General features: G+C 46.3%; 2 protein-coding genes across 5 annotated transcripts; one reads left to right on the plus strand and one right to left on the minus strand.

Moving 5' to 3' along the window:
* Nucleotides 1-81,772: 81,772 nt before the first annotated feature.
* Nucleotides 81,773-215,373, minus strand: LOC134983406 (oocyte zinc finger protein XlCOF7.1-like). Its single transcript, XM_063949097.1, has 3 exons — nt 215,342-215,373; nt 209,716-210,680; nt 81,773-83,744 (listed from the first exon to the last, which is right to left on the minus strand). The coding sequence occupies exons 1-3, from the start codon at nt 215,371-215,373 to the stop codon at nt 82,849-82,851; spliced, it is 1,893 nt and encodes a 630-aa protein (XP_063805167.1). The 3' UTR covers nt 81,773-82,848.
* On the plus strand, nt 130,582-185,699 carry LOC134983383 (oocyte zinc finger protein XlCOF6-like). Of its 4 annotated transcripts, none has more exons than XM_063949081.1 (6): nt 130,582-130,983; nt 152,133-152,160; nt 152,581-152,657; nt 152,776-152,873; nt 153,031-153,526; nt 183,325-185,699. In XM_063949081.1, exons 3-6 carry the CDS (start codon nt 152,621-152,623, stop codon nt 185,067-185,069), a joined length of 2,376 nt encoding a protein of 791 aa, XP_063805151.1. In that variant the 5' UTR covers nt 130,582-130,983; nt 152,133-152,160; nt 152,581-152,620; the 3' UTR covers nt 185,070-185,699. The 4 variants fall into 4 exon arrangements, with proteins under 4 accessions (XP_063805151.1, XP_063805149.1, XP_063805150.1 ...); XM_063949079.1 differs by having other exon boundaries at nt 130,583-130,983; nt 152,133-152,324; nt 183,322-185,699; XM_063949078.1 differs by having other exon boundaries at nt 130,584-130,983; nt 183,322-185,699.
* Nucleotides 215,374-235,461: the final 20,088 nt, after the last annotated feature.

Consider the following 235,461-nt stretch of genomic DNA (forward strand, 5'->3'; position numbering starts at 1 on the left):
TCAATGTATAAATTAAAAGCTTATAATTAATTGTGGGGGAGACTGGGGAGCACTGCAGGTTGTTAGCAGGAGCCAGGAGTACAATTATATTAATTAACAGTGCACACTTTTGCTGCAGGAGTGGTGACCAGTGCCTGACCACCAGTATAGTATTGTTGTATACTACTAATATCTCTTTAAATATCAACCAGTCTATATTAGCAGCAGACACAGTACAGTGCGGTAGTTCACGGCTGTGGCTACCTCTGTGTCGGCACACGGCAGGCAGTCCGTCCGACCAGAATTGTATTATTTATTATTATATACCTACCACCTAACCGTGGTTTTTTTTTCATTCTTTATACCGTCATAGTGTCATCCTAATTGTTACGAGTATACTACTATATCTTTATCAACCAGTGTACAGTGCGGTAGTTCACGGCTGTGGCTACCTCTGTGTCGGCACACGGCAGGCAGTCCGTCCGACCAGAATTGTATTATTTATTATTATATACCTACCACCTAACCGTGGTTTTTTTTTCATTCTTTATACCGTCATAGTGTCATCCTAATTGTTACGAGTATACTACTATCTCTTTATCAACCAGTGTACAGTGCGGTAGTTCACGGCTGTGGCTACCTCTGTGTCGGCACACGGCAGGCAGTCCGTCCGACCAGAATTGTATTATTTATTATTATATACCTACCACCTAACCGTGGTTTTTTTTTCATTCTTTATACCGTCATAGTGTCATCCTAATTGTTACGAGTATACTACTATCTCTTTATCAACCAGTGTACAGTGCGGTAGTTCACGGCTGTGGCTACCTCTGTGTCGGCACACGGCAGGCAGTCCGTCCGACCAGAATTGTATTATTTATTATTATATACCTACCACCTAACCGTGGTTTTTTTTTCATTCTTTATACCGTCATAGTGTCATCCTAATTGTTACGAGTATACTACTATCTCTTTATCAACCAGTGTACAGTGCGGTAGTTCACGGCTGTGGCTACCTCTGTGTCGGCACACGGCAGGCAGTCCGTCCGACCAGAATTGTATTATTTATTATTATATACCTACCACCTAACCGTGGTTTTTTTTTCATTCTTTATACCGTCATAGTGTCATCCTAATTGTTACGAGTATACTACTATCTCTTTATCAACCAGTGTACAGTGCGGTAGTTCACGGCTGTGGCTACCTCTGTGTCGGCACACGGCAGGCAGTCCGTCCGACCAGAATTGTATTATTTATTATTATATACCTACCACCTAACCGTGGTTTTTTTTTTCATTCTTTATACCGTCATAGTGTCATCCTAATTGTTACGAGTATACTACTATCTCTTTATCAACCAGTGTACAGTGCGGTAGTTCACGGCTGTGGCTACCTCTGTGTCGGCAGTCGGCAGGCAGTCCGTCCATCCATAATTGTATTATTATTATAATATATACCACCTAACCGTGGTTTTTTTTTCATTCTTTATACCGTCATAGTGTCAACCTAATTGTTACGAGTATACTACTATCTCTTTATCAACCAGTGTACAGTGCGGTAGTTCACGGCTGTGGCTACCTCTGTGTCGGCAGTCGGCAGGCAGTCCGTCCATCCATAATTGTATTATTATTATAATATATACCACCTAACCGTGGTTTTTTTTTCATTCTTTATACCGTCATAGTGTCATACTAGTTGTTACGAGTATACTACTATCTCTTTATCAACCAGTGTACAGTGCGGTAGTTCACGGCTGTGGCTACCTCTGTGTCGGCAGTCGGCAGGCAGTCCGTCCATCCATAATTGTATTATTATTATAATATATACCACCTAACTGTGGTTTTTTTTTCATTCTTTATACCGTCGTCATAGTGTCATACTAGTTGTTACGAGTATACTACTATCTCTTTATCAACCAGTGTACAGTGCGGTAGTTCACGGCTGTGGCTACCTCTGTGTCGGCAGTCGGCAGGCAGTCCGTCCATCCATAATTGTATTATTATTATAATATATACCACCTAACCGTGTTTTTTTTTTCATTCTTTATACCGTCGTCATAGTGTCATACTAGTTGTTACGAGTATACTACTATCTCTTTATCAACCAGTGTACAGTGCGGTAGTTCACGGCTGTGGCTACCTCTGTGTCGGCAGTCGGCAGGCAGTCCGTCCATCCATAATTGTATTATTATTATAATATATACCACCTAACCGTGGTTTTTTTTTCATTCTTTATACCGTCGTCATAGTGTCATACTAGTTGTTACGAGTATACTACTATCTCTTTATCAACCAGTGTACAGTGCGGTAGTTCACGGCTGTGGCTACCTCTGTGTCGGCAGTCGGCAGGCAGTCCGTCCATCCATAATTGTATTATTATTATAATATATACCACCTAACCGTGGTTTTTTTTTCATTCTTTATACCGTCGTCATAGTGTCATACTAGTTGTTACGAGTATACTACTATCTCTTTATCAACCAGTGTACAGTGCGGTAGTTCACGGCTGTGGCTACCTCTGTGTCGGCAGTCGGCAGGCAGTCCGTCCATCCATAATTGTATTATTATTATAATATATACCACCTAACCGTGGTTTTTTTTTCATTCTTTATACCGTCGTCATAGTGTCATACTAGTTGTTACGAGTATACTACTATCTCTTTATCAACCAGTGTACAGTGCGGTAGTTCACGGCTGTGGCTACCTCTGTGTCGGCAGTCGGCAGGCAGTCCGTCCATCCATAATTGTATTATTATTATAATATATACCACCTAACCGTGGTTTTTTTTTCATTCTTTATACCGTCGTCATAGTGTCATACTAGTTGTTACGAGTATACTACTATCTCTTTATCAACCAGTGTACAGTGCGGTAGTTCACGGCTGTGGCTACCTCTGTGTCGGCACTCGGCAGCCCGTCCATAATTGTATATACCACCTAACCGTGGTTTTTTTTTCTTTCTTTATACATACATACTAGTTACGAGTATACTATCTCTTTATCAACCAGTCTATATATTAGCAGCAGACACAGTACAGTGCGGTAGTTCACGGCTGTGGCTACCTCTGTGTCGGCACTCGGCAGCCCGTCCATAATTGTATACTAGTATCCAATCCATCCATCTCCATTGTTTACCTGAGGTGCCTTTTAGTTGTGCCTATTAAAATATGGAGAACAAAAATGTTGAGGTTCCAAAATTAGGGAAAGATCAAGATCCACTTCCACCTCGTGCTGAAGCTGCTGCCACTAGTCATGGCCGAGACGATGAAATGCCAGCAACGTCGTCTGCCAAGGCCGATGCCCAATGTCATAGTACAGAGCATGTCAAATCCAAAACACCAAATATCAGTAAAAAGCCTCTTTTTTTCTTTGCGTCATGTGCTGTTTGGGGAGGGTTTTTTGGAAGGGACATCCTGCGTGACACTGCAGTGCCACTCCTAGATGGGCCCGGTGTTTGTGTCGGCCACTAGGGTCGCTAATCTTACTCACACAGCTACCTCATTGCGCCTCTTTTTTTCTTTGCGTCATGTGCTGTTTGGGGAGGGTTTTTTGGAAGGGCCATCCTGCGTGACACTGCAGTGCCACTCCTAGATGGGCCCGGTGTTTGTGTCGGCCACTAGGGTCGCTAATCTTACTCACACAGCTACCTCATTGCGCCTCTTTTTTTCTTTGCGTCATGTGCTGTTTGGGGAGGGTTTTTTGGAAGGGACATCCTGCGTGACACTGCAGTGCCACTCCTAGATGGGCCCGGTGTTTGTGTCGGCCACTAGGGTCGCTAATCTTACTCACACAGCTACCTCATTGCGCCTCTTTTTTTCTTTGCGTCATGTGCTGTTTGGGGAGGGTTTTTTGGAAGGGCCATCCTGCGTGACACTGCAGTGCCACTCCTAGATGGGCCCGGTGTTTGTGTCGGCCACTAGGGTCGCTAATCTTACTCACACAGCTACCTCATTGCGCCTCTTTTTTTCTTTGCGTCATGTGCTGTTTGGGGAGGGTTTTTTGGAAGGGACATCCTGCGTGACACTGCAGTGCCACTCCTAGATGGGCCCGGTGTTTGTGTCGGCCACTAGGGTCGCTTATCTTACTCACACAGCGACCTCGGTGCAAATTTTAGGACTAAAAATAATATTGTGAGGTGTGAGGTATTCAGAATAGACTGAAAATGAGTGTAAATTATGGTTTTTGAGGTTAATAATACTTTGGGATCAAAATGACCCCCAAATTCTATGATTTAAGCTGTTTTTTAGTGTTTTTGGAAAAAAACACCCGAATCCAAAACACACCCGAATCCGACAAAAAAAATTCGGTGAGGTTTTGCCAAAACGCGTTCGAACCCAAAACACGGCCGCGGAACCGAACCCAAAACCAAAACACAAAACCCGAAAAATTTCAGGCGCTCATCTCTAGTGATTATTCTGCCGCTTACTATTCCGGGCTGTCGACATTTCCTCAGTTTCTGTCGGCCGTAAAGTCCCTGGTAGATCCACATGGGGGGCATGTCAGTACATGGTCATACACATTACTGTCACTAGGGACCTGACGGGTCTGGACAATCCACTTGCGTATAGGTTATGTCTATATGTATTTATGTGTAGATATGACTTTATATATGCATGATTACGATATATGTGTTATATTGTGTATTACATGATGTATATACATGAACGCTGAAATAATGGTATTCTTCTCATGGGCTGGTCGCTCTGTTGATTAAGCTCTAGATTGGCCGGGACGAGTTGGTTTCGATGCTCTCAAGGAGTCCGAATATTAATCTCTTCACAACGCGGATAGAAATCTATGACCGTCAACTCCTGGTCGACGCAGAGCCCGGTCGCAAAGGATCATACACAGGCAGCTAAGTGAAATTTTATTTCTTGTCAAAGTCAGAAAAATATCTCTATGCACACTGCCATATTTGCACCTCATACTGGTCCGCGCTGCGCATGCGTGCGCTCTCCCGTGAATGCGCATACCCGCTGTTGCGTGCACCCGCTGGTGCTCGGTATGCGTATTTACGGTAAAGTTTGTGTAGTCGTAGCATGCGACTCAATCGTTACATATTTTCAGTAATAATGTATTTTGTAGATCATGGTCCCTTTGATAGATTCTGAAAGTCTGGTTAACATAGCATGTTCCTGAACAGAGAGATTCCTCTTTGTATTGTACGAAGGGTCTAACAGGGGTCATGCAGTGGTGTTTGGTACCCATCGGAAGAGTATTTAAATAGCAATATTCCGGTGTTGGTTTGGAGCGGATTAATCGCTCGTGCGAATAGTTATGGACATAAGAAGTTTATGTCCATTACTATTATTTACTCTCACTTAGCCATGCGGCGGGAAACCCAGTATCCCACCCACCTGAGCTGTTGGAAATCGTCACAGCCCACCTGTATGAATCAACCTATGACCTTTTGTTATAATGCGAAGCCGAATTCCTGTGTCCAATGGACAATGAGATTGTAGGGACCATTGAATTGTATTATGTGTGAGGCATAAATAGGCAGGCCGACCATATCCAACTTCACTCTCATCAACGGTTCTCATTGCTGATAATCGGGAGCTGGATATCGAGGCGCATGCGATCGTTTCCCCTTGTGCGTAAGTTCTCTCCGTAATCATATTGTCTTACTGTGAGCCATCTCTCTCTCTCTCTCTCTCTCTCTCTCTCCCTCTCTTTCTCTCGTATTTTCCCTCGATTAGATAGTATTGTATTGTATTGTATTTCTTGTGTAGTTATCTGGTTAGGTAGTCTCTGTTATATTGTAGTGTATCATTTGTACTGTGATTCCTTTTTGCAAGTATAATAGTCATAATACATATAATAGGTTTTGGACCCTAAGCCCAGTTATCTGTGTATTCTTTATAGTGTTAAATATTCCCTGAGCGTCGGAGACGCTCAAGCAGCTTTGTAGTTGATCAGGTTACACAAGGTTGCACTTACACCCTGTCTCTACACTAAGGTATACTGTGTATCTCATTGTTAAGGGTATAGATATAAAGGTTTAACGTTGTGAGCGTCTGCATCGCTGGTGATCTCCTCGTGGTCCCGAGCGTTGCTACGCTATAGCGAATCAGTGCATTAGTCAACAGCCAATAGCGTGCCTGCCTGTGATCACTTGGTCGTGAGTGAACGTGACGCCTGAGCGTCTCGATCACGGCTAAGCGATCGATACGCAACTAGCGTACCCTTACGGTACCTCTTACGTAGTCAGCGTACAGTGTTCTTAGACCTCATAAAGGGTGATATATAAGATAAAATATTTTAGCTTTATCAATTGGGGACTCGTCCTGTCCTTCACATATCTGCACTAGGTAGATCAGCAGACATTATCCCTCAGCAAAGGGCGGGAGGTTGTCTCGTAGTGCTGACGGGATAAGCGTCTGCTTCGCTTAGATAAAGAGTGCTGAAGGAATCCGGGAACCGGAGGTAAGAACAAAACGCTAGTGTCTTTTAAAACTGTTTATTTTTCTGTCTTGCGTACACACGCACGCACACATATATATCTGCATTTCTTTTTCAATTGTGTAACACTCTCCTGTCTGCCAGTTATAGTTGAAAAGCGTGCTAAAAGAGATTTGCTGTTATTTCATAAGTTTAAGAATAGAGGTAATATAGTTAAAGTGTAGACAATCACACAGGTTTGCCTGGGAGATAAGGCAAAGTTAGTGTGGTGTGTGGTAGATGATCAGGGATCATCTACATTGATAAAAGTATAAATTGTGTTACGGTGGATCTTTGTTTTGCGTACACGTGTCCCTAACAAAGACTTTGCGTACGCGATCCAAAGGCCGACGCACGCAGCGTATATTACGCAACGGAGCGTCCGGTTACGCCCACGTAGCTCAAGTCACGATAAGTTGATTTTTAACGCAAAAGCGATAAGTAACGCAAAGGCGATAATTAACACAAAGCGGTAAATAGCGCAACAGGCGATAAATAACGCAAATCTATTTTTGGATATCCGAAATTTAAATTAACAGATCCTGCTCCTAATTGGTAACACAACTGGTCTAAAGAAAAATTTCTGCGCAGAAATAGAAATAGAAGCAAAAGTGTACATGTGATGAGTGAGTGTTTTTGTATTACACAAGTTTATATAACTTAGAGGTTGAACCAAAAGAAATCATCGAGTACTCGTGAGGGACATACGTGTAAGTGACATGCACGGTGGCCAGGGAGGCATCCTTGGTTAAACATAATATTTGAGCATTAGAGTATAGCGGACCAGTATAGAACAAGACCAGGAGGTCAGACCAGGAGGTCGTATAGAACAAGACCAGGAGGTCATAGTAGACCAGCAGGTCCAGGTACAGTAAACCAGGAAGTCCGCTATACAGTTCAGAGGCACAACACCAAAAGAAGGGTTGGTGCAAGACCCATATAGGCCGTACAAGCTCTTGCTGAAGGAATTCGCAGCCGAAATTTTCGATTCCATTGGTCTTTCCGTACATAAGTTTAGTTGCTTGTGTGCTGAACGACTGTACCGCACGTAATTGTGTACAGTAGTTAGTAATCTGACCTAGTACCATTAGAGTAAAGGGGTCACAAACGCTATTTGTACATTCTGACGTGATTTGTGTAATTTTTTATTTTTCAAGAAGGGAAGTTCGCTGGTCACTCAGGAACGGTCTGACAACCTCACCTTTAGTGGAAAGAGTAAGTGTTCTGCGGATAACCCTCGCATGTTCCAGTAAACAAAGGTTTTTATAGGTGCCCTGTGTCGAGTGCGCCAGCACCATATCGGTGTGATCAGGTCGCATTGGTCGGCGTGGGTGAGTGAGTGGGGTACTCGGTAAACCGCCACCGTCAGCCTATTTTGAATAATCTGGTTTTCTGTAAGGGTTCGCTGAAGACCTTGATATAGAGATCAGAGGAAGAGTAAGCAACACCTGCAGATTATGGGGGCCAGTTGTTCAGGTAGGGGGCGATCAACCTCGGTTCGGGTTGATCCTGTAAACCGTCCAGTAGGATCGGCCAGGTACATAATGTGTGAGAAATACGGAAGTCACACAGAAGTTTTATGTGATAAATGGGAGAGAATGACGGTACAAGACGGAGAAATTCCCAAGAATAGGTAGCTTCAGCCCAGAGGTGTTACAAAATTTAAGGAGGAGGATATGTCTCATAAAATCAACAAAGAGACGAATTCAGCATCATGATTATTTACAGTTGTGGCAACAGGAAGGTGAGATACAGAGAGGTTTGGCTCAGGCGGCGGGATCTGGCTCTAACAGAAAACTGATTGCCACGGCCCCGCCGCCACCATATATAGCAGGAGAGAAGTTGATTGCGGAGAAAGACGCACTGGGGTGTAAAACACAATCACTTAGTAACCATGTAAATGTTAATGATAATGTTAACCCATTAACCCATGCAAGTATTAACCCGTGCAAGTTGTACCCTGTTTTGAACTTTCCTCAGGAGTGTGATCAAGAGGACGAAGCGGCAACGATTTCAGCGCTCTCTCTAGCAGCCACCATAGCAGAGACCACAGTAGGCACAGCTCCACCCACGAGATTAGTAAAGGCCCCTAGCGGAGGGATAGGTGAGGTCGTATCGACTGGTAAGTACGGCACCATGCATTACGCTGGAACTATTTCAACACAGCCTGTAGAATCTACACAGAATGAGGTTGTTAGAATTACTCCTGTTAGGGTAATAGCAGTTCCCAATGGGAAAACAGATGTATCAGGAGCCACTCCCATAAGGAACATTGCCATGTACAGCCCATTTTCCCGAATGGAATTAAGGACCATAGTGTCTGAATTCCCTGACCCTAGAAAAGAGTTAGTTGCCAGCCAAAAATACATCACAGACCTAGGAAACACTTTAGAGCCCAATAATAAAGATTGGCAGATATTGCTAAGAGCTTGTTTACCCTCTAATGTCGACTCAGCTCAATTCTTAGCTGATTGTGGACTAGATCTGGATGTACCTCTTACAGATGTGTACAACAAAGATAACGTAAAAAGGATAAATTTACAGCTAAAGGAGTATTTCCCAGCAGTTGTTAAAAGGAACAAAATATTCTCCATTAGACAAAAAGAGTCAGAAACAGCTGCAGAATATTTTCACCGGGCACTATTAGAAATGGCAAAGTACACTGGTATAGAGGACATTAGGACAAATCCAAACCATCGAGAAGTAGCAGTATCTGTACTAATGGATGGTTTAAAGGAAACATTAAAGGCAAGGGTACAGACCACGCAACCATGTTGGCGAGGTCTGTCGGTGTCCACTTTGAGAGAGGCTGCTATTGATCACGACCGAAACATCACCAGACACAGGGAGTCGCAGAGTGATAAGCTAATGTCAGTAAGTATACAGGCTCTGACCACAAAGCAGCCTGCGTATGTACCACCAAACCCTGTGGGTAAGTCAACTGTGGTAACATGTTATTATTGTCACAAACAGGGACACTATGCACGAGACTGTAGAGCGAAAAATTCGCAAAGATCATACCAACCCCCTAGACAACGACACAACACACGACATTGGGATCAGGGTCCACAGAGACGGAGTTATGAGCCACATACAGGGGAAACAAAAAGATACCCCCCGAACAGAGACTGGCATGCCTCTGGTAGTTCCCAGCTAACCCCCTCACAAGTAGTCGCTGCCAACGGGATTCAGGCAGGTCACAATACCCAATAGGGGTGTGGCCATACCTGTAATCTGCAGCCAGTAAAATTGATTGCCAACCTTGGAAGTGAACCCGAGGTCGCAATTAATGTAGCTGGTAAAACTTGAAACTTTCTTGTAGACACAGGGGCGGCCAAGTCAGTGATAAATTCGACAGTGGGCATGAGAACCACTGGTAGGACAGTTCCAGCCATGGGAGTAACAGGAGTAGTCCAGCACTACCCTGTTAGCAAACCAGCCGAGATTACAATAGGGCCTTTGCATACCAAGCATTCCTTTTTGCTGGCTGCATCGGCACCAACCAATCTCCTGGGAAGAGACTTACTGTGTAAAATGGGGTGCGTCATTTATTGTACTCCTGAAGGTGTATTCTTGGACATACCTGAGAATCACGCTCAGGAAGTGCGAGACATGTTAGACTCCCCATCAAAATTAATGTCACATACCATTATGACAAATAGGAATCCATCCCAAGTAGAAGAGATGACATCTCAGATACCAGAGTCACTTTGGACAAAAGACGGACAGGACACTGGATTAATGGCAAACGTAGCTCCAGTAGTTGTACAAGTAAAAGATGGTAGGATAGCTCCAAAAATCCCACAGTATCCTCTGAAGCCAGAGGTGGAGTTAGGAGTTTTCCCAGTGATAGAGAGCTTGCTACAACAGGGCATTCTGGTAAGAACGTCCAGTACAGCCAATAGTCCCATCTTCCCTGTTAAAAAGAGTGGGGGGAGGGGTTACAGGCTAGTGCAGGATCTAAGGGGGATTAACAAAATAGTTGAGAGTCAGTTCCCCGTAGTGCCAAATCCAGCTGTCATCCTAATGCAAATCCCTCCCACTGCCAAATTTTTCACTGTTATTGACCTCTGCTCCGCTTTCTTTTCGGTACCTCTGCACCCTGACAGCCAATATTTGTTTGCATTCACATACAGAGGAGTCCAATACACATGGACTCGATTACCCCAAGGTTTCATAGATAGTCCAAGTATATTTTCTCAGGCTTTGCATGATTGTTTACAGTCTTTCCAACCAGAGAGTGGATCAGTATTGATACAGTATGTGGACGATTTACTGCTGTGTTCAGATTCACTGGAAGCATCCCTGAAGGATACGAAACAGCTCCTGTTTCATCTTTCAGACACAGGACACAAGGTTTCCAAAGACAAGTTGCAATTATGCCAAACTAAGGTAAAATATTTGGGACACTGTCTAACACAAGGACTGAGACACCTGACCGCTGATAGAATCCAAGCAATTAGAGACATGACACTGCCACAAACCCAGCAACAGATTATAACGTTTTTAGGAATGTGTGGGTATTGCCGTAATAGGATCCCAGGGTTTTCCATTTTAGCGTTACCTTTGCAGGAAATGGTCTCCTCAAACAAGCCTGATAGGATTTCGCATACAGGCGAGTCCGAAACAGCATTTGAGAGACTTAAACAGTGCCTAACGCAGGCACCAGCACTAGGTATGCCAGACTATGGGAAACCCTTTGAACTATACGGAACAGAAAGTGCTGGTTGCGCGGCAGGTGTACTAACCCAAAAGCACGGTGATGCCAGCAGGCCAGTTGCATACTACAGCGCTCAGCTAGACACGGTAGCACGATCCCTCCCCACATGCTTGCGAAGCGTTGCGGCAATAGCTTTGCTAGTGACAAAAAGCGAAGATGTCGTGCTAGGCCACAACCTCACAATCCATACGCCACATGCAGTGTCAGCCTTATTGAATTCTGCCCAAACCAGACACGTCTCATCAGCGAGGTTTACAAGATGGGAATTGGCACTAATGGCCCCCGTAAACATCACCATAAGGAGATGCAGTGCATTAAATCCTGCAACGTATCTCCCAGGTGTGCCTGGTCAGGCACAAAGGGTGGAAGGTGAGAGTGAGGGGGAAGGAGGATTTAATACAAAGGAAGACACACATGATTGTATGGAATATTTGACCCAAAATGTTACCGCAAGGCCTGACATCAGTGACAACCCACTGGAAGATGCAGAACTCACGTTCTACACGGACGGTAGTTGTCACAGACAGTCAGACTCGGGAGACTTGTGTACTGGATACGCAGTCGTAGATGACCAAGACACCATAGAAGCGGAACCGCTAGGCCCACCTCACTCAGCCCAGGTTGCTGAACTGGTCGCCCTAACCAGAGCATGTGAATTGGCTAAGGGTAAGTCAGCCAATATCTACACCGATTCTAGATACGCATTCGGGGTAGTCCATGATTTCGGAGCCCTATGGCGCCTCAGAAATTTCATGACGGCAGCTGGTACACCGATAGCGCATGCAGCTCACATAAAAAGGCTTCTAACAGCGATACAGGAACCCGACAGAGTGGCTGTTATCAAATGTAAAGCACATACATATAGCCAAGACCCAGTATCACTTGGTAACAGCCGAGCAGACGAAGCTGCTAAGTTAGCAGCTGCTACCCCCATACAGACAGACACCACACAACTGATGGTATTTAATACCATCAACACACAGAAGTTGTGTGAAATGCAAAATTTGTGTTCCACACAGGAAAGAGCGGTCTGGAAGGCAAAGGGATATGGCCAGGAGTCCTCAGGGCTCTGGACGGATGGACATGGTAAACCAGTGGCCCCCAGAGCATATCTTCCATGTCTGGCTGAAGCAGCTCACGGGCTGACTCATCTAAGCAAGGAGGGGATGTGCAAATTGGTAAGAGCATATTGGTGCGCCCCAGGATTCTCCTCTCATGCGAGTAAAAGAGCAATGTCATGCCTTACCTGTCTGAGAAAGAATATTGGAAAGGCAATACCTACAGAACCATCCCATATCCCACCTGCCGGCGGCCCTTTTCAAGTAATACAAATTGACTTCATTCAATTACCCCCTTGTCGGAATTTGAAATATGTACATGTTTGTATAGATGTTTTCTCGAATTGGGTCGAAGCATTTCCTGCGGCTACAAATACCGCTATGTTTACAGCTAAGAAAATTGTGCAGGAATTTGTATGTAGATATGGTATCCCTAGAATAATCGAAAGTGATAGGGGTACCCATTTTACAGGTGATGTCTTTCAAGGAATGTGTAAGTTGTTGGGAATTGATAGCAAGCTGCACACTCCGTACCGTCCACAGGCGAGTGCGAAGGTCGAAAGAGTGAACAGCACTATTAAAAATAAATTGAGTAAAGTAATGGCAGAGACAGGATTGACATGGCCAGAAGCTTTACCCATTGTTTTGTATAGCATCAGAACCACTCCCAGGTCCCCTCTTAATCTGTCCCCCTTTGAAATCTTGTTTGGTCGACAACCGCATGTCATGATTAACCCTCAGGATGATTTGAAATGTAACAATGAAGTAACTGTAAAGTACTTGATTAACATGAGTAAACAGTTGAGGAATCAAAATGATAATCTGAAGTTGGTGATTCCTGATCTACCTGATAGTAATTGTCATGACATTGAACCTGGGGATTATGTAATGATACGAAATTTTCTACGCTCAGGTTGCCTTATTGACAGATGGGAAGGACCATACCAGGTCTTACTGACTAGCACCACAGCATTGAAGGTTGCTGAGAGAGAGACTTGGGTTCACTCATCCCACTGCAAGAAGGTTGCTGATCCAGAGAAGTCCCGTGATAAGGAACAGACGGTAGAGGTTGTATCACTGGAGTGTCTGTTCCAGGAGGACTGAGGCGGCACCTGAGCCTTGAAGACCAAAAGCAGTTGTCGACTCCCCACTCCCTTTTATTGTTTTTCTCCACTTCCCATCCCCTCTCCCTTGAAATTTCTTTTCCCCCTTCTCATTCTTCTCCATTTCCTCCTCAAAGATGGACTTGCCCCAAGAGACTGTGATCCGGATTTTCCTGTTAACCATGATGTTGACCAGAGCAGTCTGTTCCGGCGAGAGTACCATGGAGGTCGAGAGAGGTTCTGGAATGGGTTCCGATTATGATGATGGAGGCGTAGTTTTCCAAGATCAACCTAACCAACAAGCAAAGGCGAGTATCAGAAAACGATCCGATAGCATTAACCATAGAAGAAATTGTGACGGATTGTTAGCTGAAGAAAACTGTATCTGTAGGCTCTGTGACAATCTGGTTGAGGATGGATGCATAAAGAAATGCCAATCCAGTTTTAATATCCATATGGACCGGCATCCATTGAGTGACTATCACTCCTTAGTGGGTAATGTGTTAAACAAAACAGATTGTTGGGTATGCTCTCAAGTACCTCAAGGCCATAGCAAATCAGGGCTAGTACCATTTCCTTTAACGTTAGGGGAGGTACTTGAGTTAAGTGGTGGGAGACCGGTGGACAGGAGGTTTAACATCTCCAGCCCTCCTAGTTTGAAGCTCCACCAATACCATGTGGATAGGTCCCTACTATGTTTCAACATCTCCAATCCCCGAAAGCCGGGAAATTGGGAAGTGTCATGGAGCAACCTAACCATGACCTTCTCGCATAGAGCAGATAGAATGCCTACAGATACAGAGCTTGTACGCCACATAGCCAGTAGAGGAAAATCTTTCCGGTATAGGTACACCTTAGGAAATAGGATTACGAGAGTTGGAGAAGTATCACCAGGATACTGTGCACATATCGTACAACCTGATACGTGTACTAAACAGATGGAAGAATTAGGGTCAGGAGATTTTACATGGAAGGTGTGTAATATGGTAATGTCCTACTCCGTCCCATATGTTCTCCCCGATGATGCATATTTCATATGCGGGAGAAAGGCGTACAAGTGGCTTGCCCCAAACTCTGAAGGATTGTGTTATATTGGAAAAGTACTGCCTGAAGTAATGACTGTAACACATGACAAAATGAAAGACATACACCGTGGTGCCCAAGCTCCTTATACTCACACTCATTACGAGCATCTTGTTAAAAGACAACTGTCAGAAAGGTTAGAGCATCCGGCCTCTGATCTGATCCATGAATCCACCGGGATTCAGGTTCTGGTGGCGTTAGATTTCACTCGCACCGCTCAAGGAGTGATGAATTATAGATACATTTCCGCACTCGCCAATTTGTTAGATAATATCACTGAAATGTATGATGACACGTTTAGATACACTGGAAGAGAACTCCAAGCTTATAAAACAGAACTGGTACAGCATAGAATGGTTCTTAATTACCTCACAGCAGTGACAGGCGGATATTGTGTTACATTGGCAACACAGTACGGCGTGAAGTGTTGCACGTATATCACGAATAGCACCGAGGATCCGGTAGAGGTCATAGACCAAAAGATGGACGATATTCTCCAATTAAAGTGGGAATTTCGCCGAAAACACAATCTCACTCTCGCTGCTGTAGGTAATGAGCTGACTGGTTGGGTGTCATGGTTGAACCCGCGAAATTGGTTCTCCGGTTTGAGAGACTGGGCTCAAGGAGTCATAATGGATGTTGGGAAGTTTCTACTATGTATCTTAGGTGTCATTATATCGATTGGATTGATATTTAGATGCGGGCAGGCTTTAATGAGGTGCAAACAAAGTACAAGAGTGATGAGTTTGAGGAGTGAGGAGACTGTAATTAACCTGGATTTGATTTACGACCCAACAATAGAAACAATGATGTGATGAAAATGCGATTATACGGTCCGTTTCTTTCACCTGTTTTTCTGCTTTTCTCCAAGATAAAAAGACCCCCTTGGACGAGGAAGTTGACGAGACGCTATACAGACAACAGATGGACCAAAGAAGGAGTTTTGATCACTTAAGATACGTACATTTGATGAACTTTGCCATGGATCCCCAGTTTCCCTAGTATTCTTAAACTTACGCTAGCCCAACATTTTTTTGTAAATCTAATGGCATTGACAAAGCTTTTTGCTCACGCCTAACGAGCAAAACAGCGCAAAGAAGACGACTTTCAACTGATACCGAACAAAACTTCGACCGACAGATGTACATTAACCTGACATAGAATACCACTGCATTATCCATAAGTGTTCTTTATCTTCATCTCTACAACCCTCAGGTAATGACACACATAGTCGATAGGGAATACAGGCACAGATATCAGCAACCACATACCTCCCCTACTCATGTATCATCAACTAAAATGTGCTTCCCCATTTTGTTACAACTGAAAGCCGAAATGAGCTCGGTAGAGTTTGATAGCCCATCCACAGACCCTTAATACGGGATAAGAAGGAATTCAAATGTATACTTCGCAATACCTCGAAGCTTGATTTACAACACGTACGGCACGATGATACATGACCCCCCAAACATGGACTCATACACACATGCTTCTGCTATCTCACTAGGTCATACCCTCTTCACACCTTCTCCTCTCTTCTTCCTTACCCAACCATGGAAATGAATTAACCCCTGACATATATTTTTCTCCTTTTGAAATGTTTTAGAAGGTGGCAGTTATTATTGACTGCCAAAGGGTGGACTGTCAAAGTCAGAAAAATATCTCTATGCACACTGCCATATTTGCACCTCATACTGGTCCGCGTGCGCTCTCCCGTGAATGCGCATACCCGCTGTTGCGTGCACCCGCTGGTGCTCGGTATGCGTATTTACGGTAAAGTTTGTGTAGTCGTAGCATGCGACTCAATCGTTACATATTTTCAGTAATAATGTATTTTGTAGATCATGGTCCCTTTGATAGATTCTGAAAGTCTGGTTAACATAGCATGTTCCTGAACAGAGAGATTCCTCTTTGTATTGTACGAAGGGTCTAACAGGGGTCATGCAGTGGTGTTTGGTACCCATCGGAAGAGTATTTAAATAGCAATATTCCGGTGTTGGTTTGGAGCGGATTAATCGCTCGTGCGAATAGTTATGGACATAAGAAGTTTATGTCCATTACTATTATTTACTCTCACTTAGCCATGCGGCGGGAAACCCAGTATCCCACCCACCTGAGCTGTTGGAAATCGTCACAGCCCACCTGTATGAATCAACCTATGACCTTTTGTTATAATGCGAAGCCGAATTCCTGTGTCCAATGGACAATGAGATTGTAGGGACCATTGAATTGTATTGTGTGTGAGGCATAAATAGGCAGGCCGACCATATCCAACTTCACTCTCATCAACGGTTCTCATTGCTGATAATCGGGAGCTGGATATCGAGGCGCATGCGATCGTTTCCCCTTGTGCGTAAGTTCTCTCCGTAATCATATTGTCTTACTGTGAGCCATCTCTCTCTCTCTCTCTCTCTCTCTCTCTCTCTCTCTCTCCCTCTCTTTCTCTCGTATTTTCCCTCGATTAGATAGTATTGTATTGTATTGTATTTCTTGTGTAGTTATCTGGTTAGGTAGTCTCTGTTATATTGTAGTGTATCATTTGTACTGTGATTCCTTTTTGCAAGTATAATAGTCATAATACATATAATAGGTTTTGGACCCTAAGCCCAGTTATCTGTGTATTCTTTATAGTGTTAAATATTCCCTGAGCGTCGGAGACGCTCAAGCAGCTTTGTAGTTGATCAGGTTACACAAGGTTGCACTTACACCCTGTCTCTACACTAAGGTATACTGTGTATCTCATTGTTAAGGGTATAGATATAAAGGTTTAACGTTGTGAGCGTCTGCATCGCTGGTGATCTCCTCGTGGTCCCGAGCGTTGCTACGCTATAGCGAATCAGTGCATTAGTCAACAGCCAATAGCGTGCCTGCCTGTGATCACTTGGTCGTGAGTGAACGTGACGCCTGAGCGTCTCGATCACGGCTAAGCGATCGATACGCAACTAGCGTACCCTTACGGTACCTCTTACGTAGTCAGCGTACAGTGTTCTTAGACCTCATAAAGGGTGATATATAAGATAAAATATTTTAGCTTTATCATTCTATACTTTGACCTTATTTGCAATGTATGCACTTGAGGGAGTGTGGTAGTCGGGTAAGCATCCGATAGAATTATCCTGCCCAGAGTGGGTAGGGCTTGCCTATGTTTATTTTTCCTTATAACATGGCAGCAGGCTGCCACGTGACAGTAGGTGGTGTGACCGGAAAAATGCGGAGGTCGTCTCCAGGAGATGCTGGTGGGAGGTATACAGCTGTTTGGTGTGGCCTCTCTTCAGTTAATCTCGGCGGTATCCGCTGATAAGGCTAAATTCGTGAGTTAACCTCCTTCACAACGGTGGATGACGCATTCTTTTGTGGGATGCAGTCTATAACCGGTTCGAGACCGTTCTTTTTCCTTTTCTGTGTAGACAGTGGAAGGTGAAAAGGTAAGTGTTCTGCAGCCTTGTTAGGTTCGCAGAAGTGGACGTAGTTTCTGTTTCCACTACATACACCACTTGTCGCTGAGTCTATCTGGCTGGTCCCCACTTCGGTGACCACTTGTCCACTAATTTTCAGTTAGTCTAGGAATAGACTACGACATGTGAGTTATTTATAGAAGCCAAAGGGGAACATTCTGAGTTACGGTTGTTTCCCCTTACTGTTTTTTCTAATAGATTTTGCCACTCCCCTATGGAAGGGGAGGTAACACGCAACGCCTTACAGAGGTGCGTCACGTTCAGGACATTGTCTGGTTGTCCCTGTAAAAAGGTGCATATCCTTGTTTATCTCTGACGGTTCTTCGACGCAGAAATTGGCCTGTTGTTCCCAACGACGCAGATGTCAGAAGTGGTTTTCAGAGTAGATACTGACCGGTTATGGTTTGGTGTTTTCCTGTGGAAAGAGGTCTGAGGTTCCAGAGTTGGATCGACTTTGAGGTGACACCTCATCAATAGGTTCCATTAAGAAGATGCTGCATGAGAGTTTTTTTTTCGGAGAGCAGGTCTAATACCAGAGTGATTTTCATGGGACCAGTTGGAAATGTGGTCCGGGTCTCACCTGCGCATCCACCGGAATATAATCAAAACGGCCAGGACATCGCTCCTGTGGTGTCTGCTCGATTTTTTCCTTCTAGAGGAATAAAGGTTAGGGATCCAGGTTTAGATCTTGGTGTCCGTGCATATAAATCTCCGAAGCTGGGGAGCAGTCCTTTGCAAGGGACGTATTTCCAGAGGATGAGGTCAGGTTGGGAAACTTGTCTGCTGTAAGTTTTGGAATTAAGAGCTATTTTAGACGAACGTATTCTTCATGCTCTGCCGTGTTAATTCTGCCAGAAGCCTTGTCAGAAATGGCGTAAGTAATCCGCTAGGGCGGAACAAAAAAAAAACGAAAATGGCAGAAGATGCACTGTTTGCAGTTGAGGGGGAAGTCTGGTAAACGCTATGTTAGCAGTCTTCATTCCGGAGGTAAACGACGGAGACATAGATTTCCTTTGCGGACATGATATTCAGCCGGGAAAAATACTGTCATTATTGAGAAGCTTTCCCAGACGTGCCAAGTCTTTGTGGAGTGTCGCAATTGGACATGTTGGCGTTTCGCCTCAACGTGAGACCTCGAGGAGAGGGTTCCAGGTTAAGAGACACTCGGGATATAGCAGCGGACATCCCTGTGACACCGTGGGTGTTTTTAGTCGGTCGAGGTGGCCTCTTCGCTTTCACATTTCTGGCAGTGGTAAGCGTAAGATGATCGATGATCCTCTGAACTCCGGTCTAACCAGAGAGGGTTGGCTATCCAGTTTTCATGGTTTACTCATAGAAAATTACAGCCCTCTTCCTTTTACGTGAGGTAATGTTACAACAGGATCAGGGAGTGTATCAGGACTTACCGCGGCTGCGTCTAATGGCGGGGCGGTTGAAGGTCGTATCCTAAGCTGAAAGGGTGTTCCCAGTGAAGTCGTTTCTTCAATTCTTACGGCTTGGAAAGAACTCACGGCACAGCGTTACAACCGTTGTTGGAGTAATTATGTGTCTCGGTGTGTATCCAGGAAGGCTCCTATGGAGGACTTTCAGCTAGGTCGTGCTTATCCATACGTTACAAGCCGATGTGAAGGCAAGACTATTACGTTTTTTTGCGGAAATTTTTCTCGTTTGGAAAGTGGTCAGGTTTTTTACTTCGACGTCCGCAAGGCGGGTGTCGGAAGTGGTGGTCTTGTCCCACAAGAGCCTTGTTTGATCTTTCAGGTGGATAGAAACATAGAAACATAGAATTTGTCGGCAGATAAGAACCACTTGGCCCATCTAGTCTGCCCCTTTTTTTTTTTATATATTATTTTTTTTTTATCACTAACCTTATTTGATCCTTATTTCTTTGTAAGGATATCCTTATGTCTATCCCATGCATGTTTAAATTGCTCTACTGTCTTAGCCTCTACCACCTCTGATGGGAGGCTATTCCACTTGTCCACTACCCTTTCTGTGAAATAATTTTTCCGCAAATTTCCCCTGAACCTCCCCCCCTCCAGTCTCAGTGCATGTCCTCGTGTCCTATTGCTTCTCTTCATTTGGAGAATGTTTCCCTCCTGGACTTTGTTAAAACCCTTCATATATTTGAAAGTTTCTATCATGTCCCCCCTTTCTCTTCTCTGCTCCAAACTATACATATTGAGATTTCTTAGTCTTTCTGGGTATGTTTTGTGATGTAGGCCATGCACCATTTTAGTTGCCCTCCTTTGTACAGTTTCTAATGTATTAATATCCTTTTGAAGATATGGCCTCCAGAACTGAATACAGTATTCTAGATGAGGCCGTACCAATGACCTATACAGTGGCATTATTACTTCTTTCTTTCTGCTGCTGATTCCTCTCCCAATGCAGCCAAGCATCTGACTAGCCTTCCTCATTGCCTTGTTACATTGCTTACCTGCCTTTAAGTCATCTGAAATAGTGACTCCTAGATCCCTTTCCTCCTCAGTAGTTTCCAGTATAGTGCCATTAATACTGTATTTAGCTTTAGGATTTTTGAGACCCAAGTGCATGATTTTGCATTTTTTGGCATTAAACTGTAATTGCCAGACTCTTGACCATTCCTCTAGTCTACCTAGATCCTCAATCATTTGTTTTACCCCACCTGGTGTGTCTACCCTGTTGCATACCTTTGTGTCATCTGCAAAAAGGCATACTTTCCCTTTAATCCCATTTGCAATGTCACCAATAAAGATATTAAAAAGCACTGGTCCAAGTACAGATCCCTGGGGTACTCCACTGGTAACATTTCCCTCCTGTGAATGCACTCCATTTACCACAACTCTCTGTTTTCTATCCTTCAACCAAGATCTTATCCATTCAATAATCCTAATATCCAATCCCAAACTTTCAAGTTTATTTAGCAGTCTGCGATGTGGAACTGTGTCAAAAGCCTTACTAAAGTCAAGATAAGCTATATCCATGGCTCCACCTTTATCCATCACTTTAGTCACACAATCAAAAAAGTCAATAAGATTTGTTTGACATGATCTTCCCCCAGTGAATCCATGCTGTTTGGGATCCAGTAAATTGCCGGATTTGAGATGATCTACAACTCTTTCTTTTAAGAGTGTTTCCATCAATTTCCCTACTACTGATGTAAGACTCACTGGTCTGTAGTTTTTTGCCTCTTCCTGGCTTCCACTTTTGTGCAGTGGGACTACGTTTGCTCTTTTCCAGTCCCCTGGAATTTCTCCTGTAGCTAATGACTGGTTGAATAATTCTGTCAATGGTGCTACCAGCACCTCTTTAAGTTCTTTTAGTATCCTTGGATGTATCCCATCTGGCCCCATAGATTTGTCCACTTTCAGCTTTGAGAGTTCTGTTAGGACCTTCTCCTCTGTAAATGTACTTGTTTCATTTTCCTGAATATCCCTGCAACTTAACTGTGGCCCCTTCCCCTCTCTTTCAGTAGTAAATACTGAGCAAAAATAATCATTAAGATGATCTGCTATTAAATTGTCTCCTTCAACAAGACTCCCAGTGTCCGTCTTTAGTTTTATAATTCCGCCTTTTGTTTTTCTCTTTTCGCTTATATACCTAAAAAAAGTTTTGCCTCCTTTACCCACTGACTGGGCCATTTTCTCCTCAGCTTGTGCCTTTGCACATCTGATTACCTTCTTTGTCTCCTTCTGTCTAACAAGATATATCTTTTTGTCTTCATTATTTTGTGTCTGCTTATATTTCCTAAAAGCCATCTTTTTTGCTCTCACAATATTTGCTACTTCTTTTGCAAACCACACTGGCTTCCTTTTCCTTGTGTTTTTCCTAACAGTTTTGATACAAAGGTCTGTTGCCTTCAATATTGCACATTTGAATGTTTTCCACCTCTCCTGCACTGTTTCCAAGTTCCTCCACTCTGCCAAAGAATCGCTTACACATTTTCCCATCCCTACAAAATCAGCCTTCCTAAAATCCAACACCTTTGTTTTTGTATGGGACGAGTCAGTCTCTGTCTTAATGCTGAACCATACTGCTTGATGATCACTGGATCCGAGGTTTTCACCCACTTTTACGTCTGATAATCTGTCTCCATTTGTAAGTATTAAGTCTAATATTGCGTCTTTCCGAGTGGGCTCCCTCACCAATTGGTGGAGGGATGCTCCCTGAAGGGAATTTAAAATGTTCCTACTTCTAGTGGAACTAGCAACAGACACCTCCCAGTTTACATCAGGAAGATTAAAGTCTCCCATGATTATTACCTCTCCTTTTAATGCCATTTTAGTTATGTCCTGCAATAGGTTCTTGTCAAGTTCCTCTTCCTGACCTGGTGGCCTGTATATCACGCCAATACGAATAATCAACTTTTCCCCTGTTTCTATGGTCACCCAAAGGGCCTCAGTTTTTTCTTCAATACTTTGTATTAATGTAGTATTTATGGCATTTTTTACATACATTGCTACCCCTCCCCCGATTTTTCCAATTCTGTCCTTCCTAAACAAAGTATATCCCGGTATAGCTATATCCCAGTCATGATTTTCATTGTACCATGACTCTGTAATTGCCACAATGTCTAGATCATCCCTTGTCATTATTGCAGTTAGTTCTGGGATTTTATTTCCTAAGCTCCTAGCATTTGCACACATAGCTTTTAGAGTTTTGTTTGTGCTTTTTCTGTTCCTAGCTATGTTCTTCTCTCTGCCTATTTTTATTTGGTTTTGATCTGAATTATCTTCTGTTGCTGTGGATATGCTTCCTATTCCCTTTGCCTGCAGAAACAATACCTCTGTGTTGGGGGAGCAGATTTCTTTATTCCTATTTGGTTCACTGCCCCCCTTTGTTAGTTTAAATAGCTCTTGATGAAGCATCCAAACTGTTCAGTTAGTATTTTCGTTCCCCTTGAAGATGGGTGCAGGCCGTCACTTTTGTATAAGCTCCTATCTTGCCAGATGGTGTGACTATGGCCTATAAATCCAAATCTCTCCTCATTGCACCATGTCCTTAGCCAAACATTGAAGTTTCTGATGCAATGAGTTATGTCTTCCCCTCTGTGTACTGGCAATACTTCTGAAAAAGATACAGTGGTTGCCACCTGCTTCAGAGCAGTCCCTAACTTCCTAAATTCATCTTTTACAGCCATGAGTTCTGCATTTGCCAGGTCATTTGTCCCTAGGTGGACAATGACATCCACCTCCCCATCTTTTCTTGCTGCCTTCACAATTCTTAGCATGCGCTCTTTATCCCTTGGAGCTGTGGCTCCAGGTAAGCACCTTACTTGTTTCTCTACTTCATTTGCATTTCCCAGATGTATTCCTCTAATAATGGAATCTCCCAAAAGAAGTGCAGTCCTTTTTGGAGATTCAATTTTCCTGTTCCATTTCCTGTTCCTATGGTTGGTAGATGTCCCCATATCCTCCTGTTCTGTAGTGCCTCTATTAGTTGTATCTTCCAGCCCTGCAAGAGTAGCATACGAGTTTTGCAGTGTCACCGCTTGCGGGAGGTGTCTGTGTCCCTCTGGAAACCTCTGCCCTTGAGAGCCCACAGTAGTCCAGGCAGAATGTCTTCTGGTGGCTCTCTGAGGCAGTGGAGGCTTCAAAGACACAGACATCTTACAAATCTCAGCATGCAGTTTTGCTATCTCCTCCTTCAGCAGAGAAAATTGCTCACAGATTAGAGAGGAATTGAGTACTCGGTTGATAGTTCTACCAAGAGGGGTTTCGCAGAAATCAGGCTTTTGTTGATGCCGGGGGTTACTTAGGCATTAGCTGGTTCAAACCTCCTTGCTCTAGCCAGGGTTTTAAGTATGCAAGTCATCTATTTGGCTTAGTTTGGAGTAACAGAGGCCCTGTTTATGTGGTATGTTCCCAGCTTACTTTGGGAGACTGCGTTATGCAGTTTGTTACATGCTGAATCTGTGATGCGGTCTGGCATGTTTCTTCTACGGCTGCTATGCCGTCACCGAAGTCGGTGGAGGTTCCTTCTTTTGGGAAGATGGGATTTTCTTGGGCGAATGCCCGAGGAGTCTCGGCGGTTCAACTTTGCCGAGCGGATTCTTGGTCGGGGTCAAAAGTTTTTGCCATGCTTTACAAGTTTGATACCCGGATTGTTGAGGACCTTATGTTTGCTCATTCGGTGCTGCAGAGTCGTCCGCACTCTCCCGCCAGTTTTGGAGCTTTGGTATAAACCCCATGGTCCTTTTGAAATCCCCAGCATCCTCTAGGACGTATGAGAAAATAGGATTTTGGTACCTACTGGTAAATCCTTTTCTCTTGGTCCGTAGAGGATGCTGGGCGCCCGTCCCAGTGCGTACGGTGTCTGCAGTTATTGCTTTTTGGTTACACCCTGGTGGTGTGTCTTCTCTGTCTGGTGGTTGCTACCGTTGTTCATGACATAGCATGCAGGGTCATATTTTTGTTTCTGTGTACACATGGGTTGTGTTACATATTCTCTCAGGGTTTTGTTCATGCCGTTGACTGGTATTCTACTGAATGCCACGTTCTACGGTGTGTTTGAGGTGTGAGCTGGTATGACACTCACCGTGTTTATAACAATAAATTCTTTCCTCGAAAATGTCCATCTCTCCTGGGCACAGTTTTCTAACTGAGGTCTGGAGGAGGGTCATAGAGGGAGGAGCCAGTTCACACCCAGTTTAAGTCTTTACAGTGTGCCCAAGCTCCTGCGGATCCGTCTATACCCCATGGTCCTTTTGGAATCACCAGCATCCTCTAGGACGTATGAGAAATAGAGGTACATTAATGAAAAGCGTGAGCAACAGTCATCAGTCTGCTTGTGTAGGTCTCTAGAGTGGTGGTCTCTTGGACTGTGCAAGGCAGTGAGTTCCATAGTCAGGGCTACAAAGCTAAACATTCAACCCATAAATGAATGACAGGAGATTCTTGGTCCATTGGAACGTGTTTTCACTTCTAGTTTGCCTAACTTGTTGCAGACACTCATCTTGATAAGGAGTGTCGAGTGTTTTCTGATACAAGATCCTGTCCATATATACCCTGTACATTATCATGTGCATTAGAGTCACCGGGGTTTCATCTGCGGTGGTTTGTTGTATGTTACATCTATATGGTGCGGATACTCCTCTGTATGATTTCATAATAAAAGCTTTTGTTTGCATCTAATTATTGCATTAAAGCTTTTATTTTTTATTCTGTTTTATATTCCCGTCTGAGTAATTACGCCATAATGTCTAATCTCGGAGTGAACCCCAGAAGATGTAAAGAAACCGTGTAAGTGTTCCATCATTCTGTTACGTGTAAGCATACAGGTAAGTGATGGCACGGTGGTCACTGACCGTCACATTCAGGTGGTATAATGGAAGTGGGACTGTCTGGGCTTATTCTAGTCTACTGCAGAAATAAAAAACTCAGCCTTTATCCTGCTTATAAAAATGACAAAGCCCATAAATGAAGCTTGGTCGGACAAGACAGAAGCCACATTAATGGTGGCACATCATATAGGCTGAGGACCCATGCTTCTGGTATATATGGCATAACTCCCTCTTCACCCACAAAACCTTCCCTTCACCATTCACAATGTCCACCATTGCTCCTTCAGAAGGGACACAACTTTCCTTTGCTTTTTCCACCTCCTCCTTCACAGAGTCCAGGACCATCTCCATGACCATTTCATGTTTATCTGAAGGCCAGGCATCTGGGAGGTTTGTGGCCTGAGATGTCCACAGAACCACCAGGTAGTGGGCAAGAAGAATCCACAGACTCCCCAGGAACTGGAGAGTCCAAGGATCCACCCCACATGAGGTAAAGAAGGGATAACCACAGGGTCTGGCTCACCAATTTCCTTCCTAAAAGCTGCTCTTTACCCAGTTTGGTACCTGTGGGCTCCCACTCCAATTTCCCTTGAGAGTCCTTACCCTCACTAATCTTTTCTACACCTACCAGTGCCTTCCCCTTCCAACCACTCCTCCTTTTTAAGCTTTTCACCACCTGCTGTGTGAGTCCCATCCAACCACTCCTCCTCTCCTTGTCTCATTGGTGTAGCAACCCCCTTCTCCCCACCCCCACCACACTGCTATACTGCAGTCAAGCTGTGAGACTTGCTGCTAACAGTACTCACTAATCAGCACACACACTCACATCATGATTACACAGCTGTGCCAGAGACACTGTCTCACTGACAACCAGGACGAGACACTCCCAGAAAGGCATGTATGTATGAGTACGGAGAGAGTGGGCGCAGTGGGGCTGCATGACTGACCAGGACGAGACACTCCCAGAAAGGCATGTATGTATGAGTACGGAGAGAGTGGGCGCAGTGGGGCTGCATCACTGACAACCAGGACGAGACACTCCCAGAAAGACATGTATGTATGAGTACGGAGAGAGTGGGCGCAGTGGGGCTGCATCACTGACACCCAGGACGAGACACTCCCAGAAAGACATGTATGTATGAGTACGGAGAGAGTGGGCGCAGTGGGGCTGCATCACTGACCAGGACGAGACACTCCCAGAAAGGCATGTATGTATGAGTACGGAGAGACTGGGAGCAGTGGGGCTGCATCACTGACAACCAGGATGAGACACTCCCAGAAAGACATGTATGTATGAGTACGGAGAGAGTGGGAGCAGTGGGGCTGCATCACTGACCAGGACGAGACACTCCCAGAAAGACATGTATGTATGAGTACGGAGAGAGTGGGCGCAGTGGGGCTGCATCACTGACAGCCAGGACGAGACACTCCCAGAAAGACATGTATGTATGAGTACGGAGAGAGTGGGCGCAGTGGGGCTGCATCACTGACCAGGACGAGACACTCCCAGAAAGGCATGTATGTATGAGTACGGAGAGAGTGAGAGCAGTGGGGCTGCATCACTGACAACCAGGACGAGACACTCCCAGAAAGACATGTATGTATGAGTACGGAGAGAGTGGGCGCAGTGGGGCTGCATCACTGACACCCAGGACGAGACACTCCCAGAAAGACATGTATGTATGAGTACGGAGAGAGTGGGCGCAGTGGGGCTGCATCACTGACCAGGACGAGACACTCCCAGAAAGGCATGTATGTATGAGTACAGAGAGAGTGGGAGCAGTGGGGCTGCATCACTGACAACCAGGACGAGACACTCCCAGAAAGGCATGTATGTATGAGTACGGAGAGAGTGGGCGCAGTGGGGCTGCATGACTGACACCCAGGATGAGACACTCCCAGAAAGGCATGTATGTATGAGTACGGAGAGAGTGGGAGCAGTGGGGCTGCATCAATGACCAGGACGAGACACTCCCAGAAAGGCATGTATGTATGAGTACGGAGAGACTGGGAGCAGTGGGGCTGCATCACTGACAACCAGGATGAGACACTCCCAGAAAGACATGTATGTATGAGTACGGAGAGAGTGGGCGCAGTGGGGCTGCATCACTGACAACCAGGACGAGACACTCCCAGAAAGGCATGTATGTATGAGTACGGAGAGAGTGGGTGCAGTGGGGCTGCATCACTGACAGCCAGGACGAGACACTCCCAGAAAGACATGTATGTATGAGTACAGAGAGAGTGGGTGCAGTGGGGCTGCATCACTGACAACCAGGACGAGACACTCCCAGAAAGGCATGTATGTATGAGTACGGAGAGAGTGGGCGCAGTGGGGCTGCATCACTGACCAGGACGAGACACTCCCAGAAAGGCATGTACGTATGAGTACGGAGAGAGTGAGAGCAGTGGGGCTGCATCACTGACAACCAGGACGAGACACTCCCAGAAAGACATGTATGTATGAGTACGGAGAGAGTGGGTGCAGTGGGGCTGCATGACTGACACCCAGGACGAGACACTCCCAGAAGGAGAGAGAATTGACAGCATAGGAAAGGAATGAGTTAAACATCTTGTGAGGGGTGGACCTAGCTGGAAGGAAAGTACAGCCCTTTGGGAAAAGGGGAGGGTTAGTATATATAGGGAAGGACAGACATATTGTCTCTCTCTTGTTGGTGAAATTGCCTTTATTGGTGTGGGTGAGTGCTGCATAGCAGGCTTCCCACATGTGATTGCGTTTTTACATTTAATTGAAACTGCGAGCTCTCCCCTGCATGTCTATGTGATTCTCCTATAGATCACCTCAGCCTTTCTCTTTACCATGACAGCCCGCCCTCGTCGTTCCGCCGGGATCCCAGCCCGGCACCGCGCACCTGGCGGTGGGGCTGGGCCCGGGGAAGGGGTGGATGGCCTGGGGGACGGGGCCCCGTCCTCCGGGGCCTCCACAGGCTCGGGTGGTAGGCCGTAGGTTCGGGCAGGCCGCCCGGAGGTGGGAGGGCACAGCCCTCACCTCCGAGCGCGGCATATGAGGGTGGGTGTCGCCCGTCGTTGGAGCCGCTCTCGGCTCCCTTTATGTCCTTTTCGCAGGCGCGAGGTATGGAGGGGCCAGGCGGGAGACGGCTGAGAGCCGCGCGAGGTCTGTCACTGGGCCTCGCGCGGCGGTTCAACAAGTGCAGGCAGCCGGGAGCTCGCGGGCGGTGAAGCGGTGGGGCGCGCGCACGAGGGGCGCGGGCACCCACGCTCGCTTCCGGCGGCACCGCTCGCGCACGAGTGCGCGCAGCGGCGCCGCCAGCCTCCCTGTCTCCCCAACTCGCTTCCCTGCAGCCGGAGTCCGGCGGGGGGCGGGGGAGGGTGGGGAGGCAGCGCCCCTCATGTTTGGTGGAATAAGTTAAAGGCAGCAGATATAAGTGGGGGGGGCAGAGTATTTCAAGGTGCATTTAGCGGGGTGAAGACTCGGGGCGCGCGCATGATGTGCGCGCGAGCCCGTGCTCACGTCGGTTGGCGCCGTTCGCGCTCGTGCGCGCGCAGCGGCGCCGTATGTCTCTCTGTCTCCACAGGTCACTCCCCTAGAGCAGGAATCCAGCGGCTTGTGGGGGAGGTGCGGGGACAAGGAATGGGTAAGTGGCTGCAGGGCTGCTGCGACCGCTAACCGGTCTCGCCGCAGCTCCCTCCCAGCGGGCGGAGTGGCTCCGGTTTGCGGGGGGAGGGGGCGAGTGTAGCTTCAGGAAGCTAGGGCACCTACTTCCAGCCCTCCGATAGAGGCAAAGTTTGGGGGGGGGGATGGGTTCGCCGTCGGTCAGTGACGCACCCTTTTTCCCCGCCAAGGCAGACGGGACGGCAGGCGTCGGGGCCCCAGATTCCGTTTGTCGGGCGTCCTGCGGGTAGGCGCACGCGGACCCCGGCTGGGGTTCCCTCGGTGTCCGGCGCCGGGTTTTTGGGGCGGTCAGGTCCCTCCGGAACGCTGGCGTCGGCATTGGCCACGGTGGCGGCGGCCTTGTGGCCGCTGGCCGCGGCTGCCTCCCCGGGGGTAGCTGCAAGCTCTAGCACGCCGGCAGTGGCAGGTGCGTCCGGTGTGCGGGCGGCGCAGCGGGTTGCCCGCGCCTGCAGGGAGCTCTGGGCGGGCGACGCGGACCTGGATCATTGTCCCGGACAGGTCGGGCAGGGATGCGCGGCAGAAACGCCCTCCTCACGAGTTGCTCGGCATACGCCGCGAGTGCCTTCTGGGTCCTTCGCTCCTTTCTCTGCTGCAGGGGATCGCGGTGAAGCGGAGATGGCGGAGTCCGAAGAAGACGACGTCGGTTTTGCCACGCCGAAGGATACCGTGTCGGGGCAGTCGGCGATTTCAGGTGAGGTGGTACGGTCGGTATCGGACTCCTCCATGAGCTCTAGTCCTCGTAGTTCTGCCTCTTCCTCCTTTTCGGCTTCTCTGTCGTCGCCGGCGGCTGACGTTAGTAGTACGACTGGGGCGAAGAAGCGGGCGACGAAATTCGCCAAGAGGGTGGCGGGATGGCAGAAGAGGCGGAGTATGCGCAGGCGGCTGAGCAAGGAAGCTCGCAGGGCTAAGAAACGCCGTGATTTCCCCGGGGTTGTTCGCTGCGACTACACGGCAGTTATGCGTGGGCTGAGGGATAGCTGCCGTAGGACGATTTCCAAGGGGGATTTTGTTGTTGTGTTTGTTTTTGGCAAAGAATGCGAAGAGGGAGTATAGGGCGGCGGCAGCAAAGAAGGGCAGCGGGGCCGAGGCCTTCCGTACCTTTCAATAACTGGCTCGCCTGTTTTTTGTTTGTTTTTTTTGGGTCTTCGCGGTTTGTTACCTGGAGGATAGAACGGACGAGTGCATGAACATAGTTCGGTACCTGCCTCTCATACACGGCATACAGCGCACATCTTCGGGCTCCGAGTGGCGTCGATATGTCCAGGAATTCAGGGAGAAGCAGGACGGGTTGCAAGTCATGGACTTTGGGTGTAAGGACGTGGAAGTCTGGCTCAAGGTCACTCGGGCTTCGCAACAGGCTAAGGAGCCACGGAACGCGTAGGCGGACGGGCACCGCGCAGGGTCGCCTGCCCCGGGGTCCGGCGCAGACGGCGGATCGGCCAAGCCAGGTAGATCGGCCGCCGTGCAGGGGGGCAAGCCGCCGCATCAGGGAAATGTTTCGCGTTTAACAACGCGGCCTATTCCTTCAGCAAGCAGAGTCGTTTTCGCCACTCGTGCTTGCAATGTGGCGGATCCCACCCAGCCTCCTCTTGTTTCAAGGGCAGTCGTCAGGGGGCCCGGGGTAAGCAAACTTACCCGAGACAGGCCTAGGGCGGGAGCGCTCCGCAGAGCTCCAACGCAAGTTAATTTGGAGACGATGGGCCGGTGGTTGGATTGTTATCCAAATAGGGCGGATGCAAGATTTTTATTTCCGGTGTTCGTTTTGGTTTCGCTTGTCTGGTGCGAGCGAGGTGCGGTGCGGGCCCAGTGGAACCTCCGTTTTATGGGTTGCCGGATTGGGGCGGAGTATTTCATTGATGGAGATGACACAGTGGCAGGATTGTGTCGGCGGCCTCGGAACAAGGGGCGAAGCTCCGCGACGCTAGTTGCCGGTTTGAGGGGTCGCGTAAGGTCACACTGCGGCAGGCGCAGCCCTGCTGGGCATGGTGAACTTTGCTTGTCGCGTAATCCCGATGTGCGAGGGTTTTCTGCCGGAAGCTAGAAAAGGCTACTGCGGGGTGTGCCAGACCACACCGTTTCGTGCAATTGTCCTCAGAGATTAAGAGGGATTTGGCCGTATGGGCCTCGTTCCTGGAGGACTTCAACGGGGCGTGTATATGGCAGGCCACTATAGTAGGCAGCGCTAGGTTGCAGCTGTTCACCAATGAAGCGGGTGCCTCTGGATTCGCTTGCTATCTCGAGGGATCTTGGCGCGCGGCCTCCGTGGCCGGCGGAATGGCATCGAGAAGGTTTAACGAAGGGCCTTTTGCTTCTGGAGCTTTTCCCCATTATGGTGGCGCTGGAGGTATGGGGCGATTGGCTGGCTCATCACAGCATCTTGGTTAGATGTGACAATCCGGCAGTGGCGCATGCGATAAATAATCAGAGGCGAAGTCGCTGGTAGTTTCTGTGGGTGCTGGGGCATTTGCCGTTTGCAGGCCTACATCGGAACGTGTGGTTCCGCGCGCAGCATGTGCCTGGGCTGGATAATGGAATTTCCAACGCTCTGTCACGAGGGCAGTGGGAAAGTATTTGTTTGTTGGCACCGGAGGCCGACGAACATGGTGTTCAGTTTCCCGGTTATGTTGGGAGGGTATCGGGACGGATTGTAGGGTCTTGCGTTGCGGTCAGTCGCGCCAGCCACGCTTAAGCCGCAAGCTTGGAGCGAGTAGGAGGAGTTTGTTTAAGGACGAATTCAGCAAGGTAAGAGCGGGCATCGGAGGATGTTTTCTTTTATTTGGCAGCTGTATGCTTCGGTTAGGTCCAGAGCGGTGGTATCCCGGTACTTAGCCAGGATTTCGTTTTCAGCAGAATAAAGGGCGTCCCCGACGTGGCTAAGAGCGGGATTCTGTTGAAGGCGATGAAAGGATGGGCGCGAGTCGCGCAGACGCCGGCTGACAGGAGGATGCCCATTGAGGCGGCTTTGTTGCTGGATGTCATCAGGGCGGTTACAGGTGTCGCGTCGTCCATGTTTCGAATTGCGGTTGTTCTTCATTTTGGCGTGCTCAATGGCTTACCACGGGGCTTTTAGGGTTTCAGAACTGGTAGCGCCTTCTAAGCGAGCGGATTTGCGCATGCTGGTCGGGGACGTGGTGGTGGGTGAGAAGTCCTTGCTTTGCAGATTGCGGCGCTCTGAGACGGACCAAGTGGGGAGAGGTCAATGGGTCACCTTGGTTCCGGCTCTTGAGGAGAGCATTTGCCCAGTGAGGTTGGCAGTGCAATATGAGGCAGTACGACCCGACGGTCGGGGGTCATAGCCGCTGCACTATGACGGGCTGCCGGTGACGAAGTATCTATTTCATGGGATGCTGGGTCGCTGTCTTGCGAGCTTGGGCCTTCCACCCGCTGCGTTCGGGACGCATTCCTTCCGCATAGGGGCTGCGACGTCGGCTGCGGCGACGGGATTTTACATGGCTGAGATCCAGGCGATGGGGCGATGGAAGTCGTCAAGTTACAGACAGTATATGCGCCCCGTTGCATGAGATGTTAGCTCGCGCGTACTTGTGTGTCAATTCCAGTCGTTTAATCATGTTATTACAGTTCAGTACGTTATGGTGTTGTGCGTTTGTTTGTCTTCCCCTTTTTATCCTACTCAGGGATTAGCTACTCGCCGTTGCTGGCATGAGCCGGCAGCGGGGGTCTGGAGTTATTTTGCAATTTTTTGCCTGACTTGACGGACTGAATTCTAATCCACAATTCGGCTAATCTGTTCTAATCAGAGTCCCTCAGCAGGTCTTTATGCTTTCACCTCCAGCTGAGTTATTACATGTTTTACCCCCCCCCCCCATTTTGTTTATTTTCATCTTTCCCATTTGTGTGTTCATGTTAGGCTTCAACTTGGCTGATTGCTCGTGCAGATCGGCTAGGCCGAGACTGCTGCAATTTACGACAGCAAAATTTTTCTTTTTGGCAGATCCTTCAGGTTAATACAGTAAATTAAACAATGGTATAGATGATTAGAAACCACTTTTACCCCCTTTTCCTCCTCTTCAGGTTGGTTGGAAGATGACTTGCCTATTTTGGTGGTTGGCCACTCTTATGTGTATTGGGCCGCCCAGTTTTGGCCTCGCAGGGGGCACAGATGTTTCCTAGGGCTCGAGAAGTTAGTTGGCTTGGTTGGCAAGGGATGATGTGGACGGAGTGGAGAAGTAGACTAGTGAGTCAGGCCAGCAAGCATGTTAGCCCTAGGGTGTTGGTTGTCCATTTAGGTGGCAACGACCTGGGGAAGAGGACTTCTTTGGAGATGCGGTGGGCCATGATACAGGATCTGGCAATTTTGGCCGCAGCAGTGGACCAGTTGTATATTGGTGTTCTCCTTGATGGTGCCAAGGTTGAGTTGGCAAGGTGTGGCGGACGGTCGCGAAATTGAGGAGGCCACGCAGAAGGGGAATGGACCACTTGTATATATCGGTGTTCTTCTTGATGGTGCCAAGGTTGAGTTGGCAAGGTGTGACGGACGGTCGCGAAATTGAGGAGGCCAGGCAGAAGGTGAATGGGGCGGTGGCGAAGTGGGTTGTCCCACGGAGGCCAAGTGGTTTGCCACCCTAGGATGCGGTTCGGAGACAAAGTCACCTTTTTCGGCCTGATGGTGTGCATCTATCCAATGAGGGGATGATGTTTTTTCCTGGAGGATCTGTTCCTAGTGTTGATGGAGTTAGGGTGAGGTTATGGTGGCGGTGCGAAGACTCTGGGAAGGAGTCTTTCGCTGTTGGCGGAAAAGAACGGCAGTTGGTGGTTGTATGGTAAGCTGTAGTGATTTACAGTTTGATTTGGTTTAGGTGCACTCACCTCCATCGACTTATTGGCCGCTTGACCACCCGTCCGGGAAGGCAGCGGCAGGGCACCCAGGAGCGGTGGGTAGTCACTGTGGGGGTGGAGTTGTCACCTATTACCGGTTTTTGATAGTTGTAGTAAAATTAGGATGGTTTCGAATTTTTAGTATTTTACGGTTAATTTAGGTTAGTAGAGCCGTTCTTTTTGCTGCCACCATATGCCGGCTGTATCGGCATCTTAACAAAGTTTTCATTTACAGGTTTGCTATGGTTAGGGTCAAATAAATAGCTAGCAATTTTTCTGCCAAATTCAAGTCTCCGTGTCTTTATTTATTGGGTTTAGAGGTAACGAATGCTTTACTTGGAATGAACGGGTCCACCAAATGTCACTAGGATGTTTAGGAGAGAGAATTGACAGCATAGGAAAGGAATGAGTTAAACATCTTGTGAGGGGTGGACCTAGCTGGAAGGAAAGTACAGCCCTTTGGGAAAAGGGGAGGGTTAGTATATATAGGGAAGGACAGACATATTGTCTCTCTCTTGTTGGTGAAATTGCCTTCCCGCCCTCCCGCCCTGTTGGTAAAGGTTTCTGGCACGTGGTGCCTTGGCATTAAATTGTTGGCTGGTTTTATCGTTGGCTATTTATTGGCGGAAAAGAACGGCAGTTGGTGGTTGTATGGTAAGCTGTAGTGATTTACAGTTTGATTTGGTTTAGGTGCACTCACCTCCATCGGCTTATTGGCCGCTTGACCACCCGTCCGGGAAGGCAGCGGCAGGGCACCCAGGAGCGGTGGGTAGTCACTGTGGGGGTGGAGTTGTCACCTATTACCGGTTTTTGATAGTTGTAGTAAAATTAGGATGGTTTCGAATTTTTAGTATTTTACGGTTAATTTAGGTTAGTAGAGCCGTTCTTTTTGCTGCCACCATATGCCGGCTGTATCGGCATCTTAACAAAGTTTTCATTTACAGGTTTGCTATGGTTAGGGTCAAATAAATAGCTAGCAATTTTTCTGCCAAATTCAAGTCTCCGTGTCTTTATTTATTGGGTTTAGAGGTAACGAATGCTTTACTTGGAATGAACGGGTCCACCAAATGTCACTAGGATGTTTAAGGCATGTATGTATGAGTACGGAGAGACTGGGAGCAGTGGGGCTGCATCACTGACAACCAGGATGAGACACTCCCAGAAAGACATGTATGTATGAGTACGGAGAGAGTGGGAGCAGTGGGGCTGCATCACTGACCAGGACGAGACACTCCCAGAAAGACATGTATGTATGAGTACGGAGAGAGTGGGCGCAGTGGGGCTGCATCACTGACCAGGACGAGACACTCCCAGAAAGGCATGTATGTATGAGTACGGAGAGAGTGGGCGCAGTGGGGCTGCATCACTGACAGCCAGGACGAGACACTCCCAGAAAGACATGTATGTATGAGTACGGAGAGAGTGGGCGCAGTGGGGCTGCATCACTGACCAGGACGAGACACTCCCAGAAAGGCATGTATGTATGAGTACGGAGAGAGTGAGAGCAGTGGGGCTGCATCACTGACAACCAGGACGAGACACTCCCAGAAAGACATGTATGTATGAGTACGGAGAGAGTGGGCGCAGTGGGGCTGCATGACTGACACCCAGGATGAGACACTCCCAGAAAGGCATGTATGTATGAGTACGGAGAGAGTGGGAGCAGTGGGGCTGCATCAATGACCAGGACGAGACACTCCCAGAAAGGCATGTATGTATGAGTACGGAGAGACTGGGAGCAGTGGGGCTGCATCACTGACAACCAGGATGAGACACTCCCAGAAAGACATGTATGTATGAGTACGGAGAGAGTGGGCGCAGTGGGGCTGCATCACTGACAACCAGGACGAGACACTCCCAGAAAGGCATGTATGTATGAGTACGGAGAGAGTGGGTGCAGTGGGGCTGCATCACTGACAGCCAGGACGAGACACTCCCAGAAAGACATGTATGTATGAGTACGGAGAGAGTGGGCGCAGTGGGGCTGCATCACTGACCAGGACGAGACACTCCCAGAAAGGCATGTACGTATGAGTACGGAGAGAGTGAGAGCAGTGGGGCTGCATCACTGACAACCAGGACGAGACACTCCCAGAAAGACATGTATGTATGAGTACGGAGAGAGTGGGTGCAGTGGGGCTGCATGACTGACACCCAGGACGAGACACTCCCAGAAAGGCATGTATGTATGAGTACGGAGAGACTGGGAGCAGTGGGGCTGCATCACTGACAACCAGGATGAGACACTCCCAGAAAGACATGTATGTATGAGTACGGAGAGAGTGGGAGCAGTGGGGCTGCATCACTGACCAGGACGAGACACTCCCAGAAAGACATGTATGTATGAGTACGGAGAGAGTGGGCGCAGTGGGGCTGCATCACTGACCAGGACGAGACACTCCCAGAAAGGCATGTATGTATGAGTACGGAGAGAGTGGGCGCAGTGGGGCTGCATCACTGACAGCCAGGACGAGACACTCCCAGAAAGACATGTATGTATGAGTACGGAGAGAGTGGGCGCAGTGGGGCTGCATCACTGACCAGGACGAGACACTCCCAGAAAGGCATGTATGTATGAGTACGGAGAGAGTGAGAGCAGTGGGGCTGCATCACTGACAACCAGGACGAGACACTCCCAGAAAGACATGTATGTATGAGTACGGAGAGAGTGGGCGCAGTGGGGCTGCATGACTGACACCCAGGATGAGACACTCCCAGAAAGGCATGTATGTATGAGTACGGAGAGAGTGGGAGCAGTGGGGCTGCATCAATGACCAGGACGAGACACTCCCAGAAAGGCATGTATGTATGAGTACGGAGAGACTGGGAGCAGTGGGGCTGCATCACTGACAACCAGGATGAGACACTCCCAGAAAGACATGTATGTATGAGTACGGAGAGAGTGGGCGCAGTGGGGCTGCATCACTGACAACCAGGACGAGACACTCCCAGAAAGGCATGTATGTATGAGTACGGAGAGAGTGGGTGCAGTGGGGCTGCATCACTGACAGCCAGGACGAGACACTCCCAGAAAGACATGTATGTATGAGTACGGAGAGAGTGGGCGCAGTGGGGCTGCATCACTGACCAGGACGAGACACTCCCAGAAAGGCATGTACGTATGAGTACGGAGAGAGTGAGAGCAGTGGGGCTGCATCACTGACAACCAGGACGAGACACTCCCAGAAAGACATGTATGTATGAGTACGGAGAGAGTGGGTGCAGTGGGGCTGCATGACTGACACCCAGGATGAGACACTCCCAGAAAGGCATGTATGTATGAGTACAGAGAGAGTGGGCGCAGTGGGGCTGCATGACTGACAACCAGGATGAGACACTCCCAGAAAGGCATGTATGTATGAGTACGGAGAGAGTGAGAGCAGTGGGGCTGCATGACTGACACCCAGGACGAGACACTCCCAGAAAGACATGTATGTATGAGTACGGAGAGAGTGGGCGCAGTGGGGCTGCATCACTGACCAGGACGAGACACTCCCAGAAAGGCATGTATGTATGAGTACGGAGAGAGTGGGCGCAGTGGGGCTGCATCACTGACAACCAGGACGAGACACTCCCAGAAAGACATGTATGTATGAGTACGGAGAGAGTGGGCGCAGTGGGGCTGCATCACTGACACCCAGGACGAGACACTCCCAGAAAGACATGTATGTATGAGTACGGAGAGAGTGGGCGCAGTGGGGCTGCATCACTGACCAGGACGAGACACTCCCAGAAAGGCATGTATGTATGAGTACGGAGAGACTGGGAGCAGTGGGGCTGCATCACTGACAACCAGGACGAGACACTCCCAGAAAGGCATGTATGTATGAGTACGAAGAGAGTGGGCGCAGTGGGGCTGCATCACTGACAGCCAGGACGAGACACTCCCAGAAAGACATGTATGTATGAGTACGGAGAGAGTGGGCGCAGTGGGGCTGCATCACTGACCAGGACGAGACACTCCCAGAAAGGCATGTATGTATGAGTACGGAGAGAGTGAGAGCAGTGGGGCTGCATCACTGACAACCAGGACGAGACACTCCCAGAAAGACATGTATGTATGAGTACGGAGAGAGTGGGCGCAGTGGGGCTGCATGACTGACACCCAGGATGAGACACTCCCAGAAAGGCATGTATGTATGAGTACGGAGAGAGTGGGAGCAGTGGGGCTGCATCACTGACCAGGACGAGACACTCCCAGAAAGGCATGTATGTATGAGTACGGAGAGACTGGGAGCAGTGGGGCTGCATCACTGACAACCAGGATGAGACACTCCCAGAAAGACATGTATGTATGAGTACGGAGAGAGTGGGCGCAGTGGGGCTGCATCACTGACAACCAGGACGAGACACTCCCAGAAAGGCATGTATGTATGAGTACGGAGAGAGTGGGCGCAGTGGGGCTGCATCACTGACAGCCAGGACGAGACACTCCCAGAAAGACATGTATGTATGAGTACGGAGAGAGTGGGCGCAGTGGGGCTGCATCACTGACCAGGACGAGACACTCCCAGAAAGGCATGTATGTATGAGTACGGAGAGAGTGAGAGCAGTGGGGCTGCATCACTGACAACCAGGACGAGACACTCCCAGAAAGACATGTATGTATGAGTACGGAGAGAGTGGGCGCAGTGGGGCTGCATGACTGACAACCAGGATGAGACACTCCCAGAAAGGCATGTATGTATGAGTACGGAGAGAGTGAGAGCAGTGGGGCTGCATCACTGACAGCCAGGACGAGACACTCCCAGAAAGACATGTATGTATGAGTACGGAGAGAGTGGAAGCAGTGGGGCTGCATGACTGACACCCAGGACGAGACACTCCCAGAAAGACATGTATGTATGAGTACGGAGAGAGTGGGCGCAGTGGGGCTGCATGACTGACACCCAGGACGAGACACTCCCAGAAAGGCATGTATGTATGAGTACGGAGAGATTGGGAGCAGTGGGGCTGCATCACTGACAACCAGGATGAGACACTCCCAGAAAGACATGTATGTATGAGTACGGAGAGAGTGGGAGCAGTGGGGCTGCATCACTGACCAGGACGAGACACTCCCAGAAAGACATGTATGTATGAGTACGGAGAGAGTGGGCGCAGTGGGGCTGCATCACTGACCAGGACGAGACACTCCCAGAAAGGCATGTATGTATGAGTACGGAGAGAGTGGGCGCAGTGGGGCTGCATCACTGACAGCCAGGACGAGACACTCCCAGAAAGACATGTATGTATGAGTACGGAGAGAGTGGGCGCAGTGGGGCTGCATCACTGACCAGGACGAGACACTCCCAGAAAGGCATGTATGTATGAGTACGGAGAGAGTGAGAGCAGTGGGGCTGCATCACTGACAACCAGGACGAGACACTCCCAGAAAGACATGTATGTATGAGTACGGAGAGAGTGGGCGCAGTGGGGCTGCATGACTGACACCCAGGATGAGACACTCCCAGAAAGGCATGTATGTATGAGTACGGAGAGAGTGGGAGCAGTGGGGCTGCATCAATGACCAGGACGAGACACTCCCAGAAAGGCATGTATGTATGAGTACGGAGAGACTGGGAGCAGTGGGGCTGCATCACTGACAACCAGGATGAGACACTCCCAGAAAGACATGTATGTATGAGTACGGAGAGAGTGGGCGCAGTGGGGCTGCATCACTGACAACCAGGACGAGACACTCCCAGAAAGGCATGTATGTATGAGTACGGAGAGAGTGGGTGCAGTGGGGCTGCATCACTGACAGCCAGGACGAGACACTCCCAGAAAGACATGTATGTATGAGTACGGAGAGAGTGGGCGCAGTGGGGCTGCATCACTGACCAGGACGAGACACTCCCAGAAAGGCATGTACGTATGAGTACGGAGAGAGTGAGAGCAGTGGGGCTGCATCACTGACAACCAGGACGAGACACTCCCAGAAAGACATGTATGTATGAGTACGGAGAGAGTGGGTGCAGTGGGGCTGCATGACTGACACCCAGGACGAGACACTCCCAGAAAGGCATGTATGTATGAGTACGGAGAGACTGGGAGCAGTGGGGCTGCATCACTGACAACCAGGATGAGACACTCCCAGAAAGACATGTATGTATGAGTACGGAGAGAGTGGGAGCAGTGGGGCTGCATCACTGACCAGGACGAGACACTCCCAGAAAGACATGTATGTATGAGTACGGAGAGAGTGGGCGCAGTGGGGCTGCATCACTGACCAGGACGAGACACTCCCAGAAAGGCATGTATGTATGAGTACGGAGAGAGTGGGCGCAGTGGGGCTGCATCACTGACAGCCAGGACGAGACACTCCCAGAAAGACATGTATGTATGAGTACGGAGAGAGTGGGCGCAGTGGGGCTGCATCACTGACCAGGACGAGACACTCCCAGAAAGGCATGTATGTATGAGTACGGAGAGAGTGAGAGCAGTGGGGCTGCATCACTGACAACCAGGACGAGACACTCCCAGAAAGACATGTATGTATGAGTACGGAGAGAGTGGGCGCAGTGGGGCTGCATGACTGACACCCAGGATGAGACACTCCCAGAAAGGCATGTATGTATGAGTACGGAGAGAGTGGGAGCAGTGGGGCTGCATCAATGACCAGGACGAGACACTCCCAGAAAGGCATGTATGTATGAGTACGGAGAGACTGGGAGCAGTGGGGCTGCATCACTGACAACCAGGATGAGACACTCCCAGAAAGACATGTATGTATGAGTACGGAGAGAGTGGGCGCAGTGGGGCTGCATCACTGACAACCAGGACGAGACACTCCCAGAAAGGCATGTATGTATGAGTACGGAGAGAGTGGGTGCAGTGGGGCTGCATCACTGACAGCCAGGACGAGACACTCCCAGAAAGACATGTATGTATGAGTACGGAGAGAGTGGGCGCAGTGGGGCTGCATCACTGACCAGGACGAGACACTCCCAGAAAGGCATGTACGTATGAGTACGGAGAGAGTGAGAGCAGTGGGGCTGCATCACTGACAACCAGGACGAGACACTCCCAGAAAGACATGTATGTATGAGTACGGAGAGAGTGGGTGCAGTGGGGCTGCATGACTGACACCCAGGATGAGACACTCCCAGAAAGGCATGTATGTATGAGTACAGAGAGAGTGGGCGCAGTGGGGCTGCATGACTGACAACCAGGATGAGACACTCCCAGAAAGGCATGTATGTATGAGTACGGAGAGAGTGAGAGCAGTGGGGCTGCATGACTGACACCCAGGACGAGACACTCCCAGAAAGACATGTATGTATGAGTACGGAGAGAGTGGGCGCAGTGGGGCTGCATCACTGACCAGGACGAGACACTCCCAGAAAGGCATGTATGTATGAGTACGGAGAGAGTGGGCGCAGTGGGGCTGCATCACTGACACCCAGGACGAGACACTCCCAGAAAGACATGTATGTATGAGTACGGAGAGAGTGGGCGCAGTGGGGCTGCATCACTGACCAGGACGAGACACTCCCAGAAAGGCATGTATGTATGAGTACGGAGAGACTGGGAGCAGTGGGGCTGCATCACTGACAACCAGGACGAGACACTCCCAGAAAGGCATGTATGTATGAGTACGAAGAGAGTGGGCGCAGTGGGGCTGCATCACTGACAGCCAGGACGAGACACTCCCAGAAAGACATGTATGTATGAGTACGGAGAGAGTGGGCGCAGTGGGGCTGCATCACTGACCAGGACGAGACACTCCCAGAAAGGCATGTATGTATGAGTACGGAGAGAGTGAGAGCAGTGGGGCTGCATCACTGACAACCAGGACGAGACACTCCCAGAAAGACATGTATGTATGAGTACGGAGAGAGTGGGCGCAGTGGGGCTGCATGACTGACACCCAGGATGAGACACTCCCAGAAAGGCATGTATGTATGAGTACGGAGAGAGTGGGAGCAGTGGGGCTGCATCACTGACCAGGACGAGACACTCCCAGAAAGGCATGTATGTATGAGTACGGAGAGACTGGGAGCAGTGGGGCTGCATCACTGACAACCAGGATGAGACACTCCCAGAAAGACATGTATGTATGAGTACGGAGAGAGTGGGCGCAGTGGGGCTGCATCACTGACAACCAGGACGAGACACTCCCAGAAAGGCATGTATGTATGAGTACGGAGAGAGTGGGCGCAGTGGGGCTGCATCACTGACAGCCAGGACGAGACACTCCCAGAAAGACATGTATGTATGAGTACGGAGAGAGTGGGCGCAGTGGGGCTGCATCACTGACCAGGACGAGACACTCCCAGAAAGGCATGTATGTATGAGTACGGAGAGAGTGAGAGCAGTGGGGCTGCATCACTGACAACCAGGACGAGACACTCCCAGAAAGACATGTATGTATGAGTACGGAGAGAGTGGGCGCAGTGGGGCTGCATGACTGACAACCAGGACGAGACACTCCCAGAAAGGCATGTATGTATGAGTACGGAAAGAGTGGGAGCAGTGGGGCTGCATCACTGACAGCCAGGACGAGACACTCCCAGAAAGGCATTGTATGTATGAGTACGGAAAGAGTGGGCGCAGTGGGGCTGCATGACTGACAACCAGGATGAGACACTCCCAGAAAGGCATGTATGTATGAGTACGGAGAGAGTGAGAGCAGTGGGGCTGCATCACTGACAGCCAGGACGAGACACTCCCAGAAAGACATGTATGTATGAGTACGGAGAGAGTGGAAGCAGTGGGGCTGCATGACTGACACCCAGGACGAGACACTCCCAGAAAGACATGTATGTATGAGTACGGAGAGAGTGGGCGCAGTGGGGCTGCATGACTGACACCCAGGACGAGACACTCCCAGAAAGGCATGTATGTATGAGTACGGAGAGAGTGGGAGCAGTGGGGCTGCATCACTGACAGCCAGGACGAGACACTCCCAGAAAGACATGTATGTATGAGTACGGAGAGAGTGGGAGCAGTGGGGCTGCATCACTGACACCCAGGACGAGACACTCCCAGAAAGACATGTATGTATGAGTACGGAGAGAGTGGGCGCAGTGGGGCTGCATGACTGACAGCTGAGCCTGTCACATCAGTGAGGTGACTAAATGCAAGATATAGGGGGAAATGTACTAAGCCTGAAAAGTGATAAATTTCACAGTGATAAACTTTCAGCCAATCAGCTCCTAACTACCATGTCACTGGCTGTGTTTGAAAAATGACAGTTAGGAGTCGATTGGCTGGTACTTTATCACCGTGATATTTATCACTTTTCAAGGCTTAGTACATCTGGCCCATAATCACCTAGCTAAATCAGGCACTAATGCAATGTTACATGTATTAAATGAGCAGCAAATATATTGATTATTAGATAGCGGCTCCTATGCGGCAACTGGATGCCTTAGATGATATAAATGGTTTAAGTTTCAATAGAGACATAAAAGAGCGCTGATGGTATATAAATAAAAATATTTCTAATATTTATTAAAGTTCAACACAATAAAAACAGTTATGCCAATAATAAAAGCCAGCCTGTGACATGACAGCTAGGATCTGATTGGCTGGTTCTTTATCACCTTCCACTTTATCACTTCACCGAGCTTAATAAATCTGCCCCTAAGTTTCTTAACAGAAGGATAAGAAAACAGCCAGGGAAAAAAAGGGGGGAGGAAAGAAGAAAAAAAAGGAGCTATAGGATAAAATAGAATAACATACAGATATTGATTCATATGTTATTCAGCTCAATGTTTTCGTTGAGACCTAGAGGGAACAAAGTATCTATCATACAAATCCAGTATGCTTCCCTCTTACAGAGGAGGTTATATCTATCCCCACCTGGGAATGTCTGTTTTATATGTTCAACTCCCTGTATGGGCAGAACCCATTTGTTGACTTTTTAAGAATTAATCTTCTATGTTCTAAAAACCTAGAGAGCGTATTGTTCTACCGACATATTGGCAACCGCAAATGCAGGAGATTACATAAACCACAAATGTTGTCTGGCAGTTTATATTGCCCACTATATCGAAGTATTCTTTAGTTCTATATGATAAGAATTATGATCGTCAGTGAGGTGGATGGGGCATCCCATTCCCAGCCGGTACAGCACACTATATGTAAGAGCCGGAGCGGTGCAGCCTAGCATCTCGGTGCAGCGGCAGAAGTCTGTAAATGATGGGAAATAACATCTGGCCCATGGCTACAGTGAGGAAATGAGAGGTCTGTGACAATATAGCTATGCCTCATTTCTCATGTCAGATATGTACTTTTTATCCCCATATCCCTATACATTCATCTGTTTCCCCATTCTCCATAACATGTCCATTACTGCTCACCCAATATTGTGTTTAAATCAACCTTAATATTGTTAATATATGCAATTGTGTTATGTAATCTGTTACCCTTTAGATAATGTATTCATGTTAGACCTGGTTTTCTATTGTTTACTACCACCACAGTGGACACTCAAAGGGTGAGTCATATAAGGTACCATTGTCCCTTTTTGTTTACTCCCTATTGTCCGACAGTGAGCTGACCAGACATGGTTGCTCTCTGGCTGATGTAATCACCTTGATTAGAATATGTATTGTATTCCAATGCTGTAAGATCCTTAGACAAAGAAGTCACACACACTCCATGTAATATGAAGCTTCTGGGGGTATAAGTAGAGCTAACAAGTGAGCTGAAAGAGATTCTATGCACCTTGACTAAGAAGTGATGTTCTGTCAGGAGTTTGTGGTGGGAATTGTCATGTGGAATTGGATTACAGAGGTGTGCTGAGCTGTTTATAGCCCATACTGTTCAATAAACCACTGTTGGTTTTTCATTTACCACTGTGCCTGAGTGATTTGGAACCCAGTATCTTCATAGCTACTATCGATAGCGGGTAACTACCTGGCTCTCTGTCTTTGATGGTAAATCTAGTTATCATCAGGTATAGACCATCAAAGATTCCTGATCATCAATGGTTGATGGCCTATCCTAGACCAGACCCTGAGATGCCACAGCCACCACCAGATCCACAATGTGTACCTAGAAGCTTCCACATCTGGCACTTTGTCACCCACTATCAGATCTACCTTCTAGAGAGCCACCTCCACAGCTTTCCACACCTAAGCTGGAACTCTGCAGGTTTCCTTCACCACCAGCTTGGATCTCCTTTGCATCAGCATCCCGGCCAGCCTCAGACAGGTCCATGGAATCAGCATTATGATAACTTTTGACTCTTTATTTGCTGCAGCTGCTGTATAGTTCCTGTGATTTCCTCCAGCTTATTAACCAGCTGCAACTTCTCCTCATTTCATGAAACTCTCTCCCAGCTGCTGCAACAGTTTTTTCTCCTGCAGGGTCCACAGGTTATCCACAGGATAACATTGGGATATGAGGACGCGACAGCAGATTTGCACCAAACGGTCAAAGCTTTTGGCCTCCCAGCATGCAGTGGGCCCGTCCATGTATCCCCACCTCCTGGCTCAGGCAAATCAGTTTTTTGTTTGGTGTGACAGGAGCCAGACCATGGTCAAGAGGGCTGCTGGTGTTTAGCAGCCAAAGGCTTTCCTATTTTATTTTTATAGTCTATTTTTCCTGAGTGATCTTTCTAAAAAGCATCTTATACGTACCTTAGAAAGAGTCGCTCCAACAATTCCCCGTCGGGTCGTGACAACGTTTACCCACGTGTACAGTGCTGTTTTGGTGAAGTTACAGCTGAAGTTACCCGGCTGTGACCGGAGCATGGGGAGAAGGTAAGGCATCGGTTCTGCTTAGAGGGGGAACACAGACACAGCTGCACTGTTTTGGAGGAGACTACCAAACAGTCGCTGCCGCCTAGGGTGCATCAGTGCTAGGCCTTCGGGATAATAGGCTCCAGAGGTAGTATGAGGCCACGATCCCTGGGATTGATGTCAGCAGTGGGGAATCAGACGCTCCCCTGGTACCCCTCCCCCTGATACATGAACAGCTTCCTCTGAGTCTCCCGCCACAAACCGTTTTCTGGCTTCCGTCTGAGACACTGTGTATCTAAAAGGACCCAGTCGCAGCATAGGCAGCTGTGTGACTGGTGCGTCAGTGTTCACTTGGGCGTCTGTGTTCACTGTAGGTCACTGGGGGGAGTGTGTACACTATTAGTGTCTGGATCCACTCAGCGTTTGCTAACGTATTGATTGGTCCTGGAAGCAGGGTGAGTCTCCCTGTATCCCACTCTACTGAGCACGGGTAATACAGCACTAAGTCTCTATCTACATTTTGAGTACTAATAGTTGGATAAGTGCCGGATGCATATGAGTCTAATAATTATTACTGTTGTTTCTTTTGCTATGCGTCTGAATACGGTTAAACTCCTATATAAGGTAATAGTTACATAGTTACATAATTAGTGAGGTTAAAAAGAGGCAAAATGCCCGTCGGGTTCAACCTGTATTCTGTGATCAGCTGATCATATTATAATGTACCTGCTGATGTAATGTCTTAGTGCCAACTGACAACAATGATTCTTACCACTCCCAGATTAATGTCACTGTGATAAATGCTATAACCCTGGATACCCTTTATAGTTAGACATTTGTCTAATCGGTTTTTAAATACATTTACAGAGTCTGCCATTACTATCTTCTCTGGCAGGAAGTTCCAAATTTGTATTGCTCTTACCATGAAGAACCCTTTCCTACATTGTATACGGAATTTTCTCTCCAGCAAGTGCCCACGTGTCCCATACAGGGTTATTTTACTACACAAATCTGCTGCTAGCTCCTTGTGCTGACCCTTTACATATTTGAAGATATTAATAATGTCACCTCTTAGTTGCCGCTTTTCTAGTGTATACATATGTATTTAGCAAGCCTTTCCTCGTACTCCAGTGTCTCTAACCCTTTAATCAATTTAGTAGCCCGCCTTTGAACCCTTTCTAGTTCTCCTATATCTGTTTTATAATATGGTGCCCAGAACTGAACACAATATTCCAGGTGCAGACGTACCAATGATTTGTACAGTGGCAGGATTACATCCTCGTCCCTTGTCTCAATGCCCCGTTTTATGCATGCGAGCACTTTACTTGCCTTTTTGCAGTATTTTGACATTGTGTACTGATAAGCCAATTATCCATGAGCACCCCCAAATCTTTTTCCACCACAGTTACCCCTATAATTTCCCCATTTAGAGTGTACGATGCTTATGTGTTTTTTTTCCAAAATGCATAATTTAGCATTTTTCTATATTGAACCTCATTCCCCATTTAGACGCCCAGGCTTCAAGTTTAAATAAGTCATTTTGTAGAGACTCCACATCGCTATCTAAATTACCTTACACAGCTTAGTATCATCCACAAAGATTGACACTGTGCTTTCCAGGACTATTCCTAGATTGTTGATAAATATATTGAACAGTTGTGCGCCAAGTATGGACCCTTGTGGTATTCCACTAACTACTGGTGCTCAGCTGGAGAACATCCTGTTGACCATTTCTCGTTGTACTCTGTTATCCAGCCAATTACCTAACCATGTACAAATAGTATATCCTAGACCAAGTTCCCTTAATTTGATGATCAGTCTCCTATGTGGCACTGTATCGAAGGCTTTTGCAAACTCTAAATACACCACATCCACTGCTTTTCCCTGATCAAGATTCTCGCTCACTTCCTCGTAGAAGCTAATTAAGTTAGTTTGACATGATCTGTTCCTTACGCTCCCCCCTTCTCCACCCCCAAATAGTTCACTACCCCCATCCTTACTGCTCTCCCTAATTAACCCATAGCTTCTAGCTAAATATTCCCCCCAGGCTCCTAGTTTAAAAGTTCCTCCAATCTTCTAACCATCCTGCCCCCCAGCACCGCAGCCCCCTCTTCATTCAGGTGCAATCCATCGCAAGAAGAAAAAAAGTATGAGTGCGCTGTCAGCGGCAGCCAGTATGGGGGAGGTCAGCCCCCAAATGAATAGACAATAGATGATGCCTGACTGAGAAGTCCACCCAGTGTTCCAGGAACATAAACCCCTCCTTCCTACACCAGTCTCTAAGCCACACATTTACCTCCGTGATCTCCCTCTGCCTCCCTGGGCTAGCACATGGCAATGGTAATTTCTCTGACGTCCTAGTGGATGCTGGGAACTCCGTAAGGACCATGGGGAATAGCGGGCTCCGAAGGAGGCTGGGCACTCTAGAAAGATCTTAGACTACCTGGTGTGCACTGGCTCCTCCCACTATGACCCTCCTCCAAGCCTCAGTTAGATTTCGTGCCCGGCCGAGGTTGGATGCACACTAGGGGCTCTCCTGAGCTCTTAGAAAGTAATAGTCTTAGATTTTTTTATTTTCAGTGAGACCTGCTGGCAACAGGCTCACTGCAACGAGGGACTAAGGGGAGAAGAAGCGAACTCGCCTGCTTGCAGCTGGATTGGGCTTCTTAGGCTACTGGACACCATTAGCTCCAGAGGGATCGACCGCAGGCCCAGCCTTGATGTTCGGTCCCGGAGCCACGCCGCCATCCCCCTTACAGAGCCAGAAGCAAGAAGATGGTCCGGAAAATCGGCGGCATGAAGACTCTGTCTTCACCAAGGTAGCGCACAGCACTGCAGCTGTGCGCCATTGCTCCTCTCACACACTTCACACTCCGGTCACTGAGGGTGCAGGGCGCTGGGGGGGGGTGGGCGCCCTGAGGCAGCAATAAAAACACCTTGGCTGGCTAAAATACCTCAATATATAGCCCCAGGGGCTATATATGAGGTAAATACCCCTGCCAAAATTCCATAAAAAGCGGGAGAATAGCGATAAAGGGGCGGAGCCTATCTCCTCAGCACACTGGCGCCATTTTTCTGTCAAAGTCAGAAAAATATCTCTATGCACACTGCCATATTTGCACCTCACACATGTCCGCGCTGCGCATGCGTGCGCTCTCCCGTGCGTGCGCATACCCGCTGTTGCGTGCACCCGCGGGTGCTCGGCATGCGTATTTACGGTAGAGTGTATGTGTTCGTAGCGTGCGACTCATTAGTTACATATTTTCAATATATCATGCATTTTGTAGATCATGGTCCCTTTGATAGATTCTGAAAGTTTAGTTAATGTAGTATGTTCCTGGACAAAGGGATCCCTCTTTATTTGTTGCAGGGGGTCCGACTTGAGTTATACAGTGGTGTTTAGTACCCATCGGAAGAGTATTTAATTAGCAATATTCCGGTGTTGGTTTGGAGCGGATTAATCGCTCGTGCGAATAGTTATGGACATAACAAGTTTATGTCCATTTACTATTATTTGCTCTTACTTAGCCATGCGGCGGGAAACCTAGTATCCCACCCACCTGAGCTGTTGGAAATCGTCACAGCCCACATGTATGAATCAACCTATGACCTTTTGTTATGATGCGAAGACAGATTCCTGTGTCCAATGAACAATGAGATTGTAGGGACCATTGAATTGTATTGTGTGTGGAGCATAAATAGACAAGTCGATGGCATCCAGCTCACTCACTTCTCTTCAACGATTCTCATTGCTGATAATCGGGAGCTGGATGTCCAGAGGCGCTTGCGATCATTTCCCCTTGTGCGTAAGTCTTCTCCGCAATCATATTGTCTTGATGTTATTGTGAGCCATTTCTCTCTCTCTCTCTCTTCTCCTCTTTCTCTCTTATTTTCCCTTAAACGTGATTATATTGTATTGTATTTCCTGTGTAGTTATCTGGTTAGTTAGTCTATGTTATATTGTAGTGTATGACTTGTATTGTGTTAATTCCTTTTCAAGTATAATACTCATAATATATATATATTAGGCTTTGGACCCTAAGCCCAGGTATCTGTGTATTTCTTATAGTGTTAAGTTAATAAGGTTACACAAGGTTGCATCTACACGTTAACACTACACTAAGGTTTACTGCATATTGCGTTGTGTATGGTTTAGATATAAAGGTTTAGTATTGTAAGCGTCTGCACCGTTGGTGATCTCCTCGTGGTCCCGAGCGTTTGCTACGCTATAGCGAATCATTACGTTAGTCGGCAGCCAATAGCGTGCCTGCCTGTGATCTCTTGGCCGTAAGCGAACGTGACGCTTGAGCGTCTCGACTACGGCTAAGTGATTGTTACGCAACGTGCGTACCCTTACGATACTTCATACGTAAATAGCGTACAGTGTTCTTAGACCTCTTAAAGGGTTTTATATACGATAAATATTTAGCTTTGTCAATTGGCGGCTCGTCCAGTCCTTCACATATCTGCACTAGGTAGATTCAGCAGACATTATCCAGCAGCAAAGGGCGGGAGGTTATATTCCTCGTAGTGCTGTCGGGATAAGCGTCTGCTTCACTTGGTAAAGGGTGCTGAAGGAATCCGGGAACCGGAGGTAAGAACAACACGCTAGTGTCTTTTAAAACTGTTTATTTTTCTGTCTTGCGTACACACGCACGCACATATATATATCTGCATTTCCTTTTCATTTGTGTATTTTCGTATATCACTCCCCTGTTTGCCAGTTTTATAGTTGATAAAAGTGTTGAAAAAGATTTGCCGCTATTTCATAGTTTGAGTAAAGGTAATATAGTTAAAGTATAGACAAACACACAGTTTTGCCTGAGACTCAAGGCGAAGTCAGTGTGGTGCGCGGTAGATGATCAAGGATCATCTGCATTGATAAACGTATAAATTGTGTTACGGTGGATCTTTGCTTTGCGTACACGTGTCTCTAACAAAGAACTGAGACTTGCGTACGCAACCCAAAGGCCGACGCACGCAGCGTATATTACGCTACGGAACGTCCGTGTACGCCCACGTAACTCAAATCACAAGTGTTAGTTTTACAGGCGATAAATAGCGCAACGCGATAAATAGCGCGAGGCGATAAAAAACGCAAATCCATTTCAGTGTCCGAAATTTAAATTAACAGGTCCTTCTCCTAATTGGTAACACATCTGGTCTAAAGAAAATTTATGCGCAGAAATAGAAATAGAAACAAAAGAGTACATGTGGTGAGTGAGTGTTTTTGTATTACATAAGTTTATATAACTTTGAGGTTGAACCACAAGAAAAGTCGAGTTCTCGTGAGGTACATGCGTGTAAGTGACGTACATGGTGGCTAAGGAGGCATCCTTGGTTAAACATAAATAGGAGCATTAGAGTATAGCGGACCAGGATGTCATACTGTAGAACAGACCAGGAGGTCCAGGTACAGCAGACAAGGAAGTCCGCTATAGAGGTAAGAGGCACAACACCAAGAAAGGGTTGGTGCAACACCCATATAGGCCATACAAGCTCTTGCTGAAGGAATTCGCAGCCGTAATTTTCGATTCCGTTGGTCGCTCTGTACATAAGATTAGTTGCTTATGTACTGAACGATTGTACCGCACGTAATTGTGTACATTAGTTAGTAATCTGACCTAGTACCATTAGAGTAAAGGGGTCACAAACGCTATTTGTACATTCTAACGTGATTTGTGTAATTTTTTTTATTTTAAGGGAGGTTCGTGGCTCACTCAGGAACTATCCAACAACCAATAGTTACTGGAAAGAGTAAGTGTTCTTCGGATAACCCTCGCATGTTCCAGTAAATAGAGGTTCAGGTCGCAGGGGCCCTGGGTCGAGTACGCCAGCACTAGGGCAGTGTGTAGGTCGTATTGGTTGGCGTGGGCGAGTGAGTGGGGTACTCGGTAAACCGCCACCGTCAGCCTATTTTGAACATTTTGGTTTGCGTAAGGGTTGGCTGAATAAAGCAACACCTTCGAACTATGGGGGCCACTTGTTCAGGTAGGGGGCGATCAACCTCGGTTCGGGTTGATTCAGTGAACTGACCAGTCGGGTCGGCACGATATGTGATGTGTGAAAAATATGGGTCACACACAGAAATGTTATGTGATGAATGGGAGAGAATGACGGTACATGACGGGGATAAATTCCCAAGAGTAGGTAGCTTCAGCCCAGAAGTGTTACAAAATTTAAGGAGGAGGATATGTCTCATTAAATCAGCAAAGAGACGAATCAAGCATTACAATTATTTGCAGTTGTGGCAACAGGAAGGTGAAATACAGAGAGGTTTGGCTCAGGCGGCGGGATCTGGCTCGGTCAGGAAACTGATAGCCACGGCCCCACCGCCACCATATATAGCGGGAGAGAAGTTGGTTGCGGAGAATGACGCACTAAGGTGTAACACACAAACACTTAGTAACTGTGTAAATGTTGATAAGTTAACCCATGCAAGTATTAACCCGTGCAAGTTGTACCCTGTTTTGAACTTTCCCCAGGAGTGTGATCAAGAGGACGATTCGGCAACAATATCAGCGCTCTCTCTAGCAGCCACCATATCAGAGACAACAGTAGGCACTGCACCACCACCGAGATTAGTAGCAAAGGCCCCTAGTGGAGGGACAGGTGAGGTCGTATCAACGGGTAAGTACGGCACCATACACCATGCTGAAACTGTTTCACCACAGGCTGTAGAATCTACACAGAATGAGGTTGTTAGAGTTAATCCTGTAAAGGTAATAGTAGTTCCAAATGGGAAAACAGACACATCAGGAGTCACTCCCGTTAGGAACATTGCCATGTATACTCCATTCTCCCGAATGGAATTAAGAACCATAGTGTCTGAATTCCCTGACCCCAGAAAAGATTTGGTTGCTAGTCAAAAATACATCAGAGACCTAGGAAACACTGTAGAGCCCAACAATAAAGATTGGCAGATACTGCTAAGAGCTTGTTTACCCTCCAATGTCGACTCAGCTCAATTCTTAGCTGACTGTGGATTAGATCAGGATGTACCTCTTACAGATGTGTACAACAAAGATAACGTAAAAAGAATAAGTTTACAGTTAAAGGAGTATTTCCCAGCCGTAGTTAAATGGAACAAAATATTCTCCATTAAACAAAAGGAGTCAGAAACGGCTGCAGAATATTTTCACAGAGCATTATTAGACATGGCAAGGTACACAGGCATAGAGGACATTAAAACCAACACAAACCATCGAGAAGTAGCAGTATCGGTACTAATGGATGGTTTAAAAGAAACATTAAAGGCAAGGGTCCAGACCACACAACCATGTTGGCGAGGGCTGTCGGTGGCTACTTTGAGAGAGGCTGCTATTGATCACGATAGGAACATCACCAGACACAGGGAACAACAAGGTGATAAATTAATGTCAGTAAGTATACAGGCCCTGACCACAAGGCAGCCTTTGTTTGTATCACCAAACCCTGTGGGTAAGTCAAATATGGTTACTTGTTATTCATGTCATAAACAGGGACACATGGCACGAGACTGTAAAGTAAGGAATCCACGAAACTCATACCAACCCCCTAGACAACGACACGACACACGACATTGGGATCAGGGTCCGCAGAAACGGAGTTATGAGCCACATGCAGGGGAAACAAAAAGATACCCCCCGAACAGAGACTGGCAAGCCTCTGGTAGCTCCCAATTAACTCCGTCACAAGTAGTTGCTGCCAGCGTGATTCAGGGAGGTCACCATACCCAATAGGGGTGTGGCCATACCTGTAATCTGCAACCAGTAAAATTGATTGCAAGCCTTGGAAGTGAACCCGAAATTGCAATCAATGTAGCTGGTAAAACTTTAAACTTTCTTGTAGATACGGGGGCGGCCAAGTCAGTGATAAATTCGACAGTGGGCATGAGAACCACTGGTAGGACAATTCCAGCCATGGGAGTAACAGGAGTAGTCCAGCATTACCCTGTTAGCAAACCAGCCGAGATTACAATAGGGCCTTTGCATACCAAGCATTCCTTTTTGCTGGCTGCATCGGCACCGACCAATCTCCTGGGTAGAGACTTATTGTGTAAAATGGGGTGCGTCATTTATTGTACTCCTGAAGGTGTATTCTTGGACATACCTGAGAATCACGCTCAGGAAGTACGAGACATGTTAGACTCTCCATCAAAATTAATGTCACATACCATTATGACAAATAGGACTCCATCCCAAGTAGAAGAGATGACTTCCCAGATACCAGAGTCACTTTGGACTAAAGATGGACAGGACACTGGATTAATGGCAAACGTAGCTCCGGTAGTTGTACAAGTAAAAGATGGTAGGATAGCTCAAAAAATCCCACAGTACCCTCTGAAGCCAGAGGTGGAGTTAGGAGTTTACCCAGTAATAGAGCGCTTGCTACAACAGGGCATTCTGGTAAGAACGTCCAGCACTGCCAATAGTCCCATCTTCCCTGTTAAAAAGAGTGGGGGGAGGGGTTACAGGCTAGTGCAGGATCTAAGGGGGATTAACAAAATAGTTGAGAGTCAGTTCCCCGTAGTGCCAAATCCAGCTGTCATCCTAATGCAAATCCCTCCCACTGCGAAATGTTTCACTGTTATTGACCTCTGCTCCGCTTTCTTTTCGGTACCTCTGCACCCTGACAGCCAATATTTGTTCGCATTTACATACAGAGGAGTCCAATACACATGGACTCGATTACCCCAAGGTTTCATAGATAGTCCAAGTATATTTTCTCAGGCTTTGCATGATTGTTTACAGTCTTTCCAACCAGTGAGTGGATCAGTATTGATACAGTATGTCGATGATTTACTGCTGTGTTCAGATTCACTGGAAGCATCCCTGAAGAATACGAAACAGCTCCTGTTTCATCTTTCAGACACAGGACACAAGGTTTCCAAAGACAAGTTGCAATTATGCCAAACTAAGGTAAAATATTTGGGACACTGTCTAACACAAGGACTGAGACACCTGACCGCTGATAGAATCCAAGCAATTAGAGACATGACTCTGCCACAAACCCAGCAACAGATCAGCACATTTTTAGGAATGTGTGGGTATTGCCGTAATTGGATCCCAGGGTTTTCCATTCTAGCGTTACCTTTGCAGGAGATGGTCTCCTCAAACAAACCTGATCGGAATTTCGCATACAGACGAGTCTGAGACAGCATTTGAGAGACTTAAACAGTGCCTAACGCAGGCACCAGCATTAGGTATGCCAGACTATGGGAAACCCTTTGAGCTGTACGGAACAGAAAGTGCTGGTTGCGCGGCAGGCGTCCTAACCCAAAAGCACGGTGATGCCAGCAGGCCGGTAGCATACTACAGCGCTCAGCTAGACACGGTAGCGCGATCCCTCCCCACATGCTTGCGAAGCGTTGCTGCGATAGCATTGCTAGTGACGAAAAGCGAAGATGTCGTGCTAGGTCACAACCTCACAATTCATACACCACATGCAGTGTCAGCCTTGTTAAATTCTGCCCAAACCAGGCACGTCTCATCAGCGCGGTTTACAAGATGGGAATTGGCACTAATGGCCCCCGTAAACATCACCATAAAGAGATGCAGTGCATTAAATCCTGCAACATATCTCCCAGGTGTGCCTGTACAGGCACAAAGGGTGGAGGATGAGAGTGGTGGGGAAGGAGGATTTAATACAAAGGAAGACACACATGATTGTATGGAATATTTGACCCAAAATTTTACCGCAAGGCCTGACATCAGTGACAACCCACTGGAAGATGCAGAACTCACGTTCTACACGGACGGTAGTTGTCACAGACAGTCAGACTCGGGAGACTTGTGTACTGGATACGCAGTCGTAGATGACCAAGACACCATAGAAGCAGAACCGCTAGGCCCACCTCACTCAGCCCAGGTTGCTGAACTGGTCGCCCTAACCAGAGCATGTGAATTGGCTAAGGGTAAGTCAGCCAATATCTACACCGATTCTAAATACGCCTTCGGGGTAGTTCATGATTTCGGAGCCCTATGGCGCCTCAGAAATTTCATGACGGCAGCTGGTACACCGGTAGCGCATGCAGCTCACATAAAAAGGCTTCTAACAGCGATACAGGAACCCGACAGAGTGGCTGTTATCAAGTGTAAAGCACACACATATAGCCAGGACCCAGTATCACTTGGTAACAGCCGAGCAGACGAAGCTGCTAAGTTAGCAGCTGCTACCCCCATACAGACAGACACCACACAACTGATGGTATTTAATACCATCAACACACAGAAGTTGTGTGAAATGCAAAATTTGTGTTCCACACAGGAAAAGGCAGTCTGGAAGGCAAAAGGATATGGCCAGGAGTCCTCAGGACTCTGGACGGATGGACACGGTAAACCAGTGGCCCCCAGAGCATATCTTCCATGCTTAGCTGAGGCAGCTCACGGGTTGACTCATCTGGGCAAGGAAGGAATGTGCAAGTTGGTAAGAGCATATTGGTGCGCCCCAGGATTTCCATCTCATGCGAGTAAGAGAGCAATGTCATGCCTTACCTGTCTGAGAAAGAACATCGGAAAGGCAATACCTACAGAACCATCTCATATCCCACCTGCCGGCGGCCCTTTCCAGGTTATACAGATTGACTTTATACAATTACCCCCTTGTCGGAATTTGAAATATGTACTTGTTTGTATAGATGTTTTCTCAAATTGGGTCGAAGCATTTCCTGCGGCTACAAATACCGCCATGTTTACTGCTAAGAAAATTGTGCAGGAATTTGTATGTAGATATGGTATCCCTAGAATAATTGAAAGTGATAGGGGTACCCATTTTACAGGTGATGTCTTTCAAGGAATGTGTAAATTGATGGGAATTGATAGTAAGTTGCACACTCCGTACCGTCCACAGGCGAGTGCGAAGGTGGAAAGAGTGAACAGCACTATTAAAAATAAATTGAGTAAAGTTATGGCAGAGACGGGATTGACATGGCCAGAAGCTTTACCCATTGTACTGTACAGCATCAGAACCACTCCCAGGTCCCCTCTTAATCTGTCCCCCTTTGAAATCTTGTTTGGTCGACAACCGCATGTCATGATTAACCCTCAGGATGATTTGAAATGTAACAATGAAGTGACTGTAAAATACTTGATTAACATGAGTAAACAGTTAAGGAATCAAAATGATAATCTGAAGTTGGTGATTCCTGATTTACCTGATAGTAATTGTCATGACATTGAACCTGGGGATTATGTAATGATACGGAATTTTCTACGCTCAGGTTGCCTTATTGACAGATGGGAAGGACCATACCAGGTCTTATTGACTAGCACTACAGCATTGAAGGTTGCTGAGAGAGAGACTTGGGTTCATTCGTCCCACTGTAAGAAGGTCGCTGATCTAGAGAAGTCCCGTGATAAGGAACAGACGGTAGAGGTTGTATCACTGGAGTGTCTGTTCCAGGAGGACTGAGGCGGCACCTAAGCCGTGAAAATCACAAGACCAAGAGCTGTTGTCGATCCCCTGTTCCCTTTTATTGTTTTCCTCCAACTTCCCATCCCATCTCCCTCAAATTATTTTTTCCCCCTTCTCATTCTTCTTCATTTCCTCCTATAAGATGGACTTGCCCCAAGAGACTGTTATCCGGATTTTCCTGTTGACCATGATGTTGACCAGAGCAGTCTGTTCCGGCGAGAGTACCATGGAGGTCGAAAGAGGTTCTGGAATGGGTTCTGATGATAAAGATGGAGGCGTAGTTTTCCAAAAACAACTTAACCAACAAGTAAAGGCGAGTATCAGAAAACGATCCGATAGCATTGACAATAGAAGAAATTGTGAAGGATTGTTAGCTGAAGAAAACTGTATCTGTAGGCTCTGTGACAACGTAGTTGAGGATGGGTGTATTAAGAAATGCCAATCCAGTTTTAATATCCACATGGACCAGCATCCTTTGAGTGACTATCACTCCTTAGTGGGTAGTGTGTTAAATCAAACAGATTGTTGGGTATGCTCTCAAGTACCTCAAGGCCATAGCAAATCAGGGCTAGTACCATTTCCTTTAACGGTAGGGGAGGTACTTGAGCTAAAGGGGGGGGAGACCAGTGGACAGGAGGTTTAATATCTCCAGCCCTCCTAGTTTGAAGCTCCACCAATATCATGTGGATAGATCCCTAATATGTTTTAACATTACCAATCCCCGAAAGCCGGGAAATTGGGAAGTGTCATGGAGTAATCAAACCATGACCTTTTCATATAGGGCCGATAGAATGCCGACAGATACAGAGCTTATACGCCACATAGCCAGTAGAGAAAAATCTTTCCGATATAGGTATACCCTAGGAAGTAGGATTACGAGGGTTGGAGAAGTATCCCCAGGATACTGTGCACATATCGTACAAGCTGATACGTGTACTAGCCAGTTGGGAGAATTAGGCTTAGGAGATTTCACATGGAAAATGTGTAATATGATTATGTCCTACTCTGTCCCATATGTTCTCCCCGATGATGCATATTTCATATGCGGGAGGAAGGCGTATAAGTGGCTTGCCCCAAACTCTGAAGGATTGTGTTATAATGGAAAAGTACTGCCTGAAGTAATGACTGTATCACATGACAAAATGAAAGACATACACCGTGGTGCCCAAGCTCCTTATACTCATACTCATTACGAGCACATTGTTAAAAGGCAAATGACAGAAAGGTCAGAGCATCCGGCCTCTGACATGATCCATGAATCCACCGGGATTCAGGTTCTACTTGCGATAGATATCACTCATACCACCAGAGGAGTGATGAACTATAGATACATCTCTGCGCTTGCAAATTTGTTAGATAATATCACTGAAATGTATGATGACACGTTTAGATATACTGGAAGGGAACTTCAAGCTTATAAAACAGAACTGGTACAGCATAGAATGGTTCTCAATTACCTCACAGCAGTGACAGGCGGATATTGTGTCACCCTGGTAACACAGTACGGCGTGAAATGTTGCACATACATTACGAATAGCACCGAGGATCCGGTCGAGGTCATAGACCAAAAGATGGACGATATTCTCCAATTGAAGTGGGAATTTCGCAGAAGACACAATCTCACTCTTGCTGCTGTAGGTAATGAGCTGACTGGTTGGGTGTCATGGTTGAACCCGCGAAATTGGTTCTCTGGTTTAGGAGAATGGGCTCAAGGAGTCATAATGGATGTTGGGAAGTTTCTCCTATGTATCTTAGGTGTTGTCATATCGATTGGTTTGATATTTAGATGCGGTCAGGCTTTAATGAAGTGCAAACATCGTACCAGGGTAATGATTCTAAGGAGTGAGGAAACTATAATTCCAATGGACTTGATTTATGACCCAACGGTAGAAACAATGATGTGATGAAAATGCGATTATACGGTCCGTTTCTTTCACCTGTTTTTCAGTTTTTCTCCAAGATAAAAAGACCCACTTGGACGAGGAAGTTGACGAGCCGATATACAGACAACGGATAGATCAAAGAAGAAGTTTTGACAACCTTATACACGGATATTTTGATGAACTTTGCCATAGATCCCCAGTTTCCCTAGAAATTTTAAACTCACGCTAGCCCAACATTTTTTGTAAATCTATGGACAATGACAAAGCTTTTTGCTCGCACCCTATGGGCAAAACAGCGCAAAGAAGACGGCTTTCAACTGACACCGAACAAAACTTCAACCGACAAATGTTCATTAACCTGACATAGAATACCATTGCATTTACCATAAGTGTTCTTTATCTTCATCTCTACAACCCTCAGGTAATGACACACATAGTCGATAGGGAATACAGGCACAGATATCAGCAACCACATACCTCCCCCATTCATGTATCATCAACTAAAATGTGCTTCCCCATTTTGTTACAACCACAGCCGAAATTAGCTCGGTAGAGTTTGACAGCCCATCCACAGACCCTTAATACGGGATAAGAAGGAATTCAAATGTATACTTCGCAATACCTTGAAGCTTGATTTACGACACGTACGGCACGATGATACATGACCCCCCAAACATGGACTCATACACACACGCTTCTGCTATCTCACTAGGTCATACCCTCTTCACACCTTCTCCTCTCTCCTCCCTTACCCAACCATGGAAATGTATTAACCCCTGACATATATTTTTCTCCTTTTGAAATGTTTTAGAAGGTGGCAGTTATTATTGACTGCCAAAGGGTGGACTGTCAAAGTCAGAAAAATATCTCTATGCACACTGCCATATTTGCACCTCACACATGTCCGCGCTGCGCATGCGTGCGCTCTCCCGTGCGTGCGCATACCCGCTGTTGCGTGCACCCGCGGGTGCTCGGTATGCGTATTTACGGTAGAGTGTATGTGTTCGTAGCGTGCGACTCATTAGTTACATATTTTCAATATATCATGCATTTTGTAGATCATGGTCCCTTTGATAGATTCTGAAAGTTTAGTTAATGTAGTATGTTCCTGGACAAAGGGATCCCTCTTTATTTGTTGCAGGGGGTCCGACTTGAGTTATACAGTGGTGTTTAGTACCCATCGGAAGAGTATTTAATTAGCAATATTCCGGTGTTGGTTTGGAGCGGATTAATCGCTCGTGCGAATAGTTATGGGCATAAGAAGTTTATGTCCATTTACTATTATTTGCTCTTACTTAGCCATGCGGCGGGAAACCTAGTATCCCACCCACCTGAGCTGTTGGAAATCGTCACAGCCCACCTGTATGAATCAACCTATGACCTTTTGTTATGATGCGAAGACAGATTCCTGTGTCCAATGAACAATGAGATTGTAGGGACCATTGAATTGTATTGTGTGTGGAGCATAAATAGACAAGTCGATGGCATCCAGCTCACTCACTTCTCTTCAACGATTCTCATTGCTGATAATCGGGAGCTGGATGTCCAGAGGCGCTTGAGATCGTTTCCCCTTGTGCGTAAGTCTTCTCCGCAATCATATTGTCTTGATGTTATTGTGAGCCATTTCTCTCTCTCTCTCTCTTCTCCTCTTTCTCTCTTATTTTCCCTTAAACGTGATTATATTGTATTGTATTTCCTGTGTAGTTATCTGGTTAGTTAGTCTATGTTATATTGTAGTGTATGACTTGTATTGTGTTAATTCCTTTTCAAGTATAATACTCATAATATATATATATATATATTAGGCTTTGGACCCTAAGCCCAGGTATCTGTGTATTTCTTATAGTGTTAAGTTAATAAGGTTACACAAGGTTGCATCTACACGTTAACACTACACTAAGGTTTACTGCATATTGCGTTGTGTATGGTTTAGATATAAAGGTTTAGTATTGTAAGCGTCTGCACCGTTGGTGATCTCCTCGTGGTCCCGAGCGTTTGCTACGCTATAGCGAATCATTACGTTAGTCGGCAGCCAATAGCGTGCCTGCCTGTGATCTCTTGGCCGTAAGCGAACGTGACACTTGAGCGTCTCGACTACGGCTAAGCGATTGTTACGCAACGTGCGTACCCTTACGGTACTTCATACGTAAATAGCGTACAGTGTTCTTAGACCTCTTAAAGGGTTTTATATACGATAAATATTTAGCTTTGTCATTTCCCTCACAGCTCCGCTGGAAGGAAGCTCCCTGGCTCTTCCCTGCAATCTACAGTACCAGTAAGAGGGAAAAGAGAGGGGGGGCATTAAATTTGGCAGTATATACATTATATTTTATTGAAAAGCAGCTATTAGGGACATAACTCAGTTAGTCCCTGTATATATATAGCGCTCTGGTGTGTGCTGGCATACTCTTACTCTGTCCCCGTAAAGGGCTTTTTGTGGGTCCTGTCCTCTGTTTGAGCATTCCCTGTGTGTGTGCGGTGTGTCGGTACGGCTGTGTCGACATGTTTGAGGAGGATAATGATGTGGAGGGGGAGCAGATGCCTTTAGCAGGGATGTCATCCCCTGGGGGGCAGACACCTGAGTGGATGAGTTTATGGCAGGAAATGAGTGCACGTATAGACTCCTTACATAAAAAATTTGACGACATGCCGACTGTGGGACAGCCGAGTCTTCAGCTCGTGCCTGTCCAGGTGTCTCAAAAGTCATCAGGGGCTCTGAAACGCCCGCTATCTCAGATGGCACAAGTAGATGTCGACACGGATACTGACACCAGTGTCGACGACGATGAGTCAAATTTAATGCCCGTTAAGGCCATTCACTGCATGATTGAGGCAATGAAAGAGGTGTTAAATATTTCTGATTTACATCCAGGTACCACAAAGAAGGGTATTATGTTTGGGGAGAAAAAACTACCTGTAGTTTTTCCCCCGTCAGATGAATTAAATGAAGTGTGTGAAGAAGCGTGGGCTTCCCCTGATAAGAAATTAGTAATTCCTAAGAAGATACTAATGGCGTTCCCTTTCCCGCCAGAGGATAGGTTACGTTGGGAAACACCCCCTAGGGTGGATAAAGCGCTCACACGTTTGTCTAAAAAGGTGGCACTACCGTCCCAGGATACGGCCGCCCTTAAGGAACCTGCTGATAGAAAGCAGGAGGCGATCCTGAAGTCTGTTTACACACACTCAGGCATTATACTTAGACCAGCTATTGCGTCAGCATGGATGTGCAGTGCTGCCGCTGCATGGTCAGATAAACTGTCAGAAAATATTGACACGTTAGACAGAGACACAATCCTGCTAACCATAGACCATATCAAAGACTCGGTCTTATACATGAGAGATGCACAGAGGGAAATCTGCCGGCTGGCATCTAAAGTAAGTGCATTATCCATCTCTGCTAGGAGATGCTTATGGACTCGCCAGTGGACTGGAGATGCAGATTCCAAAAGGCACATGGAAGTTTTGCCTTATAAAGGGGAGGAATTATTTGGGGATGGTCTCTCCGACCTAGTTTCCACAGCAACGTCTGGGAAGTCAGCATTTTTACCCCATGTCCCCTCACAGCATAAGAAGGCGCCATTTTATCAGGTTCAGTCCTTTCGGACAAATGGGTTTAGTATCTGCACACTCAATACAATATCCAAGTTTTATGGATGTGTGAGATTCATCACTACACATCCATTAGGAAAGAGCCCCTCTTTTCAAATAGTAAATAATATCTTATATTTGCAGGGGGTGCTGTCAACTACAGTGTACATTCATTAGGGTTTGTAGGGAAAAGAGACAGAGGAATCTGTAATATTGACGCACTAGCTAGAAGTGTTATTAAAATATAACCTTTATTAGATATACATTAAATTGTATTATGAATCATTGATCCAGACTACAGCATACTTACCTACTTTCTGGCTGCTCTCTGCGGGAGAGAGCAGCCAGGTCGTCTCAGGGGGTGGGCAGGGAGGCTGTGACGTCGTGGAGGGGGTGGACCGGAGGCGGGACGGGGGCGGAGAAGGGGCGGGGCGGAGAAGGGGTGGGGGCGGAGCTAGGGCGTGGCCACAATGAGGCCTCTTCTAAGCCACGCCCCCGCTCTGTAATGCCGCGATCGCGGCATTACACTGCAGGGGGAGTGGCTATGATGACGCGATTCATCAAGAATCGCGTCATCAACTGCCCGGACCGCCCACTTTAAACACTAAGTGGGCGGACAGGCAGGGGGGGACCCCACGAATCGGGAGACTTGCCTGCTCTTCTGGGGGGCCGGGAGGGTCACCCGATTTTCGGGAGCCTCCCGGCCATTCCGGGAGAGTAGGCAAGTATGGACTACAGTGAAACATAAAGTTTAAAAATTGACAATACTAACATGTATCTGAGTTAAAGAGATGAAAGAATGTGAATAAAGATTTTTTTTTAAATGTGTCCACGTGTGTTTTCGTATGGGATCTTATTTAGTAACCGTATGGGCATACTGGTGCCAAAATCTATGATCTTTATTGTCCCAAATGAAGTATCAGCACTATATATTGCTTTCCTTAGAGGTATGCCAACCCCAATTATATTGGAAAGCCAACTATCCGTCAGTACAGAACATCACTTGCATAGCCCGCACTGTTAAAGGGAGTGACCCTTATTTTTTACAGTGTAATTGGGCTACCCCGTAGGAATATAGTGATCCAAGTATATATGTGTATATATGGTGATATTGATCTTGGTTCAGTGGTTAATAGTGTGGATAGAATCATTCATTAAATGGCAACATATGCCCTCCCACTTATGTAAATGAGGAGGATTTAATTTATAATACCAGGTAATTCGGATCTATACACATTGGATATAATAGTATGTAGAAAATAGATCTAATCTATCAAAAAGGATTTGTTAATATGGATGGAGACAAAACACAACACAGACCTTTCGGACCCAGAAAAACAAGCGGGGAAAAGGAGGGTCTTTTCTGTCTAGAGGCAGAGGTAGGGGAAAAAGGCTGCAACAAACAGCAGGTTCCCAGGAGCAAAAGTCCTCCCCCGCTTCCTCTTCCAAGTCCGCCGCATGACGGTGGGGCTCCACAGGCGGAGCCTGGTACGGTGGGAGCCCGCCTCATGAATTTCAGCGATCAGTGGGCTCGCTCACAGGTGGATCCCTGGATCCTTCAAATAGTATCTCAGGGATACAAGCTGGAATTCGAGGCGGCTCCACCCCACCGGTTCCTAAAATCCGCCTTGGAGGCGGTGCTAGCAGCGATTCACAAGCTGTATTCCCAGCAGGTGATAATCAGGGTACCCCTACTTCAACAAGGCCGGGGTTACTATTCCACACTATTTGTGGTGCCGAAACCGGACGGTTCGGTGAGACCCATTTTAAATTTGAAATCCTTGAACACATACATAAAAAAATTCAAGTTCAAGATGGAATCGCTCAGGGCGGTTATTGCAAGCCTGGACGAGGGGGATTACATGGTATCCCTGGACATCAAGGATGCTTACCTGCATGTCCCCATTTACAATCCTCACCAGGAGTACCTCAGATTTGTGGTACAGGATTGCCATTACCAATTCCAGACGCTGCCGTTTGGACTCTCCACGGCACCGAGGGTATTTACCAAGGTAATGGCCGAAATGATGATACTCCTTCGAAAAAAGGGAGTTTTAATTATCCCATACTTGGACGATCTCCTAATAAAGGCACGATCCAAGGAACAGTTGTTAGTGGGAGTAGCACTTTCTCAGGAAGTGCTGCGCCAGCACAGCTGGATTCTGAATATCCCAAAGTCACAGCTGGTCCCCACGACACGTCTAATGTTCCTGGGAATGATTCTGGACACAGTCCAGAAAAAAGTGTTTCTCCCGGAGGAGAAAGCCAGGGAGTTGTCTTCTCTAGTCAGAGACCTCCTAAAACCAAAACAGGTATCGGTGCATCACTGCACGCGGGTCCTGGGAAAGATAGTAGCTTCTTACGAAGCAATTCCATTCGGCAGGTTTCATGCCAGAATTTTTCAGTGGGACCTGTTGGACAAGTGGTCCGGATCGCATCTTCAGATGCATCGCTTGATAACCCTGTCCCCAAGAACCAGGGTGTCTCTTCTGTGGTGGCTGCAGAGTGCTCATCTTCTGGAGGGCCGCAGATTCGGCATACAGGACTGGGTCCTGGTGACCACGGATGGCAGCCTACGAGGCTGGGGGGCAGTCACAAAGGGAAGAAACTTCCAAGGACTATGGTCAAGTCAGGAGACTGCCCTTCACATAAATATTCTGGAACTAAGGGCCATTTACAATGCCCTAAGTCAAGCAAAATCCCTGCTCCTACACCAGCCGGTGCTGATCCAGTCAGACAACATCACGGCAGTCGCCCATGTGAATCGACAGGGCGGCACAAGAAGCAGGATGGCAATGGCAGAAGCCACAAGAATTCTCCGATGGGCGGAGAATCATGTACTAGCACTGTCAGCAGTGTTCATCCCGGGAGTGGACAACTGGGAAGCAGACTTTCTCAGCAGGCACGACCTCCACCCGGGAGAGTGGGGACTTCATCCAGAAGTCTTCCAAATGATTGTAAAGCAATGGGGTCGTCCACAGGTGGACATGATGGCGTCCCGCCTAAACAAAAAACTAGAGAGGTATTGCGCCAGGTCAAGAGACCCTCAGGCGATAGCTGTGGACGCTCTAGTGACACCGTGGGTGTACCGGTCAGTTTATGTGTTCCCTCCTCTACCTCTCATACCAAAGGTATTGAGAATAATAAGAAAGCAAGGAGTAAACACAATTCTCGTGGTTCCAGATTGGCCAAGAAGAGCGTGGTACCCGGAACTTCAAGAGATGATCTCAGAGGACCCGTGGTCTCTGCCGCTCAGACAAGACCTGCTACAGCAGGGGCCCTGTCTGTTCCAAGACTTACCGCGGCTGCGTTTGACGGCATGGCGGTTGAACGCCGGATCCTGAAGGAAAAGGGCATTCCTACGCTTATTAAAGCCAGGAAAGAGGTCACAGCAACTCATTATCACCACATATGGCGGAAGTATGTTGCATGGTGTGAGGCCGAAAAGGCCCCAACGGAGGAATTTCAACTAGGTCGATTTCTGCATTTCCTGCAAGCAGGAGTAAATATGGGCCTAAAACTGGGCTCCATTAAGGTACAGATCTCGGCTCTGTCGATTTTCTTTAAAAAAGAACTAGCTTCAGTACCTGAAGTTCAGACGTTTGTTAAAGGAGTGCTGCATATTCAGCCCCCGTTTGTGCCCCCTGTGGCACCTTGGGATCTCAACGTGGTGTTGAGTTTCTTAAAATCACATTGGTTTGAACCACTAAAAACCGTGGATCTGAAATATCTCACGTGGAAGGTGGTTATGTTATTGGCCTTGGCTTCTGCCAGGCGAGTATCAGAATTGGCGGTTTTGTCTTGTAAAAGCCCTTATCTGATTTTCCATATGGATAGGGCAGAATTGAGGACTCGTCCCCAGTTTCTCCCAAAGGTGGTGTCAGCGTTTCACCTGAACCAGCCTATTGTGGTGCCTGCGGCTACTAGGGACTTGGAGGACTCCAAGTTGCTAGACGTTGTCAGGGCACTGAAAATATATGTTTCCAGAATGGCTAGAGTCAGAAAATCTGACTCGCTGTTTATCCTATATGCACCCAACAAGCTGGGTGCTCCTGCTTCTAAGCAGACTATTGCTCGTTGGATTTGTAATACAATTCAGCTTGCACATTCTGTGGCAGGCCTGCCACAGCCAAAATCTGTCAATGTCCATTCCACAAGGAAGGTGGGCTCATCTTGGGCGGCTGCCCGAGGGGTCTCGGCTTTACAACTTTGCCGAGCTGCTACTTGGTCAGGGGCAAACACATTTGTAAAATTCTATAAATTTGATACCCTGGCTGAGGAGGACCTGGAGTTCTCTCATTCGGTGTTGCAGAGTCATCCACACTCTCCCGCCCGTTTGGGAGCTTTGGTATAATCCCCATGGTCCTTACGGAGTTCCCAGCATCCACTAGGACGTCGGAGAAAATAAGAATTTACTCACCGGTAATTCTATTTCTCGTAGTCCGTAGTGGATGCTGGGCGCCCATCCCAAGTGCGGTTTATCTGCAATACTTGTACATAGTTATTGTTAACTAAATCAGGTTATTGTTGAGCCATCTGTTGAGAGGCTCTGTTGTTTCATACTGTTAACTGGGTATATTATCACGAGTTATACGTTGTGATTGGTGTGGCTGGTATGAGTCTTACCCGGGATTCAAAATCCTTCCTTATTGTGTACGCTCGTCCGGGCACAGTATCCTAACTGAGGCTTGGAGGAGGGTCATAGTGGGAGGAGCCAGTGCACACCAGGTAGTCTAAGATCTTTCTAGAGTGCCCAGCCTCCTTCGGAGCCCGCTATTCCCCATGGTCCTTACGGAGTTCCCAGCATCCACTACGGACTACGAGAAATAGAATTACCGGTGAGTAAATTCTTATTATTTCAGAGAATATTACCCTAGATGTCCTTGCCTTAAGTTTCTTGCCTAAGTCCCTATAGTCTTTCTTAAGGACATCCTACCTGCCACTAACTTTGTCATTGGTGCCAACATGCACCAAGACCGCCGAGTCTTTACCAGCCCCTCCCAACAATCTGTCTACCCTGTCCGCGATGTGCCGTACCCGAGCACCCAGAAGACAGCAGACTGTACAGCGATCACGGTCCCAGTAGCAGATTGCCCTGTCTTCCTGATAATAGAATCCCATACCACCACAATCTGACTAGGTACCTCACTATCTTTTTTCCCATCTGTTCCGGGGGAACCGCTCTTCTGGTTGCTAGAGGAAACTGTCTCCTCTGGTTCCGTCATTTCCTCACTGCCATCCTCAGAATCTTCATCCAATCGGGTGAATTTATTGGGGTTTGGCAGATCGGAGATGTCCTGTCTTCCCCTCCCCCTCTTCTTCCTTCTAACCATGACCCAGCTGTCTACCTGATCTTCCTCGTCTACCAGTGATCCCCCTGCAACTCCTCCACCATTCTATCTAAACTTTGCTTGAGATTGTGAATGCTCCTTAGTCGTGTAACGGTCTGCTCTAGATCAGTTACCTGGGCTTCCAGGGCGGCCGTACGCTCACATCTCGCACAGATGTACCCGCACTCGGACTGTTGTGCCAGGTGCGCATACATCATGCACGACATGCATTGAGTGAGATTCCCAATCTCGGCCACCCCCAATTTTTTTATTAGTGCTAACTCCCTGTTACCTTCAGAAAATCAAAAAGAGGGGACAATCAATATATAAGGAACAATAAATAAATAAAATAAAGGAATAAGGGACAATAAATAAATAAAAATATATATAAATAAATGGATAGGATAAGGATAAATTTAGTACAAAGACAGGGACTCAACAATAAAATACAGTAATGGACAAAGGAAGACAATCAGTTATACAACACAGTGGGAAAAGCTAATAGGAAAAGTTACTACTTATCTGCTCCACTGATCTGTGCACAGAAGATGTTCTCCCCGGCTGCAGGCTCCCTTCCCCACCAGCTGCTGGCTCCCTCCGGCCGCTGCTTCCTCCTGGCTGCTGGCTCTCCCTGGCTGCTGGCTTCCCCCTTGCTGCCGGCTTCTGGCTCCCCTGGCTTGCGGCTCTAGCACCTTGCCGCTCCGTCCTTGTGTGCACCGTCGTGTGTGCACCCGTCACTTCCGGTTCTGGTCGCTCGATGCTCTATCTCAGTAATAGGTTTCTCATACATACTTGAAATGTATTTGTAGTTGATTACGTGCTCATATTGATTATTATACTAATGTATAACCTGTGACTGCTGAATTTACTATAATTCTATCCGTTTTTTTCTGTCTATTCCGATCTTCAATACTTGTACAAAGCAGGTTAGAGTCGGATTTTATGTCACTTTAACAAAATTTAAAGTGATTACAGTCACAAATTGTGTAGTACACTGTGCAAGTGTCTGATTATTTATCATGTCTAAGAGCAGCAAGGGTGAGGAAAATATACTCACAGCAACACCAATACTCATCATGGCCCTCATTCCGAGTTGTTCGCTCGCAAGGCGAATGTAGCAGAGTTACACACGCTAAGCCGCCGCCTACTGGGAGTGAATCTTAGCTTCTTAAAATTGCGACCGACGTACGCGCAATATTGCGATTACAAACGAGTTAGCAGTTTCTGAGTTGCTTCAGACTTACTCTGCCTGTGCGATCAGTTCAGTGCTTTTCGTTCCTGGCTGACGTCATAAACACACCCAGCGTTCGCCCAGGCACACCCACCGTTTCCCCAGCCACTCCTGCGTTTTTCCCGGAAACGGTAGCGTTTCCAGTCACACGCCCATAAAACGCCGTGTTTCCGCCCAGTAACACCCATTTCCTGTCAATCACAATGCGAACGTCGGAGCGATGAAAAAGCCGTGAGTAAACTTACTTTCTTCATAGTAAAGTTACTTGGCGCAGTCGCAGTGCGAACATTGCGCATGCGCACTATGAGAATTCTCACTGCGATGCGATGAAAAACTCCGAGCGAACAACTCGGAATGAGGGCCCATGTTTGTCAAAGCTGGGTTAACCTCTCAGGATCTGGTTCAGAATTTTTTTTTAGCTTTCACCAAAGTCTCTATCTGCAAGTTGAACCCCCATGGGCTACCTTTGTACAGACATTATCCAGTGTAGCTGAGTGGATAATTCCAACTTCTGTACCACTATTAACCCTTACATGCAGCATTCCACCTGGGGTTTATCACATATAGCAGGGAGGCAGCAGCCTCTCAACAAAACAGGCTGAAATGCCAGTGGTAAGTAAAGCACATAGACACGAAACAACATCTTCACAGTCTACACATGCTTCAGATGAGGATTCTTTGGAGAAAGAAGACTCATTACACTCTGGTTCTGCATACGAAGATGAGGAGGAAGGTCTCAGCTCAGTGGACGTATCTGAGTTAATTAATGTGATGAAAGCCATGTTATCATTAGAATAATCAGCAGTGCCTGTGTTAAAATCCAAGTCACCTGTGTCTAAATGTCCCCAAACAGTCAGGATTGAGTTTCCTGGGTCAGAACAGCTGAAGGAAATTATGGAAGAGGCTTGGGCTACTCTCAGTAAGAAATTTAGAATTCCAAGGAAATGGAATTCCAATTATCCTCTTCTGGCTGAGGACAGTTTAAACAGGGAGATGGTCCCAAAGTAGATATGGATGTCATTCGGTTACTGGGAATATCTACATTACCTCTGCCTTCAACATCATTAAATGTCATGGATAGGAGAGTTGATGGTTTTCTAAAAAAAACATTTTTTTCCCTGTCTGGGGCAATCATAAGACCAGTCATGGCTTCAGCCTGGCTGGCAAAAAGCAGTGGCTGCCTGGGCTGATGCATTGGAAGGGGATCTTTCAATTGCATATAGAGAGCAAAAATCCCATATGGCACATATTAAACAGGCTGCAATGTTTATGGAAGAAGCAGCCTTGAATATGGGTACTATTGCCTCTCAGGCATCAGCTTCAGCAGTAGCCGCTCGCAGAGCAGTTTCGCTACGTACATGGGTGGTCATTCCGAGTTGTTCACTCGGAAGCTGCTTTTAGCAGTTTTGCACACGCTAAGCCGCCGCCTACTGGGAGTGAATCTTAGCTTATCAAATTTGCGAACGAAAGATTCGCAATATTGCGAAAAGACATCTCTGTGCAGTTTCTGAGTAGCTCGAGACTTACTCTGCCAGTGCGATCAGTTCAGTGCTTGTCGTTCCTGGTTTGACGTCACAAACACACCCAGCGTTCGGCCAGACACTCCTCCGTTTCTCCGGCCACTCCTGCGTTTTTCCCAGAAACGTCAGCGTTTTTTCAAACACTCCCATAAAACGGCCAGTTTCCGCCCAGAAACACCCACTTCCTGTCAATCACACTCCGATCACCAGAACGAAGAAAAAATCTTGTAATGCCGTGAGTAAAATACCAATCTTCATAGCAAATTTACTTGGCGCAGTCGCAGTGCGAACATTGCGCATGCGCAATTAGCGGAAAATCGCTGCGATGCGAAGAAAATTACCGAGCGAACAACTCGGAATGAGGGCCATAGAAAGCTGATTCAGAATCCAAAAGGGTTTTGGAGTCTTTACCTTTTAATGGAGATATTCTTTTTGGTAAAGACTTATCCAGTATCTTGGAGTCAGAAGCAGACTCCAAAAAAGTGAAGTTTCCTTCCACATACAAATTCAAGCCTAAAGTTCTGGCTTTTCAGCCCTTTCCGTCTCAAGTGAAAACAAAAGAAAACAGTCCCAATACAACAAGTCTGGTGTTAAAGCCGAATTATAATAATAATAGAGAATTCTCCATTGTGATGATATCAGTGGCGTAACTAGAAATTTATCTCCCCCAAGCCCAAAAATTATTCGGCGCCTCCCCCCCCCCCCATCATTGGGAGCAATAAAGGGGTCAATATGCGCGCACCGAAGGCGCGCGCAGCGAAAAAGGGGTGTGGCTTCTTTGGAATGGGCGTGGTTTCATTGGAATGGGCGTGGCATTGCAGGAAAAGACTACCTTATACCCCAGTTTTGCAACCTGCACGCCCAGACGTTTGCCACCACAGGAAAGAAAAATAATCCTGATTCATGCCCCTTACATTTGTAATTTTTCCTCCTTATAGTAATGCCCAATATACATTATGTCACATACTGCAATGGCCCTTAGACATTATGCCACACACAATAATGCACATGACACAGTATGCACACACCATAATGCCCCCGACACATTATGCCACACACCGTAATGCCTGTGACACATTATGACAGGAATCGCAATGCCCGTTATACATTATGCTACACACTGCACTGCCCCTGATACATTATAGCACATACAATGTCTGTGACACATTATGACACACACTGCAATGTCCGTGATACATTATACCACACACTGCAATGCCCGATACATTATAGCACATACAATGCCTGTGACACATTATGCCACACACTGCAATGACCTTGAGACATTATACCACAATGCCCGTGATATAGTATACCATACACCGTAATGCCTGTGACACATATCGCAATGCCCGTTATACCCTATGCCACACACCGCAATGCCCGTTATATATTATGCCACACTGCAATGACCCTGAGACATTATACCACATACCACAATGCCCGTGATATAGTATACCACACACCATAATGCCTGACACATTATGACACACACCGCAATGCCCGTTATATATTATGCCACACTGCAATGACCCTGAGACATTATACCACATATCACAATGCCCGAGATATAGTATACCATACACCGTAATGCCTGTGACACATTATGACACACACCGCAATGTCCGTGATACATTATGCCACACACCGTAATGCCCATTACACATTAAGTCCTACAGTAAGGCTTCTAATTACTTTTCAATTACCTGCTCGTTGTCAGGGGTTTCATGCACTGGGTGTCATGCTCGTTGCCATGGGTTTCATGCTCAGGGTTCCATGCACGGTGCCAGGGTTTTTCATGCTCAGGGTGTCATGCTCGTTGCCAGGGGTTTCATGCACTGGGTGTCATGCTCGTTGCCAGGGGTTTCATGCACTGGGTGTCAGGCTCGTTGCCAGGGGCTTCGTGCACTGGGTGTCATGCTCGTTGCTAGGAGGTAGTCCTTGTTGCTAGGGCTGTGCTCCCAGTGCCACATATGTCCCCAGTGCCAGATATTCCCCCACGGTGCCAGGTACTCACATGCCCCCAGTGCCAAATATAGCCCCCCCCATGTGCCAGGTACACATATACCTCCCCAGTGCCAGATATTCCCCCACAGTGCCACATATGCCCCCAGTGCCAGATATTCCCCCCCCCCCAGTGCTATATATGCCCCCAGTGCCACATATGCCCCAGTGCCAGATATTCCCCCCCAGTGCCAGATATTGCCCCCCCAGTGCCATATATGCCCCCAGTGCCAGATATTCCCCCCACATGCCACATATGCCCCAGTGCCAGATATCCCCCCCCCCCGTGCCACATATGTCCCCAGTGCCAGATATTCCCCCCAGTGCCATAAATGTCCCCAGTGCCAGATATTCCCCCCCCTCCCTGCCAAATATGCCCCCAGTGCCAGATATTCCCCCCAGTGCCATAAATGTCCCCAGTGCCAGATATTCCCCCCAGTGCCATAAATGTCCCCAGTGCCAGATATTCCCCCAGTGCCATAAATGTCCCCAGTGCCAGATATTCCCCCCAGTGCCATAAATGTCCCCAGTGCCAGATATTCCCCCCAGTGCCATAAATGTCCCCAGTGCCAGATATTCCCCCAGTGCCAGATATGCCCCAAGTGCTATATATCCCCCCAGTGCCAGATATGCCCCATCAGTGCGTCGTCGTCCCCCTTCCTCCGCCGCCGCTCCCCTGCTGTTAGGAGGGACACGGAGGGCACAGTGCGCGCCTCTCCTGTGTCCCTCCTGTGTCTCCGGCGGCCGCGGGTCACTGTAATAAAGGAAGTGCTCACGAACGGCACTTCCTTTATGAGACCTGCGGCCGCCGGAGACCCAGAAGGGACACAGGGAGGCGCGCACTGTGCCCTCCGTGTCCCTCCTAACAGCAGGGGAGGAAACGAGACCGCAGACTGACATGCGGACGCTCGTCCGCATGTCAGGCTGCACTAAATCAGTGGCGCCCCCGCAGCCCTCGCCCCCAAGCCACCGCGAGGGCTGCGGGGGCAGTAGTTACGCCACTGGATGATATTCAGCATATAGAATTTATTATCAAAGAGGGAACCACTCCCAATATTCTGCACAGAGGAGCCTGGACCAAGACATAATTCATCAATGAGCCTGTGTCTTTAGAACACTGACTTTACATTATTTATACCATAACATTATACAATTGTTCAGAGCTTATTTACAAACAAGGCGTACATATAGATTAAATAATGGAGATATATTGGTTGATGAAATACCAAATATGGTCAGATTAGCTAATTAAAGAGTGGTTTTATCCATAAGATGGCAGACTTGTCCATGAATCTTGAATCTCCTATACATAACAATTAGGTTCTCTAATAGGCTTCGTTGTCATAAAGGTCATTCTTGTTCATAATAATGTGTTGTCTAAAGTGAAGGTCCATCAGATATTCCATGATATGTTCTTGTTCTGCCACAAAGTCTCATACAATATCATTGAGCTCTCGTTATCTACACACAGGCCTTGCTACTAGCCACATAAACACCTAATCAAATGATGCTCAAGGGTTGTGGGAGAATATTATTCTGTGCATATTAACTCTATACTAAAAGAAAACACTGTTTAAGGGAACATTATAATATCAAGAATCATAGCACAATTAATGAGACAATACAGGATATTTGATATAACTTCAACATTCCACCGTTTTGTTTAATCTCTAAACAACTATCATATAATAAATCAAATACTCACCATGTGTAAATGATTTGTCTGGTGATGAGTGGAGTAGTGTGAGATGTGAGATAGAATAAGGAAAACCCGTTCTCTGGATACAATCGCTGGCACTAGTCCACTGAGTATCGATGCGAAAAGCCTCAACCCTCCCGAAAACTTGTGTAGATAAGAGAAATGGAAGAGGTAGCGACAGAACATGTGGTTTCTTTACCCTGGCTATAGGTTGAGGTTCTTCTTGCTGTGTATATGTGTATGAAGCAAAAGCATGTAAGCATCTATTAAGAGTATATTTCTGTCAGTGTGATCATGTGTGGGCTACCGCAGTGTAGGTAACCGGGGTCATCACCATAAGATTCGTTTTTGGCTTTCTTTGGGTTGTTAGTATTTTGCCACACTGTCGACCAAGGGCCGGCAGACATTTGATGCTTACATAGATTATGAGAATTATAAGAATTATCATCATGACATAATGTAACACTGGACATAGCCACTTAGAAATACTAGCTCCCATCCATCCAAAAAGATCCCAATCAGCCGATTGGTTCATGTGTTCCTGTAAATCTTGTAGTAATTTAACCTTCTGTTCAATGGGATTGTAATTATCTGAGATATTAAAACAACACATTCCTTTAAATTGTTCACAACCGCTACCTTCTCTGAGCAGTAACTAATGGATGGCTACTGGATATTGAATCATACCTTCTCTGATGTCTCTCAGTTCTTCATTAATGAGTCCTATAGAGGTGCTTGTAGCCTTTATATTTTTAGCTAGTCCATAAAAGTAAAACTTCCTAGGTCTATCACAAGTCTATATAGTAAGCCAAAAGGCATATCAATAAGGGTATTTTTTTTATAGTAAATTAATTGTAAATCATAGTATTTTAGCTCTATAACCACGAGATATAAATAAATACTTTTGGTAAGCATGTCTCAATTGATAAGTGATATATTTCTTCTTCTGCTCAAGTACATATTCATCAGTATCTTATCAAAACATAATTTTGTACATATTCCTAGTGTTATTATATCTTCATATGCCATGGCCAGTGTGGGGAACATACTGTAAGTTTATGTTATTTTCCTTAAGCCATTATGGGCGATGGTGTAGGGAGAAATGTCATCAGTCACATAGAACCACAGGTGAATTGTTACCTTACTTGCCACAGTACCAGGAACCTGATTCAGCTCCCTGTCCTTCCCCCCCCTTGTTCCACCAAGTATGAAATATATACAGTATATAATATCTGCCATCCAATCCATTATGAGCAGGTCTATTCTTAAACATTATACACCTTATAGGGATTTGCGATTCTTCCACTTTACCATCCATACCAAACAAGGCATGGAACTATTTACTGTCCCTTAAACAGTGCCTCCAAATTTATGGTGAGATCAGCCCCCTTCATTGGCGCTATTAGCCTCTCCAGGTGGGCTTCTCTCAGCAACATTTCTGTAAATAGAGGTAGTCCTTGGCATGGTCCATCCCCAATGATCTATAAGGAGTCCTAAAAAGAGAATTACAGACCATTCATAAACTCAAAAAAAGAGAATGTGAGACAGCGCTAATTACTTTGACGTCTTTTTATATATGATTAAAACACAATTTCACAATATCACATATAAATACTGGCCAGTACTCTATAAAATATAAAAATACTCTAGTTGACTTTCTAAAAAAATTAATATAGCTTATCCCTTTATAGGGCTGCTGGATCTAACACTATTTTCTACAATAGAGCTGCAGTGTTATATTACAGAGGTAACCCTCTATCCTTTCTGGAGGCAAATGGATCGCTGTAATTTGCAAATTAAAGTCCCACTGTAGGTAATTCCAACACAGTTCTTTTTGGGTTCAGCATGCACCTCTACCAATCAATTCAAAGGTGATATGCAGTTCTTAATGCGTTATATTCCCTCTTAGCACTGGGGTGTTGTATTGAATGTGCGCCGGCCGGCTTAGCAGACAATGCTGCAGGAGTGGTAAAATCTCTCCCGGATATCTTGCTTGTGACAAACACGTTTCTCCACCTCCTAATTAGCATCGGCGGCTTCCTCAGTCAAGGAAGCTGCCGATATAACGGACTCCACACTGCAGCCTGAGAACACAGGCAGAGCCTCAAGTGAGAGGAGCAGCTGTGAGAGGTAATTGGTGCTTTGCATGGTGCACTGGTTCTAACGACGATACCAATCGCACAGCCAAAAGCAAGGAGATTGTCAGGAAGTGGGAGTTTCTGGGTGGCAACTGACGGTTTTCTGGGAGTGTTTGAAAAAATGCAGATGTGGCCAGGGCGTGTATCTGACGTCAATTTCGGGACCTTTGTTGCTAGAATCATCGCACACGATAAGTAACTACTGGGCTGGTCTTGTTTTGCACAAAATGTGTTTGCAGCCACTTGACTGCACAGGCGTTCTTACTTCTTCAGAGTGAAAATATACTCCCCTGTGCGTGGTGACAATGCGTTTGCACGGCTGCTAAAAGTAGCTAGCGAGCAACTTGGAATGAGGGCCCTTATCCATTAGGCTACAGAGCTGGTCCATGTTTTTGCACAGCAGAAAGACTTTTCTCAAAGCATATTCTGAGCCTGTGACTAATATCAACATCAGGCGGAAAATGACCTATACTATCAGGTTAAACCTGGGATTCAAACCAGTGACCATGACATGGTCTGCAGGACACTTGACCATTAGGATACGGAGCCTACCCATGTCATAGTGTAGCAGAGCGACTTTTCTCAAGGTATATTTCGAGACTGTTACCATTATCAACATCAGGTGGAAAATGACCAATACTATGAACAGGTTGAACTCGGGATTTGAAGCAGTTACCCTGACATCACTGCTATTTAGGATGGATGTCAGACTGATATTAAGATAGACAATACAGAGGGAGAAGAAGAGACGTATGTGAATGATATAAAGGCAGAAGATATAGATGGAGAAGAAGAGACGTATGTGACTGCTATAAAGGCAGAAGATACAGAGGGAGAAGAAGAGGCGTATGTGACTGCTATAAAGGCAGAAGATATAGAGGAAGAAGAGATGTATGTGACTGATATGAAGGCAGAAGATATAGAGGAAGAATGAGACTTATCTGACTGATATAAATACAGAAGATACAGAGGGAGAAGAAGAGACGTATGTGACTGCTATAAAGGCAGAAGATACAGAGGGAGAAGAAGAGACGTATGTGACTGATATAAAGACAGAATATACAGAGGGAGAAGAAGAGACGTATGTGACTGATATAAAGGCAGAAGATATAGAGGAAGAAGAAGAGACTTAACTAACTGATATAAAGACAGAAGATATAGAGGGAGAAGAAGAGACGTATGTGACTGATATAAAGACAGAATATACAGAAGGAGAAGAAGAGACGTATGTGACTGATATGAAGGCAGAAGATATAGAGGAAGAAGAGACTTATCTGACTGATATAAAGACAGAAAATATAGAGGGAGAAGAAGAGACGTATGTGACTGATATAAAGGCAGAAGATATAGAGGGAGAAGAAGAGACGTATGTGACTGATATAAAGGCAGAAGATACAGAGGGAGAAGAAGAGATGTATGTGACTGATATAAGGGCAGAAGAAATAGAGGGAGAAGAAGAGACGTATGTGACTGATATAAAGGCAGAAGATATAGAGGGAGAAGAAGAGATGTATGTGACTGATATAAGGGCAGAAGAAATAGAGGGAGAAGAAGAGACGTATGTGACTGATATAAAGGCAGAAGATACAGAGGGAAAAGAAGAGATGTATGTGACTGATATAAGGGCAGAAGAAATAGAGGGAGAAGAAGAGACGTATGTGACTGATATAAAGGCAGAAGATACAGAGGGAGAAGAAGAGACGTATGTGACTGATATAGAGGCAGAAGATACAGAGGGAGAAGAAGAGATGTATGTGACTGATATGAAGGCAGAAGATATAGAGGGAGAAGAAGAGATGTATGTGACTGATATAAAGGCAGAAGATACAGAGAGAGAAGAAGAGGCGTATGTGACTGCTATAAAGGCAGAAGATATAGAGGAAAAAGAGACATATGTGACTGATACGAAGGCAGAAGATATAGAGGAAGAAGAGACTTATCTGACTGATATAAAGACAGAAGATATAGAGGGAGAAGAAGAGACGTATGTGACTGATATTAAGATAGAAGATACAGAGGGAGAAGAAGAAGAGACGTATGTGACTGATATAAAGGCAGAAGATACAGAGGGAGAAGAAGAGACGTATGTGACTGATATAAAGGCAGAAGATACAGAGGGATATGAAGAGACATAAAGTGGGGATCGAAAGATGTCAAAAAAAGTTTGATTTTATTTCCATCATTGACACTATCAAAATAACAGAAAACAAAAAAATGGCGTCTGCAAAAGTTTGGGCACCCTGCAGAGTTAATACCTTGTACTGCCCGCTTTGGACAGCTGTGACCTGGCAGTGTAATGGATTGTTCTCAATCATCGTATGGAAAGACCAGGTGATGCAAATCTCAAAGGTTTTAAAAGTCCAGACTCATCTGACCTTGCTCCAACAATCGGCACCATGGGTTCCTCTAAGCAGTTGTGTAGAACACTGAAACTGAGAATAGTTGACACTCACAAAGCAGGAAAGGCTGTAAGAAGATAGCAAAGCGTTATCAGATGCCCATATCCTCTGTTCTAAATGTAATTAAGAAATGGCAGTCATCAGGAACAGTGGAAGTTAAAGCAAGATCTGGAAGACCATGAAAAATATCAGACAGAACAGCTCACAGGATTGTGAGAAAAGCAAATCAAAATCCATGTTCAAACTTTTTGGTATAAACTCCACTCGCCGTGTTTGGAGGGAGAAGAATGGTGAATGGCATCCCAAGAACACCATACCCACTGTGAAGCATGGGGGTGGAAACATCATGCTTTGGGGCTGCTTTTCTGCAAAGGGGATAGGATGACTGATCCGTATTAAGGAGAAGATGAATGGGGCCATTTATCGTGAGATTTTGGGCAAAAATCTCCTTCCCTCAGTAAGAGCATTGAAGATGGAACGTGGCTGGGTCTTCCAGCATGACAATGACCCCAAACACACCGCCCGGGCAACTGAGTGGCTCCGTAAGAAGCATTTCAAGGTCCTGGAGTGGTCTAGCCAGTCTCCAGACCTCAACCCAGTAGAAAATCTGTGGAGGGAGTTGGAAGTCCGTGTTGCCCAGTGACAGCACCAAAACATGACAGATCTAGAGGAGATCTGCATGGAAGAGTAGGCCAAAATACCGGGATCCGGTCTGAAGATCGACAGTGCCTAGGTCGACAATGTTTAGGTCGACCACTATTGGTCGACAGTCACTAGGTCGACATGGATGGAAGGTCGACAGGGTTTCTAGGTCGACATGTGCTAGGTCGACAGGTCTAAAGGTCGACATGAGTTTTTTTATTTTTTTTTTTCATTTTTTTTATTTTTTCATACTTAACGATCCATGTCGACTACGATTGGAACGGTAAAGTGTGCCGAGCGAAGCGGTAGCGGAGCGAAGGCACCATGCCCGAAGCATGGCGAGCGAAGCGAGCCATGCGAGGGTACGCGGTGCGCTAATTTGGGATCCCGGTTACTTTACGAAGAAAACGACACCAAAAAAAAAAAAAAAAACTCATGTCGACCTTTAGACCTGTCGACCTAGCACATGTCGACCTAGAAACCCTGTCGACCTTCCATCCATGTCGACCTAGTGACTGTCGACCAATAGTGGTCGACCTAAACATTGTCGACCTAGGCACTGTCGATAAAACGAACCACACCCCAAAATACCTGCTACAATGTGTGCATACCTGGTCAAGAACTACAGGAAACGTTTGACCTCTGTAATTGCCAACCGAGGTGATATTACAAAGAATTGAGTTCAACTTTTTGATTGTCCAAATGTTTATTTTCCACAACAATAAACAAATAAATAGTGTAACAATCATACAATGTGATTTCCAGATTCTGTCTCTCACAGTTGAAGTCTATGATGGAAATTACAGACCTCTCAGATCTTTATAAGTGGGTCAGCTTGCACAATCGGTGGCTGTCCAAATACTTTTTTGCCCCACTTTATGTTCAAGATTATTCCATACATGAGATTATAATGTGGTACTCCTTATGAAAGTGAATGATCTTTTTTTAGTAGATTAGAGGTGGCGTACCTCACTGACACAATATAATGTTCTATAACCCTTATAATGGTTTCTTTATATCTTAACCCCATAAATAAGATATGCAGGTGATCTTAGGAACAGTATACCTCACTTACATAGTGAGGAACAGTATAACACACATCAAGGTATCGTTATCATAAGGTAAGTCTCAAGCGTACCATTACTCACAATGAATACAGCATAACTCCACATATAAAGGTCTCTGCGTCAAATAGACTTGTACAGTGATACAATAAAGGTACAATTTATTTAACAAATGGTTTAAAATGGTTGAAAAAATAAACATACAAGCCGTAGATGGGGGAGGGGCTGTGCGAGATCCCAGCAAGGAGGAATATATTATTTTGTTGAGCTGAGGTAACGAAGCTCCAAATGCCAAATATAGAGAAATAAAATAGGTCTTACTTTACATGGGAGACCCACATCCGCCTCACCTGTGCAAAGACCTCCTTTGGACAACGCGTTTCGAGTCTGGAGTGACCCTTGAGTCACCCCAGACTCGAAACGCATACAGAAAGAGTCCCCCTCCCCCCCATAATGTCATCCCACTATTCAAATGAGCTGTCAAAATCAGACATAGCCAAAATTTCAAGTACATAGTCACTATTGGTGGTTCTGGGCTCTGGATACTTCAAGGGAAATCGCATAGTCACAATGGCAGCGTGTGTACCCACCTTTACACACCAGATGGGATATTTATACACAGCAACACTGATATTATGTGGACACAAAAGTAACAATACAAGTGACACATTAACAGGAAATTGTTTCTGTCACCATAGCAACAATTATCTGGAAATAAGATAATACAAAGACAAATAAAAAGACTCAACGGAAATCTTTTGTTTTTAAACAACTTTATTACATATCTTTAATAAGAGATTTTTGTCTATATTTTAAACTTAAAATATACTTTACTCTGCACATGGATAAAATATCCTTTAAAGCACAGAAACAATTCAAGTTACGTGTTAGTATTGCAGGCAAGTAAAACAGATACATATCATTCAGACCCAGCCGCAATAGTGGCCCGCAGCAGTTTGCTGGTGTTGGCAAAATGCACATGTGCAGCGGCCGTGCGGACACGCACATTGTGGCCACATACCTGAGGGGCGAATGCCGGCAGGCCAGGACCATTTTCCGGAGGGCTGCGTGATATCACATATGCGTTCCTCTTTAACCCCCTATAAGCTTCCAGGGTGCACTTCATCTCTCATCTTTTCCAAGTTACTACAAATGATATGAGATCGGTAGCAGCACTACTTTCAGGATTATTACACAGAACACACATAAAGGCTGACACAGCAAATAACAGTAACACATACAAGGGATTAATTAGAAATAAGGAAGCATAATCATCATTAAGTCTAATTATCTACTGGTTCTGTGCGAGACCCATACACCTCTTTACTGCCTCCAGCAGCCCCTGGTACTGCACTGCGGCCATCTGCCCTGTATTCCCCACTACTGCCTCCCACCGTCTCCCCCACTACTGCCACTGCCCTGTCTCCCCCCACTACTGCCACCTGCCCTGTCTCCCCCACTCCTGCCACCCACCCTGTCTCCCCCACTACTGCCACCCACCCCGCCTACCCCCACTACTGCCACCCGCCCTGTCTCCCCTCAACCTGTCTTTACCCCACTACTGCCAACCTCCCTGTCTCCCCCTACTGCTCGCCACCCTGTGCCCCCCCTCTTCCACCTCAGCACTGCTTGGGGACAATATTACCCATAGACAGTGCCTCTGGCAGCCCCCGCTACAGCACTAGTGCCACCACCCTGTCTCCCCCTCTGACATCTCAGAACTGCTTGGGGATTCTTGGTACTGCTGGTAACAGTCCTTTGTCTCCAGATGGAAGTAAGAAAGCAGGGCAGTAAGGAGGCAGAAGCTGCTTCTGGTACAATGGACCCTGGTCATGTAGGGCTGGGAGAGTCAGTAAGATTATGTAATAGAGTCACCATCTTACAGGCAGCCGGTGAAGGGAGCATAGAATGGGTGTTATGTGGCAGGAACGGGCTGGTTAGGTAACAGCCTGGCTGCTGCATTCTGTACAAGCTACAAGCCGTGTAATTCTTTTGCTGGGAGACCCAGGTAGAGGACATTGCAGTAGTCTATGTGTGATGATACAAGTGCATGTATGACTGTAGGTAGATCTTCTGAGGGAATCTTCTGCTTGTGGCTGATACCTGATGTCTAAGTGTCACTCCACCATCCAGGACACCAAGATTCCACTCAGGATCAGCATTTTGTAACTCTGAACCCACAAGCTTAAGTCTGGTTGGTTTGCAAAGCTGAGCTGTAGCCCTGCCCTTTGTTGGTGAGTTTCTATCATAAGGACCTGTTTCACCAGGACTGAGTCACAGCCAACTGGCATCACCCACACCTGGAGCTCAGCTAGACAACTATTTAGGATTGGTACTGGGTTCTCAGTACCTGGAGCAAAAGACAGGTCATCTGTACAGCAGTGGTAGATGATGGCATGACATCTGATTATTTCACCCAGTGGTAACATGTATATTGCAAAAAGCATAGGAAATAGAAGAACCTTGAAGAACAACGCATGGCATTGATGAGAATACTCCAGAAGATTAAAATGGTTCCTCACCTGAGTGATGTCTATTGTGCTGATTTATTTCTCAGAGTATGGAAATGGCCTCTCACTTGTGACTTCGCTGAAGTGTAACAAGTTGTGATTTCTATGTAAAACATTTCACACACTCAGAACATGGAAATGGCTTTTTCCGTCTGACTTCTCTGATGTGTAAAAAGATCTAATTTCCGTGTAAAACATTTCCCACATTCTGAGCAAAAAATGGCTTCTCACCTGTGTGACTTCTCTCATGTTTAATAAGATCTGATTTGTGTGCAAAACATTTCCCACACTCAGAACATGGAAATGGCCTCTCACCTGTGTGACTTCGCTGATGTGTAACAAGTTGTGATTTCCAGGTAAAACATTTCCCACACTCATAACAAGAAAATGGCTTCTCACCTATGTGACTTCTCTCATGTTTAATAAGATGTGATTTCTGGATAAAACATTTCCCACACTCATAGCAAGAAAATGGCTTCTCGCCTGTGTGACTTCTCTCATGTTTAATAAGATGTGATTTCTGGATAAAACATTTCCCACACTCAGAACAGGAATACGGCTTCTCACCTGTGTGACTTCTCTGATGTGTAACAAGAGCTGAGTTCTGTGCGAAACATTTCCCACACTCAGAGCAGGAATATGGCTTCTCACCTGTGTGACTTCTCTGATGACAAACAAGATCTGGTTTCGATGAAAAACATTTCCCACACTCAGAACAGGAATACGGCTTCTCACCTGTGTGACTTCTCTGATGTCTAATAAGAACTAATTTGTATGCAAAACATTTCCCACACTCAAAATATAGAAATGGCTTCTCACCTGTGTGACTTCTCTGATGTCTAACAAGAACTGATTTCTGTGTGAAACATTTCCCACACTCAGAACATGGAAATGGCTTCTCATCTGTGTGACTTCTGTGATGTATAATAAGATCTGATTTCCGTGCAAAACATTTCCCACACTCAGGACATGGAAATGGCTTCTCACCTGTGTGACTTCTCTGATGTCTAATAAGAACTGAATTGTATGCAAAACATTTCCCACACTCAGAACACAGAAATTGCCTCTCACCTGCCTTACCGGTCTGTGGGTTAATAGGCTTTGTGTTCTGTGTAAAACATTTGGCATCTATAGCACATGGAAACTCTGTATCTACTCTCAGAGCTGTACCAGATACACCAATATCAGAGTGATCAGGAGAATATTTTGCAGGATCAGGGGGACCAGCTGATAGAGCTGGATGTATAATTGGGGTAATGGGGTTATCTCCTGGAGAATCCTGTCTACTGTCATCTTTTATGTCACAATCCGGGGATAACATTAGATGTCCTTCTGAGATATTCCTGCTTGTGTGTCCATCTGCTGGAAATAAAATACATTATGGAAATTTGACTTTTCTGTAACAATATTAATTTTGCAAAGAATAGGAGACAACTCTCTGGGACAATTAATTGTAAATGTGTGTGTATAATAAAACAACTTTTAATGAAGGCTTTAAACTATTGTGTCTCAGATGATCATTGTGTTCACCCTCCTGAGAACACTCACAATAACAGATGTAATATAATAAGACTCAGATATATCTCTCTCTTGTACTGGTAACTAAACATGAAGTATAAATGGAGATGTAGTCACTTGCCAAGTCCTATGTCAGCACCAATGTAAAACAATGGATGGGGAATATATTGTATGAACTGGAGATTCTAGATGAACAATAACAACAGTCATATGAGCTGATGGATCAGAGAAATGTCTCCTAACGTTACTCCTGGAAGCATTGGTAAGGTAGCATTCCTTTATGTGTGTGCGCATACGCTGGTAAGCCTGTACATGTGTTACTCACCCTTATATAACGTATATTGCTGCAGCAGAGTAGGTGTGGAACAAGGTACTTTACATGCAATACACCATATGATACCCTGTAATCATCATCTGCTAGGCTATAATCTACTTTCTCTTACGTCCTAGAGGATGCTGGGGTCCATTTAATACCATGGGGTATAGACGGGTCCTTTGGGAGCCATTGGCACTTTAAGAGTTTAATAGTGTGGGCTGGCCCCTCCCTCTATGCCCCTCCTACCAGACTCAGTTTAGAAAATGTGTCCAGAGGAGCCGGTCACAACTAGGGGAGCTCCTAGGAGTTTTCTTAGTTTTTTATTTTCTACAGTTAGTTAGGTTACAGGAATGCTGCTGGCAACAGTCTCCCTGCTTCGTGGGACTTAGAGGGGGTCGGGAATAGGAACCAACTTCCTGAAGAGTTAATGGTTCTCTACTCTGCTGACAGGACACTGAGCTCCTGAGGGTGCTGATCACAAGCCCATGAGGCGACTGCTCACTCCTGCAACACGGCCGCCACCCCTAACAAAGCCAGAAGAAAGAAAAGTGGCGAGTATAGCGCCGGCGTCCCGGTTAGCGGCAGGGTATGGCGGCACAAGGGTGGGAGCGCAGCTCTGACAGGCTACGCTCCAGGAAGGCTCAGCAACACACAGTGTAGGCGCTTTGAGGGGCGTCCTGAGTCAGCACGGATAAACCCTACACTGGTCACGCAGCTAACAGGGGCTAACCCCCTGTTAGCACTAAAATCCTCAGGCCAGTAAAAACAATTAGTGCAGGAAGCCGCTCGACATTACAAGGGGCGGGGCTTCCTCTCAGAGCGGATCCAGCACTCACCAGCGCCATTTTCTCCCTGCAGATCATAGGAACTAGGACGCTGACAGGGAACGCTGCCCTCCCTATTAAGATTAGTCAGCACCGGGCTTTTATCATAATAACTGCCTACAGGGGCGCTGTGTGGCTGGCTCCTTATACTCTGTGACTCTCTGACGGTACTCTGGGGGAAACTGTGTCTGACATTTTCCGGTGTGTGTAAGTGTGTATATCCACATTACCATGTCTAAGGACTCTGTGTCCTGTGCTGCAGAGTGTGTATCTTCTCCTGAGGAGTCTATTTCATACTCTATTCTATACTCAGGACTGCAATGTGCTGTCTCAGCCTTCTGAATCCGAACCCCCATGGGTGGATTCTTTAAGGGGAATGATATCCCAGATTTCAACATGGATGTCACATAATAAGAGATGCAGTTTTTGAGACAATCTGTGGAGTGTTTGAAATATTCAGCTCCCACTACTTCATCTAAAACCCCACCTACATACCCCAAAAAAGTACACTTGCCCAGATAATGCAAGCTGACACTAATACCGACTCTGATACAGGGGACGGTGAGGGGGATATGCAGGGGGAGCATGCATCCCTTGCTAAAGGGGTGCAGCTAATGATTGAAGCCATTAGGGATGTTTTGCATATTTCGGAGAAGGTCCAGAACAAGTAGAGGAATCTTATTTTACAGTAAATAAGAAGTCCTCACTTACCTTCCCTGCTTCTGTGTTAAACTCCTTGTTTGAAAAATCCTGAGAAAACCCAGAGAAAAAATTACAGATCCCTAAAAATTCTCATTGCTTTCCCTTTCCCTGAAGAGAATAGAAAAGTGGGAAAACCCACCTATTGTAGACGCTTCTGTATCTAGGCTGTCTACAAAGGTGGTTTTACCTGTCCCTGGTTCAACCGCCTTAAAGGAGCTGGCTGACCGCAAGATTGAGACTATGCTCAAATCACTATACACTGCTACAGGCATGGCTTTAAGGCCCACTATTGCTTGTGCGTGGATTTCTAAAGCCATAGTAAAGTGGTCAGGCACCTTACTAGAGGACTTAGATACTATGGATAGGAGTGACACTGACTTGTTTTTACGTCACATACAGGATTCTGCAGGCTTCATGGTGGAGGCCATGAAGGACATTGGCCTGCTACTTCCATGGCTGTCTCGGCACGCAGAGGACTCTGGCTACGCCAATGGACTGCGGATGCAGAATCCAAGAAAAGTGTGGAGAACCTGCCATTTACAGGTCAGGCACTATTTGGGGACGCATTGGATGCGTGGATTTCCACGGCGACTGCGGGTAAGTCGACATTTCTTCCCTCCGCAGCAGCCCTAGCTAGGAAATCTTATCCTACACCTACACTGCAGTCCTTTTGGACTGGAAAATGTAAAAAATCCAAACCCCCTCACACCTTCTTTAGAGGAGGTCAGGGAAGATCCCAAAAACCTGCACCAACAGGTTCCCAGGAACAGAAACCAGGTTCAGCTTCCTCCAAATATTCAGCATGACGATGGACCTATCAGCCTGGACATCAGGCAGGTGGGAGCGAGACTAAAAGATTTCAGTCACGTCTGGGCGTCATTATGCCTAGACCCCTGGGTGACGGATATTGTTACCCAGGGGTACAGACTGGAGTTTCAGGAACTCCCACCTCACAGATTCTTCAAATCATGCTTACCAGCTTCGCCGACAAAAAGTGCTATCCTACAGGAAGCCATTCAAAAATTGGTACAAACAAATGTCATTGTTCCAGTTCCACCTCACCCAAAAATCAAGGGTTATTACTCAATCCTGTTTGTGGTACCAAAACCGGGCGGTTCGGTAAGGCCTATATTGAACCTGAAGACGTTGAACCCCTACTTGAGGGTTTTCCAATTCAAGATGGAGTCTCTGAGAGCGGTGATCTCAGGTCTGGAACAGGGGGAATTCCAAGTATCCCTGGATATCAAGGCTGCGTACCTTCACATTCTGATCTGGCCACCTCACCAGGCCTATCTACGGTTTGCACTACAGGACTGTCACTACTAGTTCCAGACGTTGTCATTTGGCCTCTCCACAGCACCGAGGGTGTTCACCATGGTCATGGCAGAGATAATGCTCCTCCTACGCAAACAGGGAGTGAACTTAATTCCATATCTGGATGAACTGCTGATAGAGGCATCTTCCAAGGAGAAGCTGTTGCAGAGTATTGCGCTCTCAACTCAACTACTCTGGGATCATGGGTGGATCCTGAACCTTCCAACGTCACATTTGGAACAGACAAGGAGACTGCCCTTCCTGGGGATGATACTCGACACGGAGCTTTGGTACATCTCCATGGTACTAAATGGACCCCAGCATCCTCTAGGATGTAAGAGAAAATAGGATTTAATTACCTACTGGTTAATCCTTTTCTCGTAGTCGGTAGAGGATGTTGGGCGCCCCCGTCCTGTGCTTCGTATTACTGCATTGTTACTTGGTTCAGAATTGTTGGTTTAGCCGTTGCTGAAGTGTTCCAAGTTGGTGAGTTTGGCTTTTTTGTTATGTGTGAGCTGGTGTGAATTTCACCACTATCTGTGTATTTCCTTCTCTCGAAGTATATCCGTCTCCTCGGGCACAGTTTCTAGACTGAGTCTGGTAGGAGGGGCATAGAGGGAAACTAGCCCACACTATTAAACTCTTAAAGTGCCAGTGGCTCCCAACGGACCCGTCTATACCCCATGATACTAAATGGACCCCAGCATTCTCTACAGACTACGAGAAAATAGGATTTTACTCACCGGTAAATCTATTTCTCGTAGTCCGTAGTGGATGCTGGGACTCCGTAAGGACCATGGGGAATAGCGGCTCCGCAGGAGACTGGGCACAACTAAAGAAAGCTTTAGGACTACCTGGTGTGCACTGGCTCCTCCCACTATGACCCTCCTCCAGACCTCAGTTAGGATACCGTGCCCGGAAAAGCTGACACAATTAGGAAGGATTTTTGAATCCCGGGTAAGACTCATACCAGCCACACCAATCACACCGTACAACTCGTGATACTATACCCAGTTATGAAATACAATGGAGCCTCTCAACAGATGGCTCTCAACAATAACCCGTTAGTTTAACAATAACCATATACAAGTATTGCAGACAATCCGCACTTGGGATGGGCGCCCAGCATCCACTACGGACTACGAGAAATAGATTTACTGGTGAGTAAAATCTTATTTTCTCTGACGTTCTAAGTGGATGCTGGGACTCCGTAAGGACCATGGGGATTATACCAAAGCTCCCAAACGGGCGGGAGAGTGCGGATGACTCTGCAGCACTGAATGAGCAAACTCAAGGTCCTCCTTAGCCAGGGTATCAAATTTGTAGAATTTTGCAAAAGTGTTAGACCCTGACCAAGTAGCAGCTCGGCAAAGTTGTAAAGCCGAGACCCCTCGGGCAGCCGCCCAAGAAGAGCCCACCTTCCTCGTGGAATGGGCTTTTACAGATTTAGGATGCGGCAGTCCAGCCGCAGAATGCGCAAGCTGAATTGTTCTACATATCCAGCGAGCAATAGTCTGCTTCGAAGCAGGAGCACCCAACTTGTTGGGTCCATACAGGATAAATAGCGAGTCAGTTTTCCTGACTCCAGCCGTCCTGGAAACATATATTTTCAAGGCCCTGACTACGTCCAGTAACTTGGAGTCCTCCAAGTCCCTAGTAGCCGCAGGCACCACAATAGGTTGGTTCACGTGAAAAGCTGATACCACCTTGGGGAGAAACTGGGGACGAGTCCTCAATTCTGCCCTATCCATATGGAAAATCGGATAAGGGCTTTTACATGACAAAGCCGCCAATTCTGACACACGCCTGGCCGAAGCCAAGGCCAACAGCATGACCACTTTCCACGTGAGATATTTCAAATCCACGGTCTTAAGTGGTTCAAACCAATGTGACTTTAGGAAACTCAACACCACGTTGAGATCCCAAGGTGCCACTGAAGGCACAAAAGGGGCTGAATATGCAGCACTCCCTTAACAAAAGTCTGAACTTCAGGCAGTGAAGCCAGTTCTTTCTGGAAGAAAATCGACAGAGCCGAAATCTGAACCTTAATGAAACCCAATTTTAGGCCCATAGTCACTCCTGACTGTAGGAAGTGCAGAAATCAACTCAGCTGAAATTCCTCTGTTGGGGCCTTCCTGGCCTCACACCAAGCAACATATTTTCGCCATATGCGGTGATAATGTTTTGCGGTCACCTCTTTTCTAGCCTTAATCAGCATAGGAATGACTTCCCCCGGAATGCCTTTTTCCTGTAGGATCCGGTGTTCAACCGCCATGCCGTCAACGCAAGGTAAGTCTTGGAACAGACAGGGCCCCTGCTGCAGCAGGTCCTGTCTGAGCGGCAGAGGCCATGGGTCCTCTGAAATCATTTCTTGAAGTTCTGGGTGCAAAGCCCTTCTTGGCCAATCCGGAACCACGAGTATAGTTCTTACTCTTCTCCTCCTTATTATTCTCAGTACCTTGGTATGAGAGGCAGAGGAAGGAACACATACACCGACTGGTACACCCTCTGTGTTACTAGAGCGTCCACAGCTATCGCCTGAGGGTCCCTTGACCTGGCTCAATATCTTTTTAGCTTTTTGTTGAGGTGGGACACCATCATGTCTACCTGTAGCCTATCCCAATGGTGTACAATCATTTGGAAGACTTCTGGATGAAGACCCCACTCTCCCGGTTAGAGGTCGCTCCGGGAATGAACACTGCTGACAGTGCTAACACATGATATTCCGCCCATCGGAAAATCCTTGTGGCTTCTGCCATCGCCATCCTGCTTCATGTGCTGCCCTGTTGGTTTACATGGGCGACCGCCATGATGTTGTCTGACTGGATCAGCACCGGCTGATGTTGAAGCAGGGGTCTTGCCTGACTTAGGGCATTGTAAATGGCCCTCAGTTCCAGAATATTTATGTGTAGGGAAGTCTCCTGACTCGACCATAGTCCTTGGAAGTTTCTTCACTGTGTGACTGCCCCCCAGCCTCGAAGGCTGGCATCCGTGGTCACCAGGACCCAGTCCTGTATGCCGAATCTGCGACCCTCTAGAAGATGAGCACTCTGCAGCCACCACCACAGCGACACCCTGGCCCTTGGAGACAGGGTTATCAGCTGATGCATCTGAAAATGCAATCCGGACCTCTTGTCCAAAGATCCCACTGGAAGATCCTTGCATCTTTCCCAGGACTCGCGTGCATTGATGCACCGACACCTGTATTTGTTTTAGGAGGTCTCTGACTAGAGATGACAACTCCTTGGCCTTCTCCTCCGGGAGAAACTCTTTTTCCTGTTCTGTGTCCAGAACCATACCCAGGATCAGTAGGAACCAGCTGCGACTTCGGAATATTCAGAATCCAGCCGTGCTGTTGTAGCCCTTCCCGAGATAGTGCTACTCCGACCAACAACTGTTCCCTAAACCTCGCCTTTATAAGGAGATCGTCCAAGTACGGGATTACTATAACTCCCTTTTTTCGAAGGAGTATCATCATTTCGGCCATTACCTTGGTAAATACACTCGGTGCCGGGGACAGACCAACGGCAACATCTGGAATTGGTAATGACAGTCCTGTACCACAATTTTGAGGTACTCCTGGTGAGGAGGGTAAATGGGGACATGCAGGTAAGCATCCTTGATGTCCAGTGATACCATGTAACCCCTTCGTCCAGGCTTGCAATTAGCGCCCTGAGCGATTCCATTTTGAACTTGAACTTTCGTATATAAGTGTTCAAGGATTTAAATTTTAGAATGGGTCTCACCGAACCGTCTGGTTTCGGTACCACAAACATTGTGGAACAGTAACCCCGACTTTGTTGAAGGAGGGGTACCTTGATTAACACCTGCTGGAAGTACAGCTTGTGAATTTCCCTCAGTACTACCTCCCCTTTCTCCGAGGGCAGCAGGCAAGGCTGATTTGAGGTAACGGCGAAAGGGAGTCGCCTCGAACTCCAGCTTGTATCCTCCAGCTTGTACTTGCAGAACCCAGGAATCCACCTGTGAGCGAGCCCACTGGTCGCTGAAGTTCCCGAGACGCGCCCCCACCGCACCTGGCTCCACCTGTGGATCTCCAGCGTCATGCGGTGGACTCAGAGGAAGCGGGGGAAGATCTTTGATCCTGGGAACTGGCTGTCTGGTGCAGCTTTTTCCCTCTTCCCTTGTCTCTGTGCAGAAAGGAAGCGCCTTCGACCCGCTTGCTTTTCTGAAGCCGAAAGGACTGTACCTGATAATACGGTGCTTTCTTAGGCTGTGAGGAAACCTGAGGTAAAAAATTTTCTTCACAGCAGTTGCTGTGGATACGAGGTCCCAGAGAACATCCCCAAACAATTCCTCACCCTTGTAAGGCAGAATCTCTATGTGTCTTTTAAAGTCAGCATCACCTGTCCACTGCCGGGTCCCTAATACCCTCCTGGCAGAATGGACATTACATTAATTCTAGATGCCAGCCGGAAAATATCCCTCTGTGCATCCCTCATATATAAGACGACGTCTTTAATATGCTCTATGGTTAGCAAAATAGTATCCCTGTCCTGACAGGGTAACAGACCACGCTGCAGCAGCACTATCCATGCTGAGGCAATTGCAGGTCTCAGTATAGTACCTGAGTGTGTATATACAGACTTTAGGATAGCCTCCTGCTTTTTATCAGCAGGCTCCTTCAAAGTGGCCGTATCCTAAGACGGCAGTGCCACCTTTTTTGACAAACGTGCGAGCGCCTTATCCACCCTAGGGGATATCTCCCAACGTGACCTATCCTCTGGCGGGAAAGGGTACGCCATCAGTAACTTTTTAGGAATTACCAGTTTCTTATCGGGGGAACCCACGCTTCTTCACACACTTCATTCACTCATCTGCTGGGGGAACAAAACACTGGCAGCTTTTTTTCCCCAAACATAAAAACCCTTTTGTTTTAGTGGTACTTGGGTTAATGTCAGAGTGTAACACATTTTTCATTGCTGAGATCATGCTACGGATGTTCCTAGTGGATTGTGTATATGTCTCAACCTCGTTGACACTGGAGTCAGACTCCGTGTCGACATCTGTGTCTGCCATGTGAGGTAGCGGGGCGTTTTTGAGCCCCTGATGACCTTTGAGACGCCTGGGCAGGCACGAGCTGAGAAGCCATCTGTCCCATAGCTGTTACATCATCCAGCCTTTTATGTAAGGAGTTGACACTGTCGGTTAATACCTTCCACCTATCCATCTACTCCGCCTCCACATAACCTTCCTCCTCAAACATGTTGACACAGCCGTACCGACACACCGCACACACACACAGGGAATGCTCTGACTGAGGACAGGACCCCACAAAGTCCTTTGGGGAGACAGAGAGAGAGAGCATGCCAGCACACACCAGAGTGCTATATAATGCAGGGATTAACACTATAACTGAGTGATTTTCCCAATAGCTGCTTGTATACACAATATTGCGCCTAAATTTAGTGCCCCCCCTCTCTTTTTAACCCTTTGAGCCTGAAAACTACAGGGGAGAGCCTGGGGAGATGTCTTCCAGCTGCACTGTGAAGAGAAAATGGCGCCAGTGTGCTGAGGGAGATAGCCCCGCCCCTTTTTCGGCGGACTTCTCCCGCTTTTTTATGGATCTCTGGCAGGGGTATTTTACACATATATAGCCTCTAGGACTATATATTGTGTAGATTTGCCAGCCATGGTGTTTAATATTGCTGCTCAGGGCGCCCCCCCCCAGCGCCCTGCACCCATCAGTGACCGGAGTGTGAGGTGTGCATGAGGAGCAATGGCGCACAGCTGCAGTGCTGTGCGCTACCTTGGTGAAGACCGAAGTCTTCTGCCGCCGATTTTCCGGACCGTCTTCTTGCTTCTGGCTCTGTAAGGGGGACGGCGGCGCGGCTCCGGGACCGGACGATCGAGGTCGGGCCCTGTGTTCGATCCCTCTGGAGCTAACGGTGTCCAGTAGCCTAATAAGCCCAAGCTAGCTGCAAGCAGGTAGATTCGCTTCTTCTCCCCTTAGTCCCTCGTAGCAGTGAGTCTGTTGCCAGCAGATCTCACTGAAAAAAAACCCCTAAATAATACTTTCTTTTCTAGGAGCTCAGGAGAGCCCCTAGTGTGCATCCAGCTCAGCCGGGCACAAGATTCTAACTAAGGTCTGAGGAGGGTCATAGTGGGAGGAGCCAGTGCACACCAGGTAGTCATAAAGCTTTCTTTAGCTGTGCCCAGTCTCCTGCAGAGCCGCTATTCCCCATGGTCCTTACGGAGTCCCAGCATCCACTTAGGACGTCAGAGAAAAGGATTTACCGGTAGGTAATTAAAATCCTATTTTTACACCCCCATCATCAGTGTCTTACCTCTATTCTCTCAATAGTAATAAGGATGATGTGTGTACGGTAAGTATGATATAGAGAATTACATATCAGAATCTATACAGCTGCCACCATACTTCTGCTTCTCATACGTGTGCTACTGGCAGCAGTGAACATCTGAGTGAGAGTGCAGGGAAGACAGCAGAGTCTGATGAGAGATTGGATCTGCCTTTGCAGAGATGTACCACACCTGTCACCCCTGTTAGTATATAAAATAATAAATAAGAGGGGCTTGGTCCATCCAGACGTGGTTTCTGGAGATCTCCTCACTAAGTGACTTCTTATCTACCCTACCTGATAGCTCTCAGCCGCCACTGGGAACAAGACCCAATTTATTAAGTCCCCCACTCCTACTGCCCTACAGCCGCTCGCTCCAGTGGCGTAAGTCCGTCCCAGTTGCCCGGAGGCAAGATAAATATTGGTGCCCCCCTTTTTCCTATATCAAGATGTGTGTGTGTGTGTGTGCGTGTGTGTGTGTGTATAACAGCAGACACTTTACCGATGGAGCTATTTGCTCCTGTAGAGGAAGCATGAGAATGCTAACTATATGAAGTTACGTGTAATTGTCAGAGAAGTATCTTCATATAGTTAAAATTCTCATATTTCCTATACAGGCGCAAACAGCTTCATCAGTAAGGTGTCTGCTTTCAGTGTAATAGGTTGTGGTTTCTAATCCTGGGTGTGACACTTGTAAAATGTGTATAATAAAGAGGGTGTGATTTGTAAGGTGCAAGGACCAGTGAGGAAGTCGGCCACTGAAAAGACAGCGACAGCTATCAATTAACTTAATTCACTGGTGTCACAGAATGGGAGGAGAGGGGCCCCCCTTCAGAGCAGGAGCCCGGCGGCAGATGACTCCATTGCCTCCCAGAGTTCTGCCTCTGGCTCGCTCCGCTCACTCCGAGCACTGTTCACTGCCGCAGCCTAGTGACGCCTATGAAGCCATGGGCTGTATTCTGGGGCTGTGCACGCCTGGTCTTTCCTGCACGCTCCAGACACCTGACTTAGAGGCGTTTTTGGCTCAGGCGGGAGTACTTGCTCTCCAGATAACACGGGTGCGCAGGTCCCGCTACTGCTGGGGATAGAACGGGCTGCCCACAGTCACCGGAGCCCGGCAGTGAAATTGGGAAGTGAGATGGCTGCCATTTTGGATCCTGGTGCCCGGCCATCGCATGCTCTGTCTTCTGCCTTCAATAAGGTTTAATATAAATAAGCGTCCTGACGGCTGGACCGGGGTCACTACACTAAATTGAGGCATTTGCCTGGAGGTGAAAATACCTTCTATTTATATGGTACCACTATAATCTACTTCCTCTCAGTCTACATGTAGAGCCCAGTAACAAGTATCGTCTGAGTACAGCGCATTACACTCTGATTACAACCTCACAGTATATTATTTTGTGGATTTATCCACTGAATATATTTTGCCATTTGTGTCTCTCTGTGCTGAGTACTTCACGTCTGTGATCACGCTGACCTCTAGTGGAATTTCTCGCTCATTACTGTGTTATTTGAGTTGCATTACATCATGTTTACGTGAAATTTTGGCTCGGATACCCGTCACCCCGACTAAGAATGTAATTTTGAATGGAGTCATCTTGATGTAACCTCCTGACAGCGTACTACTGCTCCTTTTATTTACAGATTGTTTGTATTTTCCTATCTCTGAGAGGTCAGTCTCTTTGTAGTCAGCTTACCATGCCTCCAAAAAAAGGTTAAAAGGTAACAAATCGTCCCCACCTGTCCATCTCTTTGGTACCTCGAATTCAGGTGGTCCTTCTGAGACCGCTACAACATCATCTGCTACTTCTTGTCAGTCGCACAGCCCAGCTGTAATGGCTGAGAACGTCTTAAGACACTCTAGATGGTCCTGTTACTCTACACTCTATACATTCTATGTTATCTGCATTTAAGGACTGAAATAATCTCAGAATTTAACTCTAACATTCAAGCTTTGAGGTCCAGTATCAGTGAGATTGGCACTCGTACAGACTGAGATGAAAGAGATTGTTGTGTCTCACAAAGATCTGATTTCAGCACATGACACCCTTCAGGAAGACATGGGCCAGTATTTACTAATAATCCGAGTTTGCCCAATTTGTGTTTTTTTTTCTTCAAAGTCTCAATCCGGGAATTCACTAAGCACAAATCTCGGCAGTGTCTGGTCTATTCGTAATTGTTTGATTGGCAAAGTTATGAATTACGAATGAAAAGACCATCAGTCAAACGCGGCTGTTATTTCATACAATACGGGCATTCACTATTCATTCGTATCTGGGTGTTAGTCTCTGAGGGCTCAAGTGCGGGGGGACGTGCTGCATATACATTGCCTCAGATTGCTCATTCCTTCCAAAATTATTATGAGTCCCTCTATAATCTTAGAAAGGATGAAACCCCTCAGGCTGCCTCTGATCTGAGGGTATTGGTACAGAGATACCTGGCGGAAGTTGAATTTCCAAATCTTCCTGAGTCAGACCTGGATGCTCTGGAACAACCCTTTACCATAGAAGAGCTGGAAACAGCCTTGGCGGCTACACCAACTGGGAAGAGTCCGGGCCCGGATGGTTTCCCAGTCGGATACTATAAAGCCTTTAAACAATCCCTGTTGCCCCTCTTCTTGAAGGCGTGCAATTCCATCTCTGCCGAGAAAGGCTTTTCTCCGCAGACCTTGGAAGCACATATAACTGTAATCCCAAAAGAGGGTAAGGACCCCACCCAGTGCTCGAGCTACCAACCTATTTCCCTCCTCAATTGCGACATTAAACTCTTTGCTAAATTGCTTGCGGGCCATTTGGGCCGCCTTCTCCCGCTGGTGGTTCATGTAGTTGTAGTGTCTGTGAGGCTGCACACGGCAGTGTTACAATGTAGCGCCTATGCGCTCCATTGTATCCAATGGTGGGAACTTTGCGGTCAGCGGTTGACTGAAAGTAACCTCACCGCTGACCGCAAAGTTCCCACCATTGGATACAATGGAGCTCATAGGCGCTACATTGCATCTCTGCAGTGTGCTGCCTGACAGACATTACAGGAGCACACAGCCAATCAGGAGAGTGTCACGACGTGGCGCTCCCTGATTGGCTGAAGGGACCCTCTTTGACAGAAGTCAGGGGGGGTCCTGGCAGTCGGGGAAAGGGGTCCCATGTGTAAACATGGGACCCCTTTCAGTGCGTGGTCGGGTTTCCGTTTTTTTGTTTTGCCAAGTACGTGGATTATACAAAGAACAGAAGCTACACTGGATTATGTGAGTATAATTTTTTTCACAGATACCCCAAGGATTCTACAGGGAGAAGCGGACTGACCCTCGTGGGAACATAGGTAAGTATGTATGTTTGGAGGTGTGCATGTATGTAATAAACTTATACTGTCATGGTGTGTGTGTCCTGTTTTTTGTTGGGTATTTTTTTAGTAGTAGTACTACTACAGGTACCAGCGGGCCCGGTTTTCCACCACATGCTGGTACTTGTGGTTCTCCAAGTACCAGTTTGCGGGGAGGCTTGCTGGGACTTGTAGTACTGCTACTAAAAACAATATTCTTTTTTACACAAGGCTATCAGCCCCCCATCCGCTGCCCTTGGATGGGGGGGGGGGGGGAACAGCCTTGGGCTTCACCCCTGGTCCTTGGGTGGCTGGAGGGGGGGGACCCCTTGATTTAAGGCGTGCCCACTCCTCCAGGGTACCCCGGCCAGGCGTGACTAGTTTGGTATGTAATGCCAGGGCCGCCGGGACCACAATAAAAGTGTTCCCCGGCTGTGGCATTATGTACCTGGCTAGTGGAGCCAGGTGCTGGTTTAAAAAAATACGGGGGACCCCTACGCTTTTTGTCCCCAGTATTTTTTGAACCAGGACCAGGCGCAGAGCCCGGTGCTGGTTGATGAAATATGGGGGAACCCCTGTCATTTTCCCCCCATATTTTGTCAACCAGGACCGGCTCAAAGAGCGTGAGGCTGGTTGTGCTTAGGATGGGGGACCCCACGCAATATTTTTAGGAATTTTTAACACTTTAAACACTTTTAAAGGTACACAATGAAGCCCTGCACGGATCTCACAGATTCGGACGGGATTCCTTGTGTTTTGTCAGGCAGTGTTTTACTCAAAACTCCCGTAAAACACTGCCTGACATTACGAATCACATCGACATTGGAAAATACGAATTTGGAAAAGTCGTCAGCTTAGTGAATGACCGTATCAGGATTCAAAAAGTTGCAGTAAAATGCACCCGATACCATTCGAGATCAAACACCCTTAAAAATGGCAAAAACACGAATCTTTGTATATATACCCCATGGTCTTGTTAGGGTCTCCTGCCCTGTGCTGCCACGTCGTCAAGGCAACCGGGAGACAAGTGCTAGCAGAGTAACCTGAGCGCAGCTGATACTCCGGTTCGGGTCTTTTGCTGTGCAGTGTTTACAGGCTCTGTGCACGGCAGGGGATCCGGTGCTGGTTTTTGTGCTCACAGTCTGTGAGGTCTGAGTGGGGCGTGAACAGCACCTGCTATATAAGGCCTCCCTTCAGGGTAAGCAGATGCTGCTGAATCTTTGTTGGTTAGTCAGTTCCTGAAAGTTGGCCAGTACTGTGTAGCTTTGTATTTGTTGTTGCTTACTGCAAATAGGCCTGGGGATTTGGTATTACACTCTGCCAATCCAGACCTAGCAGTAAGACTGGAGTCAGTCGTTTAGCTTGCTGGGGTTCTTTTGCTACTCTGTGAACTTAGCAAGTTTGCGGCTGTATTCTCAGACTTAACTGCCTAAATCCTGTCTCACTGTGCAAGGTGTTCAGGTGTCAGTTTAGTGGCAGTAAGCTGAACCTGTGCACTGCAAGTGAGGATTAGGATTGTGGAGACTCTCCTTGTGTCTATCATTCCATCTCTGACCAAGGAGTTTACTGCCACACCCGTTGGTAACCCTTTAGGGTTTTGCTGTTGCCCTTAGCAACAGCATTTCGGGTTCTCTACGTATTAAAACACAACATCTTGCTTTTTCCATCTGAGCTTTACTAATACTAGGGAGACACCCAGTTTCTTAGCCTCTGGGCTTCTCTGTTCACTTTGTGTTTATTTTGTTACCCTATCACCTTCTGTGTACGTAATGTCATATTCCCCAGTCTGTCTGTGAGTTCATTTGTTTTGCATCCCTATCCGTTCAGACACCAGTACATTCCTGCAGGCACTGGTGTGCATAACAGTTCAAACACCAGTACATTCCTGCAGGCACTGGTGTGCATAACAGTTCAGCCACCAGTACATTCCTGCAGGCACTGGTGTGCATAACATATTCAGCAGCCTAATACTCCTGTTGAAATTTTGTGGGAATATGGAGCATACCCCTCAAAATACGTTGCAACAGGTGGTCGATCAGGTGCAGGTCCTGACTCGACAATTTAATGATTTGTCCATTAAAATGCACACCTCCCAGGCCGCTGGCGGAGCTCCCGCAGCAGCAGCACCTTCAGGGGTTAAGGAGTCGAAAGTAAATCTCCCGGATCGTTTTTCTGGAGATCGCTCGCGGTTCTTTTGTTTCAAGGAGAGCAGCAAGCTATACTTCCGGCTTAGGCCTCAGTCTTCTGGGTCGGAGATTCAGCGGGTGGGCATAGTGATTTCCTTGCTACAAGGAGACCCACAGATCTGGGCATATGGGTTGCAGCCTGACTGTCCGTCGCTTAAAAGTGTTGATGCTTTTTTTACGGCCCTGGGCATGTTGTATGATGACCCTGACAAGACGGCCTCAGCCGAGGCTAAGATTTCGATTCTTAAGCAAGGTCGAAGGCCAGTTGAGGTTTACTGTACGGAGTTTCGGAGGTTGGCCCATGATACCCAGTGGAATGACCCAGCCTTGAGACACCAGTACAGAAGAGGTCTTTCTAACCAGTTAAAAGACCAACTGGTACAATATCCCTTGCCTGATAGCTTGGATCAGCTCATACAGTTATCCATCCGGGTGGATAGACGGCTGAGAGAGCGTAGGCTTGAAAGGGAGACCGAGGTTTCCTTCTTTCCCAAGGGAACCTCAGACTCTAAGGAATTTTCCGAGGAGCCTATGCAGATTGGGGCTACCCGCCTCTCCTCGCGTGAGAAGACGCGGAGGAGACAGCAGGGGTTGTGTTTGTACTGTGGGAATAAAGGTCATGTGGTAGTATTATGCCCAGAAAAGCCGGAAAACTTCAGGGCCTAAGGGTGATGGGAAATATCCTGTCAGGCCAGAAGTCAGAATTTCCCAAGAAGACTTTTATCATTCCGGTGACCTTGAAGATCCTCGGTCAAACTGTCAAGACTGAGGCCTTTGTGTACAGTGGGGCCGACGGGGTTTTTATGGACCGCCAATTCGCCCTGAAACACTCTGTTCCCTTAGTACCCTTGGCATCGGAAATTGAGATTTGTGGGTTAAACGGGGAACCATTATCCCAAGGTAAAATTACCTCTTGCACTAGCCAGATTTCTTTGTTTATTGGAGCCACACACTCTGAAAAATTGTCCTTTTATGTGACTGTCCGTACTTTTGCCCCATTGGTGTTGGGGTTACCCTGGTTAAGGGCCCACAATCTTCAATTTGACTGGGTCTCTGGGGAGATTCTTAGTTGGGGTACTGATTTTTTCAGGAGTTGCTTGAGCCTTCCAGTCAGGCTCTCGCAGCTAAGTTTGCCAGGATTGCCAGGGTGTTATGCAGATTTTGCGGACGTGTTCTCCAAAAAAAGTTGCAGAGGTACTACCTCCCCATCGCCCCTATGACTGTGCCATTGATTTGTTGCCAAATGCTAAGCTTCCCAAGAGCAGGTTGTACTCCCTGTCACGTCCTGAGACTCAGGCTATGGCAGAGTACATTCAGGAGAACTTGGCTAAGGGATTTATCACACCTTCACAGTCTCCAGTTGGGTCGGGGTTCTTCTTCGTGGGTAAAAAGGACGGTTCGTTGCGACCCTGCATCGACTTCAGGGAATTGAACCGTATCACGATTAAAAACTCATACCCACTTCCTCTCATTTCGGTCTTGTTTGACCAGCTTCGTACTGCCACCATTTTTTCTAAGATTGACCTACGCGGTACGTACAATCTAATCCGAATAAGAGAGTGGGATGAATGGAAGACTGCCTTTAATACCCACTCAGGGCATTATGAATATTTGGTGATGCCTTTTGGGCTCTGTAATGTCCCGGCAGTCTTCCAGGATTTCATGAATGATGTACTCAGGGAATATTTGGATAGATTCTTAGTTGTATACTTAGATGACAACCTAATCTTCTCCCATTCCCTGGAGGAACATCGGAAGCATGTACGCTTAGTCCTCCAGAAACTCAGAGACCACCGGCTTGGGGCGAATCTGGAGAAGTGCGAATTTGAAGTTCAGCAAATCGCATTTCTAGGATATATTATCTCCCCAGAAGGTTTCCAAATGGAGGGTTCCAAGGTACAGGCAGTCCTGGATTGGGTGCAGCCCACTAGTTTGAAGGCGCTTTAGCGTTTCCTGGGCTTTGCAAATTTTTATAGACTATTTATCGCTGGATTTTCTTCTATAGTGGCGCCCTTGGTGGCACTCACTAAGATAGGGGCGGATGTTGCTCACTGGTCTTGTGAGGCTAAAGCGGCTTTTGCCCGTCTCAAAAGGGCATTTGTATCGGCCAAGGTGCTGCGACACCCAGATCCAGAGCGTCCTTTTGTGGTGAAGGTGGATGCCTCTGAGATGGGTATTGGGGCAGTGCTCTCTCAGATGGGAGTGTCTGATAATCGCCTTCATCCCTGTGCTTACTTTTCCCGTAAATTTTCGCCTGCCGAGATGAATTATGACGTGGGTAACCGGGAATTGTTGGCTATTAAGGATGCACTCGCGGAGTGGAGACACTGGCTTGAGGGGGCTAAGTTTGTGGTCTCAATTCTCACCGACCATAAGAATCTGGCATATTTAGAGTCAGCGAAGCGTCTCAATGCCAGGCAGGCACGATGGGCTTTGTTTTTTGCTCGCTTTAATTTTTTGATAACATATCGCCCTGGGTTAAAAAACATCAAGGCTGATGCGCTCTCGCAGAGTTTTGCTCCAATCCAGGAGACCACCGAGGAGCCGTTGCCCATTGTGTCCCCATCATGTATTAAAGTGGGCATTACCCAGGACCTCTTATCATTAGTCCTTAGAGCATAGGAGCAGGCTCCTCCAGACCTTCCGGTAGGTCTTTTGTTTGTGCCTCCTAGGTTAAGACAGCGAGTGTTCCTGGAATTCCATGCCAAGAAGTCAGCAGGTCACCCGGGTATTGCCAGAACTCGGGAGTTGCTATCTAGGGCGGTGTGGTGGCCCTCGGTGGCTAAGGATGTGGATCAGTGGGTTCGGGCATGTGACATCTGTGCCCGAAATAAGACTCCTAGAGGGGTTCCTGTTGGCCCATTACATCCACTCTCTATCCCATCTAAGCCATGGACCCACATTTCAATGGATTTTGTGGTGGACTTGCCCAAATCCTCGGGGATGACAGCCATCTGGGTTGTCGTTGACAGGTTTTCGAAGATGGCGCACTTCGTTCCACTGGTTGGGCTGCCATCGGCCAGACGCCTGTCTGAATTATTTATGCTGCATGTTGTGCGTCTCCACGGGTTGCCACTTGATGTGTTCTCTGACCGCGGATCCCAGTTTGTGGCCAAATTCTGGAGGGCATTTTGTTCCGATCTCCAGATTTCTGTCAGCTTGTCGTCAGGCTACCATTCGCAGTCTAATGGGCAGACTGAAAGCGTGAACCAGTCCTTGGAGCAGTTCCTCAGGTGTTATGTCTCCAAGTGTCAGACTGACTGGGTTGCTCATCTGTCCATGGCGGAGTTTGCCTATAACAACGCGGCTCACTCTGCTACAGGGATCTCTCCCTTCCTTTGTGTGTATGGGCATCATCCTAAGGCCAATTCTTTTGACCCCCTGGACTCCACGCCTGGTGGTTCCTCTGTAGTTTCGGTCCTTAGAGGTATTTGGAGGAAAGTGAAGAAAGCCCTTGTGTCTGTGTCATTAGTGACCAAAAGGGTTTTTGATAAGCGTAAAAGACCCTGCAGCTTCAAATTAGGAGACTTCGTCTGGTTGTCTACCAAGAATTTGAAGTTGAGACAGCCATCTCATAAGTTAGGACCCCAGTTCATCGGCCCTTATAAGATCACCAGGGTTATCAATCCGGTGGCATTTCAGTTAGATCTGCCCCGTTCTTTGGGTATCAATAAAACATTTCATTGTTCCCTTTTAAAACGGGCGATTAGTAATCCTTCTTCCAGTGGAAGACCTTCCCCTCTTCTGATATGTGGCCAGAGGGAGTTTGTTGTTGAAAGGATTCTTGACTCCTAGATGGTTCGGCGTCGGCTGTCATTTTTGGTGCACTGGAAGGGGTATGGCCCGGAGGAGCGGTCGTGGGTGCGCAGTTGTGATCTTCATGCCCCCAGACTGATACGCTCTTTCTTCTCGCAGTTCCCCAATAAACCCGGTGGTAGGGGTTCTTTGACCCCTCGTCAGAGGGGGGTACTGTTAGGGTCTCCTGCCCTGTGCTGCCACGTCGTCAAGGCAACCGGGAGACAAGTGCTAGCAGAGTAACCTGAGCGCAGCTGATACTCCGGTTCGGGTCTTTTGCTGTGCAGTGGTTACAGGCTCTGTGCACGGCAGGGGATCCGGTGCTGGTTTTTGTGCTCATAGTCTGTGAGGTCTGAGTGGGGCGTGGACAGCACCTGCTATATAAGGCCTCTTCTCAGGTTAAGCAGATGCTGCTGAATCTTTGTTGGTTAGTCAGTTCCTGAAAGTTAGCCAGTACTGTGTAGCTTTGTATTTGTTGTTGCTTACTGCAAATAGGCCTGGGGATTTGGTACTACACTCTGCCAATCCAGACCTAGCAGTAAGACTGGAGTCAGTCGTTTAACTTGCTGGGGTTCTTTTGCTACTCTGTGAACTTAGCAAGTTTGCGGCTGTATTCTCAGATTTGCCTGCCTAAATCCTGTCTCACTGTGCAAGGTGTTCAGGTGTCAGTTTAGTGGCAGTAAGCTGAACCTGTGCACTGCAAGTGAGGATTAGGATTGTGGAGACTCTCCTTGTGTCTATTATTCCATCTCTGACCAAGGAGTTTACTGCCACACCCGTTGGTAACCCTTTAGGGTTTTGCTGTTGCCCTTAGCAACAGCATTTCGGGTTCTCTACGTATTAAAACACAACATCTTGCTTTTTCCAGCTGAGCATTACTAATACTAGGGAGACACCCAGTTTCTTAGCCTCTGGGCTTCTCTGTTCACTTTGTGTTTATTTTGTTACCCTATCACCTTCTGTGTACGTAATGTCATATTCCCCAGTCTGTCTGTGAGTTCATTTGTTTTGCATCCCTATCCGTTCAGACACCAGTACATTCCTGCAGGCACTGGTGTGCATAACAGTTCAAACACCAGTACATTCCTGCAGGCACTGGTGTGCATAACAGGTCTATATTCGTGATAAAGTCATTGATTTAGAAGACTGGTCTCGGAGAAATAATATCACAATAATGGGCATTCCGTATTCGGTTACAAATGCTGAGCTTTAGGATTATGCCACGGTCCTCTTTTCAGAAACTTCCACCGAAGGCTTCTGACGAGGACCTTCTTATTAATAGGATCCATAGACTCCCACAGTCCAAACAGGCCCCTATCCAAGCACTAAGGGAAACTCTGCTCAGGGTCCACTTTTCTGCTGCGGGGTATACTGGGCTCCACAAGGATTGGACAATGGGGTGTAGAGTAGGATCTTGATCCGAAGCACCAACAGGCTCAACGCTTTGACTGTTCCCAAGATGCACAGCGCCGCCTCCTCTATAACCCCGCCCCTCTGCACAGGAGCTCAGTTTGTAAATTGGTGCTGCAGATAGCAGGCACTGAACAGAGGGGCTGCTCTGAGCAACCCTGAGAAGAGATTTTTGTGAAGAAAAGTGAAGACTTCAAGGGCTGCAGCAGTGTCTGGATGTCAGGAGACATTCTCTGCTGCAGCTCCATCACTCCCCAGCGGCACTGTACACTCCCGTGTCCTGGTTACCGGGTTCCTACAGCAGGAGGCTACGGTTTTCTTCTGGTCAGTCACACACGGCTGGGGCTCTCCGGGATCGCGCTTCGGGAGGTGGTAAGTGGGTCCCGTTCTTTATCCCGATCCAGTGCGCTACGTGGGAGGCGGACCGCGCGCGCTGGCGGTGGACACTGTGGCAGTACAGGCGATCCCACTAGATCACCAGGGCATGGGTGCAGGGCAGGTTTTCCCTTAAAACCTTTTTAGTAGCCCGCAGTACCCGGTGGTTTTGCTAGCAGAGGGGATAAGGCTTGGACCTGAAGCCCCTACCCCAGGGCGCCATTTGCAGTAAATGTTCCCGCCCTGGAGCTGCATATCTCTCTCTCCCTCACTCCCTGTCAGTGTTTGGGCGCCATTTCTCTCAGCTACACTGTTCCTGGGACTGCTTGGGCAAATGCTCTTGTGTAAAGCCGCCTGATAGTCAGTGCTGTGACTTTACAAGACACTTAAGTATTCTACATGTCATTTAGACAGTGATAGTTAAGAAAAAGTGTATTTAGTCAGGGTGATTTAGTACAAGTACCTTGTGATATACATCCAGTATAGTACTGTGCAGTGTTATATCTCCTGATTACATAGCTATATATATCAGCTAGTCCAGTGCAGTATTATTGTCAGTAATAACCTCTGCATTGTACAAACTGTGACTATATGTGTGTGCACGGTCCTGCTGGGTGACTTCCATTTTGTGTCTCTCACTCAGCTTGCTGTCCCTATATTCTATAACCTGTGGGGGCTTGGTGCGTCAGGTTATTAGACTATAATATAAGATATTCACAATATATACATTCGTTGTATTTTTCTCTGTGATTCTAGTCACCGTATCTCTCCTGAATCCCTGTCGGTGCTGACTACACTGCGCAGGGGCTTGGGTTAGGTATTGTGCTGCTGATATATTGTACTGTGTTACCTTATACTGCAAGTTATATAACATGTCTGCTGATGAGGGTAACGGTTCTGTGGCGGAACACGCTGCCAGTGGTGCTGAAGCCACAGATACCTTTGAGGAAAATATAGCAGCCGAGGGCTCTGGTTCTGGGGGTTCCTTGCCCCCCAGTGGTACTGTGGCAACGGGGGTACACAATGACCCGCCGTGGGCTACATTCTCCACATTGCAGTCTATGCTAGTTACTAAATTAATGCCCCCTATGGGTCCTCCTATGCCGGTAAAACCATATATGATCCCTGCAGCTAATTCTCCGTGGGCAGATACCTTGTCCACGCAGTTACAGAAATTGAACCAGTCACTGACTACTAAGTCTGTCCCTCGCCCGCCTAAGACTAAGGGGTCTTCTAAGCGGGCCATTACTTCCTCACAATCCACTGCTGTCCCTGACACCTCGTCTGATGAAGATGGCGTTTACACAGACCCAACAGATTCTGATAATACTGCTTGTTATACTGTCTCACAAGTGGATGTTCCTGATCTCTTGGAGGCCATTAGAGTAATTTTACAGATTACAGATGATCTCGAGCCATCTGTCCCTCCTAAGAAACCAGATAGATTCAAGCGTCGATCACCTGGTTGATATACGTCAGGAATCCTGGGAGAACCCAGGAAAGAAGTTTGTACCTCACAAGAAGCTGCTTGCTCGCTATTCCCTCGCTCAAGAGCTGACTAAAATTGGGAGGCCCCTCCTCCAGTGGACTCACATGTGACGCGGATGGTGGTCTCCTCAGCTCTACCGGTCACTACCGTCACGTCTCTTAAGGAGCCTACGGATAAACGTGTGGAGGGTTGTCTAAAAGCGATTAACACCCTCACGGGTGCTGCACAGCGGCCCACTATTGCAGCAACATGGGCTGCAGAAGCTATTATTGCGTGGGCCCAGGAGCTGGAAGCTGAAATCTCTTCTGACCATGCTAGACAATGCTTGTCGTATATTGTCACAGCTTCTCTGTATATTAAAGAGGCGGCTTCTGATGCCGGCATTCTGGCAGCCAAGACTTCTACTACGTCTGTCCTGGCGCGCCGGATTTGTGGCTGAGATCCTGGTCTGTGGATCTGGATTCTAGAAAAACCCTGCAGGTACTCCCTTTCAAGGGAGATATCCTATTCGGAGAGGACTTACACAAGATAGTGGCTGAGTTGGCTACTGCCAAAAACTGCGTGTCTGCCTAGTACTGCTCTTTCTGTGCCGAAGGCTAAGAGTACTTCGTATCGTCCCTTCCGTCCTTCAGGTATAGCAAAAGGTCAGGCGCACCACAAGCAGGCCCGCACTTACAAACCCGGTAAGCCAAAGCCCAAAAGAGCCTGGGCTGCCCGTCAGCCAGCTTCCAAGACTGATAAGCCTGCCGCATGACGGGGCAGGCCTCCCTCTGGGGGATCCCAGGGTGGGGGGCTGGCTTCTAGGGTTTACCAGGGAGTGGTTGAGGACCACTTCAGATGCCTGGGTACAGGAAGTCGTTACTCATGGTTATGCCATAGCCTTCAAAAACCGCTCCCCTCATCGATTTTGCCTGACAGACGTCCCTTCGGACCAAGTAAAGGCAAAGACCCTACATTCGGTGGTAGAGACCCTCCTGGACTCAGGAGTCGTAGTACAGGTGCCTCTTGCTCAGAGAGGTCAGGGGTACTATTCTCCGCTATTCCTAGTTCCGAAACCGAATGGGTCCTCTCGGCCCATTCTCAACCTCAAGGCCCTGAACAAGTTTGTGAGAGTCTCCAAGTTCCGTATGGAAACACTTCGCTCTATAGTTCTGGCCTTGGAGCCTGGGGATTATATGGTTTCCCTGGATATACAGGATGCTTACCTGTATGTTCCTATAGCAGTGTCACATCAACAATACCCGAGGTTTGCGGTTGGCAACCTCCACTACCAGTTTCGGGCATTACCCTTTGGTTCAACAACGGCTCCACGAGTCTTCACCAAGGTTATGGTGGCCATGACGGCGGTACTTCGTCGTCAAGGGGTCAGGATCCTACCGTATCTAGACGACCTGTTGATCCTGGCAAATTCCCCAGACATTCTCCTACGTCACCTAGATTTGACGATCCGGTTTCTACAAGCCCACGGGTGGCTCATCAACTGGAAGAAATCCTCCCTGATCCCTGCTCAGTGCATCTGGGAGCGCTATTGGACACTCACAACCAGCGGTTGTTCGTGTCTCAGGAGAAGGTCCTGAAACTTCAGGACAGGATTCGTTGCTTCCTCTCTCATCCGCAATTGTCGATTCATTCGGCAATGCAGGTGTTGGGCCTCATGGTGTCAGCATTCGACATGGTGGAGTCTGCTCAGTTCCATTCTCGCCCCCTCCAGAGGCTGATTCTGGCCAAGTGGGACGGCCTGCCTCACTGGATCAGATCTCACATGATCTCCTTGACTCCGGATGTCTGTCTGTCGCAGCAGAAAATGAGATTTATGGTAAGAACTTACCTTTGTTAAATCTCTCTGCGAGGTACACTGGGCTCCACAAGGCGCCCACCCTGACGCACTTAGCTTCTTTGGGTTGGTATGGCATTAGCCGCTGACACTTCTCCTGTCGTGAGAGTGTGGTGTATGTGGCTACTAAATGTTGTCGTCTCTTATCCTGCTACTGCATTGGGCTGGTTAACTGAAAACTAAGCTCCTGTGTGGAGGGGCGGGGTTATGGAGGAGGCGGCGCTGTGCATCTTGGGAACAGTCAAGCTTTGAGCCTGTTGGTGCTTCGGATCAAGATCCTACTCTACACCCCATTGTCCAATCCTTGTGGATCCCAGTGTACCTCGCAGAAAGAGATTTAACAAAGGTATGTTCTTACCATAAATCTCGTTTTTTCATATTAAAGAATGCATTCACCAGGCTGCTTTGCCTTCCTCATCCACAGCTGAGTGCCTGATAATCTGCAGATATTTCCTGATATTTCTTGGGAGACGCTGGCCAAAAGGCATCTATTCCACCCAAGGAAATGTACAATACAAATGGGTATATCCTACTAAGGTTATTGTAATGCGAAACGGCGCCTTTGCAGTGATACCTTCAACCGAGGATGGCCCTGCTATTCTGAAAACATAGGATATTAATACCTACCGGTAAATCCTTTTCTCGTAGTCTGTAGGGGATACTGGGATGGTCTTAGTACCATGGGGTATAGATGGGGTTCATTGGAGACTGGCACTTTAAAACTTCTTCAGAGAGTATGCTGGCTCCCCCCCTCTATGCCCCTCCTGTAGACTCTTTCTAGGAAAACGGTGCCCAAGGAGACGGACATACTTTGAAAGGAGGAAAAGAGACAAGAAAGTGGTGAGAGAACGAACCAGCACACAACATAACAAGAGGATAGCAACACTAACCACAACTTGAAAATAGGGACAGCAAAAGCAGACCAAAAATACAACACACAAGAATAACTCTTGCTGGAAAATATCAAAGCACAGAGGCGGATGCCCAGTATCCCCTATGGACTATGAAAAAAAGGGTTTACCGGTAGGTATTAAAATCCTATTTTCTCTAATGTCCAAGGGGATACTGGGTTGGTCTTAGTACCATGGGGAAGTTCCAAAACTCCAAAACGGGTGGGAGAGTGCCGAGACCCAATCAAAACTGATTGACCAAACTGAAGGTCCTCAGTTGCCAAGGTGTTGAACCTTTAAAACTTAACAGAGCATTCGAACCCAACCAAGTAGCTGCCCAGCATAACTGCAAAGCCGAGACACCCCGGGCAGCAACCTAGGAAGAACCCACTGACCGTGTGGAGTGGGCCTGAACAGACCTAGGCAGCGGCTAAGCCGCCAAAGAGTGAGCCTGTTGGATCGTAAGCCTGATCCAACACGCAATAGACTGCTTCGAAGGAGGACAACCAATCTTTGAAGCATCATAGAGAACAAAAAGCAAGTCTGATTTTCTGAGACAAGCTGGCCTCTTGACATAAATCTCCAAAGCCCGAACCACGTCCAAGGACATTGGTGTAACAGACGTCCCAGTGACAACCAGAACCACCATCGGCCAATTGATATGAAATGCTGACAGCACCTTAGGCAAGAATGTCTAGCGAGTTTTGAGCACAGCTCTATCCTCATGAAACACCAGAGAAGGACTCTTACAGCATAAGGCCCCTAATTCCAAAACACGCCTCACCGAGGCCAATGCCAATAACATGATATCAAAAGAAACCAAGAAAATAAAAATAGCAGCGCTAATGGAAATATTAGATAGTAATTCTAATACGAAGGATTGAGTGAAAAACGTTCGTTAATTTAATAAAACATAAATTTAGGCCTCAATAAAAATTGGATACACGATCCAAACATAACAATTTAAAACAATGAGAAATGATAAAATTAACATGTATGGGTCAATTGAATAGTAGCTGCCCGTCGCATTAATATCTGTTCCTATTAATAAAACTGGAATATATAGCAGATAAAAATAGACTGACAATGCAGTCACACCAGTACACATTACCCGAAGACCGCTAGAGGTGTAGTCCCTTAAGAGTGTCTCTGATATTTTTACTCAAAACCAGCCAGGTTTGGGGTCCTCATTTAGTGCGGTGTCTTCCTCATAGAGATGGGTGTAAATAGTGTTCCTGGTTGTTGGATATTTGTCCAGTTTTTTCTGCAGATGGCAAAGTCCAGTTTGGTCCGGATATGTTACGGCAGCAGCAAATGTCACGATTGACTACCCAGGTAGCCTCCTCCTGACGCGTTTCGCTGCGAGCAATGCAGCTTTTTCAAAGGTCCTTGGATCGTGTATCCAATTTTTATTGAGGCCTAAATTTATGTTTTATTAAATTAACGAACGTTTTTCACTCAATCCTTCGTATTAGAATTACTATCTAATATTTCCATTAGCGCTGCTATTTTTATTTTCTTGGTTTCTTTTGATATATGGTTGGGGTGTGACTACCTCCAAGTTGTTATAGCAGCAGCATTAGAGACACAGCACCTGAAAGTGCCCGATCTTCCATTTGCTTGGTAGATTTCTTTCCAATAACATGATAGCCTGCCATGTCAAATACTCCATGTCCACCTTGTGGAAAGGTTCAATCAAACCGATTGGAGAAAGGCCAGAACCAAATTGAGAACTCACGGCGCTGTGGGAGGCACAAAGGGTGGTCGAATATAAAGGACACCTGTCAAGAACATCTGGACCACTGGGAGAACAGCCAATTGTTCCCTGGAAGAAAAAGACAAGTCTGAGATTTTAACTTTTATGGAGCCTAAATGTAGGTCCACATCCACAACAGCCTGCAGGAAGTGCAAGAAATGTCCCAGATGAAAATCCACAGCAGAATACTGTTGACCCTCACACCAAGAGACACATTTCTTCCATTTGTGATGGTTATGTTTCAATGCGACCATCTGGCCGGCTTGGAGCACAGTCGAGATAACCTTGCCCGGAATAATTTTCCTGGCAAAAATTCTCCCTATATACTTCCATTGCATCAAACGTAGCCGTGGTAAGTCTGGATAGACTAACGGCCCTTGTGTAAGACGATCATCCTGAATTGGCAGAGGCCAGGGGCCTACGAGTAATAAGGCTAGAATGTCTACTTACCAGGCCCTGCGGAGCCAGTCGGGGGCAATCAGAATTGCCTGAACCCTGTCCCTTTAAATCCTTTGAGAACTCTTGGAATTAGAGGAACTGGAGGGAACAAGTACACCAACCGGTAAATCCACGGTGTCGCCAGAGCATCCACTGCTACGGCCTGTGGATCCCTCGTCCCAGAACAGTAGCGCAGAAGCTTCTTGGTGAGCTGAGAAACCAACAAGTAGATTTGCAGGTAGCCCCACCAATGAAATATCTGCTGTAACACTTGTGGGTAGAGAACCCATTCCCCCAGGTGCAGATCGTGTCTACTAAGGAAGTCTGCTCCCCAATTGTCTACTCACGGAATTAATACGGCGGAAATTGCCTTGGGATTCCGCTCCACCCAGAGGAGTATCTGTGACACCTCCCTCATTGCAGCTCTGCTGTTTGGACCTCCTTGTTGGTTTATGTACACAACAGTTGGTGTGTTTTCTGACCATACCTGTATGGCCTGATACTGTAGGACATAAAGAGGTCAGCAGAAGGGCAATGTAAATCACCCTGAGTTCCAAAACATTTATCGGAAAGGAAGCCTCTTGATCAGACCACCTTCATTGGAACCGAGCCCCTAGGGTCACTGCACCCCAACAATGGAGGCTTGCATCCGTTGTCAACAGAATCCAATCCTGAATTCCGAAGTGTCAACCCTCCAGGAGGGAGATCAATAACCACCATAAGTGGGAAATCCTGGCGTTTGGTGAAAGGCATATCATCTGGCGCATGTGCAGATGTGACCCAGACCATTTGTCCAGCAGATCCAGCTGGAATGGTCATGCATGGAATCTTCCGTACTGAATTGCGTCGTAGGAGGCCAGCATCTTTCCCAGTAAGCGTATGCAAAGATGTACCGAGATTTTGTTCAGCTTCAAAATGGAACGTACCATCGTCTGAATTATCTTTGCCTTGTCCATAGGAAAGAACACCTTCTGAGACACTGTGTCCAGTATCATTACCAGGAACTGAAGCCTCTGCATAGGTTCTAGGTGGGATTTATGCAGATTGAGAATCCACCCATGATCCGTGAGTAGTCGTGTTGGAAGGCTGATCTTTTCCATCAACTGTGCTCTGAATATAGCCATTATGAGGAGATCGTCCAAGTATGGAACGATGTTCACTTCCTGCTTGTGGAGTTGTAGCAACATCTCTGCCATCACCCCTGATAATACCCTCAGTGCAGTTGAGAGACCAAAAGGCAAGGCCTGGACCGACCTGGTAGTGACTGTGCTGCAGTGCAAACCTGAGGTAAGCCTGAAGAGGTGGCCATATTGAGATGTGAAGATACGCATCCTTAATATCCAAAGAAACCAGGAATTCCCCTTCTTCCATGTCACGCTTGGCCTGAGTTGGGGATCTGATGACTGATAATTGACTGAGGGAGCAGCTATCGGCAAAGGAAGGAAACGAGGTGGCTGAATGTAGTTCTTAATCATGGATTGAACACTTAGGCCCGAAGATGTAGAGGGATAGGCAATGAGGACAATGACTGAGAACGATACACTGAAGAAAGAGGAATTCAGTTTTAATGAATGTACGAATTGTATTTGGTGAGCTCAGGTCTACTGTATAGCAGGAAATATTTCATACCTGCATCATCTAACAAAATGCATATAAATTAGGCACTCCACAAAAAACAATACTAATTATATTATATACATACGTATATACACATTTATATATAATCACTAATAAACTTCTGCTTGTTACTTTTAATAACATTATAGTGCTGTGTGTAATAACTCTCTACATGTGATAGTTGTCATGGATAGCCTTGTGTTAGAAACACCCAACTGAGAACAGGGCTGATGGCGGAGGAGGGTGTAGGATAAGAGATTGCTGTAGTGACAGCAATGAGAATATTTGACTTCTGTAATAAGTGTTTATTACTCACCTGTGCTGATATCTGTAGGGATCTCCTCCTCCTTACACTGCTGATTACCCCTCACATACGTGTCTTCTTCTCCCTCTGTATCTTCTTCCTTCATATCAGTCACATATGTCTCTTCTTCTCCCTCTATATCTTCTGCCTTTATGTCAGTCACATACGTCTCTTCTTCTCCCTCTATATCTTCTGCCTTTATATCAGTCACATACGTCTCTTCTTCTCCCTCTATATCTTCTGTCTTTATATCAGTCACATACGTCTCCTCTTCTCCCTCTATATCTTCTGCCTTTATATCAGTCACATATGTCTCCTCTTCTCCGTCTATATCTTCTTCTTTTATAACAGTCACATACGTCTCTTCTTCTCCCTCTGTATCTTCTGTTTTAATATTAGACAGATGTTCTACCTAAAAAATAGGATTTTGGTTACCTACCGGTAAATCCTTTTCTCGTAGTCCATAGAGGATGCTGGGGTCCATATTAGTACCAAGGGGTATAGACGGGTCCACCAGGAGCCATTGGCACTTTACGAGTTTAAGAGTGTGGGCTGGCTCCTCCCTCTATGCCCCTCCTACCAGACTCAGTCTAGAAACTGTGCCCGAGGAGACAACATACTTAGAGAGAAGGCCATTACACAGATAGTGGCGAGATTTATACCAGCTCACACAAACAGGATAATCCGGACAACATGCCGGAACAACTTCAGCAACAGCTGAAATAATAAACAACGCAGAATTTACCTAGGAACCAGGTAACACTGAACCATAAAACCAATGCCCAGCATCTTCTACGGACTACGAGAAAAGGATTTACCGGTAGGTAACCAAAATCCTATTTTCTCTTACGTCCTAGAGGATGCTGGGGTCCATAATAGTAGCATGGGGATGTACCAAAGCTCCCAGTATGGGAGGGAGAGCGGAGGCTCCTGCAACACTGCTTGACCAAACTTGAGGTCATCAGAGGCCAAAGTATCGGACTTGTAAAACTTGGCAAAACGTGTTCGACCCAGACCAAGTAGCTGCTTGGCAGAGTTGTACCGCCGAGACACCCCGGGCAGCCGCCCAGGAAGATCCCACTTTACGAGTAGAGTGGGCCTTTACAGATCTCGGACACGGCAATCCTGCCGTGGAATAAGCATACTGGATAGTGAACCTGATCCAGCAGGAAATCTAATTTTTTTTGGATCATAGAGGACAAACAGAGAGTCACTTTTCCTATGACGAGCCGTCCTCTTCACGTAAATCTTCAAAGTCCTCCATACATCCAAGGCCTTTGAAGTAATTGAGTCAGTAGCCACTGGCACCACAATAGGTTGGTTGATGTGGAAAGCCGACACAACCTTTGGTGGAACTGTGCATGAGTCCTAAGTTCCGCCCTGTCTTCATGGAAGATCAGATAGGGGCTTTTACAAGATAAAGCCCCCAATTCCGACACGAGTTGTGCAGAAGCCAAGGCCAACAAGGTGACCGCCTTCCATGTGAGAAACTTAAGGTCAGCCTCCTGTAGAGGCTCAAACCAAGCAGATTGCAGGCACTGCCACACCACATCAAGATCCCATGGAGCCGTAGGGGCCACTAAGGGATGCTGGATGTGCAGAAACCCTTTCAAAAAGGTCTGAACCTCAGGAAGAACAGCCAATTGTTTTTGGAAGAAGATGGACAAAGCAGAGATCTGGACCTTGATGGAGCCCAGGCTCAGTCCCATATCCACCCCTGCTTGCAGGAAAAGGAGAAAACGTCCAAGTTAAAACTCCACCGCCGGAAACTTCTTGGCCTCACACCAAGAAATATATTTCTTCCAAATGCGATGGTAATGTTTAGACGTTACCCCCTTCCTGGCCTGTATCAGGGTAGGAATGACCTCACTCGGGATACCTTTCCGAGCTAAGATCTGGCGTTCAACTGCCATGCAGTCAAACGTAGCCGCGGTAAGTCTTGATAAGCGAACGGCCCCTGCAGAAGCAGATCCTCCCGAAGAGGTAAAGGCCGTGGATCTTCCAGCAGAAGATCCAGCAGATCCGCGTACCAAGCCCTCCTTGGCCAGTCCAGAGCAATGAGGATAGCCTGAACCTTTGTTCTTCTCACGAAACTGAAGAACCTTTGGTATCAGAGGAAGTGGAGGGAAAACATACACTGACTTAAACACCCACGGTGTTACCAGTGCGTCCACCACCACTGCCTGTCGGTCTCTTGACCTGGAACAGTACCTCCGAAGCTTCTTGTTGAGGCGTGAGGCCATCATGTATATGTGGGGAACCCCCCACCAACCGGTTACCTCCTCGAACACCTTCGGATGGACGCCCCACTCCCCTGGATGGAGATCGTGTCTGCTGAGGAAGTCTGCTTCCCAGTTGTCTATGCCCGGAATGAAGATTTCCGATATCGCCACTGCGTGCCTTTTTGCCCAGATGAGGATTTTTGACACCTCTGACATGGCAGCGCTGCTCTTCATTCCGCCTTGTCGGTTTATGTAGGCCACTGTGGTCACATAGTCCGTCTGCACCTGAACAGCCCGATCCCGTAAAAGGTGTGCTGCTTGCAGAAGGGCGTTGTAAACGGCCCTGAGTTCCAGGATGTTTATTAAGAAGTGACTCTTGATCCGACCATCGTCCCTGAAAGGTTTCCCCCAGAGCGACTGCTTCACAACCTGTTAGACTTGCATCTGTGGTTAAAAGGATCCAGTCTTGAATTCCGAACCTTCTCCCTTCCAGAAGGTGCGGAAGTTGCAGCCACCAGAGTAGTGAAATGCTGGCTTTCGGAAACAGGCGTATCCTCCGTGCCTCCTGAGTAGCCGTGTCGTGAGCGCGATGGAATGCAACAACCTCACCCTGGACAACGCCTTGATCAGGAGATCGTCCAGATATGGAATTATGTTCACCCCCTGTTTGCGGAGGAGAACCATCATCTCCGCTATCACCTTGATGAAGATCCTCAGTGCTGTGGAGAGGCCAAACGGTAGCGCCTGGAACTGATAATGATCGTCCATCAGCGCAAACCTGAGATATGCTTGATGCGGCGTCCAAATGGGAATGTGGAGGTAAGCATCCTTGATGTCCAGGGACACCAGGAACTCCCCCTCCGACAGTCCTGAGATGACAGCTCTCAGATGCCATCTTGAATTTGAACTCCCTGAGATAAGGGTTCAAAGATTTTAAGTTTAGAATAGGCCGTACCGAACCATCCGGTTTCGGTACCACAAAAAGGTTCAAATAATAACCCTTGTTCCACTGCTGAAGTGGGACCGGAACAAGGACCTCTGACACCACCAATTTTCTGATGGCCTCCAAAAGAATGGTCTTGTGTGCCAGCAGGGCTGGCAAACCCAACCTGAAGAAAAGGTGAGGCGGGGGATCGTGAAACTCCAGTCTGTACCCTCTGAACACTATATTCAGGACCCTGGGGTCCAGGCCAGACGACACCCAGACGTGGCTGAACTGCAAGAGTCTAGCCCCCACCTGACCTTCCTCCAGGCCTAGCTGTCTACCGTCATGCGGAGGACCTAGGGATATCAGAAGCGGGCTTCTAGGTCTGGGAACCTGCGGGAGCAGGTTTCTTTCCTTTGGCACGACCACCTCTGAAGAAGGTGTTTGAAGGCTTATTCTTTCTAGGCCTCGCAGGCCAAAAGGACTGTGACCTGGTAGATGTAAAAATAGGATTTTGATACCTGCCGGTAAATCCTTTTCTCTTAGTCCGTAGACGATGCTGAGGTCACCAAAAGAACCATGGGGTATAGACGGGATCCGCAGGAGACATGGGCACTTTAAGACTTTTAAGGGGCGTGACCTGGCTCCTCCCTCTATATCCCTCCTCCAGACTCAGTATAGGAACTGTGCCCAGAGAGACGGACATTTCGAGGAAAAGAATGATTAAACCATGGTGAGCATCATACCAGCTCACGCCTTAAGCATGCCGTACAACATGACATTCAACTGAACACGTCAACGGACATGAACAAAATTCAGCAACATGCTGAACAGAAGTGAAACACAACTAGTGTGTAACCACAACTAATACCGCAGATACAGTACGCACTGGGACAGGCGCCCAGCATCCTCTACGGACTACGAGAAAAGAATTTACCGGTAGGTATCAAAATCCTATTTTCTCATACATCCTAGAGGTTGCTGGGGTCACCAAAAGAACCATGGGGTTATACCAAAGCTCTAAAACCGGGCGGGAGAGTGCGGACGACTCTGCAGCACCAATTGACCAAACTTGAGGTCATCATCGGCCAAGGTATCAAACACGTTTGCTAAGTTTTACAAGTTTGATACCTTGGCCGGTTGGTTCATGTGGAAAGATGAAACCACTTTCGGCAGAAAATGTTGACGAGTTTTCAACTCTGCTCTATCTTCATGAAAGATCAAATAAGGGCTCTTGTGAGACAAGGCCGCTAACTCAGACACCCGCCTTGCGGATGCCAAGGTTAAAAGGATGACCACTTTCCAAGTGAGGAATTTCAATTCCACCTTCCCTAAGGGTTCAAACCAACGTGATTGAAGGAACTGCAACACCACATTAAGGTCCCATGGTGCCACAAATGGAGGTTGGATGTGTAACACACCCTTCACGAAAGTCTGAACTTCCGGAAGGGAGGCCAATTGTTTTTGAAAGAAAACCGATAAGGCTGAAATCTGAACCTTAATCGAGCCCAATTTTAGGTCCGCATCCACACCTGCTTGCAGAAAATGGAAAAAACGCCCCTGCTGAAATTCCTCCGTAGGAGCCTTCTTGGATTCACACCAAGAAACATATTTTCTCCAAATACGGTGGTAATGTTACAACGTAACTCCTTTTCTGGCCTGAATAAGAGAGGGAATAACCTCGCTGGGAATACCCTTGCGAGCTAGGATCAGGCGTTCAACCGCAATGCCGTCAAACGTAGCCGCTGTAAGTCATGATACACGCACGGCCCTTGCTGCAACAGGTCCTCGCGGAGAGGAAGAGGCCAGGGATCTTCTACGAGTAATGCCCGAAGATCCGGGTACAAAATCCTCCTTGGCCAGTCTGGGACCACGAGGACTGCTCAAACTTTTGTTCTTCACAAGATCTTTAGAACTTTTGGAATGAGAGGAAGTGGAGGGAATACATACACCGACTGAAACACCCACGGTGTCACCAGTGCATCCACTGCCGTTGCTTGAGGGTCCCTGGACCAATACCTCTGTAGCTTCTAGTTGAGGCGAGACGCCATCATGTCTATATGGGGAACCCACCAAAGACTTGTCACTTCTGTGAAGACCTTTTGATGGAGGCCCCACTCTCCTGGATGGAGATAGTGTCTGCTGAGGAAGTCTGCTTCCCAGCTGTCCACTCCTGGAATGAATATCGCTGATAGAGCGCTTGTATGCTTTTCTGCCCAGCGGAGAATCTTTGTGGCTTCTGCCATCGCTGCTCTGCTTTTTGTTCTGCCCTGGCGGTTTATGTACGCTACTGCTGTGACATTGTCCGATTGGATCAGTACGGGCAGAGTGCGAAGAAAACTGTCGCCAGCAGTCTCCCTATAAAAAAATAAACTCTAAACTGAGTCTGGTAGGAGGGGCATAGAGGGAGGAGCCAGCCCACACTCTCAAACTCTTAAAGTGCCAATGGCTCCTGGTGGACCCGTCTATACCCCATGGTACTAATATGGACCCAAGCATCCTCTAGGACACAAGAGAAAAAATAAGATTTTACTTACCGATAAATCTATTTCTCGTAGTCCGTAGTGGATGCTGGGGACTCCGTCAGGACCATGGGGAATAGCGGCTCCGCAGGAGACAGGGCACAAAATAAAAGCTTAATGATCAGGTGGTGTGCACTGGCTCCTCCCCCTATGACCCTCCTCCAAGCCTCAGTTAGGATACTGTGCCCGGACGAGCGTACACAATAAGGAAGGATATTGAATCCCGGGTAAGACTCATACCAGCCACACCAATCACACCGTACAACTCGTGATCTGAACCCAGTTAACAGTATGACAAATGTAAAGGAGCCTCTGAATAGATGGCTCAACAATAATAACCCGAATTTTTGTAACAATAACTATATACAAGTATTGCAGACAATCCGCACTTGGGATGGGCGCCCAGCATCCACTACGGACTACGAGAAATAGATTTATCGGTAAGTAAAATCTTATTTTCTCTAACGTCCTAGTGGATGCTGGGGACTCCGTCAGGACCATGGGGATTATACCAAAGCTCCCAAACGGGCGGGAGAGTGCGGATGACTCTGCAGCACCGAATGAGAGAACTCCAGGTCCTCCTCAGCCAGGGTATCAAATTTGTAGAATTTAGCAAACGTGTTTGCCCCTGACCAAGTAGCTGCTCGGCAAAGTTGTAAAGCCGAGACCCCTCGGGCAGCCGCCCAAGATGAGCCCACTTTCCTTGTGGAATGGGCTTTTACTGATTTTGGCTGTGGCAATCCTGCCACGGAATGCGCAAGCTGAATTGTACTACAAATCCAACGAGCAATCGTCTGCTTTGAAGCAGGAGCACCCAGCTTGTTGGGTGCATACAGGATAAACAGCGAGTCAGATTTTCTGACTCCAGCCGTCCTGGAAACATATATTTTCAAGGCCCTGACAACGTCCAGCAACTTAGAGTCCTCTAAGTCCCTAGTAGCCGCAGGTACCACAATAGGTTGGTTCATGTGAAATGCAGAAACCACCTTAGGTAGAAATTGAGGACGAGTCCTCAATTCCGCCCTGTCAGAATGAAAAATTAAGTAAGGGCTTTTACATGATAAAGCCGCCAATTCTGACACACGCCTGGCTGAAGCCAAGGCTAACAGCATTGACACCTTCCACGTGAGATATTTTAAATCTACCGTAGACAATGGTTCAAACCAATGTGATTTTAGAAAACTCAACACAACATTGAGATCCCAAGGTGCCACTGGAGGCACAAAAGGAGGCTGTATGTGCAGCACCCCTTTCACAAATGTCTGAACTTCAGGTACTGAAGCCAGTTCTTTTTGGAAGAAAATCGACAGGGCCGAAATTTGAACCTCAATGGACCCTAATTTTAGGCCCATAGACAGTCCTGTTTGCAGGAAATGCAAGAAACGACCCAGTTGAAATTCCTCTGTAGGGGCCTTCTTGGCCTCACACCACGCAACATATTTACGCCAAATGCGGTGATAATGTTTTGCGGTTACTTCCTTTCTGGCTTTGACCAGGGTAGGGATGACTTCTTCTGGAATGCCCTTTTCCTTTAGGATCCGGCGTTCAACCGCCATGCCGTCAAACGCAGCCGCGGTAAGTCTTGGAACAGACAAGGCCCCTGCAGTAGCAGGTCCTTTCTTAGAGGTAGAGGCCACGGTTCGTCCGTGAGCATCTCTTGAAGTTCCGGGTACCAAGACCTTCTTGGCCAATCCGGAACCACGAGTATAGTTCTTACTCCTCTCCTTCTTATGATTCTCAATACTTTTGGTATGAGAGGCAGAGGAGGGAACACATACACTGACTGGTACACCCACGGCGTTACCAGAGCGTCCACTGCTATTGCCTGAGGGTCCCTTGACCTGGCGCAATATCTGTCCAGTTTTTTGTTTAGACGTGACGCCATCATGTCCACCTTTGGTTTTTCCCAACGGTTTACAATTTGGTGGAAGACTTCTGGGTGAAGTCCCCACTCTCCCGGGTGAAGGTCGTGTCTGCTGAGGAAGTCTGCTTCCCAGTTGTCCACTCCCGGAATGAACACTGCTGACAGTGCTATCACATGATTTTCCGCCCAGCGAAGAATCCTTGCAGTTTCTGCCATTGCCCTCCTGCTTCTCGTGCCGCCCTGTCTGTTTACGTGGGCGACTGACGTGATGTTGTCCGATTGGATCAACACCGCCTGACCCTGAAGCAGAGGTTTTGCTTGATTTAAGGCATTGTAAATGGCCCTTAGTTCTAGAATGTTTATATGAAGAGATGTTTCCATGCTTGACCACAAGCCCTGGAAATTCCTTCCCTGTGTGATTGCTCCCCAGCCTCTCAGGCTGGCATCCGTGGTTACCAGGATCCAATCCTGAATGCCAAATCTGCGGCCCTCTAGTAGATGAGCACTCTGAAGCCACCAAAGGAGAGACACCCTTGTCCTTGGCGACAGGGTTATCCGCTGATGCATCTGAAGATGCGATCCGGACCATTTGTCCAGTAGATCCCACTGAAACGTTCTTGCATGGAATCTTCCGAATGGAATCGCTTCGTAAGAAGCCACCATTTTTCCCAGGACCCTCGTGCACTGATGTACTGAGACCTGTCCTGGTTTTAGGAGGTTCCTGACTAGCTCGGATAACTCCCTGGCCTTCTCCTCCGGGAGAAACACCTTCTTCTGGACTGTGTCCAGAATCATTCCTAGGAACAGTAGACGTGTCGGAATCAGCTGCGATTTTGGGATATTTAGAATCCATCCATGCTGACGTAGCACTACCTGAGATAGTGCCACTCCGACTTCTAACTGTTCCTTGGTTCTTGCCCTTATCAGGAGATCGTCCAAGTAAGGGATAATTAAGATGCCTTTTCTTCGTAGAAGAATCATCATTTCGGCCATTACCTTGGTAAAGACCCGAGGCGCCGTGGACAATCCAAACGGCAGCGTCTGAAACTGATAATGACAGTTTTGTACTACAAACCTGAGGTACCCTTGGTGAGAAGGGTATATTGGGACGTGAAGATAAGCATCTTTGATGTCCAGAGACACCATATAGTCCCCTTCTTCCAGGTTCGCTATCACTGCTCTGAGTGATTCCATCTTGAATTTGAACCTTTTTATGTAAGTGTTCAAAGATTTTAGATTTAAGATTGGTCTCACCGAGCCGTCCTGCTTCGGTACCACAAATAGTGTGGAATAATACCCCTTCCCCTGTTGTAAGAGGGGTACCTTGATTATCACCTGCTGGGAGTACAGCTTGTGAATGGCTTCCAGAACTGCCTCCCTTTCGGAGGGAGACTTTGGTAAAGCAGACTTCAGGAACCGATGAGGAGGAAACGCCTCGAATTCCAGTTTGTACCCCTGTGATACTACCTGTAGAATCCAGGGATCCACTTGCGAGTGAGCCCACTGCGCGTTGAAATTCTTGAGACGGGCCCCCACCGTGTCTGAGTCTGCTCGTAAAGCCCCAGCGTCATGCTGAAGACTTGGCAGAAGCAGGGGAGGGCTTCTGTTCCTGGGAAGCGGCAGCATGGTGCAGTCTTTTTCCTCTTCCTCTGCCCTTGGGCAGAAAGGAGTGGCCTTTTGCTCGCATGTACTTATGGGAACGAAAGGACTGAGTTTGAAAAGATTGTGTCTTTTTCTGCTGATGTGAAGTAACCTGGGGTAAAAAGGTGGATTTTCCAGCCGTTGCCGTGGCCACCAGGTCTGTTAGACCAGCCCCAAATAACTCCTCCCCCTTATACGGCAATACTTCCATGTGCCGTTTGGAATCTGCATCCCCTGACCACTGTCGCGTCCATAATGCTCTTCTGGCAGAGATGGACATTGCACTTACTCTTGATGCCAGGGTACAAATATCCCTCTGTGCATCACGCATATATAGCAATGCATCCTTTAAATGTTCTATAGTTAACAAAATATTGTCCCTATCCAGGGTATCAATATTCTCAGTCAGGGAATCCGCCCATGCGACTCCAGCACTGCACATCCAGGCTGATGCGATTGCTGGCCGCAGTATAACACCAGTATGTGTGTATATACTTTTTAGGATATTTTCCAGCCTCCTATCAGCTGGTTCTTTGAGGGTGGCCGTATCAGGGGACGGTAACGCCACTTGTTTAGATAAACGTGTGAGCGCCTTATCTACCCTAGGGGGTGTTTCCCACCGCGCCCTAACCTCTGGCGGGAAAGGGTATAGTGCTAATAATTTATTAGAGATTAGCTGTTTTTTATCGGGGGAAACCCACGCTTTATCACACACCTCATTTATTTCATCAGACTCAGGAAAAACTATTGGCAGTTTTTTCACACCCCACATAATACCCGCCTTTGTGGTACTTGTAGTGTCAGAAAGGTTCAATGCCTCTTTCATTGCCGTGATCATGTAACGTGTGGCCCTACTGGACATTACGTTTGTCTCGTCACCGTCGACACTAGATTCAGTATCTGTATCTGGATCCGTGTCGACCCACTGAGGTAGCGGCCGTTTTAGGGCCCCTGACGGTGTCTGAGACGCCTGAACAGGCACTAATTGATTTGCCGGCTTTCTCATGTCGTCAACAGTTTTTTGCAAATTGCTGACATTATCACTTAATTGCTTAAACACAATCATCCAGTCAGGTGTCGACTCCCTAGGGGGTGACATCACCAACACAGGCAACTGCTCCGCCTCCACCTCATTTTCCTCCTCATACATGTCGACACACGCGTACCGACACACAGCAAACACACCGGGAATGCTCTGATAGAGGACAGGACCCCACTTAGCCCTTTGGAGAGACAGAGGGAGAGTCTGCCAGCACACACCCAGCGCTATATATATACAGGGATAACCTTATATAAGTGTTAATCCCTTCTAGCTGCTGTTTAATTTTATCTGCTGCCAAAATGCCCCCCCCCTTCTCTTTTTTACCCTGAATCAGAAGCAGGACTGCAGGGGAGAGTCAGGGAGCCGTCCTTCCAGCGGAGCTGTGAGGGAAAAATGGCGCCAGTGTGCTGAGGAGATAGGCCCCGCCCCTTCACGACGTCCTTCTCTCCCGCTTTTTCTGTGTAAAATGGCAGGGGAAAAAATACATCCATATAGCCCTGGAGCTATATGTGATGTATTCCTTTAGCCAGCTAAGGTATTTGTGTTATATTGCGTCTCAGGGCGCTCCCCCCCCAGCGCCCTGCACCCTCAGTGACCGGAGTGTGAAGTGTGCTGAGAGCAATGGCGCACAGCTGCGGTGCTGTGCGCTACCTTAGTTTGAAGACAGGATGTCTTCTGCCGCTGCTTTCACCGGACCTCTTCGTCTCTTCTGGCTCTGTAAGGGGGACGGCGGCGCGGCTCCGGTGACCCATCCAGGCTGAACCTGTGATCGTCCCTCTGGAGCTAACGTCCAGTAGCCTAAGAAGCCCAATCCACTCTGCACTCAGGTGAGTTCGCTTCTTCTCCCCTTAGTCCCACGGTGCAGTGAGCCTGTTGCCAGCAGGACTCACTGAAAATAAAAAAACCTAACTAAACTTTTATTCTAAGCAGCTCAGGAGAGCCACCTAGATTGCACCCTTCTCGGCCGGGCACAAAAATCTAACTGAGGCTTGGAGGAGGGTCATAGGGGGAGGAGCCAGTGCACACCACCTGATCATTAAGCTTTTATTTTGTGCCCTGTCTCCTGCGGAGCCGCTATTCCCCATGGTCCTGACGGAGTCCCCAGCATCCACTAGGACGTTAGAGAAAAAAACAAAAAAACAAAGACTATAATGACATTTGCATACAGTCAGATTAAACTGAGGAGAAACAGTATAATATCAGTGTATAAGACACACAGCTCCTCCACAGATCATATAGTGACAGTCACTTTGGTATATTGGGGAGACCCTAAATCCCACCTACCTGATCCTCCTGTGGGATCCTGTGATTCTCCTCTGTACAATCCTGGGAATACAGAGGACGGGGACATCTCTCTGGGGTATCTCTGTTACTGGGCCCATCTGTAGGAGACACACAATGACTGAGTACAGTACATATATGTGATTATCAGATGATGTGTGTATATAGGGGCCCCCATACCTGCTCTCCCCTGTACAATACATGACAGTCTCCTCTTACCCAGTGATGTGAGGGGCCGGTGATTCTCCATCATCACATCCTTGTAGAGACCCCTGTGTTCCTCTATATACTCCTCCTCCTGCATGGAGACATAGACAGTGATATCCTGACACCTTATAGGAACCTGACACACACAGTGATACAGTCATCACCCAGACACATCCCCTGGTGTTACTGTATAATGCCCCATTCCCAGCAGCCACCTCTCCAGTCATCACCCAGACACATCCCCTGGTGTTACTGTATAATGCCCCATTCCCAGCAGTCACCTCTCCAGTCATCACCCAGACACGTCCCCTGGTGTTACTGTATAATGTCCCATTCCCAGCAGTCACCTCTCCAGTCATCACCCAGACACATCCCCTGGTGTTACTGTATAATGCCCCATTCCCAGCAGTCACCTCTCCAGTCATCACCCAGACACGTCCCCTGGTGTTACTGTATAATGTCCCATTCCCAGCAGTCACCTCTCCAGTCATCACCCAGACACATCCCCTGGTGTTACTGTATAATGCCCCATTCCCAGCAGTCACCTCTCCAGTCATCACCCAGACACGTCCCCTGGTGTTACTGTATAATGTCCCATTCCCAGCAGTCACCTCTCCAGTCATCACCCAGACACATCCCCTGGTGTTACTGTATAATGCCCCATTCCCAGCAGTCACCTCTCCAGTCATCACCCAGACACGTTCCCTGGTGTTACTGTATAATGCTCCATTCCCAGCAGTCACCTCTCCAGTCATCACCCAGACACATCCCCCAGTGTTACTGTGTAATGTCCCATTCCCAGCAGTCACCTCTCCAGTCATCACCCAGACACATCCCCTGGTGTTACTGTATAATGTCCCATTCCCAGCAGTCACCTCTCCAGTCATCACCCAGACACATCCCCTGGTGTTACTGTATAATGTCCCATTCCCGGCAGTCACCTCTCCAGTCATCACCCAGACACATCCCCTGGTGTTACTGTATAATGTCCCATTCCCAGCAGTCACCTCTCCAGTCATCACCAAGACACCTCCCCTGGTGTTACTGTATAATGTCCCATTCCCGGCAGTCACCTCTCCAGTCATCACCCAGACACGTCCCCTGGTGTTACTGTATAATGTCCCATTCCCGGCAGTCACCTCTCCAGTCATCACCCAGACATGTCCCCTGGTGTTACTGTATAATGCCCCATTCCCAGCAGTCACCTCTCTAGTCATCACCCGGACACATCCCCTGGTGTTACTGTATAATGTCCCATTCCCAGCAGTCACCTCTCCAGTCATCACCCAGACACATCCCCTGGTGTTACTGTGTAATGCCCCATTCCCAGCAGTCACCTCTCCAGTCATCACCAAGACACCTCCCCTGGTGTTACTGTACAATGCCCCATTCCCGGCAGTCACCTCTCCAGTCATCACCCAGACACGTCCCCTGGTGTTACTGTATAATGTCCCATTCCCGGCAGTCACCTCTCCAGTCATCACCCAGACACATCCCCCGGTATTACTGTATAATGTCCCATTCCCAGCAGTCACCAACCAATGTGAATTTAGGATCGTACCGTGTCCTAAAATGTGAAAGGGGCACCAGTACTAGATAGTATAAGGGGTTCTACTACACTAAACATGCCCCCTTTTAAGTGATCACGCCCCCTTTTCTGGAGCGCATGCACATGATTGAGTCCTTGACTTTTGCTTACCCCCACTTTAAAATTTCCACTTCGACCACTGATGCTACCCCTGTATATTATGACAAAACAGGCAGCTCCTCCTGTATACTATAACAGCACTGGATGCTACCCTGTATACTATAACAACACAGGCCACTCCCCCTGCATATTATGACAATACAGGCCGCTCCCCCTGTATACTATGACAGCGCAGGATGCTACCCCTGTATATTATGACAAAACAGGCCGCTCCCCCTGTATACTATGACAGCACTGGATGCTACCCTGTATACTATAACAACACAGGCCACTCCCCCTGCATATTATGACAATACAGGCCGCTCCCCCTGTATACTATGACAGCGCAGGATGCTACCCCTGTATATTATGACAGCACAGGCCACTCCCCCTGTATATTATGACAATACAGGCCACTCCCCCTGTATACTATGACAGCGCAGGATGCTACCCCTGTATATTATGACAATACAGGCCACTCCCCCTGTATACTATAACAGCACAGGATGCTACCCCTGTATATAATGACAACACAGGCCACTCCCCTGTATATTATGACAACACGGGATGCTACCCCTGTATATTATGGCAACACAGGCCGCTCCTCCTGTACACTATAAAAGCACAGGATGCTACACCCTGTATTTTATGACAACACAGGCTGCTCCTCCTGTATTTTATGACAACACAGGCTGCTCCTCCTGTATTTTATGGCAACACAGGCTGCTCCCCCTGTATACTATGACAACACAAGCAGCTCCCCCCGTATACTATGACAACATAGGATGCTACCCCTGTATAGTATGACAACACAGGCCACTCCTCCTGTATATTATAACAACACAGGCCACTCCCATTGTATACTTTGACAGCACAGGATGCTACTCTTGTATATTATGAAAACACAGGCCACTCCTCCTGTATACTATGACAGTACAGGAAGCTACCCCTGTATATTATGACAATACAGGCCGCTCTACCTGTATACTAAGACAGCACAGGATGCTCCTCCTGTATATTATGACAACACAGGCCGCTCCCCCTGTATTCTAAGACAGCAAACGATGCTACCCCTGTATAGTATGACAACACAGGCCACTCCTTCTGTATAGAAAGACAATACATGCTGCTCACCCGATATAATAATAGTAACAAGACGCCACAGGCACCTCCCTCTGTATAAATGGGCAACACAGGTCACTCCCCCTGTATAGTAGGACTACACATAGCGCTCCCCTGTATAGTACAATGCCATTATATGTATAGCATACCCTCCAACATTTTACACAGAAAAATCGGTACAAACCCGGAAAGGGGCGTGGCCGCGGGAAAAGGGGGCGTGGTTACGTCCCTTTTCCTATACTTTCAATGGAAGTTTGGAGAGCCAAAAATCGGTACAGACCATGAAAAAAAGGCTATTAAAAAGGTATGGAGGGTATGGTATAGAATAACGGTAACGGCGGGGTCTGCACCACCTGTATTACGGTAACGGCGGGGTCTGCGCCAACTCTATTACGGTAACGGCGGGGTCTGCGCCACCTGTATTACGGTAACGGCGGGGTCTGCGCCACCTGTATTACGGTAACGGCGGAGTCTACGCCACCTGTATTACGGTAACGGCGGGGTCTGCGCCACCTGTATTACGGTAACGGCGGGGTCTGCGCCACCTGTATTACGGTAAAGGCGGGGTCTGCGCAACCTGTATTACGGTAACGACGGGGTGTGCGCCACCTATATTACAGTAATAGGACACTAGAGTGTCAGCCACCTGTACAGGGATAATGCAGCACCAGAGGCTGCTCCAGCTGCACTATAACAAGGCACCAGAGGCTGCTCCCCCTGTAGTACAGAACCTGACACCAGAGCTGCTCAGCCTATAGAATAATAATAATAATATCATTACCTGCTGCCAGACACAGCAATGGCTGCTCTCTGCTCCTGCTGCCTTGTGGGAATGATAGAAGGAAGGCGGAGCTCAGACCAGGGGAAAATGGCCGCCGCTCCTGACGTCACTACACGGCCAGGGAACCTATTGCTGCTGCCGGACTGGTCTACAAGAAAATGGCCGCCGGCCTCCTGCACTGAGGACATGTATGGTAATAGTAAATACAGAGGGCGAGGCTGTGGGCGGGGTGAAGGAGGGGAGGGGCCAGTAACCAGTAAGCCGACTTTGCCAATCATGCCCTACTTCCTGCCTGTGCGTTCCACCTTACTTCCGTAATGTGCGTTCCACATACAGGAAGTGAGTTTTCATCGACTGCTGCAGCCTCCCAGTGTCCGTGGAGATCAGGTAATGGCGTCTTACTATACAGGGGGAGCAGCATGTGGTGTCCTGTTATTATTAATATACAGGGGGTGCAGCCTGTGGTGACCTGTTATGAATATTATACAGGAGGAGCAGCCTGTGGTGTCCTGTTATACAGGGGGAGCAGCCTGTGGTGTTCTGTTATTGTTATTATACAGGGGGAACAGCCTGTGGTGTCCTATTATTAATACTATACAGGGGGAGCAGCCTGTGTTGTCCTGTTATTATTATTATTATACAGGGGGAGCAGCCTGTAGTGTCCTGTTATTATTAATATACAGGGGGTGCAGCCTGTGGTGACCTGTTATGAATATTATACAGGGGAAGCAGCCTGTGGTGTCCTGTTATTGTTGTTATACAGGGGGAGCAGCCTGTGGTGTCCTGTTATTGTTATTATACAGGGGAGCAGCCTGTGGTGTCCTGTTATTGTTATTATAAAGGGGGAGCAGCCTGTGGTGTCCTGTTATTAATACTATACAGGGGGAGCAGCCTGTAGTGTCCTGTTGTTATCATACAGGGGTAGCGCTCTGTGGTGTCCTGTTGTTGTTATTAGTATTATTATACAGGGGGAGCGGCCTGTGGTGTCCTGTTATTATCATACAGTGGGAGCGGCCTGTGGTGTCCTGACGTTATTATTATTATACAGGGGGAGCGGCCTGTGGTGTCCTGTTGTTATTAGTGTTATACAGGGGGAGTAGGTTTTTGTGTACGGTTATTATTATCAAACCCTCCAATATGACCCGCCCCACTAGGTACAAAATGCTCTGTTTCTGGACTTTCTTCTTAATCTATTATTGCCATCACCTGTGAAGAAACAGCTTTCTTATCATTTAACTAGTTCAACACAGGTGATGGAAATCATAAATTAAGAGGGAAGTCTAGAAACAGAGCATTTTGTACCTTGTGGGGCGGGTCATGTTGGTGGGTCTGTATTATACAGGTATTATACAGAGGGAGCTGCCTGTGGTGTCCTGTTATTATTATTATACAGAGGGAGCTGCCTGTGGTGTCCTGTTATTAGTGTTATACAGGGGGAGCAGGTTTCTGTGTACGGTTGTTATTATTATACATGTACAGCAGCTTGTGGTGTCCTGGTATTATTATTATACATTGGGAGTGGTGGTGATGTCCTACAATACTGGAGGAATGGTCTGAGGTGTCCTGCTTTTAAAGACATCAGTTATTATTTATATACTGGGTGCAGCCTTTAGTGTCGTTATTATTAATTTTATTTTATGTAATTGTGGGGACTGAAAATATTGCTCAGTATGAAGCAAATGTATATCACACACCTGGGAGTGTCACAGTGACATCACATATCTATAGTAATAATACAGGGACATGACTGGGGAGGTGAGGGGATCTGGGAGTGTCACAGTGGCATCACTTATATCTCTAGTAATAATATAGGGACATGACTGGCAAGGTGAGGGGTACTGGGAGTGTTACAGTGACGTCACTTATATCTATAGTAATAATACAGAAACATGACTGCGGAGGTGAGGGGAACTGGGAGTGTCACAGTGCTGTCACTTATATCTTAATAATACAGGGACATGACTGGGGAGGTGAGGGGATCTGGGAGTGTTACAGTGACATCACTTATATCTCTAGTAATAATACAGGAACATGACTGGGGAGGTGACGGGATCTGGGAGCGTCACAGTAACGTCACTTATATCTCTAGTAATAATACAGGGATATGACTGGGGAGGTGAGGGGATCTGGTAGTGTCACAGTGACGTCACTTATATCCATAATAATAATACAGGGACATGACTGGGGTGGTGACGGGATCTGAAAGCTTCACAGTGACGTCACTTATATCTCTAGTAATAATATAGGGACATGACTGGCAAAGTGAGGGGTACTGGGAGTGTTACAGTGACGTCACTTATATCTCTAGTAATAATTCAGGGACATGACTGGGGAGGTGAGGGGATCTGGGAGCATTACAGTGACCTCACATATCTTTAGTAATGTAACCCCTCTTTTACCTGGGGGTACAGTGTATGTGTGCCATGTACCTCCACCCAAGCTATTTAGAGCCCAATACTCTAATCGCTTAAGAAATACCCTACCCCTGTAGTGGTCGCCTATAATAATAATATAATTAGTATGTGATGTAACCAGATAGGACTATGCACATTTACCTATCGTACCTTTTCTTTGTGATTTTCAGGCTCTTCCACAGATACGGAGACAGTTCCACCGGTAAGTATACTAGTTTTAATATGTAAAAAGTTATAGGCCACCTTATACAGTTATATCATATAATACTCAAACCATGAACCATTCTAATAATATACCCCACCTATACATAATAATATACCCCACCTATACATAATAATATACCCCACCTATACATAATAATATACCCCACCTATACATAATAATATACCCCACCTATACATAATAATATACCCCACCTATACATAATAATATACACCACCTATACATAATAATATACACCACCTATACATAATAATATACACCACCTATACATAATAATATACACCACCTATACATAATAATATACCCCACCTATACATAATAATATACCCCACCTATACATAATAATATACCCCACCTATACATAATAATATACCTACCTATACATAATAATATACCCCACCTATACATAATAATATACCCCACCTATACATAATAATATACCCCACCTATACATAATAATATACCCCACCTATACATAATAATATACACCACCTATACATAATAATATACCCCACCTATACATAATAATATACCCCACCTATACATAATAATATACCCCACCTATACATAATAATATACCCCACCTATACATAATAATATACCCCTCCTATACATAATAATATACCCCACCTATACATAATAATATACCCCACCTATACATAATAATACACTCCACCTATACATAATAATACACCCCACCTATACATAATAATATACCCCACCTATACATAATAATATACCCCACCTATACATAATAATATACCCCACCTATACATAATAATATACCCCACCTATACATAATAATATACCCCACCTATACATAAGGTAATGCATACAATACAGAACATACGATTCCACAAGAAAGTTGTGGGGCTGCGTTTGATAAACCACCCGGGTTCTCTTACTATAATCGTGCACGGTTGGGGCCCTTTCGTGTCTGTGTATAAGAAGTACTCTGGGTTATATGGGTCTCCACTAGGAGCAATTGTCCTCACGATTGTTGAGCAATCCCTACTTTACGGCAATGAATTGCATGGTTTCCATGGAAGATATAATTGTAGCGCTCCTAGACAACCTGAAACAGGAAGGTAGTACGTGGAGCTCTCCACCCTGGAATCCCTGACACCCGTGGGCTACTCGTTGGTGCTCCTTCCAGCAAACTCTCATCAATGAGTTCAGTAGCACCCTCACCACCTGTGTCGGTTCCACCCGGCATCCCTGGCAGTTCACAAGTGTTCACTTTATTCAGCATTCTACCAGCATCTCCAGCTTCCAGTGTGTCATCTGCTGATCATTTCCTACGCATACCATCTATGCAGCGGATAGCTGTTTTCTGGACTTATCATCTCCAGGTCTTCTAAGACGGTAGAGTGTGATACCATTCTCAACAGCATCCTATTATTCCTGTAGCTAGGAACTGTATTGCTATTGTTATGCTACAACTCCATATTGCACCATTAGGTTTGCTAAATGTAGTTCTCCATCTAACCTCGTCTGTCAAAAGAGCAAAAGACGGGACAACGTGAAAGAAGATGTCGGAAACATCCTAGCTTCACACCAACCTATATAATCTTGCCAAATCCTGTAATAATGAACTGCTGAAACTGGCTTCCTAGCACGTAACACGTGACTCTGGAATGCCCTCTCGTCTTGAGAGTGGTCTCAACAGCCACCCGTAAAAAGCAGGCGCGCTAAATCGGGGTAAAGGAACGACCCCTGCTGTAGTAGGACTGGAAGTAGCGGAATCAGCCAGGGATCGTCTGCGAGTAGACCATGGAGATCCGAGACCACACTCTCCGAGGCCAACGAGGCACCACTAGTAGGACGGTCGTGGACTCTCGTTTGATCCGCTTTAGCAACCGAGGAAGCAGTGGAAACGGAAATAGATACACGAGGCTGTACGGCCACGCTATGGTGAGAGCATCCACTGCCACTGTCTTTGGATCTCTTGTTCTGGACACATAACTGTCTGATGATTATGGTGAGAAGCCATTAGATCCACCTTTGGGTAACCACCACTGGACTAACATCTGGAACACTTCTGGATGTAAGGCACATTTTCCTGGAGGAAAATCCTGACGACTGAGATAATCTGCTTCCCAGTTGTGCACTCCTGGAATGAAGACCGCCAACAATATCATGTGGTGATGTTCGGCCCAATTGAGGATTCGAGCAACTTCTCACATGGCCATGCGACTTACAGTCCGTCCTTGTCTGTTGATGTATGCAACTTCCGTCGCGTTGTCCGACTGAACCTGAACAGTCTGAGACAGGAGCAAGTCAACTGCCTAACGCAGAGCGTTGTAAATTGCCCTGAGTTCCAGGACACTGATTGACAGTAATCTTTCTTGGTCTGAACATAGACCCTGAAACTGACAATGTTGGACCAGTGCTCCCCAACCTCTGAGACTTGCGTCCATCATCAGACTTATCCAATTCCAGCCTCCGAACCTTTTTCCCGCAGTGAGATTGTGTATGTGGAGATACAAGAGTATTGATACTCTGGCCCTGGAGACAAGCGCACCATCTGATGTATTTGTAGATAAGAGCCGGATCACTATGCGAGAAGATCCAGTTGAACGGGACCTGAAGTGGAAATCTTCTGAACTGGAGTGTGATGAAAGATGCCCCCATCTGTCTTAACAATCGAATGCACAAATGCACCGAGACTGTCCGTGGTTTGAGCGCTAGCAGTACTAGATGACGAATAGCATGTACTTTCTGTTGTGGCAGGTAAATGCGTTGATCCACCGTAATCAGAATCATTCCTAAAATTGAATTCTTTGACACGACTTGATTTATTTTTATTTTTTTTTAAGTTGACAATCCATCCGTACTGAACTAGTGCACTGTACAACAGTAAGCCATGTTTAAGAAGTATTTGTTGAGACAAAGCCTTGATGAGAAGGTCATCTAAGTACGGAACGATTATCACTCCCAGGGATCTGAGATGAACTATCATCACAGACATCACCTTTGTGAATACCCGAGGCGCTTGTTGTACTGCAAATTTAAGTACGCCAGATGCGGTGGCCAAATTGGAATGTGTAAGTACGCATCCTAGAAATCCCGCAAAATCATGAATTGCTGTCATTCTAAACCTCCAATCCATCTTGAATGTGTAGTAAGTGACGTACCGATTGAACCCCTTTCGGTTCCATATCTGTGTGACCGACCCATCCAGCTTTGGTACTTCAAAAAGATTGGAATAAAACCCTTGACCTTGTTGGTGTACTGGAACCTGAACCAAAACTGCTTAATGTACGAGAGACTGAATAGCGGTCTGCAGACCTGCTCACTTGTCTGCTGACACAGGTAGACCTGTCTTGAAAAACCGCATCGGTGGTAGACAATCAAACTCAATTTTTAAACCTTTGAAAACAAAATTGCGGATCCACCCATCTGTGATGTCTGAAACCACGCAAAGTGAAACATCTGAAGGCGTGCTTCCACAACTGAAGAGCTGAGATGGGCTGGAAGCCCGTCATGCCACTGGCTTGTCAGCGACCTTTGTATCCTTTCGACGGTTAGTGGGTTGTTGAAAACCACGTCCCTCTGCGTTGTTGTTACTCTAGCCCAGCCTCGAAAGGACTAAGGTCTAAAAGATTTGAATACTGGTCCAGCATATTTCCTTTTAGGAACTGGTGCAGGCGATGGCAGGAAAACAGATTCTTCCCCTCCCCCGTTGACTGAGAGTTCCATTTGTCCAATTCAGGACCAAATAACATCAGTAGAAGGCAACGCCCCTATTCCTCATTTTGACTCTGCCTCGGCCTGTCAAGAACGCAAACCACAGCATGTGTCAGGCTGCAAGCAGAGAACAAACTTGTCCGACATTCAACGAAGCCGTACCTAAATACTCAACCAATTCACAAATGTGATCGGTAAGAAATATAAGCTGATCTGAGGGAAAACCCTGTTGTAGGCCTAACCTGAGCTGTTTCGCCCATGCAACTACAGCCTTGTTAACCCAATCTCCAACTTAAACAGGTGTAAGCATCACCCCTGTTGCTGTATACATGGACTTTAGCATGGCCTCCAGCTTACTCTCCGAGGGGTCTTTAAGCGTAGCTGCACCTGGGACTGGAATAGTCAATTTTAGTGAAAGTTTAGAAACTGAAGACTCCACCGATGGCGATTTAGTTGTCATAGCCTGTGGGAAAAGATATTTAGACAGAAATCGTGTTGTCCCAGAAAAGTGTTTAACTGGATTTAGCCAAGCTTCTATTGCCTGCTTATTAAGAGATATGAAAAACACACAGTCGCCCATAGTCTGCTAGCAATAAAACCTCATATGTTTCAGTGCAACCTAGCAGCTGGCGTACCGCTCTAATGAGATCATCATAGCTCGGGCTATTAGTGACCTCACTATCTGACTCCTGACCCAATGCTGAGATATCAGATGTGGCATTGAATCATCAGAATGTGATTATGAGACAAACGATGACCATTCTTAGAAATTGAACTATACATGGACTTTGTAACCCAGCAAAGTTCTAGAAACATCCTGAGCCCACATTGGCTGCTCACACGGTATTATCCGTGAATCAGACTTAGCCGCCTCACGGTCTTTTTGTGCAGCGGACAACTCTGACTACAAATCAGGCATTCTCTCAGTTATCACAGACAAGCTGCTGTTTCTCATATTGTCATGCAGACAGACAATAATACAGTGAGACAACGTCCGCACAACTCAGTGAAAATAACTGTAGTGTCTATAATACCACGTGCACCGCACTGTGTTATAGAGGAAATCTATGATGGTCACTGTGCCACCTACTAAACACCCCTGCCCCCTCCAGTGGCCGTGTGTTGTAGGACTGACATATTGCTGTAGGAAGAAGCAGGAAGTAGGTGTGTAACCTTTGTGTGAAAATGGCGTCCCAGCATGTGCTTTTATTTATTTTTTAATAAACAGATAGACATCTGACTATACCCTAGATGTAAAACCTATGTACTTCCAAAAGCACTCATAACCTAGGCTTAATAGCCTGTTATGTCCCTTATAGCCCTGGCCACCATCCCTTATATTTAGGGGAACCGCTGAACTAGGGACCGCCATGACCTCGCCCAATGCTTAAAGCAGTGAGCCGCGCCTAGCTTCTTCCACCCACACCCCCTCGCATTGTATACCAAGTGCCGGCTCTGAGTGACGGTGCCCTGCAGCAGCTACCCACCGTGGTCTGTGCGCTGGTGGAAGCCGGAGAGCGGGGTAGATGTGTGATGTGACGGGCGTCCAGTGGCAGCAGTGTGATCTGTCCGCTGCTGGGAGCTGCGCTGCCGGGAGCCGCTTCTCTGGAGCCACGAGATGTAGCCTGACAGGTGCCCAGCGGCAGCATTATGTGACCGCTGCTGGGAGCCGCTTCCCAGTTGTCTAGAGGGGCAGATTATAGAGGGTAGCGCTGTTTGGAGCTGCGCTGTCAGGTGCCGGGGAGCGGGCAGGTGTGGCGCGACACAGGTGCTCAGTGGCAGTATGTGTCTGACCGCTGGTGGGAGCCGGGAAGCGGGGGAGTTTGAGCCAGTAAAGCTATACCTTAGTAAGCAGCTCATGCAAAACACGTTCCCCACACATGGAGTGAGAACAGTTAGAAAAATTAAAAGTAAACCCTGGAATGACTCCAGGATGCGACCTTCCGTGGTGAAGGCACAAAAAACACTGAGGCATCTTGGGAGTATGGAGGTGGGAAGAGGGTTACACATTTAAATATTTCAATGTTCCTATCCCTGCTATCGCACCGTCCATATCCCAAGAGTACTACAGTGCCCCCTAGTGGATGAAAAAGAAATAAGTGATGTCACTGTGACACTCCCAGATCCCCTCACCTCCCTAGTCATGTCCCTGTATTATTACTATAGATATAAGTGATGTCACTGTGACGCTCCCAGATCCTCTCACCTCCCACTCACGTCCCTGTATTATTACTATAGATATAAGTGATGTTACTGTGACGCTCCCAAATCCCCCTCACCTCCCCAGTCATGTACCTGTATTATTACTACAGATATAAGTGACATCACTGTGACACCCCCAGATCCCCTCACCTCCCAAGTCATGTCCCTGTATTATTATTATTATAATAGATATAAGTGATGTCACTGTTCCTCTCCCAGATCCCCTCAACTCCCCACTCATGTCCCTGTATTATTACTATAGATATGTGATGTCACTGTAACACTTCCAGACCCCCTCACCCCCCAGTCATGTCCCTGTAGCATTATTCTTATTATAATTATTAGTAGAGATAAGTGGTGTCACTGTGACACTCCAAGATCCCCTCACCTCTCCAGTCATGTCCCTGTATTATTACTATAGATATAAGTGATGTCACTGTGATGCTCCAATATCCCCTCAAATCCCCAGTCATGTCCCTGTATTATTACTAGAGAAATGTAATGTCACTGTGACGCTGAGATCCACTCACCTCCTTAGTCATGTCCCTGTATTAATACTACAGATATAAGTGATGTCACTGTGACATTTCCAGATCCCCATACATCCACAGTCATGTCCCTGTATTATTTCTAAAGCTATTAGTGATATCACTGTGATGTTCCCAGTTCCTCTCACCTTCCAATTCATGTCCCTGTATAATTACTATAGATATAAGTGACGTCACTGTGAAGCTCCCAGATCCCCATCACCTCCCCAGTCATGTCCATGTATTATCACTATAGTTGTAAGTGATGTAAATGTGACGCTCCCAGATCCCCCTCAACCCCCCAGTCATGTCCCTGTATTATTACTATAGATATAAGTGATGTCACTCTGAGACTCCCAGACCCCCTCATCTCCACAGTCACGTCACTGTATTATTACTATAGATGTAAGTGATGTCACTGTGACATTCTCAGATTTCCTCACCTCCCCGGTTATGTCCCTGTATTATTACTATAGATATAATTGATGTTACTGTAACGCTCCCAGATCCCTTCACCTCCCCAGTCATGTCCCTGTATTATTACTATAGACATAAGTGATGTCACTGTGATGATCCCAGATCCTCTCACCTTCCACTCACGTCCATATATTATTATATAGATAAGTTATGTTACTGTAACACTCCCAGACCCCCTCACCTCCAGGTCATGTCCCTGTATTATTACTATAGACATAAGTGATGTCACTGTGACGCTCCCAGATCCTCTCACCTCCCACTCACGTCCCTGTATTATTACTATAGATATAAGTGATGTTACTGTGACGCTCCCAGATCCCCGTCACCTCCCCAGTAATGTCCCTGTATTATTACTATAGATAAGTGACGTCACTGTGACATCCCCAGATCCCCTCACCTTCCCAGTCCTGTCCCTGTATTACTATAGATATTAGTGATGTCATTGTAACATTACCAGATCCGTTCACCTCCCCAGTTGTCCCTGTATTATTACTATAGATATGAGATGTAACTGTAACACTCCCAGAGCCCCTCACCCATGTCCCTGTATTATTATTATAATTAAAGATATAAAGTTTTATTTAAAGTGATGGATAAAGGTGGAGCCATGGATATAGCTTATCTAGACTTTAGTAAGGCTTTTGACACTGTTCCACATCGCAGACTGCTAAATAAACTTGAAAGTTTGGGAATGGATATTAGGATTATTGAATGGATAAGATCTTGGTTGAAGGATAGAAAACAGAGAGTTGTGGTAAATGGAGTGCATTCACAGGAGGGAAATGTTACCAGTGGAGTACCCTAGGAATCTGTACTTGGACCAGTGCTTTTTAATATCTTTATTGGTGACATTGCAAATGGCATTAAAGGGAAAGCATGCCTTTTTGCAGATGACACAAAGGTATGCAACAGGGTAGACATACCAGGTGGGGTAAAACAAATGATTGAGGATCTAGGTAGACTAGAGGAATGGTCAAGAGTCTGGCAATTACAGTTTAATGCCAAAAAAATGCAAAATCATGCACTTGGATCTCAAAAATCCTAAAGCTAAATATAGTATTAATGGCACTATACTGGAAACTACTGAGAATGAAAGGGATCTAGGAGTCACTATTTCAGATGACTTAAAGACAGGTAAGCAATGTAACAAGGCAATGAGGAAGGCTAGTCAGATGCTTGGCTGCATTGGGAGAGGAATCAGCAGCAGAAAGAAAGAAGTAATAATGCCACTGTATAGGTCATTGGTACGGCCTCATCTAGAATACTGTATTCAGTTCTGGAGGCCATATCTTCAAAAGGATATTAATACATTAGAAACTGTACAAAGGAGGGCAACTAAAATGGTGCATGGCCTACATCACAAAACATACCCAGAAAGACTAAGAAATCTCAATATGTATAGTTTGGAGCAGAGAAGGGAAAGGGGGGACATGATAGAAACTTTCAAATATATCAAGGGTTTTAACAAAGTCCAGGAGGGAAACATTCTCCAAATGAAGAGAAGCAATACGACACGAGGACATGCACTGAGGCTGGAGGGGGGGAGGTTCAGGGGAAATTTGCGGAAAAATTATTTCACAGAAAGGGTAGTGGACAAGTGGAATAGCCTCCCATCAGAGGTGGTAGAGGCTAAGACAGTAGAGCAATTTAAACATGCATGGGATAGACATAAGGATATCCTTACAAAGAAATAAGGATCAAATAAGGTTAGAGATAAAAATAATGTAAAAAAAAAAGGGGGCAGACTAGATGGGCCAAGTGGTTCTTATCCGCTGACAAATTCTATGTTTCTAAGTGATGTCACTATGATGCTCCGAGATCTCCTCATCTCCCCAGTCATGTCCCTGTATTATTATTATAGATGTAAGTGGTGTCACTGTGACGCTCCCAGATCCCCTCACCTCCCCAGTCATATTTTCTGTATTATAACTAGAGATATGTAATGTCACTGTGATGCTCCTAGATCTACTTACCTCCATAGTGATGTCCCTGTATTAATACTATAGATATAAGTGATGTCACTGTGACGTTTCCAGATCCCCATACCTCCCCAGTCATGTCCCTGTATAATTACTATAGATATAAGTGACGTCACTATGATGCTCTCATATCCCCTCACCTCCCCAATAATGTCCCTCTATAATTACTATAGATATAAGTGATGTCACAGTGACACTCCCAGATACCCTCACGTCTCCAGTCATGTCCCTGTATTATTACTATAGATATAAGTAATGTCACTGTGAAGCTCCCACATCCCCATCACCTCCCCAGTCATGTCCCTGTATTATCACTATAGTTATAAATGATGGAAATGTGACGCTACCAGATTTCCCCCACCCCAGTCATGTCCCTGTATTATTATTATGATGTAAGTGATGTCACTGTGACATTCCCAGATGCCCTCACCTTCCCAGTCATGTCCCTGTATTATTACTATAGATTTAAGTGATGTCACTGTGACATTCTCAGATCCCCTCACTTCTCCAGTCATGTCCCTGTATTATTACTATAGATGTAAGAGATGTCACTGTGACATTCCCAGATGCCCTCACCTTTCCAGTCATGTCCCTGCATTATTACTATAGGTATAGGTGATGTCAATGTGAAGCTCACAGATCCCCTCACCTCCCCAGTCATGTCCATGTATTATTACTATAGATATAAGTGATGTCACTGTGACTCTCACAGATTTCCTCACCTCCCCATTCATGACCTTGTATTATTACTAGAGATACAAGTAATGTCACTGTGACAGTCCCAGGCCCCATCACCTCACCAGTCATGTCCCTGTATTATTACTATAGATATAAGTGATGTCACTGTGACTTTCATAGATTTCCTCACCTCCCCATTCATAACCTTGTATTATTACTAGAGATACAAGTAATGTCACTGTGACAGTCCCAGACCCCATCACCTCCCCAGTCATGTCCCTGTATTATTACTATAGATATAAGTGAAATCACTGTGTCATTCCATCATCCCCTAACCAGTCATGTCCCTGTACTATTACTATAGATATAAGTGATGTCACTGTGACATCACCACCAATATATTATACTAATAATAATAGGACACCACAACCTGTTTCCCCTGTATAATAATAATAATGACAGGACACCACAGGCTGCTGCCCCTGTATTATTATAATAATATTAATAAGTGGACCCCACTAGCTACTCCTTCTTTATAATATTAATAATAGGACAACAAAGGCTAGTCCTTCTGTATAATAATAATAATGCTTCCCGTGTATAATAATAACAGGACACCACAGGCTGCTCCTCCTGTATAATAACAGGACACCACAGGCTGCTCCTACTGTATAAAAACAGGACACCACAGGCTGCTCTCCCTGTGTAAAAATAATAACTGAACACCACAGGCTGCTTCCTCTGTATAATAATAACAGGGCACCATAGGCTGCTGCTCCAGTATAATAATAATAATAATAATAATAATAATAATAATAACAGGACTCAACAGGCTGATCCTCCTGTATAATAATAACAACAGGACACAACAGGCTGCTCCCCCTGTAGAGTAGGATGCCACAAGCTGCTCCTCCTGTCTATTATGACAAGACAGGATGCTACCCCTGTATATTATTGCAACACAGGCTGCTCCTCCTGTATACTATGACAAAACAAGATGTTACCCTTGTATATTATGACAACACCGACCACTCCCCCTGTATATTATGACAGCACATGATGCTACCCCTGTATACTATGACAGCACAGGCCGCTGCCTCTGTATATTATGACAACACAGCCTGCTCCCCCTGTATATTATGACAACACCGACCACTCTCCCTGTATATTATGACAACACATGATGCTACCCCTGTATACTATGACAGCACAGGCCGCTGCCTCTGTATATTATGACAACACACACTGCTCCTCCTGTATACTATGACAACACAGGCCGCTCCCGCTGTACAGCACAATGCCACAGGACACAACACCTGTAATGTCCCGTGTATAGAATTACGGTAATGGTGGGGTCTGCACCACATGTACTACGGTAATGGCGGGGTCTGCGCCACATGTATTACGGTAACAGTGGGGTCTGCGCCACCTGTATTACGGTAACAACGGGGTCTGCGCCACCTGTATTACTGTAAAGGCGGAGTCTGCGTCACCTGTATTACGGTAACGGTGGGGCCCACGGCACCTGTATTACGGTAATGGTGGGGTACGCGCCAGCTGTATTACGGTAACGAAGGGGTCCGCGCCACCTGTATCACGGTAATGGCGGGGTCCGCGCCACCTGTATCACTGTAATGGCAGGGTCCGCGCCACCTGTTTCACGGTGACGGTGGGGTCAGCGCCACACGTATCACGGTAACAGCGGGGTTCATGCCCCCTGTGTCACGGTAACGGCGGGGTTCGTGCCCCCTGTGTCACTGTAACGGCGGGGTTCGTGCCCCCTGTGTCACGGTAACGGCGGGGTTCGTGCCCCCTGTGTCACGGTAACGGCGGAGTTCGTGCCCCCTGTGTCACGGTAACGGCGGGTCCGCGCCACCTGTATTACGGTAACGCCGGGGTCCGCGCCACCTGTATTACGGTAACGCCGGGGTCTGCACCACCTGTATTACGGTAACGGCGGGGTCTGCGCCACGTGTATTACGGTAACGGCGGGGTCTGCGCCTCCTGCATTACGGTAACGGCGGGGTCTTTGCCACCTGTATTACGGTCATAGGACAGTAGAGTGTCAGCCACCTGTACAGGGATAATGCAGCACCAGAGGCTGCTCCAGCTGAACTATAACAAGGCACCAGAGGCTGCTCCCCCTGTAGTACAGAACCTGACACCAGAGCTGCTCAGCCTATAGAATAATAATAATAATATCATTACCTGCTGCCAGACACAGCAATGGCTGCTCTCTGCTCCTGCTGCCTTGTGGGAATGATAGAAGGAAGGCGGAGCTCAGACCAGGGGAAAATGGCCGCCGCTCCTGACATCACTACACGGCCAGGATCCTATTGCTGCTGCAGCTGCTGCTTGACTGGTCTACCTTACTTCCGGACTGTGCGTTCCACATACAGGAAGTGAGTTTTCATCGACTGCTGCAGCCTCCCATTGTCCGTGGAGATCAGGTAATGGCGTCTTACTATACAGGAGGAGCAGCCTGTGGTGTCCTGATATTATTACTATACAGGAGGGAGCAGCCTGTGGTGTCCTGTTGTTATTACTATACAGGGGGAGCAGCCTGTGGTGTCCTGATATTATTACTATACAGGAGGGAGCAGCCTGTGGTGTCCTGTTATTATTTTTATACAGGAGGAGCAGCCTGTGGTGCACATACTGATGTCACTGGTGATACAAGGTTGTTACACATAGGGGGCGGTATATACAAATAGGGGACGGTATACACACATAGGGGGTCGTATATACACATAGAGGGTGGTATACACACATAGGGGGCGGTATATACACATAGTGGGTGCTATACACACATAGTGGGTGCTATACACACATAGGGGGTGGTATATACACATAGGGGGGTGATATACACATATGGGGAGGTGATACACACACATAGGGGGGCGGTATATACACATAGGGGGCAGTATACACACATAGGGGGCAGTATACACACATAGGGGGCAGTATACACACATGGGGCGGTATACACACATGGGGTGGTATACACATATAGGAGGTTGGTATACACATATAGGAGGTTGGTATACACACATGGGGGGCGGTATACACACATGGGGGGTGGTATACACACATGGGGGGGTGGTATACACACATGGGGGGCGGTATACACACATAGGGGGCTGTATACACACATGGGGGACGGTATACACACATGGGGGGCGGTATACACACATAGGGGGGTGATATACACACATAAGGGGTGATATACACACATAGGGCGGTGATATACACACATAGGGCGGTGATATACACACATAGGGCAGTGATATACACACATAGGGCGGTGATATACACACATAGGGGGGCGGTATATACACTTGGGGGTGGTATACACACATAGGGGGTGGTATACACACATATGGGGGTGATATACACACATAGGGGTGCGATATACACACATAGGGGTGCGATATACACACATAGGGGTGCGGTATACACACATAGGGGGAACGGTATACACACATAGGGGGTGGTATTTACACAGTGGGACGGAATACACACATAGGGGGGCGGTATATACACATAGGGGGCGGTATATACACATAGGGGGCGGTATACACACATAGGAGGTCGGTATATACACGTTGGGGGCGGTATATACACATAGGGGGACGGTATATACACATGGGGGGCGGTATATAAACATGGGGGGCGGTATACACACATAGGGGGGCGATATACACACATAGGGGAGTGATATACATACATAGGGGGGTGATATACACACATAGGGGGATGATATACACACATAGGGGGCGGTAAACACAGGGGGCAGTATACACATATAGGGGAATGGTATACACACATAGGGGATGGTATTCACACATAGGGAGGCTGTATACACACATAGGGGGGTGGTATACACACATAGGGGGCGGCATATACACATAGGGGGCGGTATACACACATACGGGGAACGGTATACACACATACGGGGAACGGTATACACACATAGGGGGGCAGTATACACACATAGGGGGGCAGTATACACACATTGGGGGGCGGTATTTACACACAGGGGGCGGTATTTACACATAGGGGGCGGTATTTACACATAGGGGGCGGTATTTAAACATAGGGGGCGGTATTTACACATAGGGGGATGGTATACACACATAGGGGGTGGTGTACACACATGGGGGAGGTGTACACACATAGGGGGTGTTATACACACAAACGAGGACAGTATACACACATAGGGGGGCGGCATTTACACATAGGGGGCGGTATTTACACGTAGGGTGGTGGTATTTACACGTAGGGGGCAGTATTTACACGTAGGGGGCGGTATTTACACGTAGGGGGGGGGCGGTATGCACACGTAGGGGGGCGGTATGCACACATAGGGGAGACAGTATACACACATACCCCCCTTCCCTGATGCCCCCTGACTTCCTCCCATACCCTTCCATCCCCCTCACCTGCCGCCCCTGCCTGTCCCCTTCTATCCCCCTCACCTGATGTGACACCGCAACCCTGGCACTCTGAATGCATTCCTACTGTCCCTTTACGTCAAGAACCTCATCTCCTCCCAGTTCTCAAACCCCGGCGCCCCTTTTCCACTATCAACTCGCTCTTCACCCCCCCCGCCTCGCCCCCGCCCCCTCACTCTCTGCTCTTGACTTTGCCACCTACTTCCCATCCAGAATTGACTCCCTATGGCAGGATATCACATCCCACCAGACCCTGAGCAACCCCCTCCTCCATTTCCTGACTTCCGCCCTCTCCTTACCTCCTACCAACTCTGACATCTCTCTTCTCTATCTAGTGTGGAAGTCATGGCCCTCGGCCGTTCCTTACCCCCTCCAACTCCCCATTTGACCCTATCACCTCCCACCTCCTCCGCTACCTCTCTTCTTCTGCCTGTTCCAATCTCTTCCTTTCATCAGACACTGCCCCCTCTGCCTTTAAGCATGCTCTTGTTTCTCCTGTTCTTAAAAATCCTACCCTTGATCTAACGTATCTCTCCAACTATCGACCATCTCTCTCCTTCTAACTCCTTGAGCATATAGTCTACAATCGCCTGTCTTTCCTCACACTCACTGCTTGACCCATTCCAGCCTGGCTTCCGTCCTCTCCACTCCACTGATACTGCCCTCGCTAAAGTCTGCAAAGACCTCCATGCTGCCAGATCCAATGGTCACTACTCTCTGCTTATTCTCCTTCACCTCTCTGCTGCATTGGACACTGTGGGGGGACCCGCTCTAGCCCCTGCGTGAGACTGGCTAAACACAGGTGAACCAAGCATTTATGTGAGGTTGTACATACATACGGAGACATGGCCAGTATAAATATTAAACAGTAGCTCCGGCACCATGGCGGGGGGCGGAGCTACATTAGAGCGGGCTCAGCGGCATATTGGCGTCTTCCTCTGCATGAGCTGCAGCAGCCTCCACAGCTCCTCCAGAACTGCCCCTGTATACACTGGTACCGGGTATAGGGGGGGAGAGCCGCTATCATTGTGCACAATAATCCCCTGTGGGGTTTTATAAAGAATCTCACTGTGGTTACACAGATGTAACAACCACTGACAGCCTCACTGGGGCCGGTCACCATTGGGTGCGCTGGAGTCCTCTCTTCTCTGTCTCCTCTCACATGCAATAGGTCAGGCTTGTCATACATCATATCAGGCTGTCCTGTGTGTGTATATTGTACTGTTTTCTACTACACTATGGTAAAACAGAAGTCATGCAGTGTGTGTAATGCCAGGTTCTCTCCTAGTACATCCAGCTCAATATCATGTGAGCAGTGTAGTCAGTCATCTCATGCTGATACTAATGTGGGGGAGAATGCAGAGCCCTCCTGGTTGGGGGCTATAAAAACTATAATGTCTGATATGTCATCTCAGCTCACTGCAACTGCAAACACGACACAAGAACTGTAACAGGCAGTGGCTAGCCTTACTGCTAAGCGTCCCTCCCTGCCTGCTTCACAAAAACCTGCTCTACCTGCACTCCTATCGGATACTGATGATGCTATACTAGGGATGATGTGGTCCCCATAAGTGGATATCCCACCCTGATCCAGGGTATCGAACCCCTCATATTGGCTATTAGGGAGGTGTTAAAGCTCCCCCTGGGGGATGCAAGTACTCAGCAGTCATTTTTCCTCCCTCAAAAGGAACCAAAAATTGGATGATTTATTTAAACTAGCCTGGAAGAATCCAGATAAAAAATATCAAGTGACAAAAAGGTTTCTGAATACCTTCCCCTTTGTCCCTGAAGGCAGAAAGTTCTAGGAAGAATCCCCAGCCATAGATGTCTCAGTCTCTCGCCTTTCTAAAAAGGCAGTGCTCCCTGCTCCGGGCTCCCTTACGGTGAAGGACCCTGCAGATTGAAAAATAGAGACTACTCTAAAATCTATTTACGTTTCTGCAGGCGTAGCACAATGGGCAGTCATTGCAGGTTGCTGGATGACACATGCATACCACTCCTGGGCTAGTCAAATAAAGGAAGGTCTCTCGGGTAATATGACCTTAGTCGACACTGTTGCCTTACTGACTCACATTCAGGAAACGGCAAGAGTCCTCTGTCGCTCCTTAAAAGAGATTGGCACTGTTAATTCTGGAACCACTGCTATGGCTGTGTCTGCGCTCAGAGCCATATAGTTACGTCAGTGGATTGTTGATGCTGACTCAAAACGTAATGTGGAATCTCTTCCCTTCACAGGTGAATGGCTATTTGGAGGTGACCTGGACACCTTGATTTAGAAGGCTACGGCAGGGAAATCCACATTTCTCCATTCGGTGGGCCCTCCTGCTAGACGTTCCTATCTGGGACCATCTACTCAGTCCTTTCGGTCCTCCAGATTTCGATCCAGAGCCGGAGGAGCCTCCAACGCAACGAGAGACTCCATGGGAAAACCTATAAAACCAACAGTTGCTGGGTCTCAGAACCAGAAAACCAGTTCTGCTCCCGCAAACACTTCAGCATGATGGTACACACCCAACCCGAGGAGATCTCGTGGTGAGAGCTCGGTTACATCACTTCAGCCACATCTGGGACGGTTCTTGCCAGGATGTTTGGGTTAGGGACCTTATCTCTCAGGGCTACAAGCCGGAGTTCAAAGGTACACCTCCCCAACGAGTTTTCAAATCAGGCTTACCAGTTTTGGAAAGTATGCATGGTACTCTACTACTGGCCATAAAGAAGTTGGTACAGTCCCAGGTCATTGTCCCAGTACCACTGTTGCAACAAGGTCAGGGTTACTACTCCAGTCTGTTTGAAGTACCGAAACCAGATGGGTCTGTGAGATCCTTTCTGAATCTGAAGTCTACCTGAAGGTTTTCAAATTCAAGATGGAATCTCTGAGGGCAGTGATCGCAGGCCTGGAACCACAGGAGTTCCTAGTATCCCTGGATATCAAGGATGCTTATCTACATATCCCAATTTGGCCACCTCATCAGGTCTTTCTGAGGTTTTCCCATTCTGAATGATCACTACCAATTTTAGGTATTACCCTTCTTATTGTCTACAGCTCCAAGGGTGTTCACGAAGGTGATGGTGGAAATGATGTTTCAACTCAGGGTCCAGGGGGTCAATGTGATCCCATACCTGGACGATCTGATAAAAGCAAGATCAAGGGAGCTTCTATTACTCCAAATAGAAAGGGTAGTGGACAAGTGGAATAGCCTCCCATCAGAGGTGGTAGAGGCTAAGACAGAGCAATTTAAACATGCATGGGATAGAGACATAAGGATATCCTTACAAAGAAATAAGGATCAAATAAGGTTAGAGGTAAAAATAATGTAAAAAAAAAAAAAAAAGGGGGCAGACTAGATGGGCCAAGTGGTTCTTATCTGCCGACAAATTCTATGTTTCTATAGATCGCACTATCCAACTCCTGTCTCACGACGGGTGGATCCTGAATCTACAGAAGTCCCACCTGGAACAGTCTCTGCGGCTCCTGTTTCTGGGCATGCTTCTGGAAACTGTAGCACAGAAAGTATTCCTCCAAGTGGACAAGTCGAGAACACTCCAAGAAATGGTACTCATGGTCTTCAGACCTACTCGAGTCTCTGTCCATCTTTGCATAACATTGTTGGGAAAGATGGTGGCCTCCTACGAGGCAATACAGTATGGAAGGTTCCATGCTAGACCCTTCCAATTGGATATCCTGAACAAATGGTCCGGTTCCCATCTTCAGATGCACCGGATAATTCGGCTGTCACCCCAGGCCAGGATTTCACTCCTGTGGTGGACACAGTCTTCCAACCTCTTAGAAGGCCGGAACTTCAGGATTCAGGACTGGATCCTCCTCTACAACAGATGCGAGTCTACGAGGATAGGGAGCTGTCACCGAAGAGGCGCAGTTCCAGGGCAGGTGGTCTGCACAGGAGGCCCTGCTTCCAATCAACATTCTGGAACTTCGGGCTATCCACAGCGTCTCTGCTTCAGGCATCTCCTCTACTAAGGCATCGGGCGATTCAGGTGCAGTCAGACAATGCCACGGCGGTGGCGTACATCAATCGACAAAGAGGGACAAAAAGCAGGCCCTGCATACGAGAAGTGTCAAGAATACTCCTCTGGGCAGAAAAACATGCAAGAGCGCTGTCTGCAACCTTCATTCCGGGAGTGGACAACTGGGAGGCGGCCCTCCTAAGCCGCCACGACCTCCACCCGGGGGATGGGGACTACACCCTCAGGTGTTCCAACTGATCATCGACAGGTGGGGTTGCCCACAGATCGACTTGATGGCCTCTTATCTCAACAAGAAGTTTCGCTGCTATTGCTCACGAACCAGGGACCCTCAGGCGAACACAGTGGATGCACTGACTTCGCTTTGGCCTTACCAGCTGGTCTACCTGTTTCCTCCGATGTCTCTGATCCCAAGGGTGCTCAAGTGGATCAGACATCAAAGAGTGGTAGCAATATTAATTGCCCTGGATTGGCCCCGAAGGGCGTGGAACACGGCTCTTCTGGACATGTCCGTACAGGACCCTTGGCCTCTACCACTAAGAAGGGATCTTCTTCAACAAGGACCGTTCGTCTACCCGGACTTACGGCGGCTTCGTTTGATGGCATGGAAGTTGAGCGGAACATCCTAGCTCCAAAAAAGTCATTGGCTTACGTCTGGGATTCATTAAGGTCCAGATTTAAGATCTTTCCATCTTCTTCCAGAAGAAGTTGTCTCTCTAGCCGGAAGTTCAGACCTTCTTGCAAGGGGTGCTTCATATACAACCTCCCTTTGTGCCCCCTACGGCACCTTGGGATCTAGATGTTAGGTTACGTTTTCTACAGTCCTCCTGGTTCGAACCCCTGATGATGGTAGAGGATAAATACTTCTTGTGGAAGACGGTGATGTTACTGGCCCTGGCTTCTGCTAGGCATGTCTCAGAATTGGGGGCCTTGTCGTGCAAAAGTCCTTACTTGTTTTTTTACGAGAACAGAGCGGAGTTCAGGACTCAACAGCAGTTCCTGCCTAAGGTGGTCTCCACGTTTCACTTGAATCACCCTATTGTGATTCTGTCAAGTTCTGGCACTGCTTCTATTCCAGATGCATTGGATGCTGTACGAGCCTTGCAAGTCTATGTCAAAAGGACGGCTCGCATCAGGAAGACGGATCCCTTGATCGTGCTGTATGATGCACGTAAAAAAGGTTGCCCTGCTTCAAAGTCCATTGCTCGTTGGATTAAGCTTACTATCCAACAGGCTTATGTGTCGGCAGCCTTACTGGTTCCACAGTCTCTGAAGGACCACTCTACTAGATCGTGGTTTCTTCCTGGGCGGCTGCCCGTGGAGTCTCGGCCCTTCAACTATGCCGAGCTGCTACCTGGTTGGGGACTAACACATTTGTGAAGTTCTACAAATTTGATACCCTGACCAAAGAGGATAACCAATTTGGGCAGGCGGTGCTGCAGTTGTCTCCGCATGTTTCTACCAGTTGTGGAAGCTTTGGGACATCCCCATCATACTAATTCTGTCCCCAATATCCCTTATGAATGCTAGACAAAATAGGATTTTATATACCTACTGGTAAATCCTTTTCTCGTAGTCCATAAGGTATATTGGGCGCCCGCCTCTGTGCGCTGACTTTCTGCAGGTTCTCTGTTATGTGTTACCTGTTCATCTGTTGCTGTTAATGTTACCAGACCTTGCTGGCTTAGTTTTGTATTGGTGTGCTGGTGTTTATATCTCACCACACCTGTTGTTGTTTTTATGTTCCTTCTCTCAAGTATGTAATTCTCCTTCGGCACTGTTTTACCTATAACTTAGCTGTAGGAGGAGGCATAGAGGGCAGGAGCCAGCACACCCAGTGAAGAATTTAAAGTGCACTTGCTCCTTTGTACCTGTCTATACCCCATCGTACTAATTCTGTCCCCAATATCCCTTAAGGACTACGAGAAAAGGATTTACCAGCAGGTATAGTAAAATCCTATTTACTCCCTTGCGTGATACTGCCCTCTCCTGGCTGTCCTCCTACGTTTCTGACGGTTCCTTCTGTCTCCCTCCCCCCACTTCCTCTAGCATTCAGTTTCTCCCAAGGTTCTGTTCTGGACCTCTCCTTTTCTCGCTACACATCCTCTTTAGGTGAGCTCTTTAGCTCTTCACTTACAGTATCATCTCTACGCTAATGATACTCAAATCTACCTTTCCTCCCTGGACCTCTCCCCCGCTGTCCTCATATCTCCAACTGTCACTCTGCTATCTCTTCCTGAATGTCCCAACGCTTTCTTAAACTTATGTCTAACGCTGAGCTGATCATCTTTCCTCCCTCCCGCATAACTTCTCCCACAATTTAATTATCTATTGATGACACTACTATCTCCTATAACCCCCAAGTGTGATGTCTTGGAGTAATCCTTCCCTCCTCCCTCTCCTTCACACCACACATTCAGCACCTCTCACAGTACTGCCATTTCCATCTCAAAAACATTTTAAGGCTCAGACACTTTCTAACCCAGAATGCTACTTAGATCCTCATCCACTCACTGGTCATCTCCAGATTGGACTACTGTAATCTCCTTTCTGGCATCTCTGACATACACCTCTCTCCACTCCAATCTATCCTCAGTGCTGCTGCCCATCTCATCTTCCTCACTAAACGTACTACATCCACCTCCCCTCTCATGCAGGACCTTCACCTGCTCCCCTTCCCATTCAGAATACAATTCAAGCTTCTCACATTGAAAGCCCTCACCCACTCTTCTCCCTGTTGCATCTCTGACCACATCTCTCCTACACTCCCACGCTGCCTCTCCTGCCAACTGGTTACCTCCTCCCAGTCCTACCTATTTTGCACGTGCTCTCCCCATCTCACTCTCCACCTCTCTACAAAACTTAAAAATGGGCTCTCAAGGCCCACTTCTTCACCAACCCCAGCCAATTGTCCTCCTAACCCTCTTATCTGACCTCAGTCTTCAGCTTCTATGTCACCCTGGTCTGTTAGCCCTATCTATAGTAATAATACAAGGACATGACTGGGGAGGTGAGGGGATCTGGGAGTGTCACAGTGACATCACTTATATCTATAGTAATGATACAGGAACATGACTGGGGGGGTGAAGGTATCTGGCAGTATTTACAGTGATATTGATGCCTCCCCCATTTCGCAGGGTTGCACAGTAGTGAAGAAGACATCTGGTGAGTGTGAGACACCCAGCAGCCATCCCCGTGTGTCAGGAGGACTAAGCAGAACCCAGAGCCCCATCACGGTGCCTGCACCTCACTCACTAATACATGAGAGACACAGTGACCAGAAGATCCTGGAACTCACCAACAAGATCATTCAGCTGCTGACTGGAGAAGTGACTGCCGGGAATAGGGCATTATACAGTAACACCAGGGGGGGTGTCTGGGTGATGACTGGAGAGGTGACTGCTGGGAATGGGGCATTATACAGTAACACCGGGGGACGTGTCTGGGTAATTACTGGAGAGGTGACTGCTGGGAATGGGACATTATACAGTAACACCATGAGATGTGTATTGGTAATGACTGCATCATTGTTTGCGTCAGGTTCCTATAAGGTGTCAGGATGTCACTGTCTATGTCTCCATGCAGGAGGGGGAGTATATAGAGGAACACGGGTCTGTACAAGGACATGATGATGGAGAATCACCGGCCCCTTACATCACCGGGTAAGAGGAGTCTGTCATGTATTGTACAGGGGATAGCAGGTATGGGGGCCCCTATATACACACATCATCTGATAATCACATATATACACTGTAGTCAGTCACTGTGTGTCTCCTACAGATGGACCCAGTAACAGAGATACCCCAGAGAGATGTCCCCATCCTCTGTATTCCCAGGATTGTACAGAGGAGAATCACAGGATCCCACAGGAGGATCAGGTAGGTGGGATTTAGGGTCTCCCCAATATACCAAAGTGACCATCACTATATGATCTGTAGAGGAGCTGTGTGTCTTATACACTGATATTATACTGTTTTACCTCCGTTTAATTAGACTGTATGCAAATGTCATTATAGTGTCTTTTGTTTTTTTTAGGTAGAACGTCTGTCTGATATTAAAATAGAAGATATAGAGGGAGAAGAAGAGACGTATGTGACTGATATAAAGGCAGAAGATATAGAGGGAGAAGAGGAGACGTATGTGATTGATATAAAGGCAGAAGATATAGAGGGAGAAGAAGAGACGTATGTGACTGATATAAAGGCAGAAGATATAGAGGGAGAAGAAGAGACGTATGTGACTGATATAAAGACAGAAGATATAGAGGGAGAAGAAGAGACGTATGTGACTGATATAAAGGCAGAAGATATAGAGGGAGAAGAAGAGACATATGTGACTGATATAAAGGCAGAAGATACAGAGGGAGAAGACGAGACGTATGTGACTGATATGAAGGCAGAAGATATGGAGGGAGAAGAAGAGACGTATGTGACTGATATGAAGGCAGAAGATATAGAGGGAGAAGAAGAGACGTATGTGAGGGGAGATCAGCAGTGTAAGGAGGAGGAGATCCCTACAGATATCAGCACAGGTGAGTAATAAACACTTATTACAGAAAAGAGTCACATATTCTCCTTGCTCAGTCACTACAACAATCTCTTATCCTACACCCTCCTCTGTCAGTACAAACTAATGAGGAATATGTATTTTCCCAGTGGGGAAGTCAGGAGCCATCAGCCCCTATTATACTCCTGCTCTCCCCTCACATCATGTCACTGTGTGTTATCAGCCCAGAGATCTGACCAGTCTCCTCCCCACACTCTCTGGTGTATCTCATACATCAGGAGCCATCAGCCCCTATTATACTCCTGCTCTCCCCTCACATCATGTCACTGTGTGTTATCAGCCCAGAGATCTGACCAGTCTCCTCCCCACACTCTCTGGTGTATCTCATACATCAGGAGCCATCAACCCCTATTATACTCCTGCTCTCCCCCTCACATCATGTCACTGTGTTACCAGCCCAGAGATCTGACCAGTCTCCTCCCCACACTCTCTGGTGTATATCATACATCAGGAGCCATCAGCCCCTATTATACTCCTGCTCTCCCCTCACATCATGTCACTGTGTGTTATCAGCCCAGAGATCTGACCAGTCTCCTCCCCACACTCTCTGGTGTATCTCATACATCAGGAGACATCAGCCCCTATTATACTCCTGCTCTCCCCCTCACACCATGCCCCTGTGTGTTACCAGCCCAGAGATCTGACCAGTCTCCTCCCCCCACTCTCTGGTGTATCTCATACATCAGGAGGCATCAGCTCCTATTATACTCCTGCTCTCCTCCTCACATCATGTCACTGTGTGTTACCAGCCCAGAGATCTGACCAGTCTCCTCCCCACACTCTCTGGTGTATCTCATACATCAGGCGCCATCAGCCCCTATTATACTCCTGCTCTCCCCCTCACATCATGTCACCATGTGTTACCAGCCCAGAGATCTGACCAGTCTCCTCTCCACACTCTCTGGTGTATCTCATACATCAGGAGACATCAGCCCCTATTATACTCCTGCTCTTCCCCTCACATCATGTCACTGTGTGTTACCAGCCAAGAGGTCTGACCAGTCTCCTTCCCACACTCTCTGGTGTATCTCATACATCAGGAGCCATCATCCCCTATTATACTCCTGCTCTCCCCTCACATCATGTCACTGTGTTTTACCAGCCCAGAGATCTGACCAGTCTCCTCCCCACACTCTCTGGTGTATCTCATACATCAGGAGACATCAGCCCCTATTATACTCCTGCTCTCCGCCTCACATCATGTCACTGTGTGTTACCAGCCCAGAGATCTGACCAGTCTCCTCCCCACACTCTCTGGTGTATCTCATACATCAGCCACTATTATACTCCTGCTCTCCCCCTCACATCATGTCACTGTGTGCTACCAGCCCAGAGATCTGACCAGTCTCCTCCCCACACTCTCCGGTGTATCTCATACATCAGGATCCATCAGCCCCTATTATACTCCTGCTCTCCCCCTCACATCATGTCACTGTGTGTCTCCAGCAGCCATACTGTGTGTTAGCAGTACCTCTGCCTATGGTATTACATGCCCTGAGAGTGTCACTATTAGCACACGCCGGTCTGTATATAAAGCACTTTTCTCTTACGTTCTAGAGGATGCTGGGTTCCATATTAGTACAATGGGGCATAGACGGGCCCACCAAGAGCCACCGGCACCCCAAGAGTCCAACAGTGTGGGCTGGCTCCTCCCTCCATGACCGCCCCTCCAGACCCAGTTTAGAAAATGTGCCCGGAGGAGCCGGTCACAGCTAGGGGAGCTCTACTGAGCTACTTTAGTAAAAAAAAAATTAGAGTTGGTTTTTTTACAGGGAGACTGCTGGCAACATCCTCCCTGCATCGAGGGACTGATTGGGGGAGCAGTGTCCGCCCTGCGGGGTCTGAGCCACTATCTCCGCTGACTGGACACTGAGCTCCAGAGGGGATAGATCGCTCCCAGCCGCAGGGGAACACTCACCCCAGCAGCATGCCGCCAACCCCTTGCAGAGCTGAAGAGTCTTCAGCCCCTGGCAAGCGTGGAGCCGATGTGAAGATGGCGGCAACAGGGTCGGGAGCGCAGTGATAACTGCGCTCCGGGGCTCAGCAGCACTTGGTGCGGCGCTGTGTGGGACACCCTGAGCCGACGCCCTATACTGACCAGACAAACAATTTGGAAGCTGCTCAATCATACCTGGAGATAATTATATATCAGGTGCTGGAAGGGGGAGGGGTCATAGACAGACAAACAAAGAGGAAGGGGGGTGCAAATCCCCACCCCCAAATTCCCTTCCGCACACTGAAAATTACCTGTAACCATCCCTGAATCTATCTGGTAATAAAATTCTGAGAATTTGTCACAAATGTTTGCAAACACATGATTAAGCTGCTGGCCACTTCACGGCTTCTCTGATACAGCAGTCCTAACTACTTAATAGCAGTGCCCACATTGGGCCATGTAATTTGTCACAGTACGCCTCATGATAAAGGTCATTACTAAAACATTTCCAGACAGAGAGCTAACTTACCAGGGAGCCACCCCCAGGATCTCCCATTGGCACTACAAGGAACAGCATGCCTTCCAAATGCTGCTCCCATTCAATGCCTCATGCACAAATTCTCTGAATTTTATTACCAGATAGATTCAGGGATGGTTACAGGTAATTTTCAGTGTGCGGAAGGGAATTTGGGGGTGGGGATTTGCACCCCCCTTCCTCTTTGTTTGTCACCCTATACTGACCACACAGCCTGTCGGGGTCCCTGGATCTCAGCCAGCACCAAAAATCCTTAGGCCAGTATAATCTTCAAGAGCGGGAAGACAGCGCCATTACGGGGGCGGAGCTTCTCAGAGCGGACCCAGCAGCGTTCAGCGCCATTTTCCTGTCTGCATCCACGCTGCCTGTGAAGAGCACCTCCAGCTATCTGTACGGTAGAAGGGAGGCTGTATATAGACAGGGTCACCTATTAATGGACACAGTCAGCGCTGGTTTGGGGTCTCCCTATACCTGTAATTGCGCTGTGTGTGGGTTGGCTCCAATCTCTGGTCTCTCTGCCATTCTTGAGGGGGATGGGGGGGGAACTCTGTCTACCCTTTACCCTGTGTGTATGTGGGGTGTGTGGGGTGTACAAGCAAACATGTCTAGAGACTCTGTCTCCTATGCTGCAGAGGATATCTCTTCTCAGGAAGATCCCATCCCATGTAATCAGGATTGCACTGTTGTAGCGCAGATCCCGGCTAGGGAACCGGAGTGATACTGCAACTCAGGTATTACAGTCCTCTATGGCTGTATGTCCCGGTCCTGTTCCCTCGGGGTCCCCTGCGGTACATTCTCACAAACGTGATCTTGCCCACATTACGCAGGATGACACGGATACCGATTCTGACATGGCAGACGGTGATGGGGATGTGTGGAGGGGGACGGCATCACTTGATAAGGGGGTGCAGTTGATGATTGAGGCCATGAGAGATGTGTTGAATGTTGCTGACACAACCCCTGAGCAAGCCGAGGAGGCCTTTTCTCATACGTCCTAGAGGATGCTGGGGTCCCCTTTAGTACCATGGGGTATAGACGGTTCCGCAGGAGCCATGGGCACTTTAAGACTTTTTAAGGGTGTGAACTGGCTCCTCCCTCTATGCCCCTCCTCCAGACCTCAGTTTAGAAAATGTGCCCAGGCAGACTGGATGCACCACAGGGGAGCTCTACTGAGTTTCTCTGAAAAGACTTATGTTAGGGTTTTTATTTTCATGGAGGCTGCTGGCAACAGTCTCCCTGCTTCGTGGGACTGAGGGAGCAGAAGTAGGAACCAACTTCCTGAAGAGTTTCATGGCTCTGCTTCTGGCTGACAAGACACCATTAGCTCCTGAAGGGTACTGAATGCTAGCTGCGGCTATGTGCTCACTCCCATAGCCCGCCGTCACCCCCCTCACAGAGCCAGAAGACAGGTGAGTGTAAGAAGAAAAAGGGTCTTCAACCATCGTGACGGCTAACAGGTACCGCGCAGCGGGCGGGAACGCTGCGCGCCATGCTACCATTCACACACAGGCACTGCAGAGTGCGAGGGGAGGCGCGCCCTGGGCAACATGAATCCTAATAAGGGGACATAAGTTACTGAGGTACAGTACTACCCCCGCCAGTATAAAAATTAGAATTGGAATCTCTGAGGAGAAACGCGCCATTACAGGGGGCGGGGCTTCCTCCTCAGTCAGCCAGTACACTGCTCAGCGCCATTTTCACTCCTAGCAAGCTGCAGAGAAGAACGCTGGTCCTCCTACACTTCTGACCCAAGTATCAGGGTGCAAAACAGGGGTGACGCAGTGTAATTTGGTGCCTTATTGTGAATTTATCATTATAAAAGCGCTACAGGTCTCTGTGGACATTTTGTGTTACACAGGGTTATTATCACTAGTGCTGGGTTGTGAACTGGCAAATCCTATCTGTGTCCTTCTGACAGATTTTACTGTGGGTCTGTCCCCTATAAGCCCCGGAGTGTCTGTGGTGTGGTTGTACACGTGTGTGACATGTCTGAGGCAGGGAGCTCTTCCCTGAGGAAGCCATTATGGGGACACAGAGTTGTAATATAGTGGCGCTGCCGGCACACCACGAGCCTGAATGGGTGAAAGAGTTACGTGATAGTGTGAATCATATCAGTAAGAGATTGGATAAGTCTGAGTCTCATGCAGAAACCTGGAGAAAATCAGTGGAAGATGTGATTTTTCATAGTTCTGCCTTTTCATCCACAGGGGACCATTTGCACAAATAGTAAAAACTGATACCGACACGGAATCTGATTCCTGTGTCGACACTAGTGATTCCAGGGGAATAGAACCCAAATTGAAAAACCATTTAATACATGATTGTTGCTATAAAGGAGGTCTTGGAAGTTACGGAAGTCTCTCCTTTACCTCAGGAGAAGGCTTATTTTTTATAAGGAAAATAAATAAAATGTAACTTTCCCTCCTCACAAACAAAATACTCTTTTTGAGGGAGTTTGGCCAAACCCTGAAAAGAAGTTTCTTTTTCATCCACTAGGGGTCACTGGAGTACTCTTGGGATATGGACGGCTTTAGCAAGAACGCACTGAATATTTAAATTTAGAACTCTCCTCCCCTCCATATCCCAGAGTACCTCAGTGTTTTTTCTGTGCTCAAGCACTAACAGAGATTGTGTGGCGCGCCCACACTTATTTTGAATATTTTTTTTATTTTTTTAATTTTTACTACACTTTATTCACATCCCTTCCCCCCCTTCCAAAAGGCGTGGGTCTGGGATAGTGGAAGCTGCTACAAGCAGCTACTGGCATGTCGGTCCTCACTAAAAGAGCACCCTCACAGCCAAGAGCAGACATCCTGCAGGAAGCCCCTCACCACAGGAGTTCAGGTATGCTGGGGACGGTCAGCTCACGCTGCCGCCCCGCTGTGTGGGGAACGTTGTTTAGTGCGCGCCAGTGCTCCCTGCTTGTTGCCGCCCGCCGCCGCCGCTCAAAGCCACTCACAGTTCCACACGCTGTGCACAGTGCCGGCCGCAGATCCGCCCGGCACCCGCTCCCAGGCACCCACTCCCCGCTGGAAGTCCACCGCCGCGTCCCGCCACTATACAGGCTCCATGCAAGATCTCCGGTTCACGACGGTACTCGGAGTACAGTGGGGAGGGGGGGACGAGTCTTCTCACAACAGCGCGGCTGCAAAGGGGGGGAGAGAGTATGTTTACATGGAAAGACAAGGCTGCAGGGGTTGTGGTATAATTACATTGGCTTTTAAGCCTATATTAACAGGGTTGCTTTTTAATGCAGTTGGTTACAGGTTGTAGACTTTAAATGTGTGTTATAACTAGAGATGAGCGGGTTCGGTTTCTTTGAATCCGAACCCGCACGAACTTCACTTTTTTTTCCACGGGTCCGAGCGACTCGGATCTTCCCGCCTTGCTCGGTTAACCCGAGCGCGCCCGAACGTCATCATGACGCTGTCGGATTCTCGCGAGGCTCGGATTCTATCGCGAGACTCGGATTCTATATAAGGAGCCGCGCGTCGCCGCCATTTTCACTCGTGCATTGAGATTGATAGGGAGAGGACGTGTCTGGCGTCCTCTCCATTAGAATAGAGATAGATAGATTAGATAGAGAGAGATTGTGCAGAGTCGCAGACAGAGTTAGTTTACCACAGTCAGTGACCAGTGCAGTTGCTAGTTAACTTTTATTTAATATAATATATCCGTTCACTTCTCTCTGCTATATCCGTTCTCTGCCTGAAAAAAAAAACGATACACAGCACAGTCAGTCACACAGTGTGACTCAGTCTGTGTGCACTCAGCTCAGCCCAGTGTGCTGCACAGTCATCAATGTATAAATTAAAAGCTTATAATTAATTGTGGGGGAGACTGGGGAGCACTGCAGGTTGTTAGCAGGAGCCAGGAGTACAATTATATTAATTAACAGTGCACACTTTTGCTGCAGGAGTGGTGACCAGTGCCTGACCACCAGTATAGTATTGTTGTATACTACTAATATCTCTTTAAATATCAACCAGTCTATATTAGCAGCAGACACAGTACAGTGCGGTAGTTCACGGCTGTGGCTACCTCTGTGTCGGCACACGGCAGGCAGTCCGTCCGACCAGAATTGTATTATTTATTATTATATACCTACCACCTAACCGTGGTTTTTTTTTCATTCTTTATACCGTCATAGTGTCATCCTAATTGTTACGAGTATACTACTATCTCTTTATCAACCAGTGTACAGTGCGGTAGTTCACGGCTGTGGCTACCTCTGTGTCGGCACACGGCAGGCAGTCCGTCCGACCAGAATTGTATTATTTATTATTATATACCTACCACCTAACCGTGGTTTTTTTTTCATTCTTTATACCGTCATAGTGTCATCCTAATTGTTACGAGTATACTACTATCTCTTTATCAACCAGTGTACAGTGCGGTAGTTCACGGCTGTGGCTACCTCTGTGTCGGCACACGGCAGGCAGTCCGTCCGACCAGAATTGTATTATTTATTATTATATACCTACCACCTAACCGTGGTTTTTTTTTCATTCTTTATACCGTCATAGTGTCATCCTAATTGTTACGAGTATACTACTATCTCTTTATCAACCAGTGTACAGTGCGGTAGTTCACGGCTGTGGCTACCTCTGTGTCGGCACACGGCAGGCAGTCCGTCCGACCAGAATTGTATTATTTATTATTATATACCTACCACCTAACCGTGGTTTTTTTTTCATTCTTTATACCGTCATAGTGTCATCCTAATTGTTACGAGTATACTACTATCTCTTTATCAACCAGTGTACAGTGCGGTAGTTCACGGCTGTGGCTACCTCTGTGTCGGCACACGGCAGGCAGTCCGTCCGACCAGAATTGTATTATTTATTATTATATACCTACCACCTAACCGTGGTTTTTTTTTCATTCTTTATACCGTCATAGTGTCATCCTAATTGTTACGAGTATACTACTATCTCTTTATCAACCAGTGTACAGTGCGGTAGTTCACGGCTGTGGCTACCTCTGTGTCGGCAGTCGGCAGGCAGTCCGTCCATCCATAATTGTATTATTATAATATATACCACCTAACCGTGGTTTTTTTTTCATTCTTTATACCGTCATAGTCAGTCATACTAGTTGTTACGAGTATACTACTATCTCTTTATCAACCAGTGTACAGTGCGGTAGTTCACGGCTGTGGCTACCTCTGTGTCGGAACTCGGCAGGCAGTCCGTCCATCCATAATTGTATTATAATATATACCACCTAACCGTGTTTTTTTTTTCGTTCTTTATACCGTCGTCATACTAGTTGTTACGAGTATACTACTATCTCTTTATCAACCAGTGTACAGTGCGGTAGTTCACGGCTGTGGCTACCTCTGTGTCGGAACTCGGCAGGCAGTCCGTCCATCCATAATTGTATTATAATATATACCACCTAACCGTGGTTTTTTTTTCGTTCTTTATACCGTCGTCATACTAGTTGTTACGAGTATACTACTATCTCTTTATCAACCAGTGTACAGTGCGGTAGTTCACGGCTGTGGCTACCTCTGTGTCGGCACTCGGCAGGCAGTCCGTCCAACCATAATTGTATTATATACCACCTAACCGTGGTTTTTTTTTCATTCTTTATACCGTCGTCATACTAGTTGTTACGAGTATACTACTATCTCTTTATCAACCAGTGTACAGTGCGGTAGTTCACGGCTGTGGCTACCTCTGTGTCGGCACTCGGCAGGCAGTCCGTCCAACCATAATTGTATTATATACCACCTAACCGTGGTTTTTTTTTCATTCTTTATACCGTCGTCATACTAGTTGTTACGAGTATACTACTATCTCTTTATCAACCAGTGTACAGTGCGGTAGTTCACGGCTGTGGCTACCTCTGTGTCGGCACTCGGCAGCCCGTCCATAATTGTATATACCAGTGACCTAACCGTGGTTTTTTTTTCTTTCTTTATACATACATACTAGTTACGAGTATACTATCTCTTTATCAACCAGTCTATATATTAGCAGCAGACACAGTACAGTGCGGTAGTTCACGGCTGTGGCTACCTCTGTGTCGGCACTCGGCAGCCCGTCCATAATTGTATATACCACCTAACCGTGGTTTTTTTTTCTTTCTTTATACATACATACTGCAGTGCCACTCCTAGATGGGCCCGGTGTTTGTGTCGGCCACTAGGGTCGCTAATCTTACTCACACAGTCAGCTACCTCATTGCGCCTCTTTTTTTCTTTGCGTCATGTGCTGTTTGGGGAGGGTTTTTTGGAAGGGCCATCCTGCGTGACACTGCAGTGCCACTCCTAGATGGGCCCGGTGTTTGTGTCGGCCACTAGGGTCGCTAATCTTACTCACACAGCTACCTCATTGCGCCTCTTTTTTTCTTTGCGTCATGTGCTGTTTGGGGAGGGTTTTTTGGAAGGGACATCCTGCGTGACACTGCAGTGCCACTCCTAGATGGGCCCGGTGTTTGTGTCGGCCACTAGGGTCGCTTATCTTACTCACACAGCGACCTCGGTGCAAATTTTAGGACTAAAAATAATATTGTGAGGTGTGAGGTATTCAGAATAGACTGAAAATGAGTGTAAATTATGGTTTTTGAGGTTAATAATACTTTGGGATCAAAATGACCCCCAAATTCTATGATTTAAGCTGTTTTTTAGTGTTTTTTGAAAAAAACACCCGAATCCAAAACACACCCGAATCCGACAAAAAAAATTCGGTGAGGTTTTGCCAAAACGCGTTCGAACCCAAAACACGGCCGCGGAACCGAACCCAAAACCAAAACACAAAACCCGAAAAATTTCAGGCGCTCATCTCTAGTTATAACCTGACATGTGATCATTAGTGTAAGCATGGCATGGGGGCCATTTTAACCATGCTTCCTGTTCAATCCTGTTTCTCTTTCAGTTTGGAAGATCCTGTCCTACAACACTTCTCCACCGGAAGCGCAGGGGTGTTAGTGGGAATTTGGGATCAGATTTCATATAATACTGGCCACGTGCACTGCACTTGGCCAGATATATATATATATATATATATATATAGACACACCTTAGTACTATTTTACTGAGTCGTGCAAGTTGTCTGTCTTTGTATATTGTATTGTCTGTCTGCATAATGAGTAAGGCACCAGCAAAAACTAAAAAGCAGTTTCACTGCAATGTCTGTAAGAGTGTGTTACCGGATGGGTCTACCACATGTACAGTATGTTTTGTGAATTCAGCTACGAATACGATTTCCGCTCTGGTTTCAAAGCCGGTTTCATTTCCGAACACTCCATGGGCTATGCTAACAGATGTCATTGCTGGATTGCAGTCAGAATTGGCCGCCGCTCGACAAGAGCGGGAAGCGGCAAGATCTGAGTCTAGGGTGAGACTGCCAGAACTACCGGAGGGGTCTCAGCCTTGCCAAAGGTCCAAGTCCATTTTGGGTAGAAGGAATAAATTTCATTTGTCTTATGATTTACCAGTTTCTGCTATGTTGCATTCTGAGGATTCTATGCCTGACCTCACTGCGCATGATGAGCATGAGGAAGGCGAATTGGACCAGCAGTCAGATAGTAAGGATATTGACAGTCCGGGCATTGATAATCTCATCAGAGCGGTACGTCAGTCTCTGAAGTTTACAGAAACTGAGGAGCCTCTGACAAATGATGAAGTCGTCTTTACTAAACAACAAAGATCTCCAATGTGTTTTCCTGTTTCGGAATCTCTTAATAAGATGTTAGTAGAAACACAAATTAATCCGGATAAACGGTTTTCTATACCTCGCAGATTTAAATACAGTTACCCTTTTCCAGATTCTGTGACATCTACATGGGAGAATCCGCCATTGGTGGATTCGTCTGTGTCAAAACTTACGAAGAAATTAACCATACCAGTACCAACTGCTACTACGCTTAAAGACCCTTCAGACCGTAAAATAGAAGCTATGCTAAAATCCATGTATATAGCAGCCTGTGTGTTGCTTAGACCTGGGTTGGTTGGCATTTGGGTAACTAAGGCGCTAATGGTATGGATAACAGAACTCAAGTCTGCCCTACATGACGATCACCTTATACTTCTCGCTGACCAAGTCTGTGAAGCTGCTGAGTATCTATGTACAGCTTCTACTGACGTCTGTCAGCTCACTTCTCGCCTTTCATCATCGCTAGTTACAGCACGACGAGCACTCTGGCTGCGTTCTTGGCAAGCGGAGGCAGAGGTCAAAAGAGGTATAGAGGCGTTACCTTATGGTGACGAGAAGTTGTTTGGTCCTGAATTGGACAAATAGATTTCTGAGGCCACGGGAGGAAAGTCTGTTTTCCTACCAAAGCCGGATGGCTCCGTCAGGCCAATATTGAACTTAAAGGGTCTCAATCAGTACGTCACTTACTACAGATTCAAGATGGAATCTCTGCGGTCAGTAATTGCAGGTTTAGAGCCACAGGAATTCATGATTACGCTAGATCTCAAGGATGCGTACTTACACATTCCGATTTGGCCACCTCATCAGAGGTTCTTGCGTTTTGCAATACGGCAGAACCATAACCAGTTTCAGGCTCTACCGTTTGGCTTCTCATCAGCTCCTCGGGTATTCACCAAAGTGATGTCTGTGATGATAGCTCATTTCAGATCCCTGGGAGTGATAATAGTTCCGTACTTGGACGATCTGCTCATCAAAGCTCCGTCTCAACAGATGCTCCTCCAACATGCGTTGCTAACATACAATGTACTAGTTCAGCACGGTTGTATTGTCAACTTCAAGAAATCACATCTGATTCCGTCTCAACGACTTAAATTCCTAGGTATGATTCTCGATACGGTAAATCTAAGAATTTACCTACCAGAACAGAAGTACAGATTATTCGTCATCTGGTACAATTAGTGCTCAATCCACGCACAGTCTCGGTACATTTGTGCATTCGCCTCTTAGGCACAATGGTGGCGGCTTTCGAAGCGCTTCAGTTCGGAAAATTTCACTCACGTCCTTTTCAACTGGATGTGCTCGCACAGTGGTCGGGCTCGCATCTGCAGATTCACCACAGGGTGAGGTTGTCGCCATAGGCCAGGGTATCTCTACTCTGGTGGCTCAAAGTACACAATCTAACTGCAGGGAAATGGTTCGGCGCCTGGAATTGGATAATTCTAACAACGGACGTGAGTCTGAGGTTTGGGAGCTGTAGTTCAAAATCGTCAGCTCCAGGGTCTCTGGGCGGATCACGAAAGATTGCTGTCTATAAATGTCCTGGAACTCCGGGCAATTTACAATGCGCTACGACAAGCAGTGCACATGCTTCGGTCTCAGACTGTCCAGGTGCAGTCAGACAATGCGACGGCGGTCGCGTACATCAACAAACAAGGAGGAACGAGAAGCCGCATGGCAATGCAGGAAGTAGCTTGAATCCTCAATTGGGACGAATATCACCAAGTGATATTGTCGGCGGTGTTCATTCCGGGAGTGGACAACTGGAAGGCAGATTATCTCAGTCGTCGGGATTTTCATCCAGGAGACTGGGCATTAAATCCAGAAGTGTTTCATATGTTGGTCCAGAGGTGGGGTTACCCTCAGGTTGACCTGATGGCATCTCGCCACAATCACAAACGCCCCAGTATGTGTCCAGAACGCGAGATCCAAAGGCAGTGGCGGTTGATGCTCTCACAATCGCGTGGCCAAACAGCCTCGTGTATCTGTTTCCACCATTTCCGCTGCTCCCTCTGTTGCTAAAACGTATCAAAAGAGAGTCCGCCACAGTCATACTAGTGGCACCTCATTGTCCTCAGAGAGCTTGGTTCTCGGATCTCCGTGGACTACTCGCAGACGATCATTGGCCGCTCCCACTACGTCCGGACCTGCTACAACAGTGTCCGTTCCTTTACCCCGATTTAGCGCGGCTGCGTTTGACGGGGTGTGGCTGTTGAGACCGCACTCTTAAGAAGAGAGGGCATTCCAGAATCGGTTATACCAACCATGTTACGTGCTAGGAAGCCAGTTACGGCAGCTCATTATTACAGAATTTGGCGTGCCTATATAGGTTGGTGTGAAGCTCGGAAGTTTCCGACATTATCTTTCACGTAATCCCGTCTTTTGTTATTTCTACAAACGGGGTTAGATGGAGGACTGCGTTTATCTACACTAAAGGTGCAGGTATCTGCTTTGTCAATTTACTTTCAAAGACGATTGGCTCTATTGCCATCTGTACATCTTTCTGCAAGGTGTCCTCAGAGTACAGCCTCCATTCATTCCACCTACAGCGCCATGGGACTTGAATCTGGTTTTAGATTTCTTACAGTCTTCATATTTTGAGCCCTTACAACAAGTGGATATTGAGTTTCTCACTTGGAAAACAATTTTTCTCCTAGCCTTAGCTTTGGCGAGGCGTGTTTCAGATTTGGGTGCTTTGTCATGCAAGCCACCGTATTTGGTGTTTCATGATGACAGAGCGGAACTTCGGACGAATCCCACTTTCTTGCCAAAGGTAGTGTCATCTTTTCACATCAATCAACCAATAGTAGTTCCTGTGTTAACAGAAGATTCTGGAACATTGGATGTGGTACGCGCACTACGCGTTTATGTATCCTGAACGTCTACAGTTCGTAAAACGGATACGTTGTTTGTTCTCTATGATGCTGCCAAGATGGGTTGGCCAGCTTCTAAGCAGACCTTATCCACATGGATAAAACTGACTATACGTCAGGCTTACCTTCATGCTAGGTTACAGCCACCCACATCAGTAACAGCTCATTCCAGACGTTCTGTGGGAATTCATGGGCAGCTGGTCATGGGGCTTCTACGACGCAGCTTTGCCGTGCAGCTACATGGTCATCAGTGCACACGTTTGTGCATTTTTACAAGTTTGATACGTTTGCGGCACCAGCATCTAGCTTTGGCCGCCTAGTGTCACAGGTGCCAAACAGCTCTCCCGCCCACGTGGGAAGCTTTAGTACGTCCCAAGAGTACTCCAGTGACCCCTAGTGGATGAAAAAGAAAATAGGATTTTGGGACTTACCAGGTAAATCCTTTTCTTTGAATCCATAGGGGGCACTGGACGCCCACCCAGAGCAGTGTTACCTGGTTTGTGGTAAGTTCAGGGGATATTATGGTAACACATTCTCACCGACTGGTTCAAAGTTTAAAGTTCTATCAGTTATGGTGTCAACTGTTTAGTTGTCAGTAACGTTATATGTCAACTTTATTGTTGTCCGTTATGTTATATGTAATTCTCCATTGTCAACCTCTCTATCACTCCTGTTCGGCTCAGTAAAAAACACTGAGGTACTCTGGGATATGGAGGGGAGTTCTAAACTTAAATATTCAGTGCCCTGTTCTTGATAAAGCCGTCCATATCCCAAGAGTACTCCAGTGTCCCCTATGGATTCAAAGAAAAGGATTTACCTGGTAAGTACCAAAATCCTATTATTACTGCACAGCCCATGTCATCTCTAGTAATCCCACATGTTCTCTCAGTGTTACCTAAATGTATGCACAGGCGATGTTATATTACTGCACAGCCCATGTCACCTCTAATAATCCCACATGATCTCAGTGTTACCTAAATGTATGCACACTCAATGTTATATTACTGCACAGCACATGTCACCTCTAGTAATCCCACATGATCTCTCAGTGTTACCTAAATGTATGCACAGGCGATGTTATATTACTGCACAGCCCATGTCATCTCTAGTAATCCCATATGATCTCAGTGTTACCTAAATGTATGCACAGGCAATGTTATATTACTGCACAGCCCATGTCATCTCTAGTAATCCCACATGTTCTCTCAGTGTTACCTAAATGTATGCACAGGCGATGTTATATTACTGCACAGCCCATGTCACCTCTAGTAATCCCACATGATCTCAGTGTTACCTAAATGTATGCACAGGCGATGTTATATTACTGCACAGCCCATGTCACCTCTAATAATCCCACATGATCTCAGTGTTACCTAAATGTATGCACAGGCGATGTTCTATTACTGCACAGCCCATGTAACCTCTAATAATCCCACATGATCTCAGTGTTACCTAAATGTATGCACAGGCGATGTTCTATTACTGCACAGCCCATGTCACCTCTAGTAATCCCATATGATCTCTGTGTTACCTAAATGTATGCACAGGCGATGTTATATTACTGCATAGACCATGTAACCTCTAATAATCCCACATGATCTCAGTGTTACCTAAATGTATGCACAGGCGATGTTCTATTACTGCACAGCCCATGTCATCTCTAGTAATCCCACATGATCTCTCAGTGTTACCTAAATGTATGCACAGGCGATGTTATATTACTACACAGCCCATGTCACCTCTAGTAATCCCACATGATCTCAGTGTTACCTAAATGTATGCACAGGCGATGTTATATTACTGCACAGCCCATGTCATCTCTAGTAATCCCATATGATCTCAGTGTTACCTAAATGTATGCACAGGCAATGTTATATTACTGCACAGCCCATGTCATCTCTAGTAATCCCACATGTTCTCTCAGTGTTACCTAAATGTATGCACAGGCGATGTTATATTACTGCACAGCCCATGTCACCTCTAGTAATCCCACATGATCTCAGTGTTACCTAAATGTATGCACAGGCGATGTTATATTACTGCACAGCCCATGTCACCTCTAATAATCCCACATGATCTCAGTGTTACCTAAATGTATGCACAGGCGATGTTCTATTACTGCACAGCCCATGTAACCTCTAATAATCCCACATGATCTCAGTGTTACCTAAATGTATGCACAGGCGATGTTCTATTACTGCACAGCCCATGTCACCTCTAGTAATCCCATATGATCTCTGTGTTACCTAAATGTATGCACAGGCGATGTTATATTACTGCATAGACCATGTAACCTCTAATAATCCCACATGATCTCAGTGTTACCTAAATGTATGCACAGGCGATGTTCTATTACTGCACAGCCCATGTAACCTCTAATTATCCCACATGATCTCAGTGTTACCTAAATGTATGCACAGGAGATGTTATATTACTGCACAGCCCATGTAACCTCTAATAATACCACATGGTCTCAGTGTTACCTAAATGTATGCACAGGAGATGTTATATTACTGCACAGCCCATGTCACCTCTAGTAATCCCACATGATCTCTCAGTGTTACCTAAATGTATGCACAGGAGATGTTATATTACTGCACAGCCCATGTAACCTCTAATAATCCCACATGATCTCAGTGTTACCTAAATGTATGCACAGGAGATGTTATATTACTGCACAGCCCATGTAACCTCTAATAATACCACATGGTCTCAGTGTTACCTAAATGTATGCACAGGCGATGTTATATTACTGCACAGCCCATGTCACCTCTAGTAATCCCACATGATCTCTGTGTTACCTAAATGTGTGCACAGGCGATGTTATATTACTGCACAGCACATGTCACCTCTAGTAATCCCACATGATCTCAGTGTTACCTAAATGTATGCACAGGAGATGTTATATTACTGCACAGCCCATGTCACCTCTAGTAATCCCACATGATCTCAGTGTTACCTAAATGTATGCACAGGAGATGTTATATTACTGCACAGCCCATGTAACCTCTAATAATACCACATGTTCTCTCAGTGTTACCTAAATGTATGCACAGGCGATGTTATATTACTACACAGCCCATGTCACCTCTAGTTATCCCACATGATCTCTCAGTGTTACCTAAATGTATGCACAGGCGATGTTATATTACTGCACAGCCCATGTCACCTCTAGTAATCCCACATGATCTCTCAGTGTTACCTAAATGTATGCACAGGTGATGTTATATTACTGCATAGCCTATGTCACCTCTAGTAATCCCACATGATCTCTCAGTGTTACCTAAATGTATGCACAGGCGATGTTATATTACTACACAGCCCATGTCACCTCTAGTTATCCCACATGATCTCTCAGTGTTACCTAAATGTATGCACAGGCGATGTTATATTACTGCACAGCCCATGTCACCTCTAGTAATACCACATGATCTCAGTGTTATCTAAATGTATGCACAGGCGATGTTATATTACTGCACAGCCCATGTCACCTCTAGTAATCCCACATGATCTCAGTGTTACCTAAATGTATGCACAGGTGATGTTATATTACTGATAGGGTCTCCTGCCCTGTGCTGCCACGTCGTCATGGCAACCGGGAGACAAGTGCTAGCGGAGTAACCTGAGCGCAGCTGATACTCCGGTTCGGGTCTTTTGCTGTGCAGTGGTTACAGGCTCTGTGCACGGCAGGGGATCCGGTGCTGGTTTTTGTGCTCACAGTCTGTGAGGTCTGAGTGGGGCGTGGACAGCACCTGCTTTATAAGGCCTCTTCTCAGGTTAAGCAGATGCTGCTGAATCTTTGTTGGTTAGTCAGTTCCTGAAAGTTAGCCAGTACTGTGTAGCTTTGTATTTGTTTGTTGCTTACTGCAAATAGGCCTGGGGATTTGGTATTATACTCTGCCAATCCAGACCTAGCAGTAAGACTGGAGTCAGTCGTTTAGCTTGCTGGGGTTCTGTTACTACTCTGTGAACTTAGCAAGTTTGCGGCTGTATTCTAAGACTTGCCTGCCTAAATCATGTCTCACTGTGCCAGGTGTCAGTTTAGTGGCAGTAAGCTGAACCTGTGCACTGCAAGTGAGAATTAGGATTGTGGAGACTCTCCTTGTGTCTATCATTCCATCTCTGACCAAGGAGTTTACTGCCACACCCGTTGGTAACCCTTTAGGGTTTTGCTGTTGCCCTTAGCAACAGCATTTCGGGTTCTCTACGTATTAAAACACAACATCATGCTTTTCCCATCTGAGCATTACTAATACTAGGGAGACACCCAGTTCCTTAGCCTCTGGGCTTCTCTGTTCACTTTGTGTGTATTTTGTTACCCTATCACCTTCTGTGTACGTAATGTCATATTCCCCAGTCTGTCTGTGAGTCCATTTGTTTTGCATACCTATCCGTTCAGACACCAGTACATTCCTGCAGGCACTGGTGTGCATAACAGTTCAAACACCAGTACATTCCTGCAGGCACTGGAGTGCATAACAGTTCTGACACCAGTACTTTCCTGCAGGCACTGGTGTGCATAACATATTCAGCAGCCCAATACTCCTGTTGAAATTTTGTGGGAATATGGAGCATACCCCTCAAAATACGTTGCAACAGGTGGTCGATCAGGTGCAGGTCCTGACTCGACAATTTAATGATTTGTCCATTAAAATGCACACCTCCCAGGCCGCTGGCTGAGCTCCCGCAGCAGCAGCACCTTCAGGGGTTAAGGAGCCGAAAGTAAATCTCCTGGATCGTTTTTCTGGAGATCGCTCGCAGTTCTTTTGTTTCAAGGAGAGCTGCAAGCTATACTTCCGGCTTAGGCCTCAGTCTTCTGGGTCGGAGATTCAGCGGGTGGGCATAGTGATTTCCTTGCTACAAGGAGACCCACAGGTCTGGGCATATGGGTTGCAGCCTGACTGTCCGTCGCTTAAAAGTGTTGATGTTTTTTTTACGGCACTGGGCATGTTGTATGATGACCCTGACAAGACGGCCTCAGCCGAGGCTCAGATTTCGATCCTTAAGCAAGGGCGAAGGCCAGTTGAGGTTTACTGTACGGAGTTTCGGAGGTTGGCCCATGATACCCAGTGGAATGACCCAGCCCTGAGACACCAGTACCGAAGAGGTCTTTCTAACCAGATAAAGGACCAACTGGTACAATATCGCTTGCCTGATAGCTTGGATCAGCTCATGCAGTTATCCATCCGGGTGGATAGACGGCTGAGAGAGCGTAGGCTTGAAAGGGAGACTGAGATTTCCTTTTTTCCCAAGGGAACCTCAGATTCTGAGGAATTTTCCGAGGAGCCTATGCAGATTGGGGCTACCCGCCTCTCCTCGCGTGAGAAGACGCGGAGGAGACAGCAGGGGTTGTGTTTGTACTGTGGGAATAAAGGTCATGTGGTAGTATCATGCCCAGAAAAGCCGGAAAACTTCAGGGCCTGAGGGTGATAGGAAATATCCTGTCAGGCCAGAAGTCAGAATTTCCCATGAACACTTTTATCATTCCGGTGACCTTGAAGTTCCTCGGTCAAACTGTCAAGACTGAGGCCTTTGTGGACAGTGGGGCCGACGGGGTTTTTATGGACCGCCAATTCGCCCTGAAACACTCTGTTCCCTTAGTACCCTTGGCATCGGAAATTGAGATTTGTGGGTTAAACGGGGAACCATTATCCCAAGGTAAAATTACCTCTTGCACTAGCCAGATTTCTTTGTTTATTGGAGCCACACACTCTGAAAAATTGTCCTTTTATGTGACTGTCTGTACTTTTGCCCCATTGGTGTTGGGGTTACCCTGGTTAAGGGCCCACAATCCTCAATTTGACTGGGTCTCTGGGGAGATTCTTAGTTGGGGTGCTGATTGTTTCAGAAGTTGCTTGAGCCTTCCAGTCAGGCTCTTTCAGCTAAGTTTGCCAGGATTGCCAGGGTGTTATGCAGATTTTGCGGACGTGTTCTCCAAAAAAGTTGCAGAGGTACTACCTCCCCATCGCCCCTATGACTGTGCCATTGATTTGTTGCCAAATGCTAAGCTTCCCAAGAGCAGGTTGTACTCCCTGTCACGTCCTGAGACTCAGGCTATGGCAGAGTACATTCAGGAGAACTTGGCTAAGGGATTTATCAGACCTTCACAGTCTCCAGTTGGGTCGGGGTTCTTTTTCGTGGGTAAAAAGGACGGTTCGTTGCGACCCTGCATCGACTTCAGGGAATTGAACCGTATCACGATTAAAAACTCATACCCACTGCCTCTCATTTCGGTCTTGTTTGACCAGCTTCGTACTGCCACCATTTTTTCTAAGATTGATCTACGCGGTGCGTACAATCTAATCCGAATAAGAGAGGGGGATGAATGGAAGACTGCCTTTAATACCCACTCAGGGCATTATGAATATTTGGTGATGCCTTTTGGGCTCTGTAATGCTCCGGCAGTCTTCCAGGATTTCATGAATGATGTGCTCAGGGAATATTTTGATAGATTCTTAGTTGTATACTTAGATGACATCCTAATCTTCTCCCATTCCCTGGAGGAACATCGGAAGCATGTACGCTTAGTCCTCCAGAAACTCAGAGACCACCGGCTTGGGGCGAAGCTGGAGAAGTGCGAATTTGAAGTTCAGCAAATCGCATTTCTAGGATATATTATCTCCCCAGAAGGTTTCCAAATGGAGGGTTCCAAGGTACAGGCAGTCCTGGATTGGGTGCAGCCCACTAGTTTGAAGGCGCTTCAGCGTTTCCTGGGCTTTGCGAATTTTTATAGACGATTTATCGCTGGATTTTCGTCTATAGTGGCGCCCTTGGTGGCACTCACTAAGAAAGGGGCGGATGTTGCTCACTGGTCTTGTGAGGCTAAAGCGGCTTTTGCCCGTCTCAAAAGGGCATTTGTTTCGGCCAAGGTGCTGCGACACCCAGATCCAGAGCGTCCTTTTGTGGTGGAGGTGGATGCCTCTGAGATGGGTATTGGGGCAGTGCTTTCTCAGATGGGAGTGTCTGATAATCGCCTTCATCCCTGTGCTTACTTTTCCCGTAAATTTTCGCCTGCCGAGATGAATTATGACGTGGGTAACCGGGAATTGTTGGCTATTAAGGATGCACTCGAGGAGTGGAGACAATGGCTTGAGGGGGCTAAGTTTGTGGTCTCAATTCTCACCGACCATAAGAATCTGGCATATTTAGAGTCAGCGAAGCGTCTCAATGCCAGGCAGGCACGATGGGCTTTGTTTTTTGCTCGCTTTAATTTTTTGATAACATATCGCCCTGGGTCAAAAAACATCAAGGCTGATGCGCTCTCGCAGAGTTTTGCTCCAATCCAGGAGACCACCGAGGAGCCGTTGCCCATTGTGTCCCCATCATGTATTAAAGTGGGCATTACCCAGGACCTCTTATCATTAGTCCTTAGAGCACAGGAGCAGGCTCCTCCAGACCTTCCGGTAGGTCTTTTGTTTGTGCCTCCTAGGTTAAGACAGCGAGTGTTCCTGGAATTCCATGCCAAGAAGTCGGCAGGTCACCCGGGTATTGCCAGAACTCGGGAGTTGCTATCTAGGGCGGTGTGGTGGCCCTCGGTGGCTAAGGATGTGGATCAGTGGGTTCGGGCATGTGACATCTGTGCCCGAAATAAGACTCCTAGAGGGGTTCCTGTTGGCCCATTACATCCACTCTCTATCCCATCTAAGCCATGGACCCACATTTCAATGGATTTTGTGGTGGACTTGCCCAAATCCTCTGGGATGACAGCCATCTGGGTTGTCGTTGACAGGTTTTCGAAGATGGCGCACTTCGTTCCACTGGTTGGGCTGCCATCGGCCAGACGCCTGTCTGAATTATTTATGCTGCATGTTGTGCGTCTCCACGGGTTGCCACTTGATGTGGTCTCTGACCGCGGATCCCAGTTTGTGGCCAAATTCTGGAGGGCATTTTGTTCCGATCTCCAGATTTCTGTCAGCTTGTCGTCAGGCTACCATCCGCAGTCTAATGGGCAGACTGAAAGGGTGAACCAGTCCTTGGAGCAGTTCCTCAGGTGTTATGTCTCCAAGTGTCAGACTGACTGGGTTGCTCATCTGTCCATGGCAGAGTTTGCCTATAACAACGCGGCTCACTCTGCTACAGGGATCTCTCCCTTCCTTTGTGTGTATGGGCATCATCCCAAGGCCAATTCTTTTGACCCCCTGGACTCCACGCCTGGTGGTTCCTCTGTGGTTTCGGTCCTTAGAGGTATTTGGCGGAAAGTGAAGAAAGCCCTTGTGTCTGTGTCATTAGTGACCAAAAGGGTTTTTGATAAGCGGAAAAGACCCTGCAGCTTCAAATTAGGAGACTTCGTCTGGTTGTCTACCAAGAATTTGAAGTTGAGACAGCCATCTCATAAGTTAGGCCCCCGGTTCATCGGCCCTTATAAGATCACCAGGGTTATCAATCCGGTGGCATTTCAGTTAGATCTGCCCCGTTCTTTGGGTATCAATAAAACATTTCATTGTTCCCTTTTAAAACGGGCGATTAGTAATCCTTCTTCCAGTGGAAGACCTTCCCCTCTTCTGATACGTGGCCAGAGGGAGTTTGTTGTTGAAAGGATTCTTGACTCCAAGATGGTTTGGGGTCGGCTGTCATTTTTGGTGCACTAGAAGGGGTATGGCCCGGAGGAGCGGTCGTGGGTGCGCAGTTGTGATCTTCATGCCCCCAGACTGATACGCTCTTTCTTCTCGCAGTTCCCCAATAAACCCGGTGGTAGGGGTTCTTTGACCCCTCGTCAGAGGGGGGGTACTGTTAGGGTCTCCTGCCCCTCATGGCAACCGGGAGACAAGTGCTTGCGGAGTAACCTGAGCGCAGCTGATACTCCGGTTCGGGTCTTTTGCTGTGCAGTGGTTACAGGCTCTGTGCACGGCAGGGGATCCGGTGCTGGTTTTTGTGCTCACAGTCTGTGAGGTCTGAGTGGGGCGTGGACAGCACCTGCTTTATAAGGCCTCTTCTCAGGTTAAGCAGATGCTGCTGAATCTTTGTTGGTTAGTCAGTTCCTGAAAGTTAGCCAGTACTGTGTAGCTTTGTATTTGTTTGTTGCTTACTGCAAATAGGCCTGGGGATTTGGTATTATACTCTGCCAATCCAGACCTAGCAGTAAGACTGGAGTCAGTCGTTTAGCTTGCTGGGGTTCTGTTACTACTCTGTGAACTTAGCAAGTTTGCGGCTGTATTCTAAGACTTGCCTGCCTAAATCATGTCTCACTGTGCAAGGTGTCAGGTGTCAGTTTAGTGGCAGTAAGCTGAACCTGTGCACTGCAAGTGAGAATTAGGATTGTGGAGACTCTCCTTGTGTCTATCATTCCATCTCTGACCAAGGAGTTTACTGCCACACCCGTTGGTAACCCTTTAGGGTTTTGCTGTTGCCCTTAGCAACAGCATTTCGGGTTCTCTACGTATTAAAACACAACATCTTGCTTTTCCCATCTGAGCATTACTAATACTATGGAGACACCCAGTTCCTTAGCCTCTGGGCTTCTCTGTTCACTTTGTGTGTATTTTGTTACCCTATCACCTTCTGTGTATGTAATGTCATATTCCCCAGTCTGTCTGTGAGTCCATTTGTTTTGCATACCTATCCGTTCAGACACCAGTACATTCCTGCAGGCACTGGTGTGCATAACAGTTCAAACACCAGTACATTCCTGCAGGCACTGGAGTGCATAACAGTTCTGACACCAGTACTTTCCTGCAGGCACTGGTGTGCATAACAATTACTGCACAGCACATGTCACTTCTAGTAATCCCACATGATCTCTGTGTTACCTAAATGTATGCACAGGCGATGTTATATTACTGCACAGCCCATGTCACCTCTAGTAATCCCACATGATCTCTCAGTGTTACCTAAATGTATGCACAGGTGATGTTATATTACTGCACAGCCCATGTCACCTCTAGTAATCCCACATGTTCTCTGTGTTACCTAAATGTATGCACAGGCTATGTTATATTACTGCACAGCTCATGTCACCTCTAGTAATCCCACATGGTCTCAGTGTTACCTAAATGTATGCACAGGCGATGTTATATTACTGCACAGCCCATGTCACCTCTAGTAATCCCACATGGTCTCAGTGTTACCTAAATGTATGCACAGGCAATGTTATATTACTGCACAGCCCGTGTCACCTCTAGTAATCCCACATGATCTCTCAGTGTTACCTACATGTATGCACAGGCGATGTTATATTACTGCACAGCCCATGTCACCTCTAGTAATCCCACATGATCTCTCAGTGTTACCTAAATGTATGCACAGGCGATGTTATATTACTGCACAGCCCATGTCACCTCTAGTAATCCCACATGATCTCTCAGTGTTACCTAAATGTATGCACAGGCGATGTTATATTACTGCACAGCCCATGTCATCTCTAGTAATCCCACATAATCTCAGTGTTACCTAAATGTATGCACAGGCGATGTTATATTACTGCACAACCCATGTCACCTCTAGTAATCCCACATGATCTCAGTGTTACCTAAATGTATGCACAGGCGATGTTATATTACTGCACAGCCCATTTCACCTCTAGTAATACCACATGATCTCAGTGTTACCTAAATGTATGCACAGGCGATGTTATATTACTGCACAGCCCATGTCACGTCTAGTAATCCCACATGATCTCTGTGTTACCTAAATGTATGCACAGGCGATGTTATATTACTGCACAGCCCATGTCACGTCTAGTAATCCCACATGATCTCAGTGTTACCTAAATGTATGCACAGGCGATGTTATATTACTGCACAGCCCATTTCACCTCTAGTAATACCACATGATCTCAGTGTTACCTAAATGTATGCACAGGCGATGTTATATTACTGCACAGCCCATGTCACGTCTAGTAATCCCACATGATCTCTCAGTGTTACCTAAATGTATGCACAGGTGATGTTATATTACTGCACAGCCCATGTCACCTCTAGTAATCCCACATGATCTCTCAGTGTTACCTAAATGTATGCAGAGTCGATGTTATATTACTGCACAGCCCATGTCATCTCTAGTAATCCCATATGATCTCAGTGTTACCTAAATGTATGCACAGGCAATGTTATATTACTGCACAGCCCATGTCATCTCTAGTAATCCCACATGTTCTCTCAGTGTTACCTAAATGTATGCACAGGCAATGTTATATTACTGCACAGCCCATGTCACCTCTAGTAATCTCACATGGTCTCAGTGTTACCTAAATGTATGCACAGGCGATGTTATTTTACTGCACAGCCCATGTCACTTCTAGTAATCCCACATGATCTCTCAGTGTTACCTAAATGTATGCACAGGCGATGTTATATTACTGCACAGCCCATGTCATCTCTAGTAATCCCACATGATCTCAGTGTTACCTAAATGTATGCACAGGCAATGTTATATTACAGCACAGCCCATGTCACCTCTAGTAATCCCACATGATATCTCAGTGTTACCTAAATGTATGCACAGGCGATGTTATATTACTGCACAACCCATGTCACCTCTAGTAATCCCACATGATCTCTCAGTGTTACCTAAATGTATGCACAGGCAATGTTATATTACTGCACAGCCCATGTCACCTCTAGTAATCCCACATGAGCTCAGTGTTACCTAAATGTATGCACAGGCGATGTTATATTTCTGCACAGTCCATGTCACCTCTAGTAATCCCACATGATCTCTGTGTTACCTAAATGTATGCACAGGCGATGTTATATTACTGCACAGCCCATGTCACCTCTAGTAATACCACATGATCTCAGTATTACCTACATGTATGCACAGGCGATGTTATATTACTACACAGCCCATGTCACCTCTAGTAATCCCACATGATATCTCAGTGTTACCTAAATGTATGCACAGGTGATGTTATATTACTGCACAGCCCATGTCACCTCTAGTAATCCCACATGATCTCTGTGTTACCTACATGTATGCACAGGCGATGTTATATTACTGCACAGCCCATGTTACCTCTAGTAATCCCACATGATCTCAGTGTTACCTAAATGTATGCACAGGCTATGTTATATTACTGCACAGCCCATTTCACCTCTAGTAATACCACATGATCTCAGTGTTACCTAAATGTATGCACAGGCGATGTTATATTACTGCACAGCCCATGTCACCTCTAGTAATCCCACAGGATCTCTCAGTGTTACCTAAATGTATGCACAGGCGATGTTATATTACTACACAGCCCATGTCACCTCTAGTAATCCCACATGATCTCAGTGTTACCTAAATGTATGCACAGAAGATGTTATATTACTGCACATCCCATGTCACCTCTAGTAATCCCACATGATCTCTCAGTGTTACCTAAATGTATGCACAGGAGATGTTATATTACTGCACAGCCCATGTCACCTCTAGTAATCCCACATGATCTCTCAGTGTTACCTAAATGTATGCACAGGTGATGTTATATTACTGCACAGCCCATGTCACCTCTAGTAATCCCACATGATCTCTCAGTGTTACCTAAATGTATGCAGAGTCGATGTTATATTACTGCACAGCCCATGTCATCTCTAGTAATCCCATATGATCTCAGTGTTACCTAAATGTATGCACAGGCAATGTTATATTACTGCACAGCCCATGTCATCTCTAGTAATCCCACATGTTCTCTCAGTGTTACCTAAATGTATGCACAGGCGATGTTATATTACTGCACAGCCCATGTCACCTCTAGTAATCCCACATGATCTCTGTGTTACCTAAATGTATGCACAGGCGATGTTATATTACTGCACAGCCCATGTCACCTCTAGTAATCCCACATGATCTCTGTGTTACCTAAATGTATGCACAGGAGATGTTATATTACTGCACAGCCCATGTCACCTCTAGTAATCCCACATGATCTCTCAGTGTTACCTAAATGTATGCACAGGAGATGTTATATTACTGCACAGCCCATGTCACCTCTAGTAATCCCACATGATCTCTGTGTTACCTAAATGTATGCACAGGCGATGTTATATTACTGCACAGCCCATGTCACCTCTAGTAATCCCATATGATCTCAGTGTTACCTAAATGTATGCACAGGAGATGTTATATTACTGCACAGCCCATGTCACCTCTAGTAATCCCACATGATCTCAGTGTTACCTAAATGTATGCACAGGCGATGTTATATTACTGCACAGCCCATGTCACGTCTAGTAATCCCACATGATCTCTCAGTGTTACCTAAATGTATGCACAGGTGATGTTATATTACTGCACAGCCCATGTCATCTCTAGTAATCCCACATGATCTCTCAGTGTTACCTAAATGTATGCACAGGTGATGTAATATTACTGCACAGCCCATGTCACCTCTAGTAATCCCATATTATCTCTCAGTGTTATCTAAATGTATGCACAGGCGATGTTATATTACTACACAGCCCATATCACGTCTAGTAATCCCACATGATCTCTCAGTGTTACCTAAATGTATGCACAGGTGATGTTATATTACTGCACAGCCCATGTCATCTCTAGTAATCCCACATGATCTCTCAGTGTTATCTAAATGTATGCACAGGCGATGTTATATTACTACACAGCCCATATCACCTGTAGTAATCCCACATGATCTCTCAGTGTTACCTAAATGTATGCACAGGAGATGTTATATTACTACACAGCCCATGTCACCTCTAGTAATCCCACATGTCCTCTCAGTGTTACCTAAATGTATGCACAGGCGATGTTATATTACTGCACAGCCCATGTCACCTCTAGTAATCCCACATGATCTCTCAGTGTTACCTAAATGTATGCAGAGTCGATGTTATATTACTGCACAGCCCATGTCATCTCTAGTAATCCCACATGATCTCTGTGTTACCTAAATGTATGCACAGGCGATGTTATATTACTGCACAACCCATTTCACCTCTAATAATACCACATGATCTCAGTGTTACCTAAATGTATGCACAGGCGATGTTATATTACTGCACAGCCCATGTCACCTCTAGTAATCCCACATGATCTCTGTGTTACCTAAATGTATGCACAGGCAATGTTATATTACTGCACAGCCCATGTCATCTCTAGTAATCCCACATGATCTCTCAGTGTTACCTACATGTATGCACAGGTGATGTTATATTACTGCACAGCCCATGTCACCTCTAGTAACCCCACATGATCTCAGTGTTACCTAAATGTATGCACAGGCGATGTTATATTACTGCACAGCCCATGTCACTTCTAGTTATCCCACATGATCTCTGTGTTACCTAAATGTATGCACAGGCGATGTTATATTACTGCACAGCCCATGTCACCTCTAGTAATCCCACATGATCTCAGTGTTACCTAAATGTATGCACAGGCAATGTTATATTAATGCCCAGCCCAAGTCATCTCTAGTAATCCCACATGATCTCAGTGTTACCTAAATGTATGCACAGGTGATGTTATATTACTGCACAGCCCATGTCACCTCTAGTAATCCCACATGATCTCTCAGTGTTACCTAAATGTATGCACAGGCAATGTTATATTACTGCACAGCCCATGTCACCTCTAGTAATCCCACATGATCTCAGTGTTACCTAAATGTATGCACAGGAGATGTTATATTACTGCACAGCCCATGTCACCTCTAGTAATCCCACATGATCTCAGTGTTACCTAAATGTATGCACAGGTGATGTTATATTACTGCACAGCCCATGTCACCTCTAGTAATCCCACATGATCTCAGTGTTACCTAAATGTATGCACAGGTGATGTTATATTACTGCACAGCCCATGTCACCTCTAGTAATCCCACATGATATCTCAGTGTTACCTAAATGTATGCACAGGTGATGTTATATTACTGCACAGCCCATGTCACCTCTAGTAATCCCACATGTTCTCAGTGTTACCTAAATGTATGCACAGGCGATGTTATATTACTGCACAGCCCATGTCATCTCTAGTAATCCCACATGATCTCTGTGTTACCTAAATGTATGCACAGGCGATGTTATATTACTGCACAGCCCATGTCACCTCTAGTAATCCCACATGATCTCTCAGTGTTACCTAAATGTATGCACAATGTTATATTACTGCACAGCCCGTGTCACCTCTAGTAATCCCACATGATCTCTCAGTGTTACCTAAATGTATGCACAGGTGATGTTATATTACTGCACAGCCCATGTCATCTCTAGTAATACCACATGATCTCAGTGTTACCTAAATGTATGCACAGGCGATGTTATATTACTGCACAGCCCATGTCACCTCTAGTAATCCCACATGATCTCTCAGTGTTACCTAAATGTATGCACAGGCGATATTATATTACTGCACAGCCCATGTCACCTCTAGTAATCCCACATGTTCTCAGTGTTACCTAAATGTATGCACAGGCGGTGTTATATTACTGCACAGCCCATGTCACCTCTAGTAATCCCACATGATCTCTCAGTGTTACCTAAATGTATGCACAGGAGATGTTATATTACTGCACAGCCCATGTCACCTCTAGTAATCCCACATGATCTCAGTGTTACCTAAATGTATGCACAGGCGATGTTATATTACTGCACAGCCCATGTCACCTCTAGTAATCCCACATGATCTCTCAGTGTTACCTAAATGTATGCACAGGAGATGTTATATTACTGCACAGCCCATGTCACCTCTAGTAATCCCACATGATCTCAGTGTTACCTAAATGTATGCACAGGCGATGTTATATTACTGCACAGCCCATGTCACCTCTAGTAATCCCACATGATCTCACTGTTACCTAAATGTATGCACAGGCGATGTTATATTACTGCACAGCCCATGTCACCTCTAGTAATCCCACATGATCTCTGTGTTACCTAAATGTATGCACAGGCAATGTTATATTACTGCACAGCCCATGTCATCTCTAGTAATCCCACATGATCTCTCAGTGTTACCTACATGTATGCACAGGTGATGTTATATTACTGCACAGCCCATGTCACCTCTAGTAACCCCACATGATCTCAGTGTTACCTAAATGTATGCACAGGCGATGTTATATTACTGCACAGCCCATGTCACTTCTAGTTATCCCACATGATCTCTGTGTTACCTAAATGTATGCACAGGCGATGTTATATTACTGCACAGCCCATGTCACCTCTAGTAATCCCACATGATCTCAGTGTTACCTAAATGTATGCACAGGCAATGTTATATTAATGCCCAGCCCAAGTCATCTCTAGTAATCCCACATGATCTCAGTGTTACCTAAATGTATGCACAGGTGATGTTATATTACTGCACAGCCCATGTCACCTCTAGTAATCCCACATGATCTCAGTGTTACCTAAATGTATGCACAGGCGATGTTATATTACTGCACAGCCCATGTCACCTCTAGTAATCCCACATGATCTCAGTGTTACCTAAATGTATGCACAGGCGATGTTATATTACTGCACAGCCCATGTCACCTCTAGTAATCCCACATGATCTCAGTGTTACCTAAATGTATGCACAGGCGATGTTATATTACTGCACAGCCTATGTCACCTCTAGTAATACCACATGTTCTCTCAGTGTTAGTAACACTCCTGTCCAAGCTTCCTAGTATTATTTTAAAGAAAACATAAAAGCAATGCCAGAAATACAGTACTGGATACAATGTCTGTTACAGAATTATATATTGTACCATGTAACACCCTGGGTCTTGTCTACTCATTTTATAGTAATTTTCCAGTTTTGATCATGATCTTTACCAGATTTTAATTGTTTTATGAAAATTCACATTTCCAAAATGTATTTTATTTCCAGCAGATGGACACACAAGCAGGAATATCTCAGAAGTACATCTAATATCATCCCCGGATTGTGAAATAAAAGATGACAGTAGACAGGATTCTCCAGGAACTAATCTCATTACCCCAATTGTACATCCAGCTCTATCAGCTGATCCCTCTGATCCTGGGAAATGTTCTCCTGATCACTCTGATATTGGTGCATCTGTTACAGCTCTGACAGTAGATACAGTGTTTTCCTGTTCTATAGATGCACCATGTTCTACACAGAACACAAAGCTTATTGCACATCAACCAGCTAAGGCAGGTGAGAGGCAATTTCCATGTTCTGAGTGTGGGAAATGTTTTGCACGGAAATCATTGCTTGTTATACATGAGAGAAGTCACACCGGAGAGAAGCCATTTTCATGTTCTGAGTGTGGGAAATGTTTTACATCCAAATCAAATTATGTCATACATCAGAAAACTCACATAGGTGAGAGTCCATTTACATGTTCTGAGTGTGGGAAATGTTTTACACGGAAATTACATCTTGTTCAACATGAGAGAAGTCACACCGGAGAGAAGCCATTTTCATGTTCTGAGTGTGGGAAATGTTTTGCACTGAAATCAACTCTTATCAGACATGAGAGAAGTCACACCGGAGAGAAGCCATTATCATGTTCTGAGTGTGGGAAATGTTTTGCACTGAAATCAACTCTTATTAGACATGAGAGAAGTCACACCGGAGAGAAGCCATTTACATGTTCTGAGTGTGGGAAATGTTTTACACGGAAATCATTTCTTATTATACATGAGAGAAGTCACACTGGAGAGAAGCCATTTTCATGTTCTGAGTGTGGAAAAGGTTTTAAACACAAGTCATATCTTGTTATACATGAGAGAAGTCACACTGGAGTGAAGCCATTTACATGTTCTGAGTGTGGGAAATGTTTTTCACTGAAATCGAATCTTGTTCAACATGAGAGAAGTCACACTGGAGAGAAGCCATTTTCATGTTCTGAGTGTGGAAAACCTTTTTCACACAAATCATGTCTTGTTACACATGAGAGAAATCACACCGGAGAGGGGCCATTTTCATGTTCTGAGTGTGGGAAATGTTTTGCACAGAAATCAACTCTTGTTATACATGAGAGAAGTCACACCGGAGAGAAGCCATTTCCATGTTCTGAGTGTGGGAAATGTTTTTCACTGAAATCGAATCTTGTTCAACATGAGAGATGTCACAGTGGAGAGAAGCCATTTTCTTGTTTTGAGTGTGGAAAAGGTTTTTCACACAAGTCATATCTTGTTATACATGAGAAAAGTCACACCGGAGTGAAGCCATTTACATGTTCTGAGTGTGGGAAAGGTTTTTCACTAAAATCGAATCTTGTTCAACATGAGAGAAGTCACACTGGAGAGAAGCCATTTTTTTGTTCTGAGTGTGGAAAAGGTTTTTCACAAAAGTCATATCTTGTTACACATGAGAGAAGTCACACTGGAGAGAAGCCATTTTCTTGTTCTGAGTGTGGAAAAGGTTTTTCACACAAGTCACATCTTGTTACACATGAGAGAAGTCACACAGGTGAGAGGCTATTTTCATGTTCTGAGTGTGGGAAAGGGTTTATACGGAAATCACATCTTGTTACACATGAGAGACGTCACACAGGTGAGAGGCCATTTTCATGTTCTGAGTGTGGGAAAAGTTTTATACAGAAATCACATCTTGTTCAACATGAGAGAACTCACAGACGTTTGAAGCCATTTGCATGCTCTGAGTGATTACTAAATCAGCTCTTGTTGGACACAGTGGACATCACACAGGTGGGGAACCATTTTAATCTTCTGGAGTATACTCATCTTCACCATTTCCCTGCATTGTTCCTTCAGGTTTTATCCTATGTCCTGTGTTTTTTTTTTTTACAATATACATGCTGCTACTGGGTGAAATAATAAGACATCATGCCCTCCTTTACCTCTACTATGCAGATAACCTGTCTTTGCTCCGGGTACTGAAAACAATACCAATACTAAATGTCTAGCTGAGCTCCAGGTGTGAGTGATGCCAGTTGGCCGTGACTCAGTCCTAGCGAAACAGGTCCATATGCTAATGCACGCCGACTCTCCTGTCTTCTGATTACTTTCTCCCACTCCTATCCAAGATTTTTCACGTGCTGCTCCCTTTCTCTGGAATTCCCTACCTCTCCCCCTCAGACTGTTACCAGCAGTACCAAGAATCTGCCATAATTCATTTGTGGTTGATCTGTTAGCTATGCAGCCCTGACCATGGAACCTGCTGCCTCGCACAGTCCAAGAGACCTCCACCCTGGAGACCACAAACAGACTGATGACTGTTACTCACATATTTCATTAATGTTCCTTCACTTCCTAAATATACATCCCACATGCTGAGGTCTTTCTTCTGTTCTACTTATTGTGTATCTTGTGCTCTGTGTAAATGTGAATATAAAGTTCTGTGAGTGATATTGGGAGGAAAGTGAAGTATAAGTAACATTATTACTGGTGAGAATGACAGGAGTCAGATCTAGTTACACCATACTTCACATATACAGAAGGGGAAATGTATAAGTAACATTATTACCGGTGAGAATGACAGGAGTCAGATCTAGTTACACCATACGTTACATATACAGAAGGGGAAATGTATAAGTAACATTATTACCGGTGAGAATGACAGGAGTCAGATGTAGTTACACCATACGTTACATATACAGAAGGGGAAATGTATAAGTAACATTATTACTGGTGAGAATGACAGGAGTCAGATCTAGTTACACCTTATGTTACATATACAGAAGGGGAAATGTATAAGTAACATTATAACTGGTGAGAATGACAGAAGTCAGATCTAGTTACACCATACGTTCCATATACAGAAGGGGAAATGTATAAGTAACATTATTACTGGTGAGAATGACAGGAGTCAGATCTAGTTACACCATACGTTCCATATACAGAAGGGGAAATGTATAAGTAACATTATTCCTGGTGAGAATGACAGGAGTCAGATCTAGTTACACCACATGTTCCATATAGAGAAGGGGAAATGTATAAGTAACGTTATTACTGGTGAGAATGACTGGAGTCACATCTAGTTACACCATACGTTCCATATACAGAAGGGGAAATGTATAAGTAACATTATTACTGGTGAGAATGACAGAAGTCAGATCTAGTTACACCATACGTTACATATACAGAAGGGGAAATGTATAAGTAACATTATTCCTGGTGAGAATGACAGGAGTCAGATCTAGTTACACCACATGTTCCATATAGAGAAGGGGAAATGTATAAGTAACGTTATTACTGGTGAGAATGACTGGAGTCACATCTAGTTACACCATACGTTCCATATACAGAAGGGGAAATGTATAAGTAACATTATTACTGGTGAGAATGACAGAAGTCAGATCTAGTTACACCATACGTCACATATACAGAAGGGAAATGTATAAGTATCATTATTACTAGTGAGAATGACAGGAGTCAGATCTAGTTACACCATACGTCACATATACAGAAGGGGAAATGTATAAGTATTATTACTGGTGAGAATGACAGGAGTCAGATCTAGTTACACCATACTTTACATGTACAGAAGGGGAAATGTATAAGTATCATTATTACTGGTGAGAATGGCAGGAGTCAGATCTAGTTACACCATACGTTATATATACAGAAGGGGAAATGTATAAGTAACATTATTACCGGTGAGAATGACAGGAGTCAGATCTAGTTGCACCATATGTTAAATATGTTTATTAATGTTTATTAATTAATGTTTATTCATCTTTAAATGTAACATTTAAAGATTAATAAATCACCAGGGCCCGATGGTATTCACCCAAGGGTTCTAATGGAGCTTCACTCTGAACTGGCAAAACCGCTATCTTTGATCTTTAAGGATTCAGTTATATCAGGTATGGTTCCCAAAGACTGGCGTATAGCGGAAGTAGTGCCTATATTCAAAAAGGGAAGTAAAGCTGAACCAGGTAATTATAGACCAGTTAGTCTAACATCTATAGTGGGGAAAGTATTGGAAGGTATTCTAAGAGATAGTACACAGAAGTTCCTTGAAGTCAGTAAGGTCATTAAAATTAATGAACATGGGTTTATGAAGGACAGATCCTGTCAAACCAACTTACTTGGCTTTTATGAAACAGTAAGCGCAAACCTAGATCATGGTAAAGACGTGGATGTAATCTTTTTAGACTTTGCCAAAGCGTTTGATACTGTACCACACATGAGACTTATCTAGAAGCTACAAGAATCAGGGCTAGGAAGCACAATATGCACTTGGGTCAAAAACTGGTTAGATAATATGGAGCAGCGCGTTGTGGTTAATGGATCTTTTTCAACTTGGACTGAAGTGCTAAGTGGTGTGCCGCAAGGCTCAGTATTAGGACCGCTATTCAATCTTTTCATTAACGACCTAAAAGAAGGTCTAGAGAGCATGGTGTCAATTTTTGCAGATGATACCAAATTGTGTAAGGCTATAAGTACAAAGGAGGATGCCGAGTCTCTTCAGAACGACTTAGTTAAATTAGAAGCATGGGCAGCCAAATGGAGAATGCGCTTCAACACAGACAAGTGTAAGGTAATACACTGTGGTAACAAGAACAAAAATTACACCTACCTACTAAATGGGGTAAAATTAGGGGATTCTGTACTGGAAAAGGACTTAGGTCATAGATAGCAAACTAAGCAGTAGTACCCAAAGTAGGACTGCAGCAAAGAAGGCTAATAAAATATTAGCATGCATAAAACGGGGTATTGATGCTAGGGACGAGAGTATTAAGGCCCATACACATTAGACGATGTCGCTCTGTGAGCGACATCGTCTAACGTTTCCCCCTCCCGGGCCGGCCGGTCGGCGGCCGCCTGAACGTACTGAGCGATATGACAGCTCATATCGCTCAGTGACGTCACGTCCCCGCCAGCCCTGCATGAAGGTCGTGGACGACCGTCCACATCCTTCATGCATGTCCCGCCGACAGCGACGATCGTTGCCGACCCGCGGGGCCGCGCATCGTCCGTCGCTGGCGGCATACACACTTACCGATTAAATGAGCGACGTCGCTCATGGAGGGGGAAAATGAGCGACGTCGCTCATTTAATCGGCAAGTGTGTACGGACCTTTATACTCCCGTTATATAAATCACTAGTGAGGCCACACCTTGAATACTGTGTACAATTCTGGGCACCGTACTACAAAAAAGATATCCTGGAGCTAGAAAAGGTTCAGAGGAGGGCGACCAAACTAATTAAGGGCATGGAGACGATGGAATACAAGGAAAGGCTTGAAAGACTAGGCATGTTTACATTGGAAAAGCGGAGACTAAGAGGATATGATCAACATCTACAAATATATAAGGGGACAATACGCAGAGCTTGCGCGGGACCTGTTTTTGGTTAGATCAACACAGGACTCGTGGACACTCGCTCAGGTTAGAGGAGAAGAAATTCCGCACAATACGGCGTAAAGGCTTTTTCACGGTAAGGACAATACGTGTTTGGAATTCCCTGCCTGAGGGAGTTGTAGTGGCGGAATCTGTCAACACCTTTAAGAATGGGTTAGATAAATTCCTAATAAATAAGGATATCCAGGGGTATGGTGCATAGTCATGCATTATAGTTACTATAAATAGGGATAAAATGCAACGGCTGACAGCAGCATCAGTCAGAAATTTTAGTCAAATCATCATGCATAGGAGAAAACAAATATGTTGAACTCGATGGACAATTGTCTTTTTTCAACCTCAGATACTATGTTACTATATTGTTATGCACACCAGTGCCTGCAGGAAAGTACTGGTGTCAGAACTGTTATGCACTCCAGTGTCTGCAGGAATGTACTGGTGTTTGAACTGTTATGCAAAACAAATGGACTCACAGACAAACTAGGGAATATGACATAACGTACACAGAAGTTGATAGGGTAACAAAATACACACAAAGTGAACAGAGAAGCCCAGAGGCTAAGGAACTGGGTATCTCCCTTGTATTAGAACTGCTCAGATGTAAAAAGCAAGATGTTGTGTTTTAATACGTAGAGAACCCGAAATGCTGTTGCTAAGGGCAACAGCAAAACCCTAAAGGGTTACCAACGGGTGTGGCAGTAAACTCCTTGGTCAGAGATGGAATGATAGACACAAGGAGAGTCTCCACAATCCGGATTCTCACTTGCAGTGCACAGGTTTTAGCTTACTGCCACTAAACTGACCCCTGACACCTAGCACAGTGAGACAGGATTAGACAGGCAAGTCTTAGAATACAGCCGCAAACTTGCTAAGTTCACAGAGTAGTAACAGAACCCCAGCAAGCTAATCGACTGACTCCAGTCTTACTGCTAGGTCTGGATTGACAGTGTGTAATACCAAATCCCCAGGCCTATTTGCAGTAAGCAACAAACAAATACAAAGCTACACAGTACTGGCTAACTTTCATGAACTGACTAACCAACAAAGATTCAGCAGCATCTGCTTACCCTGAAAAGAGGCCTTATAAAGCAGGTGCTGTCCACGCCCCACTCAGACCTCACAGACTGTGAGCACAAAAACCAGCACCGGATCCCCTGCCGTGCACAAAGCCTATAACCACTGCACAGCAAAAGACCCGAACCGGAGTATCAGCTGCGCTCAGGTTACTCCACTAGCACTTGTCTCCCGGTTGCCATGACGACGTGGCAGCACAGGGCAGGAGACCCTAACAGTACCCCCCCTCTGACGAGGGGTCAAAGAACCCCTACCACCGGGTTTATCGGGGAACTGCGAGAAGAAAGAGCGTATCAGTCTGGGGGCATGAAGATCACAACTGCGCACCCACGACCGCTCCTCCGGGCCATACCCCTTCCAGTGCACCAAAAATGACAGCCGACCCCGAACCACCTTGGAGTCAAGAATCCTTTCAACAACAAACTCCCTCTGGCCACGTATCAGAAGAGGGGAAGGTCTTCCACTGGAAGAAGGATTACTAATCGCCCGTTTTAAAAGGGAACAATGAAATGTTTTATTGATACCCAAAGAACGGGGCAGATCTAACTGAAATGCCACCGGATTGATAACCCTGGTGATCTTATAAGGGCCGATGAACCGGGGCCCTAACTTATGAGATGGCTGTCTCAACTTCAAATTCTTGGTAGACAACCAGACGAAGTCTCCTAATTTGAAGCTGCAGGGTCTTTTCCGCTTATCAAAAACCCTTTTGGTCACTAATGACACAGACACAAGGGCTTTCTTCACTTTCCGCCAAATACCTCTAAGGACCGAAACCACAGAGGAACCACCAGGCGCGGAGTCCAGGGGGTCAAAAGAATTGGCCTTAGGATGATGCCCATACACACAAAGGAAGGGAGAGATCCCTGTAGCAGAATGAGCCGCGTTGTTATAGGCAAACTCCGCCATGGACAGATGAGCAACCCAGTCAGTCTGACACTTGGAGACATAACACCTGAGGAACTGCTCCAAGGACTGGTTCACCCTTTCAGTCTGCCCATTAGACTGCGGATGGTAGCCTGACGACAAGCTGACAGAAATCTGGAGATCGGAACAAAATGCCCTCCAGAATTTGGCCACAAACTGGGATCCGTGGTCAGAGACCACATGAAGTGGCAACCCGTGGAGACGCACAACATGCAGCATAAATAATTCAGACAGGCGTCTGGCTGATGGCAGCCCAACCAGTGGAACGAAGTGCGCCATCTTCGAAAACCTGTCAACGACAACCCAGATGGCTGTCTTCCCCGAGGATTTGGGCAAGTCCACCACAAAATCCATTGAAATGTGGGTCCATGGCTTAGATGGGATAGAGAGTGGATGTAATGGGCCAACAGGAACCCCTCTAGGAGTCTTATTTCGGGCACAGATGTCACATGCCCGAACCCACTGATCCACATCCTTAGCCACCGAGGGCCACCACACCGCCCTAGATAGCAACTCCCGAGTTCTGGCAATACCCGGGTGACCTGCCGACTTCTTGGCATGGAATTCCAGGAACACTCGCTGTCTTAACCTAGGAGGCACAAACAAAAGACCTACCGGAAGGTCTGGAGGAGCCTGCTCCTGTGCTCTAAGGACTAATGATAAGAGGTCCTGGGTAATGCCCACTTTAATACATGATGGGGAAACAATGGGCAACGGCTCCTCGGTGGTCTCCTGGATTGGAGCAAAACTCCGCGAGAGCGCATCAGCCTTGATGTTTTTTGACCCAGGGCGATATGTTATCAAAAAATTAAAGCGAGCAAAAAACAAAGCCCATCGTGCCTGCCTGGCATTGAGACGCTTCGCTGACTCTAAATATGCCAGATTCTTATGGTCAGTGAGAATTGAGACCACAAACTTAGCCCCCTCAAGCCAGTGTCTCCACTCCTCGAGTGCATCCTTAATAGCCAACAATTCCCGGTTACCCACGTCATAATTCATCTCGGCAGGCGAAAATTTACGGGAAAAGTAAGCACAGGGATGAAGGCGATTATCAGACACTCCCATCTGAGAAAGCACTGCCCCAATACCCATCTCAGAGGCATCCACCTCCACCACAAAAGGACGCTCTGGATCTGGGTGTCGCAGCACCTTGGCCGAAACAAATGCCCTTTTGAGACGGGCAAAAGCCGCTTTAGCCTCACAAGACCAGTGAGCAACATCCGCCCCTTTCTTAGTGAGTGCCACCAAGGGCGCCACTATAGACGAAAATCCAGCGATAAATCGTCTATAAAAATTCGCAAAGCCCAGGAAACGCTGAAGCGCCTTCAAACTAGTGGGCTGCACCCAATCCAGGACTGCCTGTACCTTGGAACCCTCCATTTGGAAACCTTCTGGGGAGATAATATATCCTAGAAATGCGATTTGCTGAACTTCAAATTCGCACTTCTCCAACTTCGCCCCAAGCCGGTGGTCTCCGAGTTTCTGGAGGACTAAGCGTACATGCTTCCGATGTTCCTCCAGGGAATGGGAGAAGATTAGGATGTCATCTAAGTATACAACTAAGAATCTATTCAAATATTCCCTGAGCACATCATTCATGAAATCCTGGAAGACTGCCGGGGCATTACAGAGCCCAAAAGGCATCACCAAATATTCATAATGCCCTGAGTGGGTATTAAAGGCAGTCTTCCATTCATCCCCCTCTCTTATTCGGATTAGATTGTACGCACCGCGTAGGTCAATCTTAGAAAAAATGGTGGCAGTACGAAGCTGGTCAAACAAGACCGAAATGAGAGGCAGTGGGTATGAGTTTTTAATCGTGATACGGTTCAATTCCCTGAAGTCGATGCAGGGTCGCAACGAACCGTCCTTTTTACCCACGAAGAAGAACCCCGACCCAACTGGAGACTGTGAAGGTCTGATAAATCCCTTAGCCAAGTTCTCCTGAATGTACTCTGCCATAGCCTGAGTCTCAGGACGTGACAGGGAGTACAACCTGCTCTTGGGAAGCTTAGCATTTGGCAACAAATCAATGGCACAGTCATAGGGGCGATGGGGAGGTAGTACCTCTGCAACTTTTTTGGAGAACACGTCCGCAAAATCTGCATAACACCCTGGCAATCCTGGCAAACTTAGCTGCGAGAGCCTGACTGGAAGGCTCAAGCAACTCCTGAAACAATCAATACCCCAACTAAGAATCTCCCCAGAGACCCAGTCAAATTGAGGATTGTGGGCCCTTAACCAGGGTAACCCCAACACCAATGGGGCAAAAGTACAGACAGTCACATAAAAGGACAATTTTTCAGAGTGTGTGGCTCCAATAAACAAAGAAATCTGGCTAGTGCAAGAGGTAATTTTACCTTGGGATAATGGTTCCCCGTTTAACCCACAAATCTCAATTTTCGATGCCAAGGGTACTAAGGGAACAGAGTGTTTCAGGGCGAATTGGCGGTCCATAAAAACCCCGTCGGCCCCACTGTCCACAAAGGCCTCAGTCTTGACAGTTTGACCGAGGATCTTCAAGGTCACCGGAATGATAAAAGTCTTCTTGGGAAATTCTGACTTCTGGCCTGACAGGATATTTCCCATCACCCTCAGGCCCTGAAGTTTTCCGGCTTTTCTGGGCATGATACTACCACATGACCTTTATTCCCACAGTACAAACACAACCCCTGCTGTCTCTTCCGCATCTTCTCACACGAGGAGAGGCGGGTAGCCCCAATCTGCATAGGCTCCTCAGAAAATTCCTCAGAGTCTGAGGTTCCCTTGGGAAGGAAGGAAATCTCAGTCTTCCTTTCAAGCCTACGCTCTCTCAGCCGTCTATCCACCCGGATGGATAACTGCATGAGCTGATCCAAGCTATCAGGCAAGGGATATTGTACCAGTTGGTCCTTTATCTGGTTAGAAAGACCTCTTCGGTACTGGTGTCTCAGGGCTGGGTCATTCCACTGGGTATCATGGGCCAACCTCCGAAACTCCATACAGTAAACCTCAACTGGCCTTCGCCCTTGCTTAAGGATCGAAATCTGAGCCTCGGCTGAGGCCGTCTTGTCAGGGTCATCATACAACATGCCCAGTGCCGTAAAAAAAGCATCAACACTTTTAAGCGACGGACAGTCAGGCTGCAACCCATATGCCCAGACCTGTGGGTCTCCTTGTAGCAAGGAAATCACTATGCCCACCCGCTGAATCTCCGACCCAGAAGACTGAGGCCTAAGCCGGAAGTATAGCTTGCAGCTCTCCTTGAAACAAAAGAACTGCGAGCGATCTCCAGAAAAACGATCCGGGAGATTTACTTTCGGCTCCTTAACCCCTGCAGGTGCTGCTGCTGCGGGAGCTCCGCCAGCAGCCTGGGAGGTGTGCATTTTAATGGACAAATCATTAAATTGTCGAGTCAGGACCTGCACCTGATCGACCACCTGTTGCAACGTATTTTGAGGGGTATGCTCCATATTCCCACAAAATTTCAACAGGAGTATTAGGCTGCTGAATATGTTATGCACACCAGTGCCTGCAGGAAAGTACTGGTGTCAGAACTGTTATGCACTCCAGTGTCTGCAGGAATGTACTGGTGTTTGAACTGTTATGCAAAACAAATGGACTCACAGACAAACTAGGGAATATGACATAACGTACACAGAAGGTGATAGGGTAACAAAATACACACAAAGTGAACAGAGAAGCCCAGAGGCTAAGGAACTGGGTATCTCCCTTGTATTAGAACTGCTCAGATGTAAAAAGCAAGATGTTGTGTTTTAATACGTAGAGAACCCGAAATGCTGTTGCTAAGGGCAACAGCAAAACCCTAAAGGGTTACCAACGGGTGTGGCAGTAAACTCCTTGGTCAGAGATGGAATGATAGACACAAGGAGAGTCTCCACAATCCGGATTCTCACTTGCAGTGCACAGGTTTTAGCTTACTGCCACTAAACTGACCCCTGACACCTAGCACAGTGAGACAGGATTAGACAGGCAAGTCTTAGAATACAGCCGCAAACTTGCTAAGTTCACAGAGTAGTAACAGAACCCCAGCAAGCTAAACGACTGACTCCAGTCTTACTGCTAGGTCTGGATTGACAGTGTGTAATACCAAATCCCCAGGCCTATTTGCAGTAAGCAACAAACAAATACAAAGCTACACAGTACTGGCTAACTTTCATGAACTGACTAACCAACAAAGATTCAGCAGCATCTGCTTACCCTGAAAAGAGGCCTTATAAAGCTGGTGCTGTCCACGCCCCACTCAGACCTCACAGACTGTGAGCACAAAAACCAGCACCGGATCCCCTGCCGTGCACAAAGCCTATAACCACTGCACAGCAAAAGACCCGAACCGGAGTATCAGCTGCGCTCAGGTTACTCCACTAGCACTTGTCTCCCGGTTGCCATGACGACGTGGCAGCACAGGGCAGGAGACCCTAACATATATACAGAAGGGGAAATGTATAAGTAACATTATTACTGGTGAGAATGACAGGAGTCAGATCTAGTTACACCACATGTTCCATATAGAGAAAGGGAAATGTATAAGTAACGTTATTACTGGTGAGAATGACTGGAGTCACATCTAGTTACACCATACGTTACATATACAGAAGGGGAAATGTATAAGTAACATTATTACTGGTGAGAATGACAGAAGTCAGATCTAGTTACACCATACGTCACATATACAGAAGGGAAATGTATAAGTAACATTATTACTGGTAAGAATGACAGGAGTCAGATCTAGTTACACCATACGTCACATATACAGAAGGGAAATGTATAAGTATCATTTTTACTGGTGAGAATGGCAGGAGTCAGATCTAGTTACACCATACGTTACATATACAGAAGGGGAAATGTATAAGTAACATTATTACCGGTGAGAATGACAGGAATCAGATCTAGTTACACCATATGTTAAATATGTTTATTAATGTTTATTAATTAATGTTTATTCATCTTTAAATGTAACATTTAAAGATTAATAAATCACCAGGGCCCGATGGTATTCACCCAAGGGTTCTAATGGAGCTTCACTCTGAACTGGCAAAACCGCTATCTTTGATCTTTAAGGATTCAGTTATATCAGGTATGGTTCCCAAAGACTGACGTATAGCGGAAGTAGTGCCTATACTCAAAAAGGGAAGTAAAGCTGAACCAGGTAATTATAGACCAGTTAGTCTAACATCTATAGTGGGGAAAGTATTGGAAGGTATTCTAAGAGATAGTACACAGAAGTTCCTTGAAGTCAATAAGGTCATTAAAAGGAATCAACATGGGTTTATGAAGGACAGATCCTGTCAAACCAACTTACTTGGCTTTTATGAAACAGTAAGCGCAAACCTAGATCAGTGTAAAGACGTGAATGTAATCTTTTTAGACTTTGCCAAAGCGTTCGATACTGTACCACACATGAGACTTATCTACAAGCTACAAGAATCAGGGCTAGGAAGCACAATATGCACTTGGGTCAAAAACTGGTTAGATAATAGGGAGCAGCGCGTTGTGGTTAATGGATCTTTTTCAACTTGGACTGAAGTGCTAAGTGGTGTGCCGCAAGGCTCAGTATTAGGACCGCTATTCAATATTTTCATTAACGACCTAAAAGAAGGTCTAGAGAGCATGGTGTCAATTTTTGCAGATGATACCAAATTGTGTAAGGCTATAAGTACAGAGGAGGATGCCGAGTCTCTTCAGAACGACTTAGTTAAATTAGAAGCATGGGCAACCAAATGGAGAATGCGCTTCAACACAGACAAGTGTAAGGTAATACACTGTGGTAACAAGAACAAAAATTACACCTACCTACTAAATGGGGTAAAATTAGAGGATTCTGTACTGGAAAAGGACTTAGGTGTCCTCATAGATAGCAAACTAAGCAGTAGTACCCAAAGTGGGACTGCAGCAAAGAAGGCTAATAAGATATTAGCATGCATAAAACGGGGTATTGATGCTAGGAACGAGAGTATTATACTCCCGTTATATAAATCACTAGTGAGGCCACACCTTGAATACTGTGTACAATTCTGGGCACCATACTACAAAAAAGATATCCTGGAGCTTGAAAAGGTTCAGAGGAGGGCGACCAAACTAATTAAGGGCATGGAGACGATGGAATACAAGGAAATGCTTGAAAGACTAGGCATGTTTACATTGGAAAAGCGGAGACTAAGAGGATATGATCAACATCTACAAATATATAAGGGGACAATACGCAGAGCTTGCGCGGGACCTGTTTTTGGTTAGATCAACACAGGACTCGTGGAAACTTGCTTAGGCTAGAGGAGAAGAAATTCCGCACAATACGGCGTAAAGGCTTTTTCACGTTAAGGACAATACGTGTTTGGAATTCCCTGCCTGAAGGAGTTGTAATGGCGGAATCTGTCAACACCTTTAAGAATGGGTTAGATAAATTCCTAATGGATAAGGATATCCAGGGGTATGGTGCATAGTCATACATTATAGTTACTATAAATAGGGATAAAATGCAACGGCTGACAGCAGCATCAGTCAGAAATTTTAGTCAAATCATCATGCATAGGAGACCACAAATAGGTTGAACTCGATGGACAATTGTCTTTTTTCAACCTCCGATACTATGTTACTATATACAGAAGGGGAAATGTATAAGTAACATTATTACTGGTGAGAATGACAGGAGTCAGATCTAGTTACACCATATGTTACATATACAGAAGAGGAAATGTATAAGTAACATTATTACTGGTGAGAGTGACAGGAGTCAGATCTAGTTACACCATACATTATATATACAGAAGGGGAAATGTATAAGTAACATTATTACTGGTGAGAGTAACAGGAGTCAGATCTAGTTACACCATACGTTATATATACAGAAGGGGAAATGTATAAGTAACATTATTACTGGTGAGAGTGACAGGAGTCAGATCTAGTTACACTATACGTTACATATACAGAAGAAGAAATGTATAAGTAACATTATTACTGGTGAGAGTGACAGGAGTCAGATCTAGTTACACCATATGTTACATATACAGAAGAGGAAATGTATAAGTAACATTATTACTGGTGAGAGTGACAGGAGTCAGATCTAGTTACACCATACGTCACATATACAGAAGGGGAAATGTATAAGTAACATTATTACCGGTGAGAATGACAGGAGTCAGATCTAGTTACACCATACGTTACATATACAGAAGAGGAAATGTATAAGTAACATTATTACTGGTGAGAGTGACAGGAGTCAGATCTAGTTACACCATACGTTATATATACAGAAGGGGAAATGTATAAGTAACATTATTACTGGTGAGAGTGACAGGAGTCAGATCTAGTTACACCATACGTTATATATACAGAAGGGGAAATGTATAAGTAACATTATTACTGGTGAGAGTGACAGGAGTCAGATCTAGTTACACTATACGTTACATATACAGAAGAAGAAATGTATAAGTAACATTATTACTGGTGAGAGTGACAGGAGTCAGATCTAGTTACACCATATGTTACATATACAGAAGAGGAAATGTATAAGTAACATTATTACTGGTGAGAGTGACAGGAGTCAGATCTAGTTACACCATACGTTACATATACAGAAGGGGAAATGTATAAGTAACATTATTACTGGTGAGAATGACAGGAGTCAGATCTAGTTACACCATACATTACATATACAGAAGGGGAAATGTATAAGTAACATTATTACTGGTGAGAATGACAGGAGTCAGATCTAGTTACACCATACATTACATATACAGAAGGGGAAATGTATAAGTAACATTATTACTGGTGAGAATGACAGGAGTCAGATCTAGTTACACCATACGTTACATATACAGAAGGGGAAATGTATAAGTAACATTATTACTGGTGAGAATGACAGGAGTCAGATCTAGTTACACCATACGTTACATATACAGAAGGGGAAATATATAAGTAACATTATTACTGGTGAGAATGACAGGAGTCAGATCTAGTTACACCATACGTTACATATACAGAAGGGGAAATGTATAAGTAACATTATTACTGGTGAGAATGACAGGAGTCAGATCTAGTTACACCATACATTACATATACAGAAGGGGAAATGTATAAGTAACATTATTACTGGTGAGAATGACAGGAGTCAGATCTAGTTACACCATATGTTACATATACAGAAGGGGAAATGTATAAGTAACATTATTACTGGTGAGAATGACAGGAGTCAGATCTAGTTACACCATACGTTACATATACAGAAGGGGAAATGTATAAGTAACATTATTACTGGTGAGAATGACAGGAGTCAGATCTAGTTACAGCATACGTTACATATACAGAAGGGGAAATGTATAAGTAACATTATTACTGGTGAGAATGACAGGAGTCAGATCTAGTTACACCATACATTACATATACAGAAGGGGAAATGTATAAGTAACATTATTACTGGTGAGAATGACAGGAGTCAGATCTAGTTACACCATACGTTACATATACAGAAGGGGAAATGTATAAGTAACATTATTACTGGTGAGAGTGACAGGAGTCGGATCTAGTTACACCATACGTTATATATATACAGAAGGGGAAATGTATAAGTAACATTATTACTGGTGAGAATGACAGGAGTCAGATCTAGTTACACCATACGTCACATACACAGAAGGGGATATGTATAAGTAACATTATTACTGGTGAGAATGACAGGAGTCAGATCTAGTTACACCATACATTACATATACAGAAGGGGAAATGTATAAGTAACATTATTACTGGTGAGAATGACAGGAGTCAGATCTAGTTACACCATACAGATGTAGCCACCTTTATCTTGACTGGCTGAGGCGTTTGTCCCGATCGAGCATACGCAGCGTAGGAAGGCGCGCCTAGTCACAGAGAGGCGTACCTAATCGCACGGAGACAGACAGAGCGTTTGGCGTACCTTTACGTGTAATACCTGCGATCAGCCACCAGATGTCGCTTTTTACAATCACCACTGAGCATGCGTGTGGTCTTCCGTAAAATACAATACTGAAATATATAATAAGGACAACTTTACTAAGGCGTCTCATTACGCTGCATACAGTAAATACTCATTACGCTGCATTATTTAATACAGTATATACGATACAGACGCAGATAATACAGCATACAGTATATGATCCATCTACAGTACTTTATGAATATGTGAGCGTCCAAGTCCCACAGACAAAACAACAGAAAACCAGTAGTGTACACTGTCGCAAATGGACATGTTAGAAGTTCACTATTGCCTCTTGAGATTAGGAATTTTGTACAGTATGTTAGTGTCCTAATCCCGTAGTCATTACAGCATAATCAAAACCAATGGATTTATTCATCTGTCTGCGGCGAAGTGGTGAAGTGTTCCGCTTCCTATACTCAGAGTCCCGAGTTCGTTTCCTAAAGTACAAATGCATGTTAGTTTTTTCCAGACACTTTAGTATTTTTTTTATTCACATAAACCAGGGCAAAGCTGCATGAGCGGTTCTACTGTCAAGGTTCTATGCACCGTACAATACACATACAATTCTGTAGCTGGGCAGACTCAATAGAAATGGCTACCACCTATGACTGCTTGCCCCACAGAGGCCCTAGGCTACGGAGCAAGTAACAGTCCAGATTTTACAGGCTATGGGGCACTGCTGAAGGAGCGTCACAATCCCCTAGCTAAAATACACAGGGGCGATAGGAATAAGCGAGGTCTATGCACATTATGGTACACCGGACTCGATCGCATAGCACACTGGCAAAATGGCCGCCGCTCCGGAACCCTTGTGCATGGGGCAATGCTGAAGGAGCGTCACAATCCCCTAGCTAAAATACACAGGGGCGATAAGGATAAGCTAGGTCTGCACATTACGGTACACCGGACTCAATCGCATAGCACACTGGCAAAATGACCACTACCCCTGAACCCCCACCTCGTGGCAGGCAGCGCTGGCTACGGGGCAATGCTGAAGGAGCGTCACAATCCCCTAGCCAAAATACACAGGGGCGATAGAGATAAGCGAGGTCTATGCACATTATGTTGCACTGGGCTCGATCGCATAGCAAACTGACAAAACACAAGTTTTACATAAAGCAGGGCAAAGCTGCAGGAGAGTTTCTACTGTAAAGGTTCTATGCACCGTACAGTACACATACAATTCTATAGCAGGGCAGACTCAATTGAAATGACTACCGCCTGTGACTCCTAGCTCCTAGGAGGCACTCAGCCATAGAGCAAATAACAGCACAGATTTTGCAGGCTACGGGGCAATGCTGAAGGAGCGTCACAATCCCCTAGCCAAAATACACAGGGGCGATAGAGATAATCGAGTGGCTGGAGGGGGGGTCCCCTTGATTTAAGGGGTCCCCACTCCTCCTGGGTACCCCGGCCAGGGGTGACTAGTTGGGTATTTAATGCCACGGCCGCAGGGACCGGTATAAAAGTGTCCCCCGGCTGTGCATTATCTGTCCAGCTAGTGGAGCCCGGTGCTGGTTCAAAAAATACGGGGAACCCCTACGCCTTTTTGTCCCCCTTATTTTTTGCACCAGGACCAGGCGCAGAGCCCGGTGCTAGTTCTAAAAAGATGGGGGATCCCGTGTCCATTTGTTCTGTATTCCTGCCGGAATTCGACCGCAATTGCATATACCCCTTAATATGCTTACAGTATATTTAGACATGAGCTTGTGTACAGTATCTGTCATGAGGTGCTTTTTTCACTGACACTATTACTTTTTTCTATTGTAATATACAGAGGCGGCAAACTAGCCAAACGGGAATAATCAGCTTCTGTTGAATAAAATGATATGCTACAGTACAGTACATGCCTATATTCTGTGTGTGACTGCGGCTCTATGAAATTAAATCTGAAAATGTAAATATGAAATGCATTACTAATGTGTGGCATTATGTGTATAAGGTGCACTACAATATTTTCTGGCGTAACATAAGGAAAGGGCACTACTGCATGGTCTAATGCAGTGGTTCTCAAACTCGGTCCTCAGGACCCCACACAGTGCATGTTTTGCAGGTAAACCAGCAAGTGCACAGGTGTATTAATTACTCACTGACACATTTTAAAAGGTCCATACAGTAGGTGGAGCTAATTATTTCACTTGTGATTCTGTGAGGAGACCTGCAAAACATGCACTGTGTGGGGTCCTGAGGACCGAGGTTGAGAACCTGTGGTCTAATGTAAATAAAGATCAATGTGGTGGGGTGTAATGTGAATAAGGGGCAATACTGTTAGGAGTAATGTGGTACTATGATATGATGTCATGAGAATAAGAGACACTACTGCATGATATAATGTGAATAAAGTTGCAGTACTGTGTTGTGTCATTTCATCTTGGGGTATTATTGTGTTACCATGCCCCTTCCCAGCAAGAACATACACTGTTTTGGGCTGGCACTAAATGTGCACATTGTTCTTATTTAGATTATAGGGGGTAGGAGCGCCAAAATGGGTGATGGTGCTGGGAAAGGGGTGCAGGGTTAGAGGCGGAACTACGTAGCATCTGTGCAAGAGGGCATCAGCCAAAATCTAGCCTAGGGCATCATGTTGGTCAGGTATGGCTCTGATAATACTGTATACTGTACTCTTACTGTACTGTACTTTGCATTCAATACAGATACTGTGTGCACACAGGTTTTACATGAATCATTGGCAATGCTGCAGGAGTGTCTCAGGCAATCTAAAATATACCACGACTATGGGTGGGGATACAGTAGGGAAGTTCTGTCACCATAAACTGTCTACAGTACAATACAGTATGAAAAATATGAATTAATGAACAGCACAATCACAGTTAGATGAAGTGTTTGTTTTTAATTTCCAAAAAATTGTCTATGGTACACAGCAAGTCATTTAAACATTACAGTAGTGTACAGCACGTACCATGTGCATTTTGTAGGAAATACAAATCTGGGCGTTGTTCTCTCGAAAGCATAATAGCGCACCATTTCTAAAGTGACTATAATACCACTTTCCTTGAGCCATGCATGGATCTCTTTGATGCTTTTATTTTCTTTTTTCATGTTGGCGATTATCTTGCTCATCGTTTTGTTGATAGTTACTGGCATGTTGTCCAACTGTAATTCCTGTATGGAGAAAAAACATTTGTGAATACTGTAGTCTTTACACATCTGAAAACTTGTACGAGTGTTATGATAAAAGTGAATACTGTACATGTTTACTATATTGTACCTGATGTTCAAATGTTAGTACTGTATACTGTGCAGTACTGAAAATACCACATCAGTGTTATGGACTGCAATTAGTTTCCTGTATAAAACAGATACAGTAAATAACCCTCTTTGGAAGTGCATGGGCCCTGTGAGACTTACAGTAGTGTACAGCATAAGGGTCGACTGACATGATGTACAAGCATTACATACAGTACATGTCAGTACTGTATGTAAATTTAATTATTGCCTAACAACAATGCTGCTTACTGTATATTAAATACTGTAGGCCTAGAAATGTGCATCTCAATATGGTAGTTAAAAAACACAGGGGCCTATGGTGATAAGCGAGTTCTATGCATATTAAAAATGTCCGCCGACCGTGAACCCCCAGCACTTGGCAGCGCTCGGATATGGAGTGAGAGATGGCATAAATTGTACAGGCCAGGGGGTAATGCTGAAGGAGCGTCACAATCCCCTAGTTAACATACACCGGGATAAGCGAGGTCTATGCACAGGGACATTACAGTAAGGATATTCATGTAAGTATATATATATATATATAATTAACAGTAAATGAAAGAATTACCGATCACACAGCAAGTCTGATCACATTCAAACAAAAGGAATTCTTCCCGCTGAAAGCATGCTCTGTGATTGGTGTAGGGAGGAATGTGCCTATATTGGCACCAATCACTGAGCATACTTTCAGCGGGAAGAATTCCTTTTGTTTGAATGTGAATAAAAAAGCGTCTCAGTCACCGCCCGCTACCCACTTTGCAAAGCTGTTTCCTCGTAATCAGACTTGCTGTGTGGATCGTCTCCGACCTTTGAGAAATCTCCTGATAATTTGCTCTCTGTTTCTGCAGTGAAAACTTCTGCTAGCCTCACGTGTTCCAGCTCATTGACATAGTTTCTTCATACAGCATTTGATCTGTAATTCTTTCATTTACTGTTAACAATTATATATATATACTTACATGAATATCCTTACTGTAATGTCCCTGTGCATAGACCTCGCTTATCCCGGTGTATGTTAACTAGGGGATTGTGACGCTCCTTCAGCTTTGCCCCCTGGCCTGTACAATTTATGCCATCTCTCACTCCATATCCGAGCGCTGCTACGTGCTGGGGGTTCACGGTCGGCGGCCATTATGTAACGTAATGTGCATAGACCTAGCTTATCACAGTGTATTTTAACTAGGGGATTGTGACGCTCCTTCAGCATTACCCCCTGGCCTGTACATTTTATGCCATCTCTCACTCCATATCCGAGCGCTGCCACGTGCTGGGGGTTCACGGTTGGCGGACATTTTATCAGGCTGCTAAGCGGTCGAGCTCGGTGTAACGTAATGTGCATAGACCTCACATAGACCATTGTGCTGTATCCATCCAGGGGCTGCTGTTGTCTGTTTCCATTCTCCGTTCTGGTGTCCGTATGCGACCGTGTTAAAAATCAAAAGACAAAAACTAAAAATAATACAAAAAAGCAAAACCTAAAAAAAAAAAAACATTACCCCACACCATCAAAAAAAAAGAAAAAAGTTTCAGTTGATATTGTTACTGTATTTGTGATGTTACCTTTTAATTAAAGTACCGTACAGTATGTGTGATGTTGGCTTTCTTATTACAATATGTGTGATGTTACATGTTCCTACTGATTTTGTCCGTAAATAAAGTGTTTCTTAAAATAAACATGACGTGGTTTCCAATTTTTGTATTCCCAACTTTCTCATATACTGTACTGTATAAATTAGTACTACTGTATGATGGGAATTCAAGAGAAGGGGTTGTACTGTATGCACTGCACAAGCTTGCTGAGGGGCAGAATCCTTGGGCATTTCAGGGCATGGTAGAAGTGTCCCCCATTTTATCCCCCTGTTACTGGGCATGAGTCTATGGCTTCTAATTGGCTTTATCCAGGCTCTCATCCATAACCAGAATTTCATTCCAGACAGCCAGATCTGGCAAATTATCTGACAGATTATTGTATGGTGTACAGTATGCCTAGTTTATACAGTAGAAAAAGATTCTATACAATGGAGTACAATACAACAAAAAATATTTAATAAACAAAAATGAAATTAATCTTAAAAAAAAATAAAAAAAAAGGTCCACTAAAAGGTGCACCACCACCCGCAGTGTCTGTATGGCGCGCTGCAACTGTTCTGTGGGAAAAAAAGGACAGTATTACAAAACAAATACTGAATACTTTACAGTGTAGTAATGGCAATACAGTACTGTACTCTATATTAGATAATCTTGTTATTTACAATGTACAGTACTGTATTGTCAGTACAGTAAATAGAACACTACTGTATGCTGTTGAAGTAATTTAAGCATTGCTATAGTTTACCTCTTGTATAGGTGGGCTGCTGCCTGCCCATTTCTGGGCCAGCCCACCATTCATGCCCCTGTCTAGGGCCCCCATAAATCACTGGCACTATATTGAAGAAAAGAAAACATTAGTCACATTCCAATACTATACAATTACTATGGTATACTGTGGGTACAGTATTATACTGTATTGCTGGTCTTCAAAATATAAAGTACTGTACAAGAGTTTAGCTTCAACAGGTCATAAACAAATTATCAAAGGAATAAAACACCACAGTACAAGTACAGATCATGGTAAATACTGTAGACATTTAACAGATGGAAAAGCACAACAGATAGGAGGTCCCAGCTCAAAAGATCTCATAGTCCTATACAGTACAGTACAGTACATTGGGGGTAATTCAGACCTGATTGTACTGCTCCATTCACATATTCACCCTTGCAAGCGTGCACATGCATGTGTATGCAGAGCTGTGAGAATCCAGTATGTGCAGTCTGTGCGCAGCCCAGGACTTTCTCCTACTATGCGATGAGATCAGGCTGAGTGGGGAGCGAGCTGACATCAAACACCCTCCCTAATAACTCGTGTCCAAATGCGTTTTTCCAGACACTCCCAGTAAATGATCAGTTTTCACCCACAAACGGCCTCTTCCTGTCAATCGCCCGTGCAATCGTAGTTTTGGAACCAGACTGTCCCCAATGCCTATTGTTGTATGGCGACGTGTGTGAGCATTGCGGTATGCCCAGCAGCCATCAGGTCTGAATCACCCCCACTGTGCATTTTGATTACATACACAATCCCACCGGACGGGATACTGGCTGTTTACAGTATATACTGTACCAACAGCTTCATCCCTACTGCCAGAACGCCGGCAGAGGGATGAGTGCTCCAAGTCTCCTTGCAGCCTTGTTGCTCTCTAAGAACGAAAGGGAAGGGTCGCACAGACTAAATACATTTATTTATATATCAATTGTGTGTATTCAATAATACCCCGCTTGTCATTCAGCTATAAATGTTACAATATTATGAATCGGGGGAGGTGCTCCTGGAATAAGATTTGGCAGAAATAAACTAGAGAGAAAAAAGTATTCCGTATAAGGGCACACTCAAAACGAATACACTAGTATATCCTAAAAGCCCACGCCCCTTAGGGGAGAGGACCACAAATTGATTAAAATATAACTTTTATTGGTATATGTTAAAGCTTATGAAATATGTGCAAGTGAAAAAATAATAATGAAAAAAATTATTAATAAATTTAATGAAAATTAAAAAATGGAAAAATTAATAAAAATTATTAATTGTGCAGACTTAATGTGATATTAAAAAGCTGAACCACTGTATTGATGTACTTTATTCTGTGGTTACATTGAATGTTGCTACAACTGTTACAATATTGTAGCTGCTTATGACAGAGATGGTATTTGTATCAATTTCACTGTGAAGGTCTTATTTTTACTATACCTTCCACATAAGCACAAATCTATCTGTCAGTATTCCACATTACAATATCATGTTAATGAATATATGGAAACACACACAAATAGAAAGTATTGATAATATTCTGCTGAATAGATTTCTTCATAAATAATGATGTAATTATTGTACATGATAGTCCTTTATACGTATATCATTTTATGTTCCCATCAGTAATCATAATTGCATATCAATGTTTTATATAAGGGGTACATAAAGATTAACCCTATGTTGTTCACTTGTCTTGTGGGCTGGGTATATGATTAAATATTGGATGTTTAATTAATAATGACCGGCATCTCAGGGCATTTTCAGTGTGTCCCAGCGCCCAGTATTACATTAAGCTGCAGCAAGCATCTCCCCACTGTAACTAAAGTATATGCAGGTAACAAGAGTTATGTAATAGTAATCCTGGAGACCGCTGTCGGCATTTTCCGATACACACGGTCAAACCAGTTGCAGCTGACCGTGATGGGGATCTCCCGATTGACGCGGTCAGAGGGTTACTGGACTAAGTGTACTGTGTAATTGCAGACAAACGCTCGATAGATCCTGCTCTCAGGTGTCTATCAGCGATGTTAATACGTCTGCAGTTCAGCCGTTAGTAGTGTGCCCGTGCTGCTAGCAAGCACGTCACACTTAAATTGGCTAATATAATCAATCCAGCAATGTAATATGGAAGACCACACGCACAAACATATATTAACTTTGTAAGGCTTAAATATCCATATTAACAGTGGTAAAGCTAACAAAGAGACGGACACGTTCTAAACGTGACCCGTCCTGCCTAACGATCGTTTCGCATTACAGCTTAATCATAGGGAGTAGCGGGCGGAAGGGAGTTAAATAGCCTGCCTCTAATCTTCATTGGTTATATCTTTTGATTGATAGGTCATTCAACCAATCTTAATAGAGATGATCAATTTTTATTAAAATAATACATTTTTTATGGTTATTGACAAATCTTAAATATTTGAACGTACTGAGAATTGGTTGTTTATGTATGATGTTTATAATATAGTTTCTATACAGAGGAGCTAATTTATCATTAGAAATCTTCAATATCTCTTAATATTTATTGTATCTGTGGTCATCTCAGGCCATAAACCTCCCAGATGCCTGGCGTCCAGATAAACATGAAATGGTCATGGAGGTGGTCCTGGGCTCTGTGAAGGAGGAGGTGGAACAAGCTAAGGAAAGTTGTGTCCCTTCTGAAGGGGCAATGGTGGACATTGTGATTGGTGAAGGGAAGGTTTTTGTGGGCAAAGAGGGAGTTATGCCGTATATCCCAGAAGTATGGGTCCTCAGCCTATATGATGTGCCACCATTAATGTGGCTTCTGTCTTGTCCGACCAAGCTTGATTTATGGGCTTTATTTTTTTAAGCAGGATAAAGGCTGATTTATTTTATTTCTGCAGTAGACTAGAATAAACCCAGACAGTCCCACTTCCATTATACCACCGGAATGTGACGGTCAGTGACCACCGTGCCATCACTTACCTGTATGCTTACATGGAACAGAATGATGGAAAACTTACACGGGTTCTTTACATCTTCTGGGGTCCACTCCGAGATTAGACATTATGGCGTAATTACTTAGACGGGAATATAAAACAGAATAAAAATAAAAGCTTTAATGTAACAATTAGATGCAAACAAAAGCTTTTATTATGAAATCATACAGAGGAGTATCCGCACCATATAGATGTAACATACAACAAACCACCGCAGATGGAACCCGGGTGACTCTAATGCACATGGTAATGTACAGGGTATATATGGACAGGATCTTGTATCAGAAAACACTCAGCACTCCTGATCAAGATGAGTGTCAGCAACAAGTTATGCAAACTAGAAGTGAAAACACGTTCCAATGGCCGCCATATTGTCGTGCAGCAATACAGATTGTGTAAGCTGGCATTAGACATTCACATTTACACAAAGCACAAGATACAAAATAAACAGCAGAAAAAAGACCTAAGCATTTGGGATGTATTATTTAGGAAGTAAATAGAGGTACATTAATGAAAAGCGTGAGTAACAGTCATCAGTCTGCTTGTGAAGGTCTCTAGAGTGGAGGCCTCTTGGACTGTGCAAGGCAGTGAGTTCCATGGTCAGGGCTGCATAACTAAACATTCAACCCATAAATGAATGACAGGAGACTCTTGGTACTGCTGGTAACAGTCCTTCATCTGTAGAAGCAAGCAAGCAGGGCAGTAAGGAGGCAGAAGCTGCTTCTAGTACCTTGGACCATGTAATGTTGGGCTGGGAAGGTCAGTTAGCCAATTATGAAATAGATTTGTCATCTTACAGGCAGCCAGTGAAGGGAGTAGAGAATGGGTGTTATGAGGCAGGAACGGGTTAGGTAACAGCTTGGCTGCTGCATTGTGTACTAGCTGCAAGCTCTGTAATTCTTTTGCTGGGTGACCCAGGTAGATGGCATTGCAGTAGTCTATGAACTTCTGAGGGAATCAAGTGCTTGATTCTGGCTATAGTCCACAGATGGAAGAATGAGGATTTGTATGTGGCGGATACCTGATGTCTGTGTCAGCCACATACCAGGACAACACAAAGATTCAGCACATGTTCAGTGTTTGCAATTCTGAACCTCAAAGCATAAATCTAGATGGTTGGTAAAGCTGTAGTCTTGTCCTTTGTTGGTGAGCTTCTATTATGTTTCACAAAGACTGAGTCACAGCCAACTGGCATCATCCACTCCAGGAGCTCAGCTAGACAACCATTTAGGATTGGTATTAGGTTCTTAGTACATGGAGCAAAAAGCAGGTAATCTGCATAGCAGTGGTAGACCAGGCCATGATGTCTGATTAGATCACCCAGTGGTAGCATTTATAATTTATAAAGCTTAGGAGATAGGATTCAACCTTGAGGAACATTGCATGACAGTGATAATTATACTCCAGAAGATTTAAATAGTTCCGTACTTGGGTAATGTCTAATATGTTCAACAAGAGCGGATTTATTTCTCTCACGGCATGAAAATGGCTTCTCACCTGTGAAATCGGTGATGTGTAACAAGATTTGATTTCTGTGAAAAACATTTCCCACACTCAGAATAGGAATACGGCTTCTCACCTGTGTGACTTCTCTGATGTGTAACAAGATGTGATTTCGATGAAAAACATTTCCCACACTCAGAACATGGAAATGGCTTCTCACCTGTGTGACTTCTCTGATGTGTAACAAGAGCTGATTTATGTGCAAAACATTTCCCACACTCAGAACAGGAAAATGGCCTCTCACCTGTGTGAGCATGCTGATGAGTAGCAAAATGTGATCTCCGTGCAAAACATTTCCCACACTCAGGGCAGGAAAATGGCTTCTCACCTGTGTGACTTCTCTGATGTGTAACAAGAGCTGATTTATGTGCGAAACATTTCCCACACTCAGAACAGGAAAATGGCCTCTCACCTGTGTGACTTCTCTGATGACTAACAAGATGCGATTTCGATGAAAAACATTTCCCACACTCAGAACAGAAAAATGGCCTCTCACCTGTGTGAGCATGCTGATGAGTAACAAATTGTGATCGCTGTGCAAAACATTTCCCACACTCAGAACAGGAATACGGCTTCTCACCTGTGTGACTCCTCTGATGTGTAACAAGAAATGATTTTGTTGCAAAACATTTCCTACACTCAGAACAAGAATATGGCTTCTCACCTGTGTGACTTCTCTGATGTATAACAAGAGCTGATTTGTGTGCAAAACATTTCCCACACTCAGAACATGGAAATGGCTTCTCACCTGTGTGACTTCTCTGATGTGTAACAAGATTTGATTTATATGTAAAACATTTCCCACACTCAGAACATGGAAATGGCCTCTCACCTGCCTTAGCTGGCTGATGAGTAATAAGGTTTATGTTCTGTGTAAAACATTTGATATCTATAGAACAGGGAAACACTGTATCTACTGTCAGAGCTGTAACAGATGCACCAATATCAGAGTGATCAGGAGAACATTTCCCAGGGTCAGAGGGATCAGCTGATAAAGTTGGATGTATAATTGGGGTAATGGGATTATCTCCTGGAGAATCCGGTCTACTGTCATTATCTTTTATGTCACAATCCGGGGATAACATTAGATGTCCTTCTGAGATATTCCTGCTTGTGTGTCCATCTGCTGGAAATAAAATACATTAATATATAAAATGAGTAGACAAGACCCAGGGTGTTACAGGATACAATATATAATTCTATAACTGAGGTTTTTTTTACCTGTAATCATTGCTTTTATGTTTATTAAAAAAACAAAAAAGATAGGATGCTTAAACTGGAGGTTGATCAACACTGAACGTTCATGTGGGATTACTAGAGGTGAAACGGACACTCACGTGGGATTACTAGAGGTGACACGGACGCTAATGTGGGATTACTAGAGGTGACATGTGCGCTCATGTGGGATTACTAGAGGTGACACGGACGCTCATGTGGGATTACTATAGGAGACACGGACACTCATGTGGGGTTACTAGAGGTGACACGGACACTCATGTGGGATTACTAAAGGTGACACAGGTGCTCATGTGGGATTACTAAAGGTGACACGGGCGCTCATGTGGGATTACTAGAGGTGACAAGGATGCTCCTGTGGGATTACAAGAGGTGACATGGACGCTCATGTGGGATTACTAGAGGTGACATGGACGCTCATGTGGTTTACTAGAGATGACATGGACGCTCATGTGGTTTACTAGAGGTGACACGGACGCTCATGTGGGATTACTAGTGGTGACACAGACGCTCATGTGGGATTACTAGATGTGACATGGACGCTCATGTGGGATTACTAGAGGTGACATGGACGCTCATGTGGGATTACTAGAGGTGACATGGATGCTCATGTGGGATTACTAGAGGTGACATGGATGCTCATGTGGGATTACTAGAGGTGACATGGACGCTCGTGTGGGATTACTAGAGGTGACATGGACGCTCGTGTGGGATTACTAGAGGTGACATGGACGCTCGTGTGGGATTACTAGAGGTGACATGGATGTTCATGTGGGATTACTAGAGGTGACATGGACGTTCATGTGGGATTACTAGAGGTGACATGGACGATCATGTGGGATTACTAGAGGTGACATGGACGATCATGTGGGATTACTAGAGGTGACATGGACACTCATGTGGGATTACCAGAGGTGACATGGACGCTCATGTGGGATTACTAGAGGTGACATGGACACTCATGTGGGATTACCAGAGGTGACATGGGTTTTGCAATAATAAAACAGCAAAGAAGAGACAGTGCTGTCCTGTTTGTGCACTAATAAATAATATATAACCTTTAGTAAGTAAAGTATGTAAGTTAAATCAGTGATATATTAAACACAAAGGTAAATGTATAAAGGTGATTAAAGTAATAAAAAAACAAGTGTATTTGTAGTTAAACATTGGCATGTATATTATATTGGGTGATAACTGATTCAGTGCTGGTAATCCTGTTCAGTAAGAATATATTAATATATTACACCCATACGAGGATGGGATAAATTACACATTGAATTATATTGTGGCAGATTTTCCTCCAGCGGTAATCTCAATGTAACATCATACTGTATGTATAAACATTTTATGGGGGGGGATTCAGTTCATTGCAAAAACTCCCTATCCAATTACCCGCAAAAAGTTATTGGTGATAATTCTCCATAGGTTTTTTATTTTGCTCACGAATGTCTGCGCACTGAGCAGTTGTGCGGTGTTAGGAGGAACTCATTTAAAAAGCCTTTTTAGATGTTTCCTACTGTATTGTTTTACTGACCTATAGTTTCTAACTGTATTGTCTTACTGACCTATAGTTTCCTACTGTATTGTCATACTGACCTTTAGTTTCTTACTGTATTGTCTTACTGACCTATAGTTTCTTACTGTATTGTTTTACTGACCTATAGTTTCCTACTGTATTGTCTTACTGACCTATAGTTTCTTACTGTATTGTCTTACTGACCTATGGTTTCCTACTGTATTGTTGTACTGACCTATAGTTTCCTACTGTATTGTCTTACTGACCTATAGTTTCTTACTGTATTGTGTTACTGACCTATAGTTTCTTACTGTATTGTCTTACTGACCTATAGTTTCTTACTGTATTGTCTTACTGACCTATAGTTTCTTACTGTATTGTCTAACTGACCTATAGTTTCCTTCTGTATTACATAGTAACATAGTATCTAAAGGCCCATACACATTAGACGATGTCGCTCTGTGAGCGACATCGTCTAACATTTCCCCCTCCCGGGCCGGCCGGTCGGCGGCCGCCTGTACGCACTGAGCGATATGACCGCTCATATCGCTCAGTGACGTCACGCCCCCGCCAGCCCTGCATGAAGGTCGTGGACGACAGTCCACATCCTTCATGCATGCCCTACCGACAGCGACGATCGTTGCCGACCCGCGGGGCCGCGCATTGGTTGTCACTGGCGGCATACACACTTGACGATAAAATAAGCGACGTCGCTCATTTTATCATTAAGTGTGTATGGACCTTTAGTTTGATAAAAAAAGGATTTTAATTACCTATCGGTAAATCCTTTTCTCGTAGTCCGTAGAGTATGCTGGGGTTCATATTAGTACCATGGGGTATAGACAGGTCCACCAGGTAGTGTTTAAATTTCTACTTCACTATATAACTTCTTTCCTTTCCATATATCGTCTGTGTCATTTGACATTGTCTTAAGAGAAAGCCAGGCCAGAATTGTACTCACAAATCATCATTTAAAACAACAGCGCCGGATAAGTCATACCTATTTTGGTTTTTTTTTTAACACGTTTGTGGTGGAGGTTTTATTTGGTATTGCATATACCTGGCTGCACATTGTTCTTTTTCTTTAGTGCACCACACCATGGTCTCACACCCTTGTTCTTTGACAATAGGGTCCACCAGGAGCCATTGGCACTTTAAGAGTTTAATAGTGTGGACTGGCTCCTCCCTTTATGCCCCCTAGCAGACTCAGTCCAGAAACTGTGCCAGAGGAGAATACATACTTCGAGAGAAGGAAATACACAGATAGTGGCGAGTTTCATACCAGCTCACACAACAGGCAAATCCGGCCAACATGCCGGAAATCTCAGCAACAGCTGAAACAGTAAATAACGCAGAACTTACCTAGGAACCAGGCAGAACTGAACTATAAAACCAATGCAGGAAAATGAAGCGCTGGGCGCGCGCCCAGCATCCTCTACGGACTACAAGAAAAGGATTTACCGGTAGGTAATTAAAATCCTATTTTCTCTTACGTCCTAGAGGATGCTGGGGTCCATATTAGTACCATGGGGATGTACCAAAGCTCCCAGAATGGGAGGGAGAGCACGGAGACTCCTGCAAAACTGCTTGACCAAACTTGAGGTCATCAGAGGGCAAGGTATCGAACTTGTAAAACTTAGCAAACATGTTCGACCCTAACCAAATAGCTGCTCAGCAAAGCTGTATAGCCGAGACACCCCGGGCAGCCTCCCAGGAAGAGCCCACTTTCCGAGTAGAGTAGACCTTTACAGATTGTGGACACGGCAATCCTGCCGTAGAATATGCATTCTGGATGGTGAACCTGATCCAGCGTGAAATTGACTGCTTAGAAGCAGGACACCCAATTTTCTTGGGATCATAGAGGACAGAGTCAGTTTTCCTATGATGAGCCGTCCTCTTCACATAAATCTTCAAAGCCCTCACAACATCCAAGGCCTTTGAAGCAATTGAGGTGTCAGTAGCCACTGGCACCACAATAGGTTGGTTGATATGAAAAGCTGATACAACCTTAGGCAGGAACTGCGTACGAGTCCTGAGTTCCGCCCTATCTTCATGGGAGATCAGATAGGGACTTTTACAGGACAAAGCCCCCAATTCCAACACGCGTTGAGCAGAAGCTAAGGCCAACAAAGTGACCGCCTTCCACGTGAGAAACTTGATTTCAGCCTCCTGTAGAGGCTCAAACCAATCCGACTGCAGGAACTGTAATACCACACCAAGATCCCAGGGTGCCATTGGTGCCACAAAGGGAGGCTGGATGTGCAGAACCCCTTTCAAAAAGGTCTGAACCTCAGGGAGGACAGCCAATTGCTTTTGGAAGAAAATGGATAAAGCTGAGATCTGAACCTTGATGGAGCCCAATCTCAGGCCCATATCCACACCTGCTTGCAGGAAAAGGAGAAAACGTCCAAGTTAAAACTCCACCACAGGAAATTTCTTGGATTCACACCAACACATATTTTTTCAAAATTTGATGGTAATGTTTACATGTTACCCCCTTCCTAGCCTGTATCAGGGTAGGAATCACCTCACTCGGGATACCCTTCCGAGCTAAGATCAGGCGCTCAACCGCCATTCCGTCAAACGTAGCCGTGGTAAGCCTTGATAAGCGAGCGGCACCTGCAGCAGATCCCCCCAAAGAGGTAAGGGCTGTGGATCTTCCAGCAGAAGATCCAGCAGATCCGCGTACCAAGCCCTCCTTGGCCAGTCCGGAGCAATGAGGATTGCCAGAACCTTTGTTCTTCTTACCAGCTGAAGGACCTTTGGGATCAGAGGAAGTGGAGGGAACACATACACTGACGTGAACACCCATGGTGTTACCAGTGCGTCCACTGCCACTGCTTGTGGGTCTTTCGACCTGGACCAGTACCTCCGCAGCTTCTTGTTGAGGCGGGAGGTCATCATGTCTATGTGAGAAACCACCAACCAACCGGTTACCTCCTCAAACACCTCCGGGTGGAGGCCCCACTCTCCTGGATGGAGATCGTGTCCGCTGAGGAAGTCTGCTTCCCAGTTGTCTACTCCTGGAATGAAGATTGCTGACATCGCCACTGCGACATTGCAGCCCTGCTCTTCGTTCCGTCTTGTTAGTTCATGTAGGCCACTGTGGTCACGTTGTCCGACTGCACCTGAACAGTTCGAGCCTGTAGAAGATGTTGTTAAAGCTGGTTAACTTACAGGACAAAAAAGCAATACCTTTTACACTAAAATCCGAGCCGCTGCGGCCGCTGGATGTAAACCTTAACCTACGTACTTTTTACCCACTTAGTGTACACAGGCCCGTACCGTGTACGCACTTTGCGTACACACACACACCGACACGCTGTAAGCACAATGCAGCTACACGTGTGGCTGAAATACACTTTAAACCTTAGCAGGAAAGGGACACGACACCAATTGTATTTAAAAATTTTGGGATCCGACCCACCAACAGTTATTTACTCAAAGGGGGTTACAACGGTAATACAATCCCAATAAGAGAAAGAGGCTACAATCAATGATACGTACGTTTGTTTAGCCAGCGCCACCTGGTCCCGGCCCTCAGTCAATCAAGATAGATGACCTTTAGAGAATGTGAATGACCGGCCAGGCAGCGTGGCTTTAATACATTTGTCCAAATCATGATACAATAGAAACGGTAATCTCTTCACCCATAGGTCAAAGGGCTGGTCATTTACGGTACAGGAGGGGTCATAGGTCGGTTTGAATTGGTGGGCGATGCCTGGTCCAGGTGCACTTGCAGATGGTCTCCACTGGGTTCCCGCCGAGTACAGTAAATACAGTGTAATATTAATATTCTTTTCCTGCGCATAGGTATGCACAGGAGCGTGCTATCTCCTGCACACTGCCACCGGAATATTGCTCTTAAAATACTGTACAACTGGATACCAAACACCACATCCTAACCTATTCTGTCCCCTCATATCCTGTAAAGGTTAATCCCTTTGTTGTTGTACCTTTTAAGCAAGTGTGGTGTTTGTACTTGATGCATGTGAAAATAATATTTTCGACTTCGACAATGTGCTGCTTGAAGAAGGCCGGTGTACACAGCCCTCAGCTCCAGGATGTTTATTGGGAGAAGGGATTCTTGATACGACCACCTGCCTTGGAAAGTTTCTCCCTGAGCGACTGCTCCCCAACCTCTTAGACTTGCATTCGTGGTTAGAAGAATCCTGTCCTGAACCCCGAACCTTCGGCCTTCCAGAAGGTGTGGTAGTTGTAGCCACCAGAGGAGCAAAATCCTGGCTCTTAGTGACAGACGTATCCTCTGGTGCATACGTAGGTGAGATCCCGACCACTGGTCCAAGAGATCCAGCTGAAAGGATCGAGCATGAAACCTTCCGTACTGCAGAGCCTTGTAGGAGGCAACCATCTTCCCCAGAAGGCAGATGCACTGATGAACCGATATCAGGGAATGCTTTAAGACACCCCAGACCATTGCTTGAATCACCCATGCTTTCTCCACTGGAAGAAACAACATCTGCACCTCCATGTCAAGGATCATGCCCAGGAAAGACAGCCTCCTTGTCGGCTCCAGATGAAACTTTGGAAGGATCAGGATCCAACCGTGCACCTTGAGCAGATGTGTCGTGAAAGCAATGGATCTTAACAACTTCTCCTTGGATGACGCCTTGATCAGGAGATCGTCAAGATATGGAATTGTACACCCCCTGCTTGCGGAGCAGAACCATCATCTCTGCCATCACCTTAGTGAAGACCCTCGGTTGAAACTGATAGTGATCGTTTAACAATGCAAACCTGAGATAAGCCTGATGCAGCAACCATATGGGAATGTGGAGGTACGCATCCTTGATGTCCAAGGACACCAGGAAATCCCCTCCGTCAGTACTGAGATGACAGTTTTCAGAGACTTCATCTTGAACTTGAACTCCCTTAGATAAGGGTTCAAAGACTTTAAGTTCAGAATTGGCCGTACCGAACCATCCGGCTTTGGTACCACGAAAAGGTTCAAATAGTAACCCTTGTTCCACTGATGAGACCGAACTGGAACAATGACCTCGGACAATAACAATTTTCGGATAGCTTCCAGAAGAATTGCGATGTCTGCCGGCAAAGCCGGTAAGCCTGATTTGAAGAAACAGTGAGGTGGGAGAGTTTGAAACTCCAGTCTGTACCCCCTGGACACTATATCCTGGATCCAAGGGTCCAGGCCAGACACCCAGATGTGGCTAAAATGCCGGAGTCTTGCCTCCACCTGACCTTCCTCCAGGCTGTGCAGTCCACTGTCAAGCGGAGGACTTGGGGGGTATCAGAAACAGGCTTCTGGTCTTGGTAGCAGGCTTTTTCCTTTAGCACAACCACCTCTGAAGAAGGTGAAAGGCTTGTTCTTTCTAGGCCTGTGATTTAGGTGGTGTAAAAGGCTTCTTCGTAGCCGGTGTAGCTGAGGGGAGAAAAGGAAACTTACCCGTGGTAGCTGTGGCAATCCACGCATCCAGCACCTCACCAAATAGAGCCTGACCAGTGTAGGGTAGGCCCTCGAGACCTTTCCTGGATTCCGTGTTCCGAGCAGAGACGGACATGGAGGAGATCCCCACAGCCATGGAACCCAGGTCCTTCATGGAATCTACCAGGAACCCTACAGAATCCTGAATGTTACGCAAGAATAAATCAACGTCACCTTTATCCATCGTAGTCAAGTCCTCCTGAAGAGTGATTGACCACCTGGCTATAGCTTTAGAAATCCATGCACAGGCAATAGTAGGCTGCAGTATAGCCCCTGAAGCCGTATATATGGATTTGAGAGTAGCATCCACCTTGCGATCAGCCGGGTCCTTCAATGCGGTAGATCCTGGGACTGGTAAAACCACTTGTTTTGACATCCTGGTAAAACCACTTGTTTTGACATCCTGGAAATAGAGGCGTCCACTATAGGTGGAGACTCTACTTCTTTCTATCATCCTTTGGAAAAGGAAAAAGCAACCAAGACCCTCTTAGGGATCTGGAATTTTTTCTCCGGATTTTCCCAGGCCTTTTCAAATATAGCATTTAATTCCTTAGATGCTGGAAAGGTGAGAGGGGCCTTCTTACTGTCCGTGAAAAAGGCCTCCTCTACCTGCTCAGGAGGAGTGTCCGAAATACGCAACACATCCCGTACGGCCTCAATCTTCAACTGCAACCCCTTAGCAAGTGATGCCGTCCCCCATGACACATCCCCGTCACCGTCTGCAGTGTCAGAATCGGTGTCCGTGTCATCCTGCGTAATCTTGGCAAGCGCACGTTTGTGAGAATGTACCGCAGGGGACCCTGAGAGAGCAGTATCAGACCATACAACCATAGAGGATTGCAATACCTGAGTGACATGCTCAGTTCTTGTAACCTTCTCAGAAATCTGAGGAATAGTTCCCCTAAGAGAGGCTAACCACTCCAGTTCTCTAGCTGGGATCTGCGCTACAACAGTGCAATCCTGATTACATGGGATGGGATCTTCCTGAGAAAATAAATCCTCTGCAGCATATGAGACAGAGTCTCTAGACATGTTTGCTGTTACACCCCACATACACACCGGGTACAGGGCAGACAGAGTTTCCTCCCCCAAGAATGTCAGAGAGACGCAGAGATTGAAGCCCACCCACACACAGCGCTATTATAGGTATAGGGAGACCCTAAACCAGCGCTGACTGTGTCCCTTAATAGGTGACACAGTCTTACACAGCCTCCCCCCCTTCTACACCCCCTGGTACTGTACAGATAGCTGGAGTTGCACTGGAGGGACTGATCTTCCACTTGGCCTGAGGTTTTGTGTGCTGGCTGAGATCCGCAGACCCCGACATGCTGGAATGGTCAGTGTAGGGTCAGGCGCTGGCTCGGGGCACCCCTCACAGCGCCACACCTAGGTACCGCTGAGCCGTCCGGGAGCGAAGTTAATACTGCGCTCCTACCCTGTAGCCGCCATCTTCACATCAACCCCTCGCTTGTTAGGGGGGAGGTGACTCACTCGCCACACTTCAGCTCTGCAAGGGGGTGGCGGCATGCTGCTGGGGTGAGTGTTCCCCTGCGGCGGGGAGCGATCTTTCCCCTCTGGAGCTCAGTGTCCAGTCAGCGGAGACAGTGGCTCAGACCCCGCAGGTCCCCTTATATATTTGTAGATGTTGATCATGTCCCCTCTTAGGGCCTAATTCTGATTTGATCGCAGCAGAAAGTTTGTTAGCAATTGGGCAAAACCATGTGCAATGTGGGGGGGGGGGGGGGTATAACATGTGCAGAGAGAGTTAGATTTGGATGGGGTGTATTAAAACTGAAATCTAAATTGCAGTGTAAAAATAAAGCAGCCAGTATTTACACTGCGCAGAAACAATATAACCCACCCAAATCTAACTCTCTCTGCACATGTTACATCTCCCCCACCTGCAATGCACATGGTTTTGCCCAATTGCTAACAAACTTTCTGCTGCGATCAACTCAGAATTACCCCCTTAGTCTCCTCTTTCCCAGTGTAAACATGTCTAGTCTTGCAAGCCTTTCGTCGTATTCCAGAGTCTCCATGCCCTTAATTAGTTTGGTCACCCGCCTCTCAACCTTTTCTAACTCCAAGATATCCTTTTGGTAGTCGCATGTGTGGTACTGTGTCTAATTTTTTTCACAGGTACCCCGGATCGACGGAGACTGTGGCAGTCGGCAGGTCAACATAGGTATATGTGTGTCGGCAGTTGTGTAATAAAGTTTTACTATCAAGGTGTGTATCTCCTGTTTTTATGTGGGTATTTTTTTCCAGTAGAACTACAGGTACCAGCGGGCCCGTTTTTCTCCCGCATGCTGGTACTTGTGGTTCTCCAAATACCAGCCTGCGGGGGAGGCTTGCTGGGACTTGTAGTACTACTGGAAAAAACAATATTCTTTCACAATTCTCAAGGCTATCAGCCTCCCATCCGCAGCCCTTGGATGGGGGGGGGACAGCCTCGGGCCTCACCCCTGGCCCTTGGGTGGCTGGGGGGGGGGACCCCTTGATTGAAGGGGTCCCTACTCCCCCAGGGTACCCCAGCCAGGGGTGACTAGTTGGATATTTAATGCCACGGCCGCAAGGCACTGTATAAAAGTGACCCCCGGCTGTGGCATTATCTGTCCAGCTAGTGGTGCCCGATGCTGGTGTAAAAAATACGGGGGACCCCTACTCTTTTTGTCCCCCGTATTTTTTGCACCAGCACCAGGCGCAGAGCCCGGTGCTGGTTTTAAAAATACGGGGGATCCCCTGTCCAATTTCCCCCCGGATTTTTAGAATCAGCTCAAAGAGCCCGAGGCTGGTTATGCTTTGGAGGGGGGACCCCACGCCATTTTTTTCCGGGATTTTACCATTCCATCTAAAAAAAAAATAAAAAAAATATTAAAAAAAATATATAAATAATACTTGTGCCTCCAAAACAGACAAACCAAGTACCTAATCCCTTCTAATATAAATAGATATGCTATCACAAAAAAAAAAAAACACCAAAAAAAACATGTTTTACATTTTTTTTATTAGTTTCACCCACCAAAGTGTGGCGGATTGAAATTGACGAATTTACTGTCTAAAAGCACTGTTGGCGAATTTCCAAACATCAATTGAATATACTTTTGTCGAATTGCAGCATTTGTACCATTGCAGAAAAGTCGAATTTGACAAAAGTCGAATTTCAAAAAATCGAATTTTGAAAGTCCGTTTTTTTGACGGAAAGTTCTGAATTGCATTGACGATTTTTTTTGGGGGCGAAAAAGTCCAGTTTTTCGCCAATTCGACCGCAATTGCATATACCCCTATGTCTCCTACTCCTGCTGCTTTTTCAATTTGCTTCAGTAACAATTCCTCTTCAGACACATTAATACCAGGCGGCCTGTAGCATAACCCCAATAACTTTTTTATTGCTTTACCCCCGCATGCAATTTCTACCCATAACGTCTCAATAGTATTTACAGTCCCCTCTTGAATATCTTCCCGTATATGAGGTTTTAATAACGGCTTTACATAAAGACATACCCCTCCACCCCGTTTATTTAGTCTGTCTCTCCTGAGCAGCGTATAACCCTCTAGGATTGACTGTCTAATCATAAGATTCATCCCACCAAGTTTCAGTAATGCCTATAATATTATACTGTTTGCTTGCTGCAAGGATTTCTAGTTCACCCTTTTTTCCTGTAAGGCTTCTAGTGTTTACATACATACAATTAAGATCAGTATTTCCCCCTGTGCTAGGGGCATCATTCTCTTTATGCAGCAACGGTGACCCATAATCATTATTAGTGTTTTGGTAAAAACTTTAATACCCATGTTAATGCTCTTGCCGGCTGCTCTTTCCCTACCCCCTACTCCTCCCCCCTTTCATTCACTACCGCCATCCCCACTATTCTCACTGCATGGTCTTACTGACCTATAGTTTCCTTCTGTATTGTCTTACTGACCTATAGTTTCCTTCCATAGTGTCTTACTGACCTATAGTGTCTTACTGTATTGTCTTACTGACCTATAGTTTCCTTCTGTATTGTCTTACTGACATAGTTTCTTCTGTAGTGTCTTACTGACCTATAGTTTCTACTGTATTGTCTTACTGACCTATAGTTTCTTACTGTATTGTCTTACTGACATATAGTGGCTTACTGTAGTCTAACTGACCTATAGTTTCCTTCTGTATTGTCTTGCTGACCTATAGTTTCTTCTGTATTGTTTTACTGACCTATAGTTTCCTTCTCTATTGTCTTGCTGACCTATAGTTTCTTCTGTATTGTTTTACTGACCTATAGTTTCCTTCTCTATTTTCTTGCTGACCTATAGTTCTTCTGTATTGTTTTATTGACCTAGTTTCCTTCTGTAATGTCTTACTGACCTATAGTTTCTTCTGTATTGTTTTACTGACCTATAGTTTCTTCTGTATTGTTTTACTGACCTATAGTTTCCTTCTGTATTGTCTTACAGACCTATAGTTTCCTTCTGTATTGTCTTACTGACCTATAGTTTCTTCTGTATTGTTTTACTGACCTATAGTTTCCTTCTGTATTGTCTTACAGACCTATAGTTTCCTATATACATAGTTTTCCTGTCTATGTATGGTAGGTATGGAAGGGATACCTACCATACATAGACAGTATATATAAGCCTCAGCCTCTCCCTTATGAAAATGATAATGAATACGGTGTATGTGTGGATACCATGCACATGTAACTGATTCTATTTACAGGAAACAATAGGGAGAGCCCACGGCTGTCTGGCAGTGTTCTAGATGGTAAAGTATTACACATATGAATATATTTCTTCTAAATAAAATATTTTTCACCCTGATTGATATAATACTGATAGTAAGACAATTCAGTCAATAGTAATCTTTCTTTTAATTAAGTAGGATCAATTTATATGAATGTTTAGTGAATATTTCTTAAAGGTTATATTTTATTTGCAATTAAGTTAACAAGAGTGCTCCCAAAAAAACGTCCGAACTTACAGTCTCCGGACCCAAAGGTATCAAACTTGTCAAATTTCACGAACGTGTGGGCTGAGGACCACGTCGCCGCTCTGCAAAGTTGAGTAGTGGAATTGAATGGGAGCAGCATTTGGAAGGCATGAGGTTCCTTGTAGTGCCAATGGGAGATCCTGGGGGTGGCTCCCGGGTAAGTTAGCTCTCTGTCTGGAAGTGTTTTAGTAATAGCCTTTATCATGAGGCCTACTATGACAAATTACATGGCCCTATGTGGGCACTGCTATTATGTAGGTTAGGACTGCTGTATCAGAGAAGGCGTGACGTGGCTCAGCAGCTAAACATGTGTTTGCAAACATTTGTGACTAATTCTCTGAATTTTATTACCAGATAGGTTCAGGTATGGTTACAGGGTAATTTTCAGTGTGCGGAAGGGAATTTAGGGGAGGGGATTTGCACCCCCTCCTCTTTGTCTGTTGAGTAGTGGAAACACATCTGGCAGCCACCCATGAGGCACCCACTGATCTGGTGGTATGAGCACCCGTCTGAACCGTAACCTGTTTGCCACAGGAAATATAAGCTTGCCGAATGGCAAGTCGAATCCATCTAGACAAAGGCTGCTTAGATGCTGGCAACCCTTCTTTGGCCCATCATAAAGAACAAACAATGGTCCGACTTTCTGAAGGACGACGTAACTTGTACATATACCCTTAAAGCTCGGACAACATCCAAGGACACTTCCCCATCTGCGAGACCCTGAAAAGATGGGACCACAATTGGCTGGTTTACGTGAAACCAACCTTAGGAAGGAAACCTGCTCTTGTACGGAGTTCTGCCCTATCCTCATGAAACATTCAAAGGACTCTTACACGATAAGGCTCCCAACTCAGAAACCCGCCTGGCCGAGACCAAGGCAAGCAATAACGTGAACTTCCAAAAGAGATATTTCAGGTCTGTTCTTGCTAACGGCTCAAAAGTTGGAGATCTCAAAAATTCCAACACCAAATTTAAGTCCCATGGCGCAGTGGTAGGACGAAAAGGGGGTTGTATCCTCAGAACCCCCTGTAAAAAAGTTTGAAGCTCTGGCAAGAATGCTAACCGCTTGTTGAAATAGTATAGAGAGAAACGAAATTTGAACCTTCAGAGGGTCTACATCTAGACCGGCCTGAAGGAAAAGTAGAAGTCTGGATAAGTGGAAGATCGTCGAATTCCACCCACATTCTTGACATTAGTCTATGTACCCCTTCCAAATCCTGTAGTAGTGCATGGCTGTGACCGGCTTCCTAGCGGCAAACATTGTAGGAATGGCCGTTCTTGCTATCCTTCTGTTTCTTAAGATCCGGGTTTCAATAGCCACGCCGTTAAATGCAGCCTGTGCAGGTCTGGGTGTTGGAACAGTCCCTGAGATAGCAGGTCCTACCTCTGAAGTAACCGCCAAGTATCTTCCACTAGTAACCCTCGCAGGTCTGAGTACCAACTCTTGCGGGGCTAATCTAGTGCGATTAGAAATGCCCACACTCGTTCTCGTTTCAACCGTTTCAGAACCCTGTGTATGAGTGGGAAAGGTGGAAAAATGTAAACCCTCCTGTAACACCAAGGAAGTGTTAATGCGTCCACTCCTTCTGCTGCTGGATCTTTTGTCCTGGACACATATCTAGGCAGCTGATGGTTTTGCCAAGACGCCATTAGATCGACTTGAGATAGACCACATCTCCTCACCACCATTTCGAAAATCCGTGGATGTAGGCACCACTCTCCCGGATGCATGTCCTGGCGCTGAGATAATCTGCTTCCCAGTTTTCCACACCTGGAATGAACACTGCCGAGTGGATGATGTTTCGCCTTTCTGCCCACAAAAAGATCTTTGTGGCTTCCTTTAATGCCATCCTGCTCTTTGTTCCTCCTTGATGGTTTATGTAAGCAGTCATCGTGACATTGCTCGACTGTATCTTTAAATGTTGACCCATGACTAGGTCTGCGGCTAAGAGAAGCACATTGTAAACTGCTCTCAGTTCGAGAATATTTATGGGTAGGCTGCACTCCTGTAACGTCCATCCTTTTTGTCCATGGATACCATGACCCCTCCATGTTCTAAACCCACAATAACTGACTGGATTTATTCCATCTTGAATCTGCAAACAGTTAGGAATTTGTTCCACTAGGAAGGCACCCCAACTTCTGAGACTGGCGTCCGTTGTCAGGATCCTCCAATCCCAAATGCCGAATCTCTTGCCTGCTGCGAGATTCTTGTGCAACGACCACCAAATCAAGTAGGTTCGTATGCGTGGTGGAAGCTGGATTCTTCAATGTAGAAGCCAGTGCGAACCTGCTCCCTGAGCAATGAGTTTCATCTGGAATGGTCAGGAATGAAGTCCTCCATACCGGAGAGCTGCGAATGATGCCACCCTCTTCTTGAGAAGTAGCACAGAGGTGTAGGTGGATCCTGGATCTAGTTCTCTGGTAGGAATACTCTTAATTGTATCGTGTCCAAGATGAGATCGAGGAAATGAATCCGTTGAGTTGGCATGAGGTTGGATTTCTGGAAGTTCACAATCCACCCATGTTGAATGAGAAATTGATGAGATGTCGGAGCATCCTTTATCAGCTGTTTCTGAGATGAGGCCTTGATCAGTAGATCGTCTAGATAAGGTATAATCGTGACCCCTGTCTCAATCTTGTCACCACTATTCCTATGATCTTTATAAATATTCTTGGGGCTGATGAGGGGTTCAAATCGGGATATGAAGGTATTTTGCACTACCAAAAGTTTTGAATAAAATCCCGTTCCTCATTGAGGATCTGGGACTGGTGACTTAACCCTTTGTATGCAGGAGTCTTTGAAGTTGCCTCCTGTAACACTCCTGCTCGCAATGGGCACCTAGGCCCTCATGCTGCAAATAAATGGACTGTGTGGACGCTATTTTCTGGTGTCGACTATGAATGACCTCTACCTCTGGTTCCACGAGTCTATTGCTCCAAAACCTCTTCTGGCTCGGTACGACAGCGATCGAATGAATTTAAACACTGGTCCCGAGCAACCTTCCGTAACGTGTGACGTGGTGCTCGAGTAACAAGTAGGTAGAAAGGTAGATGTCAATGCAGTTGCCTGCGAAATCCACTTGTCTAACTCATCAAACATCATCTAACCCCCAAATGGAATAGCCTCTACTCTCTATAAAAGAAGGGGACCGGCGGAGGAGCTGCGCTGCTAGCTACCAGGGCTTAAGTTATAAGGCAGCAGCGTATGAGAAGCCGCTGCTGCTCGTTCCCCCGTCATCTTTCCCAGCCCTCCGCGCCCTCGTACTAGCACCGACGGCGGGAGGAAGTGTGCGGGGGATATAGCCCGGGTCCCGGCGAGTGCAGAGGAAGCTGCGGCTGCAGCCATGAGAGATATGTTGTTTCAGCGGGAGGGGACTCTCTTTTCAAGCGCCCCGCTGTGTGTTTAAGAGGCGGCGGTATACGCTGCCGCTGACATCCGCGCTGCGTCTCCCTCAGCCCTCTGTCTGTAGAGGAAGGAGGGGCGGGCGGGGGAGCTGACATGAAGCGGGAGTGTATAGCCGGCCAGGGAGTGTTTTAGACCGTTTGTTCTGTCACAGCGCCAGCGGAAGGAGGGGAAGCTGTGCTGCTGAGTCCCAGGGCTTAGAGCCAGAAGGTAGCAGCGTTGTGTGCGGTCCACGGGAGGAAGTCTGTCAAACTGTCTCCTGGATCCATGAAGAAGCTATGGTTACCGTAAGTGTAACTGTAACTAGGGCCCCTTTACAACCAGTACTCACTGCTGACTGTGCGATCCGGATTTTCTGAGGAGAGATGCAGATCCCCTTTAGTAGGGATCATTGTCTCTCTATTCTTAAGACTTTCGTCCCCCTTTACATTAGGATAACTCAGTCTCAGTACTGAAATGGAGGAGGAGCTCCCTTCATGTGCTTGTACCTCCTAGGCACAATTTTTCAAACTGAGGGATGTGAAGGGGGAGGAGCCGGCTGTGCAGACAATGCTAATTTTTAGATTGTGCCACACCTCCGGTTGCAAGCTTCACACCCCTACTGTATAAGACTCCAGTGTCCCCTAGTGGATGAAAGAGAAAGGAGGGTTACTTCTTTCTTTCCCGACCGCTCTTCTATGCAGAAGGGAAATATCTGCTGTTTATTGAGAGATGCTCCCTGTAAGGAATATAGAAATTTGCCACTTGTAGCCGGAACTTGCAAAATACCCCTCCCAATTTGCATCAGTTAAACTAAACGTCTCCCATGATTATGCCTTCTCCCTTTAAAGCCATTTTAGTGATGTCCAACAATAGATTCCTGTCCAAATCCTGCCCCTGGCCAGGTGGTCTAGAGATCACCCCAATGCGAATAATGTCCTTCTCCCCGGTTTCTGTGGTGACCCAAAGGGCCTCAGAATTGTCTTCAATGTTTTGTATTAATTGAAGTAGCATTTATGCTTTTCCCCCACATACATGGTTACTCTTCCTCCTATACTGACCATTCTATCCTTCCTAAATAAAGTGTATCCTGCTATAGCTATGTCCCAGTCATGATTCTCATTGCACCATGACTCTGTAATTGCCACAATATCCAGGTTATCCCTGGTCATTATCACAATTAGCTCTGGAATTTTGTCTCCTAAGCTCCTAGCATTTGCACACATAGCTTTAAGAATTATGTCTGTGCATCTGTTAGTAGTAGCCATGTCCAGACAGTACAAAATAAATGACAAGTTTAAAGTTGAAATTACCTGTTTGGTGATGTTGCTCTGTATTTGGTATTTGTTTTTTTAACTAATCAGGAATCACACTCTGTCCTTTACACCACGACTACACCTCGCTAAATGTAAAGCTATAGTAAACCTGACCACAAATGGCCAAATAGGTCTACTATATACAAGAAGTTATTTAATACCTGCATCATCTAACAAAATGAAGGTTATTTAATAAAAGGTTGCTAAACTGAGAAATTTAGATCCCATACAAATTAGATGCTCCACAAAAAACACACTACTACTTATATATGATCCCTAAAAATAAACTTCTGCTTGTTACTTTTAATAACAGTATAGTGATGTGTGTAATAACTCTCTTCATCTGATGTTTGTCATGGATAACCTTGTGTTATAAACACCCAACTGAGAACAGGGCTGGTGGCGGAGGAGGGTGTAGAATAAGAGATTGCTGTAGTGACTGAGCAATGAGAATATGTGACTTCTGTAATAAGTGTTTATTACTCACCTGTGCTGATATCTGTAGGGATCTCCTCCTCCTTACACTGCTGATCACCCCTCACATACGTCTCTTCTTCTCCCTCTATATCTTCTGCCTTTATATCAGTCACATACGTCTCTTCTTCTCCCTCTATATCTTCTGCCTTTATATCAGTCACATACGTCTCTTCTTCTCCCTCTATATCTTCTGCCTTCATATCAGTCACATACGTCTCTTCTTCTCCCTCTATATCTTCTGCCTTTATATCAGTCACATACGTCTCTTCTTCTCCCTCTATATCTTCTGCCTTTATATCAGTCACATACGTCTCTTCTTCTCCCTCTATATCTTCTGCCTTCATATCAGTCACATACGTCTCTTCTTCTCCCTCTATATCTTCTGCCTTTATATCAGTCACATACGTCTCTTCTTCTCCCGCTATATCTTCTGCCTTTATATCAGTCACATACGTCTCTTCTTCTCCCTCTATATCTTCTGCCTTTATATCAGTCACATACGTCTCTTCTTCTCCCTCTGTATCTTCTGCCTTCATATCAGTCACATACGTCTCTTCTTCCCTCTGTATATCTTCTGCCTTCATATCAGTCACACACGTCTCTTCTTCTCCCTCTATATCTTCTGCCTTTATATCAGTCACATACGTCTCTTCTTCTCCCTCTATATATTCTGCCTTTATATCAGTCACATATGTCTCTTCTTCTCTCCTTATATCTTCTGCCTTTATACGAGAAAGACGTTCTACCTAAATAACCCAAAAAAATACAATGGCATTTGCATACTGTTTGATTAAATTGAGGTGAAACAGTATAATATCAGTGTACTATAAGACACACAGCTTCTCTAAACATCATATAGTGACAGTCACTTTGGTGTATTGGATGATACCCTAAATCCCACCTACCTGATCCTCCTGTGGGGTCCTGTGATTATTCTCTGTACAATCCTGGGAATACAGAGGACGGGGACATCTCTCTGGGGTATCTCTGTTACTGGGTCCATCTGTAGGAGACACACAATGACTGAGTACAGTGTGTATATGTGATTATCAGGTGATGTGTGTATATAGGGGGCCCCCATACCTGCTCTCCCCTATACAATACATGACAGTCTCCTCTTACCCAGTGATGTGAGGGGCCGGTGATTCTCCATCATCACGCCCTTGTACAGACCCCTGTGTTCCTCTATATACTCCCCCTCCTGCATGGAGACATAGACAGTGACATCCTGACACCTTATAGGAACCTGACACACACAGTGATACAGTCATCACCCAGACACTTCCCCTTGTGTTACTGTATAATGCCCCATTCCCAGCAGTCACCTCTCCAGTCATCACCCATACACGTCCCCTGGTGTTACTGCATAATGCCCCATTCCCAGCAGTCACCTCTCTAGTCATCACCCAGACACATCCCCTGGTGTTACTGTATAATGCCCCATTCCCAGCAGTCACATCTTCAGTCGTCACCCAGACACATCCCCTGGTGTTACTGTATAATGTCCCAATCCCAGCAGTCACCTTTCCAGTCATCACCCAGACACGTCCCCCGGTGTTACTGTATAATGCTCCATTCCCAGCAGTCACCTCTCCAGTCATCACCCAGACACATCCCCTGGTGTTACTGTATAATGTCCCATTCCCAGCAGTCACCACTCCAGTCATCACCCAGACACGTCCACTGGTGTTACTGTATAATGCCCCATTCCCAGCAGTCACCTCTCCAGTCATCACACAGACACATCCCCCGGTGTTATTGTATAATGTCCCATTCCCAGCAGTCACCTCTCCAGTCCTCACCCAGACACATCCCCGGTGCTACTGTACTCCCAAGTCTCCTCAGACCCCAGTCATGTCCCTGTATTATTACTATAGATATAAGTGATATCACTGTGACACTCCCGGTCCCCTCACCTCCCCAGTCATGTCCCTGTATTATTACTGTAGTACTCTAGTGATCTGAAGGCCTTGGGACACTATGAGGGGGCAAATCAATTATTGAATGTGTAGCTCTATAAGGTAATAGAGATGCTGCCAACTGATGTATACCATATATGTGATAATAACTTGGATCTTTCTAGTGATCCAATAATGTATAGTGTGTTTATGCATGTTATTATTCTGTGCCTGCTCTGAAGGTGAGGGGACTCTGGTTAGCGCGCAGTGTGCGGGGGAGATCATGGAGAAGCTTCCAGAGGTCCCGTGTGCTGGGAGAGGTGGCTGGGCGCGTGTAGTGGTGGTTTTGTTGGTGGGGTGACTAAGGGGAGAGAAAAAGGCTGGCGGGTGAGACGAGGGAGCTTACAGGAAGGCGGTTCCCCGTGAGTGAGAGAGCCCCTGTGGGGGAAAGGAATTGGATGTCTCCCGTTGCGGGTGAGAAGCGCTGTGTTAATTTCCCCTGGTGGATCCGAGCAGGGACGTCCCGGTGCCTGGTTGTCATGGAGAGTGCTGGGAGGCGGAGCGCTGGTGGGGCAGGCTAGTACATGGGAGGAGACCACAGTGCTGCCAGCAGGTACCAGGAGTCCAGCAGTAGCAGACAGTTTATCCCCGAAGCAGAGCTGTGTCCCTCCTCCCATCCAACCCGCAGGGAGAGCCCAGTTGTTGGAGGAGGCGGAGTCGGGGGAGGTCCAGACCGGGCACACTATCATTGTAAGTGCAGGATGCCCCCATATAAATACTGCTAATCTGCATACTCCCCTATCAGCCTTTAACTATTAAAGTACCAGCCCCCAGCACAGTAGCACAGGGACCAGCAGCACCTCTAGAGACTCCATATCCATTAGATAATGACCAGCCGGGTAGCAGTCATAGAGTGCGGTGGTGTATAATGATGAAAGCAGCTCGGAGAGGGCGCAGGGTCACCTAAACTTGGAAATTATACATTACAGAGACTAAGCACCCCTCGCCTATCAGAGACAGGTCCCAATAACCAGGACTTCTGTATGTTCTGGAGCCACCCCCACGGATCTACAGTGGGGCTATGCTTATACTGGGACAGGTAACACAGATCATCACCCCACTATATGTAACGAGTAGACCACGGGTGTCAGGGATTCCAGGGTGGACAGCTCCACGTACTACCTTCCTGTTTCAGGTTGTCTAGGAGCGCTACAATTAGATCTTCCATGGAAACCATGCTATTCATTGCCATGAAGTAGGGATTGCTCAACAATCGTGAGGACAATTGCTACAAGTGGAGACCCATATAACCCAGAGTACTTCTTATACACAGACACGAAAGGGCCGCAACCGTGCACGATTATAGTAAGAGAACCCGGGTGGTTTTTCAAACGCAGCCCCACAACTTTCTTATGGAATCGTATGCTCTGTATTGCATGCATTACCTTATGTATAGGTGGGGTATATTATTATGTATAGGTGGGGTATATTATTATGTATAGGAGGGGTATATTATTATGTATAGGTGGAGTATATTATTATGTATAGGTGGAGTATATTATTATGTATAGGTGGAGTATATTATTATGTATAGGTGGGGTATATTATTATGTATAGGTGGGGTATATTATTATGTATAGGTGGGGTATATTAGAAGAACGGTTCATGGTTTGAGTATTATATGATTTAACTGTATCAGGTGGCCTATAACTTCTTACATATTAAAACTAGTATACTTAAGGGTGGAACTGAAAATCACAAAGGAAAGGTACGATAGGTAAATGTGCATAGTCCTATCTGCTTACATCACATACTAATGTTATAGGCAGGGGTAGGTTATTTCCTAAGCGATTAGAGTATTGGGCTCTAAATAGCTTGGGTGGAGGCACATTGCACATTGCACATATACACTGTACCCCCAGGTAAAGAGGAGTTACATTACTAAATATATGTGATGTCACTGTGACGCTCCGAGATCCCCTCACCTCGTCAGTCATGTCCCTATATTATTACTATAGATATAAGTGATCTCACTGTGACAACCGCAGATCCTCTCACCTCCCCAGTCTTGTCCCTGTATTATTACTATAGATATAAGTGATGCCACTGTGACGCTCCCAGATCCCCCTCACCTCCCCAGTCTTGTCTCTGTATTATTACTACAGATATAAGTAATGCCACTGTGACGCTCCCAGATCCCCTCACCTCCCCAGTCATGTCCCTGTATTATTACTATAGATATAAGTGATGTCACTGTGACGCTCCCAGATCCCCTCACCTCCCCAGTCATGTCCCTGTATTATTACTATAGATATAAGTAATGCCACTGTGACGCTCCCAGATCCCCCTCACCTCCCCAGTCATGTACCTGTATTATAACTATAGATATAAGTGATGTCACTGTGACACTCCCAGGTGTGTGATATACATTTGCTTCATACTGAGCAATATTTTCAATCCCCACAATTACATTTAATACATTTTATAATAATGACACTAAAGGCTGCACCCCAGTATAAAAATAATAACAGATGTCTTTAAAAGCAGGACACCTCAGGCCATTCATCCAGTATTGTAGGACATCACCACCACTCCCAATGTATAATAATACCAGGACACCACAAGCTGCTGTTCCTGTATAATAATAACCGTACACAAACATCTGCTCCCTCTGTATAACAGTAATAACAACAGGGCACCACAGGCCACTCCCCATGTATAAAAATAATAACAACAGGACACCACAGGCTGCTCCCCCTGTATAATAACAATAACAGGACACCACAGGCTGCTCCCCCTGTATAATAATAATAATAATAATAACAACAACAGGACACCTTAGGCCGCTCCCCCTGTATAATAATAATAATAACAGGAAACCACAGGCTGCTCCCTCTGTATAATAATAATAATAATAATAATAATAACAGGAAACCACAGGCTGCTCCCTCTGTATAATAATAATAATAATAATAATAATAACAACAGGACACCACAGGCTGCTCCCTCTGTATAATAATAATAGGACACCTTAGGCCGCCCCCCCTGTATAATAATAATAATAATAATAATAATAATAATAATAACAGGACACCACAGGCTGCTCCCCTGTATAGTAATAATAACAGGACACCACAGGCTGCTCCCCCTGTATAGTAATAATAACAGGACACCACAGGCTGCTCCCCCTGTATAGTAATAATATCAGGACACCACAGGCTGCTCCTCCCTGTATAATAATAATATTAGGACACCACAGGCTGCTTCCCTGTATAATATTAATAACAGGACACCACAGGCTGCTCCCCCTGTATAATAATAACAGGACACCACAGGCTGCTCCCCCTGTATAGTAAGACGCCATTACCTGATCTCCACGGACACTGGGTGGCTGCAACAGTCGATGAAAACTCACTTCCTGTATGTGGAACACACAGTCCGGAAGTAGGGCATGATTGGCACAGGTTGCTTATTGGTAGCATCTAAGATGCCTTCGCCGGAAGGACCTAGTGTACGTCAGGCAGTGGGCGGTGCTGGGGGCGGAGTCGATAGAAGCGTCGCGCGCGCGTACGCGGGAACTTTGAATAGCAGTGCAGTGCAGTCAGTGGCACAGGACAGAAGGGTCGGGACAGTGCGGCCGCGGTATGGAGGCTCCGGCGCTGGTGTATGTGAGCGGGATCCCAGGACAGGACAGGATCAGCACCTTGGTGCGGTCAGGCTGCTGGAGAGTGAGATGAATGTAATGACTGGCGGGTGGCAATCGGACCTATCCCAGGGTTATCTTATCGTGGCCGGGTGTTATGGATGGGAGCTGCTCGGTGTGCCCTGTGAGTGTGTTAAAGCCTCCCCCAATGCCTGAACTGAATGGGTTAATGACCCCCCCCCCCAATCATGCCTGCACTGCGTGTGTTAATGACCCCCCCCTCATGCCCTCACTGAGTGGGTTAATGGACTCCCTTCCCCCCTCACTGAGTGGGTTAATGGACCCCCTTCCCCCCTCACTGAGTGGGTTAATGGACCCCCTTCCCCCCCTCACTGAGTGGGTTAATGGGCCCCCTTCCCCCCTCACTGAGTGGGTTAATGGACCCCCTTCCCCCCTCACTGAGTGGGTTAATGGACCCCCTTCCCCCCTCACTGAGTGGGTTAATGGACCCCCTTCCCCCCTCACTGAGTGGGTTAATGGACCCCCTTCCCCCCTCATGCCGTCACTAAGTGGGTTAATGGACCCCTCCCCCCTCATGCCGTCACTGAGTGGGTTAATGGACCCCTCATGCCGTCACTGAGTGGGTTAATGGACCCCTCCCCCCTCATGCTGTCACTAAGTGGGTTAATGGACCCCCCTCATGCCCTCACTGAGTGGGTTAATGGACCCCCCCCCCCCTCATGCCCTCACTGAGTGGGTTAATGGACCCCCCGTCACGCTGTCACTGAGTGGGATAATGGACCCACCCCGCTCACGCTGTCACTGAGTGGGTTAATGGACCCCCCTCACGCCGTCACTGAGTGGGTTAATGGACCCCCTCATGCCCTCACTGAGTGGGTTAATGGACCCCCCCCCCTCATGCCCTCACTGAGTGGGTTAATGGACACCCCCCCCCCTCATGCCGTCACTGAGTGGGTTAATGGACCCCCCCTCATGCCGTCACTGAGTGGGTTAATGGACCCCTCCCCCCTCATGCCGTCACTAAGTGGGTTAATGGACCCCCCCCCCTCATGCCCTCACTGAGTGGGTTAATGGACCCCCTTCCCCCCTCACTGAGTGGGTTAATGGACCCCCTTCCCCCCTCATGCCGTCACTAAGTGGGTTAATGGACCCCTCCCCCCTCATGCCGTCACTGAGTGGGTTAATGGACCCCTCATGCCGTCACTGAGTGGGTTAATGGACCCCTCCCCCCTCATGCTGTCACTAAGTGGGTTAATGGACCCCCCTCATGCCCTCACTGAGTGGGTTAATGGACCCACCCCCCTCATGCCCTCACTGAGTGGGTTAATGGACCCCCCCCCCCCTCATGCCCTCAATGAGTGGGTTAATGGACCCCCCGTCACGCTGTCACTGAGTGGGATAATGGACCCACCCCGCTCACGCTGTCACTGAGTGGGTTAATGGACCCCCCTCACGCCGTCACTGAGTGGGTTAATGGACCCCCTCATGCCCTCACTGAGTGGGTTAATGGACCCCCCCCCTCATGCCCTCACTGAGTGGGTTAATGGACACCCCCCCCCCTCATGCCGTCACTGAGTGGGTTAATGGACCCCCCCTCATGCCGTCACTGAGTGGGTTAATGGACCCCCCCCCTCATGCCGTCACTGAGTGGGTTAATGGACCCCCCCCCCCCTCATGCCGTCACTGAGTGGGATAATGGACCCCCCCCCCCCTCATGCCGTCACTGAGTGGGATAATGGACCCCCCCCCCTCATGCCGTCACTGAGTGGGTTAATGGACCCCCCCCCCCCCCTCATGCCGTCACTGAGTGGGTTAA

This window comes from Pseudophryne corroboree, assembly GCF_028390025.1.
Source record: "Pseudophryne corroboree isolate aPseCor3 chromosome 3 unlocalized genomic scaffold, aPseCor3.hap2 SUPER_3_unloc_14, whole genome shotgun sequence".
NCBI lineage: Eukaryota > Metazoa > Chordata > Amphibia > Anura > Myobatrachidae > Pseudophryne > Pseudophryne corroboree.

Bases quoted from the DNA above. Each gene is read 5' to 3' on its own strand.
- LOC134983383 (XM_063949079.1), top strand. From the start codon at position 152,621: ATGATGATGGAGAATCACCGGCCCCTTACATCACCGG. The intron at 152,658-152,775 runs GTAAGAGGAGTC...TGTCTCCTACAG, and splicing joins CCGGCCCCTTACATCACCGG to ATGGACCCAGTAACAGAGAT. The intron at 153,527-183,321 runs GTGAGTAATAAA...TTTTATTTCCAG, and splicing joins CCCTACAGATATCAGCACAG to CAGATGGACACACAAGCAGG.
- LOC134983406 (XM_063949097.1), bottom strand. From the start codon at position 215,373: ATGACCTCCCGCCTCAACAAGAAGCTGCGGAG. The intron at 210,681-215,341 runs GTACTGGTCCAG...TGGGAAATGTTC, and splicing joins CTCAACAAGAAGCTGCGGAG to TCCTGATCACTCTGATATTG. The intron at 83,745-209,715 runs GGTGAGAAGCCA...AGACCGGTAAGG, and splicing joins TACACATCACCGATTTCACA to CAGGTGAGAGGCAATTTCTG.